Raw genomic sequence first — 288358 nt, forward strand, 5'->3', positions numbered from 1 at the left:
GCCAGAGGTAAGGGTAGAGGGAAAGGAATGCCTGCAACGGCCAGTTCCCAGGAACAGACGTCCTCCCCGGCTTCTACTAAATCCACCGCATGACGCTGGGGCTCAACTGAGTGAGTCCGCATCGGTGGGGGCACGTCTTCGACTCTTCAGCCATGTCTGGGGTCAGTCGGACGTGGATCCTTGGGAGATGGAAATAGTAACCCAAGGCTACAAGCTGGAATTCGAAGACGTGCCTCCTCGCCGATTCTTCAAATCATCTTTACCAGCTTCTCCCCCAGAGAGGGAGATAGTTTTAGCTGCAATTCAAAAGCTGTATCAACAGCAAGTGATTATCAAGGTTCCCCTAATACATCAGGGAAAAGGGTACTATTCAACCCTATTTGTGGTCCCGAAACCGGATGGCTCGGTCAGACCCATTCTAAATTTAAAATCCCTGAACCTGTACTTAAAAAGGTTCAAGTTCAAGATGGAATCACTCAGGGCAGTTATCTCCAGCCTGGAAGGGGGGAATTTTATGGTGTCACGTACCCATATATCCTCCTCATCAGGCATACCTGAGATTCGCTGTACAGGACTGTCATTACCAGTTTCAGATGTTCACCAAAGTAATGGCGGAAATTATGGTGCTCCTGCGCAGGCAAGGAGTCACAATTATCCCGTAGTTGGACGATCTCCTGATAAAAGCAAGATCAAAGGAACAGTTGCAGAAAAGCGTGTCGCTCTCCCTGAGAGTACTACAGCAACATGGCTAGTTTCTAAATCTACCAAAGTCACAGTTGGTTCCAATGACTCGGCTGTCTTTCTTAGGCATGATTCTGGACACAGAACACAAGAGGGTTTTTCTCCCAATGGATAAAGCCCAGGAACTCCAGAACATGGAGACCTGTTAAAACCGAAAAGAGTGTCAGTCCATCAATGCACTCGAGTACTGGGGAAAATGGTGGCGACCTACGAGGCCATCACCTTCGGCAGGTTTCATGCAAGGACTTTTCAGTGGGACCTTCTGGACAAGTGGTCCGGGTCCCACCTTCAAATTCATCAGAAAATAACCCTGTCCCCCAGGGCCAGGGTGTCTTTCCTGTGGTGGCTGCAGAGTGCTCACCTTCTAGAGTAGGGGTGGGCAAAATACGGCCCGCGGGCCGGATGCGGCCCGCAAACCGATCCTGCCCGGCCCACTGCCTCCCACTAGCAAGCAATGACAAGCGGCCCGACCGGCTGAGCTGCTTGTCATTGCTCTGCAGTACCTCCAAGCTGCCGGTGCCAGTCTCCCCTGCTGCTGCACGGCGCCTGTGTTGTAGTAGCCTCCTCCTCCTCCCGCCTGCGGCCTGCAGAGTCCCCAGTGACAACGGCTGTGTACAGCCGAAAAGGGGCGGAGCTACGTGTCGCTGAGGGGGCGGGGCTACACGGGACCTCAGGGGGCGGAGCTACACGGGACAAGAGCCAGACTGCTACAGATCAATCTTTCCTGCACTGCCAGCCAGCCAGATCAGTGAGTTAATGGAAAAAGTGAGTGAAAGAAAGTGTATGTGTGTGTGTGTGTGTGTGTGTGTATGTGAGAGTGTGTGTGTTAGTGTGTGTATATTTGTGTGTGCGGGCAGTGGCGTCAGACTGTCTTTAGGTTGGGGGGTAGAGATCTTTAGCTCTCGCTGTACCAACCCCTCCCGTGTTCTGTCACTGTGTCACCCCCACCGTGTTCTGTCACCATGTCACCCCCCAATGTTCTGTCACCGAGTCACCCCCCAGTGTTCTGTCACCGTGTCACCCCCCCATGTTCTGTCACCCCCCCATGTTCTGTCACCGAGTCACCCCCCAGTGTTCTGTCACCGCGTCACACCCCCGTATTCTGTCACCGTGTCACCCCCCCATGTTCTGTCACCGAGTCACACCCCAGTGTTCTGTCACCGCGTCACACCCCCGTATTCTGTCACCGTGTCACCCCCCCATGTTCTGTCACCGTGTCACCCCCCCATGTTCTGTCACCGAGTCACCCCCCAGTGTTCTGTCACCGAGTCACCCCCCAGTGTTCTGTCACCGTGTCACACCCCCGTATTCTGTCATCGTGTCACCCCCCCATGTTCTGTCAACATGTCACCCCCCCATGTTCTGTCACCGTATCACACCCCAGTGTTCTGTCACCGTGTCACTCCATGTTCTGTCACCATGTCACCCCCCCATGTTCTGTCACCGTGTCACACCCCAGTGTTCTGTCACCGTGTCACCCCATGTTCTGTTACCGTGTCACCCCCCCATGTTCTGTCACTGTGTCACACCCCCGTGTTCTGTCACTGTCACCCCCCGTGTTCTGTCACTATGTCACCCCATGTTCTGTCATCGTGTCACCCCCCTGTGTTCTGTCACTGTGTCACACCCCCGTGTTCTGTCACTATGTCACCCCATGTTCTGTCATCGTGTCACCCCCCTGTGTTCTGTCACTGTGTCACACCCCCGTGTTCTATCACTGTGTCACACCTTTCCCCAGGGGCCATAAGACACTGGATAATTTGCTTGCTGCGCAATGATTATCCCAAATAAAATGTTAATGTGTAAAAGGGGGCTCTACCTGCTGTAATGTGTAAAAGGGAGCTCTACCTTCCGTACTGTGTAAAAAGGGGGCTCTACCGTCCATAATGTGTGTAAAAGGGGCTCTACCTGGTATAATGTGTGTAAGTGGCGCTACTGTGTGGCGCAATTTGAATAATGGAGACTATTGAGCAGCCTAATATGAATCTATTCTTTTTTGGCCATGCCCCTTCCACATGAAGCCACGTCCCTATATATTTTTTTGGGGGGGGGAGCTGCTATTTTATGTGTGGCCCTCGGATACTGACAAAAAAGCGTCAAGTGGCCCCTCAGCTGAAATAATTGCCCACCCCTGTTCTAGAGGGTCGCAGGTTCGGCATTCAGGACTGGGTTCTGGTGACCACGGACGCAAGCCTCCGAGGATAGGGAGCAGTCACACAAGGAAGGAATTTTCAGGGACTGTGGTCAAGCCAGGAGGCTTGTCTACACATCAACGTACTGGAATTGAGGGCTATATCCAACGGCCTACGACAAGCGGAGAATATTCTTTGCGACCTACCAGTTCTGATTCAATCAGACAACGTCACAGCCGTGGCTCATGTAAACCGCCAAGGCGGCACAAGGAGCAGAGTGGCAATGGCGGAAGCCACCAGGATTTTGCGCTGGGCAGAAAATCACGTAAGCGTTCTGTCAGCAGTATTCATTCCGGGAGTGGACAACTGGGAAGCAGACTTCCTCAGCAGACACGATCTCCATCCAGGAGGAGGGGACTTCATCAAGAAATTTTTGCAGAAATAACAAGTTTTTGGGGACTTCCTCAAATAGACATGATGGCGTCACGCCTCAACAAGAAGCTTCGGAGGTAGTGTGCCAGGTCAAGGGACCCTCAGGCAGTAGCGGTGGACGCCCTGGTAACTCCATGGGTGTTTCAGTCGGTCTATGTGTTCCCTCCTCTTCCTCTCATCTCAAAATATTGAGAATCATAAGACGAAAGAGAGTGCAGACAATACTCATTGTTCCAGATTGGCCTCGAAGGGCCTGGTATTCAGATCTTCAGGAACTGCTCACAGAAGATCCATGGCCTCTTCCTCTCAGGGAGGACCTGTTGCAGCAGGGGCCCTGCGTGTTCCAAGACTTACCGCGGTTACGTTTGACGGCATGGCGGTTGAACACCGAATCCTAGCTGGGAAGGGTATTCCGGAAGAAGTCATCCCTACTCTGATAAAGGCTAGGAAGGAGGTGACGGCGAAACATTATCACCGTATCTGGAGGAAGTATGTTTCTTGGTGTGAAGCCAAGAATGCTCCTACAGAAGATTTCCATTTGGGCCGGGTTCTCCACTTTCTACAGACAGGAGTGGATATGGGCCTAAAGTTAGGGCCAAAATCTGTACCTTAATGGAGCCTATCTATATTCTTCCAGAAAGTATTGGCTTCTCTCCCTGAAGTCCTGACTTTTGTAAAGGGAGTGCTACACATCCAGCCCCCTTTTGTGCCCCCAGTGGCACCATGGGACCTTAACGTGGTGTTACAGTTCCTAAAATCTCACTGGTTTGAGTCCTCAATTTTTACCTAAGGTGCTTTCATCGTTTCATATGAACCAACCTATTGTGGTGCCTGTGGCTACGGGAGACTTGGAGGATTCCAAATCCCTTGATGTAGTCAGGGCCTTTAAAATTTACGTAGCCAGGACGGCTTCGGATTAGGAAAACAGAAGCTCTGTTTGTCCTGTATGCGGCAACAAGGTTGGCGCTCCTGCTTCTAAGCAGACTATTGCTCGCTGGAGCTGTAACACGATACAGCAGGCTCATTCTACAGCTGGATTGCCGGTACCAAATTCGGTAAAGGCCCATTCCACTAGGAAGGTGGGCTCTTCTTGGGCGGCTGCCCGAGGCGTCTCGGCTTTACAGCTTTGCCGAGCGTCTACTTGGTCGGGTTTTTGCAAAATTCTACAAGTTTGATACCCTGGCTGATGAGGACCTCATGTTTGCTCAATCGGTGCTGCAGAGTCATCCGCACTATCCCGCCCGGTTTGGAGCTTTGGTATAATCCCCATGGTCCTTACGGAGTCCCCAGCATCCTCTAGGACGTAAGAGAAAATAAGATTTTAAACCTACCGGTAATCTTTTTCTCCTAGTCCGTAGAGGATGCTGGGCGCCCGTCCCAGTGCGGACAAAATTCTGCAAGACTTGTATATAGTTGTTGCTTACATAAGGGTTTTTTGTGTTGTTTTCTTCGTAGAGTGACCGGGAACCCCAATTAGTGCACCGTATCCCCTCGCATGGCAGGTTACGGTTCCCAATTGTAGTCCACGTGGATCGTTAAATATGAAAAGGTTCAAAATAAGAAAAAAATTGTGAAAAACTCATGTTGACCTGTCGACCTAGAACATGTCAACCTAGAGACCAGATCCCCCTGCTGTCAACCTCAGTCTGAGGCAGAGCCGGCCCTAACTAATATGATGCCCTAGGCAAGATTTTGGCTGGTGCCCCCGAGCACCACAGCTGGTTCCACCTCTGACCTTGCACCTCTTTCCCAGCACCATCACCCCTCACCCATAGCAGTCCTTATTTTGGTGTTTGTACCCCTATATTTTAAAAAAGGAACAGTTCGCACATTTGGCGCACAGCCCAAAAAGGGGTGTGTTTTTGCTGGCAAGGGGCATGGCCACACAATAGTAACCCCAATTCCAATTATGCCACACAGTACTGCAACTTTATTCACATTTGATCATGCGATAAATTCCATAATTCATTTTACATCCCACAGTAGTTCAACTTTACCTTATAAACATTACTCCTCACAATAGAGCCCCTTATTCACATTACATCACACCGAATTGATCCTTATTCACATTACATCACACCCTATTACTCTTTATTCACACTAGACAACACAGTAGTGCCCTTTCTATACGCAAAGCCACATAGTAGAGCACCTTATACACATAATGCCACACATTAGTAATGCATTTATACACATAATTCCACACAGTAATGCCCCTTTCACATATGAGACACATTATTAATGTCCTTATAAACATAATGCACCTTACACATTATGACAACCTTTATTAATGCCCTTTTACACATAATGTCCCTTACACATATGCCGCACATTATTAATGCCCTTATACACAAAATGACACACATAGAGCCCCCTGCACATTTGCTGCACATTAAGAGTGCCCCAATACACATAATGACACACATAGTGCCCCTTACACATATGTTGCACATTATTAATGCATTTTTACATGACACACATAATGCTCCTTACACATATTCCGAACACTACTGCACAACCAACCCACTCACATGCACACAGCAATCACACTGCCACTAACACTGTGACCTCTGCCTCTGCTTGGATACAGATATGTCCTCATAAATCTTGCCTCAATGCTAACGTCAGGCACCTTTTTTTTAATGAAAATGCATCTAATTTGCATAGCTATGTGGCTAGGATGCACAAGCCACTTCTGCAGATTAAAATGATATACAGCATGCCTATATACTGTGTGAGACTGTGGCTGTATCTGCATATAAAATGCTACACACAGAACATAGGCATGCCGCCTATCATTTTAATCAGCAGAAGCTGCTGATGCCCCTAGGCATATCAAATGCCCTAGGCAATTGCCTAGTTTGGCTATGCCTATGACCGGCTCTGGTCTGAGGTCAAGAGCGCGCTGGGGCAGGTTCTCATCCAGGATGTCTCTGTACATTGCTGCATTCATCTTTCCCTCTACCCTGACTAGTCTCCCAGTTCCTGCTGCTGAAACACATCCCCACAGCATGATGCTGCCACCACCATGCATCACTGTAGGGATGGTAGTCCCCTGGTGATGAGCGTTTCCTGGTTTCCTCCAAACATGACGCCTGGCATTTACGCTAAAGAGTTCAATCTTTGTCTCATCAGACCAGAGAATTTTGTTTCTCATGGTCTAAGAGTCTTTTAGGTGCATTTTGGCAACTCCAGGTGGGCTGCCATGTGCTTTTTACTAAGGAGTGGCTTCCTTCTGGCCACTCTACCATACAGGCCTGATTGGTGGATTGCTGCAGAGATGGTTGTCCTTCTGGAAGGTTCTCCTCTTTCTAGAGAGGAATGCTGTAGCTCTCACAAAGTGACCATCGGGTTCTTGGTCACAATCTGACTAGAGACCTTCTCCCCCAATCGCTCAGTTTAGATGGCCTACCAGCTCTAGGAAGAGTCCTGGTGGTTCTGAACTTCTTCCATTTATGGATGATAGAGGCCACTGTGCTCATTAGGACCTTCAAAGCACCAGATATTTACCCTTCCCCATATTTGTGCCTCGAGATAATCCTGTCTCGGAGGTCTACAGACAATTCCTTTGACTTCATGCTTGGTTTGTGCTCAGATATGCACTGTCAAGTGTGGGACCATATATAGACAGGTGTGTGCCTTTCCAAATCATGTCCAATCAACTGAATTTACCACAGGTGCGCACCCCCTAATGTCCGGCACCCGCCTAACAGAGACAGCGCCGCTGAACATTAGACGCTGTGTGGCAGTGCGTGGCATGCCATCAGCGAGGTCACGTTGTGCAAGCCCAACGGCAGCCGCCTCTTTAGCCACAGACACTTCCCAGGATTTTAAGTGGAAGATGCCAGCTAGCCACGGGGTGAGCTGGTGGTGAGTGACATAACGAGGTGACACTACAGTGTGCCAATGTCACTCACACTAGCGGCGCCTGCTCAGACCTCGGCCACAAGTCAGAAAGGGGCTTGCTGGACCAATGTATTTGATTTTTTTTTGTAGGGGACAATGTACTGTATTTCATATTTTTTTTCTGTGCAATGTTTTTCGTCTGTACATGCATCGGAACTGCACCACCCGATGGTGTTCGTACAGAGTTGCAGTATAGATTCAGACGCACGCACCCAGTGCTGAAAGCAGGGTGGTACGGAATACCATTCTCCAGCCCACCACTGGGGCATAATTTATAAGGGGCAGTTTTGTAAAATGGTGTCAGTGGCATAACTGTGTGTGGTATAATATGTAATAGGCATTACGGTGTGTGGTATAATATGTAATAGGCATTACGGTGTGTGGCATAATGTGTAATAAGCATTACGATGTGTGGCATAATGTGTAATAAGCATTACGGTGTGTGGCATAACATGTAATGGGCATTACATGTTTGGCATAATGTGTAAGGGGCATTACAGTGTGTGGCATATGTGGCCATGCCACTATTGTCATGTAGCCACTCCCCTAGTTTTGTGTGACCACGCCCATTTTTAACATCAGTACCACTAAGAAAAAATTTCTACTTGCACCACTGCACGCACCAAGGACTGTATATAAATGTGTTGGGCGTTTAGGTGGGTATAGGGGGTTGGCTAATCAGACTAACTTTAGAAAGTTGGGAGGAGAGTTATAGTAGGACTTACCATTGTTAACTCTTTCTGCAAGGTACATTGGGTTCCACAGGAAAAACATTGGGGTGTAGAGTGGATCTTGATCCAGAGGCACCAACAGGTAAAGCTTTAGCTGTCCCAGGATGCACAGGGGCCTCCTCTATAACCCCGCCTCCAGGCACTGTGAGCTCACTTTTGTTAACCAGTCCAATGCAGGAAACAGGCAAGAGAGAAGGCAGATTTTAGTCACATAATAACGCAATCTCACGACAGGAGAAGGTGCCAGTGGCTAATGCCATACAAACCCAAAGAAGCTAGGTCCATGAGGGTGGATGCCCTGTGGAACCCAATGTACCTCGCAGAAAGAGAGTTAACAATGGTAAGTCTACCATAACTCTACTTTTCTGCAGCAGGTTACATTGGTTTCCACAGTGAAAACATCGGGGATGTCCTAAAGCAGTTCCTCAAGGGAGGGGACGCGCCTTAGTGGATATGAGAACCTGCGTCCAAAGGAAGCATCCTGGGAGGAGAAGGTATTAAAGGCAATAGAACCTAAGAAATGTGTTCACAGAGGACCACGTAGCCCTCCTGCACAATTGTTCTGGGGACACGGCAGGCCGCCCAAGTAGATCCAACAGACCGAGTATAATAGGATTTTGATACCTACCGGTAAATCCTTTTCTCCTAGTCCATAGAGGATGCTAGGGACCACATCAAGACCATGGGGTATAGACGCGATCCGCAGGAGACATGGGCACTCTTAAGACTTTTCATTGGGTGCGAACTGGCTCCTCCCTCTATGCCCCTCCTCCAGACCTCAGTTAAAGGAACTGTGCCCAGGGAGACAGACATTTCGAGGAAAGGACTTACTTTAATACTAGTGGTGAGATACATACCAACTCACACCCTCAACCATGCCGCACACATGGCATTCAACATAACACATGCCAACAGGCATGAAACAATTGCAGCAACATGCTGAAAAACTAAGATAACACAACTTGTGTAACTCTAATAACTAAACTGCAGGTAAAGTACGCACTGGGACGGGCGACCAGCATCCTCTACGGACTAGGAGAAAAGGATTTACCGGTAAGTATCAAAATCCTATTTTCTCATACGTCCTAGAGGATGCTGGGGACCACATGGGGTTTATACCAAAGCTCCAGTGCGGGTGGGAGAGTGCGGACGACTCTGCAGCACCGATTGACCAAACTTTAGGTCTTCATCGGCCAAGGTGTCAAACTTGTAGAACTTAGCAAATGTGTTTGACCCCGAACAAGTAGCTGCTCGGCACAGTTGTAATGCCGAGACCCCCGGGGCAGCCGCCCAGGATGAGCCCACCTTCCTAGTGGAATGGGCCTTCACCGACGTCGGTAACGGCAATCCAGCCGTAGTATGAGCTTGCTGAATCGTATTTCTGATCCACCGTGCAATAGTCTGCTTGGAAGCAGGACACCCAATCTTGTTGTGAGCATACAGGACAAACAGGGCCTCTGTTTTCCGTATACGAACCGTTCTAGCAACATAGATTTTCAAAGCTCTAACCACATCTAGAGATTTTGATTCAGTGAATGTGTCAGTAACTACTGGCACTACAATAGGTTGGTTTATGTGAAAAGATGAAACCACCTTAGGAAGAAAATATTGTCGAGTTCTCAACTCTGCCCTATCTTCATGGAAGATCAGGTAAGGGCTCTTGTGAGACAGGGCACCCAATTCAGACACCCATCTTGCAGATGCCAAAGCATCACCACTTTCCAAGTGAGAAACTTCAACTCTATCTTTTTTAGAGGCTCAAACCAATCCGATTGAAGGAACTGCAATACCACGTTAAGGTCCCATGGTGCCACTGGAGGCACGAATGGAGGCTGGATGTGCAGAACCCCTTTCACGAAGGTCTGAACCCTTGGAAGAGAGGCCAATTGTTTTTGGAAGAACACTGACAAGGCCGAAATCTGAACCTTGATTGATCCCAATCAGAGGCCCGCCTCCACACCATCCTGCAAAAAATGGAGGAAACGCCGTAAGTGAAACTCTTCCGTAGGAGCTTTCTTAGATTCACACCAAGACACATATTTTCTCCAAATACGGTGGTAATGTTTCGACGTTACTCCTTTTCTGGCCTGAATAAGGGTAGGGATGACTTCCTTGGGAATACCCTTCCTGGCTAGAATACAGCGCTCAACAGCCATGCCGTCAAACGTAGCCGCGGTAAGTCCTGGTACACGCACGGCCCCTGCTGCAGCAGGTCCTCTCGAGGAGGAAGAGGCCGAGGATCTTCTATGAGCAACTGCTGAAGATCTGGGTACCAAGCCCTCCTCGGCCAGTCTGGGGCAATGAAGATTGCTCAAACCCTTGTTTTTCTTATGATCCTGAGTACTTTTGGGATCAGCGGAAGTGAAGGGAAGACATACACTGACGGGAAAACCCACTGGGTCACCAGTGCATCCACTGCTACTGCTTGAGGGTCTCTCGACCTGGAACAGTATCTCTAAAGCTGCTTGTTGAGGCGAGACGCCATCATGTCTATTTGAGGAACTCCCCAAAGACTTGTCACCTCTGCAAAGACTTCTTGGTGGAGGCCCCACTCTCCTGGATGGAGATCGTGTCTGCTGAGGAAGTCTGCTTCTCAGTTGTCTACTCCCGGAATGAATATTGCCGACAGAGCCTGTATATGTTTTTCTGCCCAGCTGAGGATTTTTGTCGCCTCTGCCATTGCCACTCTGCTTTTCGTTCCGCCCTGCCTGTTTATGTACGCGACTGCTGTTACATTGTCCACCTGGATCTGCACGGGGCGGTCTTGAAGAAGATGTACCGCTTGTTGAAGGACGTTGTAAATGGCTCTTAGCTCCAGCACGTTTATGTGAAGGCAGGCTTCCTGATGTGACCAACGTCCCTGGAAGTTTTCTCCCTGAGAGACTGCTCCCCAGCCTCGGAGACTTGCTTCCGTGGTTACCAGGACCCAGTCCTGAATCCCAAACCTGCATCCCTCTAGCAGGTGAGAGCTGTGTAACCACCACAGGAGCGAAATCCTGGTTTTTAACGACAGGATTATCTTTCGGTGCATGTGTAGGTGTGACCCCGACCACTTGTCCAACAGGTCCCACTGGAATACTCTGGCATGGAACCTGCCAAACTGTATGGCCTCATAGGCCGCCACCATCTTCCCCAACAACCGAATGCACTGATGGATCGACACACTCAATGGTTTCAATATCTGTTTTACCATTTTCTGGATTTCCAGAGCCTTTTCCACCGGAAGAAATACTCTCTGAACTTCTGTGTCTAGAATCACCCTGAGGAAAGACAACCTTGTCGTCGGTTCCAATTGTGACTTTGGGTAATTTATGATCCACCCGTGTTGTTGGAGTATTGACAGAGAGAGTGATATGTTTTGTAACAACTGCTCCCTGGATCCCGCCTTTATCAGGAGATCGTCAAGATAAGGAATTATATTGACTCCTTTCTGACGAAGGAGCACCATCATCTCCGCCATCACCTTGGTGAATACCCTCGGCGCCGTGGAGAGACCGAAAGGTAACGTCTGGAATTGGTAATGGCAATCCTGAACCGCAAATCTCATATAAGCCTGGTGAGGAGGATAAATGGGAACATGCAGATAAGCATCCTTTATGTCCACCGACACCAAGTAGTCCCCCTCCTCCAGACTGGCAATCACTGCCCGAAGTGATTCCATCTTGAACTTGAACCTTTTCAGGTAGCAATTCAGGTATTTTAGATTTAGGATCGGTCTGACCGAGCCGTCCGGCTTCGGAACAAAAAAGAGGCTTGAATAAAAACCCTGCCCTTGTTGTGACAACGGTACCAGGACTATGATCTGGTCTTGACATCATTTTTGGATTGCCGCTGTTACTGCTTCTCTTTCTGGCGGAGAAACTGGCAAGGTCGATTTGAAAAATCGGCATGGAGGAACGTCTTGAAACTCCAGTTTGCATCCCTGGGATACTATTTGCAACACCCAGGGATCCAGGCCAGACAGAATCCAACACTGGCTGAAGAGTTTGAGATGTGCCCCCACCCGAGCGGCCTCCCGCAAGGGAGCTCCAGCATCATGCTGAAGATTTGGCAGAAGTAGGGGTAGATTTCTGCTCTTGGGAACCTGAAGCCGCTGTGGGCTTCTTTCCCCTTCCTCTTCCCCTACCTGCAAAGAAGGGGGAACCTCTTGTCTTTTTGTATTTATTGGGCCGAAAGGACTGCATTTGCGGGTGATGGGTCTTTTTTGCCGGTGCAGGCGCAGAGGGCAAAAATGTCGACTTACCTGCGGTAGCCGCCAAGACTAACGCATCCAGGCCATCGCCAAATAAGGCCTCACCTTTATATGGGAGCGCCTCCATGTTTCTTTTGGAATCTGCATCCGCATTCCACTGGCGAATCCACAGCGCCCGACTAGCGCGATACTGCCATGGTAGCGGCTTGTGAACTCAAGAGTCCAATATCCTCCATTGCTTCCAGCATGTAGGCGGCAGCGTCCTTGATATTCCCTAACTTAAGGAGTATCTCATCTTTATCAATCGTGTCAATCTCTGATGACACGCATTCTGAACATTTTTCAGTAGCGCGACTCGCGCAGGCAATAGTGGGCCATTGGTAACATAAATGGATTTCAGTGTCGTTTCCATTTTGCGGTCTGCCGGCTCCTTAAGTGAAGCCGTGCCAGGTGCAGGGAGAATTACCTTCTTTGTCAACCTGGAAAGCGCACTGTCTAACACAGGGGGTGACTCCCATTTTTTCCTGTCCTCAGCCGGGAAAGGGTAAGCTATCTGAATCCTTTTGGGAATACGAAATTTCTTATCAGGATTCACCCACATTCCTTCAAAAAGAGCATTTAGTTCATGTGAAGGAGGGAACGTGACTTTGGATTTCTTTTCCTTACATAAATAAGCCTTCTCCTGAGGTACAGGAGTGCTTTCTGTAACCTCCAACACGTCCCTTATAGCCACAATCATATATTGTATACTTTTAGCCAATTTATGATCTATCTCTCTGGAGTCACTATCGTCGACACAAGAATCAGAGTCCGTGTCGGTATCCGTGTGTACAACATTCGCAAATGGTCTCTTATGTGACCCAGAGGGGCCGCCTGCAAAAAGGTATAACAGCATCCTGAAAAATCTATGAACACAGAATGCCCAGAGCCAAACAGCGCTTTTAAACAGTAATTCACACTATTAATTGCACCACATTCGCTTTGTGCCCCCCCTTAATAGCACCCTGTACTTCTCAGACGTGGAGGAGAGGACCAGCGTGTTCTCTGCAGCCTGAGGAGAGAAAATGGCGCTGAGTAGTGTGCTGGCTGCCTGAGGAAGAAGCTCCGCAATGCAATGGCGCGTCCTTACACTCAGCATACATCATGATATTTATACTGGCGGGGGTAGGGCCGTTCCAACGGCATCTTATGTCCCCTTTTAGCCATTTTGAGGTATATTTCTTGCTGCCCAGGGTGTCCCCCCCCCCCCCCCCCCCCTCCTGCAGTGCCTGTGTGTGTGGGCAGCAAAGGCGCGCTGCGCTCCCGCCAGCCGCGCCGTACCTCCGCCGTCACTTACTTGATAGAAGCTCATTCTTCTCATACTCACCTGTCTTCTGACTTCTGGCTCTGCGAGGGGGGTGACGGCGTGCTGTGGGAGTGAGCATCTAGACACGGCTAGCGTTCAGTACCTTTCAGGAGCTAATGGTGTCCTGTCAGCCAGAAGCAGAGCCATGAAACTCTTTAGGAAGTTGGTTCTGCTTCTGCCCCCTCAGTCCCATGAAGCAGGGAGTCTGTTGCCAGCAGTTCTCCCTGAAAATAAAAAACCTAACATAAGTCTTTTCAGAGAAACTCAGTAGAGCTCCTCAGAGTGCATCCAGTCTGCCTGGGCACATTTCTAAAACTGAGGTCTGGAGGTGGGGCATAGAGGGAGGAGCCAGTTCGCACCCAATGAAAAGTCTTAAGAGTGCCCATGTCTCCTGCGGATCGCGTCTATACCCCATGGTCTTGATGTGGTCCGCAGCATCCTCTAGGACGAATGAGAAAATGGGCCTTAAATCGCTGGGAGTCCAGCCTGCGCATAAGCATGTGCAATCACCATTCTAACCCATCTGGCCAAGGTTTGCTTGTTCGCAAGCCAGCCACATTTTTGGAATCCAAACAGGACAAAGAGGGCATCAGACAGTCTAATGGAGGCAGTTCTGGCCACATAGATACGGAGAGCCCTAACCACATCTCAAGAACGTTTTTTAGCCAACAAGTCCGAAGAGATAAAGGCCAGGACCACAATCTTTTGGTTAAGGTGAAATGATACCACCCTTGGTAAATAACCGAGTCGAGTTCGGAGAACCGCCCTGTTACGGTGAAAAATTAGAAAGGGTGGACGACAGGACAAAGACAGTCAGAGGCAATAGCCAGCAAGAATAGGACCTTGGCCGTGAGCTATTTGAGGTCCACTGATTCAAGAGATTAAAAGGGAGACTCTTGCAGGGCATTCAACACAACACACAGGTCCCATGGAGCCACCGGGGGGATAGAGGGAGACTGAATACATAGAACACCCTGAATGAACATGTGTACATCAGGTATAGAGGCAATTTTTCGCTGAAACCACACCGACAAGGCAGAAATATGAACCATGAGGGAGGCCAGGTGAAGACCTAAGTCCAGGCCTCTTTACAGAAAAGCCAGAATTCTGGACGTTCTGAATCTATGGGTGTCATAATTCTTATCAGCACACCAGGTGAAGTAAGAATGCCAAAATCCGGGCAGAGGCCGGTTTACGGGCCTTCAGCATAGTCTGAATAACAGCCTCAGAGAACCCTTTTGACCTTAGGAGTGATGCTCTAAGAGCCACGCCATCAAAGCCAGTCTGGCCAGGTCCTAGTAGAGGCAAGGGCCCTGTCATAATAGGTCTTGACATTGAGGAACTAGATGGGGACGATCTGAGGAGAGACTCTGTAGGTCTGAGAACCAGTACCGTCTGGGCCACGCTGGAGTAATCGGAATCAGCATTCCTCTTCCTTTTTTGAACTTCTGAAGTACCCTGGGCAGGAGTGACACCGGAGGGAATACGTAAGGCCAATGAAACTGCCAATGCATCCACAAATGCTGCCTGAGGATCCCTGGTTCGTTATCCGAAGACTGGTACCTTGTGATTGTGTCGAGACGCTATGAGGTCTACGTCTGGGAGACCGCATCTGTCCACTAGGAGTTGGAAGACTTTGGGATGAAGACCCCACTTTCCGGAGTGAACGTCCAGGCGACTGAGGAAGTCTGCTTCCCAGTTTAGGACACCTGGTATGAACACTGCCGATATGGCTGGCAGATGGCGTTCCGTCCAACACAGGATTTTAGACACTTCCAACATTGCCATGCGGCTTTGAGTGCCGCCTTGATGGTTTATGTACGCCACCGTGGCGTTGTCTGACTGTACCTGAACAGACCTGTTTCGTACCAGAGGCAGGTCAAGAATATTGATCGGGAGTAGAGATTCCTCCCTGGTCCAACGACCCTGAAATGAGTGTTGCTCCAACACCGCTCCCCAGCCCCGAAGACTGGCATCATCATCAGTAGGACCCAGTCACGGATCCAGAATGGATGACCCCTACTCAATTGCTGGTCCTGGAGCCACCAGGTCAGTGACAAACGAACCTCCAGAGTCAACAAGACCATTTGAGATCTGATTCGATGACGTAGGCCATCCCACTTGGAAAGGATCAATCGTTGTAGAGGGCGGGAATGAAATTGAGTGTACTCTACCATGTCAAAGGACGACACCATCAGGCCATGGACTTCATCGCCGAGTGTATCGACACTCTGGGGTGACAAATGAAGTGCCTTATCCTGTCCTGCATTTTCAGGACCTTGTCTGGAGACAGCAACAATCTCTGACTGTGCATGTCCAAGAGTGCTCTCTGAGCTGGGACCAGCGAGGACTTTTTCCAATTTGTAAACCACCCGTGGGCTTGCAGTAAAGTCACCGTCAGTTGTAGATGACTGTGGAGCCCCAGCGTCATGCGGTGGATTTAGCAGAAGCCAGGGAGGACTTCTGCTCCTGGGAACTAGCCGAAGCAGGTGTTCTCTTTCCTCTACCCTTACCTCTGGCGAGGAAGGAGGAGCCCTGACCTCTTCTGGACTTATGCGACCGAAAGGACTGCATCTGATACTGTGGAGTTTTCTTTTGCTGTGGGGGAACAAAAGGTAAAAAAGCAGATTTACCCGCGGTAGCTGTGGAAACCAGGTCCTCGAGACCATCCCCAAACAAAACTTCACCCTTGTAAGGTAAAACCTCCATATGCTTCACCCGTCCATTGGCGGGTCCACAGAGCTCATCTCGCAGAAATTGCCATGGCGTTGGCTCTGGAACCAAGCAGCCCAACGTCTCTTTGAGCGTCTCTCATATATAAGACTGCGTCTTTAATGTGACCTAAAGTCAGTAAAATGGTATCCCTGTATAGGGTATCAATGTCAGCTGATAAGGTATCTGTCCACGCTGCAACTGCACTACAAACCCATGCCGATGCTCTAGCCGGCCTGAGCAAAGCACCCGTATGCGTATAAATAGATTTTAAGGTAGTTTCCTGTCTGCGATCAGCAGGATCCTTGAGGGCTGCCGTGTCTGGAGACGGTAGCGCCACCTTCTTGGACAGACGCGTTAAAGCCTTGTCCACCCTGGGCGAGGATTCGCACCGTACCCTGTCCTGTGCAGGGAAAGGATACGCCATAAGAATCCTCTTGGGAATCTGCAGTTTTTTTTCTGGAGTCTCCCAAGCTTTTTCAAATAATTCGTTCAGTTCATGAGATGGGGAAAGGTTACCTCAGGTTTCTTTTCCTTATACATGCGCATCCTCGTGTCAGGGACAGAGGGGTCATCAGGGATATGCAAAACATCTTTTATTGCAATAATCATATAATGAATACTTTTGGCCACCTTTGGGTGTAACCATGCATCATCGTAGTCGACACTGGAGTCAGAATCCGTGTCGGTATCAGTGTCTGCTATTTGGGATAGGGGACGTTTTTGAGACCCTGAAGGGCCCTGTGACCCAGTCAAATCCGTGGATTGACTCCCTGCTTTTTCCCTGGACTCTGCTTTGTCCATTCTCTTATGTAATAAGGTCACATTTGCATTTAAAATATTCCACATGTCCAACCAATCATGAGTCGGCGTTACAGACGGAGACACCACAATCATCTGCTCCACCTCCTCCTTGGACGAGCCTTCCGCTTCAGACATGCCAACACACGCATACCGACACCCCCAACACACACAGGGATATATCTATAAGGGGACAGTTCCCCAACAAGGCCCTTTGGAGAGACAGAGAGAGAGTATGCCAGCACACACCCAGCGCCAACTGACACTGGAAACAAATTCCCAGATATAGCGCTTTTATTATAATAATCGTGTAATACACTCACTGCGCCTACAAGTGCCCCCCCCCCCTCTTTCCAGCCCTGTGTCACCGTGTTCAGCAGGGGAGAGTCCGGGGAGCCAGCTTCTCTGCAGTGCTCTGTGGAGAAAATGGCGCTGGTTAGTGCTGTGGGACCAAGCTCCGCCCCCTCCAACGGCGGGCTTCGGTCCCGCTCAATTGTATAAAAAATGGCGGGGGATTTATATATTAACTGCCTCCGCAGCCTATATCAATATAAATGCCAGTCCAGAGGTTGATATTGCTGCCCAGGGCACCCCCCCTGCGCCCTGCACCCATCAGTGCCTGCTAGTGTGTGTAGTGTGTGGGAGCAATGGCGCGCAGCGGTCTTACCTCAGTGAAGATCTGAAGTCTTCTGCCGCCTTGAAGTCTTCTTTTCTTCTTATACTCACCTGGCTTCTATCTTCCGGCTCTGTGAGGAGGACGGCGGCGCGGCTCTGGGACGAACGGCGGGGGGAGACCTGCGTTCCGACTCCCTCTGGACCTAATGGTGTCCAGTAGCCTAAGAAGCAGAGCCTATCACTTAAGTAGGTCTGCTTCTCTCTCCTCAGTCCCATGATGCAGGGAGCCTGTTGCCAGCAGTGCTCCCTGAAAATAAAAAACCTAACAAAATTCTTTTTCAGAGAAACTCAGGAGAGCTCCCCTGTAGTGCACCCAATCTCCTCTGGGCACAGGATCTAACTGAGGTCTGGAGGAGGGGCATAGAGGGAGGAGCCAGTGCACACCCATACTAAAAGTTCTTTATAGTGCCCATGTCTCCTGCGGAGCCCGTCTATACCCCATGGTCCTTATGGAGTCCCCAGCATCCTCTAGGACGTAAGAGAAATATATATATATATATATATATATATATATATATCTCCTCAGTCGTACCTCTAACTGTCTTTCTGCTATCTCTTCCTGGATGTCCCAGCGCTTTCTTTTTTTTTTTTTTTCACTGAAGAAATTTTTATTAGAGAAGTTTTTACTTTACAGGACATACATAACGTTATGTAAACAAAAATAAAGCAATAATACTGTAGCTGCATGTCTGATAATCATTCTATGTATTTGTAAAGTAGTATTAATACTTAAATTAAAGATCTTAAGAGTTGGAAATAAAGAAGAAGTGCGGAAAATGAGTAAGAGAAGAGATAGGTAAAGAATATAGTGCAGAATAGGGGGGATGTTGACCGTCGGTCGTTCAGGGACCCTGCAGGAGGGCTGCGCATATTTCTTTGTATTTTGGTTAAACAGTATGTAAACTTAAATATAAAAGTAAATAAAAATTGGGAAAAATGGGTTAAGCATCATCTATTGCCCGCCAAGGCGTTCCGGGGGGTAGAGCCAGATGAGTAATACTCTAACCACGGTAGCCATTTCAGTAGAGGAGATTGGGGAGCTAGAGAATATTTAATGCTCATAGTTTCCATTTCACAATTGTGCTGTATTGACGTTACAATTTTGGATAAGCGTGGGGGGTCTGATCTTTTCCAATACTGCGCAATTGCGGCCCTGGCAGCCATGAGAATATGGCCTATCACATAAGAGTATTCAGGGGGTATATGAGGAGGAAAGTAATGTAAAAAGACAATTTCGGGGCGGAGGGGGAGGGTAACCTTTGTGATCTTTTCAATTAGCCCAAAGATCTCTATCCACAATGGTCTGATAACTGGGCATGTCCAAAATATGTGGGTTAGAGTGCCCTCTGATCCACATTGCCTCCAACAAAATTTAGAGGAATCTGGCCAGATCCTATGGAGTCTATCAGGAGTATGATATAGACCATGTATCAGTTTGAACATCATTTCAGTGTGGTTGATGCACCTAGACATTTTAAAGATGTTCATAAAAATATTTTCCCAATCTTGCTCAGTCAGAGAGATATTAAATTCCGCTTCCCACCGTGTTTGAACATGTAGTTTCTTGTCATTGAGTGGGGAGAGGAGCGTAACATACCACTGAGATATACTACCTTTGTGCTGTATGGAGGAAAGGTTACTTAAAATATATGGGGGTGGGGTAGGTGGGATGAGAGGGTTCGGCATGTTTGCCCCAATCCAATGTCTGATACGTAAGTACTTGTAAAAATCCTTTGTTGGTATCAGATATTGGGTTTGTAGTTGTTGAAAGGTTTTCAGCTCTGATTTGTCATACAAATCCTTGATCTGTCGAACCCCCAACTCCTGCCAGTTCCGTATTGGTAGGTCTGGGAGTATTTTGGAAATTGCTAAAATGGATAAGTGCGTAGAGGGAAGCGGGCAGTCGCCCAGGTTATTAACTAATCTGTCCCAGACCTTAAGAGAGTTAGCTATACTCCTTATAAGTTTGGTAGACGGGGGTCTATGTGGTGGTTTGACCCAGATTAAATCTGGGAGAGGGAATCCTGTGCACATATTACTTTCAATATTCACCCATGGTTTTATGGGGTCAGTCTGGAGCCAGTCCTTTATCTGATCAAGTAAACATGCATGCTGATATAGCTCAAGGTTAGGAAATGCAAGACCCCCCTTATCTTTGGATCTAAAGAGACGGTTTCTAGCTATCCTGGGTTTTTTGCCCTTCCAAATAAAAGTAGACATGACAGCATAAAATTTGTTAAGGAGAGTAAACGGTACTAAGTAAGGTATGGCTCTAAAGAGGTAAAGGATTTTAGGGAGGAGCATCATTTTAATTGATGAAAGGCGCCCCAGCCATGAGATTTCGTAGTTCGTCCACTGTTTGGTGAGGGTACGGAATTGGGCCAAGAGAGGAAGGTAGTTACACTCCACCGTGGGATGAGAACTGGAAGGAATCTTAATCCCAAGGTATTGGATGGAAGAGTCCTGCCAGGCGTAGGGATATGTAGATTGTAGAGATTGGAGTGGGATTGGTTCAATATCAAATGCCAATGCCTCTGTTTTAGCCGTATTTAGTTTATAGTAGGAGATTTTGGAGTAGTCTTGCAAGATATCGTGGATAGCTGGGAGGGAAATTTCAGGTTTAGTTACGAACAACAGGACGTCATCTGCAAACAGGCAAATCTTGTGTTGTGTGGGACCTATGTAGACTCCGCTAACTAGGGTGGACGCTCTAATTTTCTCTGCTAGGGGTTCTATGGCTAAAATGAAAATTAATGGTGACAGTGGGCATCCCTGGCGAGTGCCGTTGGTGATGGGGAAAGTATCGGATAGGAACCCGTTACTAAAAACGTGTGCTGAGGGGTACATGTATAGGCGTAGGACGTTCTGTAAGAATTGACCCGTGAACCCAAACCTGGCAAGAACTTCTGACATGTATACCCAGTGAATCCTGTCGAAAGCTTTCTCCGCATCTAGTGAAAGCAACAATAAGGGCTCCCTCGACATGGAGCGGGCCTCTAGAAGGGAGAAGACTCTCCTGGTATTGTCAGAGGCTTGGCGTCCTATAGTGAAGCCCGCTTGATCTTGATGAACCAATGCGGGAATCAGCGGGTTCAGTCTATTTGCAAGTAGTTTGGCATACATCTTTATATCTGTGTTCAAAAGTGCTATGGGTCTATAGTTTGCGCAGAGGGATGGGTTCTTGCCAGGTTTGAGAATCGTTATCACCCGTGCTTCCAACATTTCTCTAGGAAAAGGGTTAGAGGAAGCATCATTGTACAGATTAAGGAGGAGTGGGGAGAGTGAGTCCTGAAATGTGATGTAAAAGAGATTAATGAACCCGTCCGGCCCAGGGGCTTTGTCTTTTTTAAGGGCTTTCAGGGAAGACTGAATTTCTCTCTCAGTCCAGGGTGTACAAAGTGTGGAGGCATCCTCGGGGGAAATGGAAGGTAGGTTAATGGAGTCTAGAAAAGACCGTATAAGCTGCAAGGAAGGTTGCGGGGTTAGTGGGTCCTGTTTGAGGTTGTATAGCTTCCTATAATAGGAGGCAAATTGGTTTGCAATGTCTTTAGGGTTCAGTGACGGCGGTCCGTCTGAGTTCGCCAAGTATTTAATTCTATTGATAAGATTTTTCCCTCTGAGTTTCCGCGCCAATAATTTACCCGCCCTATTGCCTAATGTATAGTATTTCTGCTTTAGGTTAGAGAGAGCTCTTTGTACGTGTAAAAAGTAAAGACTGTTTAATTTCCTCTTTGCTTCAGTTAGAGACGTTAGGGTGACATCATCGGTAGGGGATTGTTTATGTTTGGTTTCTAGCGTCGTCACCTCCAGCTCATAAGCCAACTGGACTTCCCGGTCTCGACGCACTATATGAGCTGAAGCATGGATAGCTGCACCTCGCAGGACTGCTTTAAGAGCACACCAATGATTGGAGATGGAGGTATCTGCGGGACTGTTTGTGGCCAAATAGGAAGACAAGGCCTCTCGTAATATAGAGACTCCGTCCTCATCTTTCAAAATGTAGTCCCGTAGTCTCCAGGGGCGTGGTGCTGGGGTATGTGTTTTGTATGACCAAGTCCAAAGTAATGGCGCGTGGTCTGACCATGATATCGGCAGTATTTTGACATTGGGAATTGATTGTAATGTCCATTTATCCGTCAGGAGCAAATCGATCCTAGAATAGGATCTGTGCACTGCCGAATAAAATGTATAGTCTCTGGCCCCTATGTTCCTGATTCTCCAAGCATCATATAGGTCAAATTCGGCTAGTAGGTGTGAGAAGGAGGAAGCCAGTGCTTTGGCTGCATTAGCGGACTGTTTGTCGAGTTTCGAGGATTTATCAAGATTGGGGTCAGGGGCTAGGTTAAAGTCACCCATCAGGAAAACCGCTCCTTTCTTGACACTGTATAGCTTTTGAAAGAAGGATTTCAGGAATCTGGGTTGATTAGAATTAGGGGCATATAGGGAGACCAACGTTACATATTTGGTTCGTAGCTTCCCCACTAGAATCAGGTATCTACCATTTCCATCTACCCATTTATTTTCCAATTGGAGAGAGCACGATTTATGGAAGAGGATAGCGACACCGTTCCTCTTGAACGGCCCACAAGAGATATAGTGAACCGGGTAGTTGGTATTGGAGAACTGAGGGGGGGAGTGTAGTGGGAAGTGGGATTCTTGTATAGCTACTATATCTGCTTTTTGATCTGTAAAGTATTTTAGGGCCAGACGCCTCTTATTAGGTGAATTAAGCCCCTTAACATTAAGACTTAGAAAGGTGGCCATGAGGGAGGGTATGAGGGGGTGATACATAGCATGGCTAAAAGCGTCAGTAACTCATGCAGCCATTTTTCATGCATATCGGCACAGTCCTGTAAGATTGAAATATAGTCAACATCAGAAGAGAAAAGAATATGGGGGTAGAGGACAGAACAAGAGAAAAAACATGGAAAAAAAAACAGAAATGGCATCCATAAAGGAGCCAGATATCCCGTCACAAGGGTATCGTGACGGATAGGTGTGGGTGGGTGGCATACCAGCCAACTTTTCCCACCGTCGCCTCCAAACCAGAACATGTTTAACATATAATCATCAATCACAATGATGGATATGGTAGATAGAAAAAACTAAGCAAATGTAGGTCATCCTAAGATTATAGGAAATGGCGTTTGTTGTCTATTTGAAGCATAGACAGGTCTACTTCTATCTAAGTTTAAACAAAAACATCGAAACATCCGACTCAAAGTATTGGCTATAGTATAATGAAATATAGCTACAAATGAGCCTGCATGGGAAAAAACAAAACCTGAGTAGTAATTATCATATGGTTGTTATATGGGTATTCCCAAGTGTTTCTCAGCCCGGGGCTAGTGTCCAGTCTTGGGCAATCCGTTTCGGTGATGTAGCTGGGGGGACAGGCTGCATGTCGAGAGGAATGTCCCATTTTTCCAGAGTTTTAGCTCCATCCTCTGGTGTGGTGATGACGGTGGTTGTGCCATTACGTAGCACGATCAGTTTAGTGGGGAAACCCCACTTATATTGAACCGTAGCTTTTCGTAAAGCTGATGTAATGTTGAAGAATGATCGCCTTTTGGCCATAGTCGCTGGAGACAGGTCCTGGAAAAGTTGGAGAGAGCCCAGGCAAGTCGCCGTAGTTGAAGCGGGCAGTGCTGCACGTAGAATCTTTTCCTTAGTGTGAAAAAAATGAACCCTGAGAAGTGTGTCCCGGGAGGCCTGAGCAGGTGCTTGTCTAGACTTCGGGAGTCTATGAATCCTGTCAATCAGGAGGTCAGGTAGTGGGACGTCAGGTATCAATTTGTGGAAAAGATCTGTGGCGTATCCATATAAGTCAGCATTTGGAACATCATCAGGAATGCCTCTTATCTTTATATTATTCCTACGTGAGCGGTCCTCCAAATCTGTAGTTTTGTCTCGGATGATAGCGACCTCGTCCAGGAGAGCGTCATGTGCAGAGATCAGGTCATTATGTGATGTTACTAGCTCTTCCATCTTGTGTTCGATATGATCTGTCCTGTCACCGATTTCAGAAATATCAGCGCGGAGGGCTTGTATATTGGATCTAAGCTCAGATGTAATGTCTGACTTGAAAGAGGCTAGCAGGGAGTGGATTGATCGTAGCGTGACCGGACCATCTAAGGAGTCCATCTCAGCTTGTGCGGCATGGGCCGTGTTGCTTATTATTAATGAAGTTGCTTGAGATGTTTGAGCCAAATTCGGCGAGGAAAGTGTTGTATGAGTCTTCTTCTTACCGGAGGAGGAGGACCCAAAGAAATTCACTTGTGAAGCAGATTTAGACCCCTTCGATTTCTTTGGAGGCATGTCGAGATGTCCCTGGAGGGATTAGTAGATCATATAGGTAAAGAGAGGATGACCGTGGTGAGTGGTTATTCAGGCAGGAAGCGACGGCGGGGCAGTCATGTTGTTAGAAGGGCATCATCTTCACAGGGGAGTTCGCACCCTATATATTGTATTGGTTAGCGGCGGGTGTATGCCTGCGTGTTCCTGAAAAATCAAGCGATATGCACTTGAGAGTCGAGCAGGGCCATAGGACGTTTACTTCTTTCCTGGTCCCGTGATTCCTGGTTCCCAACCCGGGCCAGCCGGCGGTCAGGGTCTTCCGTGAAGAGGTTCAGGGATAACCAGGGAGACTCTGTGTATTTTGTGTGCTGCTGATATTCACCCTCTGGGGGAGGGAGGCTGTGGCTGCAACTCTGGGTGTCAGGTGGCGATATCTACAGCCACCCGGTATTTCCAGAGGGTTCAGTGCAGGAAAAGGCTGTTGGATAAATTAATAAAATGTGCCCAGTATTAGGGTGATTTCTCCTTGGCCTGCCGAATTCTCGTTCCGGTCCCGGAACTTGTGGCTGGGCCTCTTCAAAACTTTAATCCCCGGTCTGTGTGTGTGGGGAGCGGAGGCCTTGCCAATTGGGCCTGCGTCGTGGGCTGTAGTGTCTGGGCGCTAGCGGGTGGAAGTGCGAGAGGTGCCTCGGGCGCCGCAGGGCCGCCGGATAGCGAGGGACTAATAAACTATTCAAAGCTTACCAGCCGTCGCCTCCGTCCGGACCGCGGGTACCCAGGGCCTCCGTCTCCGTCCTCACTTCACTGACGTGCGGGTCTGAGGGGTTACCGTCTCCGTGTCCCGTCTGTGTCTCCTTCGTGTCCCGCTGCCTCCCGCTCCAGGTAGATACAGTATCTGTCTTCTAGCTCCCCGGTGTGGGTAAAACACTCGGCCGAGTGTCGGATCCGGGAGGGGGGGATTACTACTCCAGTCCCCGGCTTCACAGAGAGGGGTAGGCCGCAACCTGCAGTGACCCTTAAAAGGGTCCCCCGGCTCCGCAGTCGCTACCCCTCGATGAGGTGGGTCCAGGCAGGGCCACAATGTGATAAGAGGCCAGTGTTATGGCTAAACAAGCGGCTTTAGAGGTCTCTATAGGAAGGGTTTTCAGGAGCTCTTGTAAAACCCTTCTGCTCAGTTTGCTGGCCAGGCCACACCCCCCGTCCCAGCGCTTTCTTAAACTCAACATGTCTAAGACTGAGCTGATCATCTTCCCACCCTCCCGCACAACCTCACCTCCCACAATCTCATTATCCATTGATGGCACGACTATCTCCTCTAGCCCCCAAGTACGCTGTCTTGGTGTAATCATTGACTCCTCCCTCTCCTTCAAACCACACATTCAGCACCTCTCACAAACCTGTCATTTTCATCTCAAAAACATTTCCAGGATCAGACCTTTTCTCACCCAGGATGCCACTAAGATCATTATTCACTCACTGATTATTTCCAGACTGGACTACTGTAATCTCCTAACTGGCCTCCCTGACAATTACCTCTCTCCACTCCAATCTATCCTCAATGCTGCTGCCCGGCTCATCTTCCTAACCAAACATACTACGTCCACATCCCCTCTCCTACAAGCCCTTCACTGGCTTCCCTTCCCTTTCAGAATCCAATTCAAACTTCTCACACTCACTTACAAAGCACTCACCCACTCCTCTCCCATTTACATCTCTGACCTTATCTCCCTTTACTCTCCCACCCATCCCCTTCGCTCTGCTAATGCATGCCGACTCTCCTGTCTTCTGATTACTTCCTCCCACTCCTATCTCCAAGATTTTTCACGTGCTGCTCCCTTCCTCTGGAATTCTTCACCTCTCCCCCTCAGACTCTCCACCTCTCTACAAAACTTCAAACGGGCTCTTAAGACCCACTTCTTTACCAAACCCAGCCAAATCTCATCCTAACCCTCTGTTCTACGCTCTCTATGTACCCCATCTGTGTCACCCCTGTCTGTCCACCCCTCCCCTTAGAATGTAAGCTCTCACTAGTAGGGCCCTCTTCCCTCATGTGCTTATCCTTTTTCTTACTTTAATAATCCTCAACTGCCCAAATCACGCAGTTTTTTGGCCACCTGGAACTTATCTCTATGTCATTTACTGGTGTAGTTATGCTTAGTTACCCTCTACTTGTCCTATATTGTCATCAACTGTAAGTCACTGTTTTCCTGTTTTGATTATGTGCATATGTACTCTGTAATTGGGCGCTGCGGAACCCTTGTGGCGCCATATAAATAAAGGATAATAATAATAATTTTTTAAATATATATATATAAATCTCAGAGCACGGTCTCAGACCGGAGGATATAGTAGCGTACTCGTACAATATACTCTGCAATGTACACTATTTCACTACTAACACTGTCTCTAAGACATGTAGGATACTCAAGTGTATGTAAAGTCACAGCGCTGTACACATGCGGCTTTACATGGGAGACCTTGCCCTGCAATTCCATAGACCTGCTGCTGTTATGCTTGTAAGATGGCTCCCAGAGTCTCCGTGAGGGAGTGTGAGGCAGCTCCTGGGTGAAAAATCTGCAAGGAGATGGCTCCCTGGGCCAGGGGAGGGGCTACAGGTCAAGCGCCTACTCCCCTGTGCTGGTCTTCCACCCCAGGTACTGTGGAGCCTTACCAAACGTGTTAATACACCTGACCTGTGCTCCGATGCCCTGGTGGTCTAGTGGGGTCCCTGCCCAGTGACAGTGTCCACGCCAGCGCCGCAGTCCGTCTTCCTAGACCGCGGACGGATTGTGATTTAATGGCGGGTCCTGCCTAGGAGACCCTCTTACCTTTTCCCTGTAGCAGCCACGCGATCCAGGAGAGCTGTCTACGACCATGCCTAAGTCGGGACGTCTCCGCCGCAGGTACCCAGGAACCAGGCCAGCGGGAGTGTGCAGCGCTGCTGGGAGGTCATGGTGTTGCAGCACTGAATGTCACGCTGACTTACAGTGCTGCCAGCCATTGCAGAAAAGTTCAGATTTCTCTCACATTAAAAGCTTTTAGGGCTTGTTCAGTGACCTGCTGCTGCAGGCACCAACTCAAAAACTGAGCTCTCAGTCAGGGGTGTATCTACCAATTGGCCAGGATGGCACTCGCCAGGGGCGCCAGGCAAGGAGGGGGCACCGTCTGGCTGTGCCACCCGCGGCCAAAGAATAGAAAAGCAGTACTGTCAGACTGTACCTGGTGAGACTCTGTTACTGCTGGAGCGGCGCCGGTGTCCGTCAGCACCAAACTTGTAATAAGACTCAAAATAAACTACAGCTCCCAGCAGCCCTTGTTGTTGGGAGCTCCCGGCAGCAAGGGCTGTTGGGAACTGTAGTTTATTGTGAGTCTGATTACAAGTGTGGTGCTGCCGGACACCAGTTTGATCACTAGTGCAGTGCGTGGCTGACGGACACTGGCCCCGCGCCGGCAGTAACAGACTCTCACCAGGTACAAAGCAATTGTTACATAGCACAGTGCTATAGATCTATTTGTTGTTGAAGATAATAAAAAAGTGTCAGTGTTTGGGAGAAGAGACTGTAGTACCTGGAAAACTACACAATTTTCATGCATGTTAGATGTAATGTAAGTATGTAGTAACTAGTAAGCGAAAACTTTAACTTGTTGAGTGTAATAAAGAAAATACATATCTTACCTATTTCAAGGCCATGTTAAGGAAATGTATATCAATTAATTGTATAATTGATCATTTTATCTTGGAAGTGATGGCACCCTGATGTTTTTTTCTAACAGGAAGCACTTCTACCATCCAACTAATGGTGTTTGGTTAATGGCTGGGTCCATTTGAGGCTCATCTCACAGCAGCTCATTAGCATTTCATTCAGGATGCAGTCAAGATGCCAGCGTTTGGCATCCCGGCGGTCGGAAAGCTGACGCCAGCATCCCGAAACTGCTCGGAATGCTGATGCTGGCATCCCAACATAGATAGCGATGCAGAATGCCAAAATCCGGATTGAGTTGGTGCCAAAGACTCCCCATTTTTTCTTTGTGGAAACCAATGTATCCTGCTGCAGAAATAGGGGGCGTGGCCTCATGGAAGTGCGGCGATCGCGGGTCACCCCCCCATTTTCACAGCTGTGGAGAACATGCTAAACACTCTGGGGGCAGATGTATTAACCTAGAGAAGGCATAAGGAAGTGATAAACGTAATGCAAATGGTTCTTGACCTGACTGCGCTCATCCCCTACAGTTCTAAATGATTGTGAAATAATACAGCTCAGTGAACTAGATACTATAAAGAAAAAGTTTGACTTGCATAACACAATGATAATAATCACACTCAAATATGAAGTGAAATGAGAATGAAATAATAAAAAATTAAATAAAATGCATGAAACGGAATTCACGATCCTGTGCTCCAATGGGGAGCACTTAGCATATAACTCAGTCCTTGTGCCACTGATCTTAATAATCAATTCCTTGTAGTATTTAGCATGTGTGCAATAGCACACAGACTAATATGCTGGAAATGGTTGATAAGTCAATTTGTGGTTCCTTAATAAGGCTCATGGGTATAGGATAACCCCGGTCTTTACCGGTCTGTAAAAGTTCCTTTCAGTGTCTGTCTTTATAACAGAGGACGGCGTCCCGTACCTCTGTACGTGAAAGCAGATGTGAGTGCACTCTCGTTGCGGCCGTAGTGATAAGGGGTACAGGTGCGGGGGACAGCGAGATCTCTCGGCGGCTCCGGATAGACTTGCCGCTTGGTTCGTGTGCCCGCTCTGCCGGTTCGTCCTGTTACGGATTTCCCCGTGAGCCCGCAACACTCGCCGGGCTAGTTGTGGTCACGAGTGAGGGAGCTTCGCCGCAGGATCTGTTTGGAGCCTGTGGCAATAGCACACCTCCCCACAACGGAGAACTCACCTGTAGGATCCTCTTGCTGCCCGTCCGTCTGTACGGCTTACCGGTGTCTGCGCAGTGGGTCAGAAGGTCTTGCAGCACTCTCCTGCTGTCCGCTGATGTGTGGTGTTCCTCGTTCGTCTCCTCCAACGCGTTTCAACCGTTTAGGTCTTCCTCTGGGAGTCTTTGCAGTGTCCTGATCATGGTTGGTGTTAAATTAGTTAAAGGGCGGGGCTTATGTCTGTTCTTCCTCTGTTCCAATATTTTGATTGGTGGTTGAAATTGTCAATCTTAGACAGGAGTAATTAGGGCATTCCTTCACTCCATCCAGTACTTGAGTATCGGAAAAAAGGGGGGTAGGCCTGAAAACATGGCAATGCAAATGAAGATCTGGTATCTGAGAGAGTAATAAATTTATTTATTAATAATGACTAAATGTTTGTATTCTTGGATAACCTAAATAAATGGTTAATTGATAAATGACTGAGTTCCTGTGTTTAAATCGTTAGTGCCAAGATGCGGTAACCTGCAGCTAAGCTGTTGGTTTTCATCTTTGTTTATTGCAGTAATCTAAAAAAATTCTAATAGTATAGAATAAAAACTCAGGTTCTGGTTTGATCAATCAGCAAGGTGCAAAGCCTATTAGTAAGAAAACTGACGCCTATTAATAAGATGACTGATCGTTATGCTGTTTGAAGGTGTCGGGGTGTTTCTTACGTGTGTCACACTGATGGTAATAACCTTCGTTGTGATATGATGGGTTACCTGGGATGTGGCTACCTTTCTCAATTAGGGGTAATTTATAAGCCCGTGTTATCTAAAGGCTTTCTCATGTATTCATGACCTACTTGCAGATGATGGACCTTATTTCGTTGTCAATGTTTAACCCTTTTGGTGCCAGTGTACCAAAAGCAATTATTAAGCGCAATTCTTCTTTGTTTATTTTTTGTGTGTAGTCCCCTCCCCTCCAATTCTTCTTGACCTCTTTTAACTCTGTAAATTTTAGTAGTGTGGGGTTTGATCCGTGATGGTCTCTAAAGTGTGTGGAAAGCGGATGGTCTTCTGTTTTTCGTTTAATGTTACGGATATGTTCACTGATTCGAATTTTGAGTGGTCTGATGGTTCTTCCTACGTATTGTAGCTGGCATGGACATTCTAGTAGATAAATGATGCCTTTACTGTGGCATGTAATTCTGTCTTGGATTTTGTACATGTAGGAATTGGTTGTGGATTTCTTCATGGTGGTGGGTACCGTGCTTCTGGCTTTTGTCACTTGGCAACCTGAATAGGTCCCACAGTGATAAAACCCCCCTTTGCTCTGTGTCCCATCTAATGTAGTTTGTATCTGGTTCGGTGGTGGTATGTGGCTGTGCGTGAGTTTTTTCTCTATGTCAGGAGCCTTTCGATAGATGACTTTGGGATTGGGGGGTAAGATTTTCGCTAGATTGTCATCTTGCAGTACCAATGTTTTTTTATGATCTTTTTGATCTGATGTGCTTGATCTGAGTATTGGGTGATGAATAGTGGTTCCTCGATTTGCGCAGAGCCGGCCCTAACCAATATGATGCCCTAGGCAAGATTTTGGCTGGTGCCCCCTAGCACCGCCGCTAGTTCTGCAGGACATGCCTGTCATGAGTCAGCTGGCAGCTCTGCTAACGTTGGGGCACCTTTTGTTTATGAAAATGCGTCTTATTTGCATTACTATGTGGCAAGGATGCACAAGTAGCTTCTGCTGATTAAAATTATATGCAGCATTCCTATATTCTGTGTGCGACTGCGGCTGTATCTGCATACGAAATCCTATATTACAGTGATTTCCAGGAATACACTGCAACGTAGCATTTCGTATGCAGATACAGCCTCAGTTACACACAGAATATAGGCATGCTGCATATCATTTTAATCAGCAGAAGCTGCTGGTGCCCCTAAACATACCAAATGCCCTAGGGCCGGCTCTGGATTTGCGTAATCTGTTTTGGCTTTTCTTTGTAGTTTAGAAAACTGGGGGCAGATGTATTAACCTGGAGAAGGCATAAGGAAGTGATAAACCAGTGATATGTGCAAGGTGATAAAGGCACCAGCCAATCAGCTCCAATATGTAAATTAACAGTTAGGATCTGATTGGCTGGTGCCTTTATCACCTTGCACATATCACTGGTTTATCACTTCCTTATGCCTTATCCATTGGAGGTCATTCTCTGACAAATGATATGCACCTAGCATAAGGCTGGTGCCAGTTTCAATAGTGCAACAATATCGTGGACGGACTGGGTCGCAGGAAGACCGGCCCGCTTGCCGCTGGGCCAGTCTCGTTGTGCCCTCAGTGGCTGCCGGTCATCACTCCATTAGGGCGACTACTGCGTAGGGATGGCCATCGACCATCGATGATTCTAAATCATCGATGGTCTGTGACCGATGTCACATATTTTTACCATCGATGGGAGAGTACCAGATGGTTTCCCTTCATCAATGGCTAGGCCTAAACGAATATTTATTTATTTTTTATTACAAGATGCCGAGAGACGGAGCATAGCTCCGCCCCAGACATCCGCGAAGCCCCGCCCCCGGCTGTGATTGGCCCCCGGACCTTTCACAGCAGCAATGGCCATTGAGGAGAGAAACCATCGATGGTCTCCTATAGCATAATTAGAGACAATCGATGGCCACTCTCAGTTTCGCCATCGACGACAACCATCGATGGCGAACACACCGATGGCCATCCCTACTGCCGCGATCTGAGGAGCTTTCGCTCTGGTCAGGCAGCGTTAGCTCCGCCTCCTCATCAAACCGCACCTCCTGGCCTCAGACTGCTTGCTATTGGTCTAGGTGGAGTGAGTCTGTCAATCATTCCAGCGATGACACAGAGGGAGGATAGGCTGGCAACCGGGTCCCGGACCCGAACATTGAGGTCTGCTGCTCAGCTCTGGCGTCGTCGTGCATGTTGCAGCTGTGTATCTGAGCGCGCCTGACACGGTAAGCGGAGTGCTGCCCCGTCCCCTCCTCTCTCCCTCTGATAATGCCAGTGCCGAGTGCTGGCCCCGCCCCCTACCTGTATGCCTTCTAAATTGATTTCCGCCTCCCGGTGACGGGGAAATGGGACTCTGATACGTCATCGCCCGGCGCTGTTTCCAAGCCGCGTTACTAAGGGCCTGGTCGCAGTTTTGTTGACGTCCGAGCATTCGACTGGAATCGGCGCGAAAACACAGGGAGGGAGACTGGATCTGTCCGTGTGACTGGAGCGGGGCAGCAGGTGACAGCGGGAGGAGCGGAGGCGCCGGAATGGGGATCCGTCATAGACTGACAGGCGAGACTCTGCTATAACAGGTACATGTCCCTCTGCCAGCACCGCTGTGTCCTCCTGCTTATTATATATCTCTACTGCCGCCATTACACTAGGGTGAGAAAGCACTGAGCTGTCCGGTGTGGCTCTGTATGAGGGGAGACACAGGTTCTGACTTATAACACATTACTGTGCTTAGGCTGACCATATTATCACTTTAAACTGGGACACTCATGAATTACACAGGTTCTGTGGCTGGCTGACTACAAGCCTGCATTTCACCTGGTTTTAAGCAGCCACAGAACCTGCATAATTCATGAGTGTCCCAGGTTAAAGGGATAATATGGTCAGCCTATAGCTGTATTGCACATAGTGCGGGTATTATACATCCTATACGTGTACTGTAGGTCAGCCCAACACTAAGCAATGACATTATATATACTATATGCACAGCACATGCTGTAGTTATTATTAGTGATGAGCGGGTTTGGTTCCTCGGAAACCGAACCCCCCCCGAACTTCACCCATTTTACACGGGTCTGAGGCATACTCTGATTCTCCCGTATGGCTCGGTTAACCCGAGCGCGCCCGAACGTCATCATCCCGCTGTCGGATTCTCGCGAGATTCGGATTCTATATAAGCAGCCGCGCGTCGCCGCCATTTTCACTCGGGCATTGGAAATGTTAGGGAGAGGACGTGGCTGGCGTCCTCTCCGTTTATTAATGTTGATGCAAATATTTGTGCTTATTCCTTAATTGTGGGGACTGGGGAGCAGCTGTATTATATAGGAGGAGTACAGTGCAGAGTTTTGCTGACAGTGACCACCAGAATACGTTGTCTGCCTGGAAAAAACTTCATATCTGTGCTCAGTGTGCTGCATATATCTGTGCTCACACTGCTTTATTGTGGGGACTGGGGAGCAGCTGTATTATATAGGAGGAGTACAGTGCAGTTTTGCTGATAGTGACCACCAGTATACGTTGTCTGCCTGAAAAACACTCCATATCTGTGCTCAGTGTGCTGCATATATCTGTGCTCACACTGCTTTATTGTGGGGACTGGGGTCCAGCAGTATTATATAGGAGGAGTACAGTGCAGAGTTTTGCTGACAGTGACCACCAGTATACGTTGTCTGCCTGAAAAACACTCCATATCTGTGCTCAGTGTGCTGCATATATCTGTGCTCACACTGCTTTATTGTGGGGACTGGGGAGCAGCTGTATTATATAGGAGGAGTACAGTGCAGTTTTGCTGACAGTGAACACCAGTATACGTTGTCTGCCTGAAAAACACTCCATATCTGTGCTCAGTGTGCTGCATATATCTGTGCTCACACTGCTTTATTGTGGGGACTGGGGAGCACCAGTATATTATATAGGAGGAGTACAGTGCAGAGTTTTGCTGACCAGTGACCACCAGTATACGTTGTCTGCCTGAAAAACACTCCATATCTGTACTCAGTGTGCTGCATATATCTGTGCTCACACTGCTTTATTGTGGGGACTGGGGAGCACCACTATATTATATAGGAGGAGTACAGTGCAGAGTTTTGCTGACCAGTGACCACCAGTATACGTTGTCAGCCTGAAAAACGCTCCATATCTGTGCTCAGTGTGCTGCATATATCTGTGCTCACACTGCTTTATTGTGGGGACTGGGGACCAGCAGTATTATATAGGAGGAGTACAGTGCAGAGTTTTGCTGACAGTGACCACCAGTATATATAGCGGTACGGAAGGCCACTGCTCTACCTACCTCTGTGTCGTCAAGTATACTATCCATCTAGATTCTATACCTGTGGTGCATTTTAGTGGTGCATTTTAGTTTTGCAGTTTGCTGACAGTGACCACCAGTATATATAGCAGTATGGTACGGAAGGCCACTGCTCTACCTACCTCTGTGTCGTCAAGTATACTATCCATCCATACCTGTGGTGCATTTCAGTTGTGCGCAGTATATATAGTAGTAGGCCATTGCTATTGATACTGGCATATAATTCCACACATTAAAAAATGGAGAACAAAAATGTGGAGGTTAAAATAAGGAAAGATCAAGATCCACTTCCACCTCGTGCTGAAGCTGCTGCCACTAGTCATGGCCGAGACGATGAAATGCCATCAACGTCGTCTGCCAAGGCCGATGCCCAATGTCATAGTAGAGAGCATGTAAAATCCAAAAAACAAAGTTCAGTAAAATGACCCAAAAATCAAAATTAAAAGCGTCTGATGAGAAGCGTAAACTTGCCAATATGCCATTTACGACACTGAGTGGCAAGGAACGGCTGAGGCCCTGGCCTATGTTCATGGCTAGTGGTTCAGATTCACATGAGGATGGAAGCACTCATCCTCTCGCTAGAAAAATGAAAAGACTTAAGCTGGCAAAAGCACAGCAAAGAACTGTGCGTTCTTCTAAATCACAAATCCCCCAGGAGAGTCCAATTGTGTCGGTTGCAATGCCTGACCTTCCCAACACTGGACGGGAAGAGCTTGCGCCTTCCACCATTTGCACGCCCCCTGCAAGTGCTGGAAGGAGCACCCGAAGTCCAGTTCCTGATAGTCAAATTGAAGATGTCACTGTTGAAGTACACCAGGATGAGGATATGGGTGTTGCTGGGGAGGAAATTGACAAGGAGGATTCTGATGGTGAGGTGGTTTGTTTAAGTCAGGCACCCGGGGAGACACCTGTTGTCCGTGGGACGAATATGGCCATTGACATGCCTGGTCAAAATACAAAAAAAATCACCTCTTCGGTGTGGAATTATTTCAACACAAATGCGGACAACAGGTGTCAAGCCGTGTGTTGCCTTTGTCAAGCTGTAATAAGTAGGGGTAAGGACGTTAACCACCTCGGAACATCCTCCCTTATACGTCACCTGGTCCGCATTCATCAGAAGTCAGTGACAAGTTCAAAAACTTTGGATGACAGCGGAAGCAGTCCACTGACCACTAAATCCCTTCCTCTTGTAACCAAGCTCCTGCAAACCACACCACCAACTCCCTCAGTGTCAATTTCCACCTTACACAGGAAAGCCAATAGTCCTGCAGGCCATGTCACTGGCAAGTCTGACGAGTCCTCTCCTGCCTGGGATTCCTCCGATGCATCCTTGAGTGTAACACCTACTGCTGCTGGCGCTGCTGTTGTTGCTGCTGGGAGTCGATCGTCATCCCAGAGGGGAAGTCGGAAGACCACTTGTACTACTTCCAGTAAGCAATTGACTGTCCAACAGTCCTTTGCGAGGAAGATGAAATATCACAGCAGTCATCCTTCTGCAAAGCGGATAACTCAGGTCTTGTCAGCCTGGGTGGTGAGAAACGGGGTTCCGGTATCCACCGTTAATTCAGAGACAACTAGAGACTTGTTTGAGGTACTGTGTCCCCGTTACCAAATACCATCTAGGTTCCATTTCTCTAGGCAGGCGATACCGAAAATGTACACAGACCTCAGAAAAAGAGTCACCAGTGTCCTAAAAAATGCAGTTGTACCCAATGTCCACTTAACCATGGACATGTGGACAAGTGGAGCAGGGCAGACTCAGGACTATATGACTGTGACAGCCCACTGGGTAGATGTATTGCCTCCCGCAGCAAGAACAGCAGCGGCGGCACCAGTAGCAGCATCTCGCAAATGCCAACTCGTTCCTAGGCAGGCTACGCTTTGTATCACCGCTTTCCATAAGAGGCACACAGCTGACAACCTCTTACGGAAACTGAGGAACATCATCGCAGAATGGCTTACCCCAATTGGACTCTCCTGGGGATTTGTGACATCGGAAAACGCCACCAATATTGTGCGTGCATTACATCTGGGCAAATTCCAGCACGTCCCATGTTTTGCACATACATTGAATTTGGTGGTGCAGAATTATTTAAAAAACGACAGGGGCGTGCAAGAGATGCTGTCGGTGGCCCGAAGAATTGCGGGCCACTTTCGGCATTCAGCCACCGCGTGCCGAAGACTGGAGCACCAGCAAACAGTCCTGAACATGCCCTGCCATCATCTGAAGCAAGAGATGGTAAGGAGGTGGAATTCAACCCTCTATATGCTTCAGAGGATGGAGGAGCAGCAAAAGGCCATTCAAGCCTATACATCTGCCCACGATATAGGCAAAGGAGGGGGAATGCACCTGACTCAAGCGCAGTGGAGAATGATTTCAACGTTGTGCAAGGTTCTGCAACCCTTTGAACTTGCCACACGTGAAGTCAGTTCAGACACTGCCAGCCTGAGTCAGGTCATTCCCCTCATCAGGCTTTTGCAGAAGAAGCTGGAGACATTGAAGGAGGAGCTAAAACAGAGCGATTCCGCTAGGCATGTGGGACTTGTGGATGGAGCCCTTAATTCGCTTAACCAGGATTCACGGGTGGTCAATCTGTTGAAATCAGAGCACTACATTTTGGCCACCGTGCTCGATCCTAGATTTAAAACCTACGTTGTATCTCTCTTTCCGGCAGACACAAGTCTGCAGAGGTTCAAAGACCTGCTGGTGAGAAAATTGTCAAGTCAAGCGGAACGTGACCCGTCAACAGCTCCTCCTTCACATTCTCCCGCAACTGGGGGTGCGAGGAAAAGGCTAAGAATTCCGAGCCCACCCGCTGGCGGTGATGCAGGGCAGTCTGGAGCGAGTGCTGACATCTGGTCCGGACTGAAAGACCTGGCAACGATTACTGACATGTCGTCTACTGTCACTGCATATGATTCTGTCACCATTGAAAGAATGGTGGAGGATTATATGAGTGACCGCATCCAAGTAGTCAGACAGTCCGTACGTATACTGGCAGGAAAAAGAGGCAATTTGGAGGCCCTTGCAGAAACTAGCTTTATTCTACCTAAGTTGCCCTCCCTCCAGTGTGTACTCCGAAAGAGTGTTTAGTGCAGCCGCTCACCATGTCGGCAATCGGCGTACGAGGTTACTTCCAGAAAATGTGGAGAAGACGATGTTCATCAAAATGAATTATAATCAATTCCTCCGTGGAGACATTCACCAGCAATTGCCTCCAGAAAGTACACAGGGATCTGAGATGGTGGATTCCAGTGGGGACGAATTAATAATCTGTGAGGAGGGGGATGTACACAGTAAAAGGGGTGAGGAATCGGAGGATGATGATGAGGTGGACATCTTACCTCTGTAGAGCCAGTTTGTGCAAGGAGAGATTGATTGCTTCTTTTTTGGTGGGGGCCCAAACCAACCAGTCATTTCAGTCACAGTCATGTGGCAGACTCTGTCGCTGAAATTATGGGTTCGTTAAAGGGTGCATGTCCTGTTTATACAACATAAGGGTGGGTGGGAGGGCCCAAGGACAATTCCATCTTGCACCTCTTTTTTTCTTTAAATTTTTTTTGCATCATGTGCTGTTTGGGGACAATCTTTTTGAAGTGCCATCCTGCCTGACACTGCAGTGCCACTCCTAGATGGGCCAGGTGTTTGTGTCGGCCACTTGTGTCGCTTAGCCATCCAGCGACCTCAGTGCAAATTTTAGGACTAAAAATAATATTGTGAGGTGTGAGGTGTTCAGAATAGACTGAAAATAAGTGGAAATTATGGTTATTGAGGTTAATAATACTATGGTATCAAAATGACCCCCAAATTCTATGATTTAAGCTGTTTTTGTGGGTTTTTTGTAAAAAAACACCCGAATCCAAAACACACCCGAATCCGACAAATAATTTTCAGGGAGGTTTTGCCAAAACGCGTCCGAATCCAAAACACGGCCGCGGAACCGAATCCAAAACCCGAAAAATTTCCGGTGCACATCACTAGTTATTATACAGGACTCATACACTGTAAGCAGTTTTGCCAGCTCTGAATAACGACTGATGCGTGAAAACCCCAAAACAAGTGCATATCCAGAGACGGCCTTAAGTAGTTTGTTGACCTAGGCCAGATTTTAGCTGGTGCCCCCTATCACCGCTGCTAGCATCGCCTCTGACCCAGCACCCCTCTCCCAGCACAGCTGACATCACCCAGCAGCACAGACCACAGTAGCGGCTAGCCACAACCATCACCCATAATCCTCATTTTGGTGGCCTGTGCCAGCAACAGCATTAGTGCCCCCACTTCTCATCTTTAAATAGGGACACAGTGCTCCGAAGTTGCGCTCCCAAAAAAAGGCATGTTCTTACTGGGAAGGGGCATGACCACACAATAGTACCCCCAATTCAAATTACACCACACAGTAATGCAATCTTATTCACATTACTTCATAAGATAGTTGTATCCACTTTGCACAGTCTACACGTATCCTCACATGTCTTCTCATTCTTCACTTGCCCTTCCTCTCGACCCCGGTTCATCATTGCTGTGTGACCATATCATACAGCCCACCAAGAACCTTTGCAATCTGGTGGACAACTATGCAATAGATAGCACCTATCCTTGTGTATCCATGCCTATTTCTCTATAGATTGTAAGCTGCGAACAGGGCATTCCTACCTCTGACTGTTTGTTATTACCCAGTTTTGTTTATCATTGGTATTTCCAATTGTAAAGTGCAACGGAATTTGCTGCGCTATATAAGAAACTGATGATAATAATATAGTGCCCCTTATTCATGTTATGCCACACAGTAGTACACCTTATACCAGTGACATGCAGTGAGATGAGGCAGAGCCTTTCTTGTCATATTCCATATATGCCACAGTGTTGACTATATAAAGTATATGAAAAATATAAAGACTATATATTATAAATGTATTCTTTGTATTATTTGAATGTTATAGGCAAAACTGTGGAGTAAGAAGTCTGTCAGGTAAGGCAGCGCCACCCCTGCCTACCTTTCTCTGTCGTCCTAAGTGGATGCTGGGGACTCCGTCAGGACCATGGGGATTAGCGGCTCCGCAGGAGACAGGGCACAAAAGTAAAAGCTTTAGGATCAGGTGGTGTGCACTGGCTCCTCCCCCTATGACCCTCCTCCAAGCCTCAGTTAGATTTTTGTGCCCGGCCGAGAAGGGTGCAATCTAGGTGGCTCTCCTAAAGAGCTGCTTAGAGTAAAAGTTTTGTTAGGTTTTTTATTTTCAGTGAGTCCTGCTGGCAACAGGCTCACTGCATCGAGGGACTTAGGGGAGAGAAGTGAACTCACCTGCGTGCAGGATGGATTGGCTTCTTAGGCTACTGGACACCATTAGCTCCAGAGGGAGTCGGAACACAGGTCTCACCCTGGGGTTCGTCCCGGAGCCGCGCCGCCGACCCCCTTGCAGATGCCGAAAAGTGAAGAGGTCCAGAAACCGGCGGCAGAAGACTTTTCAGTCTTCATAAGGTAGCGCACAGCACTGCAGCTGTGCGCCATTGTTGTCAGCACACTTCATAGCAGCGGTCACTGAGGGTGCAGGGCGCTGGGGGGGGCGCCCTGGGCAGCAATGATAGTACCTTATTCTGGCTAAAAATACATCACATATAGCCCCTGGGGGCTATATGGATGTATTTAACCCCTGCCAGGTCTCAGAAAAACGGGAGAAGAAGCCCGCCGAAAAGGGGGCGGGGCCTATTCTCCTCAGCACACAGCGCCATTTTCCCTCACAGAAATGCTGGTGGGAAGGCTCCCAGGCTCTCCCCTGCACTGCACTACAGAAACAGGGTTAAAACAGAGAGGGGGGGGCACTTATTTGGCGATATGAATATATATATTAAAATGCTATAAGGGAAAAACACTTATATAAAGGTTGTCCCTGTATAATTATAGCGTTTTTGGTGTGTGCTGGCAAACTCTCCCTCTGTCTCCCCAAAGGGCTAGTGGGGTCCTGTCCTCTATCAGAGAATTCCCTGTGTGTGTGCTGTGTGTCGGTACGTGTGTGTCGACATGTATGAGGACGATGTTGGTGAGGAGGCGGAGCAATTGCCTGTAATGGTGATGTCACTCTCTAGGGAGTCGACACCGGAATGGATGGCTTATTCAAGGAATTACGTGATAATGTCAACAGAGACGGCCGGCAAACAAAATAGTACCTGTCCAGGCGTCTCAAACACCGTCAGGGGCTTTAAAACGCCCATTTACCTCAGTCGGTCGACACAGACACGGACACTGATTTCAGTGTCGACGGTGAAAAAACAAACGTATTTTCCTTTAGGGCCACACGTTACTTGTTAAGGGCAATGAAGGAGGTGTTACATATTTCTGATACTACAAGTACCACAAAAAAGGGTATTATGTGGGGTGTGAAAAAACTACCTGTAGTTTTTCCTGAATCAGATAAATTAAATGAAGTGTGTGATGATGCGTGGGTTTCCCCCGATAGAAAATTATTGGCGGTATACCCTTTCCCGCCAGAAGTTAGGGCGCGTTGGGAAACACCCCTTAGGGTGGATAAGGCGCTCACACGCTTATCAAAACAAGTGGCGGTACCGTCTCCAGATAGGGCCGTCCTCAAGGAGCCAACTGATAGGAGGCTGGAAAATATCCTAAGAAGTATATACACACATACTGGTGTTATACTGCGACCAGCGATCGCCTCAGCCTGGATGTGCAGAGCTGGGGTGGCTTGGTCGGATTCCCTGACTAAAAATATTGATACCCTTGACAGGGACAGTATTTTATTGACTATAGAGCATTTAAAGGATGCATTTCTATATATACGAGATGCACAGAGGGATATTTGCACTCTGGCATCAAGAGTAAGTGCGATGTCCATATCTGCCAGAAGATGTTTATGGACACGACAGTGGTCAGGTGATGCAGATTCCAAACGGCACAAAGAAGTATTGCCGTATAAAGGGGAGGAGTTATTTGGGGTCGGTCCATCGGACCTGGTGGCCACGGCAACTGCTGGAAAATCCACCGTTTTTACCCTAAGTCACATCTCTGCAGAAAAAGACACCGTCTTTTCAGCCTCAGTCCTTTCGTCCCCATAAGAGTCATATCTGCCCAGGGATAGAGGAAAGGGAAGAAGACTGCAGCAGGCAGCCCATTCCCAGGAACAGAAGCCTCCACCGCTTCTGCCAAGTTTCTCAGCATGACGCTGGGGCCGTACAGGACCCCTGGATCCTACAAGTAGGATCCCAGGGGTACAGATTGGAAAGTCGAGACGTTTCCCCCTCGCAGGTTCCTGAAGTCTGCTTTACCAACGTCTCCCTCCGACAGGGAGGCAGTATTGGAAACAATTCACAAGCTGTATTCCCAGCAGGTGATAATCAAAGTACCCCTCCTACAACAAGGAAAGGGGTATTATTCCACACTATGTTGTGGTACTGAAGCCAGAAGGCTCGGTGAGACCTATTCTAAATCTGAAATATTTGAACACTTACAAAGGTTCAAATCAAGATGGAGTCACTCAGAGCAGTGATAGCGAACCAGGAAGAAGGGGACTATAGGGTGTCCCGGGACATCAGGGATACTTACCTCCATGTCCCAATTTGCCCTTCTCACCAAGGGTACCTCAGGTTCGTGGTACAGAACTGTCACTATCAGTTTCAGACGCTGCCGTTTGGATTGTCCACGGCACCCCGGGTCTTTACCAAGGTAATGGCCGAAATGATGATTCTTCTTCAAAGAAAATGGACGACCTCCTGATAAGAGCAAGGTCCAGAGAACAGTTGGAGGTCGGAGTAGCACTATCTCAAGTAGTTCTACGACAGCACGGGTGGATTCTAAATATTCCAAAACCGCAGTTGTTTCCGACGACACATCGGCTGTTCCTAGGGATGATTCTGGACACAGTCCAGAAAAGGGTGTTTCTCCCGGAGAAGAAAGCCAGGGAGTTATCCGAGCTAGTCAGGAACCTCCTAAAACCAGGAAAAGTGTCAGTGCATCATTGCACAATGGTCCTGGGAAAAATGGTGGCTTCTTACGAAGCGATTCCATTCGGCAGTTTTCACGCAAGAACTTTTCAGTGGGATCTGCTGGAAAAATGGTCCGGATCGCATCTTCAGATGCATCAGCGGATAACCCTGTCTCCAAGGACAAGGGTGTTTCTTCTGCGGTGGCTGCAAAGTACTCATCTACTAATGGGCCGCAGATTCGGCATTCAGGAAGGGTCCTGGTGACCAGGGATGCCAGCCTGAGAGGCTGGGGAGCAGTCACACAGGGAAAAAATTTCCAGGGAGTGTGATCAAGTCTGGAGAATTCTCTCCACATAAATATACTGGAGCTAAGGGCAAGTTACAATGCTCTAAGCTTAGCAAGACCTCTGCTTCAAGGTCAGCCGGTATTGATCCAGGGGGACAACATCACGGCAGTCGCCCACGTAAACAGACAGGGCGGCACAAGAAGCAGAAGGGCAATAGCAGAAACTGCAAAGATTCTTCGCTGGGCGGAAAATCAGGTGATAGCACTGTCAGCAGTGTTCATTCCGACGCCCGGGAGAGTGGGGATTTCATCGGGAAGTCTTCCACATGATTGTGAACCATTGGGAAAGACCAAAGGTGGACATGATGGCGTCCCGCCTGAACAAAAAACTGGACAGGTATTGCGCCAGGTCAAGAGACCCTCAGGCAATAGCTGGGGACGCTCTGGTAACACCGTGGGTGTACCAGTCAGTGTATGTGTTCCCTCCTCTGCTTCTCATACCCAAGGTACTGAGAATTATAAGACGTAGAGGAGTAAGAACTATACTCGTGGCTCCGGATTGGCCAAGAAGGACTTGGTACCTGGAACTTCAAGAGATGCTCACAGAGGACTCATGGCCTCTGCCGCTAAGAAGGGACTTGCTTCAGCAAGTACCATGTCTGTTCCAAGACTTACCGCGGCTGCGTTTGACGGCATGGCGGTTGAACGCCGGATCCTAAGGGAAAAAGGCATTCCGGAAGAGGTCATTCCTACCCTGGTCAAAGCCAGGAAGGAGGTGACCGCACAACATTATCACCACATGTGGCGAAAATATGTTGCGTGGTGTGAGGCCAGGAAGGCCCCACGAAGAAATTTCAACTCGGTCGATTCCTGCATTTCCTGCAAACAGGAGTGTCTATGGGCCTCAAATTGGGGTCCATTAAGGTTCAAATTTCGGCCCTGTCGATTTTCTTCCAGAAAGAATTGGCTTCAGTTCCTGAAGTCCAGAAGTTTGTCAAGGGAGTACTGCATATACAACCCCCTTTTGTGCCTCCAGTGGCACTGTGGGATCTCAACGTAGTTCTGGGATTCCTCAAATCACATTGGTTTAAACCGCTCAAATCTGTGGATTTGAAATATCTCACATGGAAAGTGACCATGCTGTTGGCCCTGGCCTCGGCCAGGCGAGTGTCAGAATTGGCGGCTTTGTCTCACAAAAGCCCATATCTGATTGTCCATTCGGACAGGGCAGAGCTGCGGACTCGTCCCCAGTTTCTCCCTAAGGTGGTGTCAGTGTTTCACCTGAACCAGCTTATTGTGGTACCTGCGGCTACTAGGGACTTGGAGGACTCCAAGTTGCTAGATGTTGTCAGGGTCCTGAAAATATAGGTTTCCAGGACGGCTGGAGTCAGGAAAACTGACTTGCTGTTATCCTGTATGCACCCAATAAACTGTGTGCTCTTGCTTCTAAGCAGACGATTGCTAGTTGGATGTGTATTACAATTCAGCTTGCACATGCTGTGGCAGGCCTGCCACAGCCAAAATATGTAAATGCCCATTCCACAAGGAAGGTGGGCTCATCTTGGGCGGCTGCCCGAGGGGTCTCGGCTTTACAACTTTGGCGAGCAGCTACTTGGTCAGGGGCACACCCTGACTGAGGAGGACCTTGAGTTCTCTCATTCGGTGCTGCAGAGTCATCCGCACTCTCCCGCCCGTTTGGGAGCTTTGGTATAATCCCCATGGTCCTGACGGAGTCCCCAGCATCCACTTAGGACGTCAGAGAAAATAAGAATTTACTTACCGATAATTCTATTTCTCGTAGTCCGTAGTGGATGCTGGGCGCCCATCCCAAGTGCGGATTGTCTGCAATACTTGTACATAGTTGTTGTTACAAAAATCGGGTTATTATTGTTGTGAGCCATCTTTCAGAGGCTCCTCTGTTATCATGCTGTTAACTGGGTTTCATATCACAAGTTGTACGGTGTGGTTGGTGTGGCTGGTATGAGTCTTACCCGGGATTCAAAATCCTTCCTTATTGTGTACGCTCGTCCGGGCACAGTATCCTAACTGAGGCTTGGAGGAGGGTCATAGGGGGAGGAGCCAGTGCACACCACCTGATCCTAAAGCTTTTACTTTTGTGCCCTGTCTCCTGCGGAGCCGCTAATCCCCATGGTCCTGACGGAGTCCCCAGCATCCACTACGGACTACGAGAAATAGAATTATCGGTAAGTAAATTCTTATTTTTCTGCACATCTCTGATCAAACCTCACCAATTTCCAACATTATGTACTGCTGCACCTTTGTATAATGCCCACATGAACCATAGGGCTCATGTATTGCGTACAAATCTGGTTCTGCTACTAGCCAGAGCCGTTTACTAGAGGCGGATTTAGGACTCAGGCCTCCCCTAGGCACAATAATATTGGCCACCCCCCCATTCACAACTACACTCGATCTCCATGGTCACCATCCCCAGTACATATGACTGCAGTAGAGGAGACCCCGAGAACCTGCCCATAGAACTCCCAGCATGCACACACCCCTGATCCTGCTTAACAACCCTCACCTCCCTCTTCTTGTTGCCATTGGCCTCGGGCACCTGTTCCAGCTGCTCTGTGAGGGCAGCTCTGACTCCCAGAGGGATGCCGTGCTCCCATTAGCAACCATTGGTCATGCCTTTGATGGCGTCCTCCTCGACGTTCAGCACCAGGGAGTCCTTCCATAAGTTTGCAGACACTTTATAGCAGCGCTTTGGCACTTGCACCTCCTGCCAGCTGTCCTTCTGTTACTAGGTGCCCAGTACTTCCACCGCTACAGCCATATTTCCTGGTACCCCTCCCTGTGACTCCCCACCCATGACCTGATCAACAACTGCTTTGATGCAGGGGAAAGGCTGTTGTGCCGTGCCACCCCTAGGCACATGCCTAGTGGGAAATCTGGCATTGCCATTTACCTTAACGCATAGACATGCCTTGTACACACAATGCCAAACAGTAGTTGCGCCCCTTATATACATAATGCCCCTTACATATAAATCACATATTATTACACCCCAACCTTGCACAACACTCACCTGTCCAATAAAACTGACCTCAGTTTGCCTTCACTGAGCAGATATTGAAGCCTGGGCCAGCTACAGATCATCAGTCAGTGGAGGCTTAGCCTGCTGAACTCCACAAAGGCCCATGTGACACGTCCCCTGTTCATCGCTGCAGGGGGCATGCCAAGCTGAAAGTGGATGCGCTGCTGCTCCATCTTCTCCTGCGGTCGCTCCCAGAAAGCTATGCGCGAGAATATTGCCCATTACATGTTATGGCCCACTTATTAATGCCCTTTACACATAGGTTTATACAAAGTAATGTCTCTTTACACGGAGGTAATGCCCCTTTACACATGGGTAATGCCTTCTCTCTCCCTTCCCAACTCACCGCCTCCTGTGTCCCTCCAGCAGCAAGGCTTAGTGCCAGACTGGCTGCAGCGAATGGGTAAGTGCTGCTGCTCCTGCTCCAGTCCTCCATCCTTTCTCCCCCACGGCCGCTCCCACAATGCCATTCATCGTCACTCCCGGCACTGGTATTCTGGCGGACTGGGACTTGCAGAGAGAGGGAGGGACATTGGCGTAATTACATTACAGTGTAATGACTGTGCGCAAGAACAGGCGGGCGCCGTCTAATGCCTACAAACCGTCGCTCTCAGGCTGAGCTGGTCCTAGGCTTGCAATGCAGGCCTCAAGTCATTACAAATACTATAGGAGTTTGCCTATGCCCAGAGCTGGTTCTGTGCATATCATTAAAAAAAGCCAGCATTTCTAACTCTCTATTATGTATAAAAATATAAAACCCCAGTTTCACTTAATTAACTCCTCTTCAATTCATACTAAATTAAACACACTGCTCATACTGAAATAATCACCCTCCCCCTGTTATTATATAATAAACTGCCCCAATACATACCCAATATACAAAGAGTTGTGGTATACCAATAGCGCTATTTAACATGTGCTCACACAGAAAAACAATATCTTACATCAATAATGATATCCTTCTTGCAGTTTTAGTTGAAGGAAAATGCTGTGAGTAGACAGGACACAGATCAACTGTGGGCTTGTGTCTCCGATGTATTCTCCTTATAGGAGGATGGAAATCACCTTCAAATATTCCAAAAACAAATGGACATGGTGCAAGTACAGCCAGGCATTTGAAAAAACGTGATTTAATAAAAACAGGACACTCACAAACAATTTAAAAACATAAGCATGTAACCACTATTGTGGGTTAGGACATAGCACCAGACATCCACACCGTTACCCTCCCAGATCTTCAACAGGAAAGCAGGTCAGAGCACCGGAAACTCCACACCACTGGTAACGGGAAGCTGTGCTGGTCAGAGATAGTCCCCAAATACGTCAGTCACCACGCCTGAAGCTTTTCGGACCTTAGTCCTTCCTCAGAGGCATCCTCTGAGGAAGGACTAAGGTCCGAAAAGCTTCAGGCGTGGTGACTGACGTATTTGGGGACTATCTCTGACCAGCACAGCTTCCCGTTACCAGTGGTGTGGAGTTTCCGGTGCTCTGACCTGCTTTCCTGTTGAAGATCTGGGAGGGTAACGGTGTGGATGTCTGGTGCTATGTCCTAACCCACAATAGTGGTTACATGCTTATGTTTTTAAATTGTTTGTGAGTGTCCTGTTTTTATTAAATCACGTTTTTTCAAATGCCTGGCTGTACTTGCACCATGTCCATTTGTTTTTGGAATATTTGAAGGTGATTTCCATCCTCCTATAAGGAGAATACATCGGAGACACAAGCCCACAGTTGATCTGTGTCCTGTCTACTCACAGCATTTTCCTTCAACTAAAACTGCAAGAAGGATATCATTATTGATGTAAGATATTGTTTTTCTGTGTGAGCACATGTTAAATAGCGCTATTGGTATACCACAACTCTTTGTATATTTGATCATTTCGAGACCAGTGAAGAGTCTCTTTTTGGTGTACTAAAGCTGCAATTTACGATTGGCGCTGTCTGTGAATTACTCCCTTGGTCCAATACATACCCAGTAAACCTCCTCCATTCACAATCTCTTTACATTCTATTAACCCCACCCTCTCCAGTTCACACTTTATACACTCACCTGTGCTGAATCTTCTTTCCTGCAGAGAAAAAAAAAAAAAAACCCCAACACAGCAAGGATATCCTTAAAACCTGCACTGTAATGGTGGAGTTTCAGAAACTATGCCATATGCAAGTTACATTGTTTTTAAATCGCATTGTTTCTCTCTAGCCCCCCTGCTCTGTCACAAAAAGGACAGCATATTATTCTGCTTACACCTAATAACAACTTCATGAAGCTCATTTTCCCAACCTGCTCTAGGTGTCTCCAGCATTCCTTGTTTTTTGCACCTGCCACTGAGGGCCGACCATTGCATGTCTGACCTAATGCTTCATTATTCATTACCTCTGCTGTTCTAACGTCCGTCTTTTCACAGTATGGCTGCTCTGCCGCAAAACAATCTCCAGAAGCAGCTGGAACTGTTCTCTACTAAGGTGACTGGGAACAAGCTCTCACTGCATAAGTCTAAACCTAGGTGAGTGTCATTTGGTTATAATGAAATGGAGGTTTATCCTCCTTTTGTCAGTACTGCACACATATGCTGATTACTCCTTCATTCAAACTTGATGTCGGCTCCAGATTTGGGAAGGGAGAGTGTATAACCCCTTTAAGGAGTTTCATGGTGCACCTGTCACCACTATGACATAATGGTAGTGTAGAGGAGCGGGTTCCCGATGATAGGTCGACATGCATTAGGTGGGCAGGTTCTAAAGTTTGACAATGGTCGACACAGGTTTTTGTTTTTACTTTTCATCACTTACCATCCATGTGAACTACGTTTGGGAATGGTAACCTGTGTGGAGCGCAGCAATAGTGGAGTGAGGCACCTTGCCCAAAGCATGGAGAGCGTACACATTTACACTTATTTGGCCTACATTTGGTTAAACATTAAAAATTACACCCCCCAAAAAACTTGTGTCAACCATTTCCTTGTCGATCTTTTGTACTGTCTTATCTTTTGTCCATGTCGACCATATGGTGTTGACCTATTGACTGTCTACCTAATTATGGTCGATCTAATGAGGAGATCGGTGCAGTTTAAGAAATTAACCCATACATGTCTCAGTGGCCAGTTGTTTTTTATTTTCCTGAAGAATTACGTTTGCTTTCACAACGTTTATATAAATCATAGTATTGTCGTGTTTTGGATACTATGTAATTCCTCTAAAAAAGTGTTTATGATTCCCTAGTTACAATATCTTATCTGTTTCTGCAGCGGGGTACACTGTGTTTCACAGGAAATACATCGGGGTGTAGAGCGGGATCTTGGATCCAGAGGCACCATGAGGCAAAGCTTTGACTGTCCCAGGATGCATTGGGGCCTACTCTATAACCCCGCCTCCAGGTACTGAGAGCTCAGTTTCTAGTGGTGCCTGCAGGCAGAAGGTCACCTAACAGAAGGGCTGCACTGAGCAGCCCTGAAAAAGCTACAGAAGACTTCAAGGGATGCAGCACTGTTATGTCAGGGTGACATTCAGTGCTGCATCTCCGTTACCTCCCACGCGCCGTTGCATACTCCTGCGGCTCAAATCCCGGGTACTTGCAGCGGAGACGCTCCGGCTTAGGAACACGGTCGCAGACGCTCTCCTGGTTCGCGTGGCTGCTACGAAGGGAGGAGGTAAGAGGGTCCACCAGGCAGGACCCGCCACTAAATTGCGTTCCTGTCGCAGTCTAGGGAGACGGACTGCGACGCTGTTACCGAGCAGGGACCCAACTATATCCGCCAGGGCATAGGAGTACAGGTCGGGTGTACTAACGCCCCTATTGGTAAGGCTCTGTAGTACTGGCTTTGAGGCCCAGCATAGGGGAGTAGGCGCTTGACCTGTAGCCCCTCCTCTGGCCCAGGGCGCCATTTCCTTGCAGATTTCTCACCCTGGATCTGCCTAACACTCTTCCATGTTCTGAGCATAGCTGCTACTGGTCTCTGGGATTGCAGGGCAAAGTCTCCCCTGTAAAGCCGCCTGTCCACAGTGCTGAGGCTTTACAGACACTTGAGTATTCTACATGTCTTGTTACAGACAGCGTTAGTTAAGAAAGAGTATACCTATTTCATATTATATTGTACGAGTATTCTGATATATACCTCTGGTCTAGGGCCATGCTGTGATATATACAGTTGTGCTCATAAGTTTACATACCCTAGCAGAATTTGTGATTTTCTGGCCATTTGTCAGAGAAAATGAATGATAACTCACAAACTTTTCTTTCACTCATGGTTAGTGGTTGGGTGAAGCCATTTATTGTCAAACAACTGTGTTTACTCTTTTTAAATCATAATGACAACAGAAACTACCCAGATGACCCTGATCAAAAGTTTACATACCACAGTTCTTAATACCGTGTATTGCCCCCTTTAACATCAGTGACAGCTTGAAGTCTTTTGTGGTAGTTGTGGATGAGGCTCTTTATTTTCTCAGATGGTAAATCTGCCCATTCTTCTTGGCAAAAAGCCTCCAGTTCCTGTAAATTCTTGGGCTGTCTTGCATGAACTGCACGTTTGAGATCTCCCCAGAGTGGCTCAATGATATTAGAGTGGCCATCTCAGAAGACTGAGATGGGCACTCTAGAACCTTCACTTTTACCCGTATGTCGCTTGTGTGCACTGCGGTGCATGCGCAGAAATGCAGATTTCTCTAACGTCCTAGTGGATGCTGGGAACTCCGTAAGGACCATGGGGAATAGCGGGCTCCGAAGGAGGCTGGGCACTCTAGAAAGATCTTAGACTACCTGGTGTGCACTGGCTCCTCCCACTATGACCCTCCTCCAAGCCTCAGATTTCGTGCCCGGCCGAGGTTGGATGCACACTAGGGGCTCTCCTGAGCTCTTAGAAAGTTATAGTCTTAGAATTTGTTATTTTCAGTGAGACCTGCTGGCAACAGGCTCACTGCAGCGAGGGACTAAGGGGAGAAGAAGCGAACTCGCCTGCTTGCAGCCGGATTGGGCTTCTTAGGCTACTGGACACCATTAGCTCCAGAGGGATCGACCGCAGGCCCAGCCTTGATGTTCGGTCCCGGAGCCGCGCCGCCGTCCCCCTTACAGAGCCAGAAGCAAGAAGATGGTCCGGAAAATCGGCGGCATGAAGACATCCTGTCTTCACCAAGGTAGCGCACAGCACTGCAGCTGTGCGCCATTGCTCCTCATACACACTTCACACTCCGGTCACTGAGGGTGCAGGGCGCTGGGGGGGGCGCCCTGAGGCAGCAATAAAAACACCTTGGCTGGCTAAAATACCTCAATATATAGCCCCTGGGGCTATATATGAGGTAAATACCCCTGCCAGAATCCCATAAAAAGCGGGAGAATAGGCCGCGAAAAAGGGGCGGAGCCTATCTCCTCAGCACACTGGCGCCATTTTTCCCTCACAGCTCGGCTGGAAGGAAGCTCCCTGGCTCTTCCCTGCAATTCTACAGTACAGTAAGAGGGAAAAGAGAGGGGGGGCATTAAAATTGGCACTGTATACAGTATATTATATAAAAAGCAGCTATTAGGGACATAACTCAGTTAGTCCCTGTGTATATATATATATATATATATAGCGCTCTGGTGTGTGCTGGCATACTCTTACTCTGTCCCCCCAAAGGGCTTTTGTGGGTCCTGTCCTCTGTTTGAGCATTCCCTGTGTGTGTGGAGTGTGTCGGTACGGCTGTGTCGACATGTTTGAGGAGGATAATGATGTGGAGGGGGAGCAGATGCCTTTAGCAGGGATGTCACCCCCTGGGGGTCAGACACCTGAGTGGATGGTATTATGGCAGGAAATGAGTGCACGTATAGACTCCTTACATAAAAAATTTGACGACATGCCGACTGTGGGACAGCCGAGTCTTCAGCTCGTGCCTGTCCAGGTGTCTCAAAAGTCATCAGGGGCTCTGAAACGCCCGTTATCTCAGGTGGCACAAGTAGATGTCGACACGGATACTGACACCAGTGTCGACGACGATGAGTCAAATTTAATGCCCGTTAAGGCCATTCACTGCATGATTGAGGCAATGAAAGAGGTGTTAAATATTTCTGATTTACATCCAGGTACCACAAAAAAGGGTATTATGTTTGGGGAGAAAAAACTACCTGTAGTTTTTCCCCCGTCAGATGAATTAAATGAAGTGTGTGAAGAAGCGTGGGCTTCCCCTGATAAGAAATTGGTAATTCCTAAGAAGCTACTAATGGCGTTCCCTTTCCCGCCAGAGGATAGGTTACGTTGGGAAACACCCCCGAGGGTGGATAAAGCGCTCACACGTTTGTCTAAAAAGGTGGCACTACCGTCCCAGGATACGGCCGCCCTTAAGGAACCTGCTGATAGAAAGCAGGAGGCGATCCTGAAGTCTGTATATACACACTCAGGCATTATACTCAGACCAGCTATTGCGTCAGCATGGATGTGCAGTGCTGCCGCTGCGTGGTCAGATAAACTGTCAGAAAATATTGACACGTTAGACAGAGACACGATCCTGCTAACAATTGACCATATAAAAGACTCAGTCTTATACATGAGAGATGCACAGAGGGAAATCTGCCGACTGGCATCTAAAATAAGTGCATTATCTATCTCTGCTAGGAGATGCTTATGGACTCTCCAGTGGACTGGAGATGCAGATTCCAAAAGGCACATGGAAGTCTTGCCTTATAAGGGGGAGGAATTATTTGGGGATGGTCTCTCCGACCTAGTTTCCACAGCAACGTCTGGGAAGTCAGCATTTTTACCCCATGTCCCCTCACAGCCTAAGAAGGCGCCATTTTATCAGGTTCAGTCCTTTCGGTCCCAGAAAAACAAGCGGGGAAAAGGAGGGTCTTTTCTGTCAAGAGGCAGAGGCAGGGGAAAAAGGCTGCAGCAAACAGCAGGTTCCCAGGAACAAAAGTCCTTCCCCGCTTCCTCTTCCAAGTCCGCCGCATGACGGTGGGGCTTCACAGGCGGAGCCAGGTACGGTGGGGGCCCGCCTCAGGAATTTCAGCGATCAGTGGGCCCGCTCACAGGTGGATCCCTGAATCCTTCAAATAGTATCTCAGGGATACAGGCTGGAATTCGAGGCGACTCCACCCCGCCGTTTCCTAAAATCCGCCTTGCCGATTGCTCCCTCAGACAGGGAGGCGGTGCTAGCAGCGATTCACAAGCTGTATTCCCAGCAGGTGATAATCAAGGTACCCCTACTTCAACAAGGCCGGGGTTACTATTCCACACTATTTGTGGTGCCGAAACCGGACGGTTCGGTGAGACCCATTTTAAATTTGAAATCCTTGAACACATACATAAAAAAATTCAAGTTCAAGATGGAATCGCTCAGGGCGGTTATTGCAAGCCTGGACGAGGGGGATTACATGGTATCCCTGGACATCAAGGATGCTTACCTGCATGTCCCCATTTACAATTCTCACCAGGAGTACCTCAGATTTGTGGTACAGGACTGCCATTACCAATTCCAGACGCTGCCGTTTGGACTCTCCACGGCACCAAGGGTATTTACCAAGGTTATGGCGGAAATGATGATACTCCTTCGAAAAAAGGGAGTTTTAATTATCCCATACTTGGACGATCTCCTAATAAAGGCACGATCCAAGGAACAGTTGTTAGTGGGAGTAGCACTATCTCAGGAAGTGCTGAGCCAGCACGGCTGGATTCTGAATATCCCAAAGTCACAGCTGGTCCCCACGACACGTCTAATGTTCCTGGGAATGATTCTGGACACGGCCCAGAAAAAAGTGTTTCTCCCGGAGGAGAAAGCCAGGGAGTTGTCTTCTCTAGTCAGAGACCTCCTAAAACCAAAACAGGTATCGGTGCATCACTGCACGCGGGTCCTGGGAAAGATGGTAGCTTCTTACGAAGCAATTCCATTCGGCAGGTTCCATGCCAGACTATGGTCAAGTCAGGAGACTGCCCTTCACATAAATATTCTGGAACTAAGGGCCATTTACAATGCCCTAAGTCAAGCAAAATCCCTGCTCCTACACCAGCCGGTGCTGATCCAGTCAGACAACATCACGGCAGTCGCCCATGTGAATCGACAGGGCGGCACAAGAAGCAGGACGGCGATGGCAGAAGCCACAAAAATTCTCAGATGGGCGGAGAATCATGTACTAGCACTGTCAGCAGTGTTCATCCCGGGAGTGGACAACTGGGAAGCAGACTTTCTCAGCAGGCACGACCTCCACCCGGGAGAGTGGGGACTTCATCCAGAAGTCTTCCAAATGATTGTAAATCAATGGGGTCGTCCACAGGTGGACATGATGGCGTCCCGCCTAAACAAAAAACTAGAGAAGTATTGCGCCAGGTCAAGAGACCCTCAGGCGATAGCTGTGGACGCTCTAGTGACACCGTGGGTGTACCGGTCAGTTTATGTGTTCCCTCCTCTACCTCTCATACCAAAGGTATTGAGAATAATAAGAAAGCGAGGAGTAAACACAATTCTCGTGGTTCCGGATTGGCCGAGAAGAGCGTGGTACCCGGAACTTCAAGAGATGATCTCGGAGGACCCGTGGTCTCTGCCGCTCAGACAGGACCTGCTGCAGCAGGGCCCCTGTCTGTTCCAAGACTTACCGCGGCTGCGTTTGACGGCATGGCGGTTGAACGCCGGATCCTGAAGGAAAAGGGCATTCCGGAGGAAGTCATTCCTACGCTTATTAAAGCCAGGAAAGATGTTACGGCAAAGCATTATCACCGCATATGGCGGAAATATGTTGCTTGGTGCGAGGCCAAAAAGGCCCCAACAGAGGAATTTCAACTAGGTCGATTTCTGCATTTCCTGCAAGCAGGAGTGAATATGGGCCTAAAACTGGGCTCCATTAAGGTACAGATCTCGGCTCTGTCGATTTTCTTTCAAAAAGAACTAGCTTCAGTACCTGAAGTTCAGACATTTGTGAAAGGAGTGCTGCATATTCAGCCCCCATTTGTGCCTCCTGTGGCACCTTGGGATCTCAACGTGATGTTGAGTTTCTTAAAATCACATTGGTTTGAGCCACTAAAAACCGTGGATCTGAAATATCTCACGTGGAAAGTGGTCATGTTATTGGCCTTGGCTTCAGCCAGGCGAGTGTCAGAGTTGGCGGCTTTATCATGTAAAAGCCCTTATCTGATTTTCCATATGGATAGGGCAGAATTGAGGACTCGTCCCCAGTTTCTCCCTAAGGTGGTGTCAGCGTTTCACCTGGACCAGCCTATTGTGGTGCCTGCGGCTACTAAGGATTTGGAGGACTCCAAGTTGCTAGACGTTGTCAGGGCCCTGAAAATATATGTTTCCAGGACGGCTGGAGTCAGAAAATCTGACTCGCTGTTTATCCTGTATGCACCCAACAAGCTGGGTGCTCCTGCTTCTAAGCAGACTATTGCTCGTTGGATTTGTAGTACAATTCAGCTTGCACATACTGTGGCAGGCCTGCCACAGCCAAAATCTGTCAATGCCCATTCCACAAGGAAGGTGGGCTCATCTTGGGCGGCTGCCCGAGGGGTCTCGGCTTTACAACTTTGCCGAGCAGCTACTTGGTCAGGGGCAAAACACGTTTGCTAAATTCTACAAATTTGATACCCTGGCTGAGGAGGACCTGGAGTTCTCTCATTCGGTGCTACAGAGTCATCCGCACTCTCCCGCCCGTTTGGGAGCTTTGGTATAATCCCCATGGTCCTTACGGAGTTCCCAGCATCCACTAGGACGTTAGAGAAAATAAGAATTTACTCACCGGTAATTCTGTTTCTCGTAGTCCCATCCCAAGTGCGGTTTATCTGCATTACTTGTACATAGTTATTGTTAACTAAATCGGGTTATTGTTGAGCCATCTGTTGAGAGGCTCTATCGTTTCATGCTGTTAACTGTGTTTTCATATCACGAGTTGTACGGTGTGATTGGTGTGGCTGGTATGAGTCTTACCCGGGATTCAAAATCCTTCCTTATTGTGTACGCTCGTCCGGGCACAGTACCTAACTGAGGCTTGGAGGAGGGTCATAGTGGGAGGAGCCAGTGCACACCAGGTAGTCTAAGATCTTTCTAGAGTGCCCAGCCTCCTTCGGAGCCCGCTATTCCCCATGGTCCTTACGGAGTTCCCAGCATCCACTACGGACTACGAGAAACAGAATTACCGGTGAGTAAATTCTTATTTTTTAGCGTGATCGCTGCGCTGCGAACAATGGCAGCTAGTGATTAACTCTTTTGTACTCTGTCTGGCTTCATCGTACTAATTGCCTGATTGTTGCTTTGTTACAATGTCTAACAATAAGGGAAATAAAGCTCCTGTAAGTTGCAAGGTATGCTCCAGAGGTTTACCTGAGGGGGAAGTATTGTGTGATGGTCTGTGTTCTAAATATTATACACCTCCCAGTCAGCCTGCAGCTCCTGTCACTACAATGGATCCTCCCTGGGCTATATTCATTACCCTCCTGAGGACTCTGGTGGACCGTTTAGCCCCCCTTATGGGACCTCCGGTGCCTATGCCACCACAAGTTGTCCCTATAGTAAATCTGCCTTGGGCGGAGAATTTGTCTACCCAGCTGCAGCAGTTTAATCAGTCTTTGGTTAGACAGAAATCTACCCCAGGTCACTCCCGTGTCTCTGCTTCCTCTTCACAATCCACTAACCTCTCGGATGTTTCATCTGATGAGGAGGGGGAGCATACGTTCCTGTCAGACTCTGAATCGAGCGTTACTGACGAGGATTCTACCATACAGGTTGATGTCCCTGCCCTGGTGGATGCTATTAAGCAGATCCTAGAAATCACTGAGTATGAGGATTCCATTACAGTGGCCAAGAAAACTGATATGTTTAAACAACAGAAGGTGGTAAATTCCCGCTCCCTTAACAGGCTTTGGCTCGCTACCCTCTCCCTGTAGAGTTATGTAGTAAGTGCCGGTGGATTCTCATGTCACCCGTCTCGTTGTGTCGTCTACTCTGCCTGTCACCACTGTCACCTCCCTGAAGGAACCGACAGATAAGCTTGTGGAGGGATGCCTGAAATCTATATATTCCCTCGCAGGGGCCATTCATAGGCCCACCATAGCTGCCTCTTGGGCCGCAAAGGGTATTGAGGCGTGGATTCAGGATGAGTTGCCCGAGGATATTTCTGACAATACCTGTCTCACATCTGCACCGCCGCCTGTTACATTCAGGAGGCATCCTCTGAGGCAGGGGTATGGGCAGCCAAAGCGTCATGCATGTCTGTCTTGGCTCGCCGCATACTGTGGTTAAGGTTGTGGAAAGTGGATTTGGACTCCAAGAAGACCTTGGAGGTACTCCCCTTTTCGGGGGACATTTTATTTGGAGAGGACCTGAATAAAATAGTGTCTGAATTAGCAGCTGCTAAAACTGCTTTTCTTCCTCCTACTAATCCTTCCGCTCAGAAGGCGAAGACTACCACTTTTCGTTCCTTTCGACCTTCAGGGAAAGCCACGGGTCATTCTTACCCCAGACAATCTCGTGCTCCCAAGACCACCAAGCCCAAGACGAAACAGTCCTGGGCAGCCCGTCAGCCTGCTTCAAAACAAGACAAGCCTGCTGCGTGATGGAGTGGGCCTCCCCCTGGGGGACCTCAGGGTGGGAGGCTGACTACTACTGCCCAGGTCTGGTTAAAGACCATTTCAGAAGCTTGGGTACTGGAAGTTGTCTCTCACGGGTACGCTGTCTCCTTCAAGAGACATCCCCCTCACCACTCTGCACTATGGTACTCCCTTCGGATCCGTTGAAGGCGCAGGCTCTACAAACTGTGGTAGGTTCTCTCCTGAGTACAGGAGTGGTTGTGCCGGTATCTCAGTCCCAGCATGACAGAGGCTATTATTCGACCCTGTTGCTTGTGCAGAAACCCAGTGGATCTTTTCGGCCTATACTCAACCTCAAGTCACTGAACAAATTTGTGAGGGTTGCCAAGTTTCGTATGAAAACATTGCGCTCTATTGTGCTGGCGATGGAACCCGGAGATTACATGGTATCCCTGGATATACAGGATGCTTAACTACATATTCCTATTGCCATATCGCATCAGCAGTTCCTGCGGTTTGCTATTGGCGACAGCCACTACCAATTCCAGGCTCTGCCGTTCGGACTGGCCACGGCTCCTTGGATATTCACCAAGGTTATGGCCGTGATGATGTCGCATCTCCGTTGCCAGGGAGTCAGAATCCTGCCGTACTTGGACGACCTGCTGATTCTGGTAAGTTCCCACTGTGTCCTCCTCTGTCATCTACAGTTGACTGTGAGTTGCTTACAAGCCCGCGGATGGCTGATCAATTGGAAGAAGTACTCGCTGGTCTCAGCTCAGAGCATGGTGCACCTAGGGGCGCTTCTGGACACACACAGTCAGACTATTCCTGTCTCCAGACAAGGTCCTGAAAATCCAGGGCGGGATAAGACACCTCATCTGTCACCCCAGAGTGTCGATTCTCTTGGCGATGCAAGTACTTGGCTGATGGTGTCGACGTTTGACATGGTGAAGTACGCTCAATTTCAGTCCAGCCCTCTGCAATGATTAATTCTTGCCAAGTGGGACGGCCTGCCTCATCGGATCAGATCCCAAAGGATCTTGTTGACTCCGGAGGTACGTTTGTCGCTGACCTGGTGGCTCCAGGACCAGCAACTGAGCAGGGGCCGTCTGTTCTGGATTCCCGACTGGGTCTTCCTGACGACAGATGCCAGTCTGAGGGGATGGGGAGCGGGGTTGGAGCAACACTCTCTCTTTTTTTATTTTTTTTATGTTTTCAGGGTCAGTGGACCAAGGAAGAATCACTCCTCCCAATAAACATCCTAGCGTTGAGGGCAGTATTCGATGCATTATCACTTGCCCTGCCTCTGGGACAGACCGATTCAAGTACGGTCAGACTACGCCACGACAGTAGCATACATAAATCATCAAGGCGGCACTTGAAGCCGCATGACTATGAAGGAAGTGTCAAAAATCCTTTGTTGGCCAGAATGCCATCTGCCAAATATATCGGCAGTGTTCGTTCCGGGTGTCCTGAACTGGGAAGGGGACTACCTCAGTCGCCAGGACGTACACGCAGGAGAGTGGAGTCTTCATCCAGAAGTCTTTCAACTCCTAGTGGACAGGTAGGGTCTACCGGACGTAGGCCTGATGGCGTCTCAACCCAATCACAAGGTTTCCGGTATTCGGATCAAGAACAAGAGATCCTCAAGCAGTGTTCATGGACGCACTGGCAATTCCATGGAACTTTGGCTGCCTTACGTGTTCCCTCCAGTGTCACTTCTGCCCAGGGTTCTACGGAATTTCAAACTAGAAGGAGGGATGCTGCTTCTAGTTGCTCCAGTGTGGCCCAGATGGCATTGGTTCTCAGACCTGTAGATTCTATCGATGGGGCATTCCCTTCTACTTCCTCAACGACCACACCTCCTCGTACAGGGCCCTTGTCTCTATCCAGACTGGCTTTGACGGCATGGCTCTTGAAGCATCACTCCTGAGAGCCAAAGGATTTTCAGAGGCGGTTATTCAAACGATGTTGAAATCCCGCAAACCGGCATCTGCCCAGATTTATTACAGTGTGGAATTCTTACTTCACCTGGTGTGTTGATAAGAATTACGATGTCCATAGTTGCAGAACTTCCAGGATACTGGCTTCTCTGCACAGAGGCCTGGACTTAGGTCTTCGTCTGGCCTCCCTCAAGGTTCATATATCTGCCTTGTCGGTTTGGTTTCAGTGAAAAATTGCCTCTATACCTGATGTTCAGACGTTCATTCAGGGCGTTATTTGGATTCAGCCTCCCTATGTCCCATTTGAACCTCTTGAATTGGTGGACCTTAAATGGCTCACGGCCGAGGTTCTGTTCCTGCTGCCCATTGCCTCTGCAAGACGGATGTTGGACTTAGGCGCTTTGTCCTGTCGTTCACCCTTTCTCATATTCCACCGGGACCAGGCAGTTCTACGAACTCACCCAGGTTATCTACCTAAGGTGGTTCCTTCTTTTCACCTTAACCAAGAGATTGTAGTTCCGGCCTTTACCCCTACGGATTTGTCTCCCAAAGAACATTCTTTGGATGTGGTTAGTGCTCTGCGTATCTATGTGGAGAGGACTGTATCTATTAGGAGGTCAGATTCTCTTTTTGTTTTGTTTTTGTTTTTCACAAACGTGGCTGGCCTGCGAATAAGCAAACCGCGGCCAGATGGATTAGAATGGTGATTGCACAAGCCAATGCGCAGGCTGGACTCCCAGCTCTTGCTGCAGTTGAAGCCCATTCTACTCGGTCTGTTGGACCTTCTTGGACGGCCCGCCGTGGCGCGTCCCCAGAACAATTGTGCAAGGCGGTTACATGGTCCTCAGTGAACATGTTCATTAGGTTCTATGCCTTTGATACTTCCGCCTCCCAGGATGCTTCCTTTGGATGCCGGGTTTTCTTACCTGCTAAGGTGCGTCCCCTCCCTTGAGGAACTGCTTTAGGACATCCTCGATGTATTCCCTGTGGAACACAATGTACCCCCCTGCAGAAAACGAGAGTTATGGTAGACTTACCAATGTTAACTCTCTTTCTGCAAGGTACACTGGGTTCCACAGGGCGATCACCCTGACGCACCTAACTTCTTTGGTTTGTATGGCATTAGCAGCTGGTACCCTCTCCTGTGGTGAGATTGTGGTTCTATGTGACTAACATCTGCTTTCTTTTACCTGCTCCTGCATTGGACTACTTAACGAAACTGAGCTCTCACTGCCTGGAGGCGGGGTTATAGAGGAGACCCCAATGCATCCTGGGACAGTCAAAGCTTTGCCTGATGGTGCCTCTGGATCCAAGATCCAGCTCTACACCCCGATGTATTCCCTGTGGAACCCAGTGTACCTCGCAGAAAGAGAGTTAACCATGGTAAGTCTACCATAACTCTTTTACCTTTCGATCTGAAATTAATTCTGCTGGATAAGAACAATGGGATTTATTCATGTCTGTTAGCAAACCAAAAAAGCACACTAATGTGCAAAGCAGTGTGCACTATATATATAAAATATATAAATATAAATATATATATATATATATATGAACAATAGATACAGCGCTGGTTATTTAACATGGAATGCAACCACATAAATTATATATATATATATATATATATATATATATATATATATATATATATATATATATATATATATATATATATATAATATTTAGAACCAAAAAGTCACTCTGAGTGCTCAAAGCACTAGATCCTCCTTAAGTGATTCAGGATCGCTGCTCCCCTTAGTCAGTCCGAACTCCCACGAAGATAAATATCTGTCAATAAAACGTATAGAGGGGGCGCTCCATAGTGCATAAACTTTTTTTTTTTTTTTAAACACAAACAGACACAGAAGTGCTTGAAACAAATGTAAGTATTACACTCGTACCAGAAGGCAACCAGTGTGGGCTGGTTACCACATGATTCCACAAGTAATCACCAGGCAGAACTGGAACAAGGGTCAGATCAAATCGCAATGGAATCCTCCACCCGCCGGCAGCTATTTTCCCTGAGACTCACGGGCAGGATCACACACGTCCGCGACTACTCGTTCAGCAACTGCAGGGATTTCACAACGTCACTAGACTCCGCCCTTTTTTTACGCGTTTCGTCATCAACTTCGTCAGAGGGCTGGAGTTTGTGACGCTTGGATCGGTATTTAACGATCCTCTACCAAACTTTACACATGTGCGGCTGTTTTAAGGTTAAAACCTAAAATACTCTATCCTCTATGAACCAATAAAAATATATATCGCAAACAACCATTTATATGTTTAAACTTAATTTTTGCAATCAGAATAATATTTTAATGAATTACTCCTATACCAAAAAACGGCAAACCTCAAACAGCCGTGCAGTTTACAGGGTAATAAATACTTTGCAAGTAGGTACATATGTACACTTATTATCACATATACCAGCAGATATATTAATATTAGGCATGATAAATACATCGAGTTTAAAACTAATAAAAGACAATTGGACAGAAAAAAATATATAATTAGACAGAAAAGTTATTATAGAAGTAAATTAAGGGGCGTGGCCTGGCTGGCAACTGCAGTGGACGTGTCTGTGTGGAGCTCCGGCTGACACAGCTACAAAAAGCCCCTTATTTTCCCACGGACACCCCTCTCTCAGTCCCATCTAACCCCCTCTCCTCTACTTAACACCTCCACACCCGTGGGTAGGCGCCGCGGAATCGGGAGCCGGCTCCGGCCGTCTCTGCGGGTTGCGGCCCTCCCACGTCTGCCAAGCCGGGGACTCAATTTTGACGAGGCGCCGCCACGCCGCGCGTGGAGGCCTTGTGACCGAGCCTCCGAACACAAGACCCACTGGAGACTCACTCACCGCTTCCTGAGGAGACCGCGTCACCTGCGCCGGGAGCCGTGGAACGGCCCGCACAGAGGACCGCTGGGGACACTCACTGAACGGCGGCGGCCATCTTGTGTGCTATAAGGTGAGCCCTTACTGCAGGGGAAACAGATATCAATAAGGAGCTCCTGTGGGCACACTCTCCTGCCTATCCTGCTTGCTGCAGGCTGCTGATGTGTGTGCTGCAGGGACTCTCACACATTCCCAGCAGCTAAACCATACCCCTTGCCTATACACCCACAGCAGGCACACTGCAAACATTGCACACAGCTATATGCAGTCTATGCCCTCAGCCTGCAACGAGGTCCACCTGACACGGGGGCACCGCGCTTTCTGACTTCGCGGGTGAGTCCCCACGTGGCCCGCTGCTTATCGCGGGGCCCGCGTTGCCTCTGCCTCACCCCTGCGGACGGCGGCTTGTCCGGGAACGGCAACACGGGACACCCGGGCCTTCAGCGCCACAGCACCCTGCGCTATACACACGGGGAACCCCGCGCCCTGAAGGCGCTCCTTGCTCCCTACGACAACCTGCCCAGACTCTTACGGCCATACAAAACAGGCCTGCGGCCTATCCTCTGTCACACACGCCTGGCTGCCCCCCTCACCAACTAAGGTAGCCGCTTCCAGGGAGCCACCGTTCACCCGACCACCCTGAGACCGGCAGACAACCACAGAGATAACTGCGGGTGTATAGAGAGCCTTTATTCCGTCTGCCCACCGCAGGAACGGTCAGCAAGTGTGATCTGCACTATACTACCAAACCAAACTTCCTTCCCCGCTAACTGAGCCTCATGGAGCGCATGGCCCCTTAAGCATAACGACCACGAAGTGACAGGGAGCTCTGCCGTGCATATTGCATTATTCTCACACGTTGATACGAAACGCCTCATTTATAATGTCACAAAAGAACCGCAAGAACTCTCAGATTCCTAAAGCTAGTGTCCTACGTGCCTGGGAGAGGGCCGGCTCCTCCACCCGGAGCTCGCCTTCAACTGACCAATCCTTTGATCCTGCTGACATCGCCACCTCCAGCAGCCCACTGACCACTCAAGATGTGGTGGCTATCATTACGAAAACAATCCAGTCAGAAATGAGATCGGTCTTAACTGAGTTTAGATCTGAAATAGCCGACCTGGGCTCCCGCACAGATACACTTGAGCGCAAAGTGGACGATGTCTGCCAATTTCAAACGGTGGTGGAGCAGGAACTTTTGGATATTCGGGCGGATATGGAAGCGTGCAAAGAACTAGAGGATATGGACAACCGCAATCGTCGGAATAACATCCGAGTCCGCAACATCCCTGAAAGTGTGGCTTCTAGCTCTCTCCCTGAGTATCTAGAGAACCTTTTTTTGCAACTAACTCCGGATGTCCCCGAGGCCCTTCTCCAGCTGGACCGTCCCCACAGGGCTCTCCGCCCTAGACCGCCTCCGACCCAACCGCCACGTGACGTAATTATACGTTTTCATTACTACACCACCAAAGAGAGAGTCATGATGGCGGCTAGAGGGCTACCGACGGTCTCTTATGCCGGCTCCCAGTTACAGCTGTTCCAGGACCTCGCTCCCTCCACCCTCAAAAAGCGCATAGACCTAGCCCACATCACTAAAGTTCTCCGAACCCACTCCATTAAATACAAATGGGGCTTCCCTTTCCTACTGCAAGTGACGCAGAACGGAGAGACCTTCACAGTCAAGACCCCAACACAAGGAGCTGACTTACTTAAAACTTTTGGCATTTTTGAAGATCTCCCGGAATCAACCCGAGATCAGATGTCGCCCTTGATCTCAAGCCCAAGGGCCCCGGCCCCAGAGTGGTCTTCTACTTGAATGCTCTCAGGCATCCCATGATACAATCCTTGTTAAATGTGATATTTATAATTTCTGAATACTTTAATCTGCATGCTTTAATACTTCGGCTTGCTATGTTTTCATATGTGTTTTTTCAGCCCCTCCACGTGGCCGTCTGGCTGTGACGCCATGGGCGGCACTGTCCACTTGGCTACGCGTGAGTGTCAAGTTGTTTCTTTTTTATTTCTATAGTTCGTTTTCATATATGTTCATGTTGACCCATGATTAGCATGATGCTCATTTGTTACTGTTCATAATCTCCTGGTAAGACCGATGTTGATTTAGTACTCGATATCACTGCATGCCTTATCCCTCTCCCTCATTATGTCTATACCACTCACACTACTCCTATCTATTTTAATAATGCGATCCTCCTAGCTCCCTCTATTCCCCCTGTCACTTGGTCGTTCCTGTTACAACCTCTCCCTCCCCTATGCTCCTCCTTGCCCTACTTATCGTTCTGTCACAAAGCCACGTCCCCCCCCCCCGAAGGATACGCCAGGACGGCGTCTTTCCTTTTAGTGTTGAACCTGGCCCTTCTACAGGAAAAGGTTCTCCCCCTCTGTATTCTCATACAGACTCTTCCCCCTTCTCTCTCCTCCTCTATTCCTCCTTCCCTCTTCTCCATCCCCATGGTCGGACCGGTCCCATCCCACCCCTTTGTTTGCGTCGCCCACAGTTCTTTCCACCATGACCCTGAAAATTATATCGGTTAATGCCAACGGCCTTAACTCTCCCACCAAACGAGCCATGGCCATCCAATTCTTTAACAGACAAGTCTGATGTAGTACTACTTCAGGAGACCCATTTTAAACCCCCACACCCCTCTATGGCCTGCAAACAATTTCCACATGTCTATTATTCAAACATGCCTACTAAACGAAGGGGAACCGCTATTATGATCCGTCGAGGCCTCCCTATAACTGTTCACGACACTATCGCGGACCCCCAGGGCCGCTACGTTATCCTTTCATGCTCCTATAACCATGCTCCTCTGATCTTGGCTTCCATATATGCCCCTAATGCGCAGCAGGGTTCTCTATTTACAGCCTTTTTTGACAGCCTATCCCGCCTCCCTACGGGCAGGACTATAATTGGTGGAGACTGCAATGTCACATTGGATCCACTCCATGACAGATCTCGCCCCGCCTCTACCGCTTCTACTCCCACCAAACTGGCCAAGCAGCTACAGGCACATCTATCACTTTATAACCTGTATGACAGTTGGAGGACTCTGTACCCCTCAGCGAAGGGTTTCACTCACTACTCCCCACCTCACGACCTCTATACCCGTATCGATTATATCTTCGTTGACCGAGATACTACCCGTAAACTCCTCAGTGCCCAGACACTCCCTATCTCCTGGTCGGATCACTCTGCTGTTCTGCTCGAGGTCTCATCCTCTTCACCCCTCCCCACCAGATTCTGGCGACTAAATGAATCTCTCCTGCTTAAAAAATGCACAGTAGATGATATTGTCACCGCCCTAGCTACCTACTACGCGGAAAATGCGACTCCAGACGTTCCTCCCTCCCTAATATGGGAAGCACATAAGGCCACCATCCGAGGCTACCTTATAAGCCTCTCGGCTGCCCAAAGGAAAACTGAAGCCCAACGGATCCGAGTCTTAGAATCAGAACTTGCCACCCTGACCCTTCTGCATCAACGCCGCCCCAGAAAGAAAACGTATTCCAAACTTCTAGCAGTTAAGGGTCAACTATCCCAAATCCTCACCAAAAAGGCAGTCAAGGCACTCTTGTGGGCACGTCAGAGGTTCTACGAGAAATCAGATAAGGCTGACACTCTACTAGCCCAAAAACTAAGAGCGAAACGCACTCAAAATCGCATTGTATCCCTGCGCTGTGCGGACGGGTCCACTACGTTTGACCCATCACGAATGGCCGCCCAATTTCGGGATTATTATACATCCCTGTACAATCTCCCTTCCACTTTAGATACTGATCCTGACCACGTCTCTAAACTCCGAGACTATCTATCCGCTTGCAAACTCCCTAAGCTTTCCGACTCGGATATATTGACACTCAATGCCCCTATTTCCACAGAGGAAATCTCAGTGGCCATTCAGCCGCTCCGCAGCCCCCGGCCCTGATGGCTTTACCGCTTTATATTATAAAAAATTTACAACCTCTTTACTCCCCATGCTCCAATCCCTGTTCAACGCAATCCTGGACGGGAACTCATTCGACACAGCCACCACTAGGGCCAATCTTATCCTCATTCCGAAACCCGACAAGGACCCGCTGGAGATGAAGAACTATCGACCCATCTCGCTCCTGAATGTAGACCTAAAGCTCTTCGCCAAAATCTTGGCTAACAGACTTGCTCCATTCTTACCCTCCCTCATTCACCCCGACCAGGTCGGTTTCATTCCCTCCAGACAAGCCGCAGATAATACTAGGCGTCTCATAGACCTCATCCAGTTGGCACAAGACAAATCTCTCCCGACGCTAGTCATGGCCCTCGACGCAGAAAAGGCCTTCGACAGGGTAGCTTGGCCATTCCTACAACAGACACTCCTAAATATGGGCTTACATGGCGCCTTTTACAAAGGCGTTACATCGCTGTATCAGAACCCCTCAGCCTCCATTCTAATTAATGGCCTTTCTTCCGACCCTCTCCCCATACGCAACGGCACCCGACAAGGATGTCCCCTCTCCCCCCTACTCTTCGCCCTCATTATGGAACCGTTGGCAGCTAGAATTAGGCTGAACCGTAACATATCTGGTATCAAGTCGGGAGCTCACAATCACAAAATTGCTCTTTATGCCGATGACGTCATTCTCACCCTGACTGACCCACCTGCCTCCCTCCCACATTTAATGGAGGAGATAGCTACGTACAGCCGGTTTTCAAATTACAATATTAACCCAGACAAAACCGAAATATTGGCCCTACATGTCGCGGACCCAGATCTTCGACTCCTACAGGCCTCCTTCCCATGTGCTTGGCGGGCTGATAAACTCAAATACCTGGGCATCTATCTTACGAAGTCCTACTCCGGCCTATACGCTGCCAACTTTCCCAGACTCCTAACCTCTATTAAACAGGATATGACAAAGTGGAATAAATACATCCTGTCCTGGTTTGGACGGATGACAGCCGTTAAGATGACACTACTGCCCCGTCTGTTATATCTGTGGCAAACTCTTCCCATCCACATCCCCACCTCAATCCTTAAAAATCTCCAAGCAGACATTACCAGATTTATTTGGGCGGGGCGAAAGCCCAGAGTAAAGATGAGAATCCTCCAAAAGCATCGTCTAGAGGGAGGCCTGGGAGTTCCTGATCTCCTCAAATACTATAGAGCTGCTCACCTAACCACATGTGTCCTTTGGCACGATAATCCTGGACACAGAATCTGGACACATCTGGAGGCTACCACACTCCGCAGATACTCCCCCTACAGCCTGCTCTGGTGTCGACCGAATAGCCGTCCCCCCGCTTCTTCGCTGTTGCCCACAGTGAAATTTACCCTTGCCATATGGGACCTTTGCTCACGTCTTTACCGGTTACGTTCCTTCGGATGGATTGTGAATTTCCGGAAATCTTCCTTGATTCCCTCTCGGGAGATGATTTTCCTAGGTCTCCTGTTCGACACAAGACGTCAGAAGGGTTTTCTTCCTCAGGGCAGTCTTCAGGATATGCAATCCAGAGTCCGCTCCCTGTTAAAATTGCAGAGGGTCTCGGTCCCCCGATGTATGCAGGTGTTGGGCAAGATGGTGGCGACGTTCGCGGCAGTACTATATGCCAGATTCCATGCTCGAGCCCTTCAGGCTCAGATTCTGGGCTCTTGGAATCAAACGAGTCCACATCTGGACTTGCAATTGTGCGGTTTGGACTCGACAGTCTCTCCATTGGTGGCTTCACAGTCCCAATCTATCCAAGGGTGCACCATTCGCTGTTTGGTCTTGGATGATGGTCACCACAGATGCCAGCCTAGTCGGTTGAGGGCGGTGTTTCAACCTCAGCACTTCCAATGTTTCTGGAACGGTCAAGAATCGATGTTTACCGATCAACATTCTCGAGTTAAGAGCAATTCAATATGCTCTACATCAGGTACAAAACGGAGTCCAAGGTCATCCAGTGCGCATTCAATCGGACAACGCCACGGCGGTGGCTTACATAAACAAACAGGGCGGAACTCGCAGTTGGAGAGCCATGCATGTGGTCGCCCATATCCTACAGTGGGCAGAAAGGTGGGTTCCGACCATCTCCGCAGTTCACATTCCATGCGATCCCTCCCATATGTTTGTCTGGTTTAACCAGTTAATTTTTTTCGGTCCATCTCCTTTGGCTTGGCTAAACGTTAACTGAGGTGCTGGCTGGACAGGAAGGAGATGGGAGGGGTTAGAGGGGGGAGGAGTCAGGTTTTTAATAGTTCTGTGCCAAACTCCACACCCACACACCTCTAACCCATTAGTAAGTGCGCAGCGTCCCCCAGATGGAATCGGAGAAAGAGATTTTACGGTAAGTAACAAAAATCACCTTTTTACCAAAGATACATAAGTCTCTCAGTTCTCCGCCTGGTAGACCGATAATATCGGCTCGAGGTTCTTTGTGCCAAACTCTCTCACAGTTTTGTGATTATTTTTTTACAACCCGTGGTATTAGAAAATCCTTATCTTAAAGACACCACTGACTTTTTGTTGAAATTGAAACAGTTTGGTGTTCCTTCAGAAAACTGTCTTTTGGTTTCTTTAGATATAACCAGCTTGTATACAAATATCACTCATACTGAAGGCATCAATGCTGTGCGCCGAGTAGTGACAACCAGTTCCAACTACAAGGGTCCACCCGTTGATTATTTGATTTTGCTTATGGAGATTATTTTACATAAAAATTATTTTTTGTTTAATAATGCATTCTATTTACAACTCCAAGGAACCGCTATGGGTTCAAACATGGCGCCTTCATATGCCAACATATTTATGTATGATTTTGAAACAACGTACATTGTGTCAGATCCTCTTTTCTCTAAATTTATTAGTTGTTTTCGTTATATAGATGATTTGTTTTTTGTTTGGTCAGGGACAGCAGCAGATTTAGATATTTTTGTGGAGCAATTGAACCATAAAGTTGACAACATTTCCTTTACATGTAGGAGTAGTGCCGCTAGTATAGAATTTCTGGATGTTCTAGTATCCATTGATAACAACATTTTTCATACAGAACTCTTTAAAAAACCCACGGACAAAAACACACTGCTTCTTGCAGACAGTTTTCACCCTCGGCCCTTGAAAAAAGGACTTCCATACTCACAACTTGTTAGAGTTGTGAGAACTACGTCCGATCCTTCTAAATTAGAAGCCGCTCTTCAAAAAAATGGGCAACAATTTCATCCAGCGGGGTTACAGCAGAACGAAGTTGCAGAAGCAATTGATCAATGCTTGTTATTGAAACAAGAAGATCTGCTGGTTTCACGGCGTGATGATGCCACTTCCACAAGATTGTTTTTTCCGACAACATACTGCATTACTTCTGGTCTCATCAGAAAGACCATTACTAAACACTGGCACATATTGCAAGCAGACCCGATCCTTGGACCAAGTTGCAAGAATCCGCCTCTCTTTAGCTATAAGAGAAGCCGCAATTTAAAGGAACGTATTACCTTCTCTGACATTAGTCCTGGTGTATACACTAATGCGCATTGGCTTTCCTTGCAAAAAGGAGCCTATAAGTGTACGGGGCTGTGCCAATTGCAGATTTCTTTTATTAGGAAAGACCTTCAAACATCCAATTACTAATAGCAACTACACGTTAAGACATCGCCTGACCTGTGAATCTCGCTACGTGGTATATATCATTCTTTGTCCATGTAACAAACTTTATGTGGGTAAAACCATCCGCATGCTAAAGGAACGAATATCCATGCATAGGAGTTCAATTAAAAAGGCCTTCAATGTTTTAGATTCTAGCACACCACCGGTAGCCAGACATTTTGTCACCTGCGGTCATACATTGTCGGATTTTAGGTGTATGCCTATTGACCACATTCCCCCATTGCGTAGGGGAGGAGATAGACATCGCATACTTCTACAACGTGAATGTGAATGGATATATAAACTCAACTCTATTGCTCCCACTGGTCTAAATGAAGAATTAATTATGACTCCATTCCTTTAATTTTTCTTGCTGTGATTATTAACATCAAACAGAGAGATTAAGTCATGCTGTTATTGTTGACAATCTTTTTTTCTTCTTTGGAATATTTATGGAAACATTACCATTATTATTCACTTATATTTATGTTAATTTGTGATCGATGACATCATGCCGTTGCGTCAACATTTTTCTAACACAAGTTGAATATTATGTTTTTTCAAAATTTTTATAAGTTTGCAGTTTGTGCAAACACTTGCCAACAACTATAATAACCTTTTTACCCTTTTTTTGGTTACAAAAATGCTGACGCCCAGGCAGTATTATTTATTATTTATATTTTTATTTATTATTTTTTTCTTTTTCATTTTATTCACTGTATTTGCACTTTTGTTATTATAATTTAATTTTAATTATATTTGTTCCACCTGTAACATGCAACGAGCCCTGTGTTTTGAGCCTGTGCACAGTGACATTGCCCATGACCTGAGGCTGGTCTATAGCCTGGCGGAAGTTGACTGTCGCGGTTACGCGACGTCACTTCCGGTAGAGCGGCACCGATGCGAGTGTCCAGGATAACTTCTCCTGGCGCCTGGGTTCCGCTTCTTGCGGATGTTGATAGTCGCGGTCGCGTGACGTCACTTCCTGCACGGCGGAACCAGTGACAACGGTGTTGGGAATCTTGTCCTGTTCTTTAGGTTCCACTCTGGCTTGCCGCATTGTTTGGGAGGTGTTGTTCAATATTAGTTAATTGGGTTAAGCAGGTGTACTCTATTTGCACTGATTATGTAGCTTTATAAGGACCTATGTTTGAACAGTATGTTGTAGCTGACCCCATGATGAAGGTGTGACAACCGAAACGGGCCGTTGGGATGGCTGTTATGATGTATTATGGACTCTTTTCAGCGAACTTTGAGTACCAATAACAATTTTTTTCTAAAGGCCTGATAATGCTGCTTAAATATTAAATGCTTTTTTCATTTTTGCTACTTGGTGGTGTACTGGTCTCCTTATGTATGACCCTGCTGGGTAAACATTAGGAACGATTGTATCATTAGGAATTGACACGGCACCCCTGGATTTCATTTAAGTGTGTGCGCTTTATTTCTGTATATGTATATGTGTGTGTGTATGTATATATGTATGTATATATGTATGTATATATATATATATATATATATATATATATATACACACACACACACACACACACAATACAGCGCTGGTTATTTAACATGGAGTGCAACCACATAAAATATATATATATATATATATATATATATATATATATATATATATATATATATATATATATATATATATATATATATATATATATATATATATATATATAGAACCAAAAAGTCACTCTGAGTGCTCAAAGCACTAGATCCTCCTATTTCACAACGTCACTAGAGGGCGGAGTCTAGTGACGTTGTGAAATCCCTGCAGTTGCTGAACGAGTAGTCGCGGACGTGTGTGATCCTGCCCGTGAGTCTCAGGGAAAATAGCCGCCGGCGGGTGGAGGATTCCATTGCAATTTGGTCTGACCCTTGTTCCAGTTCTGCCTGGTGATTACTTGTGGAATCATGTGGTAACCAGCCCACACTGGTTGCCTTCTGGTACGAGTGTAATACAGGTTGAGTATCCCATATCCATTTATTCCGAAATACGGAATATTCCGAAATACGGAATTTTTTGAGTGAGATAATGAAACTTTGTTTTCTGACGGCTCAATATACACAAACTTTGTTTAATACACAAAGTTATTAAAAATATTGTATTAAATGACCTTCAGGCTGTGTGTATAAGGTGTATATGAAACATAAATGAATTGTGTGAATGTACACACACTTTGTTTATTGCACAAAGTTATTAAAAATATTGGCTAAAATTACCTTCAGGCTGTGTGTATAAGATGTATATGTAACATAAATACATTCTGTGCTTAGACTTAGGTCCCATCACCATGATATCTCATTATGTTAGGCAATTATTCCAAAATACGGAAAAATCCCATTTCTTTTTCATCCACTAGGGGTCACTGGAGTACTCTTGGGATATGGACGGGCTTCCGTAGGAACACAGCACTGAATATTTAAATTTAGTAACACTCCACCCCTCCATATCCCTGAGCACTTACTCAGTGTTTTTTCTGTGCTGAACGTGGCAACACATGCTTAGCTGAAGTCACGGTTTTGTTGAAGAAACTTTTATTTATTTTTATTTTTATTTTTTCTACTGTTTGACCACATCCCTGTCCCCCTTCCAAAAGGCAGGGTCAGGGATAGTGCAGCTGCTGATTGCAGCACGGGCGTGTCGGGCCTCTCTGAAAGAGCTCCCTCACAGCCCTCACATCCTCCTGCACTGGCTGGCCGGCGCTTACTGAAAAGCCCCGTCGGAGCCTCCGCACGTCTGCAGGAGTGAGGTATGTGAAACGGGGCGGTCAGCTCCCGCTGCCGCCCCGACGTGTGGAGACATAGTGCTGGGTGACGGCAAGGAGCGGCTCTCCCCTCTCAGCCTCCGGCATCTTCCCGCTCAGGCGCCCGCCCATTCCACCCCGCTCAGGCGGCCGCACGTTCGTCCACAGACCTCCGTGCAGGCACCGCGGCTCTCTCCACTCAGGCGCCCGCACGTTCGTCACAGACCTCCGTGCAGGCGCAGCGGCTCTCCCCTCTCAGGCGCCCGCACGTTCGGCCACAGACCTCCGTGCAGGCGCAGCGGCTCTATCCACTCAGGCGCCCACACGTTCGGCCACAGACCTCCGTGCAGGCGCCGCGGCTCTCCCCGCTCAGGTACCCGCCCGTTAGGCCACAGCCTCCGGCCAGGCACCTCGGAACAGCAGCGCTACCTTGGTAGCTGACACGCTATATATAGGAGCCCACCGCTGGGACACACGTAGCGCTCTATAAGATAAACAGCCATTACAGGGGGGACATATCAGTGAAATACTGCAGCAGCAGAGGGATTGTTACAGTATAATCAGTGAATGCACTGTGATTATGTGTATAAGTATAGCAGGGCAGCCATTTTTAACAGCTTCCTGTGTCTTCCTCTGTGATTCCAGAACGTTCCTGTCCTACATCTCTTCTCCACCGGAGGCGCAGGGGTGTTCGTGGGAATTTGGGATCAAATTTCATAGTACTGGCCACGTGTATTGCACTGGGCCAGATATATATACAGAGCCACCTTATTGCTATTTTACTGAGTCGTGCAGGTGTCTGTGTTTTGTGTATTGTATTGTCTGTCGCCATAATGAGTAAGGCACCAGCAAAAACTAAAAAGCATATTTGCAAAGTATGTGGCAGTGTGTTACCGGTTGGATCTACCACATGTAACGTATGTTTTGTGGATTCCGTTCAGAATACCATTTCTGCTCCGGTTTTGCAACCAATTTCATCACCGGACCCTCCGTGGGGTATGTTAGTAAATGTACTGGAGAAATTTCAGACTGAAATGACCGCTGCTCGTCTGGAGCGAGAAACGCTAAGATCTGAGTCTAGGGTGAGACCGCCAGAACTACCGGAGGCGTCTCAGCCTTGCGTAGGGTCCAAATCCATTTTGGGCAAACGGGATAATTTTCATATGTCTTATGATTTTCCAGTGTCTGCTATGTTGCAGTCTGACGATTCCATCCCAGACCTCACGGAACACGATGAGGGGGAGGAGGGCGAAGTGGAGTCAGACGGCGAGGATGTTAACAGTTCCGGCATTGATGATCTCATCAGAGCGGTACGGCAGTCGCTAAGGTTTCCTGAAGCTGAGCAGCCTCTCACCAATGATCAGGTCATATTTACTAAACGACGGAAGACGCCAGTAAGTTTTCCTGTGTCGGATTCTCTAAATCAGATGTTAGTAGAATCCAGACAGAATCCAGATAAACGGTTTTCTATACCTCGCAGATTTAAGTCTAGTTATCCGTTTCCAGAATCGGTAACGGGTACATGGGAGAATCCACCAATAGTTGATTCTTCAGTGTCAAAGCTTACCAAGAAATTAACCATACCAGTGCCATCAGCTACTACGCTTAAAGATCCGTCAGATCGTAAGATAGAAACTATGCTTAAATCCATGTATGTAGCAGCAGGTGTGATGCTAAGACCTGGATTGGTTGGCATTTGGGTCACTAAGGCGCTCATAATATGGCTTACAGAACTCAAATCGGCTTTACATGACGAAAACCTGATAATTCAGGTGAATCAAATGATTGAGGCTGTAGAGTATCTCTGTACAGCGTCTACTGACGTCTGTCAGCTCACTTCTCGTATTTCATCTTCGCTAGTTACGGCACGAAGAGCACTCTACCTGCGTACTTATCAAGCGGAGGCAGAGGTCAAACGAAGTATAGAGGCGTTGCCTTACGATGGCAAGAAGTTGTTTGGTCCAGAATTGGACGCATGGATTAAGGAGGCTACGGGAGGTAAGTCTGTGTTCTTACCATTGCCTCCACCTGCGCCAAGAAGAAGGTACGCTGGACCTTCGTTCAAATCCTTTAGACCTCAGCCCTTTCGAGGACGTGGCAGAGGATCAGCCACGCCTGCTAGACGTGGTCGAGGACGTGGTTTCCATCAAACCAACACAACTCGCCAAGACGCTAAGGTTACCGACAAGCCAGTGGCATGACGGGTTACCAGCCCATCTCGGTTCTCCAATTGTGGGAGCACGCCTTCAGACGTTCCATGGGGCGTGGTTCCACACATCCGCGGAGGGCTGGATTCGCAATTTAGTGTTAAAAGGTTACAAAATAGAGTTCGACTGTCTGCCGCCTCTGCGGTTTTTCAAGACAGGATTGCCTCTGTCGGACGACAAGAGGAGAGTTTTGCAAATTGCCATTCAGTCCTTACTGGATTCGGCAGTGTTGATTCCGGTCCCTGTACACCAACAGGGTCAGGGTTATTATTCAAGCCTGTTTGTGGTCCCGAAGCCGGATGGCTCAGTCAGACCAATATTGAACTTAAAGGGCCTCAATCAGTACGTAACTTACTACAGATTCAAAATGGAGTCTCTACGGTCGGTGATTGCGGGGTTAGAGACCAAGGAATTTATGATTGCGCTAGACCTCAAGGATGCGTACTTACACATTCCAATTTGGCAGCCTCATCAGAAATTCTTACGATTTGCAATACGCCAGAACCATTACCAGTTTCAGGCTCTGCCGTTTGGCCTGTCATCAGCGCCTCGGGTATTCACCAAAGTAATGTCTGTGATGATAGCTCACCTCAGATCCCTGGGAGTGACGATAGTTCCGTATTTAGACGATCTGCTCATCAAAGCTCCGTCTCAACAGATACTTACCCAACATGCGCTGCTAACTTACAATGTATTGGTTCACCACGGTTGGATTGTCAATTTCAAGAAATCACATCTGATTCCGTCTCAACGCCTTCAGTTCCTAGGTATGATTCTCGATACGGTCAATCAAAGGATTTACCTACCACAACAGAAAGTACAAATGCTACGCCATCTAGTACAATTAGTACTCAAACCACGCACAGTGTCGGTACACTTGTGCATTCGCCTGTTAGGCACAATGGTGGCAGCTTTCGAGGCGCTTCAGTTCGGGAGATTTCACTCTCGTCCATTTCAGCTGAACGTGCTTGCCCAGTGGTCGGGCTCGCATCTGCAGATTCACCACAGAGTGAGGTTGTCACCAATAGCAAGAGTTTCTCTGCTATGGTGGCTCAAGGAACACACTTTAACCGCAGGAAGACGGTTCGGAGTTTGCAATTGGATAATTCTAACTACGGACGCCAGTCTCAGAGGTTGGGGAGCGGTAATTCAAAATTGTCAGCTCCAGGGTCTCTGGGCGGATCACGAAAAATTGCTGTCAATAAATGTTCTAGAACTCCGCGCGATTTTCAATGCGCTACGACAAGCGGTGCACATGGTTCGCTCTCAGCCTGTCCAAGTGCAGTCGGACAATGCGACAGCGGTCGCATACATCAACAAACAAGGAGGAACGAGAAGCCGCATGGCAATGCGGGAAGTAGCTCGAATCCTCAATTGGGCAGAATACCACCAGGTGATATTGTCGGCCGTGTTCATTCCGGGAGTGGACAACTGGGAAGCGGATTATCTCAGTCGTCGGGATCTTCACCCAGGCGAATGGTCATTAAATCCAGAAGTGTTTCACATGTTGGTTCAGCGATGGGGTTATCCTCAGGTGGACCTGATGGCATCTCGACACAATCATCAAACGCCCCAGTATGTGTCCAGAACAAGAGATCCAAAGGCAGTCGCGGTGGATGCTCTCACTGTCGCGTGGCCGTACAGTCTGGTGTATCTGTTTCCACCGTTTCCGCTGCTCCCTCTGGTGCTAAAACGGATCAAAGGAGAGTCGCTCACAGTCATACTAGTGGCGCCTCATTGGCCTCGGAGAGCTTGGTTCTCGGATCTTCGAGGATTACTCGCAGACGATCCGTGGCCGCTCCCGATACGTCCAGACCTGTTACAACAGGGTCCTTTTCTTTACCCCGATTTAGCGCGGCTGCGTTTGACGGGGTGGCTGTTGAGACCGCCCTCTTAAAAAGAGAGGGCATTCCAGATTCAGTTATACCAACCATGTTACGAGCTAGGAAGCCGGTTACGGCAGCTCATTATTACAGAATATGGCGTGCCTATATAGGTTGGTGTGAAGCTCGGAAATTTCCGACATCAGCTTTCAAGTTATGCCGCCTTTTGTTGTTTCTACAATCAGGCTTAGATGGAGGTTTGCGTTTATCTACACTAAAGGTGCAGGTATCTGCTTTGTCAATTTACTTTCAAAGACGATTGGCTCTATTGCCGTCTATACGCACCTTTCTCCAAGGTGTAATCAGGGTACAGCCTCCTTTCATTCCACCTACAGCGCCATGGGACTTGAATCTGGTTTTGGAGTTCTTACAGTCTTCATATTTTGAACCCTTACAACAAGTGGATATAAAGTTTCTCACTTGGAAAACAATTTTTCTCTTAGCCTTAGCTTCGGCAAGGCGTGTTTCGGATTTGGGTGCCTTGTCATGCAAGCCACCGTATTTGGTGTTTCATGATGACAGAGCGGAACTTCGGACGAATCCCGCCTTCTTACCAAAGGTAGTGTCATCTTTTCACATCAATCAACCAATAGTAGTTCCTGTGTTGACAGCACAGTCTGGAACTCTGGATGTGGTTCGTGCGTTACGCGTTTATGTAACCCGAACGTCTTCAGTTCGTAAGACGGATACGTTATTTGTTCTCTATGATGCTGCCAAGATGGGTTGGCCAGCATCTAAACAAACTTTATCCAGATGGATAAAACTGACCATACGCCAGGCTTACCTTCATGCTAGGTTACAACCGCCTACGTCAGTAACCGCTCATTCCACACGTTCTGTGGGAACTTCATGGGCAGCTGGTCGTGGGGCTTCTGCGACGCAGCTTTGCCGGGCGGCTACATGGTCTTCAGTGCACACGTTTGTGCGCTTTTACAAGTTTGATACTTTTGCGGCATCAGCATCTAGCTTTGGCCGCCTAGTGTTACAAGTGCCAAACTGCTCTCCCGCCCACGGGGGAAGCTTTGGTACGTCCCAAGAGTACTCCAGTGACCCCTAGTGGATGAAAAAGAAAATAGGATTTTGGTACTTACCAGGTAAATCCTTTTCTTTGAATCCATAGGGGTCACTGGACGCCCACCCAGAGCAGTTTACTTACTTGGGGTTAGTTCTGAGGATCTTATGGTAACACATTTTCACCGACTGGTTCAAGTTACAAGTGCTGGTTAGGGTGTCAACTGTTAGTTGTCAGTAACGTTATGGGTTAACTTCGTTATTGTCAGTTATGTTATATGTAATACTCCATTATTAACCTCTCTTAATTCCTGTTCGGCTCAGTAAAAAACACTGAGTAAGTGCTCAGGGATATGGAGGGGTGGAGTGTTACTAAATTTAAATATTCAGTGCTGTGTTCCTACGGAAGCCCGTCCATATCCCAAGAGTACTCCAGTGACCCCTATGGATTCAAAGAAAAGGATTTACCTGGTAAGTACCAAAATCCTATTATCCAAAATACCTCTGGTCCCAGGCATTTTGGATAAGGGAGACTCAACCTGTACTTACATTTGTTTCAAGCACTTCTGTGTCTGTGTTTTAAAATAAAAAAAGTTTATGCACTATGGAGGGCCCCCTCTATATGTTTTATTGACAGATATAGATATATATATATATATATATTTAAAAAAAAAAAAAAAAATTTTTCGGGTGTGGTGTGTTCAAACATTAATCTAAATTGCAGTGTAGAAATAAAGCAGCCAGTATTTACCCTGCACAGAAACAATATAACCCACCCAAATCTAAATCTTTCTGCACTTGTTACATCTGCCCCACCAGCAGTGCAACATGGTTTTGCCCAACTGCTTACTTTTTTTGTTTGCTAACAGCCCTGAATAACCCCCAATGTTCTTATTCACGTTCAACCACTTAGAAGATTGATAAATATTGGAAGAAATTATCTTCAGTTTTGTCTGGAACTGTGTGTGAGCTATTTTGAAATTTGTTTGCGCTCCATGTCCCTGCCATATTTAATAAACCTGTAGTGTGGCCCTTGTCACATGTTATATTTACTTGTTTTTATTTTATTTTTTTCTCTACAGTGTTTTTACATTTAAAAAGAGAAGTTCCCCTGATGGATCCGTGTCTACTAGTTCAATTCAGACAAAGCAGCAATTGTCACAAAAAGATAAAAATGTTAATATTGCGCAAGAAGTGCATTTCTCGAAAAACCACCTAACATCTTCAAACTTCAAGAAAAATGGCATAGTCAAGGGAGTCTTCTCTCCAGTCTGCATACAGTCATCACTTGCTTGTCCATCACTGATCTCTGAGAAACTTATTCTGGCAAATGGCCACAAGACCAGTGAGCATATTGCACAAGAAAACCCTTGTCCCAAGAAAACAGACTGCAATTCCTCTCTCAGCTCTGTTATCAGCCTGGAGGAATGGGATGATATGAATGATTTTGACACAGATGTGTCTCCTCCCAAGAGTCAGATTAGGAAATGTGGTAGAACACCACAGAAATGCAGTGAAACACAAACTGTGATTTCTCCCAAATCGCCATACCTTGAAATAGCACCCTCCATAAACACAGAGAATGTCAAGAACTCTAATGCAAATAAGTTTGTGGCTAATCCGTTGGACAGTGTCCTTACTGAAGTTAGTATGGATTCTGTTGTGTGTACAGGTCAGTTCTCTGTGCCTATTAATAATTCTTGACGCAATTGTGAATTAGTTTTGGCTGCGATGCAGCCTTTACTTGATGGCTATCATTTTGGATTTTTTTTGCTCGCATATGGTATTTGCCTAAGCTTCCAGTGTAATCATTTAAAGAAATTGGACTGATGAGGAGCACAGTATTTATTCTAATGCTCAGGCTCTGTTATGGTATTAACTTGCCACTAAATGCAGCTCTTTCTTTTTTAAGATTTATTGTATGACTACAACCTGTATTATGTGGATATTACCTTCCTGTAATGTTAGCAATATATAATATTTAAAAAAAATATATTTTTTTTAAATGAAATAGCAGAGAAATATTTTACAATATATATGTAATGTTTGTTATGCATCAGGGGCACCAAATCTTTTGGACTTGGTGATCTACTGTAACAACAGAAAAGCCTTCGCTGCATGTGGTGTGGGGATTGTCTCTCCGAAATCACACATTGGCCTCCACATGAAAAAAATACACATTGTTCCCCTGCAGGAAAAGAAAAACATTGTCCCTCACAAAAAACAAACATGCACAATTTTCCCAAACCCCAACATAAAGCCTGAACTGTCAAGAAAGGAGCTACCAAACATGGCAGTCCATCAGCAGAATCAGTGCAGACTCCAGAGCACTGTGCAGCGGGATTGCTGGCTGCTGCCACCATGCACAGCAGCATTGATTGGTCCTGTGTCTTGGTGTCGGCTGCACTGCGCAACGTGGCCCCCCCCACCCCATCCCCACTCGCCCTTTAATTGGCTCTCTGGCTGCAGCACTGGCAGAATGGAGGAGGCTGCCTCAGCGAATGAGAATCAGCCTAATTCCTATTGCCCGTCACCGTTACAGAGACTGCCAATGCTTCAGTTCTGCACAGTTAGCAAACAAGAATCAGCCTGATTCTTATGGGAACGTCTACCGTGATGAACTGGTCGAGTGTCTACAGTTTATGGCGATCAATACTTTGGCCAGCCTCTTATACATGATTTTAACTTTGTTCTATTTGCCACTTGCTAATTTCAATGTAGTGTGTTCCTCTCTCTGAACAATGTTAAATGGGTATTCTCTCTTAGATGAATGCACGAAAGATGCCAATGTAGAAATATATGATGGAGACCTTGATTCAGAAACCACAGAAGGGATAAAAACAATAATAGAGGATGAGTTTGATGCTGATTTTATTCCACCCTCTCCATCAAATAGCAGTGTGTCATCTCCACCAGTGCTCAGAGGTATTTGGTAAGCAGGACATGTTATATGGATGTCTCTCTGTCTTACTATCTCTGTCTATCTATCATATTATTATGAATAGTATGAAGCAGGTGCCATTATGTTTTTAATGTGCTACTGGGCTGCACAGAGGTACTGTATGTGCCTCCGCCATCAGAACAATGTCAGTGATACTGAACTATGACAAAGTCTGGAAAATGTTATTACTTGATATAAATGTTTTTTCAACATTTTGTCCTTTTCAGTTCATTGAAGAAATTGTCAGTTTCCTCTGGGACAGAAAAAGAGAGTGCTCCTGAAGTTCTGGCCGAGCAGTGCGTCTCCTCGCAGGGTAGGAAGCTGATCCATGTTTAATAGTACTATAAAACATTGAGAAGAGGCATGTTCATGTGTCCTTATGTTTTTTACAGCAGGGTGCAATGTGTCCCCTGAGCTCTGGACAATGATGTCAAAGATCTGTGACTTAGTCGATAAGATTCCATTGTCTGAGCTGCAGCTGCTGACTTGTGGGAAGGAGCTTCAGAAGCAGAGGGAAATGCGGTGTGTAAATGAGATGTGCTTGCACATTGACGTCTTCCTTTCACATCAGGGGGGAAACCTCCTGTGACTTTATGGTTAAATAACGACTAGATACCTTCAAGTCGACTAATCACGATTTAAATAATGACCAATGCTGTCTTTGTTATCTTCTTTTTTTTTTTTTTTTTTACCCTATCAAAATGTTTGACCCATGTTTATCTTATGCTCTCTTATTTAGCAGAAAACATTTTTTGTCAAGTGACTCGGTGTTGAAAACTTCGGCTGTAGGATTACCTGTGTTCTCCCCATGCCCATCTTCTACCAAAACAAGTGATTCTTCACAGATCTCTTTGCGTACCCCAACTGTAGATACTTCATGTCAAGGACCGTTGGGGAATGTTTTTAGATTTAACTCATTTGCTGCTACAGACAAGCTAAAAGCAAAAAGCCAAGAAAGTTCTGTGGATGTAGGCACCAAGTGTGGGCCCCAAACGCAGCCTAAAACACAGTTTTCCTTTAAACTGTCTGACTCCACTATAAAAGATTCATCCAGTCTCCAGGACTCTGTTTTCACTGTTAGCCAATTCAACACACCACACAATGAGAAACCAATTACTTCCAGCACATGTGCCAGACCTTCTATTCATCCCCCAAAGACATTGAACAATGATGATGACCTAGACTTTAATATTGACAACTTTGATATTGAAGACTTTGATGATGATATCCAGTGCATAGACAGCCCTATAGCACCACCTGTTGGCAAAACTGTACCATCACCATATCCTACGATAAGGGAAGCACCTTCAGTTAAAAAGTGCAGCAGCACAGCTTCTTTAAAGAGCCCTATTAGAACCTCTCATCCTTCTGGTCTATCAGGTAAGCACTGCAAACTATAATGTAACATACGCTTCTCTTTTCAAAAGCGATTGAGCTCCTTATTCATTAACTGGATACAAAGTGAGAGCATTACTGATGTAATTGTAGTGTTTTCAGGAAAATTAGGAATTGGACACGTATATTACTGTGTTTGTAGTTATATGTGTGTATATTTTATATATAAAATCAGTGAAGTCTGTATGACAATTTCAATATTTCAGTTTAATAGTGACAGGTGGAGACCCGCACCATCAGGCTGATGGCTTACCTGGTCCTCTGGTAGCCCAATGCTTTTGGTTTTACGAGACTTGTTGTATTGGGATTGCCTGCTATCAGTTTTACCTTTTAGCTTTTCCTTTAGACCGAAAGGGCTGAAAAGCTAGAACTTTAGGTTTGAAATTGTATGTGGAAGGAAACTTTACTTCCTTGAAGTCTGCTTCTGACTCTGATTCTTTACTAAAAAAAATATATATAGAAAAGGGCAAAGATTCCAAATCCTTCTTAGATTCTGAATCCGCTTTCCACATACGTAACCAAACTGCTCTACGAGCAGCTATTGTTGAAGCTGATGCCCTGGAGGCAATAGTACCCACATCCAATGCGGCTTCTTCCAAGAACATTGCAGCCTGTTTTATATGTGCTATATGGGATTTTTGCTTTCTAGATCCTATTGAAAAATCCCCCTCCAATGCAGCCTTTGCCATCCAAGCTGAAGCCATGGCTGGCCTTATGACTGCCCCAGACAGGGAAAAAATGGTTGTTAGAAAACCATCCACTCTCCTATCCGTGACATCATTTAATGATGTTGAAGGCAAAGGTAATGTAGATTTTTGCACTAATCGAATCACATGCGTATCTACTTTAGGAGCCACCTCCCTTTTTAAACATACCCCAGCTGGAAGAGGATAATTGGAATTCCATTTCTTAGTCATTCTAAACTTCTAATTAGGTGTAGCCCAAGCCTCTTCCATGATATCCGTCAGCTGATCTGACCCTGGAAACTCGGTCTTAACTGTTTTGGGATATTTAAATACAGGTGCCTTGGATTTTATCACGGACTCGGCTGAATACTCTAAGGATAGAATGGCTTTCATAGCTTTAATTAACTCGGCTATATCCACTGAGCTGAGACCTTCCTCTTCCTTTTTGTATGGTGAAGTAGAATTAATTGAGCTTTCATCCTCCGATGAATCCTCATCTGAAGCATGTGTAGCCTGTGAGGATGAAGATTTACTTACAACCGGTTTATCAGCCTGTTTCTTTGAGAGGCAGCTGCTGGAAGTGATACACCACAGGTGGGAAGCTGCATGTAAGGGTTAATTGTGTAACCTATCCCTGGTACAGGAGTTGGAGCAATTATCCTTTCAGCTATACTGGATAAAGTCTGTGCAAACACAGGCCAAGGTGGATCAACCTGCACCTGAATCTGCCTTGTATTTTTTAAGAACCCCTGGTGAACTAAAATAATTTGCACACAAACCATCCTGAACCAGGTCCTGAGATGATAACACAGCTTTGCAAGGCAAACTTGATATGAGTGTTGATGTGAGTGTATATTCCTCACCTTTGCTGCTCTTAGACATCATAAATAATCAACACTTCCACAGTGTACTACACAATTTGTGACCTGTAATCACTTTAAGCTTCTTAATGTGACATACAATCCGACCCTACCCATGCACCAGCATTGAGGATCGGAATAGAACATAACTGACAGAATATAGTAAAGTCAGCAATCACACTAGCAGTCAGTCACATGTTATACATTAGTATAATAAGCAATATGAGCACATCAACTACAACTACATTTCAAGTATGTAGGAGAACATATTACTGAATCATGTTTAAACAGATCTACCATATTCAGACGCGTTGCGAAAGAAACAGTAAATGTATACAGACTCATATGCAGTAGGCACTTATCTAACTACTCATGCTCAAAAAGGTAGATAGAGACTTAGTGCTGTATTACCCGTACTCAGTAAAGTGGAATACAGGGAGAATTACCTCGCTTCCAGGACCGATCAATACGTTAAGGAACGCTGAGTGGATCCAGACGCTACTAGTGTATACTGCTGCTCCATGAACCTATAGTGAACACATATGCTCAGTGAACACAGATGCACCAGTCACACAGCCGCCTATTTTGCGACTGGGTCCCCTTCGTGTACAGCGTCTGAGATGGAAGTGGGAAACAGTTCATGGCGGGAGACTCAGAGGAAACTGGTCATGAACCGGGGGGAGGGGCGACCAGGAGAAGTCTGACTCCCCACTGCTGACATCAACCATAGGGATCGCGGCCTCATGCTATTCCTGGAGCCTCTGATCTCTAAGGCCGAGCGCTGGTGCACCCAAGGTGGCAGCCGCGTCAGCGACTGTTTTGTAGTCTCCTTCCCAAACCAGTGCAGCTGTGTCCGTATTCCCCTTCTAAACAAAACCGATGCCTTACCTTCTCCCCGTGCTCCGGCCACAGCCTGGTAACGTCTGCTGGAACTGCTAGTATATCGACAGACGCCCGCCGAAACAGCACTGTACTCGTGGGTAAGCGTTGTCGCGACCCGGCGGAGAGTTGTTGGAGCGAGTCTTTCTAAGGTACGTATAAGACGCTGTTTAAAAAGATTGCTCAGAATACTAGTAAGACTATAAAAATAATATAAGAAAGCTTAGGGCTGCTAAAAACCAGCAGCCCTCTGACCATGGTCCGGCTCTTGCCGCACCAAACAAAAAACTGATTTGCCTGAGCCAGGAGGAGGGGATATATGGACGAGTCTGTTGCATGCTGGGAGGCCGGAAAGCTTTGACTGATTGGTGCAAATCTGCTGTCGCTTCATCATATCCCATTGTTATCCTGTGGATAACCTGTAGTCCCTGCCGGAGAAATATAATTTAATAAACCGTGATTTGATTACTGGTTACTCAGAACCAAGACTAAGATGATTTGCTTCTGGTTACCTGTGATGAGTAACTTGTATGTATATGCCCCACGGGTTATATACACATCAAATTTTAAGGCTGTTCATCTTTACCAGGGAAATGCAATTTGGGGTGACCCCTAAAGATTGAAATTGGGGATTTCCTACAATATTCCAACAGTTCTTCTCGAACATGCTAGGCTGAATCTCCAGCTATGTGACCACAATAGGATTTGTACACACACTCTAATAAAGCCTATCAGAAGGTCTATACTTTTTTTTTTTAATAAAGTAATTTTTATTAAGTAGTCTGGAGATTAAAGGTACAGACATTGCAGGACATAATCATATCTCAAACATTACATACATTCACATGAGTCAGAGCCATGTTTTACTCATATTTTACATCAATGAGATATCAGAATATTTTCAATAAAGATGTATACAAGGATTTCCTAATGTTCAGAGTCTCATGGTCTACAAAATCCGCACCCAACTATATTAGTCCTCATTATTTTTTATATTTAAACCCGTATTCTAAACTTATAAAAAACTAACAAACAACCAAAGAGAAGGGCAAGGAAGGCAATTTAAAAGGAGTAATCTGATTCAGAGCTCCACTAGTCATACACGTGTGTAAGTATTTGGGCTCGCAGGGCCCAACCGTCACATCTCAGTACGCTTTCAGGCATAGTAATTTATTGACATGCTTGCACTTCAGTGTCTACTGTATCTGGGGAACAGGATGAGAGTGGGGAGAATCTAGCCATGGAGACCAGACTTTTTCAAACTTAGCTGTTGCGTTTTGCTTCATGTAGACATATCTTTCCTTAGTTATGGTGTCATTAATTAAGGCCCTAAGTGCAGATATTAATGGTCCTTTGGGGGCCATCCACAGTCTTGCAATGCAAACCTTAGCCAAGGCACATACATTTAGAGCATAGAGACCCATTGAAACAGACTCAGGAGCAAGGCACCCCATTCCCAATATACAGAATTGTGGGGTAAGCAGTTCGCCAGGCACTCCCGTACTCTCCAGAATTGACCCGACCCCCGACCAGAACACCCTCAACCTCGGGCAGTCCCATACTAGATGCCAGTATGTTCCCACCGCCCCCCCACACTTAGGACAGAGATTAGATCTACCCGTCTCGAATGTAGCCAGCCTAGCTGGAGTCATATATGTTCTGTGTAAAATGAAGAATTGAATCTGCTGATATCTAAGGGATTTGGTAACCTTAGCAGGGTATTCTAAAGCGAGGACCCAGTCCTCCTCATCTATTGGACCCAAATCCTCCTCCCATTTTCCACGGAGACGTGTCAAAGGGTCCTCATGGAGCTTGGTAAGAAGATATCCATACGCAAGTGAGACCATCTTAGCCTGACCCAAAGTGGTCACAAATGTCTTGATGGGGAATGGGAGGATTCGCGGGGGTGATTCAGTAAATTGGGTCTGGAGGGCATGACGAAGCTGGAGGTATCTGAAGAAGTAGGAGTTGGGCAGGTCAAACTCATCCCTCAGTTGTTGAAAGGATTTTAGTGTATTATCTAGATATAGTTGAGAGACAGAGATCACCGATCTAGGGGCCCACACCTCCCGCCCCTCAAGTGCATGCAGTTCAGGGAGCCAGTCAGAGTACCACAAGGGGGTATCCGGGTCTAGGTCGTCATATCTCAAGAGGTCTCTCAGGGCCCGCCAAATCTTTAGGGCCTGAAAAATGATAGGGGGAAGAAACCTAGCTATGCTCCCACTCAGTAACACCTGCATAGGAGAGAGGTGGGGAAAATAACAGCGGATAAACTCACAATGCAAAGAGTCAGTCTCAGAGTTCTGTGCCCATATAGTGATATGAGTCAGCTGAGCAGCGAAGTAATATACCTGAAAGTTAGGTAGAGCCAGGCCGCCGTCAGATCTCTGTCTGGTAAGGGTATTTAGCTGTATCCTAGGTCTTTTATTAGCCCAGATCAGTGAGGACAGAACGCTGTTCAATTTTCTAAAAAATATTGGATAGATATATACCGGGGATTGGAGAATGATATATAGGAGTTTGGGCAGTATAATCATTTTAATGAGATTAACCCTGCCAGAGACCGTTAGTGGAAGCTTACACCAAGTCTTGGATTTGCCCATGACCCACTGCATGGTCGGTTCCAGATTCAGGGGGACAAAATCAGAAGGGTCGTTAGTTATTTGGATTCCAAGGTACTTAAACTGTACCGTCCATCTCAATGGTAGGGGGATTCTGGAAACAGCAGGAGGGGGGCCTATGACTGGCATAATGTAAGATTTAGGCCAGTTAATTCTAAGGCCCGAATAATCTCCAAAGCTTTCTATCACACGCAGCAGGGTGGGCATTGACTTGGCGTAATCCTGCAAAAACAACAACATGTCATCGGCATAGAGAGCTATCCTATCCTCACGCGATCCTGTACATATTCCCACAATATCTGGGTGCGATCTAATCAAGCATGCCAGGGGCTCAATGGCCAAGGCAAACAGCGTAGGGGACAGAGGGCAACCCTGTCTAGTACCCCGGGTCAATTGAAAAGATGGGGATACATAGCCATTCACCAAGATCCTGGCACTCGGATGTTGATACAATAGTTTAATCCATTTTATATAGTTGGGTCCAAATCCCATACGAGCCAAGACCTCCCACAAATAAGCCCACTCAATACTGTCAAAGGCCTTGGCCGCGTCCAGCGAGACCACAGCCGAGTCAGAAGGGGATTCGTGTGGGAGCTGTAAAATGGTATGTAATCTACGTAAATTGATAGACGTGGACTTTCCTGGCATGAAGCCAGTCTGGTCCGGGTGAATGAGGGAGGATATCACTGTGTTGAGCCGTATTGCCAATATCTTTGCCAGGATCTTGGCATCGGTGGGAATCAGGGAAATCGGTCTATAGGAGTCTAGAGATTTAGGGTCTTTACCGGGTTTTGGGATCACTATTATAACTGCCTCTGACATGGAGGGGGGGAGATCGTTACTGGCAAATATATCTAAGTACAGGGCATGTAGCCTGGGGCCAAAAAAATCAATATGATTCTTGTACACCTCGGAGGGAATTCCGTCACATCCCGGAGCCTTGCCATTAGGGGACATACCGATGGCCGCAGTCACCTCCTCAAGCGCCAAAGGTGCCTCCAGCATCTCGCAGGCCTCGGAGGAGAGCGCAGGCAGCGGAACGCCCCCCATGTAGCACGAAAGATCAGAAGTAGAGCGCTGCAACTGTGAATTATAAACCTCAGAAAAGTATGATCGGAATAACAGCGCAATGTCCGGAGTGGTGTCAACAAAGGAGCCATCCGCTCCGGACATTTGAGTGATCGTGGTCCCAGGCCGATCGTAATGTACAAGGCGGGCCAGGAGGCCCCCCGTCCTATCAGCCTGCATATATACATTTGTAGCTTTGAAAAGAAGGGAGCGAGAGTTTCTATCAGACAGGTGGGCCAACCAAACTGACTGAGCCACCAGCCATCGTGTCTTTGTCTCGGGGGCGCTGTCAGACAAATATTGGGACTCTAGGTCTCTAGCATCTTTTTCAAGGGCCTGTTCTCTTTCCCTAGAGGCCATTTTATGAGCCGCTATTCGTCCAATATATGAGCCTCTCAAGAACGCCTTAAACGAGTCCCAAACTACTGTACCCGGGGCAGACCCTACATTGTCGCCAAAGTACCCCTCCCATTGAGTCTCCAAGTCATCGCAGTTCCCGAGCTGGGTCAGCCAAGAGGGGTGCAGTTTCCAATAGGAGTGCCCCCTCTGACTGTCCACAGCGATAGTCATCATCTGAGGGGAGTGGTCAGAGACCCCTCGAGCCTCGTAGTGGACGTCAATTATCCTAGGGACGAGGGTGGGGGACACCAGCATCAGGTCAATTCTGGAGAAGGAGCCATGAGTGCTGGAGAAGCAGGAGAACTGACGAACCGCAGGGTGATGAAGTCGCCACACATCTACCCATTGCAAACTATTGAGAAAATCCGCAAACTTGGTAGGACCACCTCCCACCATCGCAGCCTGTGGGGAATGCCATCGGTCCATAGACAGATCCAGGACGTTATTAAAATCTCCCACGCAAATCACTGGGGTATTAGGGGAGGGGGCTATGAAGGACGCAGCTTGTTGCAGTACATTATATGAGAAAGGAGGGGGGACATACACTGCTAAGATGTAATAGGGCTGGGAGTTCAGCTTACACTCTATAAATACATATCTTCCATACGGGTCAGTTTTAATCGATATCAACTCGAATTGCACTGTCTTCTTAATCAGAACAGAGACACCCCTAGAAAAGGAGGAGTGGGAGGCATGATATGCCCAGCCCACCCAGGCCCGCCGTAAGGACAGTAACCTATGTCCCTCCAAGTGGGTCTCACTGAGGCATGCAATATCCGGGTCATATTTCTTAATCATATTTAGTATCAAAGAACGTTTGATATTATTATTCAGACCTCGAACATTCCATGCTAGAATTTTCAGATCAATCATGACCCCCTACAAGCTCTATACACCTCCCGGATGGAGAAGGTCTATACTTTAATACTACAATCATCCCATTAGCACTACCAGTGGCAGTTCTGTTAGTAAACCATTACCCCACTGGTTCCTAAACTTTTTTGAATCACATTCAGTTGTGTGGTGAGGGGCAGGATTTGCTTCTGTTTGTCCACATATTTTATGATTGGCAGCCACCAGCACTGGATTTGCCTTTTACATTGACCAGAAATGATTTAAATTAATCCTGAACCACCAATCCAAGGCACCCCTGCAAGTGTCCTGAGGCACCCCAGGGTGTCACCGCACACAGTTGGAGAACCACTGCATTAACCTTTTAAGGGGTGTATTTATCACCAACCATATTTCTAAATCTGTTGCTAGCTGATAATCACACACCAAATCTCTATCTATTTATTTATTTTTATGGTTGGGATGCTGGGACAGAGCTTCCGAAATAGCCCTCTCTCAGCCAAGGGCCAAGAGCAAAATGATAGCAACTGATATCCCTTTGCTTCCGGGTTCGGACCTGGTGGGCATACTGCGCATCGAGCTGCATATGCATCGGAGCCGATAAAGAGGAAAAATACACCATTCCGGAGCTTGGATAACCTCCCCTTTTGTGGGATACCCCAAAATTTCTATTTGTGGGGAATTTCGCACAAAATGTATTTAATAAATATTCTACTAAATGTTTCTCATTAGCAATTCACAAGCATGCCTTTGTCAGTGGCTCTGCATTTAGCAGCTATCCCTTATTGCAACCCACTCCTGTTTTCTGAGCGGTTTCTCTTCTCAGCAGAGCTGTATCAGAATACAGACTTATTTGAGATACAGACAACTGTAGTAGCAATCTGGAAAAAAAGGAATATATCCAATTTTGCAGGACACTTGTAGAAGAAACCCCTTTTAAATTCTGTCTACTGTATATCTTTTCCTTCTTCATTATACTTTCTCTTTCATCCACTAGGGGACACTGGAGATCTCAGACAGCTGGGGTGTGAAGGATGCAGATTGTGCTACCTCCAATCTAAAAAAAAAAAAATTATGCAAAGCTGGCTCCTTCCCCTTCACGCCCCCTAATCCCTCCAGTTTGAAAATTTGTGCTGGAGGTAGCGGATCCAGAAAGTAGCTCTTGCTCTTTGAGAGAGAATTTTTTATATTAAAACTTGCTGAGCAAACCTTGCCTAACAGAAAGGAAGGTGAAGGCTCCCAGAAACTGTGGTGAGAGTTTTAAGTGAGACAAAGATCCCGTTGAGAAGGGATCGACATCTCACCCAGAGGATCTGGATCAGAGAGCTGTGAGTAGGCGCGCAGGCTGAAATATACAGGGCAGCTTAATCCCTTATAGGCATTAGGTTTATTTCCCCACAGCAGAGCTTTCAGCGCGACAGGTGGCTAGGCTGTGACAGCCGTTCGGTTTATGGGTCACGCAGCGGCAGGCGGTCAGTAACCCGGAGCAGGGCTCAGAGCACAGACTGTGGGAAAAGCTGTGACGCGCTGCTGAGGGGGGAGCAAGCGGTGAGAGATACCAAAGTTGAAGACTTGGCCAGGCTATAAATTGGCAGCAGGCAAGCGGAGCTCTGGACAGCAGGCTTAAGAATTAGAGTAAACTCAGACAATCCGCTCCAGTTAGGGGAGACAAGGCTGCGATGTGTAGTAAAAAATGCAGTGACTGCCATGTTAATTTTTCTAACGTCCTAGTGGATGCCGGGGACTCCGTAAGGACCATGGGGAATAGACGGGCTCCGCAGGAGACTGGGCACTCTAAAGAAAGATTCAGTACTATCTGGTGTGCACTGGCTCCTCCCTCTATGCCCCTCCTCCAGACCTCAGTTAGAATCTGTGCCCGGCCAGAGCTGGGTGCTCCTAGTGGGCTCTCCTGAGCTTGCTAGAAAAGAAAGTATTTTGTCAGGTTTTTTATTTTCAGAGAGCTTCTGCTGGCAACAGACTCTTTGCTACGTGGGACTGAGGGGAGAGTAGCAAACCTACTCACTGCAGCTAAGTTGCGCTTCTTAGGCTACTGGACACCATTAGCTCCAGAGGGATCGAACACAGGTACCTAACCTTGATCGTCCGTTCCCGGAGCCGCGCCGCCGTCCCCCTCGCAGAGTCAGAAGTACAGAAGCCGCAGAAGCAAAAAGACATCGAAATCGGCGGCAGAAGACTCCTGTCTTCACTTAAGGTAGCGCACAGCACTGCAGCTGTGCGCCATTGCTCCCGCAGCACACCCACACACTCCGGTCACTGTAGGGTGCAGGGGGGGGCGCCCTGGGCAGCAATTAAGATACCTGATGGCAAAAGTATACATATATACAGTCAGGCACTGTATATATGTGCGAGCCCCCGCCATTTTTACACATGAGAAGCGGGACAGAAGCCCGCCGCTGAGGGGGCGGGGCCTTCTTCCTCAGCACACCAGCGCCATTTTCTCTTCACAGCTCCGCTGGAAGGACGCTCCCCAAGCACTCCCCTGCAGTATACAGGTGCAATAGAGGGTAAAAAAGAGAGGGGGGGCACATAAATTTAGGCGCAGAGATAGATTATATATATATATATATATATATATATATATATATATATATATATAAAAAAAACAGCAGCTACTGGGTAAACACTAAGGTACAGTGTAATCCCTGGGTTATATAGCGCTGGGGTGTGTGCTGGCATACTCTCTCTCTGTCTCTCCAAAAGCCTTTGTGGGGTCCTGTCCTCAGTCAGAGCGTTCCCTGTATGTGTGCGGTGTGTCGGTGCGCCTGTGTCGACATGTTTGATGAGGAAGGATACGTAGAGGCAGAAGAAGTGCAAATAGATGTGGTGTCGCCCCCGACAGGGCCGACACCTGATTGGATGGATATGTGGAAGGTGTTAAATGATAATGTAAGCTCCTTACATAACAGATTGGATAAAGCTGTAGCCTTGGGACAGTCGGGGTCTCAACCCATGCCTGCTCCCACAGCGCAGAGGCCGTCAGGGTCTCAAAAGCGCCTAATATCCCAGTTAGTTGACACGGAATCTGATTCCAGTGTCGATGACGATGATGCAAAGTTGCAGCCTAAAATGACTAAAGCCACCCGCTACATGATTGTGGCAATGAAGGATGTGTTACACATTTCTGAGGAAAATCCTGTCCCTGACAAGAGGATTTATATGTATGGGGAGTAAAAGCAAGAAGTGGCTTTTCCCCCGTCACATGAATTGAATGAATTATGTGAAAAAGCGTGGGATTCCCCTGATAGGAAGGTAGTAATTTCCAAGAGATTGCTGATGGCGTATCCTTTCCCGCCAACGGACAGGTTACGCTGGGAATCCTCCCCCAGGATAGACAAGGCGTTGACACGCTTATCTAAGAAGGTGGCCCTGCCAGCTCAGGATACGGCCGCCCTAAAGGATCCTGCGGATAGAAAGCAGGAAGCTATCCTAAAGTCTGTTTACACACATTCTGGTACGCTGCTGAGGCCAGCAATTGCTTCGGCCTGGATGTGTAGTGCGGTAGCAACATGGACGGATACTCTGTCTGAGGAGTTAGATACCCTGGACAGGGACTCTGTTCTAATGACCCTGGCTCATATCAAGGACGCGGTCCTATATATGCGGGATGCCCAGAGGGACATTTGCCTGCTGGGCTCTAGAGTAAACGCAATGTCCATTTCTGCCAGAAGGGTCTTATGGACTCGGCAATGGACAGGGGATACTGACTGTAAAAAACACATGGAGGTTTTACCTTTATAAGGGTGAGGAATTGTTTGGGGACGGTCTCTCAGACCTAGTTTCCACAGCTACGGCTGGGAAGTCAAATTTCTTGCCTTATGTCCCGCCACAGCCTAAGAAAGCACCGTATTACCAAATGCAGTCCTTTCGTTCGCAAAAGAGCAAGAAAGTCAGAGGTGCATCCTTTCTTGCCAGAGGCAGGGGTAGAAGAAAGAGGCTGCACCACGCAGCTAGTTCCCAGGAACAAAAGTCCTCCCCGGCTTCCACTAAATCCACCGCATGACGCTGGGGCTCCACAGGCGGAGCCAGGAGCCGTGGGGGCGCGTCTCCGACATTTTAGCCACCAGTGGGTTCGCTCACGGGTGGATCCTTGGGCTATACAAGTTGCGTCTCAGGGATACAAACTGGAATTCGAGGTGACGCCCCCTCACCGTTACCTAAAATCGGCCTTGCCAGCTTCCCCCATGGAAAGGGAGGTAGTGCTGGCAGCAATTCACAAGTTATACCTCCAGCAGGTGGTTGTAAAGGTTCCTCTCCTTCAACAGGGAAGGGGTTACTATTCCACTATGTTTGTAGTACCGAAACCGGACGGTTAGGTCAGACCCATCTTGAATTTAAAATCCCTGAACATTTATCTGAAGAAATTTAAGTTCAAAATGGAATCGCTCAGAGCGGTCATTGCAAACCTGGAAGAGGGGGATTTTATGGTGTCTCTGGACATCAAGGATGCTTACTTGCATGTCCCCATTTATCCACCTCATCAGGAGTACCTCAGATTTGTGGTACAGGACTGTCATTACCAATTCCAGACGTTGCCGTTTGGGCTCTCCACGGCACCGAGAATATTTACCAAGGTAATGGCGGAAATGATGGTGCTCCTGAGAAAGCAAGGAGTCACAATTATCCCACACTTGAACGATCTCCTCATAAAGGCAAGGTCCAGAGAGCAGTTGCTGATCAGCGTAGCACACTCTCAGGAAGTGTTGCAACAGCACGGCTGAATTCTGAATATCCCAAAATCGCAGCTGATTCCTACGACGCGTCTGCCCTTTCTGGGCATGATTCTGGACACCGACCAGAAGAAGGTGTTTCTCCCAGCGGAGAAGGCTCGGGAGCTCGTGACTCTAGTCAGAGACCTCTTAAAACCGAAACAGGTGTCGGTGCATCACTGCACGCGAGTCCTGGGAAAGATGGTGGCATCATACGAAGCCATTCCCTTCGGCAGGTTCCATGCGAGGATCTTTCAGTGGGATCTGTTGGACAAGTGGTCCGGATCGCATCTTCAGATGCATCGGCTGATCACCCTGTCCCCCAGGGCCAGGGTGTCTCTTCTGTGGTGGCTGCAGAGTGCTCACCTTCTCGAGGGCCGCAGGTTCGGCATACAGGACTGGGTCCTGGTGACCACGGATGCGAGCCTCCGAGGATGGGGGGCAGTCACTCAGGGAAGAAACTTCCAAGGGTTGTGGTCAAGTCAGGAGGCTTGTCTGCACATAAATATCCTGGAACTAAGGGCCATATACAACGCCCTGAGTCTAGCGGAGCCTCTGCTTCGCAACCAACCGGTGCTGATTCAGTCAGACAACATCACCGCAGTGGCTCATGTAAACTGCCAGGGCGGCACAAGAAGCCATGGCGGAAGCCACCAGGATTCTTCGTTGGGCGGAGAATCACGTGCAAGCACTGTCAGCAGTGTTCATTCCGGGAGTGGACAACTGGGAAGCAGACTTCCTCAGCAGGCACGACCTCCACCCGGGAGAGTAGGGACTTCATCTAGAAGTCTTCACGCAGATTGCAAGTCGGTGGGAACTGCCACAGGTGGACATGATGGCGTCCCACCTCAACAAAAAGCTAAAAAGGTATTGCGCCAGGTCAAGAATCCTAGCAGAAAAGGGCATTCCGGATGAAGTTATTCCTACACTGATAAAGGCTAGGAAGGACGTGACAGCTAAGCATTATCACCGTATATGGCGAAAATATGTTGCTTGGTGTGAGGCCAGGAAGGCCCCTACAGAGGAATTCCAGCTGGGTCGATTCCTGCACTTCCTACAGTCAGGTGTGACTATGGGCCTAAAATTAGGGTCCATAAAGGTCCAGATTTCGGCCCTATCCATCTTCTTTCAAAAAGAACTGGCTTCACTGCCTGAGGTTCAGACGTTTGTTAAGGGAGTGCTGCATATTTAGCCCCCTTTTGTGCCACCAGTGGCATCTTGGGATCTTAACGTGGTGTTGGATTTCCTGAAATCCCACTGGTTTGAGCCACTTAAGACCGTGTAACTAAAGTATCTCACGTGGAAAATGGTCATGCTGTTGGCTTTAGCTTCGGCTAGGCTGGTGTCAGAATTGGCGGCTTTGTCATGTAAAAGCCCCTATCTGGTTTTCCATATGGACAGGGCAGAATTGCGGACTCGTCCGCAGTTTCTGCCAAAGGTGGTGTCATCTTTTCATTTGAACCAACCTATTGTGGTGCCTGCGGCTACTCGTGACTTGGAGGACTCCAAGTTGCTGGACGTAGTCCGGGCTTTGAAGATTTATGTAACCAGAACGGCTGGTGTCAGGAAGACTGACTCGCTGTTTATCCTGTATGCATCCAACAAGCTGGGTGCTCCTGCTTCAAAGCAAACTATTGCTCGCTGGATCTGTAACACGATTCAGCAGGCTCATTCTGCGGCGGGATTGCCGCAGCCGAAATCAGTGAAAGCCCATTCCACAAGGAAGGTGGGCTCTTCTTGGGCGGCTGCCCGAGGGGTCTCGGCATTACAGCTTTGCTGAGCTGCTACTTGGTCGGGTTCAAACACTTTTGCAAAATTCTACAGGTTTGATACCCTGGCTGAGGAGGACCTTGTGTTTGCCCATTCGGTGCTGCAGAGTCATCCGCACTCTCCCGCCCGTTTGGGAGCTTTGGTATAATCCCCATGGTCCTTACGGAGTCCCCAGCATCCACTAGGACGTCAGAGAAAATAAGAATTTACTCACCGGTAATTCTATTTCTCGTAGTCCGTAGTGGATGCTGGGCGCCCGTCCCAAGTGCGGACTTTCTGCAATACGTGTATATAGTTATTGCTTAACAAAGGGTTATGGTTATGTAGCATCGGTTGAGTGATGCTCAGTTGTTGTTCATACTGTTAACTGGGTAAGTTTATCACAAGTTGTATAGTGTGATTGGTGTGGCTGGTATGAGTCTTACCCTGGATTCCAAAATCCTTTCCTTGTAATGTCAGCTCTTCCGGGCACAGTTTCCTTAACTGAGGTCTGGAGGAGGGGCATAGAGGGAGGAGCCAGTGCACACCAGATAGTACTGAATCTTTCTTTAGAGTGCCCAGTCTCCTGCGGAGCCCGTCTATTCCCCATGGTCCTTACGAAGTCCCCAGCATCCACTACGGACTACGAGAAATAGAATTACCGGTGAGTAAATACTTATTTTTCTGCAAGGCGCGCAGTTAGAGCAGGCGGACCTCCCTGAGGGGGAGGTCTCATTAGGTGATTGACATGTGAGTCACTCAGTATATGTTATTATGTCTATGACAGCACTGCCTGCGGCTAGAAAAGTTTTTCTAAAGAGCTCTCCTGACAGATCATTCTGAACAAAGGAAATGGCATGTTTTCTTCTAAAGGACACTGCTGACAGGTCCTGCAGAGCAACAGAAACTCAACCTGATCAACTCAAGCTGTTTCAACAGTTAGTGTTGTGAGGGTTGTATACGTCAGGCTGGTAGAAAAAAAAATATTAACACTCTATCTATCTATCTATCTATCTATCTATCTATCTATCTATCTATCTATCTATCTATCTATCTATCTATTATATATGTGTGTGTGTGTATATGTATATATATATATATATATATATATATATATATATATATATATATATATATATTTATATATTTATTTATTTATTTCCAGCTGGGTGACTCCGTGTTCATTCTCCCTATATCCCTAAGGTCTTTCTCTTCCTATTCTAATAGGGTGAAAGTACTGCTGATTGGTGTGTTTTTGTGTGTGTGTGTTTGTTTGTTTGTTTTTAACATGTCTAAAGCACCAACCAAGACCACAAAGACTTGCTATGTATGCTCAAAATGTGAGAAAAAGAGCACTAGTGTTGTCGGCTCTGGGGTGTGCGACACATGTTTGGGAATGGATGCTCAACCTGGGAGCAGTGGTCCGCCTGGGTCATGGGAACATGCCCTGGCAGATATTTCTAAGAAAATGGCGGAATCCCGCAAACAACGTTTAGAATGGGCTGCTGGTTTTTCCAAGACTATGGAGGAATTCCTAATTAGAATAGCTCCTCCTGCACAGGTAGAAAAGAATGTGCGTAAAGTGGTTAAGAGACCCCTCCCTATCCTGCAAAAATAATCTGAAGAGGAGATGGGTCTCATAGATGATGATGAGGAGTGAGAGTCACTTGAGGCAATAATAGACGTCAGTCCTCAGGAGGAGGACACCGAGGTCAAGGGGTTAGACTCCCTTATTGAAGAGGTAAAACAGGTCCTTTATCTTCAAAGAGGAAAAGGTTATGGAACCTGATGTATTTGATTTATTTGAGTCTCAGAAACCTCAAACAGCAGTTTTTCCAATTCCTCAGACTCTCCAGAATCAAATGGGAGAAGCATGGAAGCAGCCAGATAGACGCTTCCAGATTCCCAAGAAGTTTACAGCAAATTACCCTCTACCCATGGGTGTCATGTCTAAGTGGGAGGTCCTACCGATGGTGGATGCATCTTTGGCTAGATTGTCAAAGAAGACAATTTTACCTATACCTAACATGACACTAAAGGATGTGTTAGATCGTGAATTGGATACAACACTAAAATCGATCTTTGTGGCGGCAGGACCTACAATTGTAAGTGCTTGGGTTAATAAGGCTGTTGTTGCATGGGCCAGTCAAATTGGTCAACAACCAGGAAGAGACAGTTTGGTTAGTGAAACATATCCGTGAGTTGGCTACATACATTTGCCAAGCTACAAAGGATGCTAGCAGGATAGTGTGACACATCTCGGCTTTGGCTATGTTGGCCAGAAGGATTCTGTGGCTCAGAGAATGGCAAGTCGATTCTGATTCCAAGAAGGCGGTGGAGGCGATTCCCTTTGTAGGGGAAGCTTCATTTGGGCCATAATTGGACAAGTGGAAATCGCAAGCTACTGCGGGAAAATCTACTTTTCTGCCTACCACGTATCCTAGAACTACGCCACCGGTCAGAAGAAATTACTCTGTTCAGTTCATTTAGGTCTCCATTCTTTCGAGCTAGAGGAAGAGGTTTTGTCAGTTAACGTGGAAACAGGATCTCCTATGGTTGGCACACGGTTGGAAAGGTTTCAACACCTGGGCTGAAACCTCACCAGAAGTCTGCACCAACAATATTATTTCCCAGGGTTGCAAGATAGTTTCTGAACCGACCTCACAGTCGGCATTAGAAATGGCTATACAAAGTTGCGTCAGACCGAAGTAGTTTTACCTGTCCCACCTTCTCAAAGAGGAACGGGATTTTATTCAAATCTTTTTGTAGTGCCAAAACCGGATGGGTCAGTCAGACTATTCCTCAACTTAAAGGTGTTAAATCAATTCCTGACAAATTACATATTCAAGATGGAATCCATACAGTCAGTTATTGCGGGCACCAAGCCTATTTACGGTTTGCAGTGGGCAAGAATCATCTGTTCAGAGCTCTACCGTTCGGCCTATCATCAGCCCAGAGTGTCTTCACAAAGATCATGGCAGTCATGGTGGCGAAATTGAGATCGTTAGGGATAACGATAATACCGTATCTGGACCACCTCCTTATAAAGGCTCCCTCTCAGGACCAGTTGATCCGGGATATTCAGATCACTCATCAGTTTCTGATCCAACACGGCTGGATCATAGACTTCAAGAAATCCAATCTGCAACCAACGCAGAGGATTCAATTCCTGGGCCTCGTTTTAGACACTATTCAAATGAAGGTGTTTCTCCCAGAAGACATGATTCGAGACCTCAAGGAAATGGTGCGTCAAGTTCTACAGAACCAGACGATCTCTCTGCATCTTTGTGTATGGCTTTTAGGAAAGATGGTAGCTTCCTTCGAAGCGATCCAATAAGGCAGACTACATTCCAGACCCTTTTAGCTGAATCTGATTGCTCAGAGTCAGGCATGCATTTACTTCACTGAAGGATTTGCTTGTCGCCAAAGGCCAGGACCTCGTTAATTTGGTGGTCTGTCCACAAGATTCTAGCTGCGGGAAAGAGGTTTGGAATCTGGGGTTGGAAGATTTTTGACTACAGATTCCAGTCTCTGAGGATGGGGTGCAGTACTGGACAGCCATCAGTTTCAGGGATGATTAGCAACGCAGGAGAGCAGTCTCCCGATAAATGTACTGGAGTTAAGAGCCATTTACAATGCACTTCTTCTGGCGGAAAACCTAGTATTGGCTCAGCATGTGAGAGTTAATGAAGGTCAAACGGGTAAGACCGTGGGTGATTTTAATAGCTCCAGATTGGCCTAGCAGAAGTTGGTACTCGGACCTGAGGGGACTCCTGTCGGAAGATCCTTGGAGACTCCCATAGAGGGAGGACCTGTATTCACAGGGCCCATTCCTTCACCCAGAACCAAACCATCTACGTTTAACGGCGTGGTTCTTGAGACCAGGATACTAAGAGGGGTAGCCCGAAATCGGCTATTCCTACCATGTTAGCTGCAAGGAAGCCAGTCACTGCAGCACACTACTATAGGGTCTGGAAGAAGTACATGGACTGGAGACAGTCTAAGTGTTGGAATCCCAGAGAATTACGCCTTTCTAGTCTTTTGAGGTTTCTCCAAAATGGTTTGGATAGTGGTTTGAGATTGGGATCCTTGAAGGTCCAGGTCTCAGCCATCTCGATCTTTTTTTTCAGCATCGTCTGACGGCCTTACTGGAGGTCCAGAGGTTTTTGCAAGGCATGTTGAGAATACAACCACCTTTTCGTCCTTCCACGACACCATGGTATCCGAGTTTTTGAGATCGGCAGTTTTTGAGCCTTTCCAAAAGGCAGATCTGAAATACTTAAGCTGGAAAGTAGCCTTGCTATTAGTTTTAGCTGCAGCTAGCAGGGTTTCAGAACTAGGGGCTCTGTCGTGTAAAAGTCCTTTCCTCATTTTTCATGAAGACAGAGCGGAGCTATGTAAAAAGGTGGAGTTTTTACCTAAGGTGGTCTCCGGTTTCCATATAAACCAACCAATTGTGGTCCCCTCCTTCCACGGAGACAGGGATTTGGCCTTATATGTGGTCTCAGAGCCTTACGGGTATACGTACAGGCCACGAATTCTGTTATGAAGTCAGACACTTTGTCTTGTCCCAGGAAAGGCTGGCCTGCTTCTAAACCGACTTTGGCCAGATGTATACGTTTGACCATAAAACAGGCTTATCACTCTAGTGGTAAGTGTTCCATTTCGGGTAGGTGGTCATACTTCATGCTTGGTGCTTCATGGGAAGCGGCTAGAGGAGCCTCCACTACTCCTCTTTGCAAAGCTGCAACGTGGTAATCAGCACACACGTTCGCTCGTTTCTACAGGTTTGACACGTTTGCATCTAGAGATGCAAGGTGTGGTCGTTTGGTTCTTCAGTCTTCGGACAGCACTTCCGCCCATGGGAGTATCTTTGGGACGTCCCCAACTGTCTGAGAAAAGAGGATTTTGGTGCTTACCGCTAAATTAATTTCTCTATCGTCCTAGTGGATGCTGGGGTTCCTGAAAGGACCATGGGGAATAGCGGCTCCGCAGGAGACAGGGCACAAAAAGTAAAGCTTTCCGATCAGGTGGTGTGCACTGGCTCCTCCCCCTATGACCCTCCTCCAAGCCTCAGTTAGATTTTTGTGCCCGGCCGAGAAGGGTGCAATCTAGGTGGCTCTCCTAAAGAGCTGCTTAGAGAAAGTTTAGCTAGGTTTTTTATTTTACAGTGAGTCCTGCTGGCAACAGGATCACTGCAACGAGGGACTTAGGGGAGAAGAAGTGAACTCACCTGCGTGCAGGATGGATTGGCTTCTTGGCTACTGGACATCAGCTCCAGAGGGACGATCACAGGTACAGCCTGGATGGTCACCGGAGCCTCGCCGCCGGCCCCCTTGCAGATGCTGAAACATGAAGAGGTCCAGAATCGGCGGCAGAAGACTCCTCAGTCTTCTAAAGGTAGCGCACAGCACTGCAGCTGTGCGCCATTTTCCTCTCAGCACACTTCACACGGCAGTCACTGAGGGTGCAGGGCGCTGGGAGGGGAGCGCCCTGGGAGGCAAATGAAAACCTATTTGGCTAAAAAATACCTCACATATAGCCTCCGGGGGCTATATGGAGATATTTAACCCCTGCCAGAATACACTAAAGAGCGGGAAACGAGCCCGCCGGAAAAGGGGCGGGGCCTATCTCCTCAGCACACGGCGCCATTTTCCTTACACAGCTCCGCTGGTCAGGACGGCTCCCAGGTCTCTCCCCTGCACTGCACTACAGAAACAGGGTAAAACAAGAGAGGGGGGGCAAAATAGTGGCAAAAATTATATTATAAAAGCAGCTATACAGGGAGCACTTATTATAAGGCTATCCCTGTCATATATAGCGCTTTTGGTGTGTGCTGGCAAACTCTCCCTCTGTCTCCCCAAAGGGCTAGTGGGGTCCTGTCTTCGTTAAGAGCATTCCCTGTGTGTCTGCTGTGTGTCGGTACGTGTGTGTCGACATGTATGAGGACGATATTGGTGTGGAGGCGGAGCAATTGCCAAATATGGGGATGTCACCTCCTAGGGGGTCGACACCAGAATGGATGCCTTTATTTATGGAATTACGGGATAGTGTCAACACGCTAAAACAGTCGTTTGACGACATGAGACGGCCGGACAATCAGTTAGTGCCTGTCCAGGCGCCTCAAACACCGTCAGGGGCGGTAAAACGCCCTTTGCCTCAGTCGGTCGACACAGACCCAGACACAGGCACTGATTCCAGTGGCGACGGTGACGAATCAACCGTATTTTCCAGTAGGGCCACACGTTATATGATTTTGGCAATGAAGGAGGCGTTACATTTAGCTGATACTACAGGTACCACTAAACAGGGTATTATGTGGGGTGTGAAAAAACTACCTATAGTTTTTCCCGAATCAGAAGAACTAAATGATGTATGTGATGAAGCGTGGGTTGCCCCCGATAAAAAGATGCTAATTTCAAAGAAGTTATTAGCTTTATACCCTTTCCCGTCAGAGGTTAGGGCGCGCTGGGAAACACCTCCTAGGGTGGACAAGGCGCTCACACGCTTATCTAAACAAGTGGCGTTACCCTCTCCTGAGACGGCCGCACTTAAAGATCCAGCAGATAGGAGGATGGAAAATATCCAAAAAAGTATATACACACATACAGGTGTTATACTACGACCAGCTATAGCGACAGCCTGGATGTGCAGTGCTGGAGTAGCTTGGTCAGAGTCCCTGATTGAAAATATTGATACCCTGGATAGGGACAATGTTTTACTGTCTTTAGAGCAAATAAAGGATGCATTTTTTTATATGCGTGATGCACAGAGGGATATCTGCACACTGGCATCACGGGTAAGTGCTATGTCCATTTCAGCCAGAAGAAGTTTATGGACGCGACAGTGGTCAGGCGATGCGGACTCAAAACGGCATATGGAAGTTTTGCCGTATAAAGGGGAGGAGTTATTTGGAGTCGGTCTATCAGATTTGGTGGCCACGGCTACAGCCGGGAAATCCACTTTTTTACCTCAAGCTACTCCCCAACAGAAAAAGACACCGACTTTTCAACCGCAGCCCTTTCGTTCCTTTAAAAACAAGAGAGCAAAGGGATATTCATATCTGCCACGAGGCAGAGGAAAGGGGAAGAGACACCAACAGGCAGCTCCTTCCCAGGAACAGAAGCCCTCCCCCGCTTCTACAAAAGCCTCAGCATGACGCTGGGGCTTCTCAAGCGGACTCGGGGGCGGTGGGCGGTCGTCTCAAGAATTTCAGCGCGCAGTGGGCTCACTCGCTGGTAGATCCCTGGATCCTGCAGATAATATCTCAGGGGTACAGGTTGGAACTAGAGACAGATCCGCCTCGCCGTTTCCTGAAGTCTGCTTTACCAACGTCCCCCTCCGAAAGGGAGACGGTTTTGGAAGCCATTCACAAGCTGTACTCTCAGCAGGTGATAGTCAAGGTACCTCTTCTACAACAGGGAAAGGGGTATTATTCCACTCTATTTGTGGTACCGAAGCCGGACGGCTCGGTAAGACCTATTCTAAATCTGAAGTCCTTGAACCTATACATAAAGAAGTTCAAGTTCAAAATGGAGTCACTCAGAGCAGTGATAGCGAACCTGGAAGAAGGGGACTTTATGGTGTCCTTGGACATCAAGGATGCGTACCTCCACGTTCCAATTTACCCCTCACACCAGGGGTACCTCAGGTTCGTTGTACAAAACTGTCACTATCAGTTTCAGACGCTGCCGTTCGGATTGTCCACGGCACCTCGAGTCTTTACAAAGGTAATGGCCGAGATGATGATTCTTCTTCGAAGAAAAGGCGTATTAATTATCCCATACTTGGACGATCTCCTAATAAGGGCAAGGTCCAGAGAACAGCTAGAGATGGGATTAGCACTGTCTCAAGAAGTGCTAAAACAGCACGGCTGGATTCTGAATATTCCAAAATCCCAGTTAATGCCGACAACTCGTCTGCTGTTCCTGGGGATGATTCTGGACACGGTTCAGAAAAAGGTTTTTCTCCCGGAGGAAAAAGCCAAGGAGTTATCCGAGCTTGTCAGGAACCTCCTAAAACCAGGAAAGGTGTCTGTACATCAATGCACAAGAGTCCTGGGAAAAATGGTGGCTTCTTACGAAGCAATTCCATTCGGCAGATTCCATGCACGAATTTTCCAGAGGGATCTGTTAGACAAATGGTCAGGGTCGCATCTTCAGATGCACCAGCGGATAACCCTGTCTCCAAGGACAAGGGTATCTCTTCTGTGGTGGTTGCAGAGTGCTCATCTATTGGAGGGCCGCAGATTCGGCATACAGGATTGGATCCTGGTGACCACGGACGCCAGCCTGAGAGGCTGGGGAGCAGTCACACAAGGAAGAAACTTCCAGGGAGTGTGGACGAGCCTGGAAACGTCTCTTCACATAAACATTCTGGAACTAAGAGCAATCTACAATGCTCTAAGCCAGGCAGAACCTCTGCTTCAAGGAAAATCGGTGTTGATCCAGTCGGACAACATCACGGCAGTCGCCCATGTAAACAGACAGGGCGGCACAAGAAGCAGGAGTGCAATGGCAGAAGCTGCAAGGATTCTTCGCTGGGCAGAGAATCATGTGATAGCACTGTCAGCAGTGTTCATCCCGGGAGTGGACAACTGGGAAGCAGACTTCCTCAGCAGACACGACCTTCACCCGGGAGAGTGGGGACTTCATCCGGAAGTCTTCCACATGCTGGTAACCCGTTGGGAAAGACCAATGGTGGACATGATGGCGTCTCGCCTCAACAAAAAACTGGACAGGTATTGCGCCAGGTCAAGAGATCCGCAGGCAATAGCTGTGGACGCGCTGGTAACGCCTTGGGTGTACCAGTCGGTGTATGTGTTTCCTCCTCTGCCTCTCATACCAAAAGTATAGAGAATTATACGGCAAAGAGGCGTAAGAACTATACTAGTGGTTCCGGATTGGCCAAGAAGGACTTGGTACCCGGAACTTCAAGAGATGATCACGGAAGATCCGTGGCCTCTACCTCTAAGGAGGGACTTGCTTCAGCAGGGTCCCTGTCTGTTTCAAGACTTACCGCGGCTGCGTTTGACGGCATGGCGGTTGAACGCCGGATCTTAAAGGAAAAAGGCATGCCGGAAGAAGTCATTCCTACTTTGATTAAAGCAAGGAAGGAAGTAACCGTGCAACACTATCACCGCATTTGGCGAAGATATGTTGCGTGGTGCGAGGATCGGAGTGCTCCGACGGAGGAATTTCAACTGGGTCGATTCCTACATTTCCTGCAATCAGGATTGTCTATGGGTCTCAAATTGGGATCTATTAAGGTTCAAATTTCGGCCCTGTCAATTTTCTTTCAAAAAGAATTGGCTTCAGTTCCTGAAGTCCAGACTTTTGTTAAGGGAGTGCTGCATATACAGCCTCCTGTGGTGCCTCCAGTGGCACCGTGGGATCTCAATGTGGTTTTGGAATTTCTAAAATCTCATTGGTTTGAACCACTAAATAAGGTGGATTTAAAAATATCTCACATGGAAAGTGACCATGTTACTAGCCCTGGCTTCGGCCAGGAGAGTGTCAGAACTGGCAGCTTTATCTTACAAAAGCCCATATCTGATTTTCCATTCGGACAGGGCAGAACTGCGGACTCGTCCGCATTTTCTCCCTAAGGTGGTGTCCGCATTTAATCTGAACCAGCCTATTGTAGTGCCTGCGGCTACAAGTGACTTGGAGGACTCCAAGTTACTGGACGTTGTTAGAGCATTAAAAATATATATTGCAAGGACAGCTGGAGTCAGAAAATCTGACTCGTTGTTTATATTGTATGCACCCAACAAGATGGGTGCTCCTGCGTCTAAGCAGACGATTGCTCGTTGGATCTGTAGCACAATCCAACTTGCACATTCTGTGGCAGGCCTGCCACAGCCTAAATCTGTAAAGGCCCACTCCACAAGGAAGGTGGGCTCATCTTGGGCGGCTGCCCGAGGGGTCTCGGCATTACAACTTTGCCGAGCAGCTACGTGGTCAGGGGAGAACACGTTTGTAAAATTTTACAAATTTGATACTCTGGCTAAGGAGGACCTGGAGTTCTCTCATTCGGTGCTGCAGAGTCATCCGCACTCTCCCGACCGTTTGGGAGCTTTGGTATAATCCCCATGGTCCTTTCAGGAACCCCAGCATCCACTAGGACGATAGAGAAAATAAGAATTTACTTACCGATAATTCTATTTCTCGGAGTCCGTAGTGGATGCTGGGCGCCCATCCCAAGTGCGGATTATCTGCAATAATTGTACATAGTTATTGTTAACTAATTCGGGTTATTGTTTAGGAAGCCATCTTTCGGAGGCTCCTCTGTTATCATACTGTTAACTGGGTTTGATCACAAGTTGTACGGTGTGATTGGTGTGGCTGGTATGAGTCTTACCCGGGATTCAAAATTCCTCCCTTATTGTGTACGCTCGTCCGGGCACAGTACCTAACTGAGGCTTGGAGGAGGGTCATAGGGGGAGGAGCCAGTGCACACCACCTGATCGGAAAGCTTTACTTTTTGTGCCCTGTCTCCTGCGGAGCCGCTATTCCCCATGGTCCTTTCAGGAACCCCAGCATCCACTACGGACTCCGAGAAATAGAATTATCGGTAAGTAAATTCTTATTTTCTCTGAATCTACTCTGAGACACTGGACGCCCACCTCGGTGCTCTCAGCCTGCGTGTTCTTGTTAAATTTAATTCAAACAGCTTGATATTATGTTCAAAGGTTCTTGGTTGCTGTTTGACGTGTTGGTACCGTTGGTTCCTTCCCGTATGGTTTTGATTTTTCATGTTCCCTCTTCTCTCTGTCAATTTTTCAAACTGGAGGGATTAGGGGGCATTAAGGGGGAGGAGCCAGCTGTTCATAATTTTTTTTTTTTATTAGAATCTGCTACCTCCAGTTTGTATCCTTCACACCCCAGCTGTCTGCCTGTCTGAGAGCTCCAGTGTCCCCGAGTGAGTTCAGAGAAATGTATTTATCAGTAAGTACCAAAATCCTCTTTTTGCCCTATCTTTTATAGGTAGATCTCTACTGGGCCAGTTTCTGTGTTTAATTAAATGTGTCTTTTGAGAAAAGATGGAACACTTGGCATTATGATAATGGTTTTAATTGAATTTTATTTGTCACCTGAACTACTTTTTCCTGCATGCCTCATGTAGATTCCCTTCTAAAGCCCCCACTAGAGAACCCAGCTCACGAGCGTTTCCGGGGCTTCAACTTTCCCCACTCCAAAGAAATGATGAAGATTTTCCACAAAAAGTTTGGGTTACATCGCTTCCGTACCAACCAGCTGGAAGCTATAAACGCCTCGCTGTGTGGGGAGGACTGCTTCATTCTCATGCCAACAGGTAAGTCCTCACTGGTTGTGTCTAGTGTCTTGGTGGAAGTCCTTTTCAGCCCTAATCCAAATCGATATGTTCTACTGTTTTAGGAAGTACATGTGAAGGAAATGCATTTAGTGTTGTCCCCAAGTACAAAAATTAAATGAATTTGATAACCTAAAAATGGCTAACTAGAAAAATACATCATTAATTTAGATGCAAGGTTCCTTCATCTTAAAACTGCGTTTACACCTAATGGTTACATTTTTATTAACTTGCTTCCTTCCCTCTCTGAAGCCCCAGGGGTTGCTCTGTTTCTCTATTATAGAAATAAGAAAGCATTGGTGACCCGATAAAATGGTTTCAGAATGGAGATGCAGCGGGAAGATAAGTCAGAAGCTAGAGTCTCTGTAAAGTCAGCCTCTGATTGGCCCTCTGGGCTGTTACCAGAGCTCTCTCCACAGAACGTACTCTTGACTCTGGATTTACTTCATTGTTAATAAACCCCTTTTTTAAATTGTGACAAAGTTTTAAAAAACTACAGTTTATTAGAAGAAAAAGACAAAAACTAATAAACTATAGCTTGATTTACAAAAAATATTTGGGAGCACCACCAATAGTTAACTTCTGTGAATTTATTAATCAGCAGTGATTATATTGATTCTTTAATATTTCTAATTCTTTATAGATATACATGCATACAGTTGGTGCGGAACTGCATATTTGTAATACAAAGTTTAAAAAAAAATGGGGGAGGTTTTCCTATGATCATAAACAATGTGTGCCCTGTATTGAATTAAGGGTGGTTAGTGTCAGAACAGCTACTCATTCTGAACTGTACTAAATCACAGGTGATTGTCTTCCTTACCTCACGTGCACTCTTTGTGGATACTGACAGGCAGCAATAACAGTGCAGAATTCAGGTTAAGGTGTTACTGGTCCTCTAACAACTCTACCAATTAATATATTGTGGACATTTTTGAACTTAATGCAGCTATGAGACCATATAAATGGGACAAGGTGCATTAGTTTGCCAGATAAACCTGTGCTGTACAAAGGTGGTGGGGTTTGTTAAGACCTATTTCTCTGACGTCCTAGTGGATGCTGGGTACTCCGTAAGGACCATGGGGAATAGACGGGCTCCGCAGGAGACTGGGCACTCTTTAAAGAAAGATTAGGTACTACATCTGGTGTGCACTGGCTCCTCCCTCTATGCCCCTTCTCCAGACCTCAGTTAGAATATGTGCCCGGCCAGAGCTGGATGCACTTAGTGGGCTCTCCTGAGTTCACTATAAAGAAAGTATTTGTTAGGTTTTTTTATTTTCAGTGAGATCTGCTGGCAACAGACTCACTGCTACGTGGGACTTAGGGGAGAGAAGCAAACCTACCTGCTTGCAGCTAGCTTGTGCTTCTAAGGCTACTGGACACCATTAGCTCCAGAGGGATCGAACACAGGGCCCGACCTCGATCGTCCGTTCCCGGAGCCGCGCCGCCGTCCCCCTTGCAGAGCCAGAAGACGGAAGAAACCGGAGAAAATCGGCGGCTGAAGACTCCGGTCTTCAATAAGGTAGCGCGCACAGCACTGCAGCTGTGCGCCATTGCTCCCACAGCACACCACACGCTCCGGTCACTGGTGGGTGCAGGGCGCTGGGGGGGGGGGGGGGCGCCCTGGGCTGCAATTAGTATACCTTAATGGCAAACTGCACATAATACAGTTCTAAACTGTATATGTGCCTAATCTCCCGCCATAATTTTCATTAAAAAAGCGGGAGAAGCCTGCCGCTGAAGGGGCGGGACTATCTTCCTCAGCACAGCCAGCGCCATTTTTTCTTCACAGCTCCGCTGGAAGGACGCTCCCCAGGCTCTCCCCTGCAGTATACACTACAGAAAGGGTAAAAAAGAGAGGGGGGCACATAAATTTAGGCGCAAATTGTGATATAAGCAGCTATAGGGGGAAAATTAACTTTGTGTATAGTGTATATCCCTCTGTTATATAGCGCTCTGGTGTGTGCTGGCATACTCTCTCTCTGTCTCCCCAAAGGACTTTGTGGGGTCCTGTCCTCAGTCAGAGCATTCCCTGTGTGTGTGTGCGGTGTGTCGGTACGGCTGTGTCGACATGTTTGATGAGGACGCTTACGGGGAGGCGGAGCAGGTGCCGATAAGTGTGATGTCGCCCCCTGCGGGGCCGACACCTGAGTGGATGGATATGTGGAAGGTATTAACCGACAGTGTCAACTCCTTGCATAAAAGGTTCGATGACGCAGCTTTGGGACAGCCGGCATCTCAGCCCGCACCTGCCCAGGCATCTCAGAGGCCATCAGGGGCTCAAAAACGCCCGCTACCTCAGATGGCAGACACAGATGTCGACACGGAGTCTGACTCCAGTGTCGACGAGGATGAGACAAATGTACAATCCACTAGGGCCATCCGATGCATGATTACGGCAATGAAAAATGTGTTGCACATTTCTGACATTAACCCGGTTACCACAAAAAAGGGTATTGTGTTTGGGGAGAAAAAGCAGCCAGTGACTTTTCCCCCATCTAATGAGTTAAATGAATTGTGTGAAGAAGCGTGGTGTTCCCCAGATAATAAATTTGGGATTTCTAAGAGGTTACTAATGGCGTACCCTTTCCCGCCAACGGATAGGTTGCGTTGGGAAACATCCCCTAGGGTGGACAAGGCGCTCACACGCTTATCAAAAAGGTGGCACTGCCGTCTCAGGATACGGCCGCCTTAAAGGAGCCTGCAGATAGAAAGCAGGAGGCTATCCTGAAGTCTGTGTATACACACTCAGGTACTATACTGAGACCTGCTATTGCTTCAGCATGGATGTGTAGTGCTGCAGCAGCGTGGTCTGATTCCCTGTCTGATAACATTGATTCCCTTGACAGGGACACTATATTGCTAACCATAGAGCATATTAAAGACGTAGTCTTATATATGAGAGATGCACAGAGGGACATTTGCCGGCTGGCATCTAGAATTAATGCAATGTCCATTTCTGCCAGGAGAGTATTATGGACTCGGCAGTGGACAGGTGATGCTGATTCTAAAAGGCACATGGAAATTTTGCCTTATAAGGGTGAGGAATTGTTTGGGGACGGTCTCTCGGACCTCGTATCCACAGCAACAGCTGGGAAGTCGACTTTTTTACCTCAGGTTCCCTCACAGCCTAAGAAAGCACCGTATTATCAAGTACAGTCCTTTCGGCCTCAGAAAGGCAAGCGGGTTAGAGGCGCGTCCTTTCTGCCCAGAGGCAGGGGTAGAGGGAAAAAGCTGCACCATACAGCCAGTTCCCAGGAACAAAAACCCTCCCCTGCTTCCACTAAGTCCACCGCATGACGCTGGGGCTCCACATGTGGAGCCAGGTGCGGTGGGGGCCCGTCTCCGGAACTTCAGCGACCGGTGGGTTCGCTCACAGGTGGATCTCTGGGTTCTACAAGTGGTATCTCAGGGATACAAGCTGGAGTTCGAGACGTCTCCCCCTCGCCGTTACCTCAAATCAGCCTTGCCAGCTACTCCCCAGGACAGGGAGGTAGTACTGGCGGCAATTCACAAGCTGTACCTCCAGCAGGTGATAATCAAAGTTCCCCTCCTTCAACAGGGACGGGGTTACTATTCCACAATGTTTGTGGTACCGAAACCAGACGGTTCGGTGAGACCCATTCTAAATTTGAAATCCGTTGAACACTTATATAAGGAAGTTCGAGTTCAAAATGGAATCGCTCAGGGCGGTTATTGCAAGCCTGGAAGAAGGGGATTACATGGTATCACTGGACATCAAGGATGCTTACCTACATGTCCCCATTTACCCACCTCACCAGGTGTACCTCCGTTTTGTGGTACAGGACTGCCATTACCAATTCCAGACGTTGCCGTTTGGTCTGTCCACGGCACCGATGGTATTTACCAAAGTAATGGCCGAAATGATGATACTCCTTCGAAAGAAGGGAGTTATAATTATCCCATACTTGGACGATCTCCTTATAAAGGCGAGGTCCATGGAGCAGTTGTTGGTCGGAGTAGCACTATCTAAGGAAGTGCTACAACAGCACGGCTGGATTCTGAATATCCCAAAGTCGCAGCTGGTTCCTACGACGCGTCTGCTGTTCTTGGGTATGATTCTGGACACAGAACAGAAGAAGGTGTTTCTCCCGGAGGAGAAGGCCAAGGAGTTGTCATCTCTGGTCAGAGACCTCCTGAAACCAAAACAGGTGTCGGTGCATCACTGCACGCGAGTCCTGGGAAAGATGGTAGCTTCTTACGAAGCGATTCCCTTCGGCAGGTTCCATGCAAGGATCTTTCAGTGGGATCTGTTAGACAAGTGGTCCGGATCGCATCTTCAGATGCATCGGCTGATCACCCTGTCCCCGAGGGCCAGGGTGTCTCTGCTGTGGTGGCTGCAGAGTGCTCATCTTCTCGAGGGCCGCAGATTCGGCATACAGGACTGGGTCCTGGTGACCACGGATGCAAGTCTCCGAGGTTGGGGGGCAGTCACTCAGGGAAGAAACTTCCAAGGACAATGGTCGAGTCAGGAGGCTTCCCTACACATATATATTCTGGAACTAAGGGCCATTTACAATGCCCTAAGTCAAGCAAAACCCCTGCTTCAAAACCAACCGGTGCTGATTCAGTCAGACAACATCACGGCGGTCGCCCATGTAAACCGACAGGGCGGCACAAGAAGCAGGATGGCGATGGCAGAAGCCACAAGGATTCTCCGATAGGCGGAAAATCACGTGATAGCACTGTCAGCAGTGTTCATTCCGGGAGTGGACAACTGGGAAGCAGACTTCCTCTGCAGGCACGACCTCCACCCGGGAGAGTGGGGACTTCATCCAGAAGTCTTCCAGCTGATTGTAAATCGTTGGGAAAGGCCACGGGTGGACATGATGGCGTCCCGCCTCAACAAAAAGCTAAAAAGATATTGCGCCAGGTCAAGGGACCCTCAGGCGATAGCTGTGGACGCTCTAGTCACACCGTGGGTGTACCAGTCGGTTTATGTGTTCCCTCCTCTTCCTCTCATACCAAAGGTACTGAGGATAATAAGAAAGAGAGGAGTAAGAACTATACTCATCGTTCCGGATTGGCCAAGAAGGACTTGGTACCCGGAACTACAAGAAATTATCTCAGAGGACCCTTGGCCTCTGCCGCTCCGACAGGACCTGCTACAGCAGGGGCCCTGTCTGTTCCAAGACTTACCGCGGCTGCGTTTGACGGCATGGCGGTTGGACGCCGGATCCTGATGGAAAAGGGCATTCCAGGTTGAAGTCATTCCTACGCTGATAAAAGCTAGGAATGATGTGACAGTAAAACATTATCACCGCATATGGCGAAAATATATTGCTTGGTGTGAGGCTATGAAGGCCCCAACAGAAGAATTTCAGCTGGGTCGATTTCTGCACTTCCTACAGTCAGGAGTGACTATGGGCCTAAAATTGGGATCCATTAAAGTCCAGATTTCGGCCCTGTCTATTTTCTTTCAAAAAGAACTGGCTTCACTGCCTGAAGTTCAGACGTTTGTTAAGGGAGTGCTGCATATTCAGCCCCCTTTTGTGCCTCCAGTGGCACCTTGGGATCTCAACGTTGTGTTGGATTTCCTAAAATCAAATTGGTTTGAGCCACTTCAGACCGTGGAGTTGAAATATCTCACGTGGAAAGTGGTCATGCTTTTGGCCTTGGCTTCGGCTAGGCGTGTGTCAGAATTGGCGGCTTTGTCATGTAAAAGCCCCTATCTGATCTTCCATATGGACAGGGCAGAATTGAGGACTCGTCCCCAATTTCTCCCTAAGGTGGTATCAGCGTTTCATTTGAACCAACCTATTGTGGTGCCTGCGGCTACTCGGGACTTGGAGACTTCCAAGTTTCTGGATGTAGTCCGGGCCCTGAAAATCTATGTTTCCAGGACGGCTAGAGTCAGAAAAACTGACTCGCTGTTTATCCTGCATGCACCCAACAAGCTGGGTGCTCCTGCTTCTAAGCAGACTATTGCTCGCTGGATCTGTAGCACGATTCAACTTGCACATGCTGCGGCTGGACTGCCGCATCCTAAATCAGTCCAAGCCCATTCCACGAGGAAGGTGGGCTCTTCTTGGGCGGCTGCCCGAGGGGTCTCGGCTTTACAACTTTGCCGAGCTGCTACCTGGTCGGGATCAAACACGTTTGCAAAATTCTACAAGTTTGATACCCTGGCTGAGGAGGACCTTGAGTTTGCTCATTCGGTGCTGCAGAGTCATCCGCACTCTCCCGCCCGTTTGGGAGCTTTGGTATAATCCCCATGGTCCTTACGGAGTACCCAGCATCCACTAGGACGTCAGAGAAAATAAGATTTTACTCACCGGTAAATCTATTTCTCGTAGTCCGTAGTGGATGCTGGGAGCCCGTCCCAAGTGCGGACTTCTGCAATACTTGTATATAGTTATTGCTTAACTATAGGGTTTTTTGTTCTGAGCCATCTGTTTAATGAGGCTCAGTTGTTGTTCATACTGTTAACTGGGTATAGTTATCACGAGTTGTACGGTGTGATTGGTGTGGCTGGTATGAGTCTTACCCTGGATTCCAAATCCTTTCCTAGTAATGTCAGCTCTTACGGGCACAGTTTCCCTAACTGAGGTCTGGAGGAGGGCCATACGGGGAGGAGCCAGTGCACACCAGATGTAGTACCTAATCTTTCTTTAAAGAGTGCCCAGTCTCCTGCGGAGCCCGTCTATTCCCCATGGTCCTTAACGGAGTACCCAGCATCCACTACGGACTACGAGAAATAGATTTACCGGTGAGTAAAATCTTAATTTTTGTTTTATTTTGTTTATACAGTACGTCTAGCAATTAATATTGCAATGCTTTTCGGACTCTTCTGCCTGAAAAACATGATATAAATGATTTATCCAAATGTGTCCTAGTCCTGAAAGTTTGCCATGGTATAAGCTTTTTGTATGTTTTGTTTTGGCCAGTAGTCTAATTGAGTTGCAGTTCTTGCCACGATCGCATTTTATATTATGACCTACTTTCTCTTACATCCTAGAGGATGCTGGGGTCCACATTAGTACCATGGGGTATAGACTGGTCCACCAGGAGCCATGGGCACTTTAAGAGTTTAATAGTGTGGGCTGGCTCCCTCTATGCCCCTCCTACCAGACTCGGTTTAGAAAATGTGCCTGGAGGATCCAGTCACAGCTAGGGGAGCTCCATTGGAGTTTTTATTAGAGTTAGGCACAGTGAGGCTGCTGGCAACAGCCTCCCTGCTTCGTGGGACTTAGAGGGGGGGGGGGGGGGGGGGAGTAGTGTCCAACCCTGATAGGTTAATGGCCACTATCTCCGCTGACAGGACACTGAGCTCCTGCGGGTGATGATCGTTAGCCGCCCCAGGCGACTGCTCACTCCCGCAGCATGCCGCCACCCCCTAACAGAGCCAGAAGATTCCGGTGGCGACTGAGTCAGTGGCGCCCCAGCAAGCGGGGATTGTATAGTTGTATTTTCTGCTGCGGGGTACACTGGGTTCCACAGGGAATAACATCGGGGGTGTAAGTAGGATTCTGATCCGAGGCACCAACAGGCTAAAAGCATTGACTGTTCCCAGAATGCATAGCTCCGCCTCCTCTATAACCCCGCCTCCGTGCAGAGGAGCTCAGTTTTGTAGTTGATGCCATACAGTGCAGGCATACAACAGGTGGGCTGCTCCAGCAGCCCTCAGAAGAGCTTTCTAAAGTGAAAATTGAAGACTTCAAGGGCTGCAGCAGAGACACTGTGAGTGTTAGATGTCAGTCAGACATCTGCTGCAGCTCCATCGCTTCCCCCTGCGTCGCTGTATACTTCCGTGCCCTGGTTGCCAGGTACTTACAGAGGAGGCTCCGGTTTGCTCCAGTCAGTCACACACCCCACCGCAGCTCTACAGGATCCCGTGGCCGCACTCAAGGAGGAGGTAAGAGGGTCCCCCAGGCGGGACATGCTTGAAACCGCGATGCGGTGCGGCCGGTGGGAGGCGGGCCACGCTCACTGGCGTGGACACTATGGCAGTACAGGCACCCCACTAGTCCACCAGGGCAAGGGCACAGGTCAATTTCACTAAAAACTATTTGCTACATGGCCTGCAGTACCAGGTGGTGAAGTCCAGCAAGGGGATAAGGCTTTGACCTGTAGCCCCTCCCCCAGGGCGCTATTTAGAGTAAATGTTCCCGCCCTGGAGCTGCATCTCTCTCTCTCTCTAGCTCTCTCTCTCTCTCTCTCTCTCTCTCTCTCTCTCTTACCCCCCCCCCCCCCCCCCCCCTCCCTCCCTCCCTGTCAGCGTTTGGGCGCCATTTCTAGCAAGCTGAGCTGATCCTGGGACTGTTTGGGCAAATCCTCCTCTGTAAAGCCGCCTGCATGTCAGTGCTGTGCATTTTACAGGACACTTAAGTATTCTACATGTGTGCTGACAGTTTTAGTTAAGAAAGAGTGCGTTTAGTCAGGGTTATATAGTACAAGTACCCTGTGATATACATCCAGTCTTTACTGTGCATTGATATATCTATTGAGTGTATAGCTATACTTGGTATTGCTTGTCCAGTGCAGTTTTATTGCATGTCATAATTTCTGCATTGTACAATGTGACTGTGTGTGTGTGTGCATATAGCTGCTGCGTGACTTCCATTTCGTGTATCTCACTCAGATTGCTATCCCTATATTCTGTAACCTGAGGGGGCTAAGAGCGTCAGGGTTATTATTTAATATAGGTGTTTCTATTACGTCCTAGAGGATGCGGGGGTCCACATTAGTACCATGTGGTATAGACTGGTCCACCAGGAGCCATTGGCACTTTAAGAGTTGGAGAGTGTGGGCTGGCTCCTCCCTCTATGCCACTCCTACCAGACTCAGTTTAGAAAATGTGCCCGGAGGAGCCGGTCACAGCTAGTGGAGCTCTACAGAGCTTCTTTAGTAAAGTTTTTTTTTTTAGAGTTTATTATTTTACAGGGAGGCTGCTAGCAACAGCCTCCCTGCTTCGTGGGACTAAGGGGGAGAGTAGTGTCCCCCCTGTGGGGTCTGAGCCACTATCTCCACTGACAGGACACTGAGCTCCTGAGGGGATAGATCGTTCCCCGCCACAGGGATCGCTCACCCCAGCAGCATGCCGCCACCCCCTTACAGAGCTGAAGATCAGTGGCGAGTGAGTCACCGTCCCACCTAGCAAGCGGGGGGCTGGTGTGAAGATAGCGGCAACAGGGTAGGAGCGCAGTTCTAACTGCGCTTCGGAAGCTCAGCGGTACTTAGTGCGGCGCTGTGAGGGGCGCCCTGAGCCAGTGCCTGAACCCTGCACTGGTCAGCAAGCCTGTCTGGGTCTGTGGATCTCAGCCAGCATTTTACCTCAATGCAGTATAATCCTTGTGAAGAGCGGGAAGACCGCGCCAATTTGGGGGCGGAGCTTCTCCTCAGGGCGGACCCAGCAGCGTTCAGCGCCATTTTCCTGCCTGCACAGCGCTGTCCAGGAAGAGCAAGTCCCTCCACAGCAACTCCAGCTGTCTCAAACGGTAGAAGGGGAGGCTGCATAAAGACTGTGTAACCTATTAAGGTGCATAGTCAGCGCTGATAAGGGTCTCCCTTTACATTAAAAGCGCTGTGTGTGGCTTGGCTCCAATCTCTGTGTCTCTCTTGCCATTCTTGGTTGTGAAACTCTGTCTGTCCTCCCCTGTGTGTGTTTGGAGTGTCTGTGGTCTCCATTAAGCAATGTCCAGGGACTCTGTGTCATATGCTGCAGAGGATATGTCCTTTCAGGATGATCCCATTCCATGTAATAAGGATTGCTCTTGTTTAGCACAGATACCAGCAAGGGAGCCTGAGTGGTTATCCTCTATCAAATCTATAATTTCTCTGACGTCCTAGTGGATGCTGGGACTCCGTAAGGACCATGGGGAACAGCGGCTCCGCAGGAGACAGGGCACAAGAATAAAAGCTTTAGGATCAGGTGGTGTGCACTGGCTCCTCCCCCTATGACCCTCCTCCAAGCCTCAGTTAGATTTTTGTGCCCGAACGAGAAGGGTGCAGGCTAGGTGGCTCTCCTGAGCTGCTTAAAATAAAAGTATATTTTAGGTTTTTTTATTTTCAGTGAGTCCTGCTGGCAACAGGCTCACTGCATCGTGGGACTAAGGGGAGAAGAAACGGACTCACCTGCGTGCAGAGTGGATCGGGTTTCTTAGGCTACTGGACATTAGCTCCAGAGGGACGATCACAGGTTCAGCCATGGATGGGTCCCGGAGCCGCGCCGCCGGCCCCCTTACAGAGCCAGAAGAGCGAAAAGGTCCGGTGAAATCGGCGGCAGAAGACGATCCTGTCTTCAGACTAAGGTAGCGCACAGCACCGCAGCTGTGCGCCATTGCTCTCAGCACACTTCACACTCCGGTCACTGAGGGTGCAGGGCGCTGGGGGGGAGCGCCCTGAGACGCAATATAACAGATAATACCTTAGGTTGGCTAAAGAATACATCACATATAGCTCTTGGGCTATATGGATGTATTTTAACCCCTGCCATTTTTTACAGAAAAAGCGGAAGATAAGGACGTCGTGAAGGGGCGGAGCCTATCTCCTCAGCACACAAGCGCCATTTTCCCTCACAGCTCCGCTGGAAGGACGGCTCCCTGACTCTCCCCTGCAGACTTGCTACTGAATCAGGGTAAAAAAGAGAAGGGGGGGCACTATTGGCAGCTAAAAACTATACAGCAGCTATAAGGGAATAACACTTATATAAGGTTATCCCTGTATATATATATATATATAGCGCTTGGTGTGTGCTGGCAGACTCTCCCTCTGTCTCTCCAAAGGGCTTGTGGGGTCCTGTCCTGTATCAGAGCATTCCCGGTGTGTGTGCTGTGTGTCGGTACGTGTGTGTCGACATGTTTGAGGAGGAAAATGATGTGGAGGCGGAGCAATTGCCTGGGTTAGTGATGTCACCTCCTAGGGAGTCGACACCTGACTGGATGATCGTATTTAAAGAATTAAGTGATAATGTCAGCACTTTGCAAAGAACGGTTGATGACATGAGACAGCCGGCAAATCAATTAGTGCCTGTCCAGGCGTCTCAGACACCGTCAGGTGCCCTAAAACGCCCGTTACCTCAGTGGGTCGACACAGACCCAGACACAGATACTGAGTCTAGTGTCGACGGTGAGGAGACAAACGTAATGTCCAGTAGGGCCACACGTTACATGATCACGGCAATGAAGGAAGCATTGAACATTTCTGACACTACAAGTACCACAAAGAAGGGTATTATGTGGGGTGTGAAAAAACTACCAATAGTTTTCCCTGAGTCAGATGAGTTAAATGAGGTGTGTGATAAAGCGTGGGTTTCCCCCGACAAAAAACTGCTAATTTCTAAAAAATTATTGGCACTATATCCTTTCCCGTTAGAGGTTAGGACACGTTGGGAAACACCCCCTAGGGTAGATAAGGCGCTCACACGTTTATCAAAACAAGTAGCGTTACAGTCTCCTGATACGGCCACCCTCAAAGAACCAGCAGATAGAAGGCTGGAAAATATTCTTAAAAGTATATACACACATACTGGTGTTATACTGCGACCAGCAATCGCTTCAGCCTGGATGTGCAGTGCTGGCGTCGCGTGGTCGGATTCCCTGACTGAAAATATTGATACCCTGGATAGGGACAATATACTGTTAACTATAGAGCATTTGAAGGATGCATTACTATATATGCGTGATGCACAGAGGGATATTTGCACCCTGGCATCAAGAGTAAGTGCTATGTCCATTTCTGCCAGAAGAGCGTTATGGACGCGACAGTGGTCAGGAGATGCGGATTCCAAACGACATATGGAAGTATTGCCGTATAAAGGGGAGGAGTTATTTGGGGCTGGTCTATCGGACCTGGTGGCCACGGCAACGGCTGGAAAATCCACCTTTTTACCCCAGGTCACTTCACATCAGCAGAAAAAGACACCGTCTTTTCAAACTCAGTCCTTTCGTTCCCATAAGTACAAGCGAGCTAAAGGCCATTCCTTCCTGCCCCGGGGCAGAGGAAGGGGAAAAAGACTGCACCATGCAGCCGCTTCCCAGGAGCAGAAGCCCTCCCCTGCTTCTGCCAAGTCTTCAGCATGACGCTGGGGCTTTACAAGCAGACTCAGACATGGTGGGGGCCCGTCTCAAGAATTTCAACGCGCAGTGGGCTCACTCGCAAGTGGACCCCTGGATTCTACAGGTGGTATCGCAGGGGTACAAACTGGAATTCGAGGCGTTTCCCCCTCGCCGGTTCCTGAAGTCTGCTCTACCAAAGTCTCCCTCCGACAGGGAGGCAGTTTTGGAAGCCATTCACAAGCTGTATTCCCAGCAGGTGATAATCAAGGTACCCCTCATACAACAGGGAAAGGGGTATTATTCCACGCTGTTTGTGGTACCGAAGCCGGACGGCTCGGTGAGACCAATTTTAAATCTGAAATCCCTGAACACTTACATAAAGAGGTTCAAATTCAAGATGGAATCACTCAGAGCGGTGATAGCAAACCTGGAAGAAGGGGACTATATGGTGTCTCTGGACATCAAGGATGCTTATCTCCACGTCCCAATCTACCCGTCTCACCAAGGGTACCTCAGGTTTGTAGTACAAAACTGTCATTATCAGTTTCAGACGCTGCCGTTTGGGTTGTCCACGGCACCTCGGGTCTTTACCAAGGTAATGGCCGAAATGATGATTCTTCTTCGAAGAAAAGGCATCTTAATTATCCCTTACTTGGACGATCTCCTGATAAGGGCAAGGTCCAGGGAACAGTTAGAAGTCGGAGTAGCACTATCTCAGGTAGTGTTACGTCAGCACGGGTGGATCCTAAATATTCCAAAATCGCAGCTGATTCCAACGACACGTCTACTGTTCCTAGGAATGATTCTGGACACAGTCCAGAAAAAGGTGTTTCTCCCGGAGGAGAAGGCCAGGGAGTTATCCGAGCTAGTCAGGAACCTCCTAAAACCAGGCCAGGTGTCAGTGCATCAGTGCACGAGGGTCCTGGGAAAAATGGTGGCTTCTTACGAAGCAATTCCATTCGGAAGATTCCATGCAAGAACGTTTCAGTGGGATCTACTGGACAAATGGTCCGGATCGCATCTTCAGATGCATCAGCGGATAACCCTGTCGACAAGGACAAGGGTGTCTCTTCTGTGGTGGCTGCAGAGTGCTCATCTACTAGAGGGCCGCAGATTTGGCATTCAGGATTGGGTCCTGGTGACCACGGACGCCAGCCTGAGAGGCTGGGGGGCAGTCACACAGGGAAAAAATTTCCAGGGCTTGTGGTCAAGCATGGAAACATCTCTTCATATAAACATTCTGGAACTAAGGGCCATTTACAATGCCCTAAGTCAAGCGAAACCCCTGCTTCAGGGTCAGGCGGTATTGATCCAATCGGACAACATCACGTCAGTCGCCCACGTAAACAGACAGGGCGGCACGAGAAGCAGGAGGGCAATGGCAGAAGCTGCAAGGATTCTTCGCTGGGCGGAAAATCATGTGATAGCTCTGTCAGCAGTGTTCATTCCGGGAGTGGACAACTGGGAAGCAGACTTCCTCAGCAGACACGACCTTCACCCGGGAGAGTGGGGACTTCACCCAGAAGTCTTCCACCTGATTGTAAACCGTTGGGAAAAACCAAAGGTGGACATGATGGCGTCACGTCTAAACAAAAAACTAGACAGATATTGCGCCAGGTCAAGGGACCCTCAGGCAATAGCGGTGGACGCTCTGGTGACACCGTGGGTGTACCAGTCAGTGTATGTGTTCCCTCCTCTGCCTCTCATACCAAAAGTACTGAGAATCATAAGAAGGAGAGGAGTAAGAACGATACTCGTGGTTCCGGATTGGCCAAGAAGGACTTGGTACCCGGAACTTCAAGAGATGCTCACGGAAGACCCGTGGCCTCTACCTCTAAGAAAGGACCTGCTCCAGCAGGGGCCTTGTCTGTTCCAAGACTTACCGCGGCTGCGTTTGACGGCATGGCGGTTGAACGCCGGATCCTGAAGGAAAAAGGCATTCCAGATGAAGTCATCCCTACCCTGGTCAAAGCCAGGAAGGATGTAACCGCAAAACATTATCACCGCATTTGGCGAAAATATGTTGCGTGGTGTGAGGCCAAGAAGGCCCCTACAGAGGAATTTCAACTGGGTCGTTTCCTCCATTTCCTGCAAACAGGACTGTCTATGGGCCTAAAATTAGGGTCCATTAAGGTTCAAATTTCGGCCCTGTCGATTTTCTTCCAGAAAGAACTGGCTTCAGTACCTGAAGTTCAGACATTTGTAAAAGGGGTACTGCATATACAACCTCCTTTTGTGCCTCCAGTGGCACCTTGGGATCTCAATGTTGTTTTGAGGTTCCTTAAGTCACATTGGTTTGAACCACTCACCACTGTGGACTTAAAATATCTCACATGGAAGGTGACGATGCTGTTAGCCCTGGCTTCAGCCAGGCGTGTGTCAGAATTGGCGGCTTTATCATATAAAAGCCCTTACTTAATTTTTCATTCCGACAGGGCAGAATTGAGGACTCGTCCTCAATTTCTCCCTAAGGTGGTTTCTGCTTTTCACATGAACCAACCTATTGTGGTGCCTGCGGCTACTAGGGACTTTGAGGACTCCAAGTTACTTGACGTTGTCAGGGCCCTGAAAATATATGTTTCCAGGACGGCTGGAGTCGGAAAGTCTGACTCGCTGTTTATCCTGTATGCACCCAACAAGCTGGGTGCTCCTGCTTCTAAGCAGACTATTGCTCGTTGGATTTGTAGTACAATTCAGCTTGCACATTCTGTGGCAGGCCTGCCACAGCCAAAATCTGTAAAAGCCCATTCCACAAGGAAAGTGGGCTCATCTTGGGCGGCTGCCCGAGGGGTCTCGGCTTTACAACTTTGCCGAGCAGCTACTTGGTCAGGGGCAAACACGTTTGCTAAATTCTACAAATTTGATACCCTGGCTGAGGAGGACCTGGAGTTCTCTCATTCGGTGCTGCAGAGTCATCCGCACTCTCCCGCCCGTTTGGGAGCTTTGGTATAATCCCCATGGTCCTTACGGAGTCCCAGCATCCACTAGGACGTCAGAGAAAATAAGATTTTACTTACCGATAAATCTATTTCTCGTAGTCCGTAGTGGATGCTGGGCGCCCATCCCAAGTGCGGATTGTCTGCAATACTTGTACATAGTTATTGTTAACTAAATCGGGTTATTGTTGTTGTGAGCCATCTTTTCAGAGGCTCCTTCGTTGTTATCATACTGTTAACTGGGTTCAGATCACAAGTTGTACGGTGTGATTGGTGTGGCTGGTATGAGTCTTACCCGGGATTCAATATCCTTCCTGATTATGTACGCTCGTCCGGGCACAGTATCCTAACTGAGGCTTGGAGGAGGGTCATAGGGGGAGGAGCCAGTGCACACCACCTGATCCTAAAGCTTTTATTCTTGTGCCCTGTCTCCTGCGGAGCCGCTGTTCCCCATGGTCATTACGGAGTCCCAGCATCCACTACGGACTACGAGAAATAGATTTATCGGTAAGTAAAATCTTATTTTCTCAGATTTCAAATAGGATTGCACAAAATTAATCTGCAACTCAGGCTTTACAGAACTCTATGGCAGTCTGGCCCATTTCTGGTACCTCAGGGCTCCCCGCTGTATATTCACATAAACGTGCTCTTGCACAGATCATGCAGGATGATACCGATACCGATTCTGACACTGCAGACGGTGACGGGGATGTGTTGCGAAGGGCATCATCTATTTCTAAAGGGGTGCAGTTGATAGAGGGCTATTAGGGATGTGTTGAATAATGCTGGTACAACACCCGAGCAGGTTGAGGAGGCTTACTTCACTGAAAATAAGAAAGCCTTGCTAACCTTCCCTGCGTCAAAGGAATTAAATGCTATTTTTGAAAAGGCTTGGGAAAACCCGGATAAAAAATTCCAGATACCTGAAAGGGTTCTGGTGGCATTTCCTTTCCCGGTACAGGATAGGAAAAAATTGGAAAATCCGCCTATTGTTGATGCGTCAGTATCCCGACTCTCAAAAAAAGGTGGTTTTACTGCCTTGAAAGAGCCTGCTGATCGTAAAATTGATAATACGCTCAAATCCATGTACACTGCTTCTGGGGCAATACTATATCCCACTATTGCCAGTGCTTGGATTGCCAAAGCTATAGTAAAGTGGTCAGGCACGTTACTGAAGACTTGGATACTATGGAGAAATGTGATGTTGAATTGTTTTTACGTAACATTCAGGATTCGGCAGGATTTCTGGTAGAATCCATGAAAGACCTGGGTTCCATGGCTGCGGGAATTTCTTCCATGTCTGTGTCAGCTCGTCGAGGACTGTGGTTGCGCCAGTGGTCTGCAGACGCGGAATCCAGGAGAAGTGTGGAGACCCTACCCTACACAGGTCAGGCTCTCTGAGATGCGTGGATCTCCACGGCTACGGCTGGTAAGTCACGTTTTCTTCCCTCAGCTACTCATGCTCCGAAGAAACCCTTTTCTTCAGCTACATCACAGCCCTTTTCGCTCTACCAAGCCCAGAAAGGCCAAGCTGTCCAACACCTTCTTTCGGGGAGGTCGGCCCAAGTCCAAGAAACCTGCGGCTGCAGGTTCCCAGGAACAGAAACCTGCTTCAGGTACACCAAAGTCCTCCACATGACGGTGGACTGCACGCCCCGGAGGTGGGGCCGGTGGGAGCGAGACTCAGACATTTCAGTCACGTCTGGGTGTCATCCGGCCTGGACCCCTGGGTGGAAGATATAGTATCTTTCAGGGGTACAGGCTGGAATTTCAAAATCTCCCTCCTCACCGATTTTTCAAATCAGGCTTGCCAGCTCTGCTGGCAGACAGGACTGTCCTGCAAGAAGCCTTCCAGAAGTTGGTGGAGGCACAGGTCATTGTGCCAGTACCACCTCATATGCAAAACAAAGGTTACTATTCAAACCTTTGTTCGTGGTACCGAAACCGGATGGTTCGGTCAGGCCAATTCTGAACTTAAAATCACTAAACCGCTATCTGAGGGAGTTCAAGTTCAAAATGGAGTCTCTAAGGGCAGTGATATCAGGTCTGGAGGGGGGGGGGGGGAATTCCTGGTATCCCTGGATATCAAGGATGCGTACCTCCACATTCCGATTTGGCTGCCGCATCAAGCTTATCTTCGATTCGCACTGTGGGACTGTCATTTTCAGTTCCAGGCCTCTCCACAGCACCGAGGGTATTCACCAAGGTGATGGCGGAAATTATGATTCTCCTCCGCAGACATGGGGTGAACATAATTCCGTATCTGGACGATCTGTTGATAAAGGCATCGTCCAAGGAGAAGCTGTTACGGTCCATAGCTCTCACGACCCAGCTTCTCAGGGAACATGGTTGGATCCTGAATCTTCCAAAATCTCATTTGAAACCAACCAGGAGGTTGTCCTTTCTGGGAATGATCTTCGACACGGAAGTGCAGAGTGTGTTTATTCCAGGGGAAAAAGCGTTAGTGCTTCTAACGATGGTCCGGTATGTCCTGAAGCCAGCTCGGGTGTCAGTTCATCAGTGCATTCGCCTTCTGGTGAAAATGGTGACCACTTACGAGGCTCTGCAGTACGGGAGATTTCATGCTCTGTCCTTCCAACTGGATCTCCTGGACAATTGGTCGGGATCCCATCTACACATGCACCAGAAAATACGTCTGTCAACAAAGTCCAGGATTTCACTCCTCTGGTGGCTGCAACTGCCTCACCTTCTGGAGGGCCGCAGGTTCGGGTTTCAGGACTGGATCCTTCTAACCACGGATGCAAGTCTCCCGGGCTGGGGCGCAGTCACTCAAGGGGAAACCTTCCAAGGAAGATGGTCAAGTCTGGAAGCCGGCCTGCCGATAAACATTCTGGAACTAAGAGCCATCTACAACGGTCTTATCCAAGCGGCCCATCTTCTGAGAAATCGGGCCGTTCAAGTGCAGTCGGACAATGTGACAACCGTGGCTTACATAAACCGACAGGGAGGAACGAAGAGCAGAGCTGCAATGTCAGAGGTAACAAGAATCATCCTCTGGGCAGAGAAACACGCGTTGGCGCTGTCCGCAATATTCATTCCGGGAGTAGACAACTGGGAAGCGGACTTCCTCAACAGACACGATCTCCATCCAGGGGAGTGGAGTCTCCATCCGGAGGTGTTCGCGGAGGTAACAAATCTTTGGGGCGTACCCCAGATCGACATGATGGCCTCTCGTCTCAACAAGAAGCTTCGGAGGTATTGTTCCAGGTCGAGGGACCCGCAAGCAGTGGTGGTGGACGCCCTAGTGACTTTGTGGCTGTTCCAGTCGGTGTACATGTTTCCTCCACTACCACTCATCCTAAGAGTTCTAAAGCTCATAAGGAGAACAAGGGTTCAAGCGATCCTCATTGCTCCAGACTGGCCAAGAAGGGCTTGGTACGCGGATCTTCTGGATCTGCAAGAAGAGCAGAGGCCTCTTCCTCTTTGGGAAGACCTGCTGCAGCAGGGGCTGTTCACCTATCAAGACTTACTGCGGCTACGTTTGAAGGCATGGAGGTTGAACGCCTGATACTAGCTCGAAAGGGCATTCCGAACAAGGTTATTCCTACCCTGATACAGGCTAGGAAAGGAGTAACGTCTAAACATTACCATCGAATTTGGAAAAAATATGTATCTTGGTGTGAGTCCCAAGAAATTTCCTGCGGTGGAGGCATGTTAAAGGAAAACATAGCGGCAGAGGGTTCAGGTTCTGGGGGTTCCTTACCCACCAGTGGGACCGTGGCAACGGTGGTTCAAAATGACCCTCCTTGGGCTACTTTCGCCACGATTTTAAGTACGCTGGTAACTAAACTTACGCCCCCTATGTGACCTCATATGCTGGTACAACCGCCATGAGCAGATCACCTGTCCACTCAGTTACAGCAATTGAACCAATCACTGACTAAACAGAAATCTAACCCTCGCCCGCCTAAGACCAAGGGGTGCTCTAAGCGGGCCATTACTTCCTCACAATCCACACACGTCCCAGACACCTCGTCTGATGAGGATGGCTTATATATTGACTCCAGAGACACTGATCCAGATACTTCTGATGGGGAAGCTGTCTTACAGGTGGATGTTCCTGACTTATTGGAGGCTATCAGGCTTATTCTTCAAATTACTGATGACCCAGAGCCTGACACTGCCCCTAAGAAACCGAACAGGTTTAAACGTCAGAAAGTTGTTAAACAAGTTTTACCTCATTCTGACCATTTAGTTGACATACGTCAGGAATCCTGGGAAAATCCAGGAAAGAAATTCACACCTCACAAGAAGATTCTGGCACGCTATCCCCTCGCTGCGGAGCAAAGTAAAAATTGGGAAACACCCCCGCCAGTGGATTCGCAAGTGACGCGGTTGGTGGTGTCCTCCGTTCTGTCTGCAACTACCATCACTTTTCTGAAAGAACCGACGGATAAGCGTGTGGAGGGTTGTTTAAAAGCGATTTACACCCTAGCAGTTGCTGTGCATCGGCCCACCATTGCAGCGACATGGGCTGCTGAAGCTATTGAAGCCTGGGCTCAGAAGGTGGAAGCAGAGCTGCCGTCCAATTTTTCTGATAACGCTAGACAATGGCTCTCGTATATCATCACAGCATCTCATTACATTAAGGAGGCGGCTTCTGATGCCGGTATTCTGGCGGCCAAGGCTTCTACTACGTCCATTTTGGCTCGCAGGATACGGTCCTGGAGTTCTATTTAAGATGGGAAGTTGCCCATAGCAACTTCATTCATTCATTCCAGGTATTATCTTCTAGAAGAGTCTAGATAAATGGGAAGTAGAATCTGATTGGTTACTATAGGCAACATCCCATCTTATATAGAACTCCCATCTTAGTAAATTTACCCCCTGGTCTGTGGATCTGGAGGTGCTCCCTTTTAAGGGAGACATTATTTTTGGAGAGGACCTCAACAAGATAGTGGCTGACTTAGCTTCTGCTAAAACAGCGTGTCTACCTAGTACTGCTCCTTCGGTACCGAAGGCTAAGAGTACTTCCTTTCGCTCCTTTCGTCCTTCAGGGAAAGCAAAAGGTCAGGCGTACCCGAAACAGGCTCGCACTTCCAAAACCACTAAGCCCAAACCTAAATGGGCCTGGGCTGCCCGTCAGCCAGCTTCCAAAACTGACAAGCCTGCTGCATGATGGGGTGGGCCTCCCTCTGAGAGATCCCAGGGTGGGGGGCCGACTTCTAGGGTTTACCCAGGAATGGTTGAAGACCACTTCAGATGCCTGAGGACTGGAAGTCATCACTCGAGGTTACGCCGAATTTTTCCAAGAATCGTCCCTCTCATCGATTTTGCCTGACAGACGTCCCTTCAGATCTCGTGAAGGCAAAAACGTATTCATTCGGTGGTACAGTCCCTCCTGGACACAGGAGTGGTAGTACAGGTGCCTCTGGCTCAGAGAGGCAAGGGGTACTATTCACCACTATTCCTAGTCCCAAAACCGAATGGGTCCTCTTCGCCCATTCTCAACCTCAAGTCCTTGAACAAATATGTGAGAGTCATCAAGTTTCGTATGGAAACTGTTCACACTCTATTGTTCTGGCCTTTGAATCCGAGGATTATATGGTCTTCCTGGAAATACAGGATGCTTACCTGCATATTCCTATTGCAATGTCGCATCAGCAGTACCTGAGGTTTGCTGTTGGCAACCTCCATTACCAATTTCGGACCTTACCTTTTTGATTTGACCACGGCCCCGCGAGTCTTCACCAAGGTCATGGCGGTAAAGATGGCTGTACTCCGCCGTCAAGGGGTCAGGATCCTCCCGTATCTGGACGACTTGTTGATCCTGGCAATTTCCCCAGAAATTCACCTACGCCATCTGGATCTGACGCTCCAGTTTCTGCAAGCTCATCAACTGGAAGAAATCTTCCCTGGTCCCTGCTCAGAACATGGTGCACCTAGGGGCGTTGTTGTACACTCACAACCAGAAGGTCCTGAAACTTCAGGACAGGATTCGATGCTTCCTATCTCGTCCACAAGTGTCGATACATTCGGTGATGCAAGTGCTAGGTCTCATGGTGTCGGCTTACGACATGGTGGAGTATGCTCAATTCCATTCCCAAATATAAAAAGAAGAACAATTGGGTGCGCTATCAATAGCAGCTGGTAAGGGGATGGTAAGTCCCCAAGGTATAAACAATTAGAAAGAAAAAATTACCAGCGCTGGCTGATCATGTAGATAATGAACACAATCCAATAACCAAAGGGCTTAAATATAAAAAATATCACATTTATTTTACACATGTAAATGAATGATTAAACAATAAAATAAAACCATTAAAATAAAAATATGAATAAAATTGTATATCAGTTTTCCATAAAAAATGCCACAAGGTGCCTGAATTATTATTATAAAGTCCACGTTAGGCAGTTTATTGACACTCATAGGGACCTTGATCACTGGAGATGTCCATCACTAATCGGTTATTTGTGCATAAACCGAAAACATTGCAGATGTGAGGTAGTTACCAGTGATCCTTGGAGCAGATAGAGTCCACCTGTATTTAGCTGGATAGGTTGTCCTCTTTAGCGTGGAGGAATGCGTCCAGAATGGTGGATGCTGCTAGAGACTGTCCCAGTTGTGGTAATGCCGAGTGTCAGGAAAGCCAGTGGTACTGATGAATATCAGGATAAGGTAGTAGCTCAACGCGTTTCGCTGGTTTTAAATGATCCAGCTTCCTCAGGAGCAAGTAAGGTAGTGGCTGTCATGAGGCCCTTTTATACTGATGTCTGTGGCAATAATTAATTACACATGTGGTTCACACATAATTGCAATATGTAAGCCCTTTGGAAAAATATACTTTAATATATATATCTATAAACTAATTGGTCTCACACACTTAAATATCCTAATAGATAATAAAAACGAGTTTGTGCTAGAAAGATATAAGTATTTTCTTTATTAGGATGTGTATATAAATCTAGAAGGCCCCGATCACGTGACCGGTAAGATCACGTGATCGGTATCCCATCCAATGGAAGTGTATTGATCTTATCACGTGACACACCAGATGACCCTAACAAAAGCCGGTTGCTAAGTAATATGTGTCTGTGTAGTAATCTGGGAAGCCTCGATCATGTGACTGGTAAGGTCACGTGATCGGCATCCTATCCAATGAAGGTATATTGTTCTTAGCATGTGACACACCAGGTGACTGAAACAAATTAGGTTGCTAGGTGATGTGTATCTGTGTGGTTATGTCCGGTGTCGTCACGTAAAATGTCGTCACGTAAAACGTGACCGGACTCACATAACCATGCTTAGCTTATCTCAGCCGTACTTGCGGCTGATGGCATGACGTGACGTATATTTAGTTTCAGTCACATGACCGGAGAAAATGAGGAAGTGTTTATATGGAAAACAAACTTTGTAGTTTCCATGGTATCTATTACATCTCTAAGGGGGAATTTCAACACTGATATTAGTAATATGTATATGTAATAAGAAAGAGATAGCTATACAGGATGGTTAATAAGTGAATGTATTATTCATATCTGTTTGAAAAGATCATGTGACAATTTATATAGAGATTGGAACAAATCTTTTCCTGACATAAAAATGTCAAAATTTAAACATGAATAAAAAGTTAATGTGTTAAACAATAAATAAAATAAATTAAATAAAATAAATAAAATAAACATATATAAAAGAAGACAGAAATACATTGACAAAGTACTTCTCAAGCATGTCAGAGTAATTATATTAAGAAAAAGAAAAAGAGACAGATAATATATATGTATTTAAATAACAGAGTTTAGTTCCACAGTTTCATTTAGACCTGCAGGATGCAAAGAATTAAATTTCAGCATCCAGAATACTTCGCGGCTACACAATCTCTTGAATCTGTCACCCCCCCTAGGGGTTGGGGCGATCTGTTCCAGACAAATCACAGATAAGCAGAATGGGTTGGAATTATGTTTCATAGAGTAGTGTCGTGAGACACTATGAGTTTGACATTTGTTAATAATATTTCTCCTGTGTTCCATGAAACGAACACGTAATTTCCTGGTAGTGCGTCCTATATAATTAAGTCCGCAACTACAGGTTAATAAATATATAACAAAAGTTGTCTCACAGTTCATAAAAGTTTTTAATTCATAGGTCTCATTGAAATATGGAATATTGATTGAGTCGGTCTTACGTTGTATGTGTGAACACATAGTACATCTTGTTTGGCCACATTTGTGGAAACCCAATGGTTTCGTAGTAAGCCATTCTACCCCTATTTGGATACTAGATTCTTTGATATTTCTTAAATGACTAGGAGCCAGTATAGTCTTTAATGATCTGTTTTTCCTGTAAATCATTTGTAATTGAGTAGGCAAAATAGTGTTAAGTATATTGTCTTGTTTTAATATTCGGTAATTACGTGAGACTATGGATTTTATTTCTCGAGCACATCTGTTATATTTACAGAAAAAGGAAAAATCTCTATTTTTCTGTCTTCCAGTTTTGTGTGTAGACAGATTCTTCTGATGAAAAAGAAGTTGTCTATCCATGTTATAGACTTCTATATAGGCCTGTTGTAACAACGTCTCTGGGTAATCTCTAGTTCTAAATGAATTGATTAGATCTTTGGCCTGTGAGGCAAATGTCTCAATGGTAGAACAGTTCCGACGTAGTCTCATAAATTGACCTTTGGGGATATTATCCTTCCAAGGTCTATAGTGTGAGCTAGTATAATGTAAATAGGAATGGGTGTTCACTGGTTTAGTGTAATTAGAGGTGGTAATTTCATTATTGATTATTTCTAGTGTCAGGTCAAGGAAGTCCACACGTCCCCATCCCAAATAATAAATAAATCATCGATATAACGGCCATAGTAGACCAGGGACGCCCCCCATGGACTACTCCATATATGTTGTTGCTCGAAGTCGCCCATGTATAGATTGGCATAACTGGGGGCGAACCTGGTCCCCATGGCCGTACCCATCACCTGTAAATAATAACGGTCTAAAATCGTGAAATAATTGTGAGTAAGAATAAACTTAATACACTGTATAAGAAAAAATCTGTGATCCACACTGAGATCACTATCTAGTTCCAAACGTCTAAAAATGGTATCGCAACCCAATACATGAGGGATATGGGTGTATAATGATTTAACATCAAGGGTCGGTTTATGCACAAATAACCGATTAGTGATGGACATCTCCAGTGATCAAGGTCCCTATGAGTGTCAATAAACTGCCTAACGTGGACTTTATAATAATAATTCAGGCACCTTGTGGCATTTTTTATGGAAAACTGATATACAATTTTATTCATATTTTTATTTTTTATTTTAATGGTTTTATTTTATTGTTTAATCATTCATTTACATGTGTAAAATAAATGTGATATTTTTTATATTTAAGCCCTTTGGTTATTGGATTGTGTTCATTATCTACATGATCAGCCAGCGCTGGTCATTTTTTCTTTCAATTCCATTCCCGCCCTCTACAGAAATTGATTCTTGCCAAGTGGGACGGCCTGCCTCACCGGATCAGGTCTCGCATGATCTCCTTGTCTCCGGAGGTCCGTCTGTCACTGAGCTGGTGGCTCCAGGACCAACGATTGAGCAGGGGTCGTCCTTTCTGGATCTCCAACTGGGTCCTTCTGACGACTGATGCCAGTTTGAGAGGTTGGGGCGCAGTGTTGGAGCAACACTCCCTTCAGGGTCGGTGGACCAAGGAGGAGTCTCTCCTCCCGATAAAACATTCTGGAACTGCTGGCGGTGTTCAATGCTTTAAATCTGGCCCAGCATTTGATTCAGAACAGACCTGTTCAAGTACAATCAGACAACACCACCACGGTGGCGTACATAAATCATCAAGGCGGCATTCGAAGCCACATGGCAATGATGGAAGTATCCAGGATTCTTCAGTGGGCGGAACGCCATTTGCTAGCCATATCGGCAGTGTTCATTCCGGGGGTCCTAAACTGGGAAGCGGACTTCCTCAGTCGTCGGGACGTACACGCCGGACAGTGGAGCCTCAATCCAGAAGTTTTTCAACTCCTCGTGGACAAGTGGGGCCTCCCATATGTGGACCTGATGGCGTCGCGACACAATCACAAGGTTCCGGTCTTCAGAGCAAGGACAAGGGATCCTTAAGCAGCGTTCGTAGATGCACTGGCAATTCTATGGAACTTTCAGCTGCCGTATGTGCTCCCTCCGGTGTCACTCTTGCCCAGAGTAATAAGGAAGTTCAAGGAAGAAGGAGGAATCCTACTTCTGATCGCTCCCGCGTAGCCCAGATGGCATTTGTTCTCAGACCTTCGTGGTCTCTCGATAGAGCGTCCCGTTCTACTTCCGCAGCGCCCAGATCTCCTCGTTCAAGGCTCCTGTTTATATCAGGATTTAGCCCGGTTGGGTTTGACGGCGTGGCTCTTGAAGCTTCCGTTCTGAGGGCCAAAGGATTTTCTGAGGCGGTCATTCAAACCATGTTGAAGGCCCGGAATCCGGCTTCTGCTCGGATTTATCATAGGGTCTGGAATTCCTACTTTGCTTGGTGCGCCACTAACAATCACGACACTTACAAGTTAAGGACGGCCAAACTTTTGGCCTTTCTACAACAGGGCCTGGACTTCGGTCTTCGTATGGCCTCCATCAAAGTTCATATTTCTGCCTTGTCGGTTTGGTTCCAGAGGAAAATTGCGACTTTACCTTATGTTCATACATTCACTCAGGGTGTGTTGCGGATTCAACCTCCGTATGTCCCGGTTGTGGCTCCTTGGGACTTGTCGGTGGTTCTGGAGGCGTTGCAAGGGTCTCTGTTTGAGCCTCTCGAGTCTGCAGACCTTTAGTGGCTTTCTCTTAAGGTATTGTTTCTGCTGGCTGTTGCCTCTGCTAGACGGGTGTCGGTTTTGGTTGCCTTGTCTTGTAGGTCCCCCTATCTGATTTTTCACTGTGACCGGGCGGTTCTTAGAACACGTCCCGGGTACCTACCTTAGGTAGTGTCTTCTTTCCACCTTAATCAGGAGATTGTGCTTCCGGCCTTTGTCTTTCCTGAATTGTCTTCCAAAGCGGTCTTTGGATGTGGTACGGGCTCTCCGTATCTATTGTGAAGAGAACTGCCTCCGTTCGGAAGTCTGATTCTCTCTTTGTACTGTTTTTTATTTTCACAAACGTGGTTGGCCTGCTCACAAGCAGACCCTGGCCAGATGGATTAGACTGGTGATTGCACATGCTTATGTACAGGCTGATCGTCCAGCTCCTGCGGCTATCAAGGACCATTCTACTTGGTCCATTGGACCTTCTTGGGTGGCCCGCCGTGGTGCGACCCTTGAACAATTGTGCAAGGCAGCTATGTGTTCCTCAGTGAACACATTCATAAGGTCCTATGCCTTTGATACATCCGCCTCCCAGGATGATTCTTTTGGACGCTGGGTTCTTGTGCCCACTACAGTGCGTCCCCTCCCATGAGGAACTGCTTTAGGACATCCCCGATGTTATTCCCTGTGGAACCCAGTGTACCCCGCAGCAGAAAATAAGATGTATGGTAAGAACTTATCGTTGTTAAATCTCTTTCTGCGAGGTACACTGGGTTCCACTGGGCGCCCACCCTGACGCACTTGGCTTCTTTGGGTTGGTATGGCATTAGCCGCTGACACCTTCTCCTGTCGTGAGAATGTGGTGTATGTGGCTACTAACGGTTGTCGTCTCTTTTGCCTGCTACTGCATTAGACTGGTTAACAAAAACTGAGCTCCTGTGCACGGATGCGGGGTTATAGAGGAGGCGGCGCTATGCATTCTGGAAACAGTCAAAGCTTTTAGCCTGTTCGTGCCTCGGATCAAGATCCTACTCTACACCCCCGATGTTATTCCCTGTGGAACCCAGTGTACCTCGCAGAAAGAGATTTAACAACGGTAAGTTCTTACCATAAATCTCGTTATATCTACCTAGGGAAGGGCTTCTGCTAGACGTGTTTCAGAATTGGTGGCCCTATCGTATAAAAGTCCCTACTTGGTCTTTTACGAGGACAGCGCGGAGCTCAGCACTAAGCAGCAGTTCCTGCCGAAGGTTGCCTCTGCGTTCCACTTGAATCAAGCAATTGTCCCGTCAAGTTCTGACACTTCTGCTCCTCCGGAGTCGTTGGATGCTATGCGAGCCTTGATGATTTGTATCAAAAGGACTGTTCGGATAAGAAAGACGGATTCCTTGTTTGTGCTCTATGATGCGCAGAAAAAGGATTGCTCTGCTTCTAAGCAGTCTATTGCTCATTGGCTTAGGCTGACTATACAACAAGCCTATGTGTCGGCAGCCTTACCTGTTCCTAAGTCTCGGAAGGACCACTCTCCGAGATCAGTGGAGTCATCCTGGGCGGCTGCCCGTGGAGTCTCGGCCTTGCAACTATGCCGAGCTGCTACCTGGTTGGGGAAGAACACCTTTGTGAATTTCTGCAGGTTTGATACCCAGTTTGGGCAGGTGGTGCTGCAGACGTCTCCACGCTTTCCCGCCCGTTCTGGAAGCTTTGGGACGTCCCCATCGTACTAAGTCTCCCCAATATCCCTTATGGATGCTAGAGAAAATAGGATTTTAATTACCTACTGGTAAATCCTTTTCTCGTAGTCCATAAGGGGTACTGGGCACCCGCCTCAGTGCGTTGACGTGTCTACAGGTTTTTCTTTTCGAAAAGTTTACCTGTTCAGCTGTTGCTGTTTGTTACCAGCCGTTGCTGGTCGTTTTATGTCATTGGTGTGCTGGTGTATGAATCTCGCCTTTCATTGTTATGTTCCTTCTCTCAAGTATGTCCATTCTCCTTCGGGCACAGTTTTACCTATACTGGCTGTAGGAGGGAGCATAGAGGGGAGGAGCCAGCACACCCAGTTGAAGAAATTTAAAGTGCACAGGCTCCTTTGGACCCCATCTATACCCCATTGTATTAAGTGAACCCCAGTATCCCTTTACGGACCAGAGAAAAGGATTTACCGATAGGTATTAAAATCCTATTTTCTCCAGTCATCGATGCCCGCCGATTGGTTGATCAGCGTTACCGGTCGAGTTGGGAAACGGACTTTAGATGTATGGGGGCCTTTAGTGGGAGATGTATCAAAGTTTTGAGAGTAGTACAGTGGAGAGGTATTAACTACCAACCAATCTGCTCCTGTAATTTTTTAAAAATAGGGTGTTTTTCTGGTTTGGTAGCAAACAAAAAAGAACACTAATGGGCAAAACCATGTGCACTGCAGGTTGGGCAGATGTAACGTACAGATAGAGTTAGATTTGGGTGGGTTATATTGTTTCTGTGCTGGGTAAATATTGGTTGCCTTATTATTACACTGCAATTTACATTGCCCCACCTGCAGTGCAACATGGTTTTGTCCATTAGTGTGCTTTTTTTGGTTTGCTAACAAACCTGCGTAAGGCCCATAGCCTGTAAAATGACAGGAGCTCATTGGCGGGTACTTTATCTTTCTCGGCTTAATTTCTCTCCAAGTTATGATAAGTCTCCCCCGTAGTTCTCTACAGGTTCAGACCACTGCACGATGTGTACGGTCATGAGAAGGTGGCATGTTTTTCCAGCAATTGATGCATGTGCAGTTACATTTGGTGATTAGGTATGTTTATATTAAAGTGGAATAACCTGTACCTGTGAATGTGGAGGCACATTCTTTCTGATCAGTGAGCTCCTCCCAGCTGAGCAGTTGCCGAGTAGCCACCTAATCTTTGGGGCATACATTTGCTAATGGTTTTTGCATGTGAAGATGCTAAATTTTGGATAGAAGGTGCTTCTAGAGGTACCCAGTTGTCTGGGCCGCTCTGGAACCTAACTAAGGGCCTAATTCAGACCTGATCGCAGCAGCAAATTTTTTCTCTAATGGGCAAAACCATGTGCACTGCAGGTGGGGCAGATATAACATGTACAGAGAGAGTTAGATTTGGGTGTGGTGTGTTCAAACTGAAATCTAAATTGCAGTGTAAAAATAAAGCAGCCAGTATTTACCCTGCACAGAAACAATATAACCCACCCAAATCTAACTCTCTCCTCACATGTTATATCTGCCCCATCCCCCTGCATTACACATGGTTTTGCCCATTAGAGAAAGGTTTTGCTGCTGTGATCAGGTCTGAATTAGGCCCCAAGTTCCACTGTCACCTATAGGTTGAAAGAGAAAATTGTATGATTTTTGGTGAATACTTTCCTCGGAATACATGGGGGGGCACTGTGCTCTTGTTCTTTACACTTTATTTCTCCTATAAGAGTTTATTCAGCCAAATGGAGACGTTTTCTCTTGGTTTTCATTCCTGTCTGTTCTATCTTGTGAGGCTTGTCTAGAAAAAGAATTATATAAGTGGGTGGAATATCAAATAGTACATATTTTATTTTAAGTGCTAAACTCCTTGCTGGGTCTCTATATCCGTGAGATTGAGTTCCCCAGTGGTTTCAGAGAAAAGCCTTTAATGCAAGTACAAAAATCCTATTCCAGTCAAGCCACCTCTTATTTTCTTATACCAAATCAAATTGTCCTTGAGAATTTCTCTCTTCCTTGGAAAGTAAATCAAGTTGAATGAGTGGAATAATTAAATAAATCTCATTAGAACTTGTTTAAAAAAACATTATCTTATCTCTGGGGTTTTGTGCTTAAATGCAGCTATGCAATTATGTGAAGGTATTGAAAGTTTGTGCAGCATTTAGTTAGTTCTGACCGTTTCAGGCTGATGTCGTCACATGTCTTTACAGGTGGAGGGAAGAGTTTGTGTTACCAGCTTCCTGGTTGCCTGTCTCCTGGCGTTACTATCGTAATCTCTCCCCTCCGTTCCTTGATAGTTGACCAGGTTCAGAAGCTAACTTCTCTGGATGTAAGAATTGTTCTTTCTTTAGTCTGTGTGTAACTACAGGAACTCCCACCCTGTATTTTTATTTTGTATTTATCTAATGTAAATATTAATGAATTTATGATGCCATGTCTAGACTATACTACTTTTATGGCTGTTACCAGCTTTAAAGGGAAAAAGTCCAGGGATGGGCAATTATTTCAGGTAGCACCTGCTATTCTCATTGTCACTGCTATCTTAACAAAGTTACTTCTCTCTGGTTCTACTGTGTCTTCTCCTCCAATGTTTCTGTGTCCCACTCTCTAGCAATGATTGTCCACCTTCACAGCTCGCCCTCTAATACACTACCCACTCTTTTCTCTCCAACTCCAGTGTTATTTGCACTACTCTAACCAGCTCCAGCTCTTTCCGCTCTCTTTTCTGCTGCTCAGGCTTGGCACTGGCCCCTGAAATCACTGCATAGTTGGAGACTTTTGGATGTAGTTCATTTTGAACACTACTAGCAGCACTCTCAGCTATAGGTCTGCATTTAACAGGCTGGACTATGTGGCCTTGCAGGCCGTACGTTATCCATCCCTCTTCTAACCCTTTCTTAACTTGGGGAATTTGTGTGGCCAGAAGAACCATACAAGGAGTCATATATCTTGTGCATAATACAGTAATTTTAATAGTGTAATATATCCAGTTTATTGACATGACTTATTATTTTATAAATGCTCATAAAAGCAATATTGCCAGATTTAGGCCTGTTCTGCAGAGAAAACCTCATATCTCTGCACAATTCATTTATAGGAATTAGGGCTACCATATGGCCTGATTTGTCAAATAAAATTAAACCTCTAACAGAGGCCTGGCCAACCTGTTGCTCCCCAGCTGTTGTAAAACTACAAGTCCCTGCATGACCTGACACAGTCTTGCTATTTGGGAATGCTAGAACTGTGGCAAGGTGTGCTGGGATGTGTAGTTTCACAACAGCTGGAGAACCACAGGTTGGCCAGACCTGCTGTAACATATTTTGAGAAAGTAAGGCCCAAATTATCATCTTTCTAGAAATATGTACGAATAGTTGCTTAGTATTTACTAATAACTTTTAATGATACATACCTCAATGGAATTTTCCCTGATTTTTCAATTAAAGCTATGTATACCATTGTATTCAGAGTATTTTCCCCATAATTAACAATGAAATTGTTTTCAGAGAAATCATGACCGCTAATAACACTTATTTTATGTTATATGTTACAAACACAGATGTTATTAAACTTCATTTACAAAGTACCTCCCCTTTTCGACTCTGGAACTATGGATTTGCATGATGGGTCTGTTAGCTCTCATTTATATGAAAATAAGTGTTCTGTTTTCTAGATTCCTGCCACTGCTCTCACAGGGGATAAGACGGATTCAGAAGCATCCAGTATTTACTTGCAGCTTTCCAAAAAGGATCCGATTATAAAGCTTCTGTATGTCACGCCGGAGAAGGTAATGCCTTTGTACCTGTAATACAAGCATTTGGTAGTAAAGTAAGGGGTTATTTAGCTATAGACAAGTGCAAGAAAGTGTAATCCTCCAACATATTTTCTTCAGGGTTACTGTTTTTTTTTTTTCAGACTGCTGTGAAAGGCTAGTATTACATAATTCTAAAAGTTTCTGAGATTACCGGGATAGAAAATAATTGAGTTAATGTTGTGCTTAAGGTGGAAAGACTCACTACATTTAAAGTGGATGTCCTCTCATTTATGTTTCTCTTACGTCCTAGAGGATGCTGGGGTCCATATTAGTACCATGGGGTATAGACGAGTCCACCAGGAGCCATTGGCACTTTAAGAGCTTAATAGTGTGGGCTGGCTCCTCCCTCTATGCCCCTCCTACCAGACTCAGTTTAGAAAATGTGCCCGGAGGAGCCGGTCACAGCTAGGGGAGCTCAACAGAGCTTTTCTAGTAGTTATTTTTTAGTTTGTTTTTTGTTGGCAACAGCCTGCCTGCAGCGAGGAGGGGGGGGGGCAGTGTCCGAGCCACTGTCTCCGCTGACTGGACATTGAGCTCCAGAGGGGATCGATCTCTCCCGGCCATAGGGGAACGCTCACCACTGCAGCCGGCCGCCACCCCCTTGCAGAGCTGAGGTGTGGCGAGTGAGTCACAGTCCCCCCTAACAAGCGGGGGGTCGGTGTGAAGATGGCGGCTTCAGGGTAGGAGCGCAGTATTAACTGAGCTCCCGGACGGCTCAGCTGTACTTTAGTGCGGCGCTGTGAGGGGCGCCCTGAGCCAGCGCCTGACCCTACACTGACCAATTCAGCCAGTCGGGGTCTGCGGATCTCAGCCAGCACCTAAAATCCTCAGGCCAGTATAATCTTGAAGAGCGGGAAGACAGCGCCATTAAAGGAGCGGAGCTTCTCCTCAGTGCGGACCCAGCAGCGTTTCAGTGCCATTTTCCTGCCTGCAGTTGGATGCAAGTGGAAGATCAGTCCCTCCAGTGCAACTCCAGCTATCTGTACGGTACCAGGGGGTTGTAGAAGGGAGGGGAGGCTGTGTAAAGGTTGTGTCACCTATTAAGGGACACAGTCAGCGCTGGTTTAGGGTCTCCCTATACCTGTAATAGCGCTGTGTGTGGGTTGGCTCCAATCTCTGTGTCTCTCTACCATTCTTGGGGGGCGAAACTCTGTCTGCCCAGTACCCTGTATGTATGTGGGGTGATTGGTGTGTATTAGCAAACATGTCTAGAGACTCTGTTTCATATGCTGCAGAGGATTTATCTTCTCAGGAAGATCCCATCCCATGTAATCGGGATTGCACTGTTGTAGCGCAGATCCCAGCTAGAGAACCGGAGTGGTTAGCCTCTCTTAGGGGGACTATTTCTCAGATTTCTGAAAGGTTGCTAGAACTGAGCATTCCACTCAGGTACTGGAATCCTCTATGGTTGTATGGTCTGATACTGCTCCCTCAGGGTCCCCTGTGGTACATTCTCACAAACGTGCACTTGCCAAGATTATGCAGGTTGACACGGACACCGATTCTGACACTGCAGACGGTGACGGGGATGTGTCGAGGGAGACGGCATCACTTGCAAAGGGGGTGCAGTTGATGATTGAAGCCGTACGGGATGTGTTGCCCATTTGTGACAAAACCCCTGAGCAGGTTGAGGAGGCCTTTTTCACGGACAGTGAAAAGGCCACTCTCCCCTTCCCAGCATCTAAAGAATTAAATGCTATCTTTGAAAAAGCCTGGGAAAATCCGGAGAAAAAATTCCAGATCCCTAAGAGGGTCTTGGTTGCTTCTCCCTTCCTAGAGGAAGATAGAAAGAAGTGGGAGTCTCCACCGATAGTTGATGCCTCTGTCTCCAGGCTGTCAAAACAGGTGGTTTTACCGGTCCCGGGATCTACTGCGTTGAAGGACTCTGCAGATTGCAAGGTGGATGCTACGCTCAAATCCATATACCACGGCCTCAGGGGCTATACTGCGGCCTACTATTGCCTGTGCATGGATTTCTAAAGCAATAGCCAGGTGGTCAATCACTCTGCAGGAGGACTTGACTACGATGGATAAAGGTGACGTTGATTTATTTTTACGTAATATTCAAGATTCTGCAGGGTTCCTGGTAGATTCCATGAAGGACCTGGGTTCCATGGCTGCGGGGATCTCCTCCATGTCCGTCTCGGCTCGCAGGGGTCTCTGGCTGCGCCAATGGTCTGCGGACGCGGAATCCAGGAAAAGTGTGGAGGGCCTACCCTATGCAGGACAGGCTCTCTTTGGGGAGGCGCTGGATGCGTGGATTGCCACGCAACCGCGGGTAAGTCTCCTTTTCTCCCGTCAGCTGCTCCGGCTACGAAGAAGCCTTTTACACCAGCCACGTCACTGTCCTTTCGGCCCGTGAGGCCTAGAAAGAACAAACCTTCTCACACCTTCTTCAGAGGTGGTCGTGCTAAAGGAAAAAAGCCTGCTCCCGCAGGTTCCCAAGACCAGAAGCCTGCTTCTGGTACCTCAAAGTCCTCCGCATGACGGCGGACAGCACAGCCTGGAGGAAGGTCAGGTGGGAGCAAGACTCCGGCATTTCAACCACGTCTGGATGTCGTCTGGCCTGGACCCTTGGGTACAGGATATAGTGTCCAGGGGGTACCAACTGGAGTTTCAAACTCTCCCACCTCACTGTTTCTTCAAATCAGGCTTGCCAGCTCTGCCGGCAGACGGAACAATTCTTCTGGAAGCTATCCGAAAATTGATAGTGTCTGAGGTCATTGTTCCAGTTCCACCTCATCAGTGGAACAAGGGTTATTATTCGAACCTTTTCGTGGTACCGAAGCCGGATGGTTCGGTACGGCCAATTCTGAACTTAAAATCTTTGAACCCTTATCTCAGGGAGTTCAAATTCAAAATGGAGTCTCTGAGAGCTGTCATCTCAGGACTGACAGAGGGGGAGTTCCTGGTGTTCCTGGACATCAAAGATGCGTAACTCCACATTCCCATTTGGTCGCCACATCAGGCATATCTCAGGTTTGCACTGTTAGACGATCATTATCTAGTGTGCACTCTAGGATTTTTTAGGGCAGGGTGCTGATCACGGGGAGGGCACATTTTTAAGTTAGAAGGACAAAATTAGGTACATACTATAATGCTTGGTGCTCCCATTCCTATAGGTAAAAGCATGGACCGTGCGCGCCTAAGGCGCGTGGCAAAAATGTAGGGGCGTTGTTTCGTGGGGAAGGGGTGTGGCCACATAATAGTGGCAATTCACATTACACCACACAGTAGTGCACCTAATACACATTGCACCAGGTAGAACCTCCTATACACACTGCGACAGGTAGAGTCCTGAGGGACTGTTTGTTCAGTTGGGGTACTGCGCCTTGGCTGTCGCAGCACCCTGCACACCCCTAACGCTGCCTGAAGGTGACATCGGTGGTGAGTACACACCGGGGTCCCTGGTTTCAAAGTGCGGCAGACCACCGGTGTGGTGTACGGGACCCTCCCTGGGGGTCCTGCTAAGATCCTCCGTGTGTAAACTGGCACAAAAATGCAGAACCGAGCACTTCTGTGAGGTTTTAGACTGTTTGGAGACTTTACCAGTATAAATAATATGCTTAGCTCCGGCGCCATTAGGGGTGGTGGAGCTTCCTCAGAGCGGGACCGGGGCGTTTTTGGCGCCTTCCTCTGCTTACAGAAGCCATCAGCAGCACACATTCAGCGCTTCTTGCCTCACAGACACGCTGGAAACTGGTACAGGGTGTAACAAAAGGGGGAAAGCCGCTTGTGTACACTGTCCTGTGTCTAATTAGGACTGTATTTGATAGTGTTTTCTGTGAATTACAGAGCTGACAGCCGCACTGGGGCTGTGCAGCTCAGCGTGTGCTGAGGTCCTCTCTTCTCTGTGTCTCCTCTCACATACAGTTGGGCAGGCTTGCATTATTACTGTCTGTGTGTATGTTGTTGTGTTTACTGTGAAATATGGGTAAGCACAAACTATGCAGTATCTGTCACACCAGATTATCTAATGACTGTCTCCTGTAAGCAATGTAGTCAATAGTCCCAACTTAGTGAAGAGGTTGGGGGAGAGGGTACAGAGCCCCACTGGTTAGGGTCTCTTAAACCTTGATGTTTGGTATGTCATCTCAACTCACTGCAAATGTGCAAAAAACTCAGCTACTGCAACAAGCTGTCGCAGATTTAGCTGCTAGGGCTGATGCACAGCCCCCCTCTCCCATGCAGGTCCCCAGAAGCGTGGTCTACCTGCACTGCTGTCTGATACAGATGATGATATACCGGATGATGGGGATGACCCGGATGCTGTTAGTGGGGATCCTGATTCTGCTCAGAATATTGAACCCCTCATTTTGGTTATAAGGGAGGTGTTAAAGCTTTCCCTAGAGGGCGCTGCATCACAGCAGTCATTTTTCTTTGTGCAAAATAAGCCCTTTCCCTGATTCTTCAGAGTTAGAGGACTTATTCAAACAGGCCTGGAAAAATCCAAACAAAAAATTCCAAGTGTCCAAAAAGTTTTTGCGCACATTCCCATTTCCTCCTGAAGGTAGAAAATTTTGTTAGGATCCCCCTGGGGTGGATGTCTCAGTCTCTCGCCTGTCTAAGAAGACGGTGCTACCTACCCCGGGTTCCTTTTCCATGAAGGACCCTGGGGATCGGAAGATAGAAACTACTCTAAAGTCTATATACACTGCTGCCGGCCTTTTACAAAGACCGGTTATTGCGGGTTGCTGGATGACCCATGCTATTCATTCTTGGGCCTTTCTGATTCAGGGGGGGTCTCTTGGGGGATATGCCCTTAGTTACTATGGTCACCCTATTGAAGCACATTCAGGACACTACGCGGGTCCTCTGGGATTCCCACAAGGAGATGGGGAATATTAATGCTAGGACGTCGGCCATGGCGGTGTCTGCACGCAGGGCCTTGTGGTTGCGTCAGTGGATTGCCAACGCAGAATCCAAACCTAGTGTGGAGTCTCTCCCCTTTTCTGAGGAATGGCTATTTGGTGTTTAGTTGGATACCTGGATTTCAAAGGCTACGGCTGGAAATTCCACGTTTCTCCCCGCTGGGGCCCGCCCGGCAAGAAGCTCTTATCCGGGGCCGTCTGTCCAGTCCTTTCGGTCACGCAGATTTCGCTCGAAGGACAGAGATGCCTCCAATGCGGTTAGAGGAACCAGAGGTAAGTCCAGAAAACCTGCAAGCACCGGTTCTGCTTCCACTAAGGCCTCAGGATGACTGTGCCCACCCACCCCGAGGGGATCTCGAGGTGGGAGCTCGACTGCGTAACTTCAGCCGCGTCTGGGAAGAATTCCTGCCAGAATGCCTGGGTCAGAGAGCTCGTTTCTCGAGGCTACAAGCAGGAGTTTGACAGTACCCCACTTCCTCCCCTTTCCCCCAACGATATGTCAAATCAAACTTACCAGCTTTGGAGGATATGCAAGTTACGTTGCAACTGGCTATCCAAAAGTTGGTCCAGTCCCACGTCATTGTTCCAGTACTCAAACCTATTTGTGGTACCGAAACCGGATGGTTCGGTAATGCCCATTTTGAATCTTAAGTCTTTGAATCCGTTTTTGAGGGTGTTCAAGTTCAAAATGGAATCCCTGCGAGCAGAGATTGCGGGTCTGGAAGACCGGGAATTTATGGTCTCCTTGGATATCAAGGACGCCTACCTCCATATTCCGATTTGGCCGCCTCATCAGGCGTACCTATGATTTTCCCTGCTGGACAATTACTTCCAGTTCCAGGCCCTACTCTTCGGTCTGTCTACAGCCCCGATGGTATTCACAAAGGTGATGGCGGAGATGATGTTACAGCTCCAGGTCCAGGGGGTCAATGTGGTCCCTTACCTGGACGATCTTCTGATAAAGGCAAAGTCCAGAGAACTTTTGTTGCTCCATATCGACCACACCATACATCTTCTGTCGGACCACGGATGGATCCTCAACTTATAAAAGTCCCACCTGGAGCCCACTCAGAAGCTCCTGTTCCTGGGGATGTTGCTGGATACTGTGGCCCAGAAGGTGTTTCTACCAGTGGAAAAAAGCAAAAACACTTCAGGAAATGGTCCGCATGGTGCTCCTACCTTCTCGAGTGTCCATCCATCTTTGCATAAGATTGTTGGCAAAGATGGTCGCCTCCTACGAGGCGATCCAATATGGGAGGTTCAATGCCAGAATGTTTCAGTTAAATCTCCTGAGCAAGTGGTCCGGATCACATCTGCAGATGCACCGGATGATTCGGCTGTCACCTCAGGCCAGAATTTCCTGTGGTGGCTACAGTCCTCCAATCTCCTGGAGGGCAGGAGTTTCGGTAATCAAGATTGGACCCTCCTCTATACGGATGCGAGTCTGAGAGGATGGGGAGCTGTCACCCAAGGGGCGCAGTTCCAGGGCAGGTGGTCAGCCCACGAAAGCCTCCTTCCAATCAACATTCTGGAACTTCGGGCGATCTACAATGCTCTTCTTCAAGCCTCTCCTCTGCTCAAAGATCTCGCAATCCAGGTGCAGTCGGACAACACCACGGCAGTGGCATACATCAATCGGCAAGGAGGGAAAGAAGCAGAGCCTGCGTGCGAGAGGTGTCAAAGATACTTCTCTGGACGTAAAGAAATGTAAGAGCCATGTCGGCAATCTTCATTCCAGGTGTGGACAACTGGGAGGCGGACTTCCTCAGTCGTCACGATCTCCACCCGGGGGAGTGGGGGCTCCACCATCTGGTGTTCCAGCAGATCATTGACCGGTGGGGTTGCCCACAAATAGATGGCTGGTAAATGGCTTCTTTTTTCCACTGGTGGATGGATTCTCTTCTTAACAAGAAACTTCCCTGGTATTGCGCGCGGACCAGGGACCCTCAGGCGAGGGTAGTGTACGTGTTGTCGTCGCCTTGGCCATACCAGCTGCTTTACCTGTTTCCTCCGATCCCATTGCTCCCACAAGGGCTAAAGCGGATCAGGAATCAAGGTGTCCAGGCAATTCTACTTGCCCCGGAGGGCGTGGTACGCTGATCTACTGGACATGTCCGTCCAAGACCCCTGGCCTCTACCACTAATAAGAGATCTTCTTCAACCAGGACCATTCGTATACCCGGACTTACGGCGTCTTCGTTTGACGGCATGGAGGTTGAGCGGAAGGAACATCCTAGCTCTCAAAGGCCTTTCCAAGTAGGTTGTTGCAACCATGGTTCAGGCCAGGAAACCTGTGATGTCAAAACATTATCATCATATCTGGAGGCGATAATGTCTCTTGGTGCGAGGAACGCATGTATCCGCCTGCTGAATTTCTTTTGGGACGTTTCCTGCAGGCTGTTGTGGATAAGGGCTTACATCTGGGTTCTATTAAGGTCCAGATTTCAGCCCTCTCCATTTTCTTCCAGAAGAAATTGGCAGCATTGCCAGAAGTTCTGACCTTCTGTGGTCCCGTCCTGTTCTGACGCTTCTGCTCCTCCGGAGACTTTGGATGTTGTGCGTGCTTTGAAGATCTATGTCAGGCGCACAGCTCGGGTCAGAAAGACGGATTCTTTGTTCTTGCTCTATGATGCGCAGAGAAGGGTTGTCCTGCTACAAAGCAGTCTATTGCTCGTTAGATTAGGCTTACTATCCAGCAGGCCTATGTGTCGGCAGCCTTACCTGTTCCTAAGTCTCTAAAGGCCCATTCTCCAAGATCAGTGGGCTCTTCCTGGGCGACTGCCCGTGGAGTCTCGGCCCTGCAACTATGCCGAGCTGCTACCTGGTCGGGGAAGAACACCTTTGTGAAATTCTACAAATTTGATACCCTGGCCCAAGAGGATACCCAGTTTGGGCAGGCGGTGCTTCAGAAGTCTCCGCACGTTCCCGCCCGTTCTGAATGCTTTTGAACATCCCCATCGTACTAGTTCTCCCCAATATCCCTTATGGATGCTAGAGAAAATAGGATTTTAATACCTACCGGTAAATCCTTTTCTCTTCGTCCATAAGGGATATTGGGCGCCCCCCGCAGTGCGTTGACTTTTCTACAGGTTCTTGTTCTGTAGTTACCTGTTTAGCTGTTGTTGTTATTGTTACCAGCCTTTGCTGGTTGTTCTATGTTCGTGGTGTGCTGGTATTAAATCTCACCACTCTTTGTTATCATGTTCCTTCTTTCATATATGTCCTTTCTCCTTCGGGCACTGTTTTACCTATAACTGCCTCTGGGAAGAGGCATAGAGGGGAGGAGCCAGCACACCCAGTGGAGAAATTTAAAGTGCACCGGCTTCTTTGGACCCCGTCTATACCCCATTGTACTAGATCTCCCCAATATCCCTTATGGATGCTAGAGAAAATAGGATTTTAATTTCCTACCGGTAAATCCTTTTCTCGTAGTCCATAAGGGATACTGGGCGCCCACCTCATTGTGTTGACTTTTCTGAAGGTTCTCGGTTATGTGGTTACCTGTTCAGCTGTTGCTGTTATTGTTACCAGTCTTTGCTGGTTGTTCTAGGTTCATGGTGTGCTGGTATTAAATCTCACCCCTCATGTCCTTTCTCCTTCGGGCACTGTTTTACCTATAACTGCCTGTGGGAGGGGGCATAGAGGGGAGGAGCCAGCACACCCAGTGAAGAAATTTAAAGTGCACCTGCTCCTTTGGACCCCGTCTATACCCCATCGTACTAGCCAACATCCCGTATGGACTACGAGAAAAGGATTTACCGGTAGGTAATTAAAATCCTATTTTAAATTCTAATAGCTTTATTTGTGTTGTACTTAAGGTATGTGCGAGTGCCAGGGTTATCACCACAATGGAAAATCTGTACGAGCGTAAGCTGTTGGCAAGATTTGTCATTGACGAGGCTCACTGTGTAAGCCAGGTAAGTCTTCCTGCCCTTATATTAAACCACAGAGCTGTAATTCAAGTGGACCAGTCAACCAAGTGCAGTGGAGGCATTAAATGTGTGTGTTTAAACAAATATTTTGGAGACTTTAGCCAAGTAATTCAATAAAAACTGTACCTGCCGAATGTTAGCCGAGCTGTGTCTCAGTGATATAACCGATTGATATGCCTATACCAATACTAGTTCACTCCACTCCAGATTATCGATACCTATGCTACTTGTTGGTTGACAGGGCTACTTTATGTGTTTTTGTGCATTTCAAGATGTGTTTTTATCTTCTAACACAGTGGGGTCATGATTTCCGGCCAGACTACAAGAGGCTGAACATGTTGCGTCAAAAATTTCCTTCTGTTCCAATGATGGCTCTCACTGCAACTGCGAATCCACGTGTACAGAAAGACATTCTGAACCAGCTAAAGATGACCAAGCCTCAGATGTAAATGCTTACGATAAAATCAGACTTTTTTTAAAAAAATGTGCAGATTTGAAAGTAGAGATTAATGTAGAGGTTTTTTTTTTTTTTTGGGGGGGGGGGGGTGTTTTTCTTAAACAACTAATAGGTATTGGGGTCATTGGTTTACATAATCTGGTGGAGGAAGATGTATTTTTTTTTTTTTTATTATTTCTCTCAATCACGTGTACACACTCATACGTACTAGGGTTTATCTTTTTTGAGGAGCCAGTTAGCCTGCCATTATAGTTTTGGATTGTGGGATGAAACTAGGGCGTCCAGCGAAAACCCACACAAGCACCTTAAATTTTTCAGAACATCTTCTTCGGGATGGATATACGCACTTAACCGTTCTCATCTACACTATTGGCACATATCTTTTCCACCAATAAATGTAGCTGTGTTCCCAGAAGTCTCTTAAGATTTGTGTTCTCTATATTTGTGGGCTACCTCTTGTTTTCTTCTTTGAATAAATTAGCTGGTTGTACCTCTGTTTCTGATTTCATTTTTTTTATTACAGATTTTCAATGAGTTTCAACAGGGTCAATCTCAAATATGAAGTTTTGCCAAAGAAGCCGAAGAAGGTTGCTCAGGACTGTGTGGAGTGGATCAAGAAAAATCATCCCAGTGAGTATTACACTAAAGATGTCACTCTGACTGATAAATGAATGTGCTGTATGTGATTTCTTTCATTTAGTCTATAACTAGGATTAAAGGGATTTTCCACTTTAATAAATTGTTGCAGCATTTAAAGATGATTAAATACCTTTCTCGCAGGGGGTGGGGGAGGAACACAAGCCAACAAACAGATGCTTTTTGTTCCAATTATTTTTTAGTACATTCTCTTGATGGAGATTGAATCACCATTCTGTGTGCCGGGTAGAGGCTAAGTAGGCGACTCTCTGCCAATTGTGATGAGATGGGAGAGGACTTGTTTGAGAGGCAAGGCAGCCTGGGTGAGGCTGCCCCACACTCTGCATCGATGGGTCATACTTACAGGGATGTTGGTTTCTGGATTACTGATGTAATGTACAGACTCCAGGACAGCATTGAACCTTCTGCTTGGCAAACATAAGCACTGAAGTGTGCCAAGGCAGACTCCTTGTTTCTTCCTTAATATTGCACTTTATAACTGCAGAGTCTTTGTAAGTGGCATTTTCTTCTCTTATACATGTCGTGAGTGATAAATTGAACCATTCTATTTGTCATCGGTAATCTTTTATACATTTTTAAAATGTTAGTGTAAGTTGCACATACAGTACATAGTATGCACAGCTTGGGAAATTGACAGCTGACCGTCACACATGCCTGCAGTTTGTCTTGTAGAACTAATCTGCTAAATCCCTGGCTCAGTTTTATACTGAGGTCATACAGCTTGCATTAGCCTTGAGGTTGTAGGTGAAGGAATATGTCCATGCTGCTTGTTAGTGAAACATGTAATTACAACAACATATGGGGTTCACAGGTGAGAGAGGAATACAGTCTTTCAGCCAAGAAGGAAGGGGGGGGCAGCATAGTGGGCCGTCGTACACCGGATGTCCATGTTCTGTCCTTCATTAGCACGTGCTAGCGACAGCGGGAGCGTGCAGTCACCTGTAAATATTGATCGATGTAGGCGGTTTGCAAATCCGACCGCTCAAGTATGTACCCAGCTTTATGCAGATCATTGTGCTGTATGTGCTAGATGCGGACAACTTACTCTTGCAGATGAATCTGGGATAATTTATTGCCTCTCCCGACATGAGTGTGACACTGTGGCTGACACCCTGCAGAAGGAGGGCCTGGCTGCTCTGGCTTATCATGCTGGGCTCAGCGACTCTAACAGAGACTATGTACAACAGAAGTGGATCAATCAGGATGGCTGTCAGGTAAGACTGTGGGAGCACTGTATCATATCCACTTATACCATTATATCCCCTACATTGACTATTTGTGCTACTTACTAATTACTTACATTACAGATACTGCATTGTGGGATACTCGGGTCTCCGTGACCAGCCCGCTGTTTTGATTAACTCCATCTCACCATTTTAACCCTGCTCTTCCTCAATTATTTTCCAGTGTTCTGTCATCACTTGGTCCCAGATGAGTGGTTCCTCCTCATCTTTTTTTTTTTTTTTTACCCAGTCCTTGTGCAGGTATTGGGGTCCTGCTTATAAATCTAGTGATATACCAACTAAATTATAAGCTAACACTCCACATTGACAGGGAAACAGGGGTGTCCCTGATCGCTCTAGTGGTGCTTTGGTCATTTCATATCTCCTGCCCCCCACCCTCGAATGTGGTGATCCCCCAGATATACTGTAAGATCTGGAATGGTTACCGGTAGTCTTCATAGTCTTCAGTTAGCCAAGCTGGTCTTGATCCACAGATGTAGTCGATATTTTGATGGCTTAATTGTGACTTTTCTGTGTCTGGTCATTCTTTCTCAGGATCCCTTTTCTTGCTTTAACCATTCCTGTTTTCTTCTTATTACAATCTAACTTAATTTCTTGTCACATAAACCAGGAGATGTTAGTTCTGTTCTTGAGGCTCTTTTCTCCATCAACATAGTGTGTTGTCTGCAGTCCTATCAGTTTGTCCTTTACAATGACCATAGGTAAGGACGTTGGGCTTCCTCTCAGTTTATGTTTTGCTGGACAAGTATGACAATCAGGCAGACCTTTTCTGGGTTACCAGTCCCCTGTGGACTTTATGGTACACTCAACAAAGGTGATTGACCCTTCTTGAGCAATACATGATTAGGAATCAGTAGACCAGGCCTGGATAATTTTTCAAAGTATGGCAGTGAAGTTTGTTCTTAGTTTTCTCTCCCGGGTCTATGAAAATGGATTTTGGATAATGCACAACCCGTGTCCTTTTGCCATCATAACACAAAATGTTGCGGGCCACTCAGGAGTTCTAAGTTTTTATTTTACTCTTCTATTATTCTCACAGTTTTGAGCTTCTTACTGGGCTGGTGGTAAAGTGAGGAGCAGCACGGAGAGCCGGAGGGTTGATGGGGAGAGGAGCAATTTGCTTTTCCTCAAGGCAATAGTTGTTAAACATTACCCCACTTCGTTTGAGCCTTACAACATTGATGAAATGCATTTAATGGTAATTACAAAAAAAAAATCCCATTTTCCTTACTTCTACATACTGTTTTGCTTTGAACTGCAGGTGATTTGCGCTACTATTGCGTTTGGAATGGGCATTGATAAGCCAGATGTGAGATACGTCATTCACGCCACTCTTCCTAAGTCTGTGGAGGGATATTACCAAGAGTCTGGTAGAGCTGGCAGAGACGGTGAGATGTCCCACTGCCTCCTGTTCTACAGCTACAGTGACGTAACGAGAATCCGAAGGCTGATACAGAGTAGGTTACTTTTGTGCTGTTTGTGGGTGGCAACTGACCGTTTTACAGGAGTGTCCAGAAAAACGCAGGGCTCAGGCATTTGGAGGGTGGGTGTCTGATGTCGGCTCCTGCCCCGATCAGCAGTATCACATCGCATCGGCTGAGTAAGTCCTGGGCTGAGCAGGGGCTGCACAAACTGATGTTTGTGCAGCTCTGCTCATGAAGCGAACGCAAAATTACACTGCTTTCTCTTACGTCCTAGAGGATGCTGGAGTCCACATTAGTACCATGGGGTATAGACGGGTCCACCAGGAGCCATTGGCACTTTAAGAGTTTGAGAGTGTGGGCTGGCTTCTCCCTCTATGCCCCTCCTACCAGACTCAGTTTAGAAAATGTGCCCGGAGGAGCCAGTCACAGCTATGGGAGCTCTATAGAGCTTCTTTAGAGAGAAGTTTTTTTAGAGTTTATTATTTTATAGCCTCCCTGCTTCGTGGGACTAAGGGGGGGGGGGGGGGGGGGGAGGAGTAGTGTCCGCCCTGTGGGGTCTGAGCCACTATCTCCGCTGAAAGGACACTGAGCTCCTGAGGGGATAGATCGTTCCCCGCCACAGGGGATTGCTCACCCCAGCAGCATGCCGCCACCCCCTTACAGGGCCAGAAGATCGGTGGCGAGTGAGTCCTTGGAAGCGGGGGGCCGGTGTGAAGATGGCGGCAACAGGGTGGGGAGCGCGGTATTAACCGCACTCTGGAGCTCAGAGGCACACTGTGCGGCGCTGTGAGGTGGCGCCCTGAGCCGGCGCCTAAACCCTGCACTGGTCATAACGTTTGTCGGGGTCCGTGGATCTCAGCCCCATATACCTCAGGCCAGTATAATCCTTGTGAAGAGCGGGAAGACAGCGCCATTTTGGGGGCAGAGCTTCTCCTCAGAGCCGACCCAGCAGCGTTCAGTGCCATTTTCCTGCCTGCACAGCGCTGTCCAGGAAGAGCAAGTTCCTCCACAGAAACTCCAGCTATCTCTCACGGTACCAAGGGGTTGTAGAGGGGGGAAAGGGAGTCTAAATACAGATTGTGTAACCTATTAAGGTGCACAGTCAGCGCTGGTAGGGGATCTCCTTTTACCTAAAAGCGCTGTGTGTGAGTTGGCTCCAATCTCTGTGTCTCTCTTGCCATCCTTGGGGGTGAAACTCTGTCTGCCCTCCCCTGTGTGTGTGTGGAGTGTCTGTGGTCTTCATAAAGCTATGTCCAGGGACTCCGTGTCATATGCTGCAGAGGATATGTCCTCTCAGGATGATTCCATTCCATGTAATCAGGATTGCACTGGTTTAGCACAGATACCAGCAAGGGAGCCTGAGTGGTTATCCTCTATCAAATCTATGATTTCTCAGATTTCAAATAGGGTTGCACAAAATGAATCTGCAACTCAGGTTTAACAGAACTCTGGCAGTCTGGCCCAGTTCTCGTACCTCAGGGCTCCCCGCTGTATATTCCCAAAAACGTGCTCTTGCACAGATCATGCAGGATGATACCGATACCAATTCTGATACTGCAGACGGGATGGGGATGTGTTGCGGGGGGCATTATCTCTTGCTAAAGGGGTGTGCAGTTGATTATAGAGGCTATTAGAGATGTGTTGAATATTGCTGATACAACACCTGAGCAGGTTAAGGATGCTTACTTCACTGAAAATAAGAAAGCCTCGCTAACCTTCCCTGCGTCAAAGGAATTGAATGCTATTTTTGAAAAAGCTTGGGAAAACCTGGAGAAAAAATCCGGTAGAGGATAGGAAAAAAATGGGAAAACCCGCCCATTGTTGACGCGTCCGTTTCCAGACTCTCAAAAAAGGTGGTTTTACCTGTTCCAGGATCTACCGCGTTGAAAGAGCCGGCTGATCGTAAAATTGATAATACGCTCAAATCCATGTACACGGCTTCTAGGGAATACTACGTCCCACTATTGCCAAAGCTATAGTAAAGTGGTCAGGCACGTTACTTGAAGATTTGGATACTATGGATAAATGTGATGTTGAATTGTTTTTACGTAACATTCAGGATTAGGCAGGATTTCTGGTAGAATCCATGAAAGACGGGTTCCATGGCTGCAGGAATTTCTTCCATGTCTGTCTCAGCTCGTCGAGGACTGTGGTTGCGCCAGTGGTCTGCCGACGCGGAATCCAGGAGGAGTGTAGAGATCCTACCTCAGGCTCTTTTTGGGGAAGCATTAGATGCGTGGATCTCCACGGCTACAGCGGGTAAGTCACCTTTTCTTCCCTCAGCTGCGCCTGCTCCAAAGAAACCCTTTTCTTCACATGCATCACAGCCCTTTCTGGCTACCAAGCCCAGAAAGGCCAGGCCGTCCAACACCTTCTTTCGGGATGGTCGGCCCAAGTCCAAGAAATCTGCTGCTGCAGGTTCCCAAGAACAGAAACCTGCTTCAAGTACACCAAAGTCCTCCGCATGACGGTGGATGGCACGCCCCGGAGGTGGGGCCGGTGGGAGCGAGACTCAGACATTTCAGTCATGTCTGGGTGTCGTCCGGCCTGGATCCCTGGGTGGAAGATAGTGTCCCAGGGGTACAGGCTGAAATTTCAAGATCTCCCTTCTGCAAGAGGCCGTCTAGAAGTTGGTGGAGGCACAGGTTCCACCTGTTCCACCTCAAATGCAAACCACGGTTTACTATTCGAACCTTTTCGTGGTACCGATATCGGATGGTTCGGTCAGGCCCATTCTGAACCTGAAATCATTGAACCCCTTTCTAAAGGAGTTCAAGTTCAAAATGGAATCTCTACGGGCAGTGATATCAGGTCTGGAAGAGGGGGGAATTCCTCGTATCCCTGGATATCAAGGATGCGTACCTCCACATTCCGATTTCGCCGCCGCATCAGGCATATCTCCAATTCGCACTATTGGACTGTCATTTCTAATTCCAGGCCCTGCCATTTGGCCTCTCGTCAGCACCGAGGGTATTCACCAAGGTGATGGCAAAGATGATGGTTCTCCTCCACAAACGGGGTGAACATAATTCCATATCTGGATGATCTGCTGATAAAGGCATCGTCCAAGGAGAAGCTGGTGCAGGCCATTGTTCTCACAACCCACCTACTCAGAGTCCACGGTTGGATTCTGTATCTTCCAAAATCACATTTGGAACCAACCAGGAGGTTGTCCTTTCTGGGAATGATCCTAGACACGGAAGTGCAGAGGGTGTTTCTTCCACAGGAAAAGGCGTTGGTGATACAAACAATGGTCTGGGATGTCCTACAGCCAGCTCGGGTGTCGGTTCATCGATGCATTCACCTTCTGGGAAAGATGGTGGCCTCTTACGAGGCTCTCCAGTACGGGAGGTTCCATGCTCGGGCCTTCCAACTGGACCTCCTGGACGTGTGGTCAGGATCTCATCTACACATGCACCAGAGACTACGTCTGTCGCCAAGGTCCAGGATTTTACTCCTCTGGTGGCTCCAAGTACCTCACCTTCTGGAGGGCCGCAGGTTCGGGATTCAGGACTGGATCCTTCTGACCACGGATGCAAGCCTCCAAGGCTGGGGTGCAGTCACTCAAGGGAAAACCTTCCAGGGAAGGTGGTCAGGTCTGGAAGCCGGACTACCGATCAACATTCTGGAACTAAGAGCCGTCTACAACGGTCTTCTTCAAGCGGCCCATCTTCTAAGAAATCGGCCATTCAAGTGCCGTCGGACAATGCAACGACGGTAGCTTACATAAACCGACAGGGCGGAACGAAGAGCAGAGCTGCAATGGCAGAGGTAACAAGAATCATCCTCTGGGCAGAAAAACACGCGTTGGCGCTGTCAACAATCTTCATTCCGGGAGTAGACAACTGGGAAGCGAAATTCCTCAGCAGACACGATCTCCATCCAGGGGAGTGGGGTCTCCATCCGGACGTGTTCAAGGAGATAATAGATCTTTGGGGGGTACCCCAAATAGACATGATGGCCTCTCGTCTCAACAAGAAGCTTCGGCGTTATTGTTCCAGGTTGAGGGACCCAGAAGGAGTTGCGGTGGATGCTCTAGTGCAGGGCTGGCCAAACCGGTCCTCGAGATCTACCAACAGTTCTTGTTTTCCAGGCCTCCTGGAGATCTGTAGAATTGTCAGTTAGGAATTAATGCAGCACATCTTAATTAGTAATGACTACACCTGTGCACCAGCTAGGTGGTCTGGAAAATGTGAACTGTTGGTAGATCTTGAGGACTGGTTTGGCCAGCCCTGCTCTAGTGTCTCCGTGAGTATTCCAATCGGTGTACATGTTTCCACCACTACCTCTCATCCCAAGAGTTCTAAAGCTCATAAGGAGAACAAGGGTTCAAGCGATCCTCATTTCTCCAGACTGGACAAGAAGGGCTTGGTACCCGGATCTTCTGGATCTACTGCAAGAAGAGCCGAGGCCTCTTCCTCTTCGGAAGGACCTGCTGCAGCAGGGGCCGTTCGCCTATCAAGACTTACCGCGGCTACATTTGACGGCATGGAGGTTGAACGTCTAATACTAGCTCGAAAGGGCATTCCGAACAAGGGTATTCCTACCCTGATACAGGCTAGCAAAGGAATAACATCTAAACATTACCATCGAATTTGGAAAAAATATGTATATTGGTGTGAGTCCCAAGAAATTTCCTACGGTGGAGTTTCAACTGGGACGGTTTCTCCTCTTCCGGCAAGCCGGTGTGGATATCGGCCTTAGGTTGGGATCTGTGAAGGTCCAGATTTCAGCCCTATCCATTTTCTTCCAGAAACAATTGGCTGCCCTCCCTTAGGTTCAGACCTTTTTGAAGGGAGTTCTGCACATCCAACCTCCCTTTGTACCGCCTACGGCTCCTTGGGACAATAGTGTGGTGTTGCAGTTCCTCCAGTCGGACTGGTTTGAGCCTCTACAGGAGGTTGAGGTCAAATTTCTTACGTGGAAGGCTGTCACGTTGTTGGCCTTTGCTTCTGCTAGACGTGTGTCGGAGTTGGGGGCTTTGTCCTGTAAAAGCCCATACTTGATCTTCCATGAAGATAGAGCTGAGCTGCGGATACGTCAGCAGTTTCTTTCGAAGGTTGTGTCGGCATTTCATATCAACCAACCTATTGTGGTGCCAGTGGCTACTGACTCCTCAATTTCATCAAAGTCCTTGGATGTTGTTAGGGCTTTGAAAGTCTATGTGAAGAGGACTGCTCGTCACAGGAAATCGGACTCTGTTTGTCCTGTATGATCCCAAGAAAATTGGGTGTCCTGCTTCTAAGTAGACGATCTCCTGCTGGATCAGGTTTACTATCCAGCATGTGTATTCTACGGCAGGATTGCCGTGTCCTACGTCTGTCAAGGCCCACTCTACTCGTAAGGCGGGGTCTTCCTGGGCGGCTGCCAGGGGTGTCTCTGCGTTACAACTTTGCAGAGCTGCAACTTGGTCTGGGTCGAACACGTTTGCAAAGTTCTACAAGTTCGATACTTTGGCCTCTGAGGATCTGAAGTTCAGTCAGTTTTGCAGGAGCCTCCGCACTCTTCCTTCCGTTCTGGGAGCTTTGGTACATCCCCATGGTACTAATGTGGACCCCAGCATCCTCTATAACGTAAGAGAAAATAGGATTTTGGTTACCTACCGGTAAATCCTTTTCTCGTAGTCCACAGAGGATGCTGTGCGCCTGCCCAGCGCTTAGTTTTCCTGCAATTGTTATCTGGTTCAGTACAACTTTGTTTTTAGTTAAGCACTGCATTGTTACTTGTTAAGTACTGTTTCAGCGGTTGCTGAGTTTTCAAGCTAAGTTAGCTGAATGTGCCTTGTATGTGTGAGCTGGTATGAATCTCGCCACTATCTATGTTAAATCATTCTCTCGACGATGTTCGTCTCCTCGGGCACAGTTTCTAGACTGAGTCTGGTAGGAGGGGCATAGAGGGAAGAGCCAGCCCACACTCTTAAAATGCCAATGGCTCTTGGGGAACCCGTCTATACCCCATGGTACTAATGTGGACCCCAGCTTCCTCTACGGACTACGAGAAAAGGATTTACCGGTAGGTAACCAAAATCCTATTTTCCCCCCTCCCCTGTAGGCGGCAGCTATCTGATTGCAAGGCAGCAAAAACGCAGCCCTGCGATCAGGTCTGAATTACCTCCCAAATCGTTTCTAATTACTTGTTAATAGTTGGCCTGTAGAAGAATTTAAGTCCAATTGGAGTGTATGCCCTGACTGCATACATAGTGTTCAGTGTATACAGCTTCTGATTGGGTATTACAGGTTGAGTATCCCATGTCCAAATATTCCAAAATACGGAATATTACGAAATACGGACTTTTTTTTTTTTTGTATAGAGTATTTTTATTCAACAAGAATGAAATCATTACAGACATTTCAGTGTATACTGGGAACATCAATTTTTGTTATACAGTATATGCATGCACATATCCTTCTCAGCAATATATGTATATGCGTGGTACAACAAGTAGTAGCAGGTACATATAGTGTCAACCCACAGATACCAGATTCTCTGAAGTCTGCCAACAAGATTCAAAACACATTCTAACATTTCTTGTTTTCTCCCCGAGATACTGCGATAAACCCCCCCAACTATGAGGCCTAATACAGCCTACAAAACACCTGAGAGAAAAAGAAAAAAAGGTAGCATAAACCATAAACAAAACTCCATTAAGCCTAGATTCCTACAGTTATGCGAGGTGAGGTGCATTATCCCTATAGTGTAGAGTACGGTAGAAGAGCCTGGCTCGTTCCTACGAGTCCCAGACAACCGGGCCGTTGTAAAAGGCGTACGGTAATTTAGGTTAAATTCTAAATCTTTAAATTCTAAGGGCAGGGGAGGAATAAATAGAGTTAATCCAAGAGGACCATATCTTTTCGTGTTTAGAGAGGGCATTAGATTTCATATAAATGTACCTATCCTTCAATACTGTGTCATTCACCAGGGCCTTAAATGCAGACATCGCAGGGGAATGTGGAGCCATCCATGTCCGCGCAATGCACACCTTGGCGAGGGCGCAGATACTACGTGCATACAAGTCCTCCCACTTAGGCCCCGAGTCAGTTGCTCCCACTCCCAGAATGCAAAATCTTGGAGTCAGCATGCCTCTTGGTATTCCCGTATTTTCCAGAACCGACCCGACCCCAGCCCAAAAAGCCTGCAAGGATGGACACTCCCACACCAGGTGCCAGAATGATCCGCCAGCGGCCCCCGCACTTAGGACAAGCGGCAGCGCCACCAGCCCCAAATCTGGCCAGCCTGTTCAGTGTCATATATGATCTATGCAATATAAAGATTTGGATTTGTTGGAACCGTAGTGATTTGGTGACCTGGCTCGAATTCCCCAGTGCCACCTCCCAGTCCTCCACATCCATGGGGCCCAGATCACGCTCCCAGCGTTCCCGAAGGTTCGAGAGCGGGTCTGCATGAATTGTTTTTATAAGGTACGAGTAAGTGAAGGAGATCACCTTGACCCGACCCAATGAGCATAGAAAGGTCTTTATGGGGAAGGGGAGGAGCACCGGGGGAGAATCCCCGAACTGTGATTGTAAAGCGTGCCTGAGCTGTAAAAATCTATAAAAGTAAGAGTTTGGGAGACCAAACTCTTCCTTTAGTTGCTGAAAGGACTTCATTGTACCATTGTTATACAACTGAAATATGGAAGTTACTGAATATGGGGCCCAGACACCCCCCCTCCAGAGACCCCAATTCATGGAATGATGCAGAGTGCCAAAGGGGAGTATCCGGGTCCATACTATCGTACCCAAGCATACGCATCAAAGCTAGCCAAATCTTCATGGCTTGCAAAATAATAGGAGGGGACAGCCGAGAAGCGCTCCCCCCCCCCCCACTAGAATCTGCGCCGGAGAAAGGTCCGGCTAGTAACATCGGTGAAACGCCCGGCACAGACCGACCTCCTCTCCTCCCTGCAACCAGATACTGATGTGTGCCAGCTGGGCCGCATAGTAATATAGTTGGAAGTGAGGCAAGGCCAATCCGCCATCAACTTTTTGTCTAGTGAGGGTATTTAACTTTATTCGAGGCACATATCCCAAACAGAACTCTAACCTTGGTGATCTGAAAGCCTACGGCAGTGCTATGTGTAGCATACAGATTCAAACAACACCCCGCAATACAAAACCCGATGCGTAAAAGTCACTACCCAGCAAAGTCCAGAACAACTAATTCAAAGGGAAGCTCCCCGGACAATTACTTGCATATTGTAGGCCGATGTAGAAAGGACACTGGATGTCAGTCCGGAGCCATCTGGCGGGCACCCGGAGCGTATCTGTCCATCCAGGCCGCCGTCTCCCTCGGAGAACTGAAGAACTTAGTTTCCCCGTCCGCCACCACACGCAGCCTGGAGGAAACAGCATCGAATAGGGAAGATTCAGGTCACGAAGACGCCACTTGATGGGCAGAAACTGGGCCCGATCCTTTTGGACATCCGCTGCAAAATCTGGAAATGCCGACACCCGAACACCATTTCGAAGCAGGGGGCCCTTCACTTGGAATGTATAAGAACATGTATTTTGTGGAACCGCACTAGATAATTATTATTGCTAGCGTATAGAAATAAATGTAAACAATGACAGACCAATATACATGCAGTTGTTAAGTAGATATAGAACTGCTAGTGATTGGCGGTGCTCCCAGGAATTTTGTAGGTTATACTACAATTAGAAAGGACAAGAGGGAAAGACAAAAAACCCTTGTTTGGGAGCACTCATTTGAAAAGATAGAAATGATATGTATAATGAAAAACTATTAATACATAACCTTTATTTTAATCCTTGAATAAAAAGAGAAAAATGTTGGACAAAAATTAGGGCTCGTGTGTGTAAAAATCTTGTTTAACCTTTTTAGCAAATGAGGTACAAGATGAAAAACGTTGAAAATATCAGTGCAGTAGTAAGAGATACCAGGTGGTCTCATTGAGATACAGGGTATCCAGAAAGTCACTGTAATAGCCTGAATTAGGATATCAATGATGGGAGCAGTATGCACAAATACTGGATTGGATCAAAATAAATCTCAAAAAGGAATGCGAAAGAAGTGAAGCAAGGACTGTGATCAAACTACCCTTGGTGGAAGGGGGAGGGGTGGTTGGGGAATTGAATGTGGTGGGGTGAGTAACACTGGGCCCACTGTACCTGGTATTCTCAGGAGGTTTCCCGTCCTGGTACTGGCCAGGCCGTACCTGATTCGCTTCCGAGATCAAAATGGAATCGGGCGTATTCGGGGTAGTAAGACAGTGGGCCGTGATCAAAAATATAAAAACGGGAAGAAAGAGGGCGAGACACTTCTATTTTCTGTACTCTGGTGAGTCAATACCACGATGGTCTGAGACAGTTTTTCCAGATAGGAGAATGTGTGTGAGAGGGTTTTGTAGGATGTATAATTCTCTCTTAAAAGTGGCCCACTGCACCTGGTATTCTCAGGAGGTTCCCCTTCCCAATACTGACCAGGCCATACCTGCTTAGCTTCCGAGATTGGACAGGATCGGGCGTATTCAGGGTAGTATGGCCGTGGGCCGCAAATAAGGGGGAACAGGGGGTCACATTCTCCCTACTGTATTTCACATATCTCAGCACAAAATAGTATGGAATGGTATTTACAGAAAGGAGTGTTGAGGAGTCTGCGAGTGCAGAGTTGCTGATAAATAGGAGAAAAACCCACAATACAATATTATGAGTTCAAGGCTGACTCATAAGGGTATTTTTTAAACATAGATTGTGCAGTATTGCTTATTCCAAGTGCGGGGTTGTTTGCTGAGTGGGGGAGACCCACAATGCAAATTGTGAGCTCAAGGCTGGCTCACCGGAATTATAAAGCACCAAATGTGCAAAATTCCTTGCTTCTAGGAAAAAATAATGATGAAATAAAAATGAAACTAAGTAAGTAGCTGCATGCAGATTCTAGAGCTCAAGGCTGGCTCACAAATAAAAACATAAATGCATTCTCTTGAGAGCTGACATGTCAGTGCAGAATAATCGAAAGTCTTTGGCACTTAGATGCTGCTATTCATAGAGAACAGAAAAAGTGATAATAATACACTAATGTGCACACTTAATGGTAAGGCTGTAAATGATATCCATGAAGGCATAGGCGGGGAAGTAATAAGATAAAGTATACAATCCTATTAGTTCTATTAACGCTGCTCGTTTTGCTGTATAATTTTAAATGCAGAGAGCAGGTTGTATAGTGAATCAAGTCCTGAGTAATCTACGATATGTTACCGCTGCCGCAATGCATGCGGCCAGTGTTCTCCAGGGATCCACCAACGTTCCCCCGCTGACAGTGAGAGACGCGGGCGCCCGCTTCCGGATTGGGCGTTGCCGCGGTGACGTCACCGAAGGACGTCTTTCTCGACGTACGTTTCACCGGGGTGGGCTTGGCCCACTGTCTTACATGTACCTCATTTGCTAAAAAGGTTAAACAAGATTTTTACACACACGAGCCCTAATTTTTGTCCAACATTTTTCTCTTTTTATTCAAGGATTAAAATAAAGGTTATGTATTAATAGTTTTTCATTATACATATCATTTCTATCTTTTCAAATGAGTGCTCCCAAACAAGGGTTTTTTGTCTTTCCCTCTTGGCCCTTCACTTGGCCCAGGCGCAGGACGGAGTCCCGGTCTTTATAGTGCAGAAACTTGGCAATAAATGTTCGCGGAGGTGCACCCGGGGGCAGAGGCCGGAATGGCACCCGGTGCGCCCGTTCCACCGCAAACTGGGGCGTAAAGGATTCAGCGCCATACGCCTCTTTCAGCCAGGACTCCAGGAAATCCTCGGGATGTGCCCCTTCCTCCTTTTCAGGCAAGCCCACGAATCTCACATTGTTTCTGCGAAGGCGTCCCTCCATATCCAGGAGTTTAGATTGCATAGCCGAAACTTGTTGGGAGACAGCAGACACAGACCGCTGCAAGGGGCCAGTGAGGTCCTCTAGGTTGGAGACCCGCGTTTCTGTTTCGCCCACTCTCTCTCGGACGCGCTGGACATCCTGGCGTAACAGTGATAAATCGCACTGCACCTTCTCCATTTTGTCCGACAGCTGTTGTTCGCTAGCCGCTATGGCCTCCAGGACTTGTTGAATGGAAGGGGCAGATGGCTGCATGTCCGCACCCGAATCGGCCCCGGCCGGGGGAACGGGTCGGGTAGAAAGGGACGTTTTAGGAGAGGACTGCGTCGGCTGGGTGGGAGGCTGGCGGACGAACTTCTCCAATTTAGCCGCCGCCGCGCTTTGACCACCCCTCACCATAATATCAATGTACAAGCAGCACTCACAGCCCAGGTATTCAGTGTCGGGAAGTTCAGCAATGGACAGTAATTGCAGTGTCCGCAATGCACCAGGGCCCCAGGCATCCTGTAATGAATCAGAGAGGGGAGGGGGGCCAGGGGGATCCAAGGGGAAATGTTATATTGTAATATAGGCTGGGCAATGAGAAACAGGGCAGCGTGTCCTGAATCACTCCATCCAGCCCTGCAGCCCCTTGAGAGTCCCAGAGCAGTGCAGGCGTAGTGCAGGGAGGTACTTTCAAGATGGCCGCCGGGCCCACAGCCTCAACTCCTCCACTCAGTCACACTGATCCCGGGCGCCAGGGGACAGGAGCAGCCAGGTATTGGATCCAGGGGGTGCAAGGGGAGGGCGCCGCTCACCCCACACCGCTGATAGCGGCAGTCTTCTCCGCGGGTCCGCATTCGCCCGCGGCAGCGCGGCCGTGTCCCGCAAATCAAGGCCGGGGATGTGCTGGCGGCCTAGGCCTGAAGTCCGGGCGGCAGACGGCGCTGGCCGGAGACGCAGGCAGAGGTCTCTCAGTGATGCCCGCCGCCTCCCCAGAGAGGCTAGGAGTAGTAGGAGCCGGAAAGCAGTCTTAGGGGAGTCCAAGGAGAGGATCAGGCTTAATAATCCGGGGAGCTCCTATATCTGCTTCCTACCCGCTTGCCGCCGTGGCCACGCCCCCCAAATACGGACTTTTTTGAGTGAGAGTGAGATAGTGAAATCTTTGTTTTTTGATGGCTCAATGTACACAAACTCTGTTTAATACACAAAGTTATTATACATATTGTATTAAATGACCTTCAGGCTGTGTGTATAAGGTGTATATGAAACATAAATGAATTGTGTAAATGTACACACACTTTGTTTAATGCACAAAGTTATAAAAAAATATTGGCTAAAATGACCTTCAGGCTGTGTGTATAAGGTGTATATGAAACATAAATGCATTCTGTGCTTAGATTTAGGTCCCATCGCCATGATCACTCATTATGGTATGCAATTATTCCAAAATACGGAAAAATCCAATATCCAAAATACCTCTGGTCCCAAGCATTTTGGATAAGCGATACTCAACCTGTATATGGCAGCTGCCCAGTCAGATGTCGCCTCCAGTGTACAGCCACTGTGCTGGAAATGTGACAGCACGTTCCTTATTGTCAGTGATGTGGTGTGTGACCTCCCTCAAATCAATTCATTTGTCAAAAAATATTTGTTTGTTTTACTAAAATACAGGCCACTGTTTATTTTTTTATTTTTTTAACAGAAATATACAACAGTATTTTATGTTGACTTCCTGCAAACCTGGGGCTTTTGTGATGTTTACTTAAACGTTACTTGTCTATCTTTCTCAGTGGAAAAGGATGGTAACAGTCAGACGAAGCAGACACATTTTAACAACCTATACAGCATGGTGCATTACTGCGAGAATGTGCTGGAGTGTCGTCGGATGCAGCTTCTGGCTTACTTTGGGGAGCATACATTTAATCCGAAATTCTGCAAGGAGAACCAGAGAGTGGCATGTGACAACTGCTGCAGGACAACGGTGAGTAGACAACATTGCTTAGTATTACTAATTATTAAGCTACGTCTGTTTCTGGCATGTTCTTAAGGGAGCCATTAATGAGCCTAGTTTCAAGAATGTATGTGTGTGTCGTTATTTGATGCAAACTGTTATCTGTCTAACATGGAGTGGAACCTGTACAAATTAATTTGTGTTCCGGCATTACAGCAATACAAGTCCAGAGACGTGACAGATGAGGTGAAGAACATTGTTAGGTTTGTCCAGGAGCACTGCTCCTCCGGTAATGGGAGAGGGAAGAATGCCAAAAGCCGGCTAACTATCAACATGATGGTGGATATATTTCTTGGTGAGCTGCTTAGAGAGAATACACACTGTTAAAGTATCAGAAGTAAATCCTCAAGGGCATTACAAGTCTGATTTTTCTTAACCAGGTAGTAAAACTTCAAAGATCCAGACTGGTATATATGGAAAGGGAACAAATTACTCAAGGCACAATGCTGAGCGATTATTCCGAAAACTGATTCTGGAAAGGATCCTGGATGAAGAACTATATATTACAGTGAATGACCAGGCAGTGGCATATATTAAAATTGGAGAGCGGGCTCAGACTGTGTTAAGCGGATTCTCAAAGGTATGTATTTAGGTGTGGCACCTACCAACTACTTTGCAGGAAAAGTGCAATAATTACACGCCTGCATTAAAAATAGTGATGCCTTTAAAAGGGTTTATTAAAATTCTAAAAATATACTGGTCTCCTCTTTGGTACAAAGCTCCAAATTTAAAAAAATGTTTTATGTTTTTACCTGGGTAAATCTTTTCTCTTCGAGTCCAGGGGGCACAGGGATAAACGCTGTTTCTGCTGCGGGGTACACTGGGCTCCACAAGTCTGGACAATGGGGTGTAGAGTAGGATCTTGATCCGAGGCACCAACAGACTCAAAGCTTTGACTGTTCCCAGAATGCACAGCGCCGCCTCCTATATCACCCCGCCTCCCAGCACAGGAGCTCAGTATGTCAGTTGGTGCTGCAGTAAGCAGGCACTTAACAGAGGGGCTGCTCCAGGCAGCCCTGAGAAAAGCTTTTTATGAGGTAAAAAGTGAAGACTTCAAGGGCAGCAGCGGTGGTGAATGTTTTGTGACATTCACTGCTGCAGCTCCAGCTCTCCCCAGCGGCACTGTACACTCCCGAGCCCTGGTTGCCGGGTACCTACAGCGGAGGCTCCGGTTTTCTTCATGGCTTTTCACACGGCTGGGGCTCTCCAGGATCGCGTGGCCGCGCTTCGGGAGGTGGTAAGTGGGTCCCGCTCGCGGGACCCGGTCTTTATCGCGATCCGGCGCGGTCAGTGGGAGGCGGGCCGTGCGCGCTGGCAGTGGACACTGTGACAGTACAGGCGATCCCACTAGATCACCAGGGCATGGGCGCAGGTCGGGTTTTCTCTCTAAACCACTTCTTATATCGGCCACAGTACCCGGTGGTTTTGCCAGCAAGGGGGATAAGGCTTAGACCTGAAGCCCCAGGGTGCCATTTCCTGCAAATGTTCCCGCCCTGGAGCTGCATATCTGTCTTTTCCTCACTCCCAGTCAATGTCTGCGGCGCCATTATCCCTCAGTTCACTGTTCCTGGAACTGCTTGGGCAAATCCTCCTATGTAAAGCCGCCTGGTTGTCAGCGCTGTGCCTTTACATGACACTTAAGTATTCTACCTGCCTTTTTAGACAGTGATAGTTAAGAAAGAGTGCATTTAGTCAGGGTTTTATAGTACAATTACCCTGTGATATACATCCTGTTCTTACTGTGTACTATTATATCTACTGTTATATAGCTGTGTAAGCTAGTCCAGTGCAGTATTATTGTCTGTAATAACCTCTGCATTGTACAAACTGTGACTATTTGTGTGTGCATTGATAGCTGCGTGTTATCCATCTCGTGTCTTTCACTCCACTTGCTATCCCTATATTCTATAACCTGAGGGGGCTTGGTGCGTCAGGTGTTATCTAATATAGGATTTTCACAAAGATATACTGTATTACGTATTCTCTGTGATTTGGTAACCATATCTCTCCTTTATCTCTGCTAGTGCTGACTACACTGCGCAGGGGTTTGGGATATTGTGCTGCTGATAATTGTACTGTGTTACCTCATACTGCAAATTATATCATGTCTGCTTCTGAGGGTAACGGTTCTGGGGTGGAACACACTGCTGGTGTTGCTGAAGCCACAGGCACATATGAGGAGAATATAGCAGCTGTGGGCTCTGGTTCTGGGGGCTCCTTGCACCCCAGTGGGACTGTGGCAACGGAGGCACATACTGACCCACCATGGGCCGCTTTTTCCACGCTTCTGCATACGCTAGTTCAGAAACTAATACCCCCTATGGGACCCCCAATACCGGTACAACCGTATGTGGGCCCTGCAGCTAACCCGCCGTGGGCGAACGATTTATCTGCTCAATTAAAGAAGTTGAACCAGTCCTAAGTCGCCTAAGTCCAAGAGGTCCTCTAAGCGAGCGCTCGTCTCCTCACAATCCACTGCGGTCACTGACACCTCGTCTGATAAGGACGGCACTTACACTGACCCCACAGGTTCTGACTCAGATACGGCTGATGGGGAGGGTAGTTCACATGTGGATGTTCCTGACCTTTTGGAGGCTTTTAAGTTAATTCTGCAGATTACGGATGATTCCGAGCCATCCGTGCTTACTAAGAAACCAGATAGGTTCAAGCGTCAGAAGGTAGTTAAACAGGTTTTACCTCACTCTGATCCACCTAGTGGATATACGTCAGGAACCCTGGGAAAACCCGGGTACGAAGTTTGTGCCTCAAAAGAGGATGCTGGCTTGCTATCCACTCGCGCCAGACCGGTCTAAGAATTGGGAAACACCTCCTCCAGTGGACTCACATGTGGCTAGGATGGTGGTTTCCTCAGCTCTACCTGTCACTACCGTCACGTCTCTGAAAGAGCCTACGGATAAACGTGTGGAGGGTTGTCTGAAAGCGATTTACACCCTCACGGGTGCTGCAGAAAGGCCTACTATTGCAGCTTCATGGGCTGCTGAGGCTATTGAAGCATGGGCCTTGGAGTTAGAAGCTGAAATCTCCTCTGACCATGCTAGACAATGCTTGTCATATATTGTCACAGCTTCTCGATATATTAAAGAGGCGGCTTCTGATGCTCCTCTACTACTACGTCAGTCCTGGCTCACCGGATATTGTGGTCTGTGGATCTGGACTCTAGAAAAACCCTGGAGGTACTCCCTTTCAAGGGAGATATTCTGTTTAGGGAGGACTTAATTAAGATAGTGGCTGACTTGGCTACTGCCAAAACTGCCTGCCTACCTAATACCGCTCCTTCTGTGTCGAAGGCTAAAGGTACGTCCTTTCGACCCTTTCGTCCTTCAGGTAAAGCAAAAGGTCAGGCGTACCATAAGCAGGCCCGCACTTCCAAACCCGGTAAGCCGAAGCCCAAAAGAGCCTGGGCTGCCCGTCAGCCAGCTGCCAAGACGATAAGCCTGCCGCATGACTGGGCGGGCCTCCCCCTGGGGAAACCCAGGGTGGGAGGCCGGCTTCTAGGGTATACCCAGGAATGGTTGAAGACCACTTCAGATGCCTGGGTACGGGAAGTCGTCACTCGAGTTTACGCCATTGCCTTCAAAAACCGACCCCCTCATCGATTTTGCCAGACAGATGTCCCTTTGGACCGGACAAAGGCAAAAACTCTACACTCGGTGGTACAGACCCTCCTGGATACAGGAGTCGTAGTACAGGTGCCTCTTGCTCAGAGGGGCTGGGGGTACTATTCTCCGCTGTTTCTACTCCCGAAACCGAATGGGCCCTCCCGGCCCATTCTCAACCTCAAGGCATTGAACAGGTTTGTGAAGATTTCCAAGGTCCATATGGAAACTCTTCGCTCTATAGTTCTGGCCTTGGAACCTGGGGACTACATGGTCTCCTTGGACATACAGGATGCTTACCTGCATATTCCTATAGCAGTGTCACATCAACAATATCTGAGGTTTGCTATTGGCAACATCCATTACCAGTTTCGGGCGTTAGCTTTTTGGTTTAACAACGGCTCCGCGAGTCTTCACCAAAGTTATGGCGGTGATGACGGTGGTACTCAGCCGTCAAGGGGTCAGGATACTGCCGTATCTGGACGACTTGTTAATCCTGGCAAATTCCCCAGATCTTCTCCTGTGTCATCTGGATATGAATGTCCGGTTTCTAAAAGCCCACGGGTGGCTCATCAACTGGAAGAAATCTTCCCTGGTCCCTGCTCAGAGCATGGTGCACCTGGGAGCGCTGTTAGACACTCGCAACCAGAGGTTGTTCTTTTCTCAGGAGAAAGTCCTGAAGCTTCAGGAGAGGATTCGTTGCTTCCTTTCTCGTCCGCAAGTGTCGATACATTTGGCTATGCAGGTGCTGGGCCTCATGGTGCCAGCATTCGACATGGTGGAGTATGCTCAATTCCATTCTCGCCCCCTCCAGAAGCCGATTCTAGCCAAGTGGGACGGCCTACCTCACCGGATCAGGTCTCACAGGATCTCATTGACTCCGGAGGTCCGTCTGTCGCTGCTCTGGTGGCTCCAGGACCAACAATTGTGCAGGGGCCGTCCCTTCTGGATATCCAACTGGGTCCTGTTGACGACAGATGCCAGTCTAAGAGGTTGGGGCGCGGTGCTGGAGCAGCACTCCTTACAGGGTCGGTGGACCAAGGAGGAATCTCTCCTCTCGATCAACATTCTGGAGTTGCGGGCGGTCTTCAATGCGTTGAACCTGGCTCAGCGTTTAATTCAGAACCGTCCTGTTCAAGTACAGTCGGACAACGCCACCACAGTGGCTTACATAAATCATCAAGGCGGCACTCGAAGCCGTTTGGCAATGAAGGAAGCCTCACGGATTCTACAGTGGGCAGAACGCCATCTACAGGCAATATCGGCAATATTCATTCCGGGAGTCCTGAATTGGGAAGCGGACTTTCTCAGTCGTCAGGACGTGCATGCCGGTGAGTGGGGCCTCCATCCAGAAGTGTTTCAACTCCTCGTGGAAAGGTGGGGCCTTCCAGATGTGGATCTGATGGCGTCTTGACACAATCACAAGGTTCCGGTCTTCGGAGCAAGGACAAGGGATCCTCAAGCAGCATTCGTGGATGCGCTGGCATTGCCGTGGAGGTTTCGGCTGCCGTACGTGTTCCCTCCGGTGTCGCTCCTGCCCAGGGTAATTCGGAAGTTCAAGCAAGAAAAAGGAAATCTGCTTCTCATAGCTTCGGCGTGGCCCAGGCGGCACTGGTTCTCAGACCTGCAAGGCCTATTGTCAGAGCGTCCACTTCTACTTCCACAACGCCCAGACCTCCTTGTTCAGTGCCCTTGTGTCTACCAGGACCTAGCCCAGCTATCTTTGACGGCGTGGCCCTTGAAGCTTCCGTCTTGAGGGCTAAGGGTTTTTCGGAAGAGGTCATTAAAACTATGTTGCGGGCCCGGAAACCGGCTTCTGCTCGGATTTACCATAGGGTCTGGCATTCATACTATGTTTGATGCACATCTAACAATTATGACGCTTCCAAGTTTAGTACAGCCAAACTTTTGGCTTTTCTGCAGCAGCGCTTAGATTTAGGCCTGCGTCTGGCCTCCCTCATATTTCTGCCTTGTCGGTGTGGTTTCAGAGAAAAATTGCGACTTTACCTGATGTTCATACTTTCACTCAGGGTGTGTTGCGTATCCAACCTCCCTTTGTCCCGCCTGTGGCTCCTTGGGACTTGTCGGTGGTTTTGGAGGCGTTGCAGGAGCCTCCGTTTGAACCTCTTGGTTCAGCTGACCTTAAGTGGCTTTCCCTTAAGGTGGTGTTCTTGCTGGCTATTGCCTCTGCTAGAAGGGTGTCTGATCTGGGTGCCTTGTCTTGTAGTTCCCCATATCTGATTTTTTACAGTGACCGGGCGGTTCTTAGGACTCGTCCCGGATATTTACCTAAGGTGGTTTCTTCGTTCCACCTTAATCAGGAGATTGTGGTTCCAGCCTTTGTCTCTCCTTATTTGTCTCCCAAAGAGCGATCTTTGGATTTGGTACGGGCTCTCCGTATCTATGTGAAGAGAACAGCTTCTATTCGAAAATCTGATTCTCTTTGTTTTGTTTTGATTTCACAAACGTGGCTGGCCTGCTCACAAGCAGACCCTGGCCAGATGGATTAGAATGGTTATTGCACATGCTTATGTGAAGGATGGTCTGTCAGCTCCTGCTCACATTACGGCCCATTCTACTCAGTCTGTTGGACCTTCTTGGGCGGCCCACCGTGGTGCGACCCTTGATCAATTGTGCAAGGCGGCTACGTGGTCCTCCGGGAACACGTTCATAAGGTTCTATGCCCTCGATACTGCCGCTTCCCAGGATGCTTCCTTTGGACGCCGGGTACCTGTGCCCGCTACAGTGCGTCCCCTCCCATAAGGAACTGCTTTAGGACATCCCCATTGTCCAGACTTGTGGAGCCCAGTGTACCCCGCAGCAGAAAACGAGTTTTATGGTAAGAACTTACCTTTGTTAAAACTCTTTCTGCGAGGTACACTGGGCTCCACAAGGCGCCCACTCTGACGCACTTAGCTTCTTTGGGTTGATATGGCATTAGCCGCTGACACTTCTCTTGTCATGAGAGTGTGGTATATGTGGCTACTAACCGTTGTCGTCTCTTTTCCTGCTACTGCATTGGGCTGGTTAACTAAAACTGAGCTCCTGTGCTGGGAGGCGGGGTGATATAGGAGGCGGCACTGTGCATTCTGGGAACAGTCAAAGCTTTGAGTCTGTTGGTGCCTCGGATCAAGATCCTACTCTAGACCCCATTGTCCAGACTTGTGTAGCCCAGTGTACCTCGCAGAAAGAGTTTTAACAAAGGTAAGTTCTTACCATAAAACTCGTTTTAGGAAGACTGAGTACTAAGTCCGGGAACAAAAGAGTTACAGAACACTTCTCAGCAGTTCTCAGTCCTCCTCTCTCCTATCCCGCTGACTGCAGCCCATCAGTTTTTAGTTAGCAAAACCCCGGCAGGAGCGAGGAAAGGAGGAAGGAAGACTATCACACAGACATAGCCATACGGCCATTAACTGTACATACCCACTAACAGAGGAACAATGTCAAGCAAGACAGGTGTGTGAAGGGAGGGCGCCCTGTGCCCTCTATAGACTCAAAGAAAAAGATTTACCCATGTAAGAACATATATCTTATTTTCTTCTTCATCAACTAGGGGGAACAGGGATAAATGTTGAGACATCTAAAAGCTGTTCACTCAAGGGTGGGAATGCTCCTGGACTGCGCCAAGAACACAACACCCAAAGGCGGTGTCCTGGGACGCAAAGGTGTCAAAGGCATAAAACGCTGACAGAAGTGGCAGCAGTGGACCACGTAGCTGCCTTGCAGAGCTGTTCAGCCGAGGCTCCCCGGCTAGCAGCCCAAGAAGGACCAACAGAACGAGTGGAATAAGCTGTAACCCCGCAGGGAGAGGAAGACTGGCTGCCGTATAGGCATGCTGGAGAGTCAAACGGAGCCATCGAGCGATAGACTGCTTCACAACAGGCCATCCCCGCTTGTGAGAGTCATAGAGGACGAACAAAGCGTCCGACCTGCGGAGGTCCTTAGTCCGATCGACTTAAATCCGGAGAGCCCACACCAAGTCTAGTGTAGCCTCCAAAGCCGAGGAGGCAGAAAAGGCCAGAACCACTATTTCTCTAACGTCCTAGTGGATGCTGGGGACTCCGTCAGGACCATGGGGAATAGCGGCTCCGCAGGAGACTGGGCACAAAGTAAAAGCTTTAGGACTAGCTGGTGTGCACTGGCTCCTCCCCCTATGACCCTCCTCCAAGCCTCAGTTAAGATTTTGTGCCCGAACGAGAAGGGTGCAATCTAGGTGGCTCTCCTGAGCTGCTTAGAGTAAAAGTTTAAATAGGTTTTTCTCTGTCCTCCATCTGGGGGACGCTGCGCCGTTACTTGTGGGTTAGAGGTGTGTGGTAGTGGAGTTTGGCACAGAACTATCAAAAGCTGACTCCTCCCCCCTCTAACCCCTCCCATCTCCTTCCTGCTCAGCCCTGTTCAGTTTTAGTTTTGTGCCTGTGGGGTACAGACACAGTTTTTATTTCTCTTTAGGTTTTTTTTTTTTTTTTTTTTTCACAAATACCTAGTCCCTGTTTACAGGTGACAGGTATAACAGTGGAAGGGGTTAGTATCCCATTCCAGACTGCTGCATGGAGGCCACTATACCTTGGTCACTGGGGCCTTCAGAGAGAGAGAGAGAGAAGAAAGCAGCATCAGGTACTGGACAGCCACAATCTGTCATTGACAGTATTGGGCTGTCCCTATTTTCCTGTTACTAATGGAGAATTTATTCTTATCTAAACATTGTTCCCCCGCCGCTACCAGCCCCCCCCCCGGAGCGCGCGACCATCCACAGACAGCCCGGATGGCTGAACTGGGGTGGAATGTGATGTGGAGGACTGTGGTTAGGTCCGGGAGGGTGTTATTCACTCCCTGGACCGTGGCTGTGCTGCCGTGACAACCGCTCTGTGTAGCGGCGCACGGGAGCCGAACTTCCGGTTTTGACGGAGAGTGAGAGGAGTGACGTCAGGCGGGCAGAGCCGTCTTCCCGCTCAGCTCTGCCCGCGCGCGCGCTGCTGGTCACGGCGCCATCTTCTCTGCCTGCAGACAGGGGGACGCTGTGCTACGGAGGGGGATTACATACACAAAACCGCAAGTATAAAAGGGGGGGGGATCACAGTGTCTCCTCTAGTCCGGTGGGCTAAAGCAGCATGTTAACAGAAACATAAGCACATTCTCGTGGGTTTGAATCTCAGAGATATTTGTTAACAAACTTGGGGGACAGGACATAGTACACCAGAGTAAAGGATGACCAGCAAGCCAGAGAAACCTACAAAGGGAAAAACAACCTCAGTGGTTTATTTCTCATGTTCACAATGTGGCACAAAGCTGGCTAAGGGGAGTGCTGATGCAGGGACCCTCTGTACATCATGCTCGGGTGCACCAGCGGCAGATCAGCAGGCCAGATCCACAGATCAGTCAATGCCCCCTTGGGTCAAGGCCATGGTGGATGCAATTTCAGATTTGCGTCAGTCAAGGTCGGAAGCAGCTTTGGCCCAGACTCAGGTGGAACCGCTGTGGGCCCAGAATATGGGAAAGTGTCTCACTGATTTGACTCAGTCTGTAAATAAATTTGTAAATTCGGCCAGTAGTTCGGCGGCTTCTAAGCGAACGCAGCCGTTGCCCGCTATTGCATTTCCGGGAGAGGAGTTGGATACTCTGACATCTCCATTGGAAGAAGGGGAGGTAGATCCTGAATGGGACGAAAATTCGGCTTGGGAAGATGAGGATTTATCTACTAGTTCAGGTGTTAGGCTACTAATCGAAGCCATTCGTCAGACCCTTAATATTCAGGATGAGGCAGTAGCCGAGACTTCTTCCTCTTTCTTCAAACGGCAGAAGAGACCGGTTACTGCCTTCCCTTCTTATTCGCACTTTGCGGATATTTTAAAAGAACCCTGGCTAAAACCGGATTCGCGTTTCCAAGCTCCTAAAAAGTTAAAATTTCTATATCCTTTTACAGAGGAGGATACAAAATTTTGGGAAACTGCCCCAAAGGTAGACGCTCCTATTTCGCATTTAGCAAAAGCTACGGTTATTCCGTCAGTACAGTCTGTGACTTTAAAAGACTCTACCGATAGGAAGATAGAAGCATTACTAAAATCTATGTTTTCCTTATCAGGTGTCTCTCTCCGTCCAGTTCTGGCGAGTGCCTGGGTGCTTAAAGCCGTTGATGAGTGGCTTGCACAGGTTGTATCTGGGATGCAGTCAGACGATCCGTCGGAGGCCATTCAATTAGCAGAACAGATTTCTGAGGCCCTTACTTACGTGGGTGAAGCCTTATTGGATTCGGTGGCGCTACAGTCCCGTGTTTCTGCCTTAACAGTATCCGCAAGACGATCTCTTTGGCTTAGGGTTTGGAATGCTGATTCGGACTCAAAGCAGACCTTGACGGCAGTTCCTTTTGAAGGCGAATTTCTCTTTGGATCAGAGTTAAAGAAGATAATTTCAGATACTACGGGAGGAAAGAGCCCTTTCCTTCCGTCTGCTCCTAACAAACCAAAACCTACAAGATTTCGGTCCTTTCGTACGCAGGGCAGAGGTAACTTCCAGTCCTTTCGACCCTTCTCCAGATTTCCACGGAGGGGATCATTCAGAGGTAGAGGAGCTCAGGCTACTCGCAGACCGGCCAGTAAGCCTGCCGACAAGCCTGAGGCATGACGCTTCGGGCCCTCTGGAGGGATCAATACAGGTTGGGGCTCGTTTATTTCACTTCAGGGAAGTGTGGCTCCTATCGAAACCAGATCGGTGGGTAATAGGGGTCATTTCCAGAGGATATATGTTGGATTTCGAAGAGACAGTCCCAACCCGACTATTTGTCACACCTCTCCCAGACGACCCCTCCAGACGTCAAGCTCTCCTTCAGGCAACAGCAACATTATTACAAAATGGAGTAATCCTTCCGGTCCCAGCTCCTCAGAGAGGTCGGGGCTTTTACTCGGGTCTTTTTCTCGTAGACAAGCCGGACGGTTCGTTTCGACCCATTCTAAATCTAAAAGCTCTCAATCCGTACCTTTCATCCCAAAAATTCAGGATGGAATCCATTCGCTCCATTATCGCAGCCATGGAGCCAGGGGAATATTTGGCTTCAATAGACATAAAGGACGCATACCTACATGTTCCAATTTGGACAGGACATCAATCCCTTCTGAGATTTGCAGTAGGTCCGTGGCATTTTCAGTTTCGGGCCCTTCCCTTTGGTCTCTCTACGGCTCCCCGGGTTTTTACGAAGGTCCTGGGTCATGTCGTCGCAGTTCTCCGTTGCAAAGGGGTCAACATCACCCCATACTTGGACGACCTGTTGATCAAGGCCCCGTCACCGGAGATTCTCACTCAGAACCTGCGTCTAACGATAGAGACTCTACAGTCGTTCGGGTGGATAATCAATTTTCCAAAGTCGTCTTTACTCCCGTCACAGAAAATGGTTTTTCTGGGTCTTCTATTCGACACCAACAGCCAGAAGGTGTTTCTTCCTACAGACAAGATTCAGGACTTACAAGCCAGAATCAGAACCCTGTTAAAATTGCCGGCAGTGTCAGTCCTCAGATGCATGCAGGTACTGGGCAAGATGGTGTCCTCATTCGAGGCAGTTCCATACGCCAGATTCCACGCCCGACCTCTTCAAGCTCAGATTCTCCACTGTTGGACTCGGACGGATTCACGTCTCGAACTGCAGTTGATACGCTTGTCGATAAGAACTCGTCAGTCGCTCTACTGGTGGCTTCACAGTCACAATCTGAGGAAGGGTGCGCCGTTCACGGTCTGGTCTTGGATGATGGTAACCACGGACGCAAGCCTCAGCGGTTGGGGAGCAGTGTTCCAGACTCATCATTTACAGGGGCGCTGGAGCAATCAAGAGTCAAAACTACAAATCAACATTCTGGAATTGAGAGCGATCCGATATGCTCTCATTCGGATTCAGACCATGGTGCAGGGCCATCCAGTTCGGGTGCAATCCAACAATGCCACGGCAGTGGCTTACATCAACAAACAGGGAGGAACTCGCAGCTGGTCCGCAATGAGAGAGGTTGCTCAGATTCTCACGTGGGCGGAGCATTGGATTCCCGTGATTTCAGCAATTCACATTCCGGGAGTCGAAAACTGGGAAGCAGATTTTTTGAGTCGTCACACGATTCATCCGGGAGAATGGGAACTTCACCAGGAAGTGTTTCTTTCTCTAGTGGATCGCTGGGGAATGCCAGACATAGACCTGATGGCGTCACGCCTCAACAAAAAACTTCCGGTTTACGGATCAAGAACTCAGGATCCTCAAGCATTTCTGATCGATGCACTAACAGCTCCGTGGCAATTTCAGCTGGGTTACGTGTTCCCACCAATTCCACTGCTCCCACGTCTACTCCAACGCATTCGGCGAGAAGGCCTTGCAGTAATTCTGGTGGCTCCGGATTGGCCGCGCCGACAGTGGTACACTCTTCTAAGCAGCATGGTCGTCGGAGATCCCTTTCGCCTCCCTCTGCGACCAGATCTTCTTCTTCAAGGACCTTGTCGCCACCCAGATTTAAATCGGCTGGCTTTGACGGCTTGGTTCTTGAATCCAACATTCTGAAGGCAAAGGGTCTTTCTCGTGCGGTTGTTCAGACAATGACTCGGGCTAGAAAGCCGGTGACTTCTGGCATTTACCATAGAGTATGGCGTATTTACATTGCTTGGCGCGAGAAAAGGAACTTGACTCCGCATTTGTTTAGACTTCCTCGCCTGCTCTCCTTTCTCCAGGAGGGTCTTGACAAAGGTTTAAAACTTTCTTCCCTGAAGGGTCAGGTTTCGGCCTTGTCGGTCCTTTTTCAAAAGAAATTAGCAATCATCCCAGAGGTTCAAACATTCCTGCAGGGAGTACTTCGAATTCAACCACCTTTTGTTCCTCCGATTCCTCCCTGGGATTTAAACTTGGTACTTAAGGCTCTTCAAAAGTCTCCATTTGAACCTCTAGAATCTGTGGAACTACGTTATCTAACACAAAAAGTTGTTTTTCTTTTGGTGATTGCCTCAGCTAGACGAGTGTCTGAGTTGGCGGCTCTTTCTTGCAGGCCGCCCTTGTTAGTGTTTCATGAAAATCGGGTGGTGCTGCGGACAAAGCCTTCATTTCTTCCAAAGGTTGTTTCAGCATTCCATTTAAATCAGGACATCGTTCTTCCAGCTTTTAATCCGTCATCTTCTCAGGGGGAGGATTCCCATTTGGCTCTCTTGGATGTTGTTCGGGCCTTACGTATTTATTTGTCTCGCACGGAGTCTTTCCGTCGTACGGATTCCTTGCTGGTATTGATTGATGCTCCCAAACGAGGTTGGCCTGCCTCTAAGAACACTGTGGCCCGTTGGGTAACTTCGGCCATCAGACAGGCTTGCGTGTCCTCAAACGTTTCGGTTCCTGACTCAATTAGGGCTCATTCGACTAGAGCAGTTGGAGCGTCTTGGGCTGTTCGCGGTGGTGCATCTGTTGAGCAACTATGCAGGGCGGCGACCTGGTCGTCAGTCCATACGTTCACAAAGTTTTACCGGTTTCATACTTTTGGTTTGGAGACTGCCTCTGTTGGGCGTCGTATTTTACAGACGGCTATGCCGTCAACGTCTCCCTCCTCTCATTAGCTTGCTTTGGGAAGTCCCACAAGTAACGGCGCAGCGTCCCCCAGATGGAGGACAGAGAAATTGGGATTTTTGTTTACTTACCGTAAAATCTCTTTCTCTGAGTCCATCTGGGGGACGCTGCGATCCCTCCCATAGTTTGTCTGGTTTAATTGGTTAATTTTTTTATTCTGGTCTATCTCCTTTGGCTTGGCTAAACGTTAACTGAACAGGGCTGAGCAGGAAGGAGATGGGAGGGGTTAGAGGGGGGAGGAGTCAGCTTTTGATAGTTCTGTGCCAAACTCCACTACCACACACCTCTAACCCACAAGTAACGGCGCAGCGTCCCCCAGATGGACTCAGAGAAAGAGATTTTACGGTAAGTAAACAAAAATCCCAATTTTATTTTCAGTGAGACCTGCTGGCAACAGGCTCACTGCATCGAGGGACTAAGGGGAGAGAAACGAACTCACCTGCGTGCAGAGTGGATTGGGTTTCTTAGGCTACTGGACATTAGCTCCAGAGGGACGATCACAGGCCCAGCCATGGATGGGTCCCGGAGCCGCGCCGCCGGCCCCCTTACAGATGCTGAAGCAAGAAGAGGTCCATAAATCGGCGGCAGAAGACTTTCCTGTCTTCATAAGGTAGCGCACAGCACTGCAGCTGTGCGCCATTGCTCTCAGCACACTTCACACTCCGGTCACTGAGGGTGCAGGACGCTGGGGGGGGGGCGTCCTGGGAAGCAATGAATTTACCTTAGTTGGCAAAAAATACATCACATATAGCTCCTGGGCTATATGGATGTATTTAACCCCTGCCAGTTTTCCAGAAAAAAGCGGGAGAAGAGCCCGCCGTGAAGGGGGCGGGGCCTATCTCCTCAGCACACAGCGCCATTTTTCCCACACAGTTCCGCTGGTAGGAAGGCTCCCAGAATCTCCCCTGCATCCTGCAACTACAGAAACAGGGTAAAAAAGAGAGGGGGGCACTTATTTGGCAAAATAACAGATATAAGCAGCTATAAGGGATAGACACTTATTGTAAGGTTGTCCCTATACATATATAGCGCTCTGGTGTGTGCTGGCAAACTCTCCCTCTGTCTCCCCAAGGGGCTAAGTGGGTCCTGTCCTCTATCAGAGCATTCCCTGTGTGTGTGCTGGGTGTCGGTACGTGTGTGTCGACATGTATGAGGAGGAAAATGATGTGGAGGCGGAGCAGAGTGTCTGTAACAGTGATGTCACCCCCTAGGGGGTCGACACCTGAGTGGATGTACTGTTGAAAATTACGTGACAGTGTCAGCTCTATATAAAAAAACAGTGGTTGACATGAGACAGCCGGCTACTCAGCTTGTGCCTGTCCAGACGTCTCATAGGCCGTCAGGCAGATGGCAGATAAAGACGCCGACACGGATACTGACTCCTGTGTCGACGGTGAAGAGACAACCGTGATTTCCAGTAGGGCCACACGTTTACATGATTGAGACAATGGAAAATGTTTTATACATTTCTGATAATACGAGTACCACCAAAAAAAAGGGGTATTATGTTCGGTGAGGGAAAAACTACCTGTAGTTTTCCTGAATCTGAGAAATAAAATGTGTGATGATGCGTGGGTTTCCCCCCGATAACAATTAATAATTTCTTAAAAAGTATTGGCTGCATACCCTTTCCCGCCAGAGGTTAGGATGCATTGGGAAACACCCCCTAGGGGGGATAAGGCGCTCACACGCTTGTAAGAACAAGGGCTCTACCCTCTCATGAGATGGCCGCCCTTAAGGATCCTGCTGATAGAAAGCAGGAGGGTATCCAAAAAAAGGTATTTACACACATACTGGTGTTATACTGCGACCAGCTATCGCCTCAGCCTGGAGGTGCAGTGCTGGGTTGGCATGGTCGGATTCCCTGACTGGAAATATTGATCTCCTACATAAGGATAGTATATTATTGCCTATAGAGCATTTAAAAGATGCATTTCTATATATGCATGATGCACAGCGGAATAATTGCCGACTGGCATCAAGTATAAGTGCGTTGTCCAATTCTACCAGTAAAATGGTCAGGTGATGCGGATTCCAAACGTCATTTGGAAGTATTGCCTTTGAAAGGGGACATTTGGGGTCGGTCTTTTAGACCTGGTGGCCACGGCAACAGCTGGGAAATCCACGTTTGTACCCCAGGTCGCCTCTCAAAATAAGACGCCGTATTATCAGGCGCAGTCCTTTGTTGGCAAGCGGACAAAGGGTTCCTCTTTTCTGCTCGTGACAGAGGGAGAGGAAAAAGGCTGCAGAGATCAGCCAGTTCCCAGGAACAGAAACCCTTTCCAGCCTCTGCCAAGCCCTCAGTATGACGCTAGGGCTTTACAAGCTCAGGCACGGTGGGGGCCCGTTCTCAATGAATTTCAGTGCGCAGTGGGCTCACTCGCAAGTAGACCCCTGGATCCTTCAGGTAATATCTCAGGGGTACATATTGGAATTCGAGACGTCTCCCCCTCGCCGTTTCCAAAAGTCGACTTTACCGACGTCTCCCTCTGACAGGGAGGCAGTTTTGGAAGCCATTCACAAGCTGTATTCCCAGCAGGTGATAATCAAGGTACCCCTCCTGCAACAGGGAACGGGGTATTATTCCACACTATTGTGGTACCGAAGCCAGACGGCTCGGTGAGACCGATTTTAAAATCTAAAATCTAAAATCTTTGAACACTTACATACAGAGGTTCAAATTCAAGATTGAGTCACTCAGAGCAGTGATTGCGAACCTGGAAGAAGGGGACTACATGATGTCTTGGGACATCAAGGATGCTTACCTTCATGTCAAAATTTACCCTTCTCACCAAGGGTACCTCAGGTTTATGGTACAGAACTGTCACTATCAGTTCAGACGCTGCCGTAGGGATGGTCCACGGCACCCCGGGTCTTTACCAAGGTAATGGCCGAAATGATGATATTCCTTCGAAGGAAGGGAATTTTAGTTATCCCTTACTTGGACGATTCCCTGATAAGGGTAAGATCCAGGGAACAGTTGGAGGTCGGTGTAGCACTATCTCAGATAGTGTTGCGGCAGCACGATTGGATTCTCAATATTCCAAAATCGCAGCTGGTTCCGTCGACGTGTCTTCTGTTCCTAGGGATGATCCTGGACACAGTCCAGAAAAAGGTGTTTCTCCCGGAGGAGAAAGCCAGGGAGTTATCCGAGCTAGTCAGGAACCTCCTCAAACCGAGCCAAGTCTCAGTGCATCAATGCACAAGGGTTCTGGGTAAAATGGGGGCTTCCTACGAAGCAATCCCATTCGGCAGATTCCACGCAAGAACTTTCCAGTGGGACCTGCTGGACAAATGGTCCGGGTCGCATCTTCAGATGCATCAGCGGATAACCCTGTCACCAAGGACAAGGGTGTCCCTCCTGTGGTGGTTGCAGAGTGCTCATCTTCTAGAGGGCCGCAGATTCGGCATTCAGGACTGGGTCCTGGTAACCACGGATGCCAGCCTGCGAGGCTGGGGAGCAGTCACACAGGGAAGGAATATCCAGGACTTATGGTCAAGCCTGGAGACATCACTTCACATAAATATCCTGAAGCTAAGGGACATTTACAATGCTCTAAGCTTAGCAAGACCTCTGCTTCAAGGACAGCCGGTGTTGATCCAGTCGGACAACATCACGGCAGTCACCCACGTAAACAGACAGGGTGGCACAAGAAGCAGAAGGGCAATGACAGAAGCTGCAAGGATTCTTCGCTGGGCGGAAAATCATGGGATAGCACTGTCAGCAGTATTCATTCCGGGAGTGGACAACTGGGAAGCAGACTTCCTCAGCACGACCTCCACCCGGGGAGAGTGGGGACTTCACCCAGAAGTCTTCCACATGATTATAAACCGTTGGGAAAAACTCGACAGGTATTGCGCCAGGTCCAGGGACCCTCAGGCAATAGCTGTAGACGCTCTGGTAACACCGTGGGTGTACCAGTCAGGGTATGTGTTCCCTCCTCTGCCTCTCATACCCAAGGTACTGAAATTGATAAGATGGTGAGGAGTAAGCACTATATTCGTGGCTCCGGATTGGCCAAGAAGGACTTGGTAACCGGAACTTCAAGAGATGCTCACGGAGGATCCGTGGCCTCTACCTCTAAGAAGGGACCTGCTCCAGCAAGGACCCTGTCTGTTCCAAGACTTACCGCGGCTGCGTTTGACGGCATGGCGGTTGAACGCCGGATCCTGAAGGAAAAAGGGCATTCCGGATGAAGTCATCCCTATCCTGATCAAAGCCAGGAAGGATGTAACCGCAAAAACATTATCACCGCAATTGGCGAAAATATGTTGCGTGGTGCGAGGCCAGTAAGGCCCGACGGTGGAAATTCGACTGGGTCGATTCCTACATTTCCTGCAAACAGGAGTGACTATGGGCCTGAAATTGGGGTCCATTAAGGTTCAAATTTCGGCCCTGTCAATTTTCTTCCAAAAAGAACTAGCTTCAGTCCCTGAAGTTCAGACGTTTGTAAAAGGGGTACTGCATATACAGCCTCCTTTTGTGCCTCCAGTGGCACTTGGGATCTCAATGTAGTTTTTTTGGATTCCAAAAGTCACATTGGTTTGAACCACTTAAATCTGTGGAGTTAAAATATCTCACATGGAAAGTGGTCATGCTGTTGGCCCTGACCTGGGCCAGGCGCGTGTCAGAATTGGCGGCTTTATCCTGTAAAAGCCCTTATCTGATTTTCCATTCGGACAGGGCGGAATTGAGGACTCGTCCTCAATTTCTCCCTAAGGTGTTTTCAGCATTTCACTTAAACCAACCTATTGTGCTGCCTGCGGCTACTAGGGGCTTGGAGGATTCCAAGTTGCTGGACGTAGTCAGGGCCCTGAAAATATATGTTTCCAGGATGGCTGGAGTCAGAAAATCTGACTCGCTGTTTATCCTGTATGCACCCAACAAGCTGGGTGCTCCTGCTTCTAAGCAGACGATTGCTCGTTGGATTTGTAGTACAATTCAACTTGCACATTCTGTGGCAGGCCTGCCACAGCCAAAATCTGTAAAAGCCCATTCCACACGGAAAGTGGGCTCATCTTGGGCGGCTGCCCGAGGGGTCTCGGCTTTACAACTTTGCCGAGCAGCTACTTGGTCAGGGGCAAACACGTTTGCTAAATTCTACAAATTTGATACCCTGGCTGAGGAGGACCTGGAGTTCTCTCATTCGGTGCTGCAGAGTCATCCGCACTCTCCCGCCCGTTTGGGAGCTTTGGTATAATCCCCATGGTCCTGACGGAGTCCCCAGCATCCACTAGGACGTTAGAGAAAATAAGAATTTACTTACCGATAATTCTATTTCTCATAGTCCGTAGTGGATGCTGGGCGCCCATCCCAAGTGCGGATTGTCTGCATTACTTGTACATAGTTATTGTTACAAAAATCGGGTTATTGTTGTTGTGAGCCATCTTTTCAGAGGCTCCTTCTGTTATCATGCTGTTAACTGGGTTCAGATCACAAGTTGTACGGTGTGATTGGTGTGGCTGGTAATGAGTCTTACCCGGGATTCAAAATCCTTCCTTATTGTGTACGCTCGTCCGGGCACAGTATCCTAACTGAGGCTTGGAGGAGGGTCATAGGGGGAGGAGCCAGTGCACACCAGCTAGTCCTAAAGCTTACTTTGTGCCCAGTCTCCTGCGGAGCCGCTATTCCCCATGGTCCTGACGGAGTCCCCAGCATCCACTACGGACTATGAGAAATAGAATTATCGGTAAGTAAATTCTTATTTTCCTGTTTGATGAGGAAATGGGAGACCACCTTAGGCAGATGACCTAACCGGGTCCGCAGGACTGCACAATCCGAATGGAACACCAGAAAAGGGGAGCACCAGGATAAGGCGCTGAGGTCAGAAACACGGTGAGCAGATAAAATGGCCAGAAGAAATGCCGTTTTCCAAGTGAGCTATTTAAGCTCGGCTTTGTCCAGAGGTTCAAACGGCGCTGACTGAAGGATCCGAAAAACCAACAATAATTCCCATGGAGCAACCGGAGGCACAAATGGATGGTGTAGATGGAGTACACCCTGCATAAAGGTCCTAACGTCCGGCAAGTGAGCCAGCCGAAGTTGAAAGAGAACAGAAAGGGCAGAAACCTGGACCTTGAGGGAGGAAAGGCTAAAGTCCAGATCAAACCCTGACTGGAGAAATGCCAAAAGCCGTGAAAGGCGAAAAGACCGCGGGCTAAATTGCTGCTGGTAACACAAAGAGAAGAAAGCCTTCCAGACTGTGATAAACTCGATATGAAGAACGTTTCCAACTCGAAGCATGGTTGAGATAACCTTCCGAGAAAAGCCCTTCTTTCTCAGGACGGATGTCTCAAGAGCCACGCCGTCAAAGCCAATCTGTCGAGATCCGGATGTAGACTTGGGCCCTGAGACAGAAGATCCGGCCGACGCGGAAGACTGAGCGGGGCGTAGATGGAGAGACTCTGCAGATCAGCGTACCAACCGCAATGCGGCCAATCTCAACCATGTAAAAAGTGGCCACCATGGACCCCAGGATGCGCATACAAGCCTGTATGGGCACACTGCGGTGAAGAAGAAAACGTTGAATCTTGGATTGAAGAGTTCGAATTTTGTCCTCTGGGAGGAAGATGCGTCGGAGCCGCGAATTGAGCAGGGTTCCCAAATGTAACATCTCCTGCGAAGGCACCAAGGATAATTTACACCAATTTATCAGTCGTGAGATTGTAGAAGATTCACCGTAAACTGAATATGTTGAAGTTGTACCTCTCGGGACTGGGCCATGAGGAACAGGTCGTCCAAATAAGGAAGGATCCATACACCACTACGACGAAGTCTGGCCTCCATGACTTTCAGGAAAACCCGAGGTGCCGTTGACAACCCGAACGGCAACACCTGAAATTGGTAATGGTCCTGTTGAATGGCAAACCTGAGGAACCGCTGATGACTGGTCCGAATTGGAATATGCAAATAGGCATCCTGAATGTCCAGTGATGCCAGAAAGTCCCCTGGCTCCAAGGCGAGGATAATTGTGCGGATGGACTCCATGCGGAACTTGGGAATTCGCAGAGCCTTGTTCAGCGACTTTAAATTGTGAGTGTAGGGTGGTAAGAGTTATCCGGCTTCTGCACCAGAAACAGTGTTGACTAAAATCCCTGTCCTCTCTGGGACTGAGGAACCGGGATAATCACATTGGAGTCCAGAAGGGAACGAACCGATCCCTTAGAACTTCTGCTTTCCCTGGATCCGCTGGGAGACCTGTGGAAAAGAACCTGAGACAAGGACGCTTACGAAAGGGTATTACGTACCCCTGAGAAACGATGTCCGTAATCCAAGTGTCCGACAGGGTCTCCAGCCATAATGGGGTAAACCGCAGATGTCGGCCTCCCGCCCTGGGGTACCCCAAGGTGTCTGCCCGCCAGTCACTCGGCAGGCTTTTCAGTCTGCTTGGGAGCTGGGCGTCTGGTGGTCCATGGCTGTTTAGCGCGGTGCTTAGCTCCCTTGGATGGGGCCAGGAACCGTGAGGAAGCATGACTCTTCGCACTTTCCTGCGGGCGAAAGGAACAATATGTAGTTCTGGCCTTGGATGGAGCTGCCGAAGGAAGGAAGGCGGTCTTGGCCTCTACTAAAGTTGTGACAATCTTGTCCAGACCCTGCCCAAAGAGAGTATCTCCAGAAAAGGGAAGAGCCTCCAGAGCCTTTTTTTCAGTTGGCATCGGCACGCCAGGACCGGAGCCAGAACGCCCTTCTAGCAGCTATAGTTGCTGCCGATACCTTTGAGGTTAGGACCCCGATATGCATAGCTGCTTCCCCAAAAAAGGTGCTAGCCTGTTTGATATTGAGCACGTGGGTGAGCAATTCCCGTCTGCTAGTACCAGATGAAAAATCTTGTTCCAACTGTTCTGCCCAGCTATCGATGGCCTTGGCAACCCCGGCTGAGTCCAGGGCAGGACGAGCCACCGCCCCAGCATGCGAGTAAGCCGTTCTCAGGAAAGCTTCTAATTTCCGATTCGTAGGGTACTTTAGGGAAGATGTGTCCGGATTGGGAAGGACTGAAGATCTCACCAGTCAGGCCACATAAGCGTCCATCGGAGAAGTAGTTTCCCACTTAACGCGCTCTTTAGGAGGTAGTGGGTAAAAGGAACCATGCGCTTAGGCACATGAAAACGTTTGGTAGGCTCAGCCCACGCAACCTCTAAGAGAGATCTTCTAACTGAGCGGAGGAAGGAAACTGGGTTGATTCTTTTATCTGCCGTTTGAACAAAGGCGCCTTATCCTTAGGAGCTGGATCAGAGTCTTCAATTTGAAGTACTGACTAGGGAGGCCAATCCCGGGCCATTTTTTTCAATCCCGGATATCGGGATTGAAAAATGGTCATTCCCGGGATTGGCTTTAAACTGATTCCGGCCATCCCCCACACCCCTCCCCACCTGCCACGCAGACATTAAAAAAAGTACAAACCTGCACAGCCGGGTAGCTTGTGAGGAGGAGGCGGCGGGAGAGTGCAGCTTGTGAGGAGGAGGCGGCGGGGGAGTGCAGGGGAGCTGGTGGTTGAGTGCAGGGAAGCAGGGAGGAGGCGGCGGGTAAGTGCAGGAGGAGCCGATAGGAGGCGGCGGGTAAGTGTAGGGGGAGCCGGGAGGAGGCGGCGGGTGAATACCGCCGTACCTTCCTGCTCTGCGGCTGCTGACAGTGCAGCGTGACCTCACAGGCACAGGTCACGTTGCGCAGGGGGAGCCGAGAGGAGGGAGCCGGGCAGCGTTTGAGCGTCCTGAGGACGCTCAACGCTGATCCCTCAATCCCCGGGATTGGAGCCTCCAATCCCGGGATTGAATCCCGGCCATTTTTGGGCCTACATCCCGGGATCCCGCCGATCCCGGGATTGGCCTCCCTAGTACTGACCTGATTGCTCGAACCAAAGCCTCAACATCGGTCAGAGACATAGACTCTTCCGTAACCTACGCCTAGCACCGTCTCTTTCTAAGAGCTGTTGAACAGAAGCTGACATCTGTGTTTAGCCCTGTACCGACTGCGTAAAAGACTGCATCCAAGGTGGCTCAACCTGAGGCATCTGAGGTTGGAAAGAAGTGGCCCAGCTGGTAGTGAGTGGAGTAGGAGGTGAAGCCACCAGGTGATCAACTAGGTGAGACATTTCCTGTGTCGAAGTCAACGCCCAAACTGGTTCAGGAGAGTGTGTTGGCTGTACCGGTGTCACCTTGTTAGATGACGTGAAGCAGCGGACACATAAGCCAATATTATCTGGGTCCTGTGTCTACAGACAAGGACTCCCTGCCCCTCAGGCGACAGGAGCCCAGGGACGCAGCTACTGTGCCTGTGCTAATTCCCTGGTGGTCTATTGACGGGTTCACTATGGTATGCCGGCGGACGGGCTCCCGGCGCCGGGAGCCAGACCGCCGGCTTACCGACAGTGTGGTGAGCGCAAATGAGCCCCTTGCGGGCTTGCTACGCGTGCCACGCTATTTATTCTCCCTCCAGGGGGGTCGTGGACCCCCACGAGGGAGAACAATTGTCTGTATGCCGGCTCTCGGGATCCCTGCGCCGGTATACTGTGCGCCGGGATCCCGTCAGTCGGCATACTGAAGACCACCCCTGTTGACAAAGCGCAGCAACCTGAGCTTGCACTGTGCCCGATCCCTGCGCTCTCTCACCCGCGGGATGGATCGCCACCTCGTCGTGGCCCCCCGGTCACGGCTGCGGGCTCCAGGAGTGTGCTGCTGCCTGGAGATCAGTGGCAGAAGTCACTGACCCAGTCGCTGGTGCTGCAGACGCCGGGTCTGGGCAGAGGACCCAAAACCCCATTCTGTAACCGGGACCTAAGTTTAGCTCCCCACTGCAAGGTGCCCAGCTCCTGCTGTGCACCAAAGGAAAAAACTGGGCCGCAGTCAGTGGGCCTTCCTATACAGTGTTTATCCCTGTGCCCCCCTAGTGGATTAATTTTCTTTTTTCCCCTTAGGCCAGGCTTGTCCAACCCGCGGGCCGCATGCGGCCCACGTCGGCTAGTAATGCGGCCCAGTGCAATTTTTTATTTTTTAAGAAATTCTAAACTAAAGTTTCAAGTTACACTGCCGGCGCTTGCGGAAGGAATGCGGCCGGGGCACGTCACAACGGTGATGCCAGCGCGCTTCACCCGCCCCATACATTTTTTTTTTTTTTGCAGAGTATGGACACCACATGTGAAGCTGAGCCGGCCCCAGCAGGCTGACAGATTGGTTCGGGGGGAGGGGGGTAACGAGGATGAAGTCAGGTGCCACTGCAGTACAATGTGTCCGGGAGGAAGGGGGGGGGGGGTTTGGGGTCCGCTGTCAGTCACAGTGTAGCCCTCCTCTACTGCATAGTGGCACACGTGACAGCAGCACGGAGCTCAGCCCAGCGGGAGAAATTTGTGGGCCCTTGAAGAAGCACAGTGTGGAGGGGGGGGGGGGGGGGGAGGAGGAGAGGAAGAGAGGACTTCAGTGTGCGTGTGGGGGGGATGCATTGGTGGCTGAGAAACAATGTCAAACATCTCACGAACTTCATTTCCAAGTAAGTTTAATATGTTAACTATGTTTTCTATGTTTTTTTTGGATGATCAGGTATCGTTGCTGTTATTTTATTTTATGTGCGGCCCAAACCAAATTTTCATCTTCTAATGTGGCCCAGGGAAGGTGAAAGGTTGGACACCCCTGCCTTAGGCAGTGTTTATAAAAAAAAAAATTTGTTTCCCCCCCCCCCCCCATAATTACAGTACTCTAGTAATTAGTTGTCTAGTTCTGATTACAGCAATGCCGCATAAATATCCTTTTATTCAAGTTTACAAATAGTTCCCAGGCGAGGTATTCAAAATAGGGGCTACGCCAGCATCTTGGTCCCAGTGACAGCTGGATAACATGCTGCCCATTTATCCTATGGAAGCAAAGCGCCACCTGAAATGATCGCAATAAAAAGCTAGCGGTCAGCAAGTGGTTAAGGGATTAAAAAAAACACTGATCCAAGGATCTCGCTTTGAGAACTGCAGTAATATCAGACTCCATCCATTCACAGATTGAGTTCCAGGACACAGAAAATGCCAGCAGCCTAAGAAAGCAGAAAACCTCTGTAATGGCTAGTACTTCAAAGAGGGAGGAGATGGTCAAGAAATGTCAGGCCGAGGTTACTGAGCTCTGTAAACGTCTTGGCAAAATCTTTGGTGTTCATTACTTCAATATATTCAACACAGCAACCATACGGAGGATTGCAGGTACTTGGTGAAAGATGGACATGATGGGTTTGTTTGTTTTTTTCACATCAGTGTGATACAGGTCGGACAGGGCTGTGTACTGAGACTTTTAGATGACGAAGAAATAAAACTTAAAAACCATAAAGATATTCCCAATCATCAAATAGGGACTCTAGAAACCTTGTAGTATAGAGGCGAAATAAAACACAAAAAGGACGTGTTGGTATCGAAATACCGGTGATTGGGATCCCGATGGCCAGAATCCCAACGCTTAGAATGCCAATGAATCCCAGTAGAGATTTTAACCCTAGACGGCCTCTCCCTCAGCCTAATCCTCCCAATAGTGCCTAACCCTAATACTCCCCTTGGGCATCCGTCAGCATTGTGTGTGTTTCGGGATTCTGGTGTTGAGATCTCAACCGCTGGGATCCTGGCTACATATCTAAAGGACAAACACATCGGCCAGTACACTGGAGAGTAGATAATTTTTTTCAAATAGTCTAATTTTTATTAATACTATTCAAAATAAAAAACTGTTTTGAATAATGCTTATGCAATCCTCTAAGCAAAGTGACTAACATTTGTTGTATGCTGCACCCACTCACCACCATATATTCCTGGTTATGGGTATTTGTCAATGCACTGATGCACTTACATTAATGATTGATGGTGTTAGTCTGTTACAATGATGGTTATTTTCAAATCCACCTAATTTTAGCCTTATTCTGCTCTCACTATCTGTGGGACATAGCTCCCTCTAGTGGTCCAGTGCAGATTATTACACAACAATACCTGTATTAGTGGCACATACATTTATACATGTACTTGTTATGCAGATTCATTGTAGTGATGTTTTATTTAGTGCCTTTGAAACAAATACAAACTCCACACAGTTAGAGCTGTGGTGGGAATAGAAACCAAGACCTCAATGAGGCTAACCATTACACCAGCTATAGTATACAGAGCCAAAAGAGTGTGTGTGTGTGTATGTGTGTGTGTACATATATTCTATAATCTCTGAAATGTTTGTATTTCTATGGTACAGTCTTCAATAGACCACAAATGCACAATTTACACCCTGTTAAATTCAGAATGTTCCGATTGCCTAATTGGTATTCCTTAACTTTTTTTTTTTTGTCTGTTTCACATTAAAGTTGTTAGTATACCCAGGAATGGTTGAGGACCACTTCCGATGCAGCAAACAATATGGCCTGCAATTCACTTGTTTTTATAGCAACAAAAGAATATGGGCTCAACAGGAACACAAGTTAAAATTGTACTCTTGTCTGAAACCCCTCCCCCTCTACCGCAGGATGACATGTTCATTTTTTGTTTCCTTCAAAAGTACATACCTCCCAACTTCTATGTCTAGGGGCTACCGGAAACGGGGTGTGGTCTTGGCCTCGTGGCACTGACCTGTGGTCCAGCATTTTGGGGGGGTGCCCAGCGCTCCCGAGGAAAGCTGGGCATCCCCCTGCTCTCCTCCCAGTTCTGAATAGATGCAGTGCACTGCTTTGCTCAGCAGAGCAGCGGGTGATCAAAGGCAGCCCCAACTCCACAGGGAATGACATTGGGGTGTAGAGTAGGATCTTGATCCGAGGCACCAACAGGCTCAAAGCTTTGACCTTCTTTTCAGAATGCCTAGCGCCGCCTCCTCTATAACCCCGCCTCCGTGCACAGGAGCTCAGTTTTGTAGTTGGTGCCATACAGTAAGCAGGCATACAACACGGATGCTGCTCCAGCAGCCCTGAGAGGAAGCTTTTAAAAGAAAAATGAATACTTCGAGGGCTGCAGCAGAGACACTGACTGTGTTGGATGTCAGTCAGACATCTCCTGCTGCAGCTCCATCACCTCCCCCAGCGGCGCTGTACACTCCCGCGCCCTGGTTGCCGGGTACCTACAGCGGAGGCTCCGTTTTTCTTCCAGTTAGTCACACAAAGGACCGCTGTTCTCCTGGATCGCGTGGCCGCACTCAGGGAGGAGGTAAATGGGTCCCCCCGGCGGGTCCCGCTGTAAATCGCGATCCCGCGCGGCCGGTGGAGACACTGTGGTAGTACAGGGACCCCACTAGACCACCAGGGCAAGGGCACAGGTCGGTTTTCTCTCATAAATCGTTTATATAAGCCCACAGTACCCGGTGGTGGAGTCCAGCAGGGAGATAAGGCTTTGACCTGTAGCCCCTCCCCCAGCCCCAAGGCGCCATTAGGGGAAAAGTTCCCACCCTGGAGCTGCATATCTCTCTATCCCTCACTCCCTGTCAGCGTTTGGGCAAATCCTTCTCTGTAAAGCCACCTGCATGTCAGCGCTGTGCATTTTACAGGACACTTAAGTATTCTACATGTCTGCTGACAGTGTTAGTTAAGAAAGAGTGCATTTAGTCAGAGTTATATTGTACAAGTACCCTGTGATATACATCCAGTCTTTACTGTGCATTATTATATCTATTGAGTGTATACCTATACATAGTACTACTCTGTATTGCTAGTCCAGTGCAGTTTTATTGCATGTCATAATTTCTGCATTGTACAATGTGACTCTGTGTGTGTGCATATAGCTGCTGTGTGACCTCCATTTCGTGTATCTCGCTCGGATTGCTTTCCCTATATTCTATAACCTGAGGGGGCTAAGTGCGTCAGGTTTATCATTTAATATAGGTAGTTCACAGGATATACTCTGTGTATTTCTCTGACGTCCTAGTGGATGCTGGGACTCCGTAAGGACCATGGGGAATAGCGGCTCCGCAGGAGACAGGGCACAAGAATAAAAGCTTTAGGATCAGGTGGTGTGCACTGGCTCCTCCCCCTATGACCCTCCTCCAAGCCTCAGTTAGATTTTTGTGCCCGAACGAGAAGGGTGCAGGCTAGGTGGCTCTCCTGAGCTGCTTAGAATAAAAGTTTAATTTAGGTTTTTTTATTTTCAGTGAGTCCTGCTGGCAACAGGCTCACTGCATCGTGGGACTAAGGGGAGAAGAAACGGACTCACCTGCGTGCAGAGTGGATCGGGTTTCTTAGGCTACTGGACATTAGCTCCAGAGGGACGATCACAGGTTCAGCCTGGATGGGTCACCGGAGCCGCGCCGCCGTCCCCCTTACAGAGCCAGAAGAGACGAAGAGGTCCGGTGAAATCGGCGGCAGAAGACAATCCTGTCTTCAGACTAAGGTAGCGCACAGCACCGCAGCTGTGCGCCATTGCTCTCAGCACACTTCACACTCCGGTCACTGAGGGTGCAGGGCGCTTGGGGGGGAGCGCCCTGAGACGCAATATAGATGACAAATACCTTAGGTGGCAAAAGAATACATCACATATAGCTCCTGGGCTATATGGATGTATTTTAACCCCTGCCATTTTTACACAAAAAAGCGGGAGATAAGGACGTCGTGAAGGGGCGGGGCCTATCTCCTCAGCACACAAGCGCCATTTTCCCTCACAGTTCCGCTGGAAGGACGGCTCCCTGACTCTCCCCTGCAGTCCTGCTTCAGAATCAGGGTAAAAAAGAGAAGGGGGGGCACTATTGGCAGCAAATGACAATATAAACAGCAGCTATAAGGGAATAACACTTATATAAGGTTATCCCTGTGTATATATATAGCGCTGGGTGTGTGCTGGCAGACTCTCCCTCTGTCTCTCCAAAGGGCTCGTGGGGTCCTGTCCTCTATCAGAGCATTCCCGGTGTGTGTGCTGTGTGTCGGTACGTGTGTGTCGACATGTATGAGGAGGAAAATGATGTGGAGGCGGAGCAATTGCCTGCGTTAGTGATGTCACCCCCTAGGGAGTCGACACCTGACTGGATGATCGTGTTCAAACAATTAAGTGATAATGTCAACACTTTGCAAAAAACTGTTGACGACATGAGACAGCCGGCAAATCAATTAGTGCCTGTCCAGGCGTCTCAGACACCGTCAGGGGCCCTAAAACGCCCGTTACCTCAGTGGGTCGACACAGACCCAGACACAGATACGGAGTCTAGTGTCGACGGTGATGAGTCGAACGTAATGTCCAGTAGGGCCACACGTTACATGATCACGGCAATGAAGGAAGCATTGCACATTTCTGACACTACAAATACCACTAAGAAGGGTATTATGTGGGGGGTGAAAAAACTACCAATAGTTTTTCCTGAGTCAGATGAATTGAATGAGGTATGTGATAAAGCGTGGGTTTCTCCCGACAAAAAACTGCTAATTTCTAATAAATTATTGGCACTATATCCTTTCCCATCAGAGGTTAGGACACGTTGGGAAACACCCCCTAGGGTAGATAAGGCGCTCACACGTTTATCTAAACAAGTGGCGTTACCGTCTCCTGATACGGCCACCCTCAAAGAACCAGCTGATAGAAGGCTGGAAAATATCCTAAAAAGTATATACACACATACTGGTGTTATACTGCGACCAGCAATCGCTTCAGCCTGGATGTGCAGTGCTGGAGTCGCGTGGTCGGATTCCCTGACTGAAAATATTGATACCCTGGATAGGGACAATATATTGTTAACTATAGAGCATTTGAAGGATGCATTACTATATATGCGTGATGCACAGAGGGATATTTGCACCCTGGCATCAAGAGTAAGTGCTATGTCCATCTCTGCCAGAAGAACGTTATGGATGCGTCAGTGGTCAGGGGATGCGGATTCCAAACGACATATGGAAGTATTGCCGTATAAAGGGGAGGAGTTATTTGGGGCTGGTCTTTCGGACCTGGTGGCCACGGCAACGGCTGGAAAGTCCACCTTCTTACCCCAGGTCACTTCACATCAACAGAAAAAGACACCGTCTTTTCAAACTCAGTCCTTTCGTTCCCATAAATACAAGCGAGCAAAAGGCCATTCCTTTCTGCCCCGGGGCAGAGGAAGGGGAAAAAGACTGCACCATGCAGCCGCTTCCCAGGATCAGAAGCCTTCCCCTGCTTCTGCCAAGTCTTCAGCATGACGCTGGGGCTTTACAAGCAGACTCAGGCTTGGTGGGGGCCCGTCTCAAGAATTTCAACGCGCAGTGGGCTCACTCGCAAGTGGATCCCTGGATTCTACAGGTAGTATCGCAGGGGTACAAACTGGAATTCGAGGCGTTTCCCCCTGGCCGGTTCCTGAAGTCTTCTCTGCCAAAGTCTCCCTCCGACAGGTAGGCAGTTCTGGAAGCTATTCACAAGCTGTATTCCCAGCAGGTGATAATCAAGGTACCCCTCCTACAACAAGGAAAGGGGTATTATTCCACGCTGTTTGTGGTACCGAAACCGGACGGCTCGGTGAGACCAATTTTAAATCTGAAATCCTTGAACACTTACATAAAAAGGTTCAAATTCAAGATGGAATCACTCAGAGCGGTGATAGCGAACCTGGAAGAAGGGGACTATATGGTGTCTCTGGACATCAAAGATGCTTATCTCCACGTCCCAATCTACCCTCTCACCAAGGGTATCTAAGGTTTGTAGTACATGACTGTCATTATCAGTTTCAGACGCTGCCGTTATGGGTTGTCCACGGCACCTCGGGTCTTTACCAAGGTAATGGCCGAAATGATGATTCTTCTTCGAAGAAAAGGCGTATTAATTATCCCTTACTTGGACGATCTCCTGATAAGGGCAAGGTCCAGGGAACAGTTAGAAGTCGGAGTAGCACTATCTCAGATAGTGTTACGTCAGCACGGGTGGATCCTAAATATTCCAAAATCGCAGCTGATTCCAACGACACGTCTTCTGTTCCTAGGAATGATTCTGGACACAGTCCAGAAGAAGGTTTTTCTCCCGGAGGAGAAGGCCAAGGAGTTATCCGAGCTAGTCAGGAACCTCCTAAAACCAGCCCAGGTGTCAGTGCATCAGTGCACGAGGGTCCTGGGAAAAATGGTGGCTTCTTACGAAGCAATTCCATTCGGAAGATTCCATGCAAGAACGTTTCAGTGGGATCTACTGGACAAATGGTCCGGTTCGCATCTTCAGATGCAGCAGCGGATAACCCTGTCACCAAAGACAAGGGTGTCTCTCCTGTGGTGGTTGCAGAGTGCTCATCTTCTAGAGGGCCGCAGATTCGGCATCCAGGATTGGATCCTGGTGACCACGGATGCAAGCCTGAGAGGCTGGGGAGCAGTCACACAGGGAAAAAATTTCCAGGGCTTGTGGTCAAGCATGGAAACATCTCTGCATATAAACATTCTGGAACTACGGGCCATTTACAATGCCCTAAGTCAAGCGAAACCCCTGCTTCAGGGTCAGGCGGTATTGATCCAATCGGACAACATCACGTCAGTCGCCCACGTAAACAGACAGGGCGGCACGAGAAGCAGGAGGGCAATGGCAGAGGCTGCAAGGATTCTTCGCTGGGCGGAAAATCATGTGATAGCTCTGTCAGCAGTGTTCATTCCGGGAGTGGGCAACTGGGAAGCAGACTTCCTCAGCAGACACGACCTTCACCCGGGAGAGTGGGGACTTCACCCAGAAGTCTTCCACCTGATTGTAAACCGTTGGGAAAAACCAAAGGTGGACATGATGGCGTCACGTCTAAACAAAAAATTAGACAGATATTGCGCCAGGTCAAGGGACCCTCAGGCAATAGCGGTGGACGCTCTGGTGACACCGTGGGTGTACCAGTCAGTGTATGTGTTCCCTCCTCTGCCTCTCATACCAAAAGTACTGAGAATCATAAGAAGGACAGGAGTAAGAACGATACTCGTGGTTCCGGATTGGCCAAGAAGGACTTGGTACCCGGAACTTCAGGAGATGCTCACGGAAGACCCGTGGCCTCTACCTCTAAGAAAGGACCTGCTCCAGCAGGGGCCTTGTCTGTTCCAAGACTTACCGCGGCTGCGTTTGACGGCATGGCGGTTGAACGCCGGATCCTGAAGGAAAAAGGCATTCCAGATGAAGTCATCCCTACCCTGGTCAAAGCCAGGAAGGATGTAACCGCAAACCATTATCACCGCATTTGGCGAAAATATGTTGCGTGGTGTGAGGCCAAGAAGGCCCCTACAGAGGAATTTCAACTGGGTCGTTTCCTCCATTTCCTGCAAACAGGACTGTCTATGGGCCTAAAATTAGGGTCCATTAAGGTTCAAATTTCGGCCCTGTCGATTTTCTTCCAGAAAGAACTGGCTTCAGTACCTGAAGTTCAGACATTTGTAAAAGGGGTACTGCATATACAACCTCCTTTTGTGCCTCCAGTGGCACCTTGGGATCTCAATGTTGTTTTGAGGTTCCTTAAGTCACATTGGTTTGAACCACTCACCACTGTGGACTTAAAATATCTCACATGGAAGGTGACGATGCTGTTAGCCCTGGCTTCAGCCAGGCGTGTGTCAGAATTGGCGGCTTTATCATATAAAAGCCCTTACTGAATTTTTCATTCTGACAGGGCAGAATTGAGGACTCGTCCTCAATTTCTCCCTAAGGTGGTTTCTGCTTTTCACATGAACCAACCTATTGTGGTGCCTGCGGCTACTAGGGACTTGGAGGACTCCAAGTTACTTGACGTTGTCAGGGCCCTGAAAATATGTTTCCAGGACGGCTGGAGTCAGAAAGTCTGACTCGCTGTTTATCCTGTATGCACCCAACAAGCTGGGTGCTCCTGCTTCTAAGCAGACTATTGCTCGTTGGATTTGTAGTACAATTCAACTTGCACATTCTGTGGCAGGCCTGCCACAGCCTAAATCTGTAAAAGCCCATTCCACAAGGAAAGTGGGCTCATCTTGGGCGGCTGCCCGAGGGGTCTCGGCTTTACAACTTTGCCGAGCAGCTACTTGTTCAGGGGCAAACACGTTTGCTAAATTCTACAAATTTGATACCCTGGCTGAGGAGGACCTGGAGTTCTCTCATTCGGTGCTGCAGAGTCATCCGCACTCTCCCGCCCGTTTGGGAGCTTTGGTATAATCCCCATGGTCCTTACGGAGTCCCAGCATCCACTAGGACGTCAGAGAAAATAAGATTTTACTTACCGATAAATCTATTTCTCATAGTCCGTAGTGGATGCTGGGCGCCCATCCCAAGTGCGGATTGTCTGCAATACTTGTACATAGTTATTGTTAACAAAATCGGGTTATTGTTGTTGTGAGCCATCTTTTCAGAGGCTCCTTCGTTGTTATCATACTGTTAACTGGGTTCAGATCACGAGTTGTACGGTGTGATTGGTGTGGCTGGTATGAGTCTTACCCGGGATTCAATATCCTTCCTTATTATGTACGCTCGTCCGGGCACAGTATCCTAACTGAGGCTTGGAGGAGGGTCATAGGGGGAGGAGCCAGTGCACACCACCTGATCCTAAAGCTTTTATTCTTGTGCCCTGTCTCCTGCGGAGCCGCTATTCCCCATGGTCCTTACGGAGTCCCAGCATCCACTACGGACTATGAGAAATAGATTTATCGGTAAGTAAAATCTTATTTTTTCCCTGTGATTTTTAGTCACCATATACCTATTGAATTCCCTGTTTGTGCTGTTACACTGCACTGGGGGTTCTTGTCAGGTATTGTGCTGCTGATATTGTACTGTGTTGCCCTGCGTTGAGCTTTTGAATATGCCGGCTACAAAGGGCAATGGTGCTTGAGCTGATCCCACATTGTGTGGTGGTGACGCTGCAGACACATTTGAGGAAAACATAGCAGCTGAGGGTTCAGGTCCTGGGGGATCCTTACCCCCAAGTGGGACTGTAGCAACGGGGGTTCATAATGACTCACCTTGGGCTACCTTCTCCACGCTATTGAATACGCTATTGAATATAGACTGACGCCCCCTATGGGACCGCCTGTGCCGGTGCAACCGCTTATGGTCCCTGCGGTTAACCCGCCATGGGCAGATCAACTGTTCGCTCAGTTACAGCAATTGAACCAATCACTGACTACTCAGAAGTCTAACCCTCGCCCGCCTAAGACCAAGGGGTCCTCTATGCAGGCCATTACTTCCTCACAATCCACCAACGTCCCAGACACCTCATCTGATGAGGATGGCGTTTATACTGACCCCACAGATTCTGATCCTGACGCTTCTGATGGGGATTCTGTTTCACAGGTGGATGTTCCTGACTTGTTGGAGGCTATCAGGACCATTCTTCAAATTACTGAGGATCCGGAGCCCGATGCTGCCCCTAAGAAACCGGACAGGTTTAAACGTCAGAAAGTGGTTAAACAAGTTTAACCATTTGGCTGACATACGTCAGGAGTCCTGGGAAAATCCAGGAAAGAAATTCACGCCTCACAAGAAGATGCTGGCTCACTACCCCCTCGCTGCGGATCTAAGTAAAAATTGGGAGACACCCCCGCCAGTGGATTCGCCGGTGGCGCGGCTGGTGGTATCCTCCCCTCTGCCGGTAACGACCGTCACGTCTCTGAAAGAACCGATGAATAAGCGTGTGGAGGGTTGTGTTAAGGCGATTTGCACCCTAACTGGTGCTGCGCATAGGCCCACCATTGCAGCGACATGGGCTGTTGAAGCGTGGGCTCAGGAGCTGGTGGCGGAGTTGCCTTCCAACGCTTCTGATCATGCTAGACAATGTCTGTCTTAAATTGTCACAGCTTCTCATTACATTAAGGAGGCGGCTTCTGATGCCGGTATTCTGGCAGCCAAGGCTTCTACTAAGTCCATTTTGGCTCGCCGGATTCTCTGGTGACGGTCCTGGTCTGTGGATCTGGACTCTAAGAAAACCCTGGAGGTACTCCCTTTTAAGGGAGACATTCTTTTCGGAGAAGACCTCAACAAGATAGTGGCTGACTTAGCCTCTGCTAAAACAGCATGTCTACCTAGTACTGCTCCTTCGGTGCCGAAGGCTAAAGTACACCATTTCGCTCCTTTCGTCCTTCAGGGAAAGCAAAAGGTCAGGCGTACCCGAAACAGGTTCGCACTTCCAAACCCAGTAAGCCCAAACCCAAAAGGGCTTGGGCTGCCCGTCAGCCTGCTTCCAAAACTGACAAGCCTGCTGCATGACGGGGTGTGCCTCCCTCTGGGGGATCCCAGGGTGGGGAGCCGACTTCTAGGGTATACCCAGGAATGGTTGAGGACCACTTCCGATGCCTGGGTACAGGAAGTCGTCACTCGAGGTTACGCCGTATCCTTCAAGAATCGTCCCCTTCATCGATTTTGCCTGACAGACGTCCCTTCGGATCAGGTGAAAGCAAAAACTCTTCATTCGGTGGTACAGTCCCTCCTGGACACAGGAGTGGTAGTACAGGTACCTCTGGCTCAGAGAGGCAAGGGGTTCTATTCACCGCTGTTCCTAGTCCCGAAACCGAATGGGTCCTCCCGGGCCATTCTCAACCTCAAGTCCTTGAACAAATTTGTGAGGGTCTCCAAGTTTCGTATGGAATCTCTTCGCTCTACCGTTCTGGCCTTGGAACCTTGGGAATATATGGTCTCTCTGGACATACAGGATGCTTACCTGCATATTCCCATCGCAGTGTCGCATCAGCAGTACCTGAGGTTTGCGGTTGGCAACCTCCATTACAAATTTCGGGTGTTACCTTTTTGGTTTGGCCACGGCTCCGCAAGTCTTCCCCAAGGTCATGGCGGTAATGACGGCTGTACTCCGCCGTCAAGGGGTCAGGATCCTACCGTACCTGGACGACTTGTTGATCCTGGCAAATTCCCATGAATTCTCCTACACCATCTGGATCTGACTATCCAGTTTCTGCAAGCCCACGGGTGGCTCATCAACTGGAAGAAATCTTCCCTGGTCTCTGCTCAGAGCATGGTGCACCTGGGGGCGTTTTTAGACACTCGCAACCAGCGGTTGTTCTTGTCTCAGGAGAAAGTCCTGAAGCTTCAGGATAGGATTCGACGCTTCCTATCTCGTCCGCAAGTGTCGATTACATTCGGCAATGCAAGCGCTAGGTCTCATGGTGTCGGCATTCGACATGGTGGAGTACGCTCAATTCCATTCCCGCCCTCTGCAGAAGTTGATTCTTGCCAAATGGGACGGCCTGCCTCACCGGATCAGGTCTCAAATGATCTCCTCGTCTCCGGAGGTCCGTCTATCACTGAGCTGGTGGCTTCAGGACCAACGATTGAGCAGGGGTCGTCCCTTCTGGATCTCCAACTGGGTCCTTCTGACTAAGGATGCCAGTCTGAGAGGTTGGGGTGCGGTGTTGGAGCAACACTCTCTTCAGGGTCGGTGGACCAAGGAGTAGTCTCTCCTCCCGATAAACATTCTGGAACTGTGGGCGGTGTTCAATGCTCTGAACTTGGCCCAGCATTTAATACAGAACAGACCTGTTCAAGTACAGTCGGACAATGCCACCACAGTGGCGTACATCAATCATCAAGGCGGCACTCGAAACTGCATGGCAATGAGGGAAGTATCAAGGATTCTTCAGTGGGCGGAACGCCATCTGCCAGCCATATCGGCAGTATTCATTCCGGGGGTCCTAAACTGGGAAGCAGACTTTCTTAGTCGTCAGGACGTACACGCCAGAGTGGAGCCTCCATCCAGAAGTGTTTCAACTCCTTGTGGACAGGTGGGGTCTTCCAGATGTGGACCTGATAACGTCTCGACACAATCACAAGGTTCCGGTCTTCGGAGCAAGGACAAGGGATCCTCTACAAGTGTTCGTGGGCGCACTGGCAATTCCATGGAACTTTCATCTGCCATACGTGTTTTCTCCGGTGTCACTCCTGCCCAGAGTAATAAGGAAGTTCAAGCAAGAAAGAGGAATCCTACTTCTGATCGCTCCCGCGTAGCCCAGACTGCATTGGTTCTCAGACCTTCAGGGTCTCTCGATAGAGCGTCCCCTTCTACTTTTGCGGTGCCCAGATCTCCTCGTTCAGGGCCCCTTTGTATATCAGGATTTAGTTTAATTGGCTTTGACGGCATGGCTCTTGAAGCTTCCGTCTTGAAAGCCAAAGGATTTTCTGAGGCGGTCATTCAAACTATGTTGAAGGAAGCCGGCTTCTGCTCGGATTTACCTTAGGGTCTAGAATTCTTACTTTGCTTGGTGCGCCTCTAACAATCATGACGCTTACAAGTTTAGTACGGCCAATCTTTTGGCCTTTCTACAACAGGGCCTGGACTTGGGCCTTCGTCTGGCCTCCATCAAGTTTCATATTTCTACCTTGTCGGTTTGGTTCCAGAGAAAAATTGTGACTTTACCTGATGTTTATACGTTCACTCAGGGTGTGTTGCGGATTCAACCTCCTTATGTCCCGCCTGTGACTCCTTGGGACTTATCGGTGGTTCTATAGGTGTTACAAGAGTCTCCGTTTGAGCTTCTTGAATCTTCAGACCTTAAGTGGCTTTCTCTTAAGGTTTTGTTTCTGCTGGCTATTGCCTCTGCTAGACGGGTGTCGGATTTGGGTGCCTTATCTTGTAGGTAACCATATCTGATTTTTCACTGTGATCGGGCGGTTCTTAGAACACGTCCCGGGTATTTACCTAAGGTGGTGTCTTCTTTCCGCCTTTAATCAGGAGATTGTGCTTCCGGCATTTGCCTCTCCTGATTTGTCTTCCAAAGAGCGGTCTTTGGATGTGGTACGGGCTCTCCATATCTACGTGAAGAGAACTGCCTCCATTAGGAAGTCTGATTCTCTCTTTGTTCTGTTTGGTTTTCACAAACGTGGCTGGCATGCTCACAAGCAGACCCTAGCCAGATGGATTAGAATGGTGATTGCACATGCTTATGTACAGGCTGGCCTTCCAGCTCCTGCTACCGTCAAGGCCCATTCTACTCGGTCTGTTGAACCTTCTTGGGCGGCCTGCCGTGGTGCGACTTTTGAACAATTGTGCAAGGCGACTACTTGGTCCTCAGTGAACACGTTCATAAGGTTCTATGCCTTCGATACTTCGCCTCCCAGGATGCTTCCTTAGGACGCCGGGTTCTTGTGCCCGCTACAGTGCGTCCCCTCCCATAAGGAATTGCTTTAGGACATCCCCAATGTCATTCCCTGTGGAGTCCAGTGTACTCCGCAGCAGAAAACGAGATTTATGGTAAGACATTTCCGTTGTTAAATCTTTTTCTTCGAGGTACACTGAGCTCCACTGGGCGCCCACCCTGACGCACTTAGCTTCTTTGGGTTGGTATGGCATTAGCCGCTGACACTTTCTCCTGTCGTGAGAATGTGGTGTATGTGGCTACGAACAGTTGTCGTCTCTTTTGCCTGCTACTGCATTGGACTGGTTAACAAAAACTGAGCTCCTGTGCACGGAGGCAGAGTTATAGAGGAGGCGGGACTAGGCATTCTGGGAAGAAGGTCAAAGCTTTGAGCCTGTTGGTGCCTCGCATCAAGATCCTACTCTACACCCCAATGTCATTCCCTGTGGAGCCCAGTGTACCTCGCAGAAAGAGATTTAACAACGGTAAGTTCTTACCATAAATCTCGTTTTTTTCAGCTAACCGAACATCTTAAATGGGGAACATCAGGCTTGGGCAACTTTGTGTTCAACTACTAATCACCCAGACAAAAACAGTATGTATGACAGGCTACTCATCTATGAATCCATAAACTCCAGTGTTGGGAATCACCTTCTTCCCGAGACTGGTTGTTCAATTCCACCTCAAATTCCTGGTTGAGAGGAGTCTTAAATCATAGATCTTCTGAGGTTTCCACCCAGATACTTTTTTTTTACCACCAACCTTTCAGGAAAGGTGACTTTTACCGGGGCTAATTGTCCCGCCGGGGGCTATCTAATTAGCCCGATAAGCCGGCACGAGACGAGGCTTATCAGGGATTTTGCTTCACCTACCTCAGACAGGCGAAACCAAATCACGGAAAAAGACAGTTTCTCTGACGTCCTAGTGGATGCTGGGGACTCCGTAAGGACCATGGGGAATAGCGGCTCCGCAGGAGACTGGGCACAACTAAGAAAGATTTAGGACTACCTGGTGTGCACTGGCTCCTCCCTCTATGCCCCTCCTCCAGACCTCAGTTAGAATTTTGTGCCCGGCCGAGCTGGATGCACACTAGGGGCTCTCCTGAGCTCTTAGAAAGAAAGTATATTTAGGTTTTTTATTTTCAGTGAGATCTGCTGGCAACAGACTCACTGCTTCGAGGGACTGAGGGGAGAAGAAGCGAACCTACCTGCTTGCAGCTAGCTTCTTAGGCTACTGGACACCATTAGCTCCAGAGGGATCAGACACAGGCCCAGCCTCGGTCGTCCGGTCCCGGAGCCGCGCCGCCGCCCCCCTTGCAGAGCCAGAAGCAAGAAGAACGTCCAGAAAATCGGCGGCTGAAGACTCCGGTCTTCATTAAGGTAGCGCACAGCACTGCAGCTGTGCGCCATTGCTCCCCATGCACACCTCACACTCCGGTCACTGATGGGTGCAGGGCGCTGGGGCGGGGGGCGCCCTGGGCTGCAATATAAATACCTTAGCTTGGCAAATAAACACATAATATAGTCAGGAAGACTATATATGTGTAAAATCCCCTGCCAAAAATATCCAGAAAAAAGCGGGAGAAGTCCGCTGTGAAGGGGGCAGGGCTATCTCCCTCAGCACACTGGCGCCATTTCCTCTCACAGCTCCGCTGGAAGGACGCTCCCAGGCTCTCCCCTGCAGTTTCCAGACTCCATAGGGTAAAAAAGAGAGGGGGGGCACTAAATTTAGGCGCAAACTTGTGTATTATAGCAGCTATAGGGGAAAAATCACTGTGTGTAGTGTGTATCCCTGTATTATATAGCGCTCTGGTGTGTGCTGGCATACTCTCTCTGTCTCCCCAAAGGACTTTGTGGGGTCCTGTCCTCAGTCAGAGCATTCCCTGTGTGTGTGCGGTGTGTCGGTACGGCTGTGTCGACATGTTTGATGAGGAGGCTTATGTGGAGGCGGAGCAGGTGCCGATAAATGTGATGTCACCCCCTGCGGGGTCAACACCTGAATGGATGGACATGTGGAAGGAATTACGCGACAGTGTCAACTCCTTACTTTAAAGGTTTGACGACATAGCAGATGTGGGACAGCCGGCTGCTCAGCCCGTGCCTGCCCAGGCGTCTCAAAAGCCATCAGGGGCTCTAAAACGCCCACTACCTCAGATGGCAGACACAGATGTCGACACGGATACTGACTCCAGTGTCGACGACGATGAGACTAGTGTACATTCCAATAGAGCGATTCGTTATATGATTACGGCAATGAAAAATGTGTTGCACATTTCTGATATTACCCCAGGTACCACAAAAAAGGGTATTATGTTTGGGGAGAAAAAGCTACCAGTAGTTTTTCCCCCATCTGATGAATTAAATGAAGTGTGTGAAGAAGCGTGGGCTTCTCCCGATAAGAAACTGGTAATTTCTAAAAAGTTACTAATGGCGTACCCTTTCCCGCCAGAGGACAGGTCACGTTGGGAGACATCCCCTAGGGTGGATAAAGCGCTCACACGTCTGTCAAAAAAGGTGGCACTACCGTCTCCGGACACGGCCGCCTAAAGGAGCCTGCGGATAGAAAGCAGGAGGCTATCCTGAAGTCTGTATATACACACTCAGGAATTATACTGAGACCGGCTATTGCTTCAGCATGGATGTGCAGTGCTGCAGCTGCGTGGTCAGATTCCCTGTCGGAAAACATTGATACCCTAGATAGGGACACTATATTGCTAACCGTAGAGCATATTAAAGACGCTGTCTTATACATGAGAGATGCACAGAGGGATATTTGCCGGCTGGCATCTAAAATAAACGCAATGTCCATTTCTGCCAGGAGAGGATTGTGGACTCGGCAGTGTACAGGAGATGCAGATTCTAAAAGGCACATGGAAGTTTTGCCTTACAAGGGTGAGGAGTTGTTTGGGGATGGTCTCTCGGACCTCGTTTCCACAGCGACAGCTGGGAAGTCAGCATTTAGAGGGAGAGGGAAAAAGCTGCAACATACAGCCAGTTCCCAGGAACAAAAGTCCTCCCCCGCTTCCTCTAAGTCCACCGCATGACGCTGGGGCTCCACAGGCGGAGCCAGGTACAGTGGGGGCCCGTCTCAAGAACTTCAGCGACCAGTGGGCTCGCTCACGGGTGGATCCCTGGATACTACAAGTAATATCTCAGGGGTACAAGCTGGAATTCGAGACGTCTCCCCCTCGCCGTTTCCTCAAATCTGCCTTGCCGACAGCTCCCCCGGACAGGGAGGCAGTGCTGGAGGCGATTCACAAGCTGTTTTCTCAGCAGGTGATAATCAAGGTACCCCTCCTTCAACAAGGACGGGGTTACTATTCCACAATGTTTGTGGTACCGAAACCGGACGGTTCGGTGAGACCCATTTTAAATTTAAAATCCTTGAACACTTATATAAGAAGGTTCAAGTTCAAGATGGAATCGCTCAGGGCGGTGATTGCAAGCCTGGACGAGGGGGATTACATGGTATCATTGGACATCAAGGATGCTTACCTGCATGTCCCCATTTACCCTCCTCACCAGGAGTACCTCAGATTTGTGGTACAGGACTGTCATTACCAATTCCAGACGTTGCCGTTTGGTCTGTCCACGGCACCGAGGGTATTTACCAAGGTAATGGTCGAAATTATGATACTCCTTCGAAAAAAGGGAGTTTTAATTATCCCGTACTTGGACGATCTCCTTATAAAGGCGAGGTCCAGGGAACATTTGTTGATCGGAGTAGCACTAGCTCGGGAAGTGCTACAACAGCACGGCTGGATCCTGAATTTTCCAAAGTCGCAGCTGGTTCCTACAACGCGTCTACTGTTCCTGGGGATGGTTCTGGACACGGAACAGAAAAAAGTGTTTCTCCCGGAGGAGAAGGCCAAGGAGTTGTCATCTCTAGTCAGAGACCTCCTAAAACCAAAACAGGTGTCGGTGCACCACTGCACGTGAGTCCTGGGAAAGATGGTGGCTTCTTACGAAGCAATTCCTTTCTGAAGGTTCCATGCAAGGATCTTTCAGTGGGATCTGTTGGACAAGTGGTCCGGATCGCATCTTCAGATGCATCGGCTGATAACCCTGTCTCCAAGGACCAGGGTGTCGCTGTTGTGGTGGCTGCAGAGTGCTCATCTTCTAGAGGGCCGCAGATTCGGCATACAGGACTGGGTCCTGGTGACCACGGATGCCAGCCTTCGAGGTTGGGGGGCAGTCACACAGGGAAGAAACTTCCAAGGACTATGGACGAGTCAGGAGACTTCCCTACACATAAATATTCTGGAACTAAGGGCCATTTACAATGCCCTAAGTCAGGCAAGACCCCTGCTTCAACACCAGCCGGTGCTGATCCAGTCAGACAACATCACGGCGGTCGCCCATGTAAACCGTCAGGGCGGCACAAGAAGCAGGATGGCGATGGCAGAAGCCACAAGGATTCTCCGATGGGCGGAAAATCACGTGATAGCACTGTCAGCAGTGTTCATTCCGGGAGTGGACAACTGGGAAGCAGACTTCCTCAGCAGGCACGACCTCCACCCGGGAGAGTGGGGACTTCATCCAGAAGTCTTCAAGCTGATTGTAAATCGCTGGGAACTTCCACAGGTGGACATGATGGCGTCCCGCCTCAACAAAAAGCTAAAAAGATATTGCGCCAGGTCAAGGGACCCTCAGCCGATAGCTGTGGACGCTCTAGTGACACCGTGGGTGTACCAGTCGGTTTATGTGTTCCCTCCTCTGCCTCTCATACCCAAAGTACTGAGAATAATAAGAAGGAGAGGAGTAAGAACTATACTTGTGGTTCCGGATTGGCCAAGAAGAGCTTGGTACCCAGAACTTCAAGAAATGATCTCAGAGGACCCATGGCCTCTGCCGCTCAGACAGGACCTGCTGCAGCAGGGACCCTGTCTGTTCCAAGACTTACCGCGGCTGCGTTTGACGGCATGGCGGTTGAACGCCGGATCCTGAAGGAAAAGGGCATTCCGGAGGAAGTCATCCCTACGCTAATTAAAGCTAGGAAGGAGGTGACCGCAAACCATTATCACCGCATATGGCGAAAATATGTTGCGTGGTGTGAGGCCAGAAGGGCCCCAACGGAGGAATTTGAGCTGGGTCGATTTCTGCACTTCCTACAGTCAGGGGTGACTATGGGCCTCAAATTAGGTTCCATTAAGGTCCAGATTTCGGCTCTGTCGATTTTCTTTCAAAGAGAACTGGCTTCACTGCCTGAAGTTCAGACGTTTGTTAAAGGAGTGCTGCATATTCAGCCCCCTTTTGTGCCTCCAGTGGCACCTTGGGATCTCAACGTGGTGTTGAATTTCCTTAAGTCACATTGGTTTGAGCCACTTAAAACCGTGGAACTAAAATATCTCACGTGGAAAGTGGTCATGCTGTTGGCCTTGGCTTCGGCCAGGCGTGTGTCAGAATTGGCGGCTTTGTCATGTAAAAGCCCTTATCTGATTTTCCATATGGATAGGGCGGAATTGAGGACTCGTCCCCAATTCCTTCCTAAGGTGGTATCAGCTTTTCATTTGAACTAACCTATTGTGGTGCCTGCGGCTACTAAGGACTTGGAGGATTCCAAGTTGCTGGACGTAGTCAGGGCCCTGAAATCTATGTTTCCAGGACGGCTAGAGTCAGGAAAACTGACTCGCTATTTATCCAGTATGCGCCCAACAAGCTGGGTGCTCCTGCTTCAAAGCAGTCTCTTGCTCGCTGGATCTGTAGTACGATTCAACTTGCACATTCTGCGGCTGGACTGCCGCATCCTAAATCTGTAAAAGCCCATTCCACGAGGAAAGTGGGCTCTTCTTGGGCGGCTGCCCGAGGGGTCTCGGCTTTACAACTTTGCCGAGCTGCTACTTGGTCGGGTTCAAACACATTTGCTAAATTCTACAAGTTTGATACCTTGGCTGAGGAGGACCTTGAGTTTGCTCATTCGGTGCTGCAGAGTCATCCGCACTCTCCCGCCCGTTTGGGAGCTTTGGTATAATCCCCATGGTCCTTACGGAGTCCCCAGCATCCACTAGGACGTCAGAGAAAATAAGAATTTACTCACCGGTAATTCTATTTCTCGTAGTCTGTAGTGGATGCTGGGCGCCCATCCCAAGTGCGGATTGTCTGCAATACTTGTATATAGTTATTGCCTAACTAAAGGGTTATTGTTTGGAGCCATCTGTTCGAGAGGCTCAGTTGTTATTCATACTGTTCACTGGGTATAGTATCACGAGTTGTACGGTGTGATTGGTGTGGCTGGTATGAGTCTTACCCGGGATTCCAAATCCTTTCCTTATTGTGTCAGCTCTTCCGGGCACAGTTTCCTAACTGAGGTCTGGAGGAGGGGCATAGAGGGAGGAGCCAGTGCACACCAGGTAGTCCTAAATCTTTCTTAGTTGTGCCCAGTCTCCTGCGGAGCCGCTATTCCCCATGGTCCTTACGGAGTCCCCAGCATCCACTACGGACTACGAGAAATAGAATTACCGGTGAGTAAATTCTTATTTTTCGTGTGACCACTGGGCTATTTTTACCGAAAACACACAGGTTTCACTGAACCTGTGTTGTTTTCGGGAGAAAGGGTTTTTTTTGTTTGTTTTTTATACAGGCAATCAATTGGGATAGCCTGGAGAAGAAGAAAAAAATTGCGGAAAATCGCGAAAAACATACTTTTTTCGGACCTGGTGTTTTACCTGGTCTAATTGGATATCCCCTAAAAGTTTTGCCTTATACAAAACAGTTCAGTACTTGGTCTTATAATGGGTAGTGCTTCAAGTCCCAGAATAGCAGAATGGGGTTGGTTACTACTCATATCTTTTCACTGTCTAGAAAGCAGATTGAATTATTATTATTATTATTATTATTATTATTATTTATTTTTTTGGTCTGAAGTCCCTAAACATCCAGCTTTGGGTGAGATCTCTCATAAACCGAATGGAATAGAATTAGTTCATTGTACCCACAGGCATCAATGATGGGTACTTGCATATTCCAGTTTGTGATGGACAACTTTGTATTCTCAGTTTGGTTGTTCAGAACACTTTTTCTCTGACGTCCTAGTGGATGCTGGGAACTCCGTAAGGACCATGGGGAATAGCGGCTCCGCAGGAGACTGGGCACAACAGTAAAGCTTTAGGACTACCTGGTGTGCACTGGCTCCTCCCCCTATGACCCTCCTCCAAGCCTCAGTTAGATTTTTGTGCCCGGCCGAGAAGGGTGCACACTAGGGGCTCTCCTGAGCTTCTTAGTGAAAGTTTAGTTTAGGTTTTTTATTTTCAGTGAGACCTGCTGGCAACAGGCTCACTGCATCGAGGGACTAAGGGGAGAAGAAGCGAACTCACCTGCGTGCAGTGTGGATTGGGCTTCTTAGGCTACTGGACACCATTAGCTCCAGAGGGACCGAACACAGGCCCAGCCTCGGAGTCCGGTCCCAGAGCCGCGCCGCCGGCCCCCTTACAGAGCCAGAAGCAAGAAGAGGTCCGGAAAATCGGCGTCAGAAGACATCCTGTCTTCACCAAGGTAGCGCACAGCACTGCAGCTGTGCGCCATTGCTCCTCAGCACACTTCGGTCACTGAGGGTGCAGGGCGCTAGGGGGGGGCGCCCTGAGCAGCAATAAAAACACCTTGGCTGGCGAAAATAAATCACATATAGCCCCCAGGGCTATATGGATGAATTTTAACCCCTGCCAGATTCCACAGAAAAACGGGAGAAAAGGCCACCGAGAAGGGGGCGGAGCCTATCTCCTCAGCACACTGGCGCCATTTTCTCTCACAGCTCCGTTGGAGAAAGCTCCCTGGCTCTCCCCTGCAGTTACTACACTACAGAAAGGGGTTAAAAAAGAGAGGGGGGCACTAATTAGGCGCAGTATAACAATACAGCAGCTATAAGGGGAAAAACACTTATATAAGGTTATCCCTATATATATATATATATATATATATATATATATATAGCGCTCTGGTGTGTGCTGGCATACTCTCCCTCTGTCTCCCCAAAGGGCTAGTGGGGTCCTGTCCTCTATCAGAGCATTCCCTGTGTGTGTGCTGTGTGTCGGTACGTTGTGTCGACATGTATGAGGAGGAAAATGAGGTGGAGGCGGAGCAATTGCCTGTAACAGAGATGTCACCCCCTAGGGAGTCGACATCTGAGTGGATGAGCTTATGGAAGGAATTATGTGAGTCAGCTCTTTACAAAAGATTGATGACATGAGACAGCCGGCGACTCAGCCTGTGCCTGTCCAGGTGTCTCAAAAGCCATCAGGGGCTCTAAAACGCCCGTTACCGCAGATGGCAGATACAGACGCCGACACGGATACTGACTCCAGTGTCGACGATTAAGAGACGAATGTGACTTCCAGTAGGGCCACACGTTACATGATTGAGGCTATGGAAAATGTTTTTACACATTTCTGATAATACCAGTACCACTAAAAAGGGTATTATGTTGGGTGAGAAAAAACTGCCTGTAGTTTTTCCTGCATCTGAGGAATTAAATGAAGTGTGTGATGATGCGTGGGTTTCCCCCGATAAAAACTGTTAATTCCTAAAAAAGTTATTAGCATCATACCCCTTCCCGCCAGAGGATAGGGCACGTTGGGAAACACCCCCTAGGGTGAATAAAGCGCTCACACGCTTGTCTAAACAGGTAGCACTACCGTCCCCGGATACGGCCGCCCTTAAGGAACCTGCTGACAGAAAGCAGTAAAATATCCTAAAATGTATATACACTCACACGGGTGTGATACTGCGACCAGCAATCGCCTCAGCCTGGATGTGCAGTGCTGGGGTGGCTTGGTCGAATTCCCTGACTGACAATATTGATACCCTAGATAGGGACAGTATATTACTGACTATAGAGCATTTAAAAGATGCATTTCTATATATGCGTGATGCACAGAGGGATATTTGCCGACTGGCATCAAGAGTAAGTGCGCTGTCCATTTCTGCCAGAAGAGGGTTATGGACATGACAGTGGTCAGGTGATGCTGATTCCAAAAGGCATATGGAAGTATCGCCTTATAACAGGGAGGAGTTATTTGGGGTAGGTCTAACAGACCTGGTGGCCACGGCAACGGCTGGAAAATCCACATTTTTACCCCAGGTAGCCTCTCAACATAAGAAGACGCCGTATTATCAGGCGCAGTCCTTTGGGCCCCATAAGGGCAAGCGGGCAAAAGGCTCCTCATTTCTGCCCCGTGGCAGAGGGAGAGGAAAAAGGCTGCAGCAAACAGCCAGTTCCCAGGAACAGAAGCCCTCTCCCGTTTTCTGCCAAGTCCTCAGCATGATGCTGGGGCTTTACAAGCGGACTCAGGCACGGTGGGGGCCCGTCTCAAAAATTTCAGCGTGCAGTGGGCTCACTCACAGGGGACCCCTGGATCCTTCAGGTGGTATCTCAGGGGTACAAATTGGAATTCGAGACGTCTCCCCTTCGCCGTTTTCCTAAAGTCTGCTTTACCGACGTCTCCCTCCGACAGGGAGGCGGTATGGGAAGGCATTTCACAAGCTGTATTCCCAGCAGGTGATAATCAAGGTACCCCTCCTACAACAGGGAAAGGGGTATTATTCCACGCTGTTTGTGGTACCGAAGCCGGACGGCTAGGTGAGACCTAATTTAAATCTGAAATCCTTGAACACTTACATACAAAGGTTCAAATTCAAGATGGAGTCACTCAGAGCGGTGATGGCAAACCTGGAAGAAGGGGATTATATGGTGTCTCTGGACATCAAGGATGCTTATCTCCATGTCCCAATTTACCCTTCTCACCAAGGGTACCTCAGGTTTGTGGTACAGAACTGTCACTATCCGTTTCAGACGCTGCCGTTTGGTTTGTCCACGGCACCCCGGGTCTTCACCAAAGTAATGGCCGAAATGATGATACTCCTTCGAAGGAAGGGAGTTTTAATTATCCCTTACTTGGACGATCTCCGGATAAGGGCAAGATCCAGGGAACGGTTGGTAGTCGGGGTAGCACTATCTCAAGTAGTGTTGCGGCAGCACGGTTGGATTCTTAATATTCCAAAATCGCAGCTGATCCCGACGACACGTCTTCTATTCCTAAGGATGATCCTGGACACAGTCCAGAAAAAGGTGTTTCTCCAGGAGGAGAAAGCCAGGGAGTTATCCGAACTAGTCAGAAACCTCCTAAAACCAGGCCAAGTGTCAGTGCAGCAGTGCACAAGGGTCCTGGGAAAAATGGTGGCTTCCTACGAAGCAATTCCATTCGGCAGATTCCACGCAAGAACTTTCCAGTGGGACCTGCTGGAAAAGTGGTCCGGATCGCATCTTCAGATGCATCAGCGGATAACCCTGTCACCAAAGACAAGGGTGTCTCTCCTGTGGTGGTTGCAGAGTGCTCATCTTCTAGAGGGCGCAGATTCGGCATTCAGGACTGGGTCCTGGTGACCACGGATGCCAGCCTGCGAGGCTGGGGAGCAGTCACACAGGGAAGAAATTTCCAGGGCTTGTGGTCAAGCCTGGAGACATCACTTCACATAAATATCTTGGAGCTAAGGGCCATTTACAATGCCCTAAGCCAAGCAAGATCTCTGCTTCAGGGTCAGCCGGTGCTGATCCAGTCGGACAACATCACGGCAGTCGCCCACGTAGAGAAGCTGCAAGGATTTTTCGCTGGGCGGAAAATCATGTGATAGCATTGTCAGCAGTGTTCATTCCGGGAGTGGACAGCTGGGAAACAGACTTCCTCAGCAGAAGTCGTCCACATGATTGTAAACCGTTGGGAAAAACCAAAGGTGGACATGATGGCGTCCCGCCTAAACAAAAAATTGGACAGGTATTGCGCCAGGTCAAGGGACCCTCAGGCAATAGCTGTGGACGCTCTGGTAACACCGTGGGTGTACCAGTCAGTGTATGGGTTCCCTCCTCTTCCTCTCTTACCAAAAGTATTGAGAATTATAAGACGGAGGGGAGTAAGAACTATACTCGTGGCTCCGGATTGGCCAAGAAGGACTTGGTACCCGGAACTTCAAGAGATGCTCACGGAGGACCCGTGGCCTCTACCTCTAAGAAGGGACCTGCTCCATCAAGGACCCTATCTATTCCAAGACTTACCGTGGCTGCGTTTGACGGCAGGGCGGTTGAACGCCGGATCCTGAAGGAAAAAGGCATTCCGGATGAAGTCATCCCTACCCTGATCAAAGCCAGGAAGGATGTAACCGCAAAGCATTATCACCGCATTAGGCGAAAATATGTTGCGTGGTGCGAGGCCAGTAAGGCCCCGATGGAGGAATTTCAACTAGGTCGATTCCTGCATTTCCTGCAAACAGGAGTGTCTATGGGCCTAAAATTGGGGTCCATTAAGGTTCAAATTTCGGCCCTGTCAATTTTCTTCCAGAAAGAACTAGCTTCAGTTCCTGAAGTTCAGACGTTTGTAAAAGGGGTACTGCATATACAGCCTCCTTTTGTGCCTCCAGTGGCACCTTGGGATCTCAATGTAGTTTTGGGGTTCCTAAAGTCACAATGGTTTGAACCACTTGAATCTGTGGAGTTAAAATATCTCACATGGAAAGTGGTCATGCTGTTGGCCCTGGCCTAGGCCAGGCGCGTGTCAGAATTGGCGGCTTTATCCTGTAAAAGCCCTTATCTGATCTTCCACTCAGACAGGGCGGAATTGAGGACTCGTCCTCATTTTCTCCCTAAGGTGGTTTCAGCGTTTCATCTAGACCAACCTATTGTGGTACCTGCGGCTACTAGTGACTTGGAGGACTCCAAGTTGTTGGACATAGTCAGGGCCCTGAAAATATATGTTTCCAGGACGGCTGGAGTCAGAAAATCTGACTCGCTGTTTATCCTGTATGCACCCAACAAGCTGGGTGCTCCTGCTTCTAAGCAGACTATTGCTCGTTGGATTTGTAATACAATTCAGCTTGCACATTCTGTGGCAGGCCTGCCACAGCCAAAATCTGTAAAAGCCCATTCCACAAGGAAGGTGGGCTCATCTTGGGCGGCTGCCCGAGGGGTCTCGGCTTTACAACTTTGCCGAGCAGCTATTCGGTCAGGGGCAAACACGTTTGCTAAATTCTACAAATGTGATACTCTGGCTGAGGAGAACCTGGAGTTCTCTCATTCGGTGCTGCAGAGTCATCCGCACTCTCCCGCCCGTTTGGGAGCTTTGGTATAATCCCCATGGTCCTTACGGAGTTCCCAGCATCCACTAGGACGTCAGAGAAAATAAGAATTTACTTACCGATAATTCTATTTCTCGTAGTCCGTAGTGGATGCTGGGCGCCCATCCCAAGTGCGGATTGTCTGCAATACTTGTACATAGTTATTGTTAACTAAATCGGGTTATTGTTGTTGTGAGCCATCTATCCAGAGGCTCCTCTGTTATCATGCTGTTAACTGGGTTCAGATCACAGGTTGTACGGTGTGATTGGTGTGGCTGGTATGAGTCTTACCCGGGATTCATAAATCCTTCCTTATTGTGTACGCTCGTCCGGGCACAGTATCCTAACTGAGGCTTGGAGGAGGGTCATAGGGGGAGGAGCCAGTGCACACCAGGTAGTCCTAAAGCTTTACTTTTGTGCCCAGTCTCCTGCGGAGCCGCTATTCCCCATGGTCCTTACGGAGTTCCCAGCATCCACTACGGACTACGAGAAATAGAATTATCGGTAAGTAAATTCTTATTTCTCTGACGTCCTAAGTGGATGCTGGGGACTCCGTCAGGACCATGCTGGGGACTCCGTCAGGACCATGGGGAATAGCGGCTCCGTAGGAGACAGGGCACAAAAGTAAAAGCTTTAGGATCAGGTGGTGTGCACTGGCTCCTCCCCCTATGACCCTCCTCCAAGCCTCAGTTAGATTTTTGTGCCCGGCCGAGAAGGGTGCAATCTAGGTGGCTCTCCTAAAGAGCTGCTTAGAGTAAAAGTTTTGTTAGGTTTTTTTATTTTCAGTGAGTCCTGCTGGCAACAGGCTCACTGCATCGAGGGACTTAGGGGAGAGAAGTGAACTCACCTGCGTGCAGGATGGATTGGCTTCTTAGGCTACTGGACACCATTAGCTCCAGAGGGAGTCGGAACACAGGTCTCACCCTGGGGTTCGTCCCGGAGCCGCGCCGCCGACCCCCTTGCAGATGCCGAAAAGTGAAGAGGTCCAGAAACCGGCGGCAGAAGACTTTTCAGTCTTCATAAGGTAGCGCACAGCACTGCAGCTGTGCGCCATTGTTGTCAGCACACTTCATAGCAGCGGTCACTGAGGGTGCAGGGCGCTGGGGGGGGCGCCCTGGGCAGCAATGATAGTACCTTATTCTGGCTAAAAATACATCACATATAGCCCCTGGGGGCTATATGGATGTATTTAACCCCTGCCAGGTCTCAGAAAAACGGGAGAAGAAGCCCGCCGAAAAGGGGGCGGGGCCTATTCTCCTCAGCACACAGCGCCATTTTCCCTCACAGAAATGCTGGTGGGAAGGCTCCCAGGCTCTCCCCTGCACTGCACTACAGAAACAGGGTTAAAACAGAGAGGGGGGGCACTTATTTGGCGATATGTATATATATATATTAAAATGCTATAAGGGAAAAACACTTATATAAAGGTTGTCCCTGTATAATTATAGCGTTTTTGGTGTGTGCTGGCAAACTCTCCCTCTGTCTCCCCAAAGGGCTAGTGGGGTCCTGTCCTCTATCAGAGCATTCCCTGTGTGTGTGCTGTGTGTCGGTACGTGTGTGTCGACATGTATGAGGACGATGTTGGTGAGGAGGCGGAGCAATTGCCTGTAATGGTGATGTCACTCTCTAGGGAGTCGACACCGGAATAGATGGCTTATTTAAGGAATTACGTGATAATGTCAACACGCTGCAAGGTCGGTTGACGACATGAGACGGCCGGCAAACCAATTAGTACCTGTCCAGGCGTCTCAAACACCGTCAGGGGCGTTAAAACGTCCTTTTACCTCAGTCGGTCGACACGGACACTGACTCCAGTGTCGACGGTGAAGAAACAAACGTATTTTCCTTTAGGGCCACACGTTACTTGTTAAGGGCAATGAAGGAGATGTTACATATTTCTGATACTACAAGTACCACAAAAAAGGGTATTATGTGGAGTGTGAAAAAACTACATGTGGTTTTTCCTGAATCAGATAAATTAAATGAAGTGTGTGATGATGCGTGGGTTTCCCCCGATAGAAAATTATTGGCGGTATACCCTTTCCCGCCAGAAGTTATGGCGCGTTGGGAAACACCCCTTAGGGTGGATAAGGCGCTCACACGCTTATCAAAACAAGTGGCGTTACCGTCTCCAGATACGGCCGCCCTCAAGGAGCCAACTGATAGGAGGCTGGAAAATATCCTAAAAAGTATATACACACATACTGGTGTTATACTGCGACCAGCGATCGCCTCAGCCTGGATGGGCAGCGCTGAGGTGGCTTGGTCGGATTCCCTGACTGGAAATATTGATACCCTTGACAGGGACAGTATTTTATTGACTATAGAGCATTTAAAGGATGCATTTCTATATATGCGAGATGCACAGAGGGATATTTGCACTCTGGCATCAAGAGTAAGTGCGATGTCCATATCTGCCAGAAGATGTTTATGGACACGACAGTGGTCAGGTGATGCAGATTCCAAACGGCACATGGAAGTATTGCCGTATAAAGGGGAGGAGTTATTTGGGGTCGGTCCATCGGATCTGGTGGCCACGGCAACAGCTGGAAAATCCACCTTTTTACCCCAAGTCACATCTCAGCAGAAAAAGACATCGTCTTTTCAGCCTCAGTCCTTTCGTCCCCATAAGGGAAGAAGACTGCAGCAGGCAGCCCATTCCCAGGAACAGAAGCCTTCCACCGCTTCTGCCAAGTCCTCAGCATGACGCTGGGGCCGTACAAACAGGTGCGGTGGGGGGTCGCCTCAAGAGTTTCAGCACGCAGTGGGCTTACTCGCAAGTGGACCCCTGGATCCTACAAGTAGTATCCCAGGGGTACAGATTGGAAATTCGAGACGTCTCCCCCTCGCAGGTTCCTGAAGTTTGCTTTACCAACGTCTCCCTCCGACAGGGAGGCAGTATTGGAAACAATTCACAAGCTGTATTCCCAGCAGGTGATAATCAAAGTACCCCTCCTACAACAAGGAAAGGGGTATTATTCCACACTATATTGTGGTACTGAAGCCAGACGGCTCGGTGAGACCTATTCTAAATCTGAAATATTTGAACACTTACATACAAATGTTCAAATCAAGATGGAGTCACTCAGAGCAGTGATAGCGAACCAGAACGAAGGGGACTATATGTGTCCCTGGACATCAAGGATGCTTACCTCCATGTCCCAATTTGCCCTTCTCACCAAGGGTACCTCAGGTTCGTGGTACAAAACTGTCACTATCAGTTTCAGACGCTGCCGTTTGGATTGTCCACGGCACCCCGGGTCTTTACCAAGGTAATGGCCGAAATGATGATTCTTCTTCAAAGAAAAGGCGTCTTAATTATCCCTTACTTGGACGATCTCCTGATAAGGGCAAGGTCCAGAGAACAGTTGGAGGTCGGAGTAGCACTATCTCAAGTAGTTCTACGACAGCACGGGTGGATTCTAAATATTCCAAAATCGCAGCTGTCTCCGACGACACGTCTGCTGTTCCTAGGGATGATTCTGGACACAGTCCAGAAAATGGTGTTTCTCCCGGAGGAGAAAGCCAGGGAGTTATCCGAGCTAGTCAGGAACCTCCTAAAACCAGGCCAAGTGTCAGTGCATCAATGCACAAGGGTCCTGGGAAAAATGGTGGCTTCTTACGAAGCGATTCCATTCGGCAGATTCCACGCAAGAACTTTTCAGTGGGATCTGCTGGGAAAATGGTCCGGATCGCATCTTCAGATGCATCAGCGGATAACCCTGTCTCCAAGGACAAGGGTGTCTCTTCTGTGGTGGCTGCAGAGTGCTCATCTACTAAAGGGCCACAGATTCGGCATTCAGGACTGGGTCCTGGTGACCACGGATGCCAGCCTGAAAGGCTGGGGAGCAGTCACACAAGGAAAAAAATTTCCAGGGAGTGTGATCAAGTCTGGAGACTTCTCTCCACATAAATATACTGGAGCTAAGAACAATTTACAATGCTCTAAGCTTAGCAAGACCTCTGCTTCAAGGTCAGCCGGTATTGATCCAGTGGGACAACATCACGGCAGTCGCCCACGTAAACAGACAGGGCGGCACAAGAAGCAGGAGGGCAATGGCAGAAACTGCAAGGATTCTTCGCTGGGCGGAAAATCATGTGATAGCACTGTCGGCAGTGTTCATTCCGGGAGTGGACAACTGGGAAGCAGACTTCCTCAGCACGACCTCCACCCGGGAGAGTGGGGACTTCATCGGGAAGTCTTCCACATGATTGTGAACCGTTGGGAAAGACCAAAGGTGGACATGATGGCGTCCCGCCTGAACAAAAAAACTGGACAGGTATTGCGCCAGGTCAAGAGACCCTCAGGCAATAGCTGTGGACGTTCTGGTAACACCGTGGGTGTACCAGTCGGTGTATGTGTTCCCTCCTCTGCTTCTCATACCTAAGGTACTGAGAATTATAAGACGTAGAGGAGTAAGAACTATACTCGTGGCTCCGGATTGGCCAAGAAGGACTTGGTACCCGGAACTTCAAGAGATGCTCACAGAGGACTCGTGGCCTCTGCCGCTAAGAAGGGACTTGCTTCAGCAAGTACCATGTCTGTTCCAAGACTTACCGCGGCTGCGTTTGACGGCATGGCGGTTGAACGCCGGATCCTAAGGGAAAAAGGCATTCCGGAAGAGGTCATTCCTACCCTGGTCAAAGCCAGGAAGGAGGTGACCGCACAACATTATCACCACATGTGGCGAAAATATGTTGCGTGGTGTGAGGCCAGGAAGGCCCCACAAAGAAATTTCAACTCGGTCGATTCCTGCATTTCCTGCAAACAGGAGTGTCTATGGGCCTCAAATTGGGGTCCATTAAGGTTCAAATTTCGGCCCTGTCGATTTTCTTCCAGAAAGAATTGGCTTCAGTTCCTGAAGTCCAGAAGTTTGTCAAGGGAGTACTGCATATACAACCCCCTTTTGTGCCTCCAGTGGCACTGTGGGATCTCAACGTAGTTCTGGGATTCCTCAAATCACATTGGTTTAAACCGCTCAAATCTGTGGATTTGAAATATCTCACATGGAAAGTGACCATGATGTTGGCCTTGGCCTCGGCCAGGCGAGTGTCAGAATTGGCGGCTTTGTCTCACAAAAGCCCATATCTGATTGTCCATTCGGACAGTGCAGAGCTGCGGACTCGTCCCCAGTTTCTCCCTAAGGTGGTGTCAGCGTTTCACCTGAACCAGCTTATTGTGGTACCTGCGGCTACTAGGGACTTGGAGGACTCCAAGTTGCTAGATGTTGTCGGGGCCCTGAAAATATAGGTTTCCAGGACGGCTGGAGTCAGGAAAACTGACTTGCTGTTATCCTGTATGCACCCAACAAACTGGGTGCTCTTGCTTCTAAGCAGACGATTGCTAGTTGGATGTGTAGTACAATTCAGCTTGCACATTCTGTGGCAGGTCTGCCACAGCCAAAATATGTAAATGCCCATTCCACAAGGAAGGTGGGCTCATCTTGGGCGGCTGCCCGAGGGGTCTCGGCTTTACAACTTTGCCGAGCTGCTACTTGGTCAGGGACACACCCTGGCTGAGGAGGACCTGGAGTTCTCTCACTCGGTGCTGCAGAGTCATCCGCACTCTCCCGCCCGTTTGGGAGCTTTGGTATAATCCCCATGGTCCTGACGGAGTCCCCAGCATCCACTTAGGACGTCAGAGAAAATAAGAATTTACTTACCGATAATTCTATTTCTCGTAGTCCGTAGTGGATGCTGGGCGCCCATCCCAAGTGCGGATTGTCTGCAATACTTGTACATAGTTATTGTTACAAAAATCGGGTTATTATTGTTGTGAGCCATCTTTTCAGAGGCTCCGCTGTTATCATGCTGTTACCTGGGTTCAGATCACAGGTTGTACAGTGTGATTGGTGTGGCTGGTATGAGTCTTACCCGGGATTCAAAATCCTTCCTTATTGTGTACGCTCGTCCGGGCACAGTATCCTAACTGAGGCTTGGAGGAGGGTCATAGGGGGAGGAGCCAGTGCACACCACCTGATCCTAAAGCTTTTACTTTTGTGCCCAGTCTCCTGCGGAGCCGCTATTCCCCATGGTCCTGACGGAGTCCCCAGCATGGTCCTGACGGAGTCCCCAGCATCCACTACGGACTACGAGAAATAGAATTATCGGTAAGTAAATTCTTATTTTTTTCAATTTCGGGTTATATCTTATGGCTTGCAAACAGTGTTGAGGATGTTCACAAAAATCATGTTTTGATGGTTGCCCTTCTGAGTTCCAGGGGGTTGACCATCGTTTCCTACCTGTATAATTTGCTCATGAGTGCATGATCTCCAAGCTTGTTGCAGGTGAAGTCAAGACCATGGGAATCTCATAGTTGGAGCAACTACATGAAATCTGACTTGACACCATCCTAACAAAAAATATTAGTGGGTCTGTTGTCCTATAAGATCCTTACATTACTAGTAAAGGCTTTGTTACCTTGCAGTGCTGCTCTTGAGATCTTTGGACTTAAAATGAGATACAGTGTCCTGGTAAACCAGAGAGCAGACTTTCTCTGCAGGCATGCTGTATACCCCAAGGAATGGTCCCTTGTTTGTTAAAATACCGGTCTTCCAGCTGCAGATGGGGTTTTAGTATACAATATTAAAGTGCCTGAACTCCAGGTGATCAGCTTTACCCCAAGATTTTCAGTGTCCCCCAATTATCTTAGAATAAAGGATTTAAAGTAAGTTTAAAACCTCAATTTTTGTAGAGACATAAAAAATGTAAGCAGTAAATGAGGACCAAGAGATGCTTTTTTTAAAAATTGGTGCAAAAGGGCAAATAAGGGGATCAGGAGAGCGTAATAGGTGTTCTCCTTACTTTTGACAAATGTACCTGAAACTAGACCAGTAGTGTTAATGTTGATGTATCTAAAGATTAATGATTTATTTATCAGCTAGCTAGCATGCAAGACACTAAAAAGAAGTCAACTAGAAAGTTTTGGAAAGCTGCAGTGTTACCTATCTGACTTTGTGTGTTCCAGAATCTTTGTCTCCAGAACCTGATGTATTACTGCAGATTGATGGAGTCACAGAAGATAAGCTAGAGAAATATGGTGCAGAACTGATAGATGTTCTCCAGAAATACTCAGAGTGGACGCTTCCAGGTGAGACCCTTACTCTAAGAAAGACCTGTATGCTGTTATGCTTTTGCATTTATCTAACCCCTAAATCATTGATCTAATGTTTGCCTTACAGTCGAAGACATTTCCCAGAAGTCCACTGGGTCCACAAGCCACACTACAAGGAATTATGATACTGATGAGGAAGATAGAAGTGGAACTTCCTCTTACTTCAGTTCTAATAGAAAAACTAGCACAAAGAGGAAAAATGCTCCTTACTTCCGGAAATCCAAGAAAAGAAAGACTGGAGGTGATGGTCAGCATTCTCGCTCCAAAAGGTATTTTAATTCTGCATTTGGTTTGTAGAGCATTTTATTTAGTAGTACTATGTAACCATAGTCTGAATTAAGAAATCGGGTTTTGCTATTTCTTATATCTTTAATATTTATTTTTTTTATTGTCCATTTTTGCTAGTGGTAACAATGCTACATACAACAGGAACAGTGCTTCTTCTGCTAAACCATCCAGTGGGTATAACTGTGATTACAACAGTGGATCTAAGCCAGGTGCAGTGAAAAAACCTGGGTTCATGGCACCCCCGATGCCCCAGAACAATCGTCGTTTCCTGAAACCCTCCTACACTTTTCTTTGATATGGACATTGCTACAAAACAAGTTATTTTTGTATTAAATTATTGTACTTTTTTTTTGTTTTTTATAGATCCAATAATCGAATGCTAAATAAATGTTTTATCCTGTTAAGCATTGGTGTGTGTATTTTATCATTGCCAGTGCAAATGTTCGTGGTTTGTTTTTTACAATTGTGAACACGTTGCTGGTTCATAAACTATTTTCTGACTTTATAAATGCAACATTCATACTGGGGTGTCTTCATACACCTATCCTTTTTGTACCATATGGCACCAGACCATGGTGCGATTCGTATGCTGTGTACTTTTTCCTGCTTTGTACTTCTTTTTCGTTAATTTTGCATCTAGGTACTTAGGGTTAGTATTTTGGCACTGCTAATTCGCAAGTCCATGAAACTTTAATCTGGGCTATTTGGAGCAATTTGAGGATGGTTGTCTGTAAACATATGTGTGTCCAGGATCCTGTAATATAAATACTGATCATCTCATGCCATCAACAGATTTTCTCCTTCATCCACTAGGGGACACTGGAGGATCACTACGGCGGGGGTATAGATGTTGGTCAACTGGAGCCGGGCGCTTTAAATTCTTTAGAATTGTGACTGGTTCTTCCCCTTTATGCCCTTCCTTACAGCCCAGTTTTAAAAATGTGCTCGAGGGAACCGGTCCTCTCTCTGGGCTTCTCCAGAGATATTTTCTATTTCTCTGACGTCCTAGTGGATGCTGGGTACTCCGTAAGGACCATGGGGTATAGACGGGCTCCGCAGGAGACTGGGCACTCTTAAAAGAAAGATTAGGTACTATATCTGGTGTGCACTGCCTCCTCCCTCTATGCCCCTCCTCCAGACCTCAGTTAGTATCTGTGCCCGGCCAGAGCTAGATGCACCCTAGGGGCTCTCCTGAGCTTCCTAGAAAAGAAAGTATTTGTTAGGTTTTTTATTTTCAGTGAGATCTGCTGGCAACAGACTCACTGCTACGTGGGACTGAGGGGAGAGAAGCGAACCTACCTGCTTGCAGCTAGGACTTGGACTTCTAAGGCTACTGGACACCATTAGCTCCTGAGGGATCGAACACAGGCCCAGTCCTCGGTCGTCCGGTCCCGGAGCCGCGCCGCCGTCCCCCTTGCAGAGCCAGAAGAACCGAAGAGAAGTTGAAAATCGGCGGCTGAAGACTCCGGTCTTCATTAAGGTAGCGCACAGCACTGCAGCTGTGCGCCATTGCTCCCTTAGCACACCACACACTCCGGTCACTGATGGGTGCAGGGCGCTGGGGGGGGCGCCCTGGGCAGCAATTAGATTACCTTACTTGGCGAAAAGCACATAATACAGTCTGATAAACTGTATATGTGCATTAACCCCCGCCATTAAAGTACATAAAAGGACAGAAGCCCGCCGCTGAGGGGGCTGGGCCTTCTTCCTCAGCACACCGGCTCCATTTTCTCTTCACAGCTCAGCTGGAAGGAAGCTCCCCAGGCTCTCCCCTGCAGTATCCTGGTACACAAAGGGTAAAAAAGAGAGGGGGGGCACATAAATTTAGGCGCAAAACTGTGTATATAAGCTGCTATAGGGGAAAAATCACTCAGTATAGTGTACATCCCTGTATTATATAGCGCTGTGGTGTGTGCTGGTATACTCTCTCTCTGTCTCTCCAAAGGGCCTGGTGGGGGAACTGTCTTCAAATAGAGCATCCCCTGTGTGTGTGGTGTGTCGGTACGCGTGTGTCGACATGTCTGAGGTAAAAGGCTCCTCTAAGGAGGTGATAGAGTGGATATGTGTGTGGGAGGGTGTCTCCGTCAACAACGCCGACACCTGTTTGGATATGTGTAAGTGCTGAGGTAAAATTATTGCACAAAAGGTTAGGGAACAGAAAGGAAATCTACCCTGGTCTGTCCCTATGTCAAAGAGTCCTTCAGAGTCTCTCTATGCTCACTATCCAAAATAACAAAGTATCGACACGGAGTTTAACTCCACTGTCAACTACGATAATGCAAAGTTACAGCCAAGAGGGCTAAAAGATATTCAATATATGATTATTGGAATGAAAGATGATTTGCATATCACTGATGACTCATCTGTCCCTGACACGAGAGTACACATGTTAAGGGGAAGAATGCTGAGGTAAATTTCCCTCCTCTCATGAGGAAAAAGAGCGTGAATCTCCAGACAAGAGACGGCAGCTTCCCACAAGAGAATTCTCAGGCTGTATCCTTTCCCCACTAGGGCCAGGATGTGTTGAGAATCTTCCCCTTGGGTGTCCTGTTTGCACTAGCTATTCTCAGGGATCCTGCAGATAGTGTGCACATTCTAGTATACTACCCTGACCGGCGATTGTGTCGGCATGGGTTTATAGCGCTGTGGCAGCGTGGACAGGTACCTTATCAGCAGAGATTGAGACCCTAGTATGCATATAAATATTTTAAGATGCTGTCTTAAGTGATAGATATATAATTATAAAGCATGCCCAAAGGGACATGAGTATACTGGGTCCTAGAGACAAAAGCTATGTCGATTTCTGCTTGACGTGTCCTGTAGAATATACATTGGACAGATGATGCCGACTTAAGAGGCATATGGAAGGCTGAGGATTGTGTGGAGAAAGGTTCTCGGGCCTGGTCTCCACAGCTATAGCTGGTAATTCTGATATTTTGCCTTATATTCCTGCACAGGCTAGGAAAGCACGACATTATTAAATGCAGCTTTTCAAATAAAGAAACAAGAAAGTCTGAGGTGCGTCCTTTCTTGTCAGAGCCGGGGGCAGAGGAAAGAAGCTGTACAACACAGCTAGTCCCCAGGAACAGAAGTCCTCCCCGGCCTCTACAAAAATCCACCGCATGTCGCTGGGGCTCCACAGGCGGAGCTAGGCCCGGTGGGGACACGCCTTCGTAAGTTCAGCCACAAGTGGGTTCACTCCCTGTTAGATCCCTGGGCAATAGAAATTGTATCGCAGGGATACAGGCTGGACTGTGAGAAGATGCCCCTTCACCGAGGACCCGGCGGGCTTCCCCCCAAGAGAGGGAGCCAGTGTTAACTGCAATTCGTAAATTGTATCTTCAACAGGTGGTGGTCAAGGGTCCCCTCCTTCAACAAGAGGGTGTTATTATTCGACCATGTTATAATCCCGAAACCAGACGGTTCGGTTAGACCCATATTGAATTAAAATCCCTGAACATATACCTGAAAAGGTTCAGGTTCAAGATGGAATCGCTAAGAGCGGTCATTGCAAGCCTGAAATGAATCGGGACATAAGGGATGCATACCTTCGTGTCCCCATTTATCCACCTCATCAGGCGTACCTCAGAATTGCGGTACGGGATTGTCATTACCAATTTCACCAAGGTAATGGCGGATATGATGGTGCTCCTGCGGAAGCAAGGTGTCACTATTATCACATACTTGGATGATCTCATAAAAGCGAGATCAAGAGAGCAGTTGCTGAACAGCGTATCACCTTCTCTGGAAGTGAAACGGCAACACGACTGGATTCTATATATTCCGAAGTCGCAGTTGGTTCCTACAGCTCATCTGCCTCGCCTAGGCATGATCCTAGACACAGACCAGAAGAGGGTTTATCTCCCGATAGAGAGAGCTCAGGAGCTCATGACACTGGTCAGGAATCTATTGAAAACCAAAACAGGTGTCAGTGCATTACTGCACTCGAGTCCTGGGAAGGATGATGGCATCATACGATGCCATCCCCTTCGGCTGGTTCCATGCAAGGACAATGGAACTTACTGGACAAGTGGTCCGGATCACATCTTCAGATGCATCGGTTAATCACCCTATCCCCCAGGGCCAGGGTGTCTCTCCTGTGGTGGCTGCGGAGTGCTCACCTTCTCGAGGGCCGCAGATTCGGCATTCAGGACTGGGTCCTGGTGACCACGGATGCAAGCCTCCGAGGGTGGGGGGCAGTTACACAGGGAAGAAAATTCCAAGGTTTGTGGTCAAGCCAACAGACTTGCCTTCACATCAATATCCTGGAACTAAGGGCCATATACAACGCCCTAAGTCAAGCAGAGTTCCTGCTTCGCGACCAACCGGTTCTGATCCAGTCAGACCGCAGGGGCTCATGTAAACCGCCAGGGCGGCACAAGGAGCAGGGTGGCGAGGGTAGAAGCCACCAGAATTCTTCGCTGGGCGGAGAATCAAGTAAGCGCACTGTAAGCAGTGTTCATTCCGGGAGTGGACACGACCTCCACCCGGGAAAGTGGTGACTTCATCAGGAAGTCTTCACGCAGTTTTGCAAATTGATGGAAACTGCCTCAGGTGGACTACATGGCATCCCACCTCAATAAAAAGATAAAAAAGGTTTTACGCTGGGTCAAGGGACTCTCAGGCGATAACTGTGGTCGCACTAGTAACACTGTGGGTGTTCCAGTCGGTCTATATATTCCCTCCTCTTCCTCTCAGACCCAAGGCTGAGAATTGTAATAAACGGAGGAGTGTGAACAATATTCTTTGCTCCGGATTGGCCAAGAAGGACTCGGTACCCGGAACTGCAAGAAATGCTCTCAGAGGACCCATGGCCTCTGCCTCTCAGTCAGGACATGTTGCAACAGGGACCCTGTCTGATCCAAGACTTACCGCGGCTGCGTTTGACGGCATGGCGGTTGAACGCCGGATCCTAGCGGAAAAGGGCATTCTGGATGCAGTCATTCCTACGCTGATAAAGGCTAGGAAAGACGTGACAGCAAGACTTTTTCACTGTATATGGCGAAAATAGGTTGCTTGGTGTGTGGCCGGGAAGGCCCTACAGAGGAATTCCAGGGGGGTCGATTCCTGCATTTCCTACAGTCAGGAGTGACTATGGGCCTAAAATTAGGATCCATAAAGGCCAATATTTCGGCCCTATCCCTTTTTCTCTCAAAAAGAACTGGCTTCACTGCCTGAAGTTCGGACGTTGTTACAGGGGTGCTGCATATTCAGCCCCTTTTGTGCCTCCAGTGGCACCTTGGGATCTTAACGTGTGTTGGATTCCTAAAATCCCACTGGTTTGAGCCACTTAAGACCGTGGAGCTAAAATATCTCACGTGGAAAGTGGTCATGCTTTTGGCCTTAGCTTGGACTAGGCGTGTGTCAGAATTGGCGGCTTTGTCATGTAAAAGCCCATATCTGATCTTTCATATGGAAAGGGCAGAATGGAGGACTCGTCCCCAATTTCTCCCTAAGGTGGTATCATCGTTTCAATTGAACCAACCTATTGTGGTGCCTGCGGCTACTAGGGACTTGGAGGATTCCAAGTTGCTGGACGTAGTCCGGGCCCTGAAACTTTGTTTCCAGGACGGCTAGAGTCCGAAAAACTGACTCGCTATTTATCCTGCATGCACCCAACAAGCTGGGTGCTCCTGCTTCAAAGCAGACTATTGCTCGCTGGATCTGTAGCACGATTCAGCTTGCACATTCTGCGGCTGGACTGCCGCATCCTAAATCAGTAAAAGCCCATTCCACGAGGAAGGTGGGCTCTTCTTGGGCGGCTGCCCGAGGGGTCTCCGCTTTACAACTTTGCCGAGCTGCTACTTGGTCGGGTTCAAATACTTTTGCAAAATTCTACAAGTTTGATACCCTGGCTGAGGAGGACCTTGAGTTTGCTCATTCGGTGCTGCAGAGTCATCCGCACTCTCCCGCCCGTTTGGGAGCTTTGGTATAATCCCCATGGTCCTTACGGAGTACCCAGCATCCACTAGGACGTCAGAGAAAATAAGAATTTACTCACCGGTAATTCTATTTCTCGTAGTCCGTAGTGGATGCTGGGAGCCCGTCCCAAGTGCGGACTCTCTGCAATACATGTATATAGTTATTGCTTAACTAAAGGGTTATTGTATGAGCCATCTGTTGAGAGAGGCTCAGTTATTGTTCATACTGTTAACTGGGTATAGTTATCACGAGTTGTACGGTGTGATTGGTGTGGCTGGTATGAGTCTTACCCTGGATTCCAAATCCTTTCCTAGTAATGTCAGCTCTCCTGGGCACAGTTTCCCTAACTGAGGTCTGGAAGAGGGGCATAGAGGGAGGAGCCAGTGCACACCAGATATAGTACCTAATCTTTCTTTTAAGAGTGCCCAGTCTCCTGCGGAGCCCGTCTATACCCCATGGTCCTTACGGAGTACCCAGCATCCACTACGGACTATGAGAAATAGAATTACTGGTGAGTAAATTCTTATTTTTCAGGCTGAGGACAGACAGGCAGCCTACTGCCCCTGTCTGTCTGCTACGTGGGAGCTGCCGGTGTGATTTTGGCACAGTTTCTTTAAACTGCAGCCATTGTCCCGGCTACAGGGACATCAGTCCCGGAGGTACTTGTACAGCACTGCGTGCAGTGTTTACTAGGGTTCCCACAGCCAGTGCCCAGCCGGTCAGCAAGGTAGGGGGTGAGTATTTCCCGGAGCTTTGACTAGCAGAGTCTCCGGAACAGCTTCCTGCAGGGCACAGTCTATCCTCACGCTGAGTACCGGAGCTGCTCTGCACAGCGTGAGGATAGACTGTGCCCACCGCTGATAGAGGGAGAGCACTTTCAAATTTCCCGATTAGTGCAGGGTGCCAGAGGAGGGGGGCAGAGCTGCACTCCGGGACGACTGTGTCTTCATCCTGGCTGGTCGGCACCATGGATGACACGCTGCTGGCGGCTACTAAGTGGACGGGGTGTGCCTCTCAAGTGGAAGTGCTCTGAAACAACAGACCTTGAAGGCTCAGCGGTGATTGGGTATCGTTTGATACTGAAGGTATAGAGAGGGGGAGTGTTTAGAGTCACTAATATATTTTTTGATTAATAGGCCATAAACGCCTATTTAGGGTTACACTGACTTGTAACTAGCTATATAGGGTGACTGTGCCTGATCCTCTCACCTATTCTCTGCTTTCTCAATTTTCTGGCATTTTCTTTTTCAGTTTACACTCCACTGCAACTGTTGTTGTTTTTATATATATATATATATATATATATATATATATATATAATTAATATGTGTAGTATTAGTGTAGTTGGCACCTTGGGGTTGTTATAACACCCCTATTTTTGTGACAGAATGACCTAATACAGTCTTATTTAGGAAAATATACAATATGTTCCGATACGCAAAATTTATTACAATTTATAAAAGATCATCTGATACTGTATTGATCTAACTGTCCATAAAACATTTCAACCACCACTAACATCCAGTAGTGGTCCACATAAGAGCAGATGTACAAATATTTATTTTGTAAACTCCTCCTTGAAGGATTGTAAATTGGAGGTCAGATCACAACAAATTTGATAACCCAACGCGTATCGTCTCTCAGAGAGACTTCATCAGGGGTACATCTTATTTGAGTAATTAGCCTCAAACAATCAATGGATTCATTTGCTCTGGGATATTAACATCGGTAAAAAGTGAATCATCCGCTATGAGTACATAGCCAATAATGCCTGGTCAATCAGGAGGGATAAAAGTGTGGAAATTATGGAATCAAAAACCCACTGGAGATTCATATAATTCACAACTTAATCTTAAAAATCGGCATGTGATACTCAAAGAATCAAAATCCCAGTGATATGTGATACTGGGACACACAGCACAGCACACTATTGGTACAAAACCGTTGAGTGCTACTACTGATTTTGATTCTTTTAGTATCACATGCCGATTTTTGGCGAGGGAGTCCGACGTGCCGACCCCAGCGAGGGAGTCCAGAGGGGGTTCCGAAGGCCACTGCCCCAGGAGGGTGCTCCGAGTGTGTAGCCCCTGATGGGCTTCGAAAAATTCTCAGCCCCTAGTAAGGTCGGTAGTGACCTTGTTCCAGCAATACACTCCAGCCAGGCAGATGGGAATGAAGCTGATCCTGACTCTTTATATATCTCAACATCTATAGTCTATGATGGGGACTTAATCCAATTTCTTGCGCTCACCAAACACTACATCACCATTATACTGTCTAGACCATCTTTGGGCATCACTTCGGAGAAGGTTGTGCTCTATCTGATTTATTCCTTTAGAGGGGAGCCTTTTGAATGGGCGTCCAATTTAATTAAAACCGGAGATCCCATTCTTCAGGATGTCCGGGCATTCAATGATGCTGTAATTAAGAAATGTGGTCCCAAAGAGATGGCTTCAGATTTCTCTAAGTCACCTGTCTTGTATGCTAAGAATCCTTCGCTGTCTGCAGGACCAGCCCGAAATCCTCAGGCCATAGCCTTGTCAGTAGGAAGTGCCTTCTGCTTGCAATACTTCCGAAAGTTCAGCCCCCAAGTTTTAAAAACTAATCTCAGGATTGAACCCAGCCTTGCTAGAAGGTACCATCAGTCCAGACAATGTTTGGGGAATTACCAGAGTCAGACCTTTGGAGCCATGAAAAAAAGAAGAAAAATAAATAATTGCTGACCCCTGCCTTGTTTGTTTAAAAAAAAATTGTGTCCAGTGGCCACCCTCAAGGAGGGGGAGGAAAGGGGGGGGCACAGTTACAAGCTGTTTCTGTCTTCTTGTCATTGTATCGTGTACCAGCATGTCTAGTTTTTGTTTATGGATCCCTTGTTTTGGATAACCTGGATTTTGGGGTGGGGGGTACTGTTATGAGCCACAGCAGTGGCTCATTCCTGTTTGCATTTTGCTCATGTATTTTATGTTATATTTCTGTTTGCATGCCAGGATTTCTCATGTACTTGTTTAGAGTGCTGTTGTTGGCCGCCTGTGGTGAGTCTGTGAAATTGCAGCCTGTTTCCTATGTGTTTAGCCTCACCTGTCAGGTAATTAGGTCATTATGTGGCGAGTCTGTGTACTGCAGTCTGTCTCTTGTACGTGTAGTGCCACCTGCCAGTAATTAGGCCATTACCTTGTGCCTGGCTTCCAGCTATCCTGATTAAGGCGTGCTTCCTTTTTTTACTCAGCTTGCCCTGCATCCAGAGCTGGTGATAGAAGTAGATTATTGTACCTGTATGTTCCTGGTTAGCTTCCTGCAAACCTGTTCCGGGTCCCTGTCAGCTGTTCTTGGTCCTTGTCTGTAATTCCTGGTTCCAGTCTGAACTCCTGGTGCCCTGCTCCTGGTTCCTGTTTGGATCGTGTTTAATCAAGAGTCCTGTACGGTTTCCAGCTCTGTCGGCCAGTCCTTGGAACTCCCCTGTGTCATTCCCTTGTGGTATCGTGAGTCTGCAGCTCTGCCGCATTCTGCGTCAGAGGCCGCATCGTTATTACTTTTCTGTTGTGCTGTGACCTGGAGACTTTGTTCGATTCTTGACCAGATCTTGCCAGCCGGTTTTCAGGTTTTTGTGGAGTATCCACGCTACCAGTTCTTTATTTATATTTCTCTGACGTCCTAGTGGATGCTGGGAACTCCGTAAGGACCATGGGGAATAGACGGGCTCCGCAGGAGACTGGGCACTCTAAAGAAAAGATTAGGTACTATCTGGTGTGCACTGGCTCCTCCCTCTATGCCCCTCCTCCAGACCTCAGTTAGAATCTGTGCCCGGCCAGAGCTGGGTGCTCCTAGTGGGCTCTCCTGAGCTTACTAGTAAAGAAAGTATTTATTAGGTTTTTTATTTTCAGTGAGCTTCTGCTGGCAACAGACTCACTGCTACGTGGGACTAAGGGGAGAGAAGCAAACCTACCTGCTTGCAGCTAGCTTGTGCTTCTTAGGCTACTGGACACCATTAGCTCCAGAGGGTTCGAACACAGGCACCTGTCCTCGATCGTCCGGAGCCGCGCCGCCGTCCCCCTTGCAGAGCCAGAAGAACAGAAGCTAGAAGACGACGAAATCGGCGGCTGAAGACTCCTGTTTTCATTAAGGTAGCGCACAGCACCGCAGCTGTGCGCCATTGCTCCCAGCACACTTACACACTCCGGTCACTGTAGGGTGCAGGGCGCTGGGGGGGGGGGGCGCCCTGGGCTGCAATTGAAGTACCTTTGGCATAAAAATACATATATACAGTTTAGCACTGTATATATGTAAAAACCCCCGCCATTATTTTACACTGAAAGCGGGACAGAAGCCCGCCACTGAGGGGGCGGGGCCTTCTTCCTCAGCACACCAGTGCCATTTTTTCTTCACAGCTCCGCTGGAAGCAGCTCCCCAGGCTCTCCCCGGCAGTATCCAGGTACAAGACGGGTTAAAAAGAGAGGGGGGGCACATAAATTTAGGCGCAAAGAATACAAAAAAAGCAGCTATTGGGTATATCACTTATTAGCAGTGAGAATCCCTGTGTTATATAGCGCTGTGGTGTGTGCTGGCATACTCTCTCTCTGTCTCCCCAAAGGACTTTGTGGGGTCCTGTCCTCAGTCTGAGCATTCCCTGTGTGTGTGTGCGGTGTGTCGGTACGGCTGTGTCGACATGTTTGATGAGGAAGGTTACGTGGAGGCGGAGCAAGGGCAGATAAGTTTGGTATCGCCCCCGTCGGGGCCGACACCTGATTGGATGGATATGTGGAAGGTCTTAAATGACAATGTAAACTCCTTACATAAAAGGTTTGATGACGCTGCAGCCTTGGGACAGCCGGGGTCTCAGCCCGCGCCTGCCCAGGCGACTCAGAAACCGTCAGGGGCTCATAAACGCCCTCTATCTCAGATGGTTGACACAGATGTCGACACGGAGTCCGACACCAGTGTCGACGATGATGAGGCACATTTACAGTCTAAAATGACCAAGGCCATCCGATACATGATTATTGCAATGAAAGATGTATTACACATTTCTGAGAGTAACCCGGTTAATACCAAGAGGGTTTATATGTTTGGGGAGAAAAAGCAGCCAGTGACTTTTCCCCCATCTGATGAATTAAATGAATTGTGTGAAGAAGCGTGGAGTTCCCCTGATAAGAAATTAGTGATTTCTAAGAGGTTACTGATGGCGTACCCTTTCCCGCCAACGGACAGGTTACGTTGGGAAACATCCCCTAGGGTGGACAAGGCGCTGACACGCTTATCTAAAAAGGTGGCCCTGCCGTCTCAGGATACGGCCGCCCTAAAGGAGCCTGCGGATAGAAAGCAGGAAGCTATCCTGAAGTCAGTGTATACACACTCTGGTACTCTACTGAGACCTGCTATTGCTTCAGCCTGGATGTGTAGTGCTGTAGCAGCGTGGACAGATACTCTGTTAGACGACATAGATTCCCTCGACAGAGATACTGCTTTGCTAACCCTGGGCCATATCAAAGACGTCGTCTTATATATGCGAGATGCTCAGAGGGACATTTGCCTGCTGGGCTCTAGAATTAATGCTATGTCCATTTCTGCCAGGAGGGTCTTATGGACTCGGCAATGGACAGGAGATGCTGATTCTAAAAAACACATGGAGGTTTTGCCTTATAAGGGTGAGGAATTGTTTGGGGACGGTCTGTCGGACCTCGTGTCTACAGCGACAGCTGGAAAGTCCACTTTCTTGCCTCAGGTTTCCTCACAGCCTAAGAAAGCACCGTATTATCAAATGCAGTCCTTTCGTTCCCAAAAAGGCAAGAGGGTCAGGGGTGCATCCTTTCTTGCCAGAGGCAGGGGTAGAGGTAAGAAGCTGCACCATGCAGCCAGTTCCCAGGAACAAAAGTCCTCCCCTGCTTCCACTAAGTCCACCGCATGACGTTGGGGCTCCACAGGCGGAGCCAGGTGCGGTGGGGGCGCGTCTCCGAAACTTCAGCAGCCAGTGGGTTCGCTCACAGGTGGATCTCTGGGCTATACAAATTGTATCTCAGGGATACAAGCTGGAATTCGAAGCGACTTCCCCCCGCCGTTACCTCAAATCAGCCTTGCCAGCTTCCCCCATGGAAAGGGAGGTAGTGCTGGCGGCAATTCACAAGCTGTACCTCCAGCAAGTGATTGTCAGGGTCCCCCTCCTTCGACAGGGAAGGGGTTACTATTCCACAATGTTTGTGGTACCGAAACCGGACGGTTCGGTGAGACCCATTCTGAATTTAAAGTCCTTGAACACTTATATAAAGAAATTCAAGTTCAAAATGGAATCACTCAGAGCGGTTATTGCAAGCCTGGAAGAGGGGGATTTTATGGTGTCGCTGGACATCAAAGATGCTTACTTGCATGTCCCCATTTACCCACCTCACCAGGAGTACCTCAGATTTGTGGTACAGGACTGTCATTACCAGTTCCAGACGTTGCCGTTTGGCCTGTCCACGGCACAGAGAATATTTACCAAGGTAATGGCCGAAATGATGATACTCCTTCGGCAGAAGGGAGTTATAATTATCCCGTACTTGGACGATCTCCTTATAAAGGCGAGGTCCAGGGAGCAGTTGTTGATCAGCGTAGCACTCTCTCAGGAAGTGTTGCAACAGCACGGCTGGACTCTGAATGTTCCAAAGTCGCAGCTGATTCTTACGACGCGTCTGCTTTTCCTGGGCATGATTCTGGACACAGAACAGAAGAAGGTGTTTCTCCCGGTGGAGAAGGCCCAGGAATTAGCATCTCTGGTCAGGGACCTCCTGAAACCAAAACAGGTATCAGTGCATCACTGCACGCGAGTCCTGGGAAAGATGGTGGCTTCATACGAAGCTATTCCCTTCGGCAGGTTCCATGCGAGGATCTATCAGTGGGATCTGTTGGACAAGTGGTCCGGATCGCATCTTTAGATGCATCGGCTGATCACCCTGTCCCCAAGGGCCAGGGTGTCTCTTCTGTGGTGGCTGCAGAGTGCTCACCTTCTCGAGGGCCGCAGGTTCGGCATACAGGACTGGGTCCTGGTGACCACGGATGCAGGCCTCCGAGGATGGGGGGCAGTCACTCAGGGAAGAAACTTCCAAGGGCTGTGGTCAAGTCTGGAGACTTCTCTACACATAAATATACTGGAATTAAGGGCCATTTACAACGCCCTGAGTCAAGCAGAGCTCCTGCTTCGAAACCGGCCAGTCTGATTCAGTCAGACAACATCACGGCGGTCGCCAATGTAAACCGCCAGGGCGGCACAAGAAGCAGGATGGCAATGGCGGAAGCCACAAAGATTCTTCGATGGGCGGAGAATCACGTGCAAGCACTGTCAGCAGTGTTCATTCCGGGAGTGGACAACTGGGAAGCAGACTTCCTCAGCAGACACGACCTCCACCCAGGAGAGTGGGGACTTCATCAAGAAGTCTTCCAACTGATTGCAAACCGATGGGTACTGCCACAGGTGGACATGATGGCGTCCCGCCTCAACAAAAAGCTAAAAAGATATTGCGCCAGGTCAAGGGACCCTCAGGCGATAGCTGTGGACGCCCTAGTGACACCGTGGGTGTACCAGTCGGTATATTGGTTTCCTCCTCTTCCTCTCATACCAAAAGTACTGAGAATAGTAAGAAAGAGAGGAATAAGAACAATACTCATTGTTCCGGACTGGCCAAGAAGGACTTGGTACCCGGAACTGCAAGAAATGCGCACAGAGGACCCATGGCCTCTGCCTCTCAGACAGGACCTGCTGCAACAAGGGCCCTGTCTGTTCCAAGACTTACCGCGGCTGCGTTTGACGGCATGGCGGTTGAACGCCGGATCCTAGCGGAAAAAGGCATTCCGGATGAAGTTATTCCTACGCTGATAAAGGCTAGGAAAGACGTGACAGCAAAGCATTATCACCGTGTATGGCGAAAATATGTTGCTTGGTGTGAGGCCAGGAAGGCCCCTACAGAGGAATTCCAACTGGGTCGTTTCCTGCACTTCCTACAGTCAGGGGTGAATATGGGCCTAAAATTGGGGTCCATAAAGGTCCAAATTTCGTCCCTATCCATTTTCTTTCAAAAAGAGCTGGCTTCATTGCCTGAGGTTCAGACATTTGTTAAGGGAGTGCTGCATATTCAGCCCCCTTTTGTGCCACCAGTGGCACCCTGGGATCTTAACGTTGTGTTGGATTTCCTGAAATCCCACTGGTTTGAGCCACTTAAGACCGTGAAACTGAAGTATCTCACGTGGAAAGTGGTCATGCTGTTGTCCTTAGCATCGGCTAGGCGTGTGTCGGAATTGGCGGCTTTGTCATGTAGAAGCCCATATCTGATCTTCCATATGGACAGGGCAGAATTGAGGACTCGTCCCCAATTTCTCCCAAAGGTGGTGTCCTCGTTTCATTTGAACCAACCTATTGTGGTGCCTGCGGCTACTCTGGACTTGGAGGACTCCAAGTTGCTGGACGTAGTCAGGGCTTTGAAAATATATGTTTCCAGAACGGCTGGAGTCAGGAAGACTGACTCGCTGTTTATCTTGCATGCCCCCAACAAGCTGGGTGCTCCTGCTTCAAAGCAAACTATTGCTCGCTGGATCTGTAGCACGACTCAGCAGGCTCATTCTGCGGCTGGATTGCCGCATCCAAAATCAGTAAAAGCCCATTCCACAAGGAAGGGGGCTCTTCTTGGGCGGCTGCCCGAGGGGTCTCGGCTTTACAGCTTTGCCGAGCGGCTACTTGGTCGGGTTCAAACACATTTGCAAAGTTCTACAAGTTTGATACCCTGGCTGAGGAGGACCTTGTGTTTGCTCATTCAATGCTGCAGAGTCATCCGCACTCTCCCGCCCGTTTGGGAGCTTTGGTATAATCCCCATGGTCCTTACGGAGTTCCCAGCATCCACTAGGACGTCAGAGAAAATAAGAATTAACTCACCGGTAATTCTATTTCTCGTAGTCCGTAGTGGATGCTGGGCGCCCGTCCCAAGTGCGGACTTTCTGCAATACGTGTATATAGTTATTGCTTAACTAAGGGTTATTGTTATGAGCCATCCGTTGAGTGAGGCTCAGTTGTTGTTCATACTGTTAACTGGGTTAAGGTATCACAAGTTGTACGGTGTGATTGGTGTGGCTGGTATGAGTCTTACCCTGGATTCAAAATTTCCTTTCCTTGTAATGTCAGCTCTTCCGGGCACAGTTTCCCTAACTGAGGTCTGGAGGAGGGGCATAGAGGGAGGAGCCAGTGCACATCAGATAGTACCTAATCTTTTCTTTAGAGTGCCCAGTCTCCTGCGGAGCCCGTCTATTCCCCATGGTCCTTACGGAGTTCCCAGCATCCACTGCGGACTACTAGAAATAGAATTACCGGTGAGTAAATTCTTATTTTATATCTTTAACATCCCTGAGCATTGTTGCGCTCACTGTTTATTTGCTTATAACCTCTAAAACCATTGTTGGTCTTATTATCACTCGTGCATTGGTGTTGCAGGGTTAGTTAGGTTCCCCCTTACTCGCGAGTGGTGCCTTGTCACTTTATAAGACCGGGGGGCATCAGAGTTTGGGTGGACCTTATTCGACCATTCAAACGCGGCTGCCGTGGGCATAAGAACTTTAGCACTGCAGGCACCATCCATCCACTAAGAGGGGTAACGGAGTCAGGGGTAGAGCACTAGTTGCTACAGTCATTCATACTGGCCGCAGCTTCACTCATGAGTGCTGGAACTCTCTAGTTGTCACATATTCAGCAGAGTTACAGGTACTCAATCTGTAACATTGTACTCAGTCTGTAAAAATTGCACTTCGGAGGAAGGTCTCAGCTCAGTGGACATTCCTGAGCTTAATTAGTGCTATGTAAACCAGTCTATCCTTGGAATAGGCAGCAGAGCCTTTGTTAAAAGCTAAGGAAGCTGTGTTTAAATGTCCCAAAACAGCTGATGGAAATTATGCAAGAGGTTTGGGTTACGCTCAGTAAGAAGTTAGAATTCCAAGAAATGGAATTCCAATTTTCCTCGTCCAGCTGGGGACTGTTTAAAAAAGGGAGGTGGCTCCCAAAGTAGATTTGCATGTCATAGATTGGCGCGAAAATCTACATTACGTCTGCTTTCTCTGGCAGGGTCCACAAGTTATCCACAGGATAACAATGGTATATGATGAAGCGACAGCGGATTTGCACCAATCGGTCAAAGCTTTTCCGGCGTCCCAGCATGCAACGGGCCTGTCCATATATCCCCGTCTCCTTGCTCAGGCAAATCAGTTTTTTGTTTGGTGCAGCAGGAGACGGACCATGGTCAGAGGGCTGTTGTTTGTTTCTCTTACGTCCTAGAGGATGCTGGGGACTCCGTAAGGACCATGGGGAATAGACGGGCTCCGCAGGAGACATGGGCACTAAGAAAGAACTTTAGGTATTGGTGTGCACTGGCTCCTCCCTCTATGCCCCTCCTCCAGACCTCAGTTTATTACTGTGCCCAGAGGAGACTGGGTGCATTACAGGGAGCTCTCCTGAGTTTTCCTGAAAAGAAAGTATTTTGTTAAGTTTTTTTATTTTCAGGGAGCCTTCTGGCAACAGACTACCTGCATCGTGGGACTGAGGGAAGAGAAACAGACCTACTTTAATGTCTGGCTCTGTTTCTTAGGCTACTGGACACCATTAGCTCCAGAGGGAACGGAACGCAGGTCTCACCCCGCCGTTCGTCCCAGAGCCGCGCCGCCGTCCTCCTCGCAGAGCCGGAAGATAGAAGCCGGGTGAGTATGTGAAGAAAGAAGACTTCAGAGGCGGCAGAAGACTTCAGTTCTTCATTGAGGTAACGCTGTGCGCCATTGCTCCCACACAGCACACACACGGCAGTCACTGTAAGGGTGCAGGGCGCAGGGGGGGCGCCTTGGGCAGCAATAAGGACCTCCATTCTGGCAAATATAGGTATTATACAGCCTGGGCACTGTATATCAGAGATCCCCCGCCAGTTTTGAAAATTTTCAGCGGGACCGAAGCCCGCCGCTGAGGGGGCGGAGCTTGTTCCTCAGCACTCACCAGCGCCATTTTCTCCACAGCACTGAGAGGAAGCTCCCCGGACTCTCCCCTGCTTACCACGGTCAAAGAGGGTTTTAAAGAAGGGGGGGGCACATAATTTGGCGCAAATACATTATTACAGCGCTTTCTGAGTAAACATATTGTGTTTTTTCCTGGGTCATTGGCGCTGGGTGTGTGCTGGCATACTCTCTCTCTGTCTCTCCAAAGGGCCTTGTGGGGGAACTGTCTTCAGATAAGAGGATTCCCTGAGTGTGTGATGTGTCGGCACGCGTGTGTCGGCATGTCTGAGGCGGAAGGCTTTCCTAGGGAGGAGGTGGAGCAAATGAATGTGGTGTCTCCGTCGGCAACACCGACACCTGACTGGGTGGATATGTGGAATGTTTTAAGTGCTAATGTGAATTTATTGCACAAAAGGTTGGACAAAGCTGAGTCCAGGGATTATGCAGAGAGTCAAGCCCTCCCTGCCCCTATATCGCAGGGATCCTCGGGGTCTCAAAAATGCCCACTATCCCAAATAGTAGACACTAATACCGACACAGATTCTGACTCGTGTCGACTACGATGATGCAAAGTTACAGCCAAAATTGGCTAAAAGTATTCAATATATGACTATTGCAATAAAGGATGTTTTGCATATCACAGAGGAACCCCCTGTCCCTGACACGAGGGTACACATGTATAAGGAAAAGAAACATGAGGTAACCTTTCCCCCTTCTCATGAGCTGAACGAGTTATTTGAAAAAGCTTGGGAATCTCCAGACAAGAAACTGCAGATTCCCAAAAGGATTCTTATGGCGTATCCTTTCCCGATTAAGGACAGGATACAGTGGGAATCCACCCCAAGGGCAAACAAAGCGTTGACACGCTTATCCAAAAAGGTAGCACTGCCATCCCAAGATACGGCTACCCTCAGGGATCCTGCTGATCGCAAGCAGGAGGCTATCTTAAAGTCCATTTACACACATTCTGGTACCTTACTCAGACCGGCGATAGCGTCGGCTTGGGTTTGTAGCGCTGTAGCAGCGTGGACAGATACCTTATCGGCGGAATTAGATACCCTGGATAAGGATACCATTTTATTGACCCTGGGTCATATTAAAGATGCTGTTTTATATATGAGGGATGCTCAAAGAGACATTGGCCTACTGGGTTCTAGAGTCAACGCTATGTCGATTTCTGCTAGACGAGTCCTATGGACCCGGCAATGGACCGGTGATGCCGACTCAAAGAGGCATATGGAGGTTTTACCTTACAGGGGTGAGGAATTGTTTGGGGAAGGTCTCTCGGACCTGGTCTCCACAGCTACGGCAGGTAAATCACATTTTTTGCCTTATATTCCCTCACAGCCTAAGAAAGCGCCACATTATCAAATGCAGTTCTTTCGGTCAAATAAAAACGAGCGTACGAGGATCGTCCTTTTCTTGCCAGAGGTAAGGGCAGAGGGAAAAAGCTGCCAACCACAGCTAGTTTCCAGGAGCAGAAGTCCTCCCCGGCCTCCACAAAATCCACTGCATGACGCTGGGGCTCCGCTGCAGGAGTTCGCCCCAGTGGGGGCACGTCTTCGACTTTTCAGCCACATCTGGGTTCACTCACAGGCGGATCCCTGGGCAATAGAAATTGTTTCCCAGTGCCTCCTCGCCGGTTTTTCAAATCGGCCCTACCTGCTTCTCCCCCAGAAAGGAAGATAGTTTTAAATGCAATTCACAAATTGTGTCTTCAACAGGTAGTGGTCAAAGTTCCCCTGCTTCAACAAGGCAGGGGGTATTACTCAACCCTATTTGTAGTCCCGAAACCGGACGGTTCGGTCAGACCCATTTTAAATTTAAAATCCTTGAACCTATACTTGGAAAGGTTCAAGTTCAAGATGGAATCGCTCAGAGCGGTCATCGCCAGCCTAGAAGGGGGGATTTTATGGTATCCCTGGACATAAAGGATGCATACCTTCATGTTCCCATATATCCACCTCATCAGGCGTACCGGAGATTTGCGGTACAGGATAGTCATTACCAATTTCAGACGTTGCCATTTGGGCTTTCCACGGCCCCGAGGATTTTCACCAAGGTAATGGCGGAAATGATGGTGATCCTGCGCAAGCAGGGTGTCACAATTATCCCGTACTTGGACGATCATCTCATAAAAGCGAGATCAAGAGAGCAGTGGCTGAACAGCGTATCACTTTCTCTGGAAGTGTAACGGCAACACGGCTGGATTCTATATATTCCAAAGTCGCAGTTGGTTCCTACAGCTCATCTGCCTCTCCTAGGCATGATCCTTGACACAGAGCAGAAAAGGGTTTATCTCCCGATAGAGAGAGCTCAGGAGCTCGTGACACTAGTCAGGAATCTATTAAAACCAAAACAGGTGTCACTCGAGTCCTGGGAAGGATGGTGGCATCATACGAGGCCATTCCTTTCGGCAGGTTCCATGAGAGGACCTTCTAATGGGACTTACTGGACAAAGTGGTCCGGATCACATCTTTAGATGCATCGGTTAATCACCCTATCCCCAGGGGCCAGGGTGTCTCTCCGGTGGTGGCCGCAGAGTACTCACCTTTTCGCGTGCCGCAGGTTCGGCATTCAGGACTGGATCCTGGTGACCACGGCTGCAAGCCTCCGAGGGTGGGGGGCAGTCACACAGGGAAGAAATTTTCAGGGTCTGTGGTCAAGTCAGGAGACTTGCCTTCACATCAATATCCTGGAACTAAGGGCCATATACAACGCCCTAAGTCAAGCGGAGACCCTGCTTCGCAACCAATCGGTGCTAATCCAATCAGACAACATCACCGCAGTGGCTCATGTTAACCGCCAAAGTGGCACAAGGAGCAGGGTTGCGAGAAGCCACCAGAATTCTTCGATGGGCGGAGAATCACGTACGAGCACTGTCAGCAGTGTTCATTCCGGGAGTGGACAACTGGGAAGCAGACTTCCTCAGCAGGCACGACCTCCACCCGGGAGAGGGGGGACTTCATCAAGAAGTCTTCGCGCAGATTGTAGGTCGGTGGGAACTGCCACAGGTGAACATGATGGCATCCCGCCTCAACAAAAAGCTACAGAGGTATTGCGCCAGGTCAAGAGACTCTCAGGCGATAGCTGTAGACGCACTGGTGACACCGTGGATGTTCCAGTCGGTTTATGTGTTTCCTCCTCTTCCTCTCTTACCCAAAGTGCTTAGAATCATAAGGAAAAGAGGAGTGAGAACAATACTCATTGTTCCGGATTGGCCAAGAAGGACTTGGTATCCAGAGCTGCAAGAAATGCTCACAGAGAACCCATGGCCTCTGCCTCTAGGGCAGGATCTGTTGCAGCAGGGACCTTGTATGTTCCAAGACTTACCGCAGCTGCGTTTGACGGCATGGCGGTTGAACGCCGGATCCTAGTAGAAAAAAGGTATTCCGGATGAGGTTATTCCTACGCTGATAAAGGCTAGGAAGGATGTGACGGCTAAACATTATCACCGTATACGGCAAAAATATGTTGCTGGGTGTGAGGCCAGGAATGCCTCTATAGAGGAATTCCAGCTGGGCCGTTTCGTTCACTTCCTACAGTCGGGAGTGACTTTGGGCCTAGAATTGGGGTCCATTAAGGTCCAGATTTCGGCCCTATCCATTTTCTTTCATAAAAAACTAGCTTCTCTACCTGAAGTTCAGACGTTTGTAAAGGGAGTGCTGCATATTCAGCCCCCTTTTGTGCCACCAGTGGTACCTTGGGATCTTAACGTGGTGTTGAGTTTCCTGAAATCTCACTGGTTTGAGCCGCTTAAGACTGTGGAGTTAAAATATCTCGCGTGGAAAGTGGTCATGCTATTGGCCTTAGCTTCGGCTAGGCGTGTGTCAGAATTGGCGGCTTTGTCATGTAAAAGCCCCTATCTGGTTTTCCATATGGACAGGGCAGAATTACGGACTCGTCCGCAATTTCTGCCAAAGGTGGTGTCATCTTTTCATTTGAACCAACCTATTGTGGTGCCTGCGGCTACTCGTGACTTTGAGGATTCCAAGTTACTAGATGTAGTCAGGGCTTTGAAGATTTATGTAGCCAGAACGGCTGGAGTCAGGAAAACTGACTCGCTGTTTATCCTGTATGCATCCAACAAGCTGGGTGCTCCTGCTTCAAAGCAAACTATTGCTCGCTGGATCTGTAACACGATTCAGCAGGCTCATTCTGCGGCTGGATTGCCGCCTCCAAAATCAGTAAAAGCCCATTCCACAAGGAAGGTGGGCTCTTCTTGGGCGGCTGCCCGAGGGGTCTCGGCATTACAGCTTTGCCGAGCAGCTACTTGGTCGGGTTCAAACACTTTTGCAAAGTTCTACAAGTTTGATACCCTGGCTGAGGAGGACCTTGTGTTTGCTCATTCGGTGCTGCAGAGTCATCCGCACTCTCCCGCCCGTTTGGGAGCTTTGGTATAATCCCCATGGTCCTTACGGAGTCCCCAGCATCCACTAGGACGTTAGAGAAAATAAGATTTTACTCACCGGTGAATCTATTTCTCGTAGTCCGTAGTGGATGCTGGGCGCCCGTCCCAAGTGCGGACTTCTTCTTTAATACTTGTATATAGTTATTGCTTAAATAAGGGTTATGTTATGGTTGCATCAGGTTTGTCTGATGCTCTGTTGTTGTTCATACTGTTGACTGGGTATGTTATCACAAGTTATATGGTGTGATTGGTGTGGCTGGTATGAGTCTTACCCTGGATTCCAAAATCCTTTCCTTATAATGTCAGCTCTTCCGGGCACAGTTTCCTTAACTGAGGTCTGGAGGAGGAGCATAGAGGGAGGAGCCAGTGCACACCAGTAGTACTAAATCTTTCTTAGAGTGCCCAGTCTCCTGCGGAGCCCGTCTATTCCCCATGGTCCTTACGGAGTCCCCAGCATCCACTACGGACTACGAGAAATAGATTTACCGGTGAGTAAAATCTTATTTTTTCTGTGTGTATCCCCTTTTAAGTAAACATTTGTTGCTGCATTGGACCACAACAAAATTGGTGTCGCATTCCATTCCTGTTAGGGGTTTAAGGTGTATTCACCCACACGTGTAGCTGCATTGTGCTCACAGCGTGTCGGCGTGCTTACACAACGTGCATACATTTCATAGAAGTTTATCGCATACACTTAGCAGCCGCGGCGGTCCGAACACTTGTGTAATAAGGTACGGCTTTTTCCTGTAAGTTAAGCGAACTTAACAGTTTTTATAGTCCATTTTTCTTTAGTGATCTTTCTAAACAGCGTCTTATACGTACCTTAGAAAGAGTCACTCCAACAACTCTCCGCCGGGTCGTGACAACACTTACCCACGAGTACAGTGCTGTTTCGGGGGGTATCTGTGTCAGATATACTAGCAGGTCCAGCAGATGTTACCAGGCTGTGGCCGGAGCACAGGGAGAAGGTAAGGCATCGGTTCCGCTTAGTAGGGAAATACGGACACAGCTGCACTGTTTTGGGAGGAGACTACCAAACAGTTGCTGACGTGGCAGCCACCACGGGTGCACCAGCGCTAGGCCTTTAGGGATCAGAGGCTCCAGGAATAGTATGAGGCCGCGATCCCTAGGGTTGATGTCAGCAGTTGGGAGTCAGACGCTCTCCTGGTCGCCCCTCCCCCCGGTTCATGACCAGTTTCCTCCGAGTCTCCCACCATGAACGGTTTCCTGCTTCCGTCTCGGATGCTGTACACGAAGGGGACCCAGTCGCAGCATAGGCGGCTGTGTGACTGGTGCATCTGTGTTCACTATAGGTTCATGGAGCGGCAGTGTACACTAGTGTCTGGATCCAGTCAGCATTTGCTAACGTATTGATAGGTCCTGGAAGCGAGGTGAGTTTCCCTTTCTCCCACTCTACTGAGTACGGGTAATATAGCACTAAGGGGTAAATTTACTAAGGTGGGAGATTTTTAGAACTGGTGATGTTGCCCATGGCAACCAATCAGATTCTACTTGCCATTTATCTAGCTGCTTCTAGCAGATAATAGATAGAATCTGATTAGTTGCTGTGGGCAACATCACCAGTTCTAAAAATCTCCCACCTTAGTAAATTTACCCCTAAGTCTCTATCTACCTTTTTGAGTATGAATAGTTAGATAAGTGCCTCTTACATATGAGTCTGTATACATTTACTGTTTCTTTCGCAACTGAGTCTGAATACGTAAGATCTGTTTAAACATGATGCAGTAATATGTTTTCTCTTACGTCCTAGGGGATGCTGGGGACTCTGTAAGGACCATGGGGTATAGACGGGCTCCGCAGGAGACATGGGCACTATAAAGAACTTTTAGTATGGGTGTGCACTGGCTCCTCCCTCTATGCCCCTCATCCAGACCTCAGTTAGATTTTGTGCCCAGAGGAGATAGGGTGCATTACAGGGGAGCTCTCCTGAGTTTCTCTGAATAAAAAATTTTGTTAGGTTTTTTATGTTCAGGGAGCACTGCTGGCAACAGACTCCCTGCATCGTGGGACTGAGGAGAGAGAAGCAGACCTACTTAACTGATAAGCTCTGCTTCTTAGGCTACTGGACACCATTAGCTCCAGAGGGAGTCTGAAAGCAGGTCTCACCCCGCCGTTCGTCCCGGAGCCGTGCCGCCATCCTCCTCGCAGAGCCGGAAGATAGAAGCCGGGTGAGTATAAGAAGAAAAGAAGACTCTGAGGCGGCAGAAGACTTCAGATCTTCACTGAGGTTACCGCTGCGCGCCATTGCTCCCATACATTACACACACAGAACAGGCACTGATGGGCGCGGGGGGGCACCCTGGGCAGCAATAAACCTCTGGACTGGCATTTATGGGCAAATTAGGCTGCGGAGGCAGTAAATACAGATATCCCCGCCATTTTTTGAATATTGAAGCGGGACCGAAGCCTGCCGCTGGTGGGGGAGGAGCTTGATCCCTCAGCACTAACAGCGCCATTTTCTCCACAGAACGCTGCAGAGAAGCTGGCTCCCCTGCTGAACTCGGTGACAGAGGGCTGGAAAGAGGGGGGGGGGGGCACATTTATTGGCGCAGTGAGTGTATACACATTGATATATATATATAAAAGCGCTATCTGGATTTTATTCCAGTGTCAGTTGGTGCTGAGTGTGTGCTGGCATACTCTCTCTCTGTCTCTCCAAAGGGCCTTGTTGGGGAATTGTCCCCTTATAGTTATATCCCTGTGTGTGTGGGAGTGTCGGTACGTGCGTGTTGGCATGTCTGAAGCGGAAGGCTCGTCCAAGGAGGAGGTGGAGCAGATGAGTGGTTTGTCTCCGTCGGCAACGCCGACTCATGATTGGATGGACATGTGGCATATGTTAAATGCAAGTGTGGTCTCATTACATAAGAGACTGGACAAAGCAGAGTCCAGGGAGAAAGCAGGGAGTCAATCCACGGATGAGACTGGGTCACAAGGCCCTTCTGGGTCTCAAAAACGTCCCCTATCCCAAATAGTAGACACTGGTACCGACACGGATTCTGACTCCAGTGTCGACTACGATGATACAAAATTACACCCAAGGGTGGCAAAAAGTATTCAGTGTATGATAATCGCAATAAAAGATGTTTTGCATATCACTGACGACCCTTCTGTCCCTGACAAGAGGGAACACATGTTTAAGGAAAAGAAACCTGAGGTAACCTTTCCCCCATCCCATGAGCTTAACGAGTTATTTGAAAAAGCTTGGGAAACTCCAGATAAAAAAACTGCAGATTCCCAAAAGGGTTTTTATGGCGTATCCTTTCCCAGCACAGGACAGGGTACGTTGGGAATCCTCTCCCAGGGTGGACAAGGCTTTAACGCGCCTGTCCAAGAAGGTGGCGCTACCATCTCCGGACACAGCAGCCCTCAAGGATCCTGCTGATCGCAGACAGGAGACTACTTTAAAGTCTATTTATGTGCGTACAGGTGCTTTGCTCAAACCGGCAATAGCATCGGCATGGGTATGTAGCGCAGTTGCAGCGTGGACAGATACCTTGTCAGCTGACATTGATACCCTAGACAGGGATACCATTTTATTAATCTTAGCCCACATTAAAGACGCAGTCTTGTATATGAGGGACGCTCAAAGAGACGTGGGGCTGCTGGGTTCCAGAGCCAATGCCATGGCTATTTCTGCAAGACGAGCTCTATGGACCCGCCAATGGACGGGTGATGCAGACTCAAAGAAGCATATGGAGGTTTTACCTTACAAGGGTGAAGTGTTGTTTGGGGAGGGGCTCGCGGACCTGGTTTCCACAGCTACCGCGGGTAAATTTACCTTTTGTTCCCCAACAGCAAAAGAAAACTCCACAGTATCAGATGCAGTCCTTTCGGTCGCATAAGTCCAGAAGAGGTCGGGGCTCCTCCTTCCTTGCCAGAGGTAAGGGTAGAGTAAAGAGAACACCGGCTTCGGACAGTTCCCAGGAGCAGAAGTCCTCCCCGGCTTAAACAAAAACCACCGCATGACGCTGGGGCTCCCCTAAGGGAGTCCGCACCAGTGGGGGCACGCCTTCGACTTTTCAGCCAGATCTGGGTTCTTTCAGACGGGTTCCTTGGGCGATGGAAATGGTTTCCCAAGGCTACAAACTGTAATTCGAAGAAGTGCCTCCTCGCCGATTTTTCAAGTCGGCCTTGCCAGCTTCACTCCCGGAGAGGGAAATAGTGTTAGCTGCAATTCAAAAGCTGTGTCATCAAGAAGTGATTGTCAAGATTCCCAATCTCCAACAGGGAAAAGGGTATTATTCAACCCTGTTCGTGGTCCCGAAGCCGGATGGTTTGGTCAGACCCATTTTAAATCTAAAATCCCTAAACCTGTACTTGAAAAAGTTCAAATTCAAGATGGAATCGCTCCGAGCTGTAATATCCAGCCTGGAAGGGAGGGATTTTATGGTGTCACTAGACATAAAGGATGCATACCTTCATGTCCACATATATCCCCCTCATCAGGAGTACCTGAGATTCGCTGTACAGGACTGTCATTACCAGTTTCAGACATTGCCGTTTGGGCTTTCCACGGCCCAGAGGATTTTCACCAAGTTAATGGCGGAGATGATGGTGCTCCTGCGCAGGCAGGGAGTCACAATTATCCCATACTTGGACGATCTCCTGATAAAGGCGAGATCGAGGGATCAATTGCTCAAGAGCGTGTCGCTCTCCCTGAGAGTGCTGCAACAGCACGGTTGGATCCTCAATCTGCCAAAGTCACAATTGGTTCCAACGACTCGACTATCATTCTTAGGCATGATTCTGGACACAGAACAAAAGAGGGTTTTTCTCCCATTGGAAAAAGCCCAGGATCTCCAGAACATGATCAGAGACCTGCTAAAGCCAAAAAGAGTGTCTGTTCATCAATGCACTCGAGTTCTGGGAAAGATGGTGGCAGCCTACGAGGCCATACCCTTCGGCAAGTTTCATGCGAGGACTTTTCAGTGGGACCTTCTGGACAAGTGGTCCGGGTCCCATCTACAAATACATCAGAAAATAACCCTGTCCCCCAGGGTCAGGGTGTCCCTCCTGTGGTGGCTGCAGAGTGCTCACCTTCTAGAGGGTCGCAGGTTCGGCATTCAGGACTGGGTTCTCGTGACCACGGACGCGAGCCTCCGAGGATGGGGAGCAGTCACACAAGGAAGAAATTTTCAGGGACTATGGTCAAGCCGGGAGGCTTGTCTACACATCAACATACTGGAATTGAGGGCCATATACAACGGCCTACGACAAGCGGAGAATCTTCTTCGCGACCTACCGATTCTGATTCAATCAGACAACGTTACAGCCGTGGCTCATGTAAACCACCAAGGCGGGACAAGGAGCAGAACGGTGATGGCGGAAGCCACCAGGATTCTTCGCTGGGCGGAAAATCACGTAAGCGCTCTGTCAGCTGTCTGCATTCCGGGAGTGGACAACTGGGAAGCAGACTTCCTCAGCAGACACGATCTCCATCCAGAAGAGTGGGGACTTCATCAAGAAAATTTTGCAGAGATAACAAGTCTCTGGGGAATTCCTCAAATAGACATGATGGCGTCACGCCTCAACAAGAAGCTTCGGAGGTATTGTGCCAGGTCACGGGACCCTCAGGCAGTAGCAGTAGACGCCCTGGTGACACCATGGGTGTTTCAGTCGGTCTATGTGTTTCCTCCTCTTCCTCTCATCACAAAAATATTGAGAATCATAAGACGAAAAAGAGTACAGACAATACTCATTGTTCCAGATTGGCCTCGAAGGGCCTGGTACTCAGATCTTCAAGAAATGCTCACAGAAGATCCGTGGCCTCTTCCTCTCAGGGAGGACCTGTTGCAGCAGGGGCCCTGCGTGTTCCAAGACTTACCGCGGTTACGTTTGACGGCATGGCGGTTGAACACCGAATCCTAGCTGGGAAGGTATTCTGGAGGAAGTCATCCCTACTCTGATAAAGGCTAGGAAGGAGGTGACGGCAAAGCACTATCACCGTATCTGTAGGAAGTATGTATCTTGGTGTGAAGCCAAGAATGCTCCTATGGAAGATTTCCATCTGGGCCAGTTTCTCCACTTTCTACAGACAGGAGTGGATATGGGCCTGAAGTTAGGCTCCATTAAGGTACAGATTTCGGCCCTATCTATATTCTTTCAGAGGGAATTGGCTTCTATCCCAGAAGTCCAGACTTTTGTGAAGGGAGTGCTGCACATCCAGCCCCCCTTTGTGCCCCCAGTGGCACCATGGGACTTTAACGTGGTGTTAAGTTTCCTGAAATCTCACTGGTTTGAGCCTCTTCAAACTGTTGAATTAAAATTTCTCACGTGGAAGGTGGTCATGTTATTAGCCTTGGCATCTGCAAGGTGGGTGTCCGAATTGACGGCCTTGTCCCACAAGAGCCCCTACTTGATTTTCCATGTGGATAGAGCTGAGTTGAGGACTCGTCCTCAATTTTTACCTAAGGTGGTTTCTTCATTTCATATGAACCAACCTATTGTGGTGCCTATGGCTACTGGGGACTGGGAGGACTCCAAGTCCCTGGATGTGGTCAGGGCCTTAAAGATTTATGTAGCCAGGACGGCTAGGGTTAGGAAAACAGAGGCTCTGTTTGTCCTGTATGCAGCCAACAAGATTGGTGCTCCTGCGTCTAAGCAGACTATTGCTCGTTGGATCTGTAACACGATTCAGCAGGCTCATTCTACGGCTGGATTGCAGTTACCTAATTCAGTAAAGGCCCATTCCACTAGGAAGGTGGGCTCTTCTTGGGCGGCTGCCCGAGGCGTCTCGGCATTACAGCTTTGCCGAGCAGCTACTTGGTCGGGTTCAAACACTTTTGCAAAATTCTACAAGTTTGATACCCTGGCCGATGAGGACCTCGCGTTTGCTCAGTCGGTGCTGCAGAGTCATCTGCACTCTCCCGCCCGGTTTAGAGCTTTGGTATAAACCCCATGGTCCTTACGGAGTCCCCAGCATCCTCTAGGACGTAAGAGAAAATAAGATTTTAAACCTACCGGTAAATCTTTTTCTCCTAGTCCGTAGAGGATGCTGGGCGCCCGTCCCAGTGCGGTCTAAATCTGCAAGACTTGTATATAGTTGTTGCTTACATAAGGGTTATGTTACAGTTGGAATCGGTCTTTGACTGATACTGTTTTTTGTTCATACTGTTAACTGGTTGCGTATGTTCCAGGTTATATGGTATGATTGGTGTGGGCTGGTATGAATCATGCCCTTAGATTAACTAAATCCTTTCCCCGTATTGTCCATCTCCTCTGGGCACAGTTCTCTAACTGAGGTCTGGAGGAGGGGCATAGAGGGAGGAGCCAGAGCACACCCATACTAAGAGTTCTTTATAGTGCCCATGTCTCCTGTGGAGCCCGTCTATACCCCATTGTCCTTACGAAGTCCCCAGCATCCTCTACAGACTAGGATAAAAAGATTTACCGATAGGTTTAAAATCTTATTTACCTACATACTTAAAATGTAGTTGTAGTTGATGATATGCTCATATTGCTTATTATACTAATGTATAACATGTGACTGACTGTTAGTGTGATTGCTGACTTTACTATGTTTCTGTCAGTTTGTTTATTCCGATGCTCATTTCTGGTACATGGGTAGGGTCGGATTGTATGTCACTTTAAGTGATTACAGTCACAAATTGTGTAGTACACTGTGGAAGTATTGATTATTTATCATGTCTAAGAGCGGCAAAGGTGAGGAAGGTACACTCACAGCAACACCAACACTTATGTTTGTCTTGCAAAGCTGTGTTATCCTCTCAGGATCCTGTTCAGGATGGTTTTTGTGCAAATTGTTTTAGCTTTCACCAGGGGTTCTTGAAAAATACAAGACAGATTCAGGTGCAGATGGACCCACCTTGGGCTGTGTTTGCACAGACTTTATCCAGTATAGCTGAACGAATAATTCTTCCAACTTCTGTACCAGGGATAGGTTACACTATTAACCCTTACATGCAGCTCCCCACCTATAGTGTGTCACTTCCAGCAGCAGCCTCTCAAAAGAAACAAGCTGAGAAAATCTTTATGGCTACACATGATTCAGATGATTCATTGGAAAATGAAAGCTCAATAAATTCTACTTCGGCATACAAAGAGGAGGAGGAAGGTCTCAGCTCAGTGGATATAGCTGAGTTAATTAAAGCAACGAAAGCCATTCTATCCTTAGAGGATTCAGCAGAGCCTGTGTTAAAAACCAAGGCACCTCTGTTTAAACGTTCCAAAACAGTTAAGATTAAGTTTCCAGGGTCAGATCAGCTGACGGAAATTATGGAAGAGGCTTGGGCTACACCCAATAAGAAGTTTAGAATTCCTAAGAAATGGAATTCTAATTATCCTCTTCCAGCTGGGGATTGTTTAAAATGGGAGGCGGCTCCTAAAGTAGATACGCACGTGATTCGATTAGTGCGAAAATCTACATCACCTTTGCCTTCAACATCATTAAATGATGTCACAGATAGGAGAGTCGATGGCTTTCTAAAAACCATGTTTTCCCTGTCTGGGGCAGTCATAAGGCCAGCCATGGCTTCAGCTTGGATGGCAAAGGCAGTGGCCGCCTGGGCTGATGCATTGGAGGGGTATTTTTCAATAGCTTCTGGAGAGCAAAAATCCCATATAGCTCATATAAAACAGGCTGCAATGTTCCTGGAAGAAGCAGCATTGGATATGGGTACTATTACCTCCAAGGCATCAGCTTGAACAATAGCTGCTCGCAGAGCAGTTTGGCTACGTATGTGGAAAGCAGATTCAGAATCTAAGAAGGTTTTGGAATCTTTGCCTTTTTCTGGAGATATTCTTTTTGGTAAATAATTGACAGATATTCTGGAGTCAGAAGCAGACTCCAAGAAGGTTAAGTTTCCTTCCACATACAATTTCAAACCTAAAGTTCCCAACTTTTCAGCCCTTTCAGTCTCAAGGAAAAGCTAAAGGAATAAGTGATAGCAAACAGCCCCAATACAACAAGTCTGGTAAGACTAAAAAAGCATTGGGCTACCAGAGGACTGGTTGGGAAAACAGATGATAAGCCATCAGCTTGATGGTGTGGGCCTCCGCCTGGGGGACCCCAGGGTGGGGGGCCGACTTCTTCAGTTTGCACAGATCTGGCAGCAGTCTACAACAGATGCCTGGGTGCAGGAAGCGGTATCTCTAGGTTATGCTTTTGCCTTCAAGAAGCACCCTCCTCTAAGGTTTTTATTGTACCAGCCCGTCTCGGGTAGAGACGAAGGCCAGGACTTTGTTAGTGGCAGTTCAGAAATTGTTTCATTCAGTAGTCATTCCAGTTCCTCCTGCACAACGAGGACAGGATTTTTTACTACAACCTGTTTTTAGTTCAGAAGCCGAATGGGTCGTTTCGGCCCATTCTCAATCTCAAAGTGCTGAACAAATACATTTGGGTACATCGGTTTCACATGGTTCCATCATTTTGGCCATGGAGCCAGGGGATTATATGGTATCTCTGGATATCTGGATATACTAGATGCTTACCTACATGTTCCTGTAGCACTATCCCATCAGTGCTATCTCAGGTTCGCTATCCTCCCAACAGCATTTTTAGTTCCGGGCACTACCTTTTGGATTAGTTACAGCTCCCAGAGTATTTACCAAGATTATGGTGGTAATGGCAGCTTATCTCCGCCAGCAGGGGATAATATTTCCATACATCGACGACCTTTTAATCCTGGCACGGACGCAGGAATTGCTCTTACGTCATCTGCAACAGACAATAACGTGTCTGAAGAACCACGGGTGGCTCATAAATTGGGCAAAATCGTCTCTGGTTCCGTCACAACGGATGACTCCCTTGGGGGCTGTACTGGATTCAAGTCTTCAGAGAGTAATTTTACCTCTGAACAAGATATCCGAGGTTCAGTCAAGGATTCAGGACTTGTTACACAGTCAAAAGGTATCCATTGACGCAGTAATGTGCGCAATGGGTTTGATGGTGTCAACATTCAACATCGTGGAGTATACACAATTCCACTCGAGGCCTCTGCAGCGTCTGATTCTTGCCAAATGGAATGGGTTGCATCAGACGATAAAAAACAAAGACTCTGGTTCTTACGATAGAAGTAAGAAGGTTATTAGAATGGTGGCTACAGACATCCCATCTGGACAAGGGGGAGACCCTTTTGGATATTAGATTGGGAAATTCTGACTACAGACGCCAGTCTCCAGGGCTGGGGAGCAGTGTCAGGAAGGTTGTGTTTTCAGGGGCAATGGACCAAGGAAGAAAGTTGCCTGCCAATAAATGTATTGGAACTTCGGGCCATATACATGGCACTGATTCAGGCAAAGGACATTCTTCGGGGAAAACCAGTCCAGATCTGCTCAGAGAATACAACAGCAGTAGCGTACCTCAACCATCAGTGAGGAACTCGCCGCCGAAAAGCGATGAAGGCGGTAAGTCACATACTAAAGTGGGCAGATCTTTATCATCCAGCCTTGTCCGCAGTGTTCATTCCGGGAGTCCTAAACTGGGAAGCGGACTTCCTCAGTCAACGAAAATGAATGGGCTCTACACCCGGAGGTTTTTCACACTCTAGTAGACAAGTGGGGTTGCCAGAGATAGATCTCATTGCGTCCTGGCTGAACAACAAAGTGCTCGCATACAAGTCGAGAACAAAGGATCCCAGAGCGATCTTTGTGGATGCCCTGTCGGTGACATGGGATTTTCATCTGGCTTATGTGTTTCCTCCAATCACCCTATTACCCAGTGTGGTGAGAAAGATAAAGCAAGGAAAAGGTGCCGTGATACTAATAGCTCCGGCTTGGCCCAGAAGACATTGGTACACAGATCTGCAGAGGATGTCGATGGATGCTCCACCTCTGCTCCCTCAATGACCAGATCTACTGATGCAGGGTCCTTGTTATCACAGACATCTGGATCGACTGTCTTTGACGGTGTGGCTTTTGAAACTTCTATCCTGAAGTCGAGGATTCTCACAACAGGTAATTCAAACTATGCTCAGAGCAAGGAAACCTTCGTCCGCTCGCATTTATCACCGAATATGGCAAACCTATATTCATTGGTGCAGTGAACGGAAAATGGACCCCAAGTCTTTCAGAGTTTCCAGGGTCTTAGCATTCCTTCAGGCAGGAATGGATAAAGGTTTGAAGGTGGCATCCTTGAGAGTGCAAGTGTAGGCATTGACTGTATAGTTCCAAAAGAAAACTGCCAATTTACAGGATGTGCATACTTTTTTCCAGGGAATGCTGCGCATTCAACCTCCTTTTAATCCTCCTACAGTGCCTTGGGACTTAAGTCTAGTCCTGAAAGCCCTTCACTTCAAGTTGCCCCGTTTGAACCACTTAATAAAGTGGATCTTAAATGGTTGACAGCTAAAGTTCTGTTTCTACTGGCTATGTCGTCAGCTAGAAAAGTATCAGATTTAAGGGCATTATGTCATTCCCCATTTCTGATTTTTTTATCCAGATAAAGCAGTTTCCAGAACTAAATCTGGGTATCTTCCGAAGGTGGTGTCTAGATTCCACCTTAATGAAGAAATTGTAGTCCCGGCTTTCCAGGTACCGGGCCTTTCAGCGTTAGATGCATTGCTGGACGTGGTCCGTGCATTAAGGATCTACGTGGATCGTACCAGTGCCATCAGAAAGACCAATTCTCTTTTCATTCTCTACGGATTTCACAAGAGATGAGGGCCTGCTGATAAGCAGACACTGTCAAGATGGCTTCGGATGACGATTTGAGAAGCATATTCTCAAGCTGATCTCCCTGTTCCGGCTAATGTCTCTGCTCACTCTACTCATAAGGTAGGTCCATCATGGGCAGCACAACGTGGTGCTTCAGCAGAACAGATATGTAAGGCAGCCACATGGTCTTCCATTAACACATTCATTAGACATTATGCTTTGGATACCTTTGCCTCTCATGACACTAAATTGCTTTGGTAAATCCCATTGTTATCCTGTGGATAACCTGTGGACCCTGCCGGAGAAATATACGTTATGGTAAGAACTTACTGTTGATAACTGTATTTCTCCTAAGTCCACAGGATCCACAGGGATCCCATCCTGACGCACCTGATTTGAGGATCCTTTTACTCACTAACCTCTTCCTTATTGTATGGAAGGGTGTGCATGTGTGTTCTTATCGCCTGATTAGGGCCATCTATGATGCTCCTACCTTGAGCTTTGGAATACAACTGATTTGCCTGAGCAAGGAGGCGGGGATATATGGACGGGCCCGTTGCATGCTGGGAGGCCGGAAAGCTTTGACCGATTGGTGCAAATCCGCTGTCGCTTCATCATATCCCATTGTTATCCTTTGGACTTAGGAGAAATACCGTTATCAACGGTAATTTCTTACCATAACGTATATTTCAACATAAATAAATGATGTCGCGGATAGGAGAATCCATGGTTATCTAGAAAACATTTTTTCCTTGTCTTGGGCAATCATTAGACCAGCCATGGCTTCAGCCTGGATGGTGTAAGCAGTGGCAGCCTGTGCTGATGCATCGAAGGAGGATCTTTCAACGGCAGCTAGAGAGCAAAGATCCCATATTGAACATATCAAACAGGCAGCAGGTTGGCTATGTACATGGAAAGCTGACTCAGAATCCAGGATGGTTTTGGAGTCTTATCCTTGTTTACTGGAGATATTCTTATTGTTAAAGAATTAAACAGTATTTTGGAGTCAGAAGCAGACTCCAAAAAAGTGAAGTTTTCCTTTCACACATAATTTCGTGCCTAGTTTCCAGCTTTTTGGTTCTTTTGGAATCAAGGAAAAGCAAAAGGAATGGGTAATGGCAAATAGTCCCAATCCAACAAGTTTGGTAAGACTAAAAGGTACTCGGCTACCAGAGGACTGATTTTCAAATCAGAAGATAAGCCATCAGCTTGATGGTGCGGGCCTCCAACTTGGGGAACCCAGAGTGGGAGGCTGACTTCTTCAGTTTGCAGAGATCTGGCAGCAGTCTACTACAGATGCCTGAGTGTAAGAAGCGGTATCTCACGGTTATGATCTACAGCCACACCACACTGGACATGCCCAATCTTATCTGATCTTAGAAGCTAAGCAGTGTTGGTCCTGGTTAGTACTTGGATGGTAAACCACCTGGGAATACCAGGTGCTGTAGGTGTTTTCAAGAAACACCCTCATTAAAGGTTTGTACCTGCCCGTCTTCATTGGAAACGAAGACCAGGGCTTTGCAAGATGCAGTTCAGGAGTTGCTTCAGTCAGGAGTGATAATTCCAGTTCCTCCTGCACAACGAGGACAAGGTTTTACGCCAACCTGTTTTTAATCCAGAAGCCAAATGGGTAGTTCCGGCCCATACTCAATCTCAAAGCGCTGAACAAGTACATTTGGGTGCCTCGGGTTTCATATGGAGAGTTTACGTTCCATTATTTTGGACATGGGGCAGGAGAATTATATGGTATCCCTGGATATGCAGGATGCTTATCTACATGTTCCTGTAGCACTGTCCCATCAGCACTATGTCGGGTTTGCTATCCTTCAGCATCATTTTCAGTTCAGGCCCTACCATTTGGACTGTGACCACAGCTCCCAGAGTATTCCCCAAAATTATGGTGGTGATGGCATCTTATCTCCGTTAGCAGGGGATAAGGATTTTAAAAAATCCATACCTCGATGATTTATTAATCCTGGCACAGTCTCAGGAATTGTTCAGTGTCATCTGCAATAGACAACAGCTTGTTACAGAGATACGGTTGGCTCATAAAGTGGGCAAAATCGTCTCTGCTTCCGTCACCGACAGCGGATGACTCACTTGGGGGCTGTGTTAGAATTGGGTATTCAGAGAGTAATTTTACATCTGAACAAAATATCCAAAATTCACTTAAGGATTCTGGAGTTGCTACACAGTCAAACAGTATCCATTTACGCGGTAATGCGTGTGATGGGTTTGATGGTGTAGACCAGGCATTCCCAACCACGGTCCTCAAGGCACACCAACAGTGCAGGTGTTAGTGATATCCAGGCTGCAGCACAGATGGTTAAATCAAAATAACTGAGCTACTAATTAAGTCTCCTGTGCTGAAGCCTGGATATCACTAAAACCTGCACTGTTAGTGTGCCTTGAGGACCGTGGTTGGGAATGCCTGGTGTAGACATTCAATATGATGGAGTATGCTCGGTTCCACTCGATACATCTGCAACGTCTGATCCTTTCCATGTGGAAAGGTTTTCATCAGACCATAAAAGCGCAGATTATGGTCTTTCTCTGGAAGTTAGAAAGTCAATAGCTTGGTGGTTATAGACATCCTATCTGGACAAAGGGAGGCTCCTTTGGATATCAGATTGGGAAAATTACAATGTATGCCAGCCTGCAGGGCTGGGGAGAAGTGTCAGGAAGGAGTTGTTTCCAAGGGCAATGGACCAAGGAAGGAAGCTGCCTGCCAATAAATATATTGGAACTTCAGGCCATATATATGGTATTTATTCAGGCTAAAGAATATCCTTCTGATGAAACCAGTTCAAATATTGGAATGGAAGTAGCGTACCTCAACCTTTAGGGAGGAACGTGCAGCCAAAACACAATGAAGAAGGTAAGTCACACGTTAAGGTGGGCAAAACTTAATTATCCAGCCTTGTCCGCAGTATTCATTCCAGGAGTCCTAAACTGGGAAGCGGATTTTCTCAGTCGACACGCCATTCATGCAAACGAATGGGCTTTACACCCCAAGGTCTTACAATCTCTGGTAGATAGTGGGGGTTACTAGAGAGAGATCTCATGGCGTCCCATCAAAACAACAAAAGTTTCCGCATACGGGTCAAGAACAAAGGATCCCAGAGCGACTTTTGTGGATGACTTGTCAAACTTCGTCGGGCTCATATGTTTACACCAATCCCTTTGTGATCCAGGTTGATGCAAAAGGTAAGACAAGGTAAAGGTGCCGAGATACTAATATCTCCGGCTTGGCCCAGAATGCATTGGTACACATATCTGCAGAGAATGTCGATGGATGCTCCACTTCTGCTCACTCAACATCCAGATCTGCTGATGCAGGGTCCTTGTTATCACAGACACCTGGATCGACTGTCTTTGACGGCGTGGCTCGTGAGACTTCCATCCCGAAGGCATGAGAATTCTCACAACAGGTAATTAAAAAATTTGACCTTTTGGTTTTTCAGAGTTTCCAGAGTATTAGCATTCCTTCAAGCAGGAATGCATAAAGGTATATGGGTGGCTTCCTTGAGAGTATAAGTGTCAGCATTGACTGTATGGTTCCAAAAGGAAGTTGCTAACCTGCAGGATGTCTTTTCCAGGGAATGTTGCACATTCAACCTCCTTTGTTCTTCCTACAATGCCTTGGGACTTAAGTTGTTTTTTTTTTAAATTGGGTATTTTTTATTGAAAGTTTTAAATGAACATCCCAAAATGAATGATATGAAATAAAAAAAAATAAAAAATAAAAAAAGTATACATATAAAACAAACAGTACTGGTAGGTATAGTAAAGTATGCAGGATGCAATCAGAGGTACGGTCAGACAGGAGACACAGAATACAATTGCAGTACACTTCTAATAGTACAGGATATACAATATGCCCCACATTATAGCAATAAGCAGTAAGAGTAAGAGCCCACAGGCGCCATGTGAGCTCACACATTGAGGATAAAATGATAAAATAAAATAAAAAAAGACTGACCCATGAGGCGTAGAAAAATACAAAAGTATTGGCACTGCAAACTATAGATAAAACACCTGCCTGAGTATACAGAAAAAAAAAAAAAGAAATAATTAAAATCCTAAGATCTCTGCTGCTCATAGAGATAAAACAAAAATACCTACAATACAAAACAAAAAACAAAACCCCCCAAAACAAACCACCTCAAAACCCCCCACCCTGTATAGCCTATCCCCAACCTAGGTATACCTGGATCCCCAAACCCCCACCCCCCATTAAACTACGTGACCTAACTGTCTAACACCCCCCTCCCTCCCTTCCCTAATACCAGGATAAATGAAAAAAAATAAGTGACTGGGGCAAATAAAAATAAAAAAAGAAGAAATATGGCCGAACAGTAAATAGAGTAGATCTCCCTCATATGAGAATAAAAAATAAAAAATGAATATTCAAATATGGAAATATAAGCGACCCGGAAATATAAGGAATAGTGCTGGTAGCACCCTACAGATACAACAGTAAATAGGGATATGTAACCCTTAAATAAGCGATGGTCAAATAAAACATATCTTTGAACCATCAAATAACGAAATGATATCAATGGTAAGACATACAAAAAACAGAATAGAACATAGTATTTAAGAAAGTATCAACAATAAAGTAGAACACAGCCAAGGACCCGGTAACCAGTGAGGTATTCTACAGACTTGGAAAGAAAGAAAATCAGTCCGGAGGATAAGCCCACTCTGGAATCACGTCATTTAGCGGTACACGAACAGTAGTCAGGAAGGTAGTGCAGATAGATAGATAAGAGGATAGATAAGATAAGAGATAAGAGGATAGGCCACAGTTCCACGGTTAATGTAGAATGGAGAACCATCCCTCTCCCAAACATCACAATTAACTGCGAAATAATACAATACCGTTCTCCCCCATTATCAAGGAGGTCACACTGCGGACCCTCAAAGAAAATTGCAATGGAGGTCCATACAGTCACCAACGATGAGACGGAGGCAGTCACCGACATCCCACGCGCCATCACCCACTGCAAATAACGGTGAATATGCGCAGGAAGAATCCGCAACTCCCCCATTTTGTTCACAATGCGTTAGTCGGAGGAACCTCCAGCATTAAGCATTGACTGTAGCGGAGCGGCAGGCCCCACAGATACAAGCTCCCCCAAAGGTTCCGAGGGTAGCAGCACCGGCGGGCAGGTGGACCCCACAGGAGAACCAGTTACTGCAACAGTCTCTACTCCAAACATATTAAGAACCCTTTGCTCGGATTCCGCGATAGCCTTCAGGATGATTGAGACCGAATGTCCAGAAGTATGAACAGGATTAAACATGGCTGCAGGGGGAAGAAGCAATATACTGTAGGAGCAAGAGAAAGATCCACTGGTAGAAAGGGAGCAGAGTTATACACACAGGAGCTCGGCTCATCCAAAGAACGCAGGCGTGTGAGTCCAGCAAATGTGTTCTAGAGGTGAGAGGGAGTCAGGCATACAGTGCTCTTCCCTGCAATACGGTTATAGCTAAAGCTCTGTCCCAAATTCACAGGGAGTGTTGTCTCTGTAATACTATGTGCTCAGTAATATCCGCACCAGGGGAGAAGGGGACAGGCAGTGGAATGTGTGCGGTGTATAATACAAGCTCACCAGTCCTGAGCACACTGGCCCCAGCAGCTGAGTGAGGGCAGAGCTGCAGCAGGAGCAACAGCCACACTGGGAGCAGAGTCTTCCTCAGGATCCAGTCACAGACTTCACCAGCCAGTAAGCAGGGCCGTTTCTAGCCAATTTGGCTCCCAGTGCGAGATTTAAAAATGCCCCCCCCCCCCACATGACATAAAAAAATGCCCCCCCCCCCCCCCCCCCCCCCACACACACACCTAGATAAAAAAAAAAACTTGAGCGCGCACCCGGCAAGGGGCATGGCCTCATCTAAATGGGTGTGGCCTCATTTAAATGGGCATGGCCTCGTCTGAACAGACTACCTCACAATCCAGTTTTTGACCCTGCTCCAACAGATCACGACCACCACAGGGGAAAAAAATTCTACCATATTAAGCCCCACACAGTAATGCCCCCTGCACCATATTATGCCACACACCGCAATGCCCTTGATACATTAAATCCCCACACTACGGCAGGCAAAAGTCCCCATTTCACACATTACGGCAGGTGTCCCCATTTTACACATTGAGAGAGAGAGAGAATACTTACAGAGGCGATTACCGCTCTTCGGCCCGACTCACCACTCGCTCCTCGCGCCGGCCTTTCCCTCTACCTAACTTGGATCCCCCTCTGTACTCCGCACGGGGGGGGGGGAGTTTCGCGGAGTGACAGGGTTGCATCGTGACGTAACGACGCAACCGCGTCATTCCGTGAAACTCCGCCCCCCGAGCAGGTTACTCGGGGAGAAATAGGAGGGGGAAGCAGGGTTGCACTGCTCGCCTGCCCCAAGAAACTGCCCTGCCAGTAAGTTAGGACTCTTGGCACAGAGGATCCCCCAAATCGACACTGCAGGAGCAGAGGGGGGTACTGCACTCTTGCAGACATTTTAAGCCACAGAACACCAGGGAAACAGGAGATAGATCAGGATATTAGCAGGAGCTCTGGCAGGAAGCTGCCTACACCATGCTGTCAAGCCACGCCCCCCCTTGGGACTTAAGTTTAGTTCTAAATGCCCTTCAAGTTGCCCCATTTGAACCACTAAAAAGAGTGGTTCATAAATGGTTGACGGCTAAAGTTCTCTTTCTACTGGCTATTGCTTCAGTTAGAAGAGTTTTAAATTTAGGGGCATTGTTTTGTCACCCTCCATTTCTGGGGGGTTTTTCATCCAGATAGAGCGGTTCTTAGAACTAAATCTGGGTATCTTCCTAAGGTGGTGTCTAAATTTCACCTTAATGAAGAAATTGTAGTCTCGGTCTTCCAGGGGCTGGACCTTTCTGCTGGAGATGCATCGTTGGACGTAATTCGCGCCTTAAGGATCTACGTGGATCGTACCAGTGCGATCAGAAAGACAGACACTCTCTTTGTTCTCTACGAATTTCACGAGAGGATGGCTTGCTGATAAGCAGACACTGGCGAAGTGTCTTCGAATGAAGATTTCAGAAGCATACTCTCAAGCTGATCTCCCTGTTCCGGCTAATGTCTCTGCTCATTCTACTCGTAAGGTAGGTCCATTATGGGTAGCACAACGTGGTGCTTCAGCAGAATAGATATGTTGGGTAGTCACATGGTCTCCATTAACCTATTCTTTAGACATTATGCCTTTGATACCTTTGCCTCTCAGGACGCTGAATTCGGGCGAAGGATTCTCCTGTCCAATCAGGAGCGTCCCCACCACTAAATTGCTTTGGGACATCCCAGTGTTATCCTGTGGATAATCTGTGGACCCTGCCGGAGAAATATTCGTTATGGTAAGAACTTACTGTTGATAATGGTATTTCTCCTAAGTCCACAGGATACACAGAGATCCCACCCTGACGCACCTGAATTGAGGATCCTTTCACTCGCTAACCTCTTCCTCCTTGTACGGAAGGGTGTGCATGTGTGTTCTTCTCACCTGATTAGGGCTCTTTATGATGCTCCTGCCTTGAGCTTTGGAAAAACAACTGATTTGCCTAAGCCAGGAGGTGGGGATATATGGACTGGACTGTTGCATGATGGGAGACCGAAAGCTTTACCGATTGGTGCAAATCCAGAAATGGATCCCCCCCTAATTCCTGTGAATTGGAATACAGTTGCACAATTACCAGAAGTGCTGAGAACTCAACCACGATTTTAAAGTCACCAGAGATCCCCCCAGGCGGGTAATCTGGGATCCCCCTCCTGGCAATAGGCTCCACAAGACACTGCCTTGAAAAAGACCCACGGCTTAGGGTCGAAATGCGTTGGCTGCCGCAAGGAAGGAACCCCACTAATCCTGTTTGGATTGGGGACTGTGGATCCTATTGCGAGGAGGGGTATCCCAGATTACCCGCCCGGTGGGACCTCTGGTGACTATAAAATCGGGGTTGAGAACAGGTTTTTTTTTACCAGTTCTCAGCACTTCTGGTAATTGTGCAACTTTTTTCCTATTCACAGGAATTAGGGGGGATCCATTTCTGGATTGCTACATCTATATTGTATCGCCTTGTAAAATGTTTTTATGTTTGTTAATGTAATATACATGATTAAATTGATTTTACTACACATGATGAGAATTTGCTTTTTCCCCATGTGCTGTTAACCACGACTGGAGGATCTCATAATATGAGGATGATATTCTCCAATTCAAGGGATGTATATTAATTTCTCTAAATCCTTTATCTATTGCTCCTAGTGGAACTTTTATCTTTCACCAGTTTCTACTACCATTAAAGGAACCCACAGATAGACACATTGAAAATTGCCTCAAGTCTATCTTTTCACTGACCAGTGCTGTAAATAGGCCTACAGTGACAGCCTCATGGGCAGCAAAAGCTATTGAATCTTGGTTACAGGCAATACAGGAGGAATTGCCTGTAGATATATCAGAAGAGTGAAGAATATATTTTGATTGTATTAAGAAAGCGACTTCTTACATTGGTGAAGCGCTATCTCATGATGGTGTGTTGGCGGCAAAAGCGTTGGCAATGTCAGTGCTGGCAAGACATTATCTGGTTACGCTCTTGAAAAGAGGATTTAGATTCCAAAAAAAATCTGGAAGTACTACCCTTTACAGTAGATGTTCTGTTTGGTGAAGAACTAAACAAAATTGTGGCTGCCAAAACAGTTTTTCTCCCTTCAGTTACATCATTCCCTAAGAGATCTAATTGCGTACCTTTCATCCACAAGTAAAAAAAAAAGTGAAAGGATAAGCATAAAATGCCTCACGGTGTACTAAGCCCAAGACTAAGCAACCATGGGCAGCAATGCAACCCCCAGCAAAACCCGACAAACCCACAACCTGACGGGCCCCCTCCTGGGGGACCTCAGGGTGGGAGACTGACTTCACTTCGCACAAGTCTGGATCAAGACCACTTAAGACGTATGGGTGGAAGAGGTAGTCTCTCACGGGTACGCCATCCCTTTCAAAGGATGTCCCCTTCAGCAGTTTGTTGCATGAGTCTTATAGCAGACACAGAAAAGGCTATGACACTACAAAAAGTGGTTCAATCACTCCTCCAATCAGAAGTAATAGTGTCAGTTCCTCAGGCTCAAAAAGGAACGGCCTACTATGCGACCCTGTTCCTTATACCAGAGCCAAATGGGTCATGGAAATCCTACGCTCCAAAGTTCTAGTATTAGAGCTTGGGAATTTCATGGTGTCGTTAGATATAAATGACGCATATCTGCATATACCTATTGCTCTTTCACATCAACATTGCCTGAGGTTTACGAACCTAAGCCAAAACTACCAGTTCCAGGCGCTGCCAATTGGCCTGGCTACAACGCCCAGAATATTTACAAAAGTCATGGCAGCACACCTTCGTCGTCAGGGAGTCAGGATTCTTCCTTACTTGGACGACCTACTGCTACTGGCAAAATTACAGGAGGTATTGCACAGCCAATACAGACAATGATAGCCTTCCTACAAAGTTACAGATTACTTATCAACTTGAAAAAGTTCTCCCTCATACCGTCTCAAAGGATGGTACAGTTGGGAGCCCTGCTAAACTCCCAAAATCAAAGACTGTTTCTACCAATGAACAATATATCAAAACTGAGGAACAAAATACATCCGTTCCTTCGCCGTCCTCAGGTGTTAATCCACTCGGCCATGCAATTCCTTGGCCTCATGGTATCTGCGTTTGACATGGTAGCCCAATTTCACTCTTTGCCTTTACAAAGGCTGATTCTGGCCAAGTGGAATGGCCAGCCTCATCGGATCAAACGGCAGATAATAACTGTGACTCCGGGGGTTCGCCTATCATTAACTTGGTGGCTCCAAAGCAATCACCTAGACAGGGGTCGCCCCATCTGGATCCTGAATTGGCTGCTTCTCACTACAGATGCCAGCCTTTACGGTTGGGGAGCTGTTACCGAGCAATACTCATTTCAAGGGAAATGCAGAGTCTCGGTTATCAATCAATGTATTGGAACTGAGGGCAGTATACTAAGCATTGACACTGGCATGCAGTATTCTCCAAGGCAGGCCTGTGCAAGTTCAATCCGACAACTCCACAACAGTGGCATATTATATCACCAAGGTGGCACTTGCAACAAAATGGCAATGCAAGAGGCAGTCAAAATACTAAAATGGGCCGAACATCATCTTCCAGCCATATCAGCAGTGTTCATACAAGGCCTCCTCAACTGGGAAGCAGACTTACTCAGTCGTCAGGAGGTGCACGAGGGCGAATGGGCACTCCACCCAGAAGTTTTCAAAATACTGGTGGACAACTGTGGCCGGCCAGACGTGGATCTGATGGCCTCACATCGCACAACCACAATGTCCCAGTATACGGATCAAGGTCACAGGATCCACAAGTGGCATTTGTGGATGCTCCAGCGGTACAATGGACCTTTCATTTACCATACGTATTTCACCCAATATCTCTTCTACCAAGGGTAATGGGAAATTCAAACAAGAAGGAGGATACCTTATTTTGATAGCCCCAGCATGGCCGAGACTGCACTGGTTCCCCAACCTACAGAGCCTCTCAGTATGGCAACACCTTCAACTTACTCAGCTATGGGACCTTCTATTTCAAGGGCCATGTCTACATCCAGATCTAAACAGGCTGTCTTTGACGACGTGGCTCTTGAATCATCTATTTTAAGAGCAAAAGGATTTTCAACCTATAATTCAAACGATGCTTAAGGCACGCAGGCCTGCTTCAGCACGGATATATTATAGAGTTTGGCATTTTATTTCACATGGAGTGCTTCTAAGCGCTACGATGCAACTATGTTTAAAGTATCAAGAATACTGGATTTTCTACAAAGAGGTTTGAATCTAGGATTTACGCCTTGCTTTTCTGAAATTACATATTTCTGCAGCAGGTTACATAGGGTTTCCACAGGGGTGTAGAGATGGAGCTGGATTCAGGCACCAACAGGCAAAGCTTTAGCTGTCCCAGGATGCATTGGGCCCTCCTCTATAACCCCGCCTCCAGGCACTGTGAGCTCAGTTTTGTAGTTGGTGCCTGCAGTAGCAGGTCACTAAACAGGGGGACTGCGCAGGCAGCCCTGAAAGCTTTTGTTTTTGAAAGAAAATTACCTTTTCTCTAACGTCCTAAGTGGATGCTGGGGACTCCGTAAGGACCATGGGGAATAGCGGCTCCGCAGGAGACTGGGCACATCTAAAGAAAGCTTTAGGACTATCTGGTGTGCACTGGCTCCTCCCCCTATGACCCTCCTCCAAGCCTCAGTTAGATCTCTGTGCCCGAACGAGAAGGGTGCACACTAGGGGCTCTCCTGAGCTTCTTAGTGAAAGTTTTAGTTTAGGTTTTTTATTTTCAGTGAGACCTGCTGGCAACAGGCTCACTGCATCGAGGGACTAAGGGGAGAAGAAGCGAACTCACCTGCGTGCAGAGTGGATTGGGCTTCTTAGGCTACTGGACATTAGCTCCAGAGGGACGATCACAGGCCCAGCTTGGATGGGTCCCAGAGCCGCGCCGCCGGCCCCCTTACAGAGCCAGAAGGCAGAAGAGGTCCGGAAAATCGGCGGCAGAAGACGTCCTGTCTTCAACAAGGTAGCGCACAGCACTGCAGCTGTGCGCCATTGCTCTCAGCACACTTCACACTCCGGTCACTGAGGGTGCAGGGCGCTGGGGGGGGGCGCCCTGAGACGCAATAATAAACACCTTGGATGGCAAAAAATGCATCACATATAGCTCCTGGGCTATATGGATGCATTTAACCCCTGCCAAAATACATAAAAAAACGGGAGATAGGCTCCGCCCCCTTATCGGCGGCCTTATCTCCTAAGCACACTGGCGCCATTTTCCCTCACAGCTCCGTTGGAGGGAAGCTCCCTGGCTCTCCCCTGCAGTCACTACACTACAGAAAGGGTTAAAAAAGAGAGGGGGGCACAAATTAGGCGCAGTATTAACTATACAGCAGCTATAAGGGGAAAAACACTTATATAAGGTTATCCCTGTATATATATATAGCGCTCTGGTGTGTGCTGGCAAACTCTCCCTCTGTCTCCCCAAAGGGCTAGTGGGGTCCTGTCCTCTATCAGAGCATTCCCTGTGTGTGTGCTGTATGTCGGTACTTTTGTGTCGACATGTATGAGGAGAAAAATGATGTGGAGACGGAGCAGATTGCCTGTAATAGTGATGTCACCCCCTAGGGGGTCGACACCTGAGTGGATGAACTGTTGGAAGAAATTACGTGACAGTGTCAGCTCTGTATAAAAGACAGTGGTTGACATGAGACAGCCGGCTACTCAGCTTGTGCCTGTCCAGACGTCTCATAGGCCGTCAGGGGCTCTAAAGCGCCCGTTACATCAGATGGCAGATATAGACGCCGACACGGATACTGACTCCAGTGTCGACGGTGAAGAGACAAATGTGACTTCCAGTAGGGCCACACGTTACATGATTGAGGCAATGAAAAATGTTTTACACATTTCTGGTAATACGAGTACCACCAAAAAGGGGTATTATGTTCGGTGAGGAAAAACTACCTGTAGTTTTCCTGAATCTGAGAAATTAAATGAGGTGTGTGATGATGCGTGGGTTTCCCCCGATAACAACTGATAATTTCTAAAATGTTATTGGCATTATATCCTTTCCCGCCAGAGGTTAGGGTGCGTTGGGAAACACCCCCTAGGGTGGATAAAGCGCTCACACGCTTGTAAGGGCTCTATCCTCTCCTGAGATGGCCGCCCTTAAGGATCCTACTGATAGAAAGCAGGAGGGTATCCTAAAATGTATTTACACACATACTGGTGTTATACTGCGACCAGCAATCGCCTCAGCCTGGATGTGCAGTGCTGGGTTGGCGTGGTCGGATTCCCTGACTGAAAATATTGATACCCTAGATAGGGACAGTATATTTTTGCCTATAGAGCATTTGAAAGATGCATTTCTATATATGCGTGATGCACAGCGGAATATTTGCCGACTGGCATCAAGTCTAAGTGCGTTGTCCATTTCTACCAGTAGAGGGTTATGGACACGTCAGTGGTCAGGTGATGCGTATTCCAAACGGCATTTGGAAGTATTGCCTTATTAAGGGGAGGAGTTATTTGGGGTCGGTCTTTCAGACCTGGTGACCACGGCAACAGCTGGGAAATCCACGTTTGTACCCCAGGTCGCCTCTCAACATGAGAAGACGCCGTATTATCAGGCGCAGTCTTTTCGTGGATAAGCGGGCAAAAGGTTCCTCATTTCTGCCGCGTGACAGAGGGAGAGGAAAAAGGCTGCAGAAATCAGCCAGTTCCCAGGAACAGAAACCCTCTCCCGCCTCTGCCAAGCCCTCAGTATACGCTGGGGCTTTACAAGCAGAATCAGGCACGGTGGGGGACCCGTCTCAATGAATTTCAGTGCGCAGTGGGCTCACTCGCAAGTAGACCCCTGGATTCTTCAGGTGATATCTCAGGGGTACAAATTAGAATTCGAGACGTCTCCCCCTCGCCGTTTCCTAAAGTCAGCTTTACCGATGTCTCCTTCTGACAGGGAGACAGTTTTGGAAGCCATTCACAAGCTGTATTCCCAGCAGGTGATAATCAAGATACCCCTCCTGCAACAGGGAACGGGGTATTATTCCACACTGTTGTGGTACCGAAGCCGGACGGCTCGGTGAGACCGATTCTAAATCTAAAATCTTTGAACACTTACATACAGAGGTTCAAATTCAAGATTGAGTCACTCAGAGCAGTGATTGCGAACCTGGAAGAAGGGGACTACATGATGTCTCGGGACATCAAGGATGCTTACCTTCATGTCAAAATTTACCCTTCTCACCAAGGGTACCTCAGGTTTATGGTACAGAACTGTCACTATCAGTTCAGACGCTGCCGTATGGATGGTCCACGGCACCTCGGGTCTTTACCAAGGTAATGGCCGAAATGATGATATTCCTTCAAAGGAAGGGAATTTTAGTTATCCCTTACTTGGACAATTCCCTGATAAGGGTAAGATCCAGGGAACAGTTGGAGGTCGGTGTAGCACTATCTCAGGTAGTGTTGCTGCAGCACGGTTGGATTCTCAATATTCCAAAATCGCAGCTGGTTCCGACGACTTGTCTTCTGTTCCTAGAGATGATCCTGGACACAGTCCAGAAAAAGGTGTTTCTCCCGGAGGAGAAAGCCAGGGAGTTATCCGAGCTAGTCAGGAACCTCCTAAAACCGAGCCAAGTCTCAGTGCATCAATGCACAAGGGTTCTGGGTAAAATGGTGGCTTCCTACGAAGCAATCCCATTCGGCAGATTCCACGCAAGAACTTTCCAGTGGGACCTGCTGGACAAATGGTCCGGGTCGCATCTTCAGATGCATCAGCGGATAACCCTGTCACCAAGGACAAGGGTGTCCCTCCTGTGGTGGTTGCAGAGTGCTCATCTTCTAGAGGGCCGCAGATTCGGCATTCAGGACTGGGTCCTGGTAACCACGGATGCCAGCCTGCGAGGCTGGGGAGCAGTCACACAGGGAAGGAATATCCAGGACTTATGGTCAAGCCTGGAGACATCACTTCACATAAATATCCTGAAGCTAAGGGACATTTACAATGCTCTAAGCTTAGCAAGACCTCTGCTTCAAGGTCAACCGGTGTTGATCCAGTCGGACAACATCACGGCAGTCACCCACGTAAACAGACAGGGTGGCACAAGAAGCAGGAGGGCAATGGCAGAAGCTGCAAGGATTCTAAGCTGGGCGGAAAATCATGTGATAGCACTGTCAGCAGTATTCATTCCGGGAGTGGACAACTGGGAAGCAGACTTCCTCAGCACGACCTCCACCCGGGAGAGTGGGGACTTCACCCAGAAGTCTTCCACATGATTATAAACCGTTGGGAAAAACTCGACCGGTATTGCGCCAGGTCCAGGGACCCTCAGGCAATAGCTGTAGAAGCTCTGGTAACACCGTGGGTGTACCAGTCAGGGTATGTGTTCCCTCCTCTGCCTCTCATACCCAAGGTACTGAGATTGATAAGATGGAGAGGAGTAAGCACTATATTCGTGGCTCCGGATTGGCCAAGAAGGATTTGGTAACCGGAACTTCAAGAGATGCTCACGGAGGATCCGTGGCCTCTACCTCTAAGAAGGGACCTGCTCCAGCAAGGACCCTGTCTGTTCCAAGACTTACCGCGGCTGCGTTTGACGGCATGGCGGTTGAACGCCGGATCCTGAAGGAAAAAAGGCATTCCGGATGAAGTCATCCCTATCCTGATCAAAGCCAGGAAGGATGTAACCGCAAAAACATTATCACCGCAATTGGCGAAAATATGTTGCGTGGTGCGAGGCCAGTAAGGCCCGACGGTGGAAATTCAACTGGGTCGATTCCTACATTTCCTGCAAACAGGAGTGTCTATGGGCCTGAAATTGGGGTCCATTAAGGTTCAAATTTCGGCCCTGTCAATTTTCTTCCAAAAATAACTAGCTTCAGTCCCTGAAGTTCAGACGTTTGTAAAAGGGGTACTGCATATACAGCCTCCTTTTGTGCCTCCAGTGGCACTTTGGGATCTCAATGTAGTTTTGGGTTCCAAAAGTCACATTGGTTTGAACCACTTAAATCTGTGGAGTTAAAATATCTCACATGGAAAGTGGTCATGCTGTTGGCCCTGGCCTGGGCCAGGCGCGTGTCAGAATTGGCGGCTTTATCCTGAAAAAGCCCTTATCTGATGTTCCATTCGGACAGGGCGGAATTGAGGACTCGTCCTCAGTTTCTCCCTAAGGTGGTTTCAGCGTTTCACCTGAACCAACCTATTTGTGGTGCCTGCGGCTACTAGGGACTTGGAGGACTCCAAGTTGCTAGACGTTGTCAGGGCCCTGAAAATATATGTTTCCAGGAGGGCTGGAGTCAGGAAATCTGACTCGCTGTTTATCCTGTATGCACCCAACAAGCTGGGTGCTCCTGCTTCTAAGCAGACTATTGCTCGTTGGATTTGTAGTACAATTCAGCTTGCACATTCTGTGGCAGGCCTGCCACAGCCAAAAATCTGTAAATGCCCACTCCACAAGGAAGGTGGGCTCATCTTGGGCGGCTGCCCGAGGGGTCTCGGCTTTACAACTTTGCTGAGCAGCTACTTGGTCAGGAGCAAATACGTTTGTAAAATTATACAAAATTGATATCCTGGCTGAGGAGAACCTGGAGTTCTCTCATTTGGTGCTGCAGAGTCATCCGCACTCTCCCGCCCGTTTGGGAGCTTTGGTATAATCCCCATGGTCCTTACGGAGTCCCCAGCATCCACTTAGGACGTTAGAGAAAATAAGAATTTACTTACCGATAATTCTATTTCTCATAGTCCGTAGTGGATGCTGGGCGCCCATCCCAAGTGCGGATTGTCTGCAATACTTGTACATAGTTATTGTTACAAAAATCGGGTTATTATTGTTGTGAGCCATCTTTCAGAGGCTCCTCTGTTATCATGCTGTTAACTGGGTTCAGATCACAGGTTATACGGTGTGATTGGTGTGGCTGGTATGAGTCTTACCCGGGATTCAAAATCCTTCCTTATTGTGTACGCTCGTCCGGGCACAGTATCCTAACTGAGGCTTGGAGGAGGGTCATAGGGGGAGGAGCCAGTGCACACCAGATAGTCCTAAAGCTTTCTTTAGATGTGCCCAGTCTCCTGCGGAGCTGCTATTCCCCATGGTCCTTACGGAGTCCCCAGCATCCACTACGGACTATGAGAAATAGAATTATCGGTAAGTAAATTCTTATTTTCTTCCTGAGCTGGCAGCGCTGTAAGTCAGGGTTACTTCAGAGCTGCAGCTCCATCACCTCCCAAGCGGCACCACATACTCCCACTGGCTTGCCCAGGTTCTTGCGGTTGGGACATCCGTGGTCATAGGCACAGCCGTGGATTGCTCCCTGAGTTCGCGTGGCTGCTACCAGGAGGCAGGTAAGAGGGTCTCCTAGCGGGACCCGCCATAAAATTGCGTTCCCCGGCGTTGACAATGGCATCGAGCAGGGACACCACTAGACTACCAGGGCATAAGGGTACCGCTTTAGGGTGGTCATTCCGAGTTGTTAGCTCGTTGCCGTTTTTCGCAACGGAGCGATCAGGTGGAAAATGCGCATGCGCATGGTACGCAGCGCGCATGCGTTCATTAATTTAACACAAAACTTTGGAGATTTGCACAAGCTTGAGTGACGTTTTTTCATCGCTTAAGTGATCGTAGTGTGATTGACAGGAAGTGGGTGTTTCTGGGTGGAAACTTGCAGTTTTCAGGGAGTGTGCTAAAAAACGCAGGCGTTCCAGGTAAAAACGCAGGAGTGGCTGGAGAAACGGGGGAGTGGCTGGCCGAACGCAGGGCGTGTGTGTGACGTCAAACCAGGAACTAAAAGGACTGAGGTGATCGCAATCTAGGAGTAGGTCTGGAGCTACTCAGAAACCGCAAGGAATTATTTATTAGCAGTTCTGCTAATCTTTCGTTCACTATTCTGCTAAGGTAAGATACACTCCCAGAGGGCGGTGGCCTAGCGTTTGCAATGCTGCTAAAAGCAGCTAGCGAGCGAACAACTCGGAATGACCACCTAGGTGTATTAACACCTACTTTAATAAACCTGCAGTACTTGAGGTGGAAGACCAGCATAGGGGAGGTGGCGCTTGACCTGTAGCCCCTTCCCCGGCTCTGGGCGCAATCTGCAACATGGTTTCAGTGAAAAATTGCTACACTACCGGATGTCTGTTTTTGTTTTTTGTTTTTTCTTCAAGGTGTCATGTGTACAACTTCCATATGTACCGCAGATTACTACATGGGATCTCTCTGTAGTATTGGATGCACTTTGAGACCCCATTTGAACCTTTATAATAAGTTGACCTCAAATGGTTGACGGCAAAGACATTATTTTTGTTAGCTATTGCCTCTGCCAGGAGGGTGTCGGACTTAAGAGCTCTCTCCTGTCATCAATCTTTCCTGATTTTTTTAATATATATTTTTTATCATGACAGGGCTGTTCTACAGACTAGGCCTAGTTACTTCCTAAAGTGGTCTCCAGGTCACACCTAAATCAAGTAATTGTAGACCCAGCTTTTGTCTCACCAGATCTTTCAGCAAAAGAACGGTCTTTGGATGTAGTACCTGCCTTGCATATCTACGTAGACTGAACCAGTTCTATCAGAATATCCGTCTCTCTATTCATACAGTACCTTATGGATTTCACAAGCGTGGCTGGTCAGCTAACAAACAGACGCTGGCCAGATGGATTAGAATGGTTGTTGCACAAGCATACAATCAAGCTGATTTGCCTGTCCCAGCGTCAATTTCTGCCCATTCTACTAGATCTGTAGGACCCTCATGGGCAGTACGCCGTGGGGTGTCTCCTGAGCAAATATGTACGGCTGCTACGTGGTCTTCCATTCATATGTTTCTAAAATTTTACTCATTTGATACCTTTGAATCCCTGGATGCTTCCTTTTGGATGCCGGATTCTGTTATCCTCTCAGGCGCATCCCCTCCCTTAAAAAATAAAAAAATACTGCTTTAGGACATCCCCGATGTTCTCCCTGTAGTGCCCTATGAAACCCGAAAAAGAAAATGAGTTATGGTAGACTTACCTTTGTTAACTCTCTTTCTTCGAGGTTCATAGGGTCCACAGGGCGCCCACCCTGACACACCTGACCTCTTTGGGTTTTTGTGGCATTAGTCACTGGTTTCTTTCTCCTGTCTACGAGAATGTGTTCTTATGTGTACAATATCTGTCTTCTCTCCTATCCGCTTCCTGCTTTGGGCTTGTTAAGAAAACTGACCTGCCTGAGCATGGAGGCGGGGTTATAGGGGAGAGGAGCCGAGTTCTTCTTACTAACAGCCAGCAGAGTGCGTGGGAAAAATCCCTTTTGTATTTCGGATCCTATGAACCTCACAGAAAGATTTAACAAAGGTAAGTCTACCATAACTCTTGTGTTTTCTAGCGTACGTTTCATGATACTTGGCTGCATTATTTGACAGTTAACATTTTGTGCTATGATTTGAGTTATATGCTGGTGTTGGTAAACATATTCTGTATTTGCGTTGTACCTCATCACTGCAGCACAGTATGCAATGCTGTACTTGGCTACTGCAGTGACCACTCATTTCCTAATTATACATAGCTTAACTGGCTTCTGTTGACATTTTTCTATTAACTTTTAACATACGTACAATTGTTGAAGTTATAAAAGTGAGGTTGCCTAACAATGTGATTCTGCTTTTTAGCAACCAACAATATATTAAATAGGGTTATAAAGGGGGAAAAAATCCTTTCTCCCAGGCTTTAGTGGGACAGAGATGTTGGGTTGGGGGCGTGGTGAGAGACTCCAACCCTTATAACACTCTGGGCCTAATTTCAGATTTATAAGTAAATCCCATGGTTTACGTACAAAACAGACGGTGTGTGGTCTGCGCTCGCAGCCCCGTCAGCTGCAGCATGATTGACATGCTGTGGCACTTGGGAGTCGGAGTGGTGATGGCACCATTTTTCAAAACTGCGGCATGCTGCTCCTGTTTTCAAGGTGTGGCGTGTCCAGGGTCAGTGTCATCGGACGCAGACCTACTGGACCGTGTGTCCGAATCTGACGGCCAGCCTGTGGAAGGTTCAGCTTACACATGTTGACTGGTGCCTAAAACCATTATGAATTGTGACCGATAGTAGCAATGCTGATTCAAGGCTGTGACCTCAGGCAACCAGAAAGTGAGCAGAGTAAGAGACTAAATATTTCTCCTTAAGGGTCCACCGTAGTATCCACAGCATATACATTGGGTTGTAGATGGTGTCCGAGGATCGGGCACCAAACTGTTAATACTTTTGGGGCTCCCAGCATGCATCGGTCCAGCCTCCCTATAACTCCGCCTCCTGGCCCAGGAAACTCAGTTTTTTGTTTTGTGTGGCAGGAGCTGGACCACTGTAGAATACGGTGTGGCTGTTTTTCAGCCACAAATCTTTTATTATTTTATATAGTTTTTGTTTGTTTTTAGTGACTTTAATATGCGTCTTATACGCATTGACAAAGTCGCTCCAATAACTTCCCGCCGGTGTCGCAACAACAGTTACCTTCGTGTAAACACTAGTGTTACGGAGGGCGCCAGCTGCATGCACTAGCAGATCCACACTGACGATCCCAGACTGCGGCCGAAACACGGGGAGAAGGTAGGGCTGTATCCAGTTAGCAGTTTAAGACGCATGTAAAGCAGCCTTACTGGGAGACTACCGGACAGTCGCTGACGCGGTCATCCACCTCAGGTGCACCAGCGCTAGACCTCATAGATCATAGGCACTGGGGGTTAATGAGGCCCGATCCCTAGGATGGATGTCAGTGGGGAGTAAGGCGCTCCCCTGGTCACTCCTCCCCCCAGTTCATGACCAGTTTCCTCTAAGTTTCCCGCCATGAACTGGATTTACCCGCTTCTGTCTGAGACGCAAAGAGACTTAGTACACTAGAATGTCCGAGTCCCTGTGCGGCTGTGTTCACTGGTTCGTCTGTTACTGATAGCCGTTTTCTTTTGGCTTCATTGAATAAGGAAGCGGGGTTCTAGTCTCCCTGTATCCCGCTGTCCGGAGGCAGGTGATACAGCGCTGATTTCCTACCTACCTACCTCTGTGGTATTGCGTAGTTTAATAAGTGCCTAATGCAAATGAGCAACTGTGTACATATATTACTGTATTATTCGCTGTGCGTCTAGATACGCTAGTCTTCCTGGAGCCAAGTAATACAGTATTGTTTTCCTACCTACAGTACCTTAGTGTATTGTGTAGTTGAAAATGTGCTCATTTTGTAAATGTATACTAATGCATTATAGGAGACTGTTTTCTAGTGCTGCTGTCTGACTTTAAAACTTTTTTTCCTGTCAGTCTCTCTGTATCTGGTGCAATGCAGGGGGATACGGTCGTTAGGTCGACATACCTTAGGTCGACATGGTCAAAAGGTCGACATGACCGTTAGGTCGACAGGTCAAAAGCTCAACATGATTTTTTCACATTTTTGGGACTTTTTCAAATTTGACGATCCACGTGGACTACAATTAAGAAGGGTAACCTGTGCCGAGCGCAGTGGTAGCGGAGTGATGCACCTTGTGAGGGGACACGGTGCACTAATTGGGGTTCCCCGTCACTTTACGAAGAAAACACATAAGTCCAAAAACCCATGTCGACCTTTTGACCATGTCGACCTAATGACCATGTTGACCTAATGCATGTCGACCTTCCATGGTCGACCTAATGATTATCGACCTAAGTTGAGTCGACCCAACAACCCATACCCAATGCAGGGTAGGTTCTGATTTTACTTCACTTTAAATATACATAAGTGAAGGCTGTCACATTGCTGCGTATTGTTACACTGTTGTGTGAAAAATATTGTTGCTATGTACTCGTGAGGCAAGGGTAATGATGCAGCACCTACATTAATATCATGTTTGTCCTGCAAAGCAGGGTTAACCCCTCAGGACTTGGTGCACGATGGGTCATGTGCAACTGTTATAGTTTCATGAATAACCGTAAACTTGTTAACAAACAGCCCTTAGACCAGGAACCTGTTCAAGCACAAGAACCCCCTTGGGCATCTTTTGCTCAGGTTTTATCGAATATAGCGGATCGCTTGGTGGCTCCGGCAATATCTCCAGGTGTGGAGTACTCACAGAGTCTTTCTGCATCTATACAACCCCCATGGATGAATGTGCTGTCACACTCGGACAAGATTTGGCCCAGATCTCGGCTGCCTTTCAGCAGTTGTTACAGGCAGACAGGCCCAGGGATCTGAAAACGGATAGACATGATGGGGCTCTACCCTCACAATCTACGCAATTTTCAGAATCTGAGATTACTTCAGATGATGAAGCTGGATCCTCTCTTTGAGTCCACCTCAAGAGAAGAGGAGCACCGTAGTAAAGTAAATATACCTGAGTTAATCGGTGCAGTAAAATCCATTTCTGCAGCGGGGTACAGTGGATTCCACAGGGAATTACATCGGGGTGTAGAGTTGGATCTCGATCCGAGGCACCAACAGGCTAAAAGCTTTGACTGTTCCCAGGAAGCATAGTGCCGCCTCCTCTATATCCCCGCCTCCAGGCACTGGAGCTCAGTTTGTAAGTTGGTGCCTGCAGTGCAGGCAGCTAACAGGAGGGGCTGCGCTAGGCAGCCCTCAAAAGAGCTTTTTTGAAGAAAAGAAGACTTCAAGGGCCCCCGCACAGGCACTTAAAAGTGCTATATGTCATTCTGACATATCGTGCTGTGGCTCCCTCACCTCCCCCAGCAGCGCTGCCTACTCCCGTGCCCTGGTTGCCAGGTACTTACAGCGGAGGGCTCTGGTCTCTTCAGGCACACTCACCGCCACTGCTTTCCTGGATCGCGTAGCCGCATCTTCGGGAGGAGGTAAGAGGGTCCCCCAGAAGGGACCCGCCAAAATCGCAATCCAGCGCGGTCTCCGGAGACGGACCGCGCCACTGGCGTGGACACTGTGGCTGTACAGGGACTCCACTAGACCACCAGGGCAGGGGGCACAGGTTAGATCTCTTAAAAATCCGTTTGCAATAGGCCCCACAGTACCGTTGGTGAAGTCCAGCAGAGGGGATAAGGCTCTGACCTGTAGCCCCTCCCCCCAGCCCCAGGCGCCATTCATTGCAAATGTTCCCTCCCTGGAGCTGCATCTCTCTTCTCCCTCACTCCCTGTCAGCGTTTGGGCGCCATTACAGCACAGCTGCGCTGATCCTGGGACTGCTGGCAATGTCTCCTCTGTAAAGCCTCCTGTCTTGTCAGCGCTGTGCATTTACAGGACACTTAAGTATTCTACATGTCGTTTAGGCAGTGTTAGTAAAGAACAAGTGCATGACTACAAGGATATTTAATACACGTATCCTGTGATATACATCCAGTATTTACTGTGCAGTGTTATATCTGTATACATACTGTAACACTGTAAGGGAACAAGGTGCCGTTTCCTGGGGTAAATGGCAGCAAGCAGCAGCTGAGGAATCATACTAGTCCAGTTTGTGGTGCAACTGGCCACAACCAGTTTTATTAAACAGAAAATAAAGCAAACATCAAAAGAAAATGCCTTGCCTGTCCGGCACTAACTAAACACAAGATGTTCGTAACTGTCTCTAAACAAAAAACACAAAGTTTTCCAGTCAACACTGTATGACTCGCTTGTATAAGGAAACGTGTTTCTCTCGCAGAGATTCTCCAGTCTCCTCAGGCAGTCTGCACACACTAATCAGGCTAGCAGCCCTAAAAGGCTCTTGCACAGCTGAAATCCCTGATTAGCCCTTTGTGAGGCCAAAGACCCGAACTGGGCCCAATGTCTGGAACTTGCCCCTCTCTCTCTCTCTCTCAGGGCCCTTATCCAGCTTTTCTAACAAAACAAAACATTTTCATAGAAGTTTTCCTGTTTCTAAAACATATAAGACAAGAACCTGGGACAAACATACCTGCACTCAAACACTATTCCAGTGTTCTTGTCACATATCCCCCTCCCCTGTGTCAACCTAGGGGCTGGAACACTTGTAGCCCCTAAACAGAAGTTGCGTTGGCGAATTGTGTACCCAGTCTATGTTCGACAGTAAATTTAAAATCTCGCAGTGCTAGAAACCATCTAGTTACACGAGCATTCTTACCTCTATTTACATACATCCATTTTAAAGGGGCGTGATCTGTCACTAGTCTGAACTGTCTACCCAAGAGGTAATATCTCAAGGTATCTAAGGCCCATTTAATGGCCAAAGCCTCCTTTTCCACAATAGCATACCTTTTTTCATGCTCATTGAGTTTCCTACTCGAATAAATGATAGGGTGTTCGTCCCCATCTCTGGTTTGGGACACACAGCCCCTATCCCTACCTCTGAGGCATCTGTCTGTACAACAAATTCTTTTGAAAAATCTGGTGTTATCAGTACAGGTTGTGAACACAAAGCCACTTTTAACGCTTGGAATGCTTTTTCTGTATCAGGGTTCCATTTCACCATATTTGACTGCTTCCCTTTGGTAAGGTCTGACAACGGCACTGCTGTGGTCGCAAAATTAGGAATAAATCGTCTATAGTACCCAGTTATTCCCAAAAAAGCCCTTACCTGTTTTTTATTCACTGGACGAGGCCAGTTTTGAATAGCATCAATTTTATTCAAGTGGGGCCTAATCAGACCTCTACCTATGGTGAAGCCCAAGTATTTAACCTCCTCCATTGCGAGGCAGCACTTCTTAGGGTTAGCAGTTAACCCTGCTTCTCTGATTGAGTCCAGTACTGCTTGTACTTTTACCAAGTGGGACCCCCAGTCCGTACTGTGAATTACCACATCATCCAAATAGGCAGCTGCATATTTTCTATGGGGCTTCAAAATTTTATCCATCGCCCGTTGAAATGTTGCTGGAGCCCCATGCAGCCCAAAGGGCAACATCTTATACTGGTGTAGCGCCTCCGTAACTGAAAAGGCTGTTTGTTTTTTCTTTTGCGCTATCAGTTAAAGGTATTTGCCAGTAACCTTTGGTCAGGTCCAACGTGGTGAGAAACCTGGCTGTTTCCAGCCTTTCTATAAGCTTATCCACATGGGGCATGGGGTGTGCGTCAAATTTGGACACCTCGTTTAACTTACGAAAGTCATTACAGAAGCGTATGCTACCGTCTGGCTTCGGATGAGAACTATGGGACTGGACCACTCACTGTTAGATTCCTCTATGACTCCAAGTTCTAACATGTTTCTAACTTCTTTAGAAACAGCTTCTCGCTGAGCGTCAGGAATCCTATATGGCTTTAAATGGACCCTGACCCCTGGTTCTGTGACAATGTCATGTTTTATTATGGTCGTTCGGCCAGGCAGCTCTGAAAATATCTCCCTATTTTGGATGAGAAATTCTTTAACCTGATTGTTCTGATCAGCTGATAATGTCTCTGACACCTTTATTGCGGGAAGCAACCGAGGTGAAGACACCGAAGGGCAAGGCTCCGCTGACAGAGACAACCTATCTTTCCAGGGTTTGATTAAGTTAACATTGTAGATTTGTTCGAGTTTTCTCTTTCCCGGTTGGTATACTTTGTAATTAACCTCATTCACTTTTTCTCTAATCTCAAATGGACCCTGCCATTTATCTAGGAACTTTCTTTCCACAGTGGGTACCAAAACAAGAACTCTATCTCCAGGAGCAAATTCCCGTATCTTGGCACTCCGGGTGTTTTACGGTTTCAACCTCCCTATGTTCCTCCTGTGGCTCCTTGGGATTTGTCGGTTGGTCTGGATGCTCTACAAGAGTCTCCGTTTGAACCTCTTGAGTCTGTGGACCTTAAGTGGCTATTTAGTACAAGTACCCTGGAATATACATCCAGTTTTTACTGTGCATTGTTATATCCAAGGGTGTAGCGAGGGTGGCTCCAGTGGAGCGCGAGCTCCGGGCGCCAAAAAAGTTAGGGGGCGCACAGCTGATCGCCACCCCCGTTCCCTTTTTAATTTATTTGGATTAAACAAGTAAATAGTTAAATACAGCTACTTGCATAGCGGCTCTACCATGGTGTAATGTCAATAAGGGGCTCTTCTGTGTGGCATAACGTGTATAAGGGGTATTACTGTGTGATATAATGTGAATAACAGACACTACTGTGTGGTGTAATGTGAATTAGTACTATTCTGTGGCCACTCACCTTCCCATTATTTATTTATTATTACCAGTTATTTATATAGAGCACACATATTCCGCGGTGCTTTACAGAGAATATTTTTCCATTCACATCAGTCCCTGCCCCATGGGAGTTTACAATCTATATTCCTTACCACACACACACACCAGGGTTAATTTTTATTGGGAGCAAATTAGCCTACTAGTATATTGTTGGATTGTGGGAGGAAACCCACGCAAATACGGGGAGAATATACAAACTCCGCACAGTTAGAGCCATGGTGGAAATTGAATCCATGAGCTCAGTGCTGTGAGGCAGTATTGCTAATCACTACACCATCCGTACTGCCATTCCATATTGTTGGTGCATGTACTGACCCTATTTTAAACATGGGGGCACCAGAAGGAAACTTTTGCCCTGAGCTCCACAAGGCATAGAACCGGCCCTGTCACCAATTTAGGATTTTTAAATATTGTTTATTTTCAAATGTACATGCCACCACATGTTGGCTAGGTTCCCAATTTAGTACAGGGGAGGGGGGTGCCAAAACATACACTTGCTCCGGGTACCATAGCGCCTAGCTACACCTCTGGTTATATCTATATACATATATAGCATTACTTTGTAGTGCAGTTACTTAGTATTGCTAGTCCAGTGCAGTTTTATTGTTTGTGATAATTTCTGCGTTGTACATGTGACTGTGTGTTTGCCAGTAGCTGCTGTGTGATTTCCATTCCGTGTATCTCACATATACTGCTATCCCTATATTCTGTACCTTGAGGGGGGGCTAAGTGCATCAAGGTTCTCATATAATATAGTGTTTCACAAGATATACTTGTTAAAGCTGATTAACTTACAGGAAAGAAAAGCTATACTTTTTACACTAAAACCTTAGCCGCTGCGACTGCTGGATGTAATCCTTAACCTACGTACTTTTTACCCAGTTAGCATACACAGGCCTGTACCGTGTACGCACCTTGCATACACATGCCGCAATGACCGTACAAAATACAGACTTTGCGTACACACACACCGACACACTGTAAGCACAATGCAGCTACACGTGTGGCTGAAATACACCTTAAACCTTAGCAGGAAAGGGACACGACACCAATTGTATTTAAATATGTTGGGGTCCGACCCACCAACAGTTATTTACTAGCAGGGGGTTACAATAGTAATACAATTCACAATAAGAGATACAGGCTGCAATCAATGATACATACGTTTGTTCGCAAGCGCCACCCGGTCCTCGGTCAATCAAGATAGATGACTTTCAGAGAATGTGTGACCGACCAGGCAGCTTGGCTTTTTATACATTTGTCCAGTTCATGATACAATAGACATTGTATTCTCCTCTTCCATTGGTTCGGGGGTGGGACATATCCTGTGCATTGGGGATCATTGGTCAGCTCAAGCGGTGGGCGATGGCTAAGTCTTGAGATGTGATTTCTGTTGTTTGCATCTGAGTTCCCGCCCCATGACCAGTTAAACCCACCACATTAATCATACATAAATCTGGTATTACTAATAACTTATTGTTGCAATATGTTGACAATATTCTCATACCCACTAGATTACTGCTTATGGGACCCTGAACAATATGATCCCACACATGTTATGATTATCCATTTCCATCCTCAAGATATACATATATATATGTATACATACATACACACATATATTCCTGCTATTACAACTTGTCAGGAAATATATATAATTTCCAAGAGTTTAGACTATAAATGTTATACCTCAGATATCTAAATGTCTGGTATGTAGTTTGTCAGCTGTTGCTAATCGAGTTCTTTCAAGTTAAACAAGGTTTCTGGCTTGTGTCTTGGGTAGGATATTGTCTTCTTGTTTGTCCTGGTTTCTAGTAAAACAATGACAGTCCAGTGTTTACTGTCTTCGACAGATACTGGACAACTCTAGAACAATAGGGGTAACCAAAGGTATTTGCCTTCTTCATAGGATTACAAAGCTTTGCGTAAACAAGTCAGTCTGATACATTCAAGGCACTTGTTTGTGCTTGAGTTTCTAGGAAACTAGCCTTTCTATGCGTATGAGAGGTTTGATTAATTTATGTGTGAACAGTAACTTGCTACTTGAAGGATGTACAGACAGTGTGTGATTTATGCACTATATGGGTAAAATATTGAATATGGCTTTTTGTGGCTTTTTCCGTGCGAATGCGTATGTTACCATATTTACTCATACCACGTGCTAACACGCAAGACCGTGTGTGCGGTTATATGTAGTTTGCGAGTATGTGTACGCACGGCAGAACAAGCACCTGCACGGAGGCCATCTGTGTGGTGTTTGTATGTGATGAGTGTGCCTATAATATTTTCGGCTTTGACAGTCCACCCTTTGGCAGTCGATAATAATGGCCACACATAACTAATAATCTGAAAATATTATCTATACATTATATACAAAGTTTGTATGACCGGGAGAGAGTTGTAGGTAGGAAACGTGTAGCCTAGTGGGATAGGAAAAAGCATGTATGTATGAATCAATGTCTGAGGGGCATGTATCATTGTGCCGTATATGTTCTAAGTAAGCTTCGAGGTATTGTGAAGTATACATTAAATCCTTCTTATCCCATATTACAGGTCTGTACTTGGGCAAACAAACACTACCGAGCTCCTTTCGGGCAAGGGCTTTTGACCCTCACCTTTTCGGCTTCTAATACCAACAAATGGGGAGCACATTTATCTGATGATACATGGAGGCGGATCATATGTGAGTACTACTATATGTGGATAACACCTGTCGACTATGTGTGTTATTAACTGAGGGTTGCAGTGATGAAGGTAAGACACATATATAAAAATACATTCACATAACATTTCCGGTTGGATGTTTCTGGGTAGAGGGGGAAACAGAGAAATGGTGAAAGAAACAGGCCATGAAATTCATTTGCAATCCTTATCATAACACTGGCCCTCATTCCGAGTTGTTCGCTCGCTAGCCGCTTTTCGCAGCATTACACACACTAAGCCGCCGCCCTCTGGGAGTGTATCTTAGCTTAGCAGAATTGCGAACGAAGTATTCGCAATATTGCGAAAAGATTTTTCTGTGCAGTTTCTGAGTAGCTCGAGACTTACTCTTCCAGTGCGATCAGTTCAGTGCTTGTCGTTCCTGGTTTGACGTCGCAAACACACCCAGCGTTCGCCCAGACACTCCCCCGTTTCTCCAGCCACTCCCGCGTTTTTCCCAGAAACGGTAGCGTTTTTTCACACACTCCCGTAAAACGGCCATTTTCCGCCCAGAAACACCCACTTCCTGTCAATCACACTCCGATCACCAGAACGAAGAAAAAACCTTGTAATGCCGTGAGTAAAATACCAAACTTCTTAGCAAATTTACTTGGCGCAGTCGCAGTGCGAATATTGCGCATGTGCAATTAGCGGAAAATCGCTGCGATGCGAAGAAAATTACTGAGCGAACAACTCGGAATGAGGGCCACTGTTTCAACAGATGGGTCATAAATCAAGTCTGCTGCTGTAACAATGCCCTCGCTCCTTAGACTCATTAAATTTGTGCTGTGCTTGCGCCGCGTCAAAATTCGAACACACCTGAATATTAAACCAATAATTATGATGACTCCCAGGATGGATACAAAGGAAAAACTTTCCCACACTCATAATTACATTCTGTGCCCACTCTCCTAACCCTGAGAACCATTTGCGTGGGTTTAACCATGAGACCCAGCCGGTCAGTTCATTACCCACAGCCTTCAAAGTAAGGTTGTGTTTCCTCCTGAACTCCCACTTCAACTGCAAGATCTCGTCCATTTTTTGATCGATGATCTCCGTGGGGTCGTCAGTGCTATTCGTAATGTACGTACAGCACTTCACACCATATTGAGTTGCCAGTAACACAGTACCCACCTGTCACAGCCGTAACGTAATTAAGGTCCATCCTATGCTGGATCAATTCCTTCTTGTAGGCTTGTAACTCCCTACCCATATACCTGAAGGTATCATCATACATCTCGGTGATATTATCTATCAAGTTCGCCAGCGCATAGATGTACCTATAATTTATAGTTCCTCTAGCAGTACGGGTGATCTCTAATGCGAGAAGGAACTGAATCCCGGTGGATTCATGGATCAAATCAGAGGCTGCGTGCTCTGCCCTATCTATAAGGTGTCTTTTGATGATGTGTTCATAATGGGTATGAGTATAAGGAGTCTGAGCGTTGTGGAGAATGTCTTTCATTTTATCGTGCGCTATGGTTATGACCTCTGGTAGTACTCTCCCAATATAACACAACCTTTCAGAGCTCGGAGTAAGCCACTTGTAGGCTTTCCTCCCACATATGAAATAGGCATCATCTGGGAGAACAGAAGGGACAAAATGTTACAACACCATATCGCAAATCTTCCTGATAAAGAAACCAATCCCTAGTTCTCTCATTTGTTCAGTACAAGTATCGGGCTGGATGATGTGGGCACAATACCCCTGCGACACTTTTCCAACCCACATGGTTTTGATCCCACGTGTATACATATACCGAAAATACTTTCCACTGTTGGCTATCTTACGTACAAGTTCAGAGTCGATAGGAATCCTATCGGCTCTGTGTGAAAAGGTCATTGTCTGGTTATTCCAAGTCTCTTCCCAATTTCCTGGTTTTCGGAAATTGGAAAACACAACAGGGATCTATCTACGTTGTACTGGTGGAGCATCAAGCTAGGGGGCCTAGATATATTGAATTTCTTGTCCACCGGTCTCCCACCCCGTAATTCGAGTACCTCATCTATCGTTAAAGGGTATGGTACTAATCCTGACTTACTCTGTCCTTGAGGTACCTGTGAGCACACCCAACATTCGGTTTGATTTAAGACCTTACCCACTAATGAGTGGTAATCACTCAACAGATGTCGGCCCATGTCGGCATTAATGTTGGACTGACATCTTTGGATGCACCCATCTTCGACTGTGTTCTCGCCATTTCTACATATACAATATTCGTCAGACAATAACCCTTCACAGTGCCTCCGAGCTCCGTGACTACCAGAGCGCTTACTGATACCAGCCTTTGCTAGAGTGATGTGCTGCTCCTGAGAACCTACAAATCTGTACTCTCCATCAGAACCCATTCCAGATCCTTGCTCGACGTCTCTGGGACCCTCACAAAAACAGAATGTCCTGATCAAAAACAGAGTTACCAGAAAAACCCGAAACGCAGTCTCTTGAGGTAGCTCCATTTCGTTAAGGAGCAAAAAGAAAATTAAGAAAGGAAACAAAATAAAAGAAAATGCAGTGGGGGTGAGGTGAAAAAAAGAAAAATGGCACGACAACCGTCTTTAATTTTGTTGTTCTCTGCGCTCAGGTGCCATCTCAACAGTCCTGCCTCTCCGTTTTCCCGGAACCAAATTCTCTAGTGATACGAGGTTCTCTTCACCTTGCTCTTTGTCACGACCTTCTTGCAGTGGGACGAGTGGACCCAAGTCTCTCTCTCGGCAACCTTTAGTGCTGTCGTGCTGGTCAACAAAACTTGATACGGTCCTTCCCACCTGTCTATGAGGCAACCTGAGCGTAAAAAATTTCGAATCATCACATAATCCCCAGGCTCAATGTCATGACAATTACTGTTCGGTAGGTCAGGAATCACCAGCTTTAGATTTCTTTGTTGATTTCTCAGCTGCTGGCTCATCCTCATCAAGTATTGCACAGTTATTTCGTTATTGCACTTCAAATCATCCTGGGGGTCTATCATTACATGCGGTTGTCGACCAAAAAGAACTTCAAAGGGTGATAAGTTAAGCGGTGACCTGGGAGTGGTTCTGATGCTGTACAACACTAGTGGTAAAGCTTCTGGCCACAACAATCCAGTTTCAGCCATTACTTTGCTCAATTTATTCCTAATAGTGCTGTTCATTCTCTCCACCTTCGCACTTGCCTGTAGCCGGTACGGAGTATGCAGCTTGTTATTAATACCCATCAGTTTGCACATGACCTGAAAGACTTCACCTGTAAAATGGTTACCCCTATCACTTTCAATCATTCTAGGGATACCATATCTGCACACAAATTCCTGCACGATTTTCTTTGCAATGAACATAGCAGTATTTGTGGCAGCAGGGAACGCTTCTACCCAGTTGGAAAACACATCAGTACATACTAATACAGATTTTAAATGCCTACAGGGTGGTAACTGTATGAAGTCGATTTGTATTACCTGAAAAGGTCCGTCTGTAGGAGGGATATGGGATGGCTCTGTTGGTATTGCCTTACCAATATTCTTCCTCAAGCAAGTAAGACATGTCATTGCTTTCTTACCTGCTTGAGAAGAGAACCCTGGTGCACTCCAGTAGGCTGTTACCAGCTTGCACATACCCTCCTTGCCCAGATGAGTCAGACCGTGTGCCGCCTCAGCTAGACTTGGAAGATATTCTCTGGGGGCCACTGGCTTACCGTGTCCACCTGTCCAAAATCCTGAGGACTCCTGAACATATCCCTTCGCCTTCCAGACTACATTTTCCTGTAGGGAACACAAATTTTGCATTTCAATTTAACTGTTGTGTGTTATCAGTTGTGTGAAGTAAAACATCTCTGGATGAGAGAAGAGAGGGGAAGAATAATAAAAAAAGAAAATGTCAGGTTTGCATTCACCAACAGGCTGTCACACCATCATGCATATCGGTGTCTGTACACAATCTCCCTTCACCAGTATTCCCATTCTCCACCCTTTTTGCATGACCAGGCACACTGCAGTCATACTGGTGCCATCGTGCTGGTGAGATATACTGGATTCGGGCAGAACTCTGAAGGACCAATTAGGCATGTGGTGTTAGAACTGTAATCTGGTCCATGTATTGGACCCTCCTGTCGGTGAACGTAAGATGAAACTGTGAAGAACAGTGACATAGAGGTTGGTAATAGATAAGTTTGTAGAGGTAAAGAAGATTTTATAAAATTTGACAACTGGATTGGGCACTACAGGGAATGACTCTCTACTTGGTTTACTCCCCTTTAAAAAAAATTCTGTGTTTGTTGTGTCGCTGTTGGGACTATCCCAGCCATCAATCCAGTGTCTTGTCCATCCTAAATTCATAGGGAACCCGGTATTTTTGCGAGACAATTTCCTCTACCTGTGATGGACATGAATCTAGAACAGTGAAATGCAATATTACTCTTCGTGGGTGTCTAACATACATTGTACTTCCTGAGCGGGAGCACAATATATGTATTTCATATTTAACAAAGTTTCTGTTACGTTAGTCAGGGGCCATTTCTGATAGGGAAAAGTTTAGAATCATAGAGGCCCAATCTTAACCCCAGCAAATTTTGTCAAAGGGTAACATTGCATGTATTTCGTTCTTCCCATTAGCCGAATTTGTGTTTTCTATATGGCTTGTGTCTCCTTACTATATGTCCCTTGGTCCCGTCTATGTGTTTAATAATGTGGCTCGTGTTTTCTGTCTAGGGGGTCTATATTGACTGTATCCTACTACTCCTACAATCTCTGGCAAAATGCCTTTCCTTCCTACAAATTTAACATAGTTTTGGTCTTTTCCAAACATCAAGGGTCTGGGGTTTAGGCAGATGGGACTTTGCTGTAAGAGCCTGTATACTTACAGTCCTCAACCTCTCCTCCTGTTGTTTTCTTCGTATAGCGATATTCTTGTGATGTTCAATAACGCGCTCTCTGAGATTATGTACTGTGACCCCTCTCCAATTAGGCAAAGATGTTTGCACCCTGACCCTCAATGCCTTATTGAGCCCGTCCATTAGCACAGAGACAGCCACCTCCCTGTAATTTGCATCGTTCCCTATATCCGATACCCCAGTGTATCTAGCCATTATTTGCAAAGCCCTATGGAAATATTCAGATGTCATTTCATTTTCTCTCTACTTTATGGAGAAAATTTTGCTCCGCTTAACAGCAGTGGGGAAATACAATCCTAGTTGTATGTTAATTTGTTCCATGTTCTCCTGGTTGTGTTCGTCAGTCATAGGACCGTCCGACTCTAATTTCCAATCCGTAATACATTTTTGGGTGTCAATATTAGGGGGTAGGCACGCTTTCAAAAAGTATCTGCCAATCTTTGTTTGCAGGTACATGCGCATTACCCAGATCCTTGATATACTTCTGACCTCTGGCCAAATGCTTTTGGGTATCGGGGAATTCTGAAATGATTGATCGCCGCTCTGATCTGGTCCATGGGCAATACATTGCATTATTCCTGTTGAGGGTTACTCCCTGACTATCGGTCCTCCTATTGGGAGTTACTATTTGCTCACTGTGAGGTGTTAAAATCTCTGTGTAATGAACAGTCTCACATTCACCGGTAGCTGTGATCTCACCAGTCCTTTCAGTGGGAGACACCGTCACTGCTCTTATTAGTTGGGCTGTGCCCACCTGAGTTTCCTGTAAGGTGACTGCCTGGATGAGAGCTGAGATTAGGCTGGATCCTTCATCTTCCTGTGACCTATAGCCTACGAATTTCTCTATGTATTAACACTTTTTTCCTGTTTCCTCCGGGTTCCATCAGCTACTCTGTAGACTAGACCGAGCTGACGTGATCTAATCAGCACAAAAGAGGGTTTTAAAACACCCAAGCAACCAGGGAAAGGTTTTACTTAAATATGCGTCTCCACCCTTTGCTGATAGATCAAAGGCTGCTATGATCTGCAAGTCTATGAATGTGTGAAAAACCGGATGAGCTCCCAATTGTTAAAGCTGATTAACTTACAGCAAAGAAAAGCTATACCTTTTACACTAAAACCTTAGCCGCTGCGGCTGCTGGATGTAATCCTTGACCTACATACTTTTTACCCAGTTAGCGTACACAGGCTCGTACCGTGTACGCACCTTGCGTACACACGCCGCAATGGACATACAAAATACACACTTTGCGTACACACACACCGACATGCTGTAAGCACAATGCAGCTACACGTGTGGCTGAAATACACCTTAAACCTTAGCAGGAAAGGGACATGACACCAATTGTATTTAAATATGTTGGGGTCTGACCCACCAACAGTTATTTACTAGCAGGGGGTTACAATAGTAATACAATTCACAGTAAGAGATACAGGCTACAATCAATGATACATACGTTTGTTCGCAAGCGCCACCCGGTCCTCGGTCAATCAAGATAGATGACTTTCAGAGAATGTGTGACCGGCCAGGCAGCTTGGCTTTTTATACATTTGTCCATTTCATGATACAATAGAAATTGTATGCTCTTCTTCCATTGGTTCGGGGATAGGACATATCCTGTGCATTGGGGATCATTGGTCAGCTCAAGCGGTGGGTGATGGCTAAGTCTTGAGATGTGATTTCTGTTGTTTGCATCTGAGTTCCCGCCCCATGACCAGTTAAACCCACCACATTAATCATACATAAATCTGGTATTACTAATAACTTATTGTTGCAATATGTGACAGTATTCTCATACCCACTAGATTACTGCTTATGTGACCCTGAACAATATGATCCCACACATGTTATGATTATCCATTTCCATCCTCAAGATATACATATATATATATATAGACGAAGAGAAATGGGAGCACTCACCAGTCTTCATTATAGTGGTAATTTATTTGAATATCATGTCAGACAGAGCATCTGTCTGACATGATATTCAAATAAATTACCACTATAATGAAGACTGGTGAGTGCTCCCATTTCTCTTCGTCTATACAATTTACTGGTGATTCTGTTTAAGATCCCCAGTTTTGGAAGGCACCCCAGCAGAAAATTTTAAAACGTGAGTGTGGACCAAACGTTTGATATATATATATATATATATATATATATATATATATATACATACATACATACATACATACATACATACATACATACACACACATATATTCCTGCTATTACAACTTGTTAGGAAATATGTATGTGTGTATGTATGTGTATATATATATATATATATATATATATATATATATTCCAAAAGAAGATAGCGGCACTCGAGGATTTTAAATACATGAAAAAGGGTATTCAAAGCTTACAGGTAGCCAATGTTTCGGGGCTCACATGCCCCTTTGTCAAGGTGTGTAACAAACTGTGTGCATA

At 47.8% G+C, this 288358-nt stretch overlaps 1 protein-coding gene and 3 pseudogenes across 3 annotated transcripts; 2 read left to right on the forward strand and 2 right to left on the reverse strand.

Annotated features, from left to right (window-relative positions):
* Positions 1-31577: 31577 nt before the first annotated feature.
* BLM (BLM RecQ like helicase) lies at positions 31578-220139 on the forward strand. Of its 3 annotated transcripts, none has more exons than XM_063925479.1 (22): positions 31578-31818; positions 47585-47683; positions 78058-78647; positions 79742-79907; positions 80144-80229; positions 80309-80438; positions 80656-81296; positions 106280-106468; positions 136111-136229; positions 137571-137684; positions 146401-146499; positions 146811-146959; positions 147495-147601; positions 148682-148842; positions 150134-150329; positions 162907-163097; positions 163284-163422; positions 163508-163707; positions 187291-187486; positions 219301-219423; positions 219515-219716; positions 219853-220139. In XM_063925479.1, the coding sequence occupies exons 2-22, from the start codon at positions 47586-47588 to the stop codon at positions 220028-220030; spliced, it is 4074 nt and encodes a 1357-aa protein (XP_063781549.1). In that variant the 5' UTR covers positions 31578-31818; position 47585; the 3' UTR covers positions 220031-220139. The 3 variants fall into 3 exon arrangements, with proteins under 3 accessions (XP_063781549.1, XP_063781548.1, XP_063781550.1); XM_063925478.1 differs by having other exon boundaries at positions 31579-32169; XM_063925480.1 differs by having other exon boundaries at positions 31579-32169; positions 80659-81296.
* LOC134937537 (5S ribosomal RNA) lies at positions 159413-159531 on the reverse strand (annotated as a pseudogene).
* On the reverse strand, positions 159688-159805 carry LOC134936940 (5S ribosomal RNA; annotated as a pseudogene).
* A 33879-nt stretch (positions 220140-254018) lies between the features above and the next one.
* LOC134937871 (5S ribosomal RNA) lies at positions 254019-254137 on the forward strand (annotated as a pseudogene).
* The last annotated feature ends 34221 nt before the right edge of the window (positions 254138-288358 follow it).

This window comes from Pseudophryne corroboree, chromosome 6 (genome assembly GCF_028390025.1).
Source record: "Pseudophryne corroboree isolate aPseCor3 chromosome 6, aPseCor3.hap2, whole genome shotgun sequence".
Lineage (NCBI taxonomy): Eukaryota > Metazoa > Chordata > Amphibia > Anura > Myobatrachidae > Pseudophryne > Pseudophryne corroboree.

Bases quoted from the DNA above. Each gene is read 5' to 3' on its own strand.
- BLM (XM_063925479.1), top strand. From the start codon at position 47,586: ATGGCTGCTCTGCCGCAAAACAATCTCCAGAAGCAGCTGGAACTGTTC. The intron at 137,685-146,400 runs GTAATGCCTTTG...GTTGTACTTAAG, and splicing joins TGTATGTCACGCCGGAGAAG to GTATGTGCGAGTGCCAGGGT. The intron at 219,717-219,852 runs GTATTTTAATTC...CATTTTTGCTAG, and splicing joins CAGCATTCTCGCTCCAAAAG to TGGTAACAATGCTACATACA.